The sequence below is a fragment of the Barbatula barbatula genome (genome assembly GCF_947034865.1).
Source record: "Barbatula barbatula genome assembly, chromosome: 20".
Lineage (NCBI taxonomy): Eukaryota > Metazoa > Chordata > Actinopteri > Cypriniformes > Nemacheilidae > Barbatula > Barbatula barbatula.
The window spans coordinates 10,090,433-10,357,184 of NC_136783.1; the positions used below are offsets into that span (position 1 = coordinate 10,090,433).

Sequence of the window (266,752 nt, forward strand, 5' to 3'; positions counted from 1 at the left end):
GGGGCAATGGAACCAGAAGTGCTAAAATGCAAAAAACTCCCTTTTGGGTTTTGCATACAAAAATACATAATTTCTGCGATACTCTATTAAATGTTGTTTTTCCCCTATTCACACTAATAGCAGTGTTGCATTTGTTTTATCTTTAATTTTACCCGACCAAGGGTTGAAAACAACATTTTTAGAGTATAGAATTAAAATCGTATGACATTGAAAGGAAGTTCGCTAACTGCTGTAACTGTAGTTTCAATATTTATTCCAATTACACCTATTACAATTACAGTTGTGTATTTCTCAAAACATTTTATATCACTGTTTAAAATTCCATGTAACTAGCAGCTTTTTAGCTCAATTACCTGAGCTATAACCTCACACTAGAGCCAAAATAGAAAAAGATGCCTCATTCTAAGAACCCTCTTAAAAAGAAAACTTGGAATACCCGCCAATGGAGAAAGATGCTTTTCGGAGCCATATGGTGTAGTTACAGCTCCTACCAGCAGGAGTCAAAGGACCAAGCTAAACAAACCTCAACCTCTGGGTTGGGATGTGGCGTGAACATCTTTCATCCTTAGCATCTCCTCTGGAGTTTCTTTTGCCGCAACAGCAAAAACTCATTCAAAGCGTTTGTTGTGTTCAAAGGACTTTGATTATTCCCAAATGGGCCGTGTTACTTCTCACAAGACTGCGATAATGACCGTGTGAATCGTCTCTTCTCTGAAATCCAAGCAGAAACTCCCCATTTAAAAACGTGTTTGTTCGGTCTCTGTGAGACAGAATCAGAGCGTGATCCGTAAATGCCGCCTATTAAATATATTTTGGAAATCTTCCTACTTGTCTGAGGAGCATTAAAAGCGCAACCTTGAGAATAACGTCAGGATCACAGAGTTGTAAGTTTCAGCCTCCAGAGAGTGACTGTTAAATAAATCCGTTTGATAACTTGAGTACAGACTACCCAGCCACAGCAGCACACGGCTCTTAACCATGTCATGTGCAATATGCATGTGGAAAATTCTTTAACCTTTATTTCCATCCATTCTTCATGTATTTATAGAGCACAGAGCATTGATAATTCAGGGGTATTGATGGCGCTGGCACAGTCTGGGACAATTTAAATGACTGTCACCCCATGCCTGCTTTCATATTATCCGGAGACGCCGGTTATGTCTCTTGAGTCTCCTGAGGGCGTCTTCAAAGGTGCTGTTTCGAGACTCGCCGGAGAATCTCTTCCAACAGAGAAGCAAAGTCATTTCTTTTGTTTGGGGAAATAATTACAAAGTGTAATTTGCGGGATCTTCTGCAGCCTGGCATTTCTGAGTATAAAATTGCTCAGGATCAATAGTTAGTGCTGAGAAGTAGTAGGCAAATAATAAGCTGCAATTATTCGTCTGTTCGGTGCAACAAATACATCATCACTCTCTCAAAGCGTATTACTCAGTTATCAAGAGTCCTATAGTCAAAGGTCATGTGTTAATCAGCTAGTTTTAATGCTTTGCACAACCTCATAAACACAACAGGTATCATTAAAAGATTCATTAAAGTCATTTATTAATATTCTATAATCCTTCATATTGCCATACATCCTATTTGAAATGCTTTTCTTGGAGTAATATAACCTGTTTTTCCAGTTGCATGGCATTTTATTTTTATAGACTAAAAAGACTTTATGGTTTAGTGATAAAATATTTATAAATGAATAATAGTAAGGACTTCAGTAAATCTTGTTCAGTGCCATATATAACAACAAAGCTGTAAAACTAAAACATTCCCCTTTCAGCTGATTTACTGGAAAACCCCTTCTATTATTCACAACTGCATGCTTTGATCACAATCCTGCTATATGGGGTGTAGATGTAACTACAAAGGCTGTCCGCTTATTTGTCTTTACATTCATTCAGTGGGGTGGACTGAAGTGTGCTGTCTGCTGTAACTCTGCTCTTTTATCCCCATAAAAACACTGAACGTCAATTCTTGTCAATGATCTTCAACCCAAGAAAAATTGTTTCTGGCCGTAGTCTGTAAAACCATAAACATTGGGCGATAAGATGATAAGAGTATGAGAAATCTAGGAGGAATAGTTTACCGACAAATGGAAATCATTTATGTCATTCGCATGATTCAAAGGGATACTTCACATAATAATGAAAATTCTTTCATCTTTTACTCAATCCCATCAAAAGATATCTTAAAGAACGTTGGTAACCAAACAATATTGCCCCAGCCCCCATTGAGTTCCATTGTATGGTCACAAAACCACTGAGACATTTCAGGAAAGAGTCATATACAAGTTTTGAACAACAATTCCAGTGAGTCATACAAAAGCTGTGACTTGTTTTTATGCAGTATACTGGAAGTTGTGTAGGTCTTTTCATTTTTTTGTCCTTTTTTGAGTTGAGCCAAACTGGCAAATGTGTTCTTTTGTGTTTCTTGGGAAGACAACGCGAAGAGGTTGCGGAAAAAAGAGAAAGAATTTTGGGCGAACTATTCCTTCAGTCTGGATTGTCTCTGATAGTTTAAACGTGGCTTGATGGTTTGATGTTAGACGAGATATTCTTCGAGCCACCCACTGATTTTCTTTTAGACATTTCACCACAGCTTGAGAACACGGAGCCTATATGGAGCTTGTCTTTAAAGTGTGGAGTTATTCTGGGTAACCGTGCGTTTTTTCTTATTGTGGAATAGCTGGGAATGAGATGGGCTCAGATCAGAGTTTGTACTCTAAACATGAGTGGTAGAATCCCGCTGAATATAATGTGGCTTCAGTCCCTCTAGTATATCATTGTATTTGATCAGAAAGATCTACCAACATCTAACAGGAGGAAAACATGGGAGGAGAGGTGTCTGCCTTTATTCTCTATTGAGCTAAATTTTATCTCACCTAAAATCCCAGTAAACCAGCACCTCCCTCCACACTCCAGTGTCTGACAGCCAAGTTTACTCTTTCTCTCTTTGACAACTGCATTTTTGTAGGTCAGTTTGGTTGGAAAGCACTTCTATTGCATCATGTTTAAAGGCTCTCTATTTTCATGTTGCGAGTCTCTCAGCATTGTATCTCACCCACGTCTTGTGTATGCTTTTAAATATTCATCATATATTGTAGTTTAGCAGTTTGATACCTGTAATCCAAGAGCTGGACGGCAGATTAGGACACCAGGCGGCTCTCTTGTAGACCTTGCATTGTTTATTCAAATGATTACATTTGAATTAGGTTAATGATGTGTATTGTGTGCGCACGACTAAACGTTCTAAAAAAAACCATAGGGAGCGGCCTGTAACAAACATAGGCTAATAAACACTGTAAAAAGTCATGCGGAAAAAAAACATACGTGTCTGGCAGCTGGTGCGTCAGTAAACTAGTGTAAAATAATAGTTTTTACACTCAGAACTACATGTTTTTCTTGAAAATGTTCAACATTATTAGAATTTTTCACTTCCAAAAATACATGATTGTGTAAAATGACATGTTTTTGCAATGAATTATTTGAAAATCTAAAAACAATATGGTTTTGTGATGGTTGCATTTAATGTGAGGTTGAGAATTAAGGGATGGAAAATACCATTGTGTTAATATAAAAACAACAGAGGTCCTATGGTAAGTCCCCTCAAAGATTGTGTGTGTGTGTGTGTGCGCGCTTTCAAAATTTTGTTTTTAGCAGGACCATTTTTATTTGATTTATGTAATTTTGCATATTACCTCAGTGTAGATATTGCAGATCGACTAATAAAAATGATATTTATTCATTGATTGATATTGCATATAAAAAAAAGACGCGCGATTTTAGATAATTTATTACAACTAATATAAGCAGATCATATAATTTCTAAAGCAGTGTTTATGAGATGCACATCAATTCATTACACGTACCGCTTTACAGTAGAAAATAAGAAAAACAGAAAGTTCAAGCACAGTGCATGGTCTTCATAGAACAAGCAGGATCATTCTAGCAAATTATATCTAATACATGCAGTCTCCCGGTGAACCCTGTGGTGAGGATCCCAATCGCCAATGATAAATAAATAGAGAAAAGGACCAGTCTCAGCCGAGAGGGCCAGGTCCTGCAGTCAGTGACTTTTATTAAAATGTTTATCAAAAATAGGGAGAGCTTATTAGTTGTTTAGGTCTAATTTTGTCAGAGGAATGTTATAAGCAGGGAAAATAGTAATGGCATAATGTCAGTGAGTGCAGCTATAACATCTTCGGTGAGGCTATAACATCATCATATCCACAGAGTGTTGTTTTTTTGTTCTGGAGTAGAGCAAAGCAAAACTCTTCTTTAAATTTAAAATCCTCTTAAGATGTGAATTGAAGTACTTCAGTTGCTCCCGTAGAATGAAAATGCAGAACCTGAGGCGCAGTGCACTTTTAAGGGGCTTTATCAAAATCCACAGAGTTCTGAGAAATTCATTACAAAATCTAAACCTCACAAACACAGCCATCGCATATCCTCTTCATAGTCCTCCAGCCTTCTTTATGCATTTTACATGCAAGGCCGGATTACAATAACTGTTTACCGTTTAGAAAACACGCTGCGGTGTAATGAATCTCTACAGCATGCCGATAGCGTACAACGCAAATGGCCTCTCCTCCTGCACCACTCGATGAACGCCGTTAATGTATTGAAATGAATACGCTGTAATTGCTGACCCTAACAGCGAAAGGGCCGTGCGGACTCGACCGAAGGCTCTTAATTGCCTAAAGACACCAGGCAGATCTGTCAGAAACTCAGGGCTAAGCAGTATAGTTTGGAACGGTCTATAATTGGGTCCCGGCTAACTGGGGATGCGGCTGCTGTATGTTGCAAAGCTCAAGGACTTAAATGAATCAGCAATGTGTATATGTGTGTGTGCATAGAGATCCTCGGCTGTCAATAAGATTGGATGTCTGAAAACAGCTTCCCCCGTGGGACCCCCGCTTCGTGTGTGTGCGAGACATCAATCTTCTCCCGGCACACCAGCGAAAGAGAATCTAGTGAGCACGTGTTCGCTTCCCTGTGTTTTGAAGAGCTTGATCAACCCTACACAGTCTTTGACAGCAGTGAAGATAGACCATTAACAACCCTCCAAACATTATTACAGTCATGCTTTAGTCATACAGTATTGGTTTCAGCAACAAAGGTGCCTTTTTTCTTCGTGCTGTTGTCACTGCTGCTGGCATCTGTAGTGCACTTCAGTGCTGTCATGAAACTCTAGCCACAGTTTTTTTTACTTACAGAAAATGACCTATAATTTATAAAATAGCAACTATTTTTCAAGCGGATAAAAATCCATTGTATACAATTGAGTGAGATTGCGAATCGCAAACCAATGGATCAATCCACCCCCCCCCCGTTTCGAAGCCCTATGGTGACTTACACAGAACTACGATTGTTGTGACGATTTCGCTTCTTCGCCGAAGGAGATAACGTATTAACGAAACGTGCTCTGTAGAGCAGTCTGTCCGTTTAGGGCTACTGTAGAAACATGGAGAATTCCATGTAAGGGGACCTGCGGCGTATGCAGATAGAGATAGCTCATTCTAAGGTAATAAAAACTCACAGTAACGCTTCATTATGCAAGGTCTATATACACCTCTGAAGACATAGTTATGGATATTACATTGCATGTTGTTTCCCCCCCAAAATAACACAAAGCATATCAAATTGGTCATTCTTTGCGATAAGGTTGTATTTGTTAAGTAAGGTATAATCCACGGCTAGCCGTGCATTAGAGGATTTGAATGCACAACGTGGATGCCAAGAACCACCCTATGCGAATCTGATATTGTGACAGGCCTATTTTAAAAATAAATATTGTGTGACTTTCTGCATTTGTGGTTTTAAAAAAACAAATTATGTCCCCATCTAGAGTACCCCCAGTGAATGCCAGCCATTTCCAACACTGGGTGTAAGCGAGGACCTGGTTTTCATAGGATTCATCCATATGCAGTGTGCCTGGTTACATAAGGTAAAAAGATCCATTTGAGTGCGGATATGCTTGAAAAATAGGTGCTATTTTATTCATGGAAGCAGAAACCCTATGTTTAGATACCCAGGAGAAAGTACACTCATGTGGAAGGGGGTTTCTTGTGTCAGGGGATGGACTTACTAAATGAATGTGGGATGGTTTGAGAAAAGACAGATCTGAATGATGGTTCAGCCGTAAAGCCCATTTATTTTCGTCAGGGTGAAGTAATGGCCTGGTGGAGTGTCCTACTTCCAGGCAGAAGATAAGTGTTTGTGGGATGTAGGAAGTGAGGGGGTGGTGGAAGGTGTTCACTTATTGGATGACAGGGCAGAGGGCCGGCCGCCGTATGCGGCTCACCCCAGGATGGCGTGATGGAGAATCTCCTGCGGGACGTCTCTTGGTGGTGGCTTTCTTCTGTTTAGCTCTTTGCCTTTAAGGGCTATGAGTGCTTTCATCTTCTGGTGGGTCAGTCTGATGGAGCATCTCCTCCACCTTCAAGAAACACAGTGCAAGAGGTGAATTGCAAATAATGTAGCATATTAATCAAGCTTTGCATGCAGACCAGCAATCGGAGAAGGTTGTAGATCACCCACGTTTTTAGAGACCTCGCAAGGCCCCCTTTGGAGACTTAATTACCTCCTCAAAATAAAGGACGGCGCTCCCCTTTTGCTCTATGATTTCTGAGTAGATGGCGGGTGGGGAAATTTATTGTGTCTGTTCTCTAAAAACGGCAAGGAGGGGAAGTGAAATATGAAAGTGAATGTCGGATGAAGGGATTGGAGCAAGAGAGAAAGTCTCTGTAGTTCAGAGGGAGAAAGTCTTGGGTTCTGTAGGTGCTGAGGTCTGTTTGCTTATGAATTCAGCCCAAGTGGGATTTCTTTCTGTCCTCTGGGAACCACCCTGAACTCCACAGGAACGGGTCTTGCAGTCATTCTCATGTTCAAAAGCCTTCTCTATTTATTTTCTCACAAGTATACTGAAATACCTGCGTTCTGGTAGGACTGCATGATTTGGTACAAAAATCATATTTTTTGTATATGATAAACATTTCACATCTGCTAAAAAAAACATAAACAAAAAAAGGATAAAATCATATTGCAATAGCTGCTGCCATGTTTAACAGGGTGTGCAAAAACAAACAAACAAAACAAAGCAATATCTCTCGACCCAATTAAAGTGATATTTTGATCATACTCTGCTGCCAGAATGATTTCTTCATACTTGTTTTCTTTAACATAACCAAACACAGACCACTCCCAACTCCAAAAGAGAATTGACTGAAAAGGAACCCACTTCTCTTGGCTCTGTATCGGATTTAGGAATGATCCATTTTATATAAAAATATTTATTTACATAACCATCCCAAATGTAAACGCAAGTAAGGTGTGTACCTGTCAGTACTGTTGCTTTGGAACCTGATCTTCCAAATATGGTAAGAGGTGTTACATTTCCATCACACGCTTGCAGTATTCGACCAATCACTACGCACACCTTGCTTTAAAGAGCGATGAGCTTTGTAAAAAATCTGCATGTTTCAGAGAGGCGGGGAAAAGAGGAGATACGTGTCTTCCCATTTGAACGGTATGTGGAAAATACAGCGTTTTTGAACTGTAAATCATGTATTAAATCGTTTAATAGACATAAAATAAATGATAATATTTCTTTTAGCCATGTCATGTGATCCCTTTAAAGGTTCTACTGAACCCCAAAAAAGACATATCAAAGATTGTTTGTAACCAAACAGCTCTGGGGCACTAAAATGTCTATTAGGGTGGTCACTGCTGACCCAGAACTTTTTAGTTTCCCAAATTCTTTAAAATATCTTATTTTGTGTTATAGAGTACATAGCAAAGAAATCTACACACGTTTGGAACAACTTGAGGGTGAAAAATTGAACGATCCCTTTACAAATTTGCAATGTAGCATCATGGAGAATGTGTACGAAATGAAATGTCCTTTTCTGCAGTCTAATGACCACACAAATTTAATTTCAATTAAACATGCAGCCGTACTGTCTGTCTTCCATTTTCTCTCACTCTTCACATCCCGCTCAGATGGAGTAATGGGCGCATCGGCTGCCCACCCACTCATAAACAGACCAGCCAGACTCCATCCCTGCAACAATTATATCTCCATTACTGTTCATCTCTGCTGTGTGTGTGTGCAGGCCACGACTCTCGCCATTGATACCACTCAGGCGTTCTGCAGCCATACAAGAGCTGTCAAAATGCCCATCAAAACCTGTCAGAGCCCATCATCGCCTCTAACAAAACAAAAGGTCTCCTTTGCGGAGAGGGAAACAGCCCTGATCAAAAGCGACCCCTCTGCCGCAGAATAAAGCTCATTATGCAGGTATATCATAACTTCTCACTGTCTCTGTGGCCTTTTAACTAGTTTTTGCTGAAATGTTCTGCTTTTCTTCTTGTTCTAAACATCCAGTATATTGGACAAATTTGTTTTGTCAACAGTTATGTTGTTGGAAGGGCATTTTTGTGTGTGTGGGTTGGTGTTTTAAAGAAGCGGTTGAAGTCACCTTAAATCAAATGGGAAATGATAATGTGAGAATGATGCTCCACGCCCATCACAGCAGACGAGATGTTTGTTTTCTAAAAATGAGTTAATATCCTTGCACATTTGTCATGACAGAATATTGCTGTAAAAAATGTGAACAGATGGCAGATTTAATGTTTAATTTGTGTGAAAGTGGTAGGTTGATGTTTTTAAAGGGTGATCTAATCTAGAGTATAGATTATAAAAATGCAATATTTACAGTAGGATGTTGAACAATTTGCTATACAGTAGTCATTTGTTGACATTACCCAGTTAGTCAACAGGAATCAGGAATATGCATTTATGGTCAGAATAATATCACATGTTTAAGTCAAAGATCTAGTAGTAGACATTTATGGGTCCAGTGTATGAAATTTAGTGGCAACTAGTGGTAAGGCTGTGAATTGCAACCAGCAGGTCACTCCACTCCACCCCCCCCTTTCGAAGCATAATAGATAGTCCAAAAAAAGTACACACTGAACCTTTTGCAACATATACTTTGGCTATTTAAAACACAGCAGTTCACATTTCCCCATGACTTCCAAAACATCAACCACACATTGTTTGTTTGTAAGTTTTCCACCAAGAGACAAAGGTTAAAGGTAGCGGCCGTCTCTAGGGTCTTTCAAAATTGGGATTGTTCTCTGTTCTCAAACTGAATCCACAAACACCAAGAGCTTGACTTAATGTACAACCAATTCTTCATATCCGTTTCTTGTCCTGTGGGAAATAGACGCTGACTGAGAGAGAGAAACAGAGAGCCTGTATGCCAAACTCATAAATGTTCAGACGCCCATGTGGCGCAGAGAAAAGTGCACTTGGTGCCCAGTGTAATGGACCCAAACCGCACCATATAATGACTCCCCAAAAACAAACAAATGAATCGATACAAGTGAGGTCATTATATGTTGAACCCAGCACCCATCAGATCGTGTCAGGCAATGCCCTTTTGATTTATGTAGAACTCATTGAGGTTGGAAAGGAAATCTGCTCCTGGTGTATTTCTGAGAAAGAAGTGCTGCTGAGCTTCATGAATTAACTACCGAATATTATGAAGGAAATGAAGGGCTGTACAGTACTTGAGCTGTGTATGAAGTCTGATCACTGCTTGGATTTTTTTATTAATGGCCTTTCTATTCCTTCATGTGACAGGACAGATCATAGAGAGAGGCAGATAGTAGAAACTGTATAGTTCAAAAGGGGCAGTTCACAGAAAAATGTTAATTCTTTCATTATTTACTCTCCCCCTTGTCATTCCGAATGTTTTAAAAATATATCACTGCTATCCTTCTGAAACCTTCGATCTCCACTGGGTTTTGCAAATATCTAACAAATCAAAAAGCATTGTCAATTGTTACAACACAGAGTTCAGTCCTTTAAAAAGTTCAATTTCCTGAAAAATTGCAAAATTGGACATGTGAGGTTTCAGAAGGACAGCAACAATATAGATTGAAGCAGATGACAAAGTTACACAGAACTTCTAAGATAATGCAAGGCTATGTTACGACTGGACCGTATGTTCAATATATATTTTGTTAATGATATATTCAAGTTGTAAAAAAATTATATTTTTATGCAGTGACCTCTACAGTTTTCATTATTTCATTAATATTGTTCTTACAATCAATAATACAATTATAATTTTTTTACTGCCGTAGATTTTAAATACAATTTACTTCTGAATATTTTAAATCTAGTTGGCACTTTGAAGTTATAGAGCGAATGCACTAACATTGAATATGGTCAAAATGCTTTAAACATTCCAGTTAATCTGATTTATGAAAAAAAGCCTGTAATTTAAAAGATATTTTGTTATACATTTTTACATTTTTACTGTAATTTTACAGAACTTTCCTACTTTTCCTTGTATTTTTTAAATGCAGTAAAAAAAAACATACAATTACAGAAAAAGACTGCAATGTACAAGAAAAGCAGGGAAAACATGTAATTTTATGGTTTATTTCTGGTGCCTCATCTGCCAAAAAAGTGTTGTCACCATTCTTTTCACAGTCTAGTTCCAGTAAAGAATCTGAGGAAAAATCATTCTTATGAATGTGTTTCATCTTAAGAAGAAAACAGCTTCTACCCAACTGCATAGCCTTTAAAACAGCTCTAACCCCGGAAGTGATGGCCTTGAGCACTTACACATCTCTGCTGTGCCCGAAATGTATTTGTGCAGTATTTAAACATCTTTGGCTATGGGTCGGGTCTCATTTACTCTCCTTCTCTTGCCAAATGGTGAATGAGACAGATCTGGAGTAAAAGAGTTTGTGCAGTAGTGTATGACGTAAGCAGTGGTGCAGGCAGCTGATGGACTGATTAATAATGCGTCCTATAACCCGTCGAACTAAGCGAGAGAGTGACCCACTGATGCACTCGGTCTTTGACTTCCTTTCATTCATCAACTCATCATCACTGCTCGGACACCTCGTCCCCTTTCTAGACCCAGCAACACTACGACAACCCACAACCCCCCACTGCTCCCAAAACAACATCCACACAAATACTCGCTGAAGCGTTCAGTTTTAAGAGGTCGTTGCACTAGATTCAGTGCTCCTTCCACTCTCATCACATACATGCAAATGCTGGAGGCCGCACAGACGTGCATACACATAGAATTTTTATGTAGGTCTAATACAGTGCATGTTGACTCCAAACATGAAGGACATTTGAATTAATTATACATGGAGGACACTTTTCGGCATAAGAGGTACATTTATTTTTTAGAATGTATTATTTATTTTAACATTGACTTAATTATAGTATGAATAATTTAAAGTATTGTTTGTTTACATGTTTGTTACATGACAAACTGGAGCTGAAGTAACTTTGTAATGCATAAAAAATAACTTGAGGTGCAACACCACAACTGGCGTTTCCAGTCTGGTCCAAAAATGACGTCCAGGTTGGAAAAACGGACATATTCAGTTTTTATGCAAATAAATTACAAACGTTATGTTAATCATTGATTAAAACTGTAGTCTGTGTATATTTATCTTAGAGTGTTTATTTTCCCCCATTCTTTTCTATATTTAGTTATTTCCAAATAATTTTGTCCAATTGTTGTGTTCTGTCCATACCGTACAAATATGGCCCCTGGACATCACTTTTACATTATATAAAGCTTTGGTTTCATTTTGACGGACATGTAGTGAAGTGCATTATTCAAAACATCATATCCTATTTCATACATTTCAAATCATTTAGCATGCTTTATATAATGTGATCTCCAGGGTAACCCGAGGACCCCAGCTATGCATTTATCACCGAACAATACCGGCGAGCAGTGAGTCCTCAAACTGAATTTAATATCACACTGATAACAGTACCAGCTGCATTTAAAAATTCTCTTCAGAACTCCAGCTCGCAGTACAATCACCAATCCCTGAGAGAACCTGCCTTTTTTGGAGTCTTCTATGAGGCTTCAAAGTTCAACCAAACTTCCCTTTGAAAGTCTAAAAAATCTGGTCGGGCTTCCACAAAAGTGGGCAGCAGATTCAATTCATTCAGGTACATGGTGCTAAACAGGCTGGCAAACACCATCAATAGTTTCCACGGTGCTTCAAACAACATTTCAAAAGCCTCGATGTGCATTATGAACTATGAATCATGATTCTCGAGCTCCTTTATGTGTTTATGCCAGGGACCTGGCTGGATTTTCTGTTCTCTGTTGAAACACCCATGCCAGGCTAATTAGCGGGGTAGAACCATTTATATAAGAGTAATAAAAGCATGCCCACCCAAAAAGCGTGTGCACGAGCCAATTAAAGATGGTTGTCCTTCCAAAAACTGTACACACCCTCTGAACACCACCTCCGAGGATGAATTTTACCCTTCTGGTGTGCTGTATCAAATATCTTTTTTGAATTCTGAGGAGTGTGTGCGTGGAACAATGAGCTGTCTGTGTGTGTATGTGTGGGCACAGAGTGGCATTTGTGCCCCGTCTACACACACGCCATTGTCCTTTTCTCTTTCTCTATCTATTTACCTTCTGCACTGCATTCCACACACGTTCTTGATCAGAGCGCTTGCCTTGAAGGGTGTCCATGGTGTCTGCCATTAGAGCCGGCAGCTGCCGAGACGAGATAAAGATTATCAGAGTTCAGTTCGCACAGACGCCATAACTTTTCTAAACACTGCACCTTAAAAGCTAATTAAAAAATCATTTGTTGGCAGATGATTTTTATAAGTCATGCCTCATACAATGAGGACTTCCTTCTTGTTACTCTTTGCTGGGAGTGGTGGAGAGAGAGAGAGAGAGAGAGAGAGAGAGAGAGAGAGAGAGAGAGAGAGAGAGAGAGAGAGAGAGAGAGAGAGAGAGAGAGATGTTGGGCTTTTACAAGGCTTATGGTTTGACCAAAGCAATGTGATCTAATGAACAGCTCTCATCCATACATTTAATGCTCTCTGCCTACTGTAAATGTTTTTGTATATATTTAATATTTCTGTTATCGAATTGTAGTAAATATAGTTATAGTTTTCTGATTTAAAATGGTCTTATATTGCAAATGCGGGATCCTGCAAAGATGTACAAGTGCATATCATTTTTATGTAATAAGGTGCACGTCTGACGCAAGATATTTGGTCAAACATGAAAGGCAATTGAATAAAACATGAAGGACACTTTTGGCCACAAGTGGTACATAATCTTTTCAATTTACTTTTTGATCATCACATAGGGGTGTCACATTATACTCTAGGTAACCATTATATAAAACACCTCGATAATCAATGCAGTGTTAACATTACACATATCGGAATATCAGAAACTATTTAGCACCTCATTCAAATTTTTGCCTTATGAGTCATAAAGGTTACATACTCTCTCTTCCCACATACGCACATTTGTTTGCGTGATTCAAGTAGATTAAAGATGAATTTGACTGATAACATAATTTATATAAAAACATAGATATCGTGATAACATTGCCGATGTGTATTCTTTTGGCAATGATAACCATATAGCGAAAAGCTGATATTGTGACAACCTTCGTCTTCTTCGGCAGATTTGTATTGCATGTTAAATGAAATAATTAAAATATGATATTTTTAGGATATAAATCATGAGTATTTTTACACACTCGTTTCGCGGTGTCCGGTTGATTTAAAACAAAGGGGCAGATTCACAAAACATTCTTAAGAAAATCCACTTTAACTGCCATATTTCTTCTTCAATTCTAATTTAAGAAAAAAATTAAGGAACGTTTTGCATTCTTGAGTTACTGTTCTTGCATTTTTCCCCCTCCAGATTGATTTTTGAAGGATATGTCATCATTTTATTCTGATACAAAAGATGAAGATGTTCTCAAGAAAATATTCGAAATCTTCTTAAAAAGGAACATTCGTATGAGCTTCCTATGATTTATCTTATGAATACATTTTAATTAAGTCTTAAGGCTAAAATACACTGCAAGACTTTTGCCCAGGATACCAGTCTGCAGATTTGATCAGTTAGTGTGTTTATATCTGAAACTTCCAAAAAGTCTGCGAGTGTATGATGTCTAGTTAAAGTGTTGTAGTGTAATCCAGCTACATTATCATTCACAATTTTCACATTTGTTTTTCAAATATATTCTTGTATTCTAAAATACATGCATACAATTTCATAAAATACAATGCACTTTTCACTACCGTTGTAATTCTTCCTACTATGATGGTCAATGGTGGCCAAGAACTGATTGGTTACAAGCATTCTGCCACATATAATTTATACAGATTTGGAACAACTTGAGGGTTACTAAATTAAAGCATCATTTCAATTTTTGGTCGAACTGTTCCTTTAAGCTAGAGTATATGGATGTATATGTGTGGTTTATTTATTTACATCTTGTGTTAATACACAGGGATTTGTGCTTCTCTATTTCGATTTGTATTTCACCAGTCATTTAGCTTACACAGAGGCCTCTCTAATTTGTCAGTATGATCCTGAAGGGTGTTGTATTGAGCCCATACAAACATCACACTAATTGAACGCCCCGTGGCTCTCCATTCATGGCAGATTTGGTTGCAATCTCACATACATCACGGTCTATTGATCTGGCCTAATCTCGCCATTGCGCGGTGCTAATCTAGTGAAGAGGCAATTATGGAGCTTCAACAGTGTATGCCAAAATGAGATTTATGCCACCTCCTTCAATTCTTCCTGTTGTCTCGCTCATAGCGTCTGTTCGCTTCTGTCACTTCTATAGCTTCACGCACAAAAGCGCTTGTCTGCTCTTTCCGCCGCTAGTTTTCCTTACAGTCTCATAAATATTCACGGCAGAGCTTGGTATATTGGCGTGCATAATTCAGGCCTTTATTACAACAAGACTCGCCTGGGTCTGATGTTTTGTGCTGCACTTGGAAAACAGAGGCGCAGGATTGTTGCTAACCCTATAGCACAGTTACGTCTGTAAGGCGTCTGCTAAAGATCCGGAAAAACATCTGCAGTGGAAATACATTTGCTAAACATCTTAGAAAGAGTATTTTTTCTATATGACATCTGACAGCAGACATCTCAGAGACATATTGCTGATAAGCAAACTATGTCTTGCAGATGTAAATGCAGGATAGACGTCTATCAAATAGACGTCTGCCAGATGTTTGTGTGCTATCAGGGTTCTCGCTCTTATTTGGCGGTGGCATCTTTGCCTATGAACTGTTTTGAGCCAATCAGTTACCAAAAATAAAATTCACAGCTTTATTTTGAATAGGTCTCAGAGAGGTGCTTTCCAGGGTTTGTGACAGCAACTACAAACTACAAGGCTAAATGTTGCATGCTAATTATCCAAACCTTGACCTCTTGTGTAAGAACTACAGAAAGTTAGCACAGTTACCCTCTAAAGCTGTTCTCAGATCAGTGTCAGCTCTGCTCATGGTGGCCTAAAATCTACGCCCAAGTGTTCATTTCAAGTTTTTGTTTAATCTCTCCTCATAGCACTTGAACTGAGGCGACAAACCTACAAAACAATTTTGTTCTATAAAAAATAAACAAACATTTCCGCGTAATGTAATGAGTAAGTCCAAGCATGGAACAGAGAGACTGGATCTAAGTGCAGCTTTTAAGTGATTTAATCTGTCTAAATGAAGGTAGCAACCGAGACCCATAAACAAGATCATACATGGCAAGCATAAACGGAACAAAACACAACTCAAATACATTCAACTACCAACAAGGACTATGGCAAAAACAGGGTTATATATACACAAGACAATCAGAGGTAACAAGGCAGACCTGGAAACATATAGGCTGCGTCTGAAATCGCCTACTTCCATACTATATAGTAGGCAAAAATAAGAATGAGTCATGAACACAATGTCCGAAACTTCCGTATGCAAAATGATCTGTAAATAACTGTAGCAGAAAACTTTAAGGCGGATATCCATTTTTAATGTAAGTGCCAATAAATGAATTTCTCGTGACTAAATTATGTTTATGATCAACGCTCACGTGTAGGTTGTTGTTAATACGTCATAGGTCAAAGAGCATATGGGTCACATGACCTAGTACATACTGTCACAGTGCACGATTTCAGACAACAGAGACCTTAAAACCACGACTACAAAAACAACTTCAAAATAAGAGACATGACAAAAACACACATAACCCTAACAACAATCCGGAAGATAACTGGGGAGTCCGATGAAACGGTCTATATATTTAAAAGCGATAGTAATAACTAAGATAAAACTCTTAGTTATTCCAAACCTCTATACATTTCTTTGTTATACTGAACACAAAGGAATAGTTTTGGATGAACCAAACAGATCTCATCCGCCATTGACTTCCATAGTATTTATGTGGCCTACTATGGCAGTAAATGGGTGGTGGGATCTCTTTGGTTACTGATATTCTTCCATATATCTTCTCTAGTGTCAAGGAGAACAAAAAAATGTATACAGGTTTGAAACAATCTGGTGGTGAGTAAATGATGACAGAATGTTCATTTTGGGGTGAACTATCCCTTTAACAAAGCAATTTTTAAGTATCCCGTGGAGCTGTTGACTTTTCAGACTCCAATAAAATAAGTCTTCTACGAGATGACACAAACAAGTATTTTAGAGGATCCCTGATGTGTAAAGTGACAAAAGAGTAAAATGTGAACACTTGCTCCAGTACTTGTGTATGTTTTTGGAATCTCTTCAGCTGTCCCAGGACACTAGCATAGATCTGAAACTGCATTTTGTCATTTATAGATTTCACATCTAACAGAGAGGCGTACACACGTTTTCTGTGCGTACGTTCGTCCTATGAACCATATGCTCTTTGAGAAATGTTTGCTGTTCTGTTTGGAGTGAACAAAATTAAAGTAAATTTTTTTAAAATATGCATTGTGACATATACAGTGTAGATGCTGACTTTCTGACACATGTAACCTTTTATGCAGGTCATGATGCAATCATCAAAAAACATGATGAACTTTCAATCAATAGTGCTTAAGAAAATTTCTATTGACACAGCCTTTCTTTAAATGAGGGGACAGGGATGACATAACTTGCAGTATGGCATTGCAACATAAACAATATATTTCAATGTGCTCCAGCATATAACCAGTTCTCTAGTTTCACTTCATATTCACATTACATGTGTCATTTCAAAATGTGAAGTTAATGTAATGAGAAATGACAGCTCCTCTGCGATTTCCTCATCCAGCTGAGTGAAAAAGCTTGCGGGGGTTCAACTGGATGGCCTTGCGATGCCACATGAAACCAAAGAAACTTATTTCTCCATCACTATAAAGAAGATTTCATATTTCTGTTCCGTTGATTCATTTTGGTAAAGATTTTAATGTAAAAATATACTCCTCACCAGACAATGCTTGACCTTGTTACCACATGATGCCAGCGGTGACGCTATAGCTTTACACTTGTGTTTATTGTGTTGGTGAACATACAGAACACACCGTAGAAAGACCATTCCAAATTTTCCCGTAATCATCGTTTCTAGATGTATTGTGGCCATTCCAGTCCAGTGTTTGCTGAATATCAAAATAATCAAATCACAGGAGTGACATAACAGCAATGTGAAAGACTGACAGCTGCATGAAAAGACACATGAAAAGGTTATCACATATACAAATATTTTGGACATTTTCCTAAATACATGTAGAAATATTACTGTTGTATTGCTTAAAAGTGATTATGAACTTGTTTTCTTTGCAGTATTTGAGTAAATATACATATAAAATACAGAGCATTTTTTTACAAATAAATGCAAATCGAAGCAATATTTTTATTTGAGATTTGGGAGAAATATCGTTCCCAGAATGAAACAAAAATGCCCATTTTTCCCAAACAAATTCAACAAAACTAAAAAAACTGTTATATTTTTTCTATGACTGTATATGTCTTCTGTGCAACGACTGAATCGTTTTTTATGGAAAAGTCTGTGTGCATGCATGTTTCCATGTTTCGTAAGTTGTGCTGTATGTAAATGAAGTCCTTATAAATTGAAAAAGGGACAATGACCTTTTTCACAGAGGGTAATGGTACAAGAAAAGCCTCACACAGAGCTTTTGTCTGAATCTGACGTCTTTCTGCGCCAAAGCGTCCCTCAGAGCAATTCTTCCCGTCGCCACAGTGCTAAAATCGTAACTCTATGTTCCCTGATACTTCATTATGTCAAATAGCTTCTGGCATCTTGTGTTACATGCATTCTTCTCATGCTGGTGCTTGACAAAAGCTTACAAAACCGCAGAAATGAAGTTGAAAAACTGCTTTTCTTCTGCTGTTTTCTTCCTCCACTCATTTCGAGGCACACTCTCGCTTACCCAAGGTCACCCCCTAAATGCTTTCCCCTGCGGACCATTTTTGGCCTGTCGAGGTCGTTCGTGTAAATGATGCTCTGATGCTGTCTTTCTAGACTTCTATTCTTCCACGTGAGCGTACTCTCCGCTGTCATTCATCCAGTTTATGGTCATTTTTATTACCAATACATATCCCCCAGCATGCATCATTTTTCACAGCAACTGTCTCTGAGCTTCTGGGTGGTTTTTCACCATGCCGCATTGTTTACTTTCCATAACCCAGGGAAAAGAGAGAGTGAGGTGGTCAGAAAGAGTGTGAGATTACAGACAGATATGAAAAAAATAGACTCTTATATTATAAAAGACTGTTTATATATAGTATTTATTATAGATTTTCTCTCCACTGTACACATAGCTGTCATCGTTTCAGAAACTTTGATATATGAAATCAATCATAAAATGCCCTGGAATAATTTAATATTGATGTACCGTACCTCATAATTTATGTATTTGTGTGATTCAGTATTCAGTGACTCAGCACAGGAGATCCAAAACGGCGATCGACTGTACGGCTTGACAGACCGAGCCCTTCGCTCTCAGAATAAATGTGTTTCCGCAGATTTCATCACAGCGGAGATGAAATCAGCTCCGTGTTTTAATCGAGAGCTGATGGCTGTTCTCGGCTGGAGAATAACTGGCTAATGCAATAAACCGTCATGTCTGGGCCAATCAAACATTTGCTGTTGGTGCTCTAATTCAATCAGTGTCCTCGGAAATAAATGCCCTGAGAGTTCAGCTTGCAAATGAAACGAAAACTTCATCTGTGGCCATGTTTGTGTCTCCAGCAGTCCACTGCCAGATTATAGAAAGATTGCAATAATTAGTGGGATGTGATGAGGACGGCGAGGGCGACTCCGTAAGTGTATGTAGTTAATATGTGTTGCTGTGTGTTTGTGATCGAATAATGTGGAGTGGCATGCATGAGATGCAGTAGGAGTTCCTAATAGCACATTATGGGGTTGTCACGGTCCTAAAAATATATATTACGGTACTACACTAGCTAAAGTATCACGGTACCAAGTACTGTTGTGTCGGGTTCTGTGCCACGTTCATAATTGAAATCTACGAAATAAAGCAAATTCCCTTAATACTCAGATAAAATGAAATGTTGTATTAATGGTAGTTAACTTTATTATACTGTACACTACATTATTTTGAAGTATTAACCGTTGTTATTGGATAAATTGTAGCAAATACTGTAGTATAGTTTGATATTTACTATGGTAAGACTCGAAAAACACTAGTGTCTGGGAATTTAAGTAAAGTTTACTGTAGTAAATACTAAAGAAACGTTACATTAGAACATTGTTCAGTGCAATACATTTAATTTATACAGTTATGTTTATAAAGGTAAACGTTAGGCTTACTTTAAATGTGAAACTAAAACGACCAGTAGGTGGTGGTCAATGAATAATTGAGCAATTTGTTCTAAATGACGACGCAAGTGACTCACTGAATCATTATCTCGTTCGATCCGTTCAAAACACGTATTCATTTAGCAGGTAAACACAGAAAAACGTCCAATGTAAGTGTTCAAATGAACGTTAATGCACACATGCAACATTACTTACATTACTACAAAATAAGCAGCAGGTATTTTGAAGCATTAGCATCGTGATGCTACTGTAGCACCGGTACATCTCAGTCAGGGGGCCGGGGCCCACTAAGCAAACCTACCGTAAAATATATTTAAAAATCTCAGTTACATTACTCTCAAAAACAGCTCTTAAACAACTCTAAAACTCTGTTGAAGCTTTTCCTGGTTCCTCTTTTTTTCTTATATTTTCATCAAGCTGTCACAACCTTATAGATGACACGGAGAGCCAATAACGTTAAGCTATTCTGTATGCAGTACATGAAACATCACAATAACAATAAAAGCCTTGCAACAGAAACAGACGTGGCATCTCGCCGATGATTGATTAATATAATGACCCATACAGCGGCTGTGCCTTTGAGACATTACACAAACGTCATAGATTTTCCTGCTCTTAACAGAGATCATTCACAAATACACCCCGAGCACTGCTGACCTCTCTGGCTCCACCGTGTAGGCCGGCCGCTGGTCTGCGTGCTCTCTGGATTTGCACGCGCCAAGGTTAATTGAGAAATTTTATGCCATTGATGTCGATACATTGATTGCGCCCTGTAATCTCTTGTCCGCTTAAACAGAAAGGGCCAACTTAATAGGAATTTTTCATTCTTGAAAGACGATGCTGATTCGACCTTGAAGGTCAGTTTCTAAATTCTGTGTTTAGCATCTGACACCCCCTTGGCATTTTCAATTGGACCAATTTCCTCACACTATTAGATAAAAAATTTTTTGTTGACCTAACAAAGTCACTGCATTTAAATAGTGTGGTTAGATAAGATCCCATGAGGATTTCATTAAAACATCTTTGTCATTACAATAGAATTAATGATCGATTGCTCCATGTGTTTTCAACACTGCTAAGTTGTGTGACTTATTTATCGTACCTTAAGTATTTTATTCTTAAACATACAAGCCTTTCTGCATAGGTGGTCCTATCAACCGCAGGTCGTCAGGTATGTGTCTAATAAAAGACATGGGTTTGTTATACTGTAAAATGTACAATGCTTATCAGATAAATGGATCCTGAACATCAACAAATCTAGTTGCTCCAGTTTCTTCAGGGTTGTCTGCAGAACATAAGACTCCTCAGTAACTTTAATGAGCTTTCCTGGATTCAGAATAATGAGTTTTATGATTTTAACTGATTTATAGAGCAGATTGTAGCTCTGAATTTCTTTAGTTGTAAAAAAGATCTAAAATGAAAATGTAGTAAGAAAGAAAAGGGCTGCGTCCGAAAGCTTGTTGCCTATATGCCTAACTGGCATCAACTGCATGTAGGCACCTCCGGATGCAGTTTCGGAAAGGCTTCATTGGCAGCAAAACTACTCTTATAAAATGGTAAATTCACCCCTAACCCCTAACTATAGTATGCAAAACGCAGTATACAAAATGGGTGTACATCTGAACTAATCCGGATCCATTTGAAAGCGGTATCTTCTTTAAAAATGGCATGGCAAAGTCAAGCAAAGGCACCAAGTTTTTTTAAATGGGCGGACAAATATACAAATTGTTTCTACGGGTAACACAAAACAATAAAGCTGCAAAAGCGGGTGAAAATGTTGTTCTGCAACCGAACAACAGCTGCGATTAAACATTCAAAACCGCTGTAGACGAAACAGCTATGTTACATGGAAAACAAATTCATGATTTCAAAAGCCTCACATTTCATTTCGCTACAACTCTATAGCCTATCAACTCTTTTGTGTATCCACTTTCTTTGAAGAGTGTTTTCAGAAAGCTTAATTTTCTTTTACAAAAACACTGTCTCAGTGGGGACCGATGGCCAAACCAGGGAGAAAAACTATGCAGGGAAAAAAAATATTTTCCAATAAAAACATATTAGACATGCAATGGTTAGACACGAGTATGTCTGAAACCTCAGTATATAATACAAACATACTGAGAAACACTCAGAGCGTCTACTGAGATTTTTAAGCATCCAAACTAAGAAACCTTCAAAAGTTTATCAAATAAAAAGACATCGCCTTTACTGGCGCTGAATGAAGAGTGCATGACTAATAAATATGGGGACATGGCTGAAAAATCTCTCATTATGGAATTTATCTATGGGTTAGCAGGCATAATTGCATTCTTTTTAAACAAATTGTTATTATTCTTATATGAATCAATCAAATAAATGAACACATATAGACAGTTCTAGTTTTAGTACAACACACCGGCGGCTCGTAACAGTGTCAGAGATGTATGATGTACCTGTGATTATACTTGTCCTGTTCAGCATCTCATCAACACTATGAACATGCCGCGCTGTAAGTCTTTCATACAGTTTGCTCATACAGCCAACACGTAGAACACACTAACCTGTGACTATGTGACACCTCCCGTGGAGCAGTTTATCAAGAAAATATCCATCTGTGCCCCTTCTGAAGGGTTAAGGAAGTAACAATGCTTTTCTCCATTTGTCTGAGGGAACAAATGACCTCCACGGTAGTCTAGGGAGTATCATAGGCCACTCATTGTTTTTCATTAAAAACCAGGCATGTTTGAAAACTCTGTAAAAACCAGAGCAGCAGTTCTCAACTGGTGGGTAATGAACAATTTAAATATGTAATTGTGTTTAATTAGAACAGCAATCCAATAACGGCAGGGCGGAGAAAACCTTTCCTGTTACCTCTGTTGTTGACGTCACTGGCTGTACGTCCAGTCGCACTCTTTGTTGTTTCAAAACACATTTTTCTATATGTAAACAAATTAGACAGTTGCCAACTATCTTGAAAACCATCAACAAAGCTGTGCAAAGTAAAAGAGAACTTTTTTTGTCGTACAATTATTGCAATAAACCACTGTAAGCCCTAATGTTGCTAAAAATGCACATTTTAGAAGAAATTGTCAAAATGTCCTTTGAGGCTTTTGCATCTGATTATTAATACAGTGTATTATTGTGACAAGTCAAGTTCATTCAATGTTGGACATGAATATATTAATACTGATAGTACATTAAAAAAACTGATAATATCATTATTGTATATATAATAAGTTGAATCTACATGAGCATACAGTGATTCGAAATGAAATATACATGTTAATGGAACAGTTCACCCAAGAATGAAAATTCCATTGACATTTACTCACCCTCACGTTGTTTCAACTCTGTATTTATTTATTTATTTGCTCTGTTGAAAACAAACAAAGATATTTTGAAGAATGTGGAAAACCAAATATTTCTAGGAACATTGACGGTGTGTTGTACTAAAACTAAATTATTATCTGTTCATATCCACCTGTACATTAATGTTCATAGTGTTGATGTTCATAGTATATAGTCATCTGTATATATTGTTCATAGTACATACCTACTGTCATATTTTCATAGAACATACCTGCTGTAAAATATTTTCATAGTCCATGCCCACTGTTTAATATTTTCTCAAAATTGTATTCTCTATTTATTCTAACTGTATATCCTGCACTTGTTAATTGCACTTCTGGTTAGACCTAAACTACATTTCGTTACACTGTACTTGTATATGTGTAATGACAATAAAGTTGAATCTAATCTAATCTACCATAGTAGTTTCCCGCTATGGAAGTCAACTGTGCCCCATAACTGTTTGATTATAAGCATTCTTCCAAATATCTTTCTTTGCGTTCACTGTTCAGCGGAACAACAAACTTCAGACAAATTTGAAACAACTTCAGGGTGAGTAAATGATGACAGAATGTTTGGGTGAACTGTTCCTTTAATTCAGCCTAGTAGTCAATTTAGTGAACTAGAGCAGAGTTCAGTTCATCTTGTTGAGTTTGTTTGACGTGAAATTTTCCTTATTTTAATGATATTCATACATTTCATAAAGTAGTGACATCAACAGATGGCTGAAGTCATATCATAGTGAAATGAAACATGAAAATATTTTCTGAGGTAGATATGCATGACACTAAACTGACATTTTTGTTGACAACTCTGTGATGAGTGAGTGTTTTTCTCTAGGGTGTTAAATTTAAATGTGTCTGTCAGTGTCACACATTCATACCATGCGGGATTATTTCTTTATAACGGAGAACTTTATGCTTATTTAATTTGTTATGAAAAGAGAAAATGGTGAAATAGCTGCATTGCCAAGTAACGTCAGTGTAGACATGTTGCACAGCAGGGGTTGGATAAGTACTCCAGGGATTTTTTTTAATGTCTGGATTGAGTTACGATTTGTGTGGGACATGTGTCATCTCTGTCTAAATAGGTTATCTTTTCCACTGTGTCTTGTGTTGAATGTTTCACAGAATGACTCAGGGATAAGCGTTTTATTCTGAAATATACAGCTCTTTCATCTTGGCCATGTTTTTTTTGTGTAGAGTTGAGGGGAGTGTACAGTATGTTAGGCTGTGTGAATGTATCAAAAGGTAGTTTGCCTGAGGATAGATACCCTGCTGTGTCAGGATGTTCCAAAATTTTCACGGTGACTGTATGTTTTAGCTTTCAATATAGTGAAATGCTCGGAGACATGCATTATTTACCAGTAAATGTCCCTGTGAGGTGCCTGTGAATCGTTTGATCCGAGCGTGGGGAAAGCGTAACGTTTGCGTTCTCTGTGTACTTAAATATTGCCTCAACAGTGAAAAAAACAGCTAATTCATTAGCTATTCTTTTCACAGAGGACAAAACATTTACTCCATTGTTATTGCATGATCTCACATTTTGGCAATTTGATGTCAATGACCTATTCAACATTTTCCATTGCCAGCTGGATTTTTCCCTTACACACAAGACGTTAAGGACTTTAATATTACGATTCCATTCAGTAAATTTTAATAAGACATTGCATAAAACTACTTGTTAAAGAAAACTTTGTTTTGTTTTTTAAATAACATGCAACACACCGTGAATTTTTTAACTCTTGTGTGGTTTAAAGAATGCTTGACAACTTTCTATATCCTTGCTGAAAATCCTATAGGCCTAGTAGCTGGGTTTTGGACCATGGTAGCCGGTTTCTAGATTTTTACAGTTATGTATAAAGTACCTAAAGGAAATATCTTGCCAGAAAATGACTTTGGCAGAATTGAAAGTAACCTTTTAGAATATGACTTGAGTAAAAGTCTTAAAGCAACAGATAACTATATTACTTAAGTATCAAAAGTACTTTTTATATTAAATCTACTTAAGGTCCAGTATGTAATTTTTGGGATGATTTATCGATAGAAATACAAAATAATATACATAGCTATGTCTGTGTATAAAGAGCTTACACAAAAAAGCGGTATGTTTTTATTACCTTGGTTCTGTCAGCCGTCTAAAGTGTTTCTAAAGTGAGGGGTGGAGTGAGTGGTTGGTTGCAATAAATAAATGTATAATTATATATAATGGATACAAATTTTGTTCACGAAATGCAGTGGAGTAAAACTAGTCTGCAGAGATATAAAGACTCAAGTAAAGTACAGATATGTCCAAAAAATACTTAAGTACTGTAATTACTGTACTACATTACAACACTGGATTTTTATAATACACATAGAAAATACATTTAAATTTTACTAGAAATTGAATGAATGAATAAATAAATACAGGAACTCTTCGGTTTTACTTATTCCAAGTAAGCATAAGATGTACATTACAACTCAAACTGGGTTAAGTTTTGTAAACAAATGTAGCTGATCACATGTAGTTTATACATAAAATATTTCTCATATAAAATATTTGTGTGTTTCTGGTTTGTAATGGAACACTTGGTATTTTCACCAAGGTGTCGGGTTTGTAGATATCTGGTCTGAGCTGATCATTAACATTACAAGAGACCATGACCACTTTAAATCATATGTGTAATGATGCTATGGACCAGATCTCTACAAGTACATTGAACCGTATATATTGTAATCCATAAATCAAAACCTGCTATTTTAAAAGGCCATTAGCAATTCCACGAGGAAACCCACGGTGAACTAGCCTTGGTGAGCTGACCTACAAATTAACATCATAACTGAACAGCTCTTTTCCCTATAGAGACTTCACATGCATGAGCCTTGAAGTACTATATGTACCTTACAGTGGATGGACATCAACTAAGAGTGCATCTTCGTGCATAAAACACTTATGACCCTGGACCATAAAACCAGTCATAAGTAGCATGGGTATATTTGTAGCAATATCCAACAATACTGCTTATTTCACATCGTAAAAGAACACTTCACACTCTTAAGTTTAGATGGATTGCTCATGTAAGGAACTGTACAGTTTTTAAAAGACGAACTTCAAAATGTGGACCGCTTATCTCAAGCAAATAGATTACATCACTTAGACCGAATGTGCTCATAGTTTAAAAAGAGTTTGCTGTTTTTAAAAGGATCATCAGCACACTGTGTATGGTCTTCGATAAAAACGTAAAAAAGAAAAACATTCTGTACTGTATTTTACAGATTTTTTGTCAAAAGTCTATAAATCACATCATGTGGACTACACTTCTCATCTGATATGCTTGATGTAAAGTAGGTATTTCTTCCACTTATCGTCTTATAAACGTATAAAATTGTATAAAGGCAGCTTTGCACGTGATCTTTAGTATAATGTTCATGAGATTAATGGCTAGCTGACAATACAGCAGCTTTATGATAAGTGCACGCGGCCGTGTAACCCTTTGCAGTTCCCTTTTAAATACAAAAAATTACGATTTATCAAATCTTTAAATAGCACACAATCGACATCATGTAAAGAAATCAAAAACCTCCATTATTTTCAAATTGATCATTGGTTTTCTGTCACAACAACTGAATCAATCAAGTTGCCAAATATCCGACGTCAAGTATTATAATAATCATCCCATTCCATTCCTCCATTATGTAGTGGACAGTATGCTAATGTACTTTATAAGTGCTGTCAGTGTGTAAGTTCACATTCCGCTATAAACGATTGTCTTGAAATACGGCAGAAATGTGTTTGTTTACATGATTGAACCGGAAGTTTCTCCCATCTTTCACGCAAAGCGTCACAGGGCGTAGGACACTTGTGGATGATGTGTTATGTTTTATAGCTATACAGCATATAGATTTTATAGACATTTTCAGTAGTACTAACTGAAATGTTACTCTGGTATTTTGTTACAAAAGAGATGGATGGCCAACCAAAACATGAAACAGGGTTACTCTCTCTATGGTCATCTTTAACAATTCCAGAGTTTCCTGAACACTCCGTACACTACAATAGTGAATTGATAAACTGTAGAAAATACGGTATTATACCTTAACATTTTCTATGGAAAACACTGTTTCACCGTATCAATTAGGAAATTTACCGCAATTTACTATAAGAAATAATAAACTATAATGCGATATTTTTATAATGCAACTCCTCTCAGTTATTATTAAATAAGAACCACAATCTTCAAGGCTACATAATTAACAGATACAATTAAAAGGTCAACGTGCCGAATACACACACAATCACCCAGAGGCACGATCATGAATTCGTTCAGCAGTGCTTGGTATACAACTGGGTAAATTGCTGCAACGGCTTTGAGTTAAACTAATTCAGATCTCTGGTTGGTCTTTTGAAAGCAGATGAGAACTGAATGCTGGATTATAGATTGGGTCACAATGGGGACGTGTGAAACCAGAGCAGATCAATTGAAGCGTAAAGTCTGGCTCTTGACCTGCTTGTGTGACGGGCCCAGGCCTTATTGTTTGAATAACAAAGACACCTGCCGCCTCTGCACGCCGCAAAGCTCACCAACTCACAACCTGTTGCTAGGACAACACCTGACTCCGACAAAGACGTACCTTACAATAAATTGCGTATGAACTTGAGATCCCCTGCCCAAGTGCTTTATTGTGGGAGTTTTTTCTCACTCTCGCTAATAAAGAAGAAGAGGCTGTGTTTACAGTGTCTGAATTTCCTTAAGAGGCCTCTGACCTGTAAAGATGTAGCTGCTTCTGAAGATCTCCTCCACTTTCTCTAAATGTTTGATGAGGGCTTTCCAAAGCAGGGTGTGAAATCAACAGTATAATTATCATTTCTCATTATTGGAAATATTGAAGTTTTCAGATGTTGGCGTTTATATTTGCGCTGACACTACAATTAGATTGGCACAAGGTTAATAAAACATCATTATACTCAAAAGGATCCTTGGGTGTAGAGCGATGTATGGCTTAATATATGAACAATGAACAATGACTTTATAATTGTGAAATAAAAAAACAGTGTAACTGTAAAGATATTCATAAACTTAAAAAAATATATTTTTACTTAAAAAGGCCGACCTTTTTATGCGTCAAAATCCGTGATGTCAAATGGTTGCAGCCTAAAACTGTTCTATTTCAGCAAAGCACACACGTTTTCCATATATAACAGTAAAATATGACACATACGATCAGATATATAAACACACAGGGACAGTAGATGGAGGTATGTCCTCTTGACACAAGCCTGCCATACAAGAAGAACACGCTCAGTATCAGTAAGCATCTGTTTGGTTGCAATTCACAACCTCACTGCTAGATGTCGCTACATTTCATGCGCTGGACCTTTATATTTTTCAATTCATAACTGAATATTAAATTATCAACCGCCTATAACAGCCTTTTAGTGTAAATTCTATCATTATTTTTCCCAGATCATAGCTGCTGATGTTTTACACGCTTGTATTTTTGCTGCCTAGCTTAAATCCATGCAGAGCTGCTATTGCAGTGAGTCTGGGTCTGATGGATATTCACTGATCTACCTCACTCGGCACTCTTTTAAGCAATAATCATTCATTGAGTTTTGACCGGGCATTGGGCCTTTGTGGGCACCTAGCAGCCCATCCGTCCTCACCTGCCAATACAGTTTGATGAGCTTGCTTATGTGCTGGTTGTTGTCTCCTGACAGCCAGTAAATGTAGTCAGCAATCATGGCGCCCCTAATGACAACAACAGAAGCGGGCAGACAGTATCAGACAACTTTCAATCAAGACGCAACTTGCTCCAGAGAGAGAAGGCACAAGAGACATGGCACATACTCAATAAGGGCATTCACTGGACAGAAACACGTGCATACGTGCATAGCCCATGAGGTGCTTCTATAGAGTCTCTGGAAGGAAAAATGCTTGCATCAGGTATTTAGGAGGCTGACTCATGCGGTTGCTGGCTTATTTTGGTGTTGGCGGCATTTGGGCTCTCTCTTTCTATTTCGTCTTAGCGTGTGACAGTGATGTCACCTTCCAATGCATGCACACAACGTCAGATATCTGGAGTCCCACAAGAGTCAATATAGTTCTGTTTTTGTTTTATTCATATTTTTAATTAGCTTTTATTTTTAGATGTTTTGTTTTTATCTTGATTTTAGTTCCATTTTTAGAAATGTATTTACAATATTTGAACTTGTTTATTTTTTGTGTTGCAATAAAGAAATAGTTTATTTGTATTTTACTTTTATTTTGTCTATTAATATTAATATTATTATGCTTTAAACTTATTTCAGTTTATTTCTCAAGCAACATTTAACTTTTTCTGTTTTTGGGACAATTTTTGATTTGATTTTAATAAACAGAAACATTTACCAAGTTTAAATTTTAGCAAACTAACGTACAAAAAATATTATTTCTTGCATTCAAAACCATAGAGATCAAAGCAGCATGGTCATTCTAAAGATGAAATATTATTTCACAGACTGCCTTGTCCTGTTAAAGATAATTAAAACCCTAGCAAGTTATTAGTCGAAATACAGACAAGCGCGTGACTTAGGTTGCTTTTGGAGCTATTTAACAACTCTTAACAGTACGGAAAAAACAATTAAATTATCAGGCTTGGATGAACCGGATTGCTTGTTTCGTTTTTTCTGCTAAAGAATAGACGGACACGTTCATAAAACCAAATTAGCCGACACTTCTGCTGTTAGGAAGGAAATTATACACTTGGAGGAAATGAAAGACACTTCCTTTTCCCACTATGACATGCCATTATGCACTTGATCTGGTTTTTAAAAAGCCGTGAAAATGATTTGAGTGCTTCTTTCTTTCATATTAGTTTTTTTAATACATTGTCTTTTTTTATTAAAACACACACCGTAGACAAGGAGACATCAAAAGGAAATCAAGGAGAGCGAGGGAAGCGGACAGGACTCCAATCTGGAGTTTCATCCTCATATTCAATAGTTTGTCCACACAAGAAACGTAATCTACATCTAGAAGCGAGGTGTGCTGTGATGACCTGCCAATAACTCTGTAATTATTCCCGTTCTGATCTTTAAACTAATCAGTGTTGTTGCAATTGGCTAGGTCGTGATCTTTAAACTCAATAATGATGGTCAAGCCCCATGTGAGAGCGTAGACAGTCATCGCTGATGTGTGATGGTCAGTGTGTAGGTGGTCTGAACCGCTTCCTTCATGAGATCTATAGATCTCTGTAAGCATTTGTGGGTGGTTGAGTGAAGAGGTCCAATTGGTTTTGCTCGAGCCAACCGCCGCTACACTCATTATGATTGAGTGACCTAATGACCCCAACATGCTGCCCGTGATATGCGGTTATAGTCAGTATTTGAAACAGATGGTGTTTCTGGAACAGACTAGTGTACTACCAGTGTCCTGTAGCGTATGCTGCCTTCAGATCCAATCAGAAATGTTCTACTTGTAACTTTTGATTTCATGATGATGAGGTCATTGTGTTCAAATGCTTTGAAATGGATGGTATTTTAAAATACAGGAATTGTTCAATTAGACAGTATAAGGGTACTTTTTAAGTCCGACTAAAATGCTTTGTCCTGTCTGTTGTGAAGCATATATTTTCTGCTCTGCTGTATATGTAGACAAATAATAGTTTTCACATGCAATACGATGTTTTCACGTGCAATACGATGTGTTTAAAAAATCAATTATTTCATCTAAGCCAGTCTAAATTCATTTTTATTTTCTCAAGCGTCTGGCTGATGGGATGTTTGTATGATTTTTAAATCTTCTAGTTTGTGTTTTTTACTGGAAAGCACATTGGTCAACAGAAGTTGTAAGTAATTGTGCTATACAAACAAAATTGTCATTATTTGTATATACAGCAAATACATGTATGCAAGACAATATTAACTGTTGCGAAGAAAACAAGTTTAGAATTCTGCAGTGTCATTCAAGCATTCTGCACAGAAATGTGCATGCTATAACCACTATGCATAATATGTCCAACAGAAACAGAAAGCACAAAAAGTGCTAAATATGCAATTCAGGAAGCAGCCGGGGGGCTTTGGTGTCACCAAGCTCAAAGCCTCTCCGGTGATCTGCTTACATGACAGCATCTCGGGGAGCTTTTGTATATAAATGAATTTTTCTGCTTTCGTCAAGCTATCAATGAAAAAAATCCAGCATTACCCCCCCCTGTTCGGCTAGCGCTGAGCCGCGCCACACGGTGAGGCATCATTAAGCGCACTTGATTAATAATGCTTGATGAGGATGTGCATGTGTCCTGCTGGGGTGAACGGAGCGCTTCTCTCCGGTGTAAATGGCAATTAAATGTTTACAAATAATTAACCGCAGTACCTGCTCGTCCCCTCAGGGGTTGAAATGTTGTTGTGGCTAAACATGACATTTACAGTTTAAGACGCAGCAGGCCCCGTTAAGTGTTTCCATGCTATGTTTTGACTTCTGCATCTGTTTGGGGTTGAGTCTTGATACTTGAAGCGGCACAAATGCACTGCGGAAGAGCGCGTCCTAAGGAGAGTTCTCTGGGTGCGACGTTGCCTTCTTGTTTTAAAATGGGAAGATTTTGGACGAGAGCTGAGACACGTCGCGGTTTTCTTACCCGAGCGTCAAATTAAATGCTAATTGTTTTTGTTTGTGCGTGATGTGCGACTGTAACGTGTGCCTGACCAGGGACCAAGGATGAAAAACCAAACCATGTGTCCTTGCGTGTGTGTCTGTCAATATTACAGAGCACAACCAGCACTTATCTTTTTCTCCCACAGAACAGGCGTACATCGCCCTTTAAATGCCATTTAAACCCTGTCATGGCATCAAGGCATGACACCATGCGTTTGCTTTAAAAGCAACATGCCAGATATGTAAATTAAACATTTAATCCTTTCATTCAGGTTTATGCATCTGGCAGACACTTTTATTGAAAGAAACTTACGATGCAGTCAAGGTATATTTGTTTTGTCAGCGTGCATGTCCTTCAGGACTATGTTTGGGTCTCAAGATAAAAATGTATAGAGACTAAAAATGTATATTGTAGTCCACACATGTACCGGAACATCTGGCTGTCAATGTTTGCAGCTTTCACATAAATCATTTCTACATCCACTCACAGACATCTATGAAAAAGTTAAATTCAGTGCGTGGGCCGGGAGTCGAGTTAATTTCCAAAGTCCTTGTTATTTCACCAGTTTTAGCCACACGGGGTTGTCAAACAATAAGATCTATGCCAAAGGGACACAAAAAAACTCAAGTGAAAGAAACTGGGGCAGACGCAGGGCACATCATATCAAGATAATAACCGTGTGGCAGCATGGGCCCTTAGCGGCTGCCACCGAAAGAAACATGCCATTAAGGCTACTGTGTGCGGCCTACAATTCTGACGGACTATAACATTTTAAAAAGTGAGAAGCGTTTGGAGGTGAAAGACCCAGTTGTTGCCCTTAGCAGACAGGAGCATGCAGCGGTTTAACGGTTTAAGAGCCACTGTACGTTCTAACAGCTCTTTAATGAGAACGCTGAGCTTTCAGAAGGCCACATTCCTGCCGAAAAGCACTGCTAAAATATGCAGGGTATTATGATTGTGAAAAACACCGTGTCCCCTTATTCACACGGCGAGGCAAAACTAAAGATTGGCATCAGGCAATCTGCATTGTTTTTCTATAGCGTCAGCACTTAGCACATTCTTGGCTCGGCGGCGAGAGGTTTGGCTCACATGCGCTTTCTCTTTCCCTCTCAAACACGAGCACACAAAAGTTCAAGCTTGACGAATCAGATTTTTTCCATTAGGGAGCATATGCGTTTCCCATATAAAGCAAACAAAAGGTGCCCTCAGGACAGTCCTCTTACAAAGCTTAGGTGGCTGCTTTTCTACGGCGTAAATGCATATTACAACCATCAAGTAACTTCATAGGTTACTGATTTGTTTTGCTGTACTGTACATACAGTGGGCAGTAACACTAAACTGAAAAACATTTTTGATGACTTACATTTTAAAGTACAATAAAATGGGCTTTACAGATCACTTCAGCTAACTCTTCTAAAATCTGGCAATTGGCCGAGTTAATGTAACTTCCTGAGTTGAAGTGTCTATGTAATAAGACATTCAATTGACTCGAATTGTTTATAAAATGGCCACGGCATCTGGCAGTGAGGTTGTGAATTGCAACCAATGGCTCACTTCATCCTTCCCTTTTGAAGCACTACGGTGGCTGACACATGACTAAGATGTCGTCACGTTTTCACTTCTTTGCCAAAGGAGATAACATATTTACAAAACGCACTCTGTAGAACAGTTTGTCCGTGGTGTATGTAGATAGAAACAGCTCATTCTAAGGCAATAAAAACATAACGCTTCATCATTTAAGGTCTTTATACACCTCTCAACACAGTTTTATGTTTATTATATTGCATTTCTGTCGAAATATCCTAAAAAAAAAAAATACACATTGGACCTTTAAGGCAACCGAATTTAACATTTATAATAAACAAATCTCTTGATTTTTAATTAACATCATGGATGTATTTTACATTAAACATATTGCAATGCATTGTGGGTGCATGCAATGCAAATCTTAGCATCATGGATCTTTATGTACCTGGTGATGTTTTATGAAGCCAGATTCTATGATTCAGTTTTAGGCCCTAATGAGATTATCACAGGGTTTTGGAGCAGAGCTATGTATAGTACAACCATCACTAAAGCCAATTTCACATTGATCTGACAAATGCAAACAAATACATTATTGTGTGTTTATTGCATCAGTAGGGAACACTTGTTGGCATTGTTTTCTGTTCATGTTAAAATTAATGTTAAATATGTTTTAAAATACTTTTCAAAGGAGTAAACAATATGTGTCCGTGTTCGCTTCAACAGTTTGTGTAGATGAGAGTCCTTGTGAAATAGAAATACATGTAGAATATGATATGAAGCGGGACTAAAAGGCTATATGTAGGCATAGTGTATGAAGATATTTTGGACACCTGCTGTTTCCCATAAATGTCAGTATTGATCAGACATCTTAACTGCAGCTAAAGCATTAACAGATATATATTTTTGTTGTCTATCATCGTGTTTTTGCTGGCAATGTGAACATGCAGTTGTGATTCTCTACATTGTGAATCCAACGGCCAACTTACAATGTTGATGCAAGTTGAGATTTGTCAGATCAAAGTGAATTAACCTTAACGTAGGCTAATGCTTTGATACTCAACAATACTATATTTAAACACTGAAATGTCTCACACAGTGCAAGTATTGATAAAAGCACCATTGACCTTCTTTGCTTTAGTGTCGAGATAAAAACATGTCATTGGTTTGAATGAGACGTTAGCTGATTGTGCTTTGTTCTCAATGTGCACTTCTTATTCAAGTCAAGCATTTTTACTGACAGTACGCATCTGGCCTTATAATAACCCAAAATGGACTAATTTGGCTGTCCAAAGTCATACACCCACAGACACACTTCTCTGTAAGAATTGGGAAAGTTGGCTGAGCAGAGAACTGTCAGGGTTATTCGAATAAACGCTTTGATTCAGTCTTTTGAAAGTGGCAACCTGTAATATTCAAATCACTAGATTGGGGACTATTGACAGGAGGCGCACTCAATGTCAAAACCATCACAATGCAGCTCTACATCAGGGCATGACCCATGAGACCACTGCGAGTGCTCAAAACCTTCTTCATTAAACAAATTTGGTTTTGACTTGGCTTTTTAACTTACAACAAAGAAGTGCTGCTGTGTGCTTTACATTTTTGAGACCTCTTAGAAACTGTTATTTTGTCTTATCTGGTCAACAAAGTTTGCCTAGGAACTTTTGTCCAAAAAAACTAGTACACGAGGGCGTTTACATGAGACAGCTGTCAAGTGAAAGCGCAAAACAATTTATGCGATTTGGCTGTCTACACGGAAACTGCGTTTTAGGGGACTGATGAAAACGTGTTTAAAAGTGAAAGTTTTTGAAAACCATGGCGTTCTCATTTACGTTAAAACCCCGAAATACACAAGATTGAGAAAACGACATTGTGCACATGCGTATTAGGTGTGGGGGTGTGGTATGCGCGTGTACACACAAACACAATGAAGAAGAAGAAACAAATTAAACAATGGCAGATTACATGGGTTTTTTATGCTGCACAATAGTTTGTTAACGCTTCTCCAGCAGTGTAGATTTACTACACCAGTGCTAGAACCACCAGCGGAGACTAATTATTTATCTACACCAAAATCTTAACACTCATTCACGGTGACGGAGGGTTTTTAAACAACCGTTTGGCTTGTTTGGGGGTGGCGGCGAAGGGGGCATCATAATGGAATTATGTTTAGGGCACCAAAATGGCTAGCAGCGGCACTGCGCGGATTGCTTTGAAAACGGTGTCGTGTTTACGTGAAACTTTTCAAAAACGCAAAAGAAAAACTTTTCAGTTTTTATTTGTGTAAACAAAAATGCAGTCAAGATAAACAAAATAAAAAAGGCAGTTTATAAAAGAATGAAGAATACAAAAGAAAACTAAACAGAATTACAGAGAAAATGCCTCAAATGTATTTTGGAAATCATCCATAAATACTTTTTTTGTGTTTAATGCTGATGGAGCATTTAAGAGTGTTTACTGTTATTCTGACCTTCAGTGTGAGAAATAGATAACACAATTCAAAAGCAAATTCTGCCAGAATCCATCAAAAGCAAAGGTTACACTCTTAACATTTTCTTCTGTGTTGAGAAAGCTCGTCTCCACAAAGGAAATATTATTGCCTTTGAGAATAATTTCCGTTCTTCAAGTTCAATATCTTGATGTGTCACTCATTCACCTTAGATTGCGAGGGGACATAGACGTGCTTCTAAACGTGCAAATCTATATGCACATATTTCCATCAGCAAAAGCAGTTACTCTTTTTATTTGAATGTTGACAGATACTGCTTACAGAGATGAACTTAACAAAAATGAATCATGGAAGGGTAAGAAAACATTCCCAAAACAATAAAGAAAATAGTAGTTAAATTCCCACTAAAGCTTAAAAGTTGCTTTGAACGAAGTACATGTCAAATGTAAATGCAAGATAAATAAGACAAGAATTTGATTTATTCGTGCTGCATAGCCTCACTGAAATCTACTGCCATGTAGAGTCTTACAGATAATTAACCTAGATGTATTTTCCTCCTAAATACCTGAAATAGCTCTGCAGCATTTGCTCAAAGGGATGCGATTAGGTTAAAGAGTGGCGCCAGTCTCAATGGCCGTGCTCTGTTCTTTGAAATGCACAGCCATGCATTGTGCTCTGACAAACTGCACTTATTCTCTCCCCTAATCTAGTACAATTGTAGGAAAGATAAACATGCTTCCCCGCAGTTGCCCAAGTGATCAGACTGACTGATGTCATAAGAGACTCACTTGAGGAAAATGCACCAGTTTTCGAAGCCTGTTCGAGCGTGTCACGCTCTTCCACACAACCAAGAGTTCAAGGTTTGTCTGGTTATCGTGACTTCATTAATCACGGACGGTACGTGCCATAACACCATCAGGCAGAGAAAAAGCATCTTTCTCCATTGCCACACCATCAAAATCAGCTGTGTGTTCTGCGTTCACCATTAAGATGAATAGGTAGCTTTTTTCAATGTGATATAGACCTCCTCGCCCACATCGAATAAGGCCAGTGGGATGTACCGACTACATACCAAATGCTCTTCCGAAATGTTCCTGTGAAGCATCTCAAGCCCTTCGGGACGGTAGCACTAAATTTGTAAGCAGGCTGGTGGAGTTGATCTATTTCTGCCTGCAGACACCCAAATGTATAAAGTGAGAGTGGGGGGCTTGCGGAAAACAAGAACGAATGTGAGAAAGCAGAAAGAGACCAAAGCAGGCCGTTTCTCGCTATAATCTATTTCAGCCGAGTTAATGTGGCTTGATAATGATCAAACAGAATATGACTTGCTCACGATAAATGGCCCCCGCAGCCACAAGTTGGCTGTGGCATTTGGCGCGAGCGACGCCTCTAAACGATTTATTCCCACACCGTCCAATAACTAATGGTAGCTGTCATGTAGAATCTCCAATGGTGGGAACATAGATATTTGCTAACCATATTATTAAAAAACATTTGTAACATTAGTGCACAGAGCCTTCAAGATGTCAGGTAGAGACAGTGGAAGTGAATGTAATTGTAGACTCTTTCCACTTTAGTCAACTGAACTGTTAGTATTTATGTATCGCCAAAGCATATTTTTCGAACAAAGGGAGATGGAACGGGGGTGTAACAGACCACGTGCGCTTGCATGGTAAGCCATAGCTTTTCTCTCTCTTCATATTCATGGGACAACCCTTTTTGTGAGACCTCCATTGATGTCTCACAGGGGTTTCCCAAAATAGGGTTCCCATACATCCAACCTTTTGAAGGTGCTTCTGAAAATGAGCAGGGATTAGCTGGATACTCAAATACTGCAATTGAAGAGAAGTAAAATGGAGAAATGCAAAATCATGTATCCAGGAACAATTTGCAGCCAGACGACAAATGCCGGATCAATCAGGGCCGATAAGGTCTGATGTGCCTCGCCATTAAAGATGGTAAATGCTGTTTCTTTACATAAAAAAAGGATGAGAGAGATGCCGCGTTCTTAATGATGATAAAACAGGATATTGACGTGAAGGCACATCAACAACGGCTTTATCTAAAAACATTCTTCAGTTTGCATTGTGATGTGGCAAAGCTTGTTCGTTCTGTTTTCATTTGCATGACAAGCAATGTCATGTTTGCTAAGAAATTTGATTCGCAAAGCAGACGACAGTGTAAATAAATCACTCTTTTTAAGCGTCTCAGCTGCAGGGATCAACCGCTCCAAGTCCCTTCACTTACTGGTTAATATTTAATCAGAGTTTTGTTTAAGGCACTAAAAGTAAACTAGATACTGTGTCTACAATTAGAATGGTGTATTTCATTTGTTATTGGGATTCTAAATCTTTAAAATGTACACTTGAAATATTTTTTTATATTTAACTCTGTAACATTTAAAGACTCCCTGTTATAAAAATCTATTTTTATATTGTTTGTATGTCAATGTGGTGTTTTTATGTGGTGTTCTTCATAAAACAGCAGTTAACCAAACCTGGCCAATATCTGGTCAGATCAGGGGCGGGGAGTCATAAAGTTATAGGTGTGTTCAACTTGATGCGGCGGATGACATCACATTACGGCGACAAAGTGTAGAGAGCCGACTTCTCCATACGCCTTTGAATCGCTCTTGCGGTACTTTGATGTCATCCACCTGTCGGTCCTTGTGGTGGCTGTCACGATTTTGTGAGCGTATACAAAAAGCAAGACGAGGAAATACAATCCCTAAGGGAATTTAATAAATCCACAGAACAAGGGGAATTCACACACAGAAACATAAACGATAACCTGCGTAGGAACTGAACAGAACAGAACAGGAGGTATAAATAACAAGACTAATGATGGGACTAAACTGAACACTGCTGAACTGAATGAGTAAACAACAAAAACAAAGAGAAAGAGAGAACACAAAGACGGCACCATATAAAGAAAGACTAAAAAACTGTAACTGTTAAGTCGAACACATTTTTGAATTGGGAATGGATGTGGCTTCTGATGACATGGGCGTGACTTCTGACGATAACTTGGATGTGGGTGGGGTTCACTGTCAGTGAAGCAGGTCTGAACTGTGATTGACTGGAGGCGGAGACTAATATGTGTACATCTACATTCAAGCATTTCATGAAGCGTTTAAACATCATTTTGATTATTAAGAATAGAGGGACTAATTATTACAGAGGGAATTATTTAAACTGCTCTCAAAAAATGTTGGGTTATTTCAACACAGCATTGGTTAAAAAATAGACAAACCCAACAGTTTGGTTGTTTCAATTAAATATCATGGGTTATTTTAACCCATTGTTGGGTCAAATAGAAACATTTTCTAGGTTCATTTTACCCAGCAGTTGGGTTTGTCCAGTTTTGAGCCAATGCTGGTTTGAAATAACTTGTACACAAATAATACAAATAAATTGTGTTTTTTTATATTTCAGATTCCAATTCCAGGCCAAAAAATGTATGTTGGTCACTGCAGAAGCTGGACAACCAGACTTTGTGGCAGTCAAAAGACAAAAAGACTTCTGTTAAACCACAAAAATGGAAACATGAGACAGATTAAGATCTAAACCCTTTTTATAAGCAGGAAATAAACAACAGAATCTATCCCTGCTTTTATTTATTCATTACATTTTGACACGTCCCTAACATGAGTGCCACCAAGAGATAGATAAACAGGCATGTAGACAGGTGTAGAGACCTCAGCCAAGCCAAGACAAAAAATGCATAATCCTGACAGTGATAACAGCCAACATTGATGCTTCATTAATTGCTGTTCATCATGTTCTGTCATCACTTGTCGTAACATGCAGGGGGTTATTGCGAGTACACACACACGCTCGCATTCATTCGTTTACTCAACCTTTAAATTTTTGGTGAAATTAAGTGATGGTGCTGGTCACTGCCGAGGTCGCTGGTAATTGAGGAGTTGACGCCATGTGTTTGACGAGGCATATAAATGGCATCGGCTCTGAGACAGCATGAAATATATCCAGGCTTTTCTACGCTGAACGGCAAGTTCTCCTTTTTATTACTACATGTTTGTGGAATCTTTAACAATCTACGGATGTGAAACATCACGGCAATTTAACAATAGCACTATTAACCTATAAAGATCCGGGTTTTGTCTGGCTTGTTTTCTTTGTGCTGTGTCTCTCTACAATAATGCACTGTGCTTAGCCAAATTAGCGAATTATTTGTGATATACAGTATGTTTTTCATTATGCATCTTATTCTGGCTAAGAACAGCACACCGAGACAGTAAGAGCCCTGGTAATTACATGTAAAGCAACCAACCAGTTTGTTTTCTTTTACACAATTTCTTTACACGAGGAAAGGTTCAAATAATAAAGATTCTGACAAGTGTATATTAGCAGCTATGGAAAACACACAAAAAAGAGTGTGTATAGCAATTAGAGATTTGTCTGTAAAACAGAGAAGTGCTCTTATTTTTCTGCTTGTAAAAGTGTCTAATATAATAAATAAGTAATAAAAACAAGCAAAAGTGTTAGTATATTTGCAAAGATTTGATGAAGTTTAGTTTACTGACAATATCTGTGTATTGTGTCTCTAGGTAGTGGTGTACTTAGGGGATGAAAGATACATAAGTAATCCAACATTACCCAGGATCCTGTGAGGAATATTTTGCTGATGTCAATGTTCTGCTAAACAGTGAAAAAAGGCTCTGCTTGCCTGAGACATTGTGCACTTTTGAACTCAACCTGGGAAAAAAGGCCAAAATGCAGTGACTGCAGATCATGTATAATAATAAGAAGAAATGTCTAATTTGTTTTTTGATGAGTGACTCAAGATCGTTCATTAGTTTTGGGAAAAACATTTCTATTTAGATATGTTTTTATTTATCTAGCTTTTAATTTTGTTGTGTTTATCTATACATAGTAATGTTTGTAATTGCTGTAAGTTGTTTTGCTCAAAAAATATAGTAAATGAATAAAAGAAAATGTTTAATGTAACAGACAATTGTGACTTTTCTTCTGAGTCCGGTCACCGATGTAACTCGCTGTGCACAAGACAGAGGACACAAGGGCCTTAAATAAGGGAATAATCAAGATGGGACAGGTGCGGGGCATGAACTAATTAACAAGCAATAACAAGGTAACGAGAGGATGGGAACAGAGACGAGACCGGAGAGAGCCTATGGAAGTCCAAAAGGGCCCAAAATACCCCTCTCCACACAAAACGAGATTGTCATGATCCTGCCACTAAATCAAGAGAAACTTGACATGATGCGGCAGAATCATGACAGAAGCCCCTCCTTAAGGAGCAGCAACCTGATGCTCCTCAAGGCACAAACAAGACAAGGCAACATGACAATACAATAAACCAAACAGGGAAGCACAAGAGTCCAAGGGAAGGAAAACACAAGAGTCCAAAGAGGGGAAGGGCAGACACGAACAGTATAGCCGGCAGACACGGACTGGATAGCCAGCAGACACGGACAGGCATGCACCGGGCTGGAATGTCCGCATGCACCGGGCTGGAACGGAGTCCGGCGTTCTCGACCCTGGAAGGGAGTCCGGCAGCCTCTAACCCTGGAGGGGAACCCGGCGGCTTTGACCGCTGCCGCATTGATCCCCGCTGTCTGCTGGGTCCGATTTTGGCTGGTTCATTCTGTCGTGAATTAGGACAGGAAGAACCCAAGTGCAGGCAATGGAACTGAAGGGGTTAAACACGAAGACTTTAATAATATAATAAGCACCAAACAAACACCCACAATGAGGGAAAACACTAACCAAAACTAAAATACTAAATTGAAAACAAATACTTGCCACAACAATGCAAAAACAAACCACTAATTAAAACAAAGTCAAACAGCGAATAAGAAACGGGAACTAGTAACATCAAACATAAAGAATCTTGACAGGGAACAAGTACAACAAACGAGCACAAGACAATAGACAAGAGGGCATTAAATAGGGAAACTAACAAAGGAGATAACGATGGGCAGGTGTGGGTAATGAGACACAGGAGGAAAGCTATACTAGGAACGAGAGGGGCGGGGCCAAATGACGAGACTGGAGAGAATCCATATTAAGTCCAGATTGACAATAACATGGTTCTCTCCACATAAAACACGTGGGTCTGTCATGATTCTGCCCCTAGACCAGAAAACCAAGACAAAGAAAGCAGAATCATGACAGTAGTAGTGAAATAGTGAATAGTTATATAGGCGGTTTCATCTTAACAACATAAACAAATGTTACTGCGCATGCAAACTTTTGTGGTCCCAGCTTAAATTAAATTAAATATAATACTTATAGACACCAGCCAAACACAAACCTGAAGTTAACTCGGGGTCAGATGCGCGCATCGGATGAAACTGTCTATAGTAAGTTAACGTCTATAATTTACCCGCATCATTGACATGTCTGCATTTTGTTATTATTACATAGATGAATTTGTAAGTAAAATGTAGACCATCATGATTTCAATTTTGCCTGCTTATTTAGATTTCAGTCACATATTTGGGTTTGTTAGTGCTTTGAGTCCACATCACTATGGGCCTTAACATATGTGCAAGGCACAGCGCAAGTATTTTTGCCAGTTTCAGCCAGTTCTCATTTTCCTGCGTGTGTTGATTAAATAGCAAATGCATTTGCGCCCATTTGTGCACCCATGGGCATGCTGGTCTAAAAAATAGGTGTATTCAGGCGCATTCTAGACGCAACTGGCTCTTAAAAGGAACCACACCCATCACTCATTAAGAGAATAGGGGAAACCCGTTTAGACCATGCGCCTGGCGCGCTGACCGTTTTACCCGTCCTTAAACTAGCAAAAGTGGATTCGGACACCTCGTAGGTGCACCCTGAAGCTTTAGACCATGGCTTAGATTGTTATAATAAAGCCATAAGTGTCATTCTTAGGCCATAAATATATTTAAGCAGTTGCGTGAACATTAGCCAACACACAATTCATGCTTGCATTGCTTTATAATTATCACACAAACACATTTAAAACAACCTTTATTCAGCTTGTATGGCCATCTGTGCTCAATATGCTTGTGTAAGGTATGTTTCTGGCTTAAGGTACAGGGTGATGATGTGAGAAGCGTGTTCTCAACACTCTTTTTTTGAGTTTTGATGTGTCTAATATGAGTCACAATTAAAACTCATTACAGGTCAGAATTAGCCACTTTGGTTTGCAGTGTGAACTCTGACTCTCATAAGCGCAATTATGTTGGACTTTAAATTGCCTCCTTATAAAACGTGTGCATCATACATGCATGAGGTCAAAGTTTTATATGCATTTTCTATATAAAGACTAAAGTATAGGTTCAAGAGCTATATTGTCTGGCAGAATTGTAAACAACAAAATAATTGAAAAAAAATGTCCAGATCTGTACTGAGGAAAGCTGTAAAGCTGAAAAAACCTTACGATAATTCTTTTTTTGATCGCAAACATTACTCTATAACCTTATAACATGGCAAGCAAACTTTAAACATTGTCATCACACAGCATACAAGCTGCTAGCTTTGTATTTTTATCCAAATTCCTAAGTTGCCTCAGCGCTCGGCATGGTGCGAATATATACAAAATCTGCTCGACAGGAATCAACAAAGCTGGCTTTGATAGGATTCCACCCACATCCTTGTGGTGCTTAAAGAAGAGGTTTCTATGAGGAGAATGGAGAGATAACAGTTGACAACCGGGCTATTCTCTTCTTATTTTCTTCCCTGAAACAGCCAGATAAATGCACAAGCCATAGATCCAGAAAGAATTTTTAAGTGTGTCAGTGGTACCTGAGAACATTAAGTTGTCTGCTTTTTTCTCGCTGGAAGAAACTAGTGAATACATGCTCGGATAAAGAAATGTGCGTTTAATGATGATGAACCCACATGTGATGATGCCCTTATAAATTAATGAGAACTCCGCTACAGGGACAGCTATCATTTATAGGTAGTTAACACTGTGAGTTTTTGTGCATTGTGTTTGTGTGTGTTGGATTGCTTTGTTGTGGTGAACAGCTGGATGCAGTGCTCAAAATTTACTGAAGTCCTTCTTTGAAGGACACGAGAGCTTGTTACAGTAATATTTTGCTTGTGATTGTGACAGGGAAAAGGCCAAAGTTGAGATCATCTGTTTCAAGTAGCCATGTTTATTTCTGTTGTTGTCCCTTCTTAAATTGACATCTATTTACCTGAACTACTCCAACCGCTCTCTAATTGGTTTTCAGACGTGTGGTTTTGATATGCCGTGGACTGACTTGGAGAAAAACTAATTTCAACCAAAAAATTGCTGTTGCATTACATATGGCTCACAATGTTTCCACGACAACCCATCTGCTTCTATTAAATGGCCATTTCCTACCTCAAGTCTTTTCAGAGAGAACATACTGTCTTCAAAATGATCTTTAATAATCTATGTATGTAGGTCCATATGTGCACGGGCTGTATATATAATATAACCCTTCCAGCGTATGACATTATTTTCAGGTTGTTCTATCTGTTAAATTCATTTTTTTATGTTCCCTGTGCTCTCCCTGTGAGCATTTTTGATGCATGTATGAGAGGTATTACAGAATTCTATATGCCATAGCTCACGGATGGCAGTAACACTGACAGATGGGCACATCTGACAAGATTAACAGACTTTACACATCTAGCATGTGCTTTGAGTTTTTAATTGGCTGATTTTTTTTTCCCAAAAAGTGTAAACACTGCCTATGTCTGCTCTGTTTGCTTAAACATTTTTGTGTTTGATGGTATGGTTGTGCAACCTGTCTAACACAATTCATTATTTCATTTATTAAACTCATTTGGTCGTGCAAAGGAACACTTTTTTGGGTAAACTGTTCCTTTAAATACAGGTTCGATATAGAATGGATGGGTAGACGGCATTGGATCAACTCGATTTGCCTGTTCCCATCATCCTCTAGTCTCATTGGTTCGACTGAATCGGACTCACAGCCAGAAAGGTGTTCAGATCTTTCAAGGGTACATGCAGTCAGGATGAGTAATAGCGCTGAGAGATGGCAAACTCGCCCTCTCTCACTAATGGGAGAGTAAAGGAGAACAGTATAGGGCAGGACTAACTAGATACAGCAGACACAGTTAACTAGAGGTCAGGAGGCTTTACCCTGATCGTTCCCTTTAAAAATGACTGCTGTCAAACAATGCTCAAACAGACCAATCAGCATCCATCAGATTTGAGTGAGTGTTGAAGACTTTGCAAACATAGTTGTTCGAGCCAAGCCATACTGTTATAGTGTTAATTTGCAAACCATTCACTAGCGATATACTGTATATATTTTTGTGTAGAAGTCTCATTTGTAGGGATGTAACAATATAAAAATCTCACTGTGCGATATCACTTCTGTATAAGGTCCATGGTACGGTATTTGTTGCAAAATTTTAAATGACCAATTATGACTTTGGAACGTACCATATGCATCCTCTTTTCTTTATCCTCAAATTATAGTATCAGATGGGTCAAATGACCTAAAAATCCCTTTTATAAAAAAATATAATTGCACCAGATAGACCTTGCCAGAAGCAACATCTATAATTTTTTCTAACATTCTCTATGTTAGGCCGGAAAGACCTATCGTTTCAGTCATGTGACCACGATAACACCCAGACAATTTTGCTTTTGCGATAACACTGTATCTATAATGTTGTTACATCCCTACTCATCCCCTAAACACTATGACATGATATGATTACCAATCAAAATGTAAAACAATTGAGTGAAATGTCTCTTATTATCTTAAAAAGGTTGTGAATGTCTGAAATTAGTTTCGTAGACAAAAATATAATTGTTTAAATATACACTTTTCATTATTCAATATATAATCATTCAATTAAAATTTGAATGAATGAAAATGTCTTTGCATTGACGACTTTGTCTGAATATGGAAATGAATAAGGAATGACAAAAAAAAGTAAGACATTTCTCTAAATTCTAGACAAAAGGTGACTAAACTAAAGATGATCAAAGTTACATTTTTTATTTGATTTTGTTAATCGCAACATAATTCTCATAGTTTCCTGTGTTCTATGTGTGCTATTTTTGTCAAATGTGGAAAAAATATGAATATTAGGATTTAGGTGAGTAATTGTTCAAAGACTTGACCGGTAGTGTAAATCCATAACAGAACCATTTCCTGGACGTATTGTAAAGTATTGGTTTACAATCCAAAAAAACAATCAATCATACGGAAGCTTCTTATGAGTCTGTGTACATTGTTCATATACATTTAAAAGAATGACTGCAATGGTTTATTAAATTGCAATGTAATCAATGGCAAGAGCTAACTCAATAGATTATCTAGGAGGCTGCAATGACAGGTCTTTTTATCAGAAAGCTGTTGTGGAATTGAGATTAATAAGTGTGTATCATTTTTGTGATTTATTTGCATCTAGGAACATTGTCTTATGTGCATTTTTTAAGGCCTCAGCCTTGCGATTTGCACCGTGTCCCCAGATTAGTTGGGATAAAGGTGATAAAAACATGTAAATATTACGAAGCACCGCATCTACTTTGCGGCGTGTTAAAACAGATGTAATCAATGACATCTTCTCCTCTTCGTGTTTGTAACACAACACACAATGTGTGCCGCCTATTAAGAATAATGCATACGAAAAATCACATATGATATCATTTTTATATGTAATTTACATTTTTTCAATCGCTGTGTAGCACCCAACCAGGCGTCAATAACGTCAACACTAGGCGAGCACTTCCAGTGTAGACAGCTCTTTAATAATGGAAGCCATTTTGATGCAATGTGACTCAACGCTTGGTTTGGATGTATGCATAGTTGATATATTTTTAAATTAAACGCACCATTTCAATTGACGATAGTAAAAAGTGTCACAGGTCTATCTGGTGAACCTCTTCACGAACTCATGGATGTCAAATTCATTACAAGAATCTGTCGGGTTTATTTACGTGACTTGAGCTCAGTTTAAACACTAAGGTGATACAATTAAAATGTCAAACAAAGGAAAGAATTTCACCTTCAGAAATTGTTTTATTGAATGTTTTGGCAGCTCAGCAGTGAATTTGCAAAAGCAACATGATTTGAAATATTCTACTCACTTTTGTACATACATAGTCTCTCAGTGGCCTTTATCTGACCTCATGTATGAGAAATCTTATTACATTAATCTCAGCAGAGACAAATGAAAAACGCATGATGTTAAAGTCTTAGGTCTGAGTAAACTAAATTAAAGGATCCAGATAACTGGTAAGAATTATAATGATTTAGCTCCCATAGCTCCAGCAGTTTGTAAATAACCATTAGAGGGATTCAGGATGTACGGCACAACAGCATTTTTATTGTGTTTTGGGTATTTGCGCGTCTTTACCTGTGTTTCATTTTCAATTTTCTCATTTATATCTAAATACTTTCTGCAAAGCTGCTTTGCAACAATGCACATTGTAAAGCACCTTGTAAAGCACAAATTACATTGAATTTTGCCGTGTAACAAAGTCACAAATAATTTGTAAAAAATACAACAAAAGATTCAAATAAATTAAACACCTTTGACTGTGGCATCAGACTGCAAATGCAATGATATTTATTTTGGCTGTTATTTATATATGTAGTTTTTATTAATAAATAGATAAAGATCTGCATTAAAGAGTGGTTGAGGTATGATTTGAATATCGAGTACCTCTCGGGCAGCAGTGGAACGGCTGGCTGCAGTGCCGTATTTCTTTCGTTGCTAGCACGAGTTGGCATTCTGTAAAGCTACATCGAGCCATTTGTCAATTTGAGGCAGAAAGCTGAGATTAGGTCCACTCGGAGACCCTCCTATTTCAGATGCTTGACACATTAATTGTGTGTCGGTGCAGGCCTGGGACTTGTGGGTAATGTCCTGTTCGTCACCGTACACTAACTTTGTCTCAGCCTCTATCAGGTCTCTCGGAGAAATGCGAGGTAGAGCAGGAAGGCGACTTCTTTCAGTATTTGCCCCCACACAGTTCTTTAGCGATCCGTCTTCTCTTCAGGTGTCATTCATCTTGCTCTTCTTTGGGGTCTTGCTGTCTCTCATTTTCCCTTCTCTCTTGTTTTGCCTCATTTTCTGTGGCTGGTTTGTCTGGACTGTGACAGGCGTTGGATTCGCTTTTTTGTCATTTGCCATCTGCCTGAATCGGTGTTCTGCTTTTTCTTTAAGCAGGTTTGTTTTTATAAACTACAGAAGCCATTTTTGTATTTTGTATTTGTAAAACAATCTGTACATTGAATAGCTAATGTCGAATTTTACAGTGTTTATAGACTTCTCTTAACACACACAAAAAATACTATTCCTAATGATATTGAAACATATAATTTAATTGTTATTTTTTCAGACACTCCGTGTTTAGACACCTACTTCCTACAACGACCCAGCGATGAAAATGTGGCTAAGAATACCAGAAAGCCATGCATAAAGCGGGGATATTTTTTAGAATCCCTTTCAAGCACCCCCACAGAAAGATAAAACGCATGTCTGTCTGGGCATCTTCTTTTGGGTCCTCTCTGAATTCAAACAACCCCACGTTTCGGACAGTTCTATTCAAGTTCACAGTTCTCTAAGCGTGCTGAAACTTGAATACATTCAGCGCTATTACTCTTCTGTTGTTAGTGTACTGTTAGAGAAGTCACTTTATGAATGTAGAGGTGCTGCGGTGCTGAATCATTGGCGCTCTTGAGATGTGCTTTGGGTAAAGGTCACTGTGACATATACACCTGTTGGCAATAAGCCGAGCTCATGCTTTAAGGAAAGCCTGCGGATTCTCTCAAAATGTGAGTGTGTGTTACTGTATAGATGAAAAGGAATATGTTTGTTCCAGGATATACAGTACGTCTATTTTAGGCAGGAAACGGAAGATTCTGGCTACATGAGGCCAAAGTGTTTGAGGATGAAGTGTGTTGTTTTGATATGTGAAGATGGTTTTCAACTCTGCATTTCTCATAAACACTATCTGTAAACACATAGTCTACCGCACCGTACACTGTCACTGACAGCTTGCCGACAGATGCTGAGGGCTGTCTCAAAGGACAGCCTGCCAGTTGATTAAAACATAGTTCCATCAATTTATTTATATTAAGACATTAGCCCACTTTACACTTATAATTACGTTCACTGTATCTTTGGATTGTATGCCACAATGCAGAGACACGGTTACGTTTTTGTAATGCTATGCTATGTTATATCAGCTTTTATTCTGCTGTGGTAAGTTCATATCAAACATGTCATTTCGATATAAAAGCTTTATTTTAATCCCATCAAACTGCATGTTCTTACTGGTTTCAGTGTTTCCTACATGTCTCCTCCGTGGCTGCTGCATGGAAATCGAATTTCAACCATGATGTCACATGACAGGTGAAGAACCAAAGCAACAGTTGTTTTAGCCACAGTCTATCCGATCTCACCCACTGAAGTTTGCAACTCGGGTAGTTGTTGGTCTTTTGGTTTTCACTCCAAACGCAAGAGAATATAATGTAAAGAATGTTGGTAACGGAACAACAGCGATACCTGATGGCTTGTATTGTTTTTTGTGTTTATACAATAGAAGTGAATGGGTACCACCGTTGTGCGGTTACCAACATTCATCAGAATATCAAATGACAAGAGGGTGAGTAAATGATGTCAGAATTTTCATATGGACATGAACTATCACTTTAAGAATGAAATGCTGAAGTAAAGGCCATTTATACTAAGGGGTGGTTTACACAGATTGTGTTTCTTCATTTCAATCTGCAAATTTTCCATTGGTTTTCTATTGGTTTTCTATGCTATATTCAAAACGTTTTCGTTGTAAGGCCCCCTTTGTGTAGGGTGCATCGTTTTGTGGCCCCCCAAATAAAGACTTATAAACTTAAATTTTTTTCAAACCAATAACATACTCAGTTAAACATTGCTAACACACAAATTATTCTGGTTGGTGGCCTAATTTTTCTGATGTTTGATTGCATAAAATGTATGATATATTTTGATATATTTCATAAAATGCCCCCCTGGTTCCATCTTTGGGACCCCAGTCAGAGAATTACTGTTCCATGTAAACACGTGCTATACTGATCTACCTTACCGTCTTTGCAGCAGTGTTGAATACTTTATTCAACAACTGCACATGCAGTGTTCTTTTTACGGTTCTTCAATGTTGGGTATTCACCGTGTACGTTTACAAGCCAGCTACATATAACATACCTTTATCATTATTTATCTCTTTGCTTTCCCAAAGGGCAGAGGAATAGCCATGTTTTGCTATATCAAATCTCCAAAACACCGTCCGTTTCGATTAACCTTGACAATGAGCATCGCTCAAACAATACGTCAATCGGTGGTAATGTGGCGATGAGGTAAGGTCTTCTTCTGACAATAAAATACGTGTCTCAGCTACACTGCGAGGGGTACAGCAATCCCTATTGGAATGTCAACTTTATAAAATAATACTGTGTGTATGGACGTGTGCGTGTGCTTCACAGCCGAAGGGGAAATAAAGTGTGTCTGCAGATGTGCCAGAGAATAATAAACCTGGAATGGTCTTCATATTTGCAAACGTAAAAAAAATAGTTTATTTAGTTTATATCTCGAATGTCCAGCATTGATTTTCCAGCATGTCCGAGTTGCTGCAATCGTGTACATTATCCATCACACACACAAACACACCGTAAGAGCGTACCTTTCAATTTATTGTGTTCTCCTTCAATAAACTGTACAGATGCTGGTTGCTTGAATGACTAGACCCAGACAGTCATCAGCAGATGACAAACACGCTCGCTCGTGTTCCTCCTGATGCATATAAATAGCTGCTTATTTATTTACCCATCAGGTACCATTTCTCGTTTTACAGTAGACAGGGATTCCACTCCGTGCCATCAGCAAAGTGCAATTTACAAAGACCGCAGCCCCCAGTTATCAGTCTTCCAATAAAATACATTTATTCGCATCCTGAATATCTTCAATACTCCACTTCAGAGTGCATTTGTACAAAAGAGTCTCATTTAACATCTCGGCCTGGAAGAAGATGCTGAATTCGCACGAAGCGGTTGTGCTCTCATGTAGGGAAGAACACAAAGATGAGTTCAGTATATTATGGACGGCTTAAACGCTCAATGCAATCTTTTGCTGTTAATGAGATGTCTCATCCATATTAATCCAGAATTTTTCCAGGAACCTTGAGAGTCTGTTTACTTTTGGCCGGCTCAAAGTGAAACTGCAATAGAAGACCAAAAACATGAATAGATTTATTTCGCTTAGTCTTGGTTTGAAGTGAGCCCTACAACGTAGTGCTTATTAATAAATGATTATTAAGCAAGAACTTCTTACATTGTCACCAATGTGCCCCGAGTTTCTAGGTATTTCTCTCATTTGCTTTATGTAATTGGATGATTCCATGAATGCACAGGCTGACAGGACTCCGTTACCAAGCTACGGCCCAATGATGTGAAACGCTTCTGAATTTGCATTAGTTAAACAGGCTAAGTGTCATAATATAGTGTTGATTCACATGCAGCGAGCACGGTCACAGTGAGTTCACCATTGTGTGTTTCTGTTAATTAAAGCTCTCTTGCCTTTTTACATTACACAAGAACGAAATGAATGTCGGAAAAGAAAGAAACGTGTTTCCCAAGAAGGAAATGTGAAAGGATTGTGCTGGAAATAAGCATGCTTGGATTGATAATTTCGGCGATGTAATCTGCAGACAGTTTAGTGCGCAAGAAGGCCTGGTTTAAAGGTGAACTTCACATGCCCTGTGGGAGTTGTAAGGTCTCGTCGCAAAGGTTGAAGCACACAGCTGTGTGTGCTGATGTGGGGCGAGATGCAAAATAAATGTAGTCATCTGCGAAATAATTAGAGCCAACAGGCTGAAGCTGATTAACAATGCAAGCGAGTCACAGAAGATAAAACTACCTCTGAGGAATTATCATTCCAAAAGAGCCGTACAATCACCCCATGTTGATTTAGAAATGAGATGAGCTCATTCAAAATTTGTTATTTTCAGGCCTGAAGACTTAAAATCCGCCGGGCTGAGCCACACATTACACCGATGGTGTCTCATTACGCCGCTGGAATCTCATTGGCCCGGCTTAAATCATAAACCTTAACTATAAACCTTACACCATGCCAATGCTTAATCTCATCCATATGTCAGCTCATTTATAAGCGGATAAATCAGAGGAGGATAAGTATCTGCTCCCCAGATTAATAGACCTTGGTGGGGAATAAAAGTGGATTAGAAAATGTTTTAGGGCCACATTGAGAGACCCACAATCCTCCACTCCATATATTTTCTCTGCAAGGAAAGGCTTGGTTAAACCTTCCACTTTAAAGACGGAATAAATAAACGAATTAATTAAAGAAATGGAAACCTCAGCTGCAAACCTGCAATGTTTGAAGTCGTTTATTCGAAAATAAAATCATGCATTATGTATTTATAGTATTAATAAAACAATACTCGGTGGGGTTCATATTATCAAGTATTTTTTTAGACATCAGCTCCACGGGGACACATTTGCTCTGCTCCAAACAGAATACCGAGGCAGCATTTTTAGACATTTGGCCGTTCCAAAAAAAAGCATCTTAATTAATTGGTCATAAATTATTGACCGTTTTTACAATTATTTGTTTGTGATGGATGTTTTTACTTTTTATGCTAAGGTATTAGAAACATGCTAACACTGTAGCAAACTGAAATTGTAAATTGAGTCTCTTGTGTGAAGTTGCTGTGATGTCGAGTGTTTGGATCCGTCACTTGTAGAGATTTTAAGGCTTGCTTGCACCTTTTGTTTGCTTTTCTGCATCCAACAATGCCTCAAATTTTCGTCAGTGCGTCGCCGGTGGATCTGGGTGAACGAAAACCTCTATGAGACTGAGCTGGCATTACAGACCTTTTAATGTGCAAATGTGCATGAGAAACTTCAGTATAACCTCAGAGGACCGCAATAAACAGACTTTGAGAGACAGATGGACATAAAAGACAAACACTGTGTCTGACAGATGGAGGTAGGGGAGAGGGAAAGAAAAACTGCTCAGCACAATCATTTCTATCATGTGGATGATTTTTAAGCTTGTTTTGGAGTGAAATGGAGAGAATGAGAAAGGGCACGAGCAACAGTATCTTTGTGCGTGAGAGATTAGCTTAGCAAAGTGCAACTGTTTTGCAACCAGGGTGACATGCTCTATTTATTTATTTATAAAGAGTGGTTGTTTTTGCTCTTTTAGTGTCCAAAGTGAGACATTTTGACTTTTAGATCATTAAAGGGTCTGTGTCCAATTTCTTGACAGAAATGCAATCTATTATATCTAACTATGTGTTCAGAGGTTTTTAAAGACCTTACATAATGAAGCATTATGTTTTTATTACCTTAGAATGGGCTGTTTCTATCTACATACACCGCGGGTCCCATTACATGGAATTCACCATGTTGTATCTACAGTAGTCCTAAATGGACAAACTGCTCTACAGAGCACATTTCATAAACACTTTATATCATTCGGGACAAAAATTTTAAACTTGATGACATCTTGGTGCTCTGTTAGCCTCTGTAGTGCTTTGAAAGGGAGGGGCAAGGGGTGAGCCTTTGGTTGCACTTCGCAACCTCACCACTACATTTACATTTAGTCATTTAGCAGACGCTTTTATCCAAAGCGACTTACAGATGAGGAAACATTGGAAGCAATTATAACAACATAGGCAACAAAATACATAAGTGCATCAAACTAGTCCATTAAAGCCTAGCACAGTATACAAAGCTAAGAATAGTGAGGTTAGTACGTGGTTTTTTTTTACAAAGAAGGAAAGGGAAGAGAATTCGAAAAAATCAATCAGCGACGTGTTGACGGAAGAGATGCGTTTTTAGGCGTTTTTTAAAGATGGCATCCGAGTCTGCTGATCTTGTAGCAGCTGGTAGATCATTCCACCGATGTGGAACAGATCCAGAGAAGGTACGGGAGAGTGACTTTTTTCCTTTTTGGGATGGTACCACTAGTCGTTGTTCCTTTGCAGACCGCAGTGATCTGGTAGGAACATAGATCTGCATTAGCGGGTGGAGATACGATGGTGCAGACCCGGTGTTGGTCTTGAAGGCCAGGAGCAAAGCTTTGAACTTTATGCGGGTGGCAACAGGGAGCCAGTGTAACCTGATGAAGAGCGGAGTTACATGCGCTCTCTTCGGTTCATTGAAGACCACTCTTGCCGCCGCATTCTGGGTCATCTGGAGAGGTTTGATTGTGCAAGCAGGAAGTCCAGCCAGAAGCGCATTGCAATAATCCAGTTTGGACAGGACAAGAGCCTGGACTAGGACTTGAGTAGAGTGCTCCGATAGGAAAGGTCTAATTTTCCTAATGTTGTAGAGGATGAATCTTCAGGACCGGGTGGTGCTGGCAACATGACTTGTGAGGTTAAGCGGATCATCGATTACCACTCCCAGGTTTCTGGCTGTGCTGGACGGTGTAATCGTTGATGAGCCTAGTTGAATGGCAAGGTTGTGGTGAATCTTCGGGTTGGCTGGGATCACAAGCAGTTCCGTTTTTGCAAGGTTTAGCTGCAGGTGATGATCCTTCATCCAAAGCGAGATGTCACTCAGGCATGCCGCGATGCGAGCAGCGACCGTCAGATCGTCCGGTTGAAATGACAAGTAGAGTTGTGTGTCGTCGGCATAGCAGTGATAGGAGAAGCCATGCTTCTGAATGGGATGTCATGGGGATGTCATGTAAATGGAGAAGAGTAGCGGTATGCCACTAGATGCCACTACAATCACACAATGGTGTTTTAAATGTTGAAAACTGCTGCTTCTCAATTGGAAGCATAAAGATCTCATTTCATTCTTACCTTTAGCTTAAAAAATACCGGTTGTTGTTCTAAAGCTAAACCTGAAATAATAAACCTTGATGATGTATGCAATCGAATAGAGACCAATCAGATTGAGATGCATCTACACAGGTCAAAATGTTACATACACCTTGCAGAATCTGGGAAATGTTAAAAAGGTAAGAAGAATATAGGAATTGTGAAAATTAAGGTTTTTTTTTTAATTTAGTGCTGCCTTTAGTAAATCTGTGGTTTATAGGCATGTCCCACACATTTCAGAAAAAAATATATGAAGGTTGAGATTATGTTGGACACATAGCCTTGAGAAGTTGGCTGAGATTCTGTTGAGGGCTGGTCTGGAATGGTGCGAACATTTCTCACCTACTGGCCAGGGCTTTTAGGCATGCCTATACAACAAATCACCACCGCATACATATTCTAAAGGTCCTGATGAGATTCAATCGATTTCTGTAGGTTATAGCTAAGGTTGGCAGTCCGACAGCAATTCGGAAATGAGTTTTTGAATTTTAAATTGTGCTCATACAATAGATGGAATTTGATAGCTGATAATTCAGTGTATGCTTTTCGGAGTAATGCTTTCTCTGTGTCTAATCCTGGATTTGTTACAGAATTCTGTTCCACTGTGAAATTACTATGGACATAAACTGAGGATTGAGTAGGTGGGTTATGGATGAGATCTGAGGAGAAAGAGTTTGAAGAGAGAGACAAAGTCAGGGAGAGCATGATGCAGGCAGAGACGAGGACAGAACGAGTTCAAGAAAGAGAAGCAGAAGTGTGCTCTGATTGTGATGTCATAGCGACTGGTGCATTCATCATTCTCTGTGTAGATTGGGGAGGATGCCACAGAGGGACTGACAGCACTGAGGGTTCTGTCAAAGTTATAGATAGAGCTGTAGGCCGCTGCACTCCACACACTGTATAGCAGTGAACACCGTTCTCTCTAGGCCTCCAGAGAGAGGCTAATTACTGGCATGTTAAATGACTCCACGGCTCCGATCCGATGGTGCGGTAATGGATTGGGTTGGTACGTTCTGAAAAAGGACTCCTCCATCATTGCTGAGGATCATGGAGGAAATTACTTATTCGGGATCTTGGTCATCTAAGGTTACAGGGAGGTCGTTGCTATACTTTATAATGCTAATGGCGCTGAAGGCAAATGTGAAACTCAACACATGATTTTCTCTTGTTAGATGAGATAACTGGATAAAAAAGACTGATCGGAGAGGAAGTGCGAAGGGAGATGGTTTTTCGCCTGGCACATTCAGCTTGATTCCTAATGCTGCAAGATAGAACAAGCCTGTTGGCTGGGGAAGCAAACTAATAGCATGGATAAACATTACATAAGTTTGACAGATTTTATGCTATTACATAAAGTGAGCTTTTGATGCTACAAATGATTAGATTCGACTTTCTTGAGTTTCCTCTTAGTACCACGAAATATTGTAAAACCGGAAGATAACCTGACAAAGAGTTTTTAATGATGGCAGTTTGTGACAGTGCTATTCATCCTGATTGATTTGTGATTCATCCTAATTGATTTTCAATTTTGCCTTCAAACAATTATAAAAAATTATGCCAAGTTTTATTGGCACATTCTGTTTTGCAAGGATTGTCTTATGTCTATGTATAATATAAAATATGCATTCATATTTTATTTGATAATTTTTTTTAAATTGTTATGTTATTTAAGTTGACTCCAGTGTTAATTTGACAAGTTATTAGTTTATTAATTAATATCCTATCTATTTATTGACTTTATTTCTAAAGTTAGTTAGTAATTGTGTTAGATAATAATGATCTTAAATTTGGACAAGATAATTGTGTTTCGTCATTATAATTTTTGGTGAAATCGAGCAGCCCTAATTTGTGTTTTATTTCTTCTAAAAAGAAAACCTTTTGGTAAAATGTGATTTTATAATATATGCTTATACAAACAGCTCAATGGGGGAATGGCGCAGCAAATGTAAGAAATTTAAGGAAAAATATTAAATTGTATTAAAAGAATCATGTTTTTTATTTTACTTACTATATTTTCAGAACAGATTTTTGCATTGTGAATGAGCATTTAGGGAAAGTTTTGCTTATTTGTCATGTAGATAAAACTAAAAATGTCAAAAAAAAATGTATTTAAAAATGAAATATGACTGATTGCCTGCTGAGGATGTCTGCCGAGGAAATGGCTTAGTTTCTGTAGTTGTTGCCTTTCATCCAATCAGATTCAAGGACCTTTATTAATAGACATATATATACATGTATAGATATATTTACATGCATATTGGCATGTTTGTGTTCAGGTTCTTTCAGGCGTAAAATCACTCTGTCTGTCATTTTTTCCACGCATGGTTTAACAGCCATAACAGAGTGATGAGCCTCTGATTGGTCCTTATGCCTTGAGTTCATTTTAATAAAACTCATACCATTGTGCAGCCACGAAGAGTGGTGCGACATATTTCACCTTGACACGCAGCACTCTGCTCTCACAATTCACTTATTTCTTACTGCTTTACACCAGACAGATGGATGCATAAATTTCTCCACGCAGCAAATATAAATACCAATAACAATAACTGCTGCTTTTCTCATGAAGTCCTTCATTTTTATGTGAACATCACGTGGCCACAGAGAAATGGCCTGTAGTGGCGTGTAGTCATGCTGCGTGTGGATTTGTGTCTTGGTTTCTGAGTGAATCACGCACAACAGCTATTTACATGAAACCACGATGAAAGTGATTTAAAAAAAAAATAACAACTCAACAATGCAGCTGATCAATGATGGAGGCAGGCTGTTTTTACTTGCCTCTCAAATTTGTTCTTGGTAATTACAATGTGTTGTAAAACTTTCTCGTCTTAGATATTCTTTTTGATTTCAAGAAAAGAAATGCAAAAAGCCAGGCTAAAAGGGCCAAATGGCCATGCCTAAATAAAACTACTTTGTGGAAATCCATTTGCAGTGTAGTTTCGTGCTCTGTGTGGTTTGCAGTCTGTGGACCAGAACACATGCAGGAGTCAAGTTGTCGCTTTTATGTTGCTTTTCACAAAATATATAATCTCATGATTTAACCTCGAGAAGAAGCTCTGAAACTGATTTTGCATTTACATAAGCACGTATTCGACACCATCTGCTTTTTGTCCATTACTAGATGTTTTGTTTTTCTGCTGAAGCACTCACAGACTGCATTGACCCTGTCAGATCTGTAATGAGGTCATCTCAGCTGTAAATGATGCTGGGATTATTTATTTACCACTGTTTTCAAGGAGGCTGTCTCCTATGGGAAATTGCGTTATGGGAATAGTTTATTATAAAATATGTGTTATGTCCATGAATAGGTCCCAACTTGTTGAAGCTCCTAGTGGACTCCAGTGGATTAACAAATGTAGATAGAATACAGCGCCCCATCGATGAACAAAAATATCTGGAAACAAGACAAAAAACTTTGCTCTTTAGGAATTACTCACATAAGTTTAGTATCTATGTAAAGCTTGGAATTTCCTCTATGAGGTTCATCTACTCTCCACAACATCATTACATGTGTAATGATGCTACAGCTACAGCACCCCTGATGGACAACTTTAAAGGTGATTTTTTTAGCAGATTCCAGATTTTAAAATAGTTATATCTCTGCCAAATAGTGTCCTATATCCTGATAAACCATACATCAATGGAAAGCTTATTTGTTTTGCATTCAGATGATATACAAACCTCAACTTTAAAAAATTGACCCTTATGACTGCATGGGTCCAGGGTCACATCTGAATGTATCACTTGAATATGCATGTATATATGCTTTCCCAACCTATACATAGACATGGAATGATCACTATTTTTTATATAAAAAACTTTTGTGTTTGAATGAAGAATGGAAAACATACATCTGGGGTAAAGTTGAGTAAATTATCAGAGATGTTTCATTTTTGGAAGAACTATTCCTTTAGTAAAAAGCTGACGCCTATAAATGTATGCCTCTGCATTAATAATGAAATAGACAATAAGGATTAAGTAGCTCTAAATAAATTATGACTTATACATCTATATAAACATCTGTCAATATTAGCATCTAAAGTAGCTTAAATAAACAATCTACTCTCTTACGGGAGATAAAAAGTCTACTCCATTTTATTATAATTGTGCAGCTTCCCGAGAACCACATTTAAATATTTACATTAAAGACAAACATGCTGTGAGCACATTTGTGTTAATATCCTACTTCTCCTGGTCTTTTTGTACAGGATCATAAATACTGACTCTTTTATCAGCTGTTATATCAGTTGATTTCATCAAACAAATATCCCCCTGTCTGAGCCAGACAGGAGAATATGACTTCTCCGTCATTACAAAGTCTGGTGCATTTGCTCATAGAGCCTCGAACAGGATCATTTGTTCGGAGCAGCCAATATCTTATTTTCAATTACATTATTGATCAGAGGAACACTAGATTGCACGTGCATTTATGCATCAATGCCATAGTTAACCTTCTAATGGGGTTTGATTGAAATACATTAAGTGACGTGTTAGTATGTGATTCTTTATCTCATACTGATAATTGATTGTGATCGGTAGCAAGAGAACTTTGACATCAATCCAGCGACGCATCTGATTGGTTGTAGTCAAGCTTGCGAGGTCATTTTGGTTTTGGTTTGTAATTTGTGAAACTTAAGCTATAAATTCGATTCAAGTATATATGTTTAATTTCATATATTATTATATATTTATTTATTATAATTGTTTATTTTTTTAAACGCACTTCTGCCGTCTTAAGACGTTAGCCGTCCATTAAAAGTTCATCATCGCCTTGCTATTTATTGAGGGGTTCAAATGCATCTCGGCAAGACCTTCATTTATAATCCCAGTAATATCGTATCCATTAACCTATATTATCACAGGCTTGTGTATAACCTATATTATAACACCATCTGCGTCACTCCCTCACCTACGCACATCTTTCTGCAGACGCTCCAGCAGGAAGTGGAGAAACGTGCTTCGTGGTCGCTCATTTGAAACGCAAATTTGTATACAGTAACATCTAACTAAATGTGTCGTTTGTCTCTTTACCAGCTATTGACCAGAGAAACGACGTTTGGTGATTGTAACGCCATATGCGTGCTCTGATATCGGACCCCCACAACACCGGGAAAAACAAGACTGATGAAACTTCGGAAAGGAAACGTAGCGCCAAATGGTTTCAAGAGAGACTTGTCAATCGTCTTCAGACTCGCGGTGAGACCGTGAATTTCGCTCTCGCTGTTGTTTCGCAGGAATCGTGACGAAACCTCCTCCGTTATCCCAGCTCAACATTAGACGTGTGGAATTTCCGCTGTACTGTCTACTGTATTTCTTCCAAATACTTGAAGGATTTAATGGGCCATCAATAGCCTATAACACGAAGACGAACAAAAATCTGGCTAAAAGGTAGGTTCTACCATATATGCATTTAAGTATTTAAAATGTCAAAACAGTGTTGAAGTTGAAAGTGTTGTAATAATGTTTATTTTTCTTCCATAATTGAATCACTATTGTTATGGATAAACGGCGGTTACTACACTAAGACTATAGTAGGCTACATGTGGTTTGCTATAACTACCGTAATTTGTTTTTATTCATTTCTGTTCGCTGAATAGTTTACTCAATGCCTGTATTCTTTGGACTTAATGTTTCATCAGCTGAGAATTCAACATTTTAGCAGCTCATGCTAAAATGATTATGCAAATAATTGTGTGTACGCAGTGCACATTATCCGAATCATTCGACATACTGTTTCCAGTTCTGAGAACCGATTTCTTATTGTGCTTCCACTAAAGCTAAAAGTAATCGTATATTTTCTGAAATAAACACTCAGATTTCTTATATTTGATTCTTTACGTCCATATTGCAGAGCGTTGACTGTTTAAAGCGTCTCACTTAATACTGACGGTCGCTGTCCATGGTGCTGATGTAACGCAAACTCTGTGTGAGGAGAGAGGGAATTCTGGTCCCTGACGATTAGGCTTAAATCTGTAGATCGTGGCCAATAAACGAGTGAAGACCCTTCTCACAGTACACCTGTAAGTGTTTCTTTAGAGCTCTACTCCTGTAGATGGCAGTGTAATTCAGATATTTACGCTCAGTTTCACAAGTCGTCGTGAGAAGTTTCCGTCAGGACGCTTGTAAAGTGTACCACATACATATACGTGCAGAACTGATTCGACTATATTAAAGACCCATACCTAAGAACACCTAAGCATTTTATTTTCTCTTTAAACAAGATAACTTAGTATTAAAGGCTTCAAATCTTTATCAATGTGACCATCACTCTGACTCCCGTGCTCCTTAACTTGCGGTTTCAGTAATCAAAGCTTAATCTTCGGCAAGTTTATCGACATTTGGTTAATAAGTACATACACATTTTTTTTAAGCAGAACATCAGCATCATCAAATGAATTATCTCACAGTGAACAGCTGGGCATCTTACCACCAGTCACTGGGTTAAACCTTCTGGCCACCATTGTGTCCCAGTTGCCTTCTGCATTACAAATCAACCCTTGTCCTCCAGACAGCAAAGAACACAGAGTTTTCTCATCAGGACATCTGCGATAACTAGAACTTCTTGCATTTAGTTGTGTTTGTGTGCGCGCGCATGTGTATATGTGTGAAGGAACGTTAGACATAGGCCTATGTATTGTATGTATATGTATTCGGTAATGTAAAGAGCAAATGGAAATTGGAAATGTCAACCATTTGCTTTCGATCTTTCAAACTTTAAAAAAAAAAACAAAGCCCCAATGCTGGGTTATTTCATCCCAACTGCGGGGTTGTTTTCGTTCATGGTTGGGTAATTTTTAGTGTGTTCTGTCCAATATTTCCCCAGAATGGGTCAAACAACCCAGCATCTTTTTAGAATGCAGTATTTAATAAATTTCAAAGTACAGTATTTATTCCATTTCCTAGAAAAATGTGAATTTGGACAGATATACTAGGTTATACAGATATACAGATGGACAGTAATAATTTGATTAATGAACAGAGCTGTAAACCAATCAAGCAACATGAATTAGCATTTAGAATACATATATACATGCATGGGTGTATTACATTGGCCAAACACTATTACCTGTGCTGTTAAATTGATACATAATTCATAAATTCTGCACTGCTTAAAAGTTTTGAACACAATTAAGCTTTGTTGATCTTGTGGGAAAAAGTTTTGGAAAGCAGGGTCTGACAGTTCACTGGGTTGTGATAAAATAGAGGCAGTGGACCTGTATGCAGAAGCTATTGCGGCAAGAAGTGTTACAGGGTTTATTTAATGGTGGACCTCGAAAACACGCCATGTATGCATTCATGAATGCTACTTCGCTAAAAGAGTAATGTGAGGTCCTTTTAAGAGATTGGTACTTTTCAGCCCAGCCACTGTAGGGAGTATGAGGAGATGCTGTTGCAGGCTAGTTGGCAGTGTTAGCAAATCGCCCAAGGCAAAGCACACAAATCTGAACAGCAGCTTGTTTGTCTTGGAAAGGGTCACTGCTTCTCATCTCAGTTAAACAACCATTACATTCCCAGTACAGAACGCAGAATGCTGATTACAACACAGCTGTTTATTACAGAGACACGCACATGTATCCAGTTCATATTCCTATTTGCATGTGAACGCTCTTCCCAGTCGTTAAGAAGATCCGGACAGAAGTTTTGTGAGGGACATGGTAGGCGAATGTGTTTCTAAGAGACAAGGCTGGAGTGTGAATGTCATCTTTCCGGTCTCTCTTTCTATCATAGTGGCATGAAAGCGTCCAGCCCACTCACCATGGCTGACTAATAGTGAGTGGCTGCCAGTCTGTTGGACAGGTTAAGCCCAGTTACTGAAACATTTTATTGCTCATATTCCTTTTCACTTTGACTGCCCACACAGCACATGTTATAGATCTCATATTAGCACTTTTGCTGGTAAATACAAGCAAGTGAAAACAAATGACCAGGAATGACGACCGTTAGACGTTGTCCCGTACGTGAAAGGATGTGTTTTGTGGCGTTTTTCTCGCATTGTGACATATCGTTTGATTATTGCCCTTTCAGTCGTTTTGAGACCTGAGGTTTAGGAATAAGTGCTGAAAGCACACATGGGATATTTAACATGGTCATCACAAATTGATTTCTTCCTAGAACTGAGCAGAGTCTCGCTTTTTGTAGATCTTTGGCTTTGTTGGTTCAGCTGCTTCTCTCCATGGTCCACTGGGGGCCAGTTGTGAAGGTACTTTGGTGGGTAAATGGAGTGCATTGGGAGCAAAAATGTTGACAGTTTCAGTCGTGGAATTCATCACATGGTTAGCACAGAGTGAATCTAATGGGACTTCCCTGTTTGAACATTTTTATTTGCAGCTAAAAAGATAAACATTGAATGTCAAAATATATTAAATTTGATATTCTTTGGTCGATGTACAGTAGCACTATATTGTTATCAGATCAGTTTTAATTAAAGTACACACACACACACGAGGAGACTTTCAGTCATTTTTATTTGCTGGTGTTATGAAATCAACAGAGACAAGCTAAATAAAGGTGTTCTATTTTTCACGTCTTATCTTATGGCAATTCATAACTATTTAACGAGGTGGCTAATATGATTATGTACAATCTTTCTCATCCATTTTTTTAAATATTCGCATTCGCGCCACTGACGGGTGGGTTAGAGATGCATCTTCAGTACTGTGTACGTTTGGATGATGTGAACGCTGTCTTCTGAACCCGGGTGCGCACCTGTGAACTGTACCCGAGTCAACTTAATAAGTCTGAGTCTGGGGTGCGGTTCATGTGAACTCTGCTACGGTTCACTGCTGATATGAACGCAATCGTACCGAATCGCGGAAGTGAACCGCTATTAATGTTGTATTATTTGGTAAAAATGTGTGCTTGTGTGTGTTTCGCTCTGACAAGCATGACTGGCTCAAACAACTGTGGCTCGGACCAAAATAAAATAATATGACACAGTATAGCGGGGCAGGGCAGCAAACGAACTGGTTCGGACCAGGCAATCAAACTAAATGTGAAACCACCCTGAAAGTATACGGAGTGGTACAGTAATAATAATACATTAATGATAACCGAAATTATCTCACCAAAGATGTCAGGAAGCTTTTGTCATTCATTAACAACACTGATCCATACTACCTTGGTCGCAAATACTCGAGTGCCTCAGCATTGCTGCCTCCAACCTCATTTTTGGATATTACTATCTTCTTTATAGTTTAAAATGTACATTTACTTAATTATATGTACTGTATTTGTCTACCATTGATTTGCACACAATTGTAAGTAATATACGTTATGTGAGCCTCTGACGTTACCAATAAACCTTACCCTGTTTGTTCAACATTTTCTGTAATTCAATTGGCTGTCAAGTAATACTGATAACAATCAAAAACACAGTTATGTCTGTTTTAAAATGCATAACAGAATGTGTTATTACATGCTGTCCGTAATCTTTCTTCCAAGTTGGAAACCTAAAATAAATTTCCTTGTGGTGAAGCTTTCGCCTATTTCTATTATGTGTCTTAGCATGACAACATATTACACAACAATGACGTACCATTTGATCTCCGAAATGAAGTTAAATTGAAAGAAAAAGATGGAACATCTCATTGTTGACCTTAAAAAGGCAAAGTGATCCCATAATGCACTTTGATTTTCGTAAGTCACCTGACAAAGACTGATTGTATGAATTAATACAAATCACCCACACTGTAGAGTAGTAACGTATTCCCATAGGATCACGCTACGTTAACTTCCGGTTTGTTTATCGGTCTGGCTTGTGGCTAATTATAGAACTATTTATATTTTAATCAATTTGTTCTAATCACAATTTAATTCATATTTTATCGTATAATAACTGTAGTAAATATTCTTCAGGGACTGTTTGGGCCTCAGAAGCATGCATGCGCAGTAAGGTTTGTATATGTTGTTGCTTTGAAACCGTCTATATAGTTAAAAAAATGTGAGCTCACATCTGTCTCGTTTAAGGACTCATTTCTTTCAGTAAGCCCATCGAATAAGATGACCATCATCTATTTATTGACGGAGTTGTTTGGTTCTCAAACATGTAGATGATGGTGACATGGTGACCAGCTGGTGCTCATTGCAAGTAGCAGACAGGCTGGATCAACTCAATTGCCTGTGGGAATCTAGAGCTCTCCAAGGACTGAGGGAATTTACATCTTTGTGCGCTGTAATTGGTGTCATATCTAATTATTGTGGTTTTGCGATTTGGATTTCATTTACTGTCTCTCCATAGGCTCTGGAAGACTACAGTCCCACTAGCGTAGAAACACAGTTCTCTTCCGTTACTGCTGGCATGAAAGATTGCAATTAGCGCATCACTAAATTCACCATCAGCAGGGCTGAATGAGGCGGGAAAACAGCCCCCACTGAGCTCTGACTGGATTACATAACATTATTCTGGGGACATTTGACAGCAGTGAACAAACCATCAGTGAAATAGACTTTTTACATTTGTAAGGAAAATTAAATTTGTGTTGCTTATTCAGGTCCGTGTAGAGATATTTAAAGGGGCAGGTGCTCAAAGTATGAAAGGGGCTGTGCTCAAAACATCAATACAGCAATACTGTTGCAAGCAAAAAAAAAAACAGAGACTAACCCTCTTCTCTCAACAGGTAGTGGTCTAGCTTTTGCTGAAACTAGTAACTTTGTATTAGCACCTAATGTACTATTGCTCTTTTATGACATATCGCTTATTGCTTTGGATAAAAGCGTCTGCTAAATGACTAAATGTAAATGTACTATATATCCCGATGCATTCCTTGCTGATATGTGTATCAATACAGATGCTTCTGTATTGATACAGCAGCAAATGCCATGATGCAGAAAAGACCATTCTAATGTTTAAAAGTTAACAAATATTTTGTTTGCAGTGCACCTTTAAAAAGAAAAATTAAACTGTCACTTTAAGATTTCCTCTTTGTTAGATTACAGATCTGTTAGAAACAGTTTTAGTTAGGACATGGTCACTATTCTAAATAAACTTGTCCACTGTATCATGACATATTGTATTTTAAGGCTGTAGGCAATATGCTTTAAAATTCTGTGGACTGACATAATTTACAGGGAGCAGCTGATGTCGAGGGGGGCTGCTGGGACTGTTGCTGTAGCAGTTGTGGAATAAAATAAAATAATATAATTATGTTCTAACCCTATAATGTTATAATGTAATATAATGATAATAAAAACTGCATTGATAAGTATAAGTTTTTGATAACTGTTTTGAGGACACAATAAGGACACAATAATAATAATAAGAATTCTAGTTAAATTACTATAAAAATTATTAATAGTTTTAGTCAAATAACATAAAAAGACCAGGCCCCTCTACACTCGTGAAACAGCAAAGATTGATTCAAGAAATGAACATGCACCTTTGTTTAATATTGCTGCGTGTAGAAGTAACATTAGCTGCAGCAAACGTCACTTCAGTTCAGGCTACATACACGAATATAAAAAGCCGTGCATGCTCTCTTTACAGCATTCTTGTACAATACTACTAAGTTGCTACTACTTATAGTAATGATAAATACACTAATAATGAAACAATAACACCATTCCGCTGAAAAAACCACTTTCCTGGGAAGCCACAAACTGTGTGTATCCTGGAAATGCACTAAACTACTGAAGGCGTCTGAACACGAGGGGTCGTCCCAGATGAGGTCGTCAGGTGAAAGGTCATCACGCTCAAGCACAGTGCCTGTGCTTATTTGTGCTAAAGTGGGTGCTATACTGTGGTAGATAGGATAGAGGGTACGTTTGATATATTACAAAAGTGTTTACATGTCTCTTGCTGTGATTAGAATTGTCTGTAGCAGAACAAACATGAAAAATTTAGAAGAAGTATTTACCAACTGAGAGGGTAAAGAAGAGCGGTGTGCTTCCTGCAAGGAGTTAAACTACTATTGTAATGAAGAGATCAGTGAATGCTTACCTTGGCTAAATAAAAAATAGAATTTCTCTATTTCTGTTACTGTAGCTCAGTGGTATATAGAACACTGCAGGGGCGTCGCTAGACCCCTTGGGGCACGTGCCCCAGTATAAATCTGCTGTGTGCCCTAGTATAAATTTCAAGTTTAACAATTTTGTTTATTTGTCAGTGTAATCATTTACATAATAGCTGCAAAAAACGGATATACTGTATATGCAACGCAGTAACCTAATTCACACTTGTAAAAGTGACATACTTTCGCGTAGAAATCCATGTCCGCCACGGATTTCTGTGTGTTTCCTTGCCGCAGCTGAGCAGTGCAAGGGTGGTGACAAGCGACTGAGGTAGGCTATGAAAACATGTTGAAACTAAAGTAAGTTTCTAAATAATATTGATTATTCTTATATTATTCTGACTCGATTATTAATAGCCACTGTAGATGGACATCAGAATGTGTTTGTGCAAAGCAGGGACATGGAAGCAGAAAGGAGAGTTGATGACTTTCTGAGGAAGGTAAGACTTCTGTATCATCCCCAGCCAGTCAGGTCTCAGACATTAGAGGAAAATGTCTCAGGAAAACCTTTGTCAAGTTTGTAAAATATGTGTTCTGTACATTCAGAAATAAAATTAATATTTAACTTACTAGCTCTAGTTTAGAACTTTACATACAAAGTTGGCAGTAACTATGGCTGAGATAACTATGTGCTGTTACAGGCAGTACAGTTGTTTAAAAAATTAACTAACTTTGTTAAGACTTGGTTGAGAAACCAATTAATTATTATTTTCAATAATACAAATATTATGGTTTCCTGAAAATTGTAATTGTAAATTCTTGAAAATATGTAATTGTTCATTGTTATCAGCCTATGCCCCCAGTAAAGCTATAGGTCTAGCAACACCCCTGGAGCATTGCGGTACACGAGCAAATGGTTGTGGCTTCGAATCCCAGGGAACACACATATAGTACTGATCAGATGTGTAGCTTCAATGTACTCTAAATTGCTTTGATTTTTCAAAGATTATACAAAAATGTCCTTCCTAACACTTGTGACAAAGCTAGTCACATCATTCGCAGGACAAGTGAGAACTTGCTGCTGCTTACTCATTGTTTGTTTGCATTCGTACAGACAGTTTCATTGTTGTGTTGTGAAAGTCTGTCGGTTGAGGTCCATTACAAAGGGACTGTCTAATAAACAGAGCAAATGTCAAACTTCTGTGAAGCCAAACACATTCTTCTAAAAGTATTACTCCTGGTGAAAGGAAAACCAACATTTGGCCTATTGAAAAAGATGTTTTCCATGTTGAAAATAAATTGAAACTAATATAACTACTCATAAAGTGTGCATTAGACATAAGACATTTAAGCCATTGGTAGATGTTGCACATTTCATTATATATTTTCCATTTTAAAGGTGGAAATATGTTTATACAAATGTTTAAATGGTTGATTAATATTGCATTTTATATATTCAATAGTTCTTAACTAAAGAGCTGCAGATCAAACAGCAGAAACAACCATTATTCATTCAAAAATAACCATCACTAGTCAATCTGCACTTTTTATCTTTATGTTTCTTCAATGTTTCTTCTGTCTTTTAAACAGTTTATAATCTCATTTTTGAGTTTGAGTATCAATCTGCTTTCAGTTTGCTTATGAGATCTAGCACGAATCACACAGCAAGCATGTATGTTTCTAAACAAAAAATATAATAACAGTATCAAACATCTGCAAATGCTGCAAGCCGTTTCTAAGATGTCATAATCACAGAACTATGGGTCTTATTATCATCCCTCATTTAAAGTGTTCAGATTGAGTCTGTTGCTGTGGGAGAATGCAATAGCATGTAGTGCTGGAGTTTTTGTGATTTATTTTCTCTTCTAGGATGTTGACATTGATGCTGGTCTTAGCTGCCAAAAGGACAATGACGTTTGAACACAGCATCAAGTGCAGCTGCAGGGTTTTGGTCCCCGCAGACCCTTCCTCTGTATGTGTGTATGGGGGTCTGGGTGTGTTTGTAAACTGCTGGCCTGTGACTGTATTGAAGGGACAATGAAAAATCTTGACCAATCTGCCTTGAATCCTTGCATTCCGTCAAGCAGACTGGCTCTTAAAAGCAGGACCGGCCACTACAGTAGATGAAACACGATGCTGCGGCAGTAATATGTTGCTGGGTGCACGTATACATGGCTCATAGATCTTTTCACTTGACCACTGTCAAGGTCTTTGGCTTGTACAACACTGCAGATGTCAGGCACCCTGATGAGAAAATGGGAGTAGAATCACCACGATCATCATACTTATTTTTATTTTATTCCTGTAATTCAGTTTATTATGAAATGTTACTAGTGTTTGTAATTTGTTTCTCGAAAAACTGTAAACTCTATGGAGTTAAACTTTGTTCTTCTTGTTTGAGCATCCTGACCAGTCCGATTTCCATCCTCATCCTCTATTTGCTGATTAATGTTTTGTGCATTTTGTGGAAGTATGCTTTTGTTTTAAAGAAATGCACTGACCTAATTTTTCTCTAGAGTAGCGCAGAAAAGGTGGAGGTGACTTGTAGTATTAGGAAATGAAGAGTGTTATCATGTTGCTAAGCATTTTAGCATAACTTGCTTGTAATGACCACTAATGGGCTTAGACTAAGAGCTAGGGGTTATCATTTCAGTTAAGGAATGAGCTCAGAGCGGGAAATGTAATTATTTTAATTGTTTACTTTCCAGCCTCCTTTCCAGAGCAAAAAGCCAAAGCACCAAGCATTAATCTGTGTTCTCTCAGCTGCTGCCGGCATGCACTCTTTCAGTCCTTGCTTTGAATTGTGTGCTTGGTTTTTTTGTACTTTGTATCATTTTTTCTTACTATTCGTTTTTTATGGTAAATTTTCACTCAAGTGGCTTGTTCATCTTCATCAGGAAGGAAGCAGTTTAAAATTGCATCAAGCCGCTGAACTAAAGCTTAACTGGCCGTGGTAACTTGTAGTTAAACAAAATCCTGTTATGCCAGTGGCATGTATAGTCAATACATATTCTGCCTGCCTGCCCAGAATCAAAGCCACAATTATTTACAAGCACCACCTCCAAAAAGCTTTGTTTCACTACTGACGCCACTCTTAACCCTACTGGCAAAAATCTGGTCTATAATCTGTCAGACGCTGGCATTGAGTGTTTGATTTCATTCCGCACCGTGCAGGCCGGACGGCGTGTGGCACTGGGGTGCTTCGGGAGCATTTTTAAATTATATGAAGCAATCTGCTCTCACGTTGTTCTCGCAGTGATTTGGTATCGTGCACCAACCGTACTGTTGTAGCCATGTGGGGTCGTGTGTAGCCAACTTCCCAAAGTCATGTTAAAAAATTAATAAGACCTCACGTTGTGTCAATCACATTGATATATTTTCGTCCGTCATGAAAAATTCGGACTGGGTTCGATTTTTTGCGTTTATCTCATCCGGAGCAAGCATCTTAAGAGGCATTTTTACAATTCAGAGACACCCTTCAAATGAGCGCCAAATACAAAAAAAAACATATACAAAAATATCGGACTGTGTGTTCAAAGACCTCAAGGTACAAATGCTCAGGCACTAACATGACCGAACCGGAGGATCTATTGGCCAAACTGAAAGATTAATCAATAGGGATGAACCCAAACGTTGGGTATTAAATAGTGGTCTTTTTATCAGCCGATATTTGGACATTAAATCGGCCTCGGCAATATATCGGTCGACCACTATTTAATACCCAACGTTTGGGTTAATCCCTTTTGACTCAACACTTGGTTAAAAAATAACCCAGTAAGTGTTTTAATGATCTAATAATAATATGATTTACTCAAGACATGTTTTGCATCTACGTGTTTTTTTCGCAAACTACATACCTTAACGTCACCATGATTTATGAACCAATATATAACAAGCATGTAGGCGTGGACTCATATGAGGTTGTGAAACATATTGCCCAAGTACATATTTTTACAGCTCTATTTTCAGAGCATACGGATAAACATTTTGTTGCTTGGTGACTGACTAAAAATATTGCCTCTACCTCACATGCTTACCATAAATATAGCCAACATATGCCTGCTGTACCTTGCAGGCACTTGGCCTTTAATGGGAGGTCAGGATTTTCGCCAGTAGGGTTAAGATTGGAGTCAGTAGTGAAACAAAGCTTTTTGGAGGTGGTGCTTGTGTTAAGGATCCATTCGTTGTAGCCTTGTCAGCCTGCGGAAACAAGGTCGCATTTTGGGGCTGTCTTTGAAGCAGCCTTCGAAATGGGACAGCCTTCAGTCTTGCTGCTGTGTCGCAGACTGTCTTGAAATGTAGCCTTCGAAGCGCGTAGCCCCTTAATTGGGACACAGCTGTAGTTCCAGGAAATGCCATTTATTCAATCGCTGTTCTTTAAAACGTTTCCGGTATTTTCATGATAGTAAAGTATGTTTACTGTAGGAGGATGTTTGACGAGTGTTGCTTTTTCAAATGCATGTTATAAACGTATTAATCTCATAGTAATTTTAGATCGAACAGTACTTCCTGCTGATCAAAGAGCCATAGTTCACAGAAGAACTGTCCATAAAGCACAGAATCGAAGTCTTTGTAATTCAGAATGTATTCTGGACAGGTATAATTATGTATATCGTGTCCACAGCCCTAGTTGGGTCAAATATAAGCATTTTAATTTATACCAATGGCTGGATTGTCCCTAAACCTCTCTATACCAAATAATTAAAACAGCTACATGTTAAGTAAAAACACCAATAACAGGAACCCATCACTTCATGTAACAGATTATGGGGTCTAGAAACTAATGACTGCTTTACTGTTAGCTTTTCATGCTTATAAAAGAGGCATCCGCCCCCTGTTATTGGCTGCTGAATTTCTCTGCTTTTATAAACAAAATTACCACCTTCTTTCACCAGTTGATATAAAACAGCTTCAATAAACGTAGTCAGGATTGGTGTTCCATAGACGAGGCCTGATGTTCATGGGTTGTCATTACTGGGACCATGTTGGCTCACTGTATTCAATTCCTAACTTCCTGTGTCATGGTAAAAGTGTTAACAGAACAAAAGAATCCTAAACCGATTGATTGCAACCTGCTACATTGCCATAAAATCATTTTGCTTTTATACCCCATCGTACAAGCACTTGAAATACAGATATTTATGAGCTACTCATTATCGCTCGGACCGTCTGTGTTGTTGTTCAAGCATTGGAGCCAATATGTCAAACCAAGCCATAGATCTAGAGAAATATTAACAAGACTTTTGTTCAGTGTTTTTCTCCATCCTGAATGTCAAGAGCGCAAACACTCTTAAAGCGGATGAGGGGTCTGTGCAAATGCCAGGACGTGGCGTGTTTTGATGACTGTGGACTCGGCTTTATGGTGCCATTAGTATTCTGTGTCTTCAGTGGTCCTCATGTTTGTAGTAATATCATTCGGAGAGCTTCTGTTCAACACTGACCAATAGTTAACTTGTCCTTGTAGAAATTACTCCAGCAAAATACACTGAGAACGTTTCTAAACGTTTCCCTGTCAGAAGCACTCATCGAAACTGCATAAAATTTCAGATTGCAAAGCGTCTCATCACATTACAAAGTGGCCTTGTTCTTAACTTAAGTAGTAAAAGCATTGAAACTATTTCTTTAGGCTACTCATTTGGTTATATTCATGTTGATTTGTTACATTTGGTATGGTAAAAAACGATTTGTGCCAGAAAATAAATACTGTTGCTACGTCTGACCTCAGTTAGCCTAGGTCGGTTACTTCAATATATTTTCCTGTTTGAATTTTTAGTTGGTTGCTATGAAACCCTAGCGAGTCAGGACGCAGCACCTTGTTTTAGGCCCGGTTTAAGTCAGTTTTCATGCATAAAATCAAGTTATATAAAGTAAAGTAAGCACCATTTCACTCTATGTATAGACATTAAAAGGCAAATTTCATACCTTACATACATTAAAAGGACCATGGAGCTTTACATTTGCAGTCCTTCCAGAATCTTGGATGTCCAAATGGACAGCTTTTTTTCAAAATTTACAAGCACTTTCTAATACTTTTCATTTGTTAGATATTTGTGAAACCCAAACATAAAGAGTGACTCAATAATGATTTATGTCCAAAAATAAAACTCACAGAATGTGGAGATTAGTGTTGGGCGATGTCTACCAAATTGGAATCGGACGATGTCTACAGTGAAACATTGTGATGTGATGCGGCATAAAGTGAAGCGCATCCAGGCACGTGCTGCGCAGAGACACATCTTTGTACAGCGCGAGCTAAGCAGTTAGAAAGTGAAGCTTGATTGCATTGTTATTCTGATGTTATATTCAATAAAAAAGTTTTATAGTGAGGCGCGTCTTTATACAACGCGGGCTGCGCAGACACGTTTCCTTTTTATAAAACGCAAGCTTCACAGTTACAAAGTCAGGCCAGCCTGTACAGCACAAGCATATATGCCCCTTAGCCTTGTTCGTATTTGTTTACAACGCGATTTGCAGGATGCCGGCTCAACTTCGTGATGTCCGTTAGCCATCGCCGATGGATGATGGCATTGTCTGTCAGCCCAACCCTCATGGAGATATCAGGTTTCAGAAGGACAGCAGCGACGTATTACATATACTTAAAACTAACTAAATCCAAGCCTAAACTAAAAAACTATTAAAAACGTAATTAACTGCATATGCGGGACATAGAGTAAATGCACATACTTTAAACACACGCATGAATACTGTTTACAAACAGTATAACAACTTAACAACACTTAGTGTTTATTATTTTCATTCTTTTTTCAATACTATTTCCGTTACTCGAAGCATAATTGTTCACTCACAAATTCATGCGTGTTGGGAGGACGCGATGTGTACTTGCTTCCAAGAACACAATTGGACTGTATCTGTCTTATCAAATGACATACACTATCCTGACAGACGCACATACCGTTTAGCGAGACTGCACCTGGAAGAAAATAAATCAAAGATGCCTTTACCTGCATGCATGTATGCATAATCTGCACCAAAGTTTTCATGCGCACACGTGCCAAACACATCAGGCTGAGTGCTGCTGCTGCCCTCAACACCGGCACATTTGTTTATTGACTGTAAAATGCTTTATACGATAAACTGCTTTGATGTTGTATTTGGCAGGTCTGCTCACTGCGTGAAATGTCTGCTCTATTGATTTACGACCCAAATGAAAACAGCGCGTCCCGCAGAGCGAAGTCCTCCTAACACGCAGCCGAGCAAAGCCGAGATGCGTCGTGGAGCCTGCTTGAGCCAAGAGCACCTTGTGAGGTTCCCTCTAAAAATAAAGCAAGTGCACGGTTTCACACAAAGACATCATTCCCTCCTGGGCTGGATTGGTGACCAACTGACAGAGCTAATCAATAGAATATATGCATGAGACATCAACCAAAGCTTCCTAAACGGCTCTATAAAAAGAATGCTGAGAGGGTTTGCGCTTTAGACAGACCGCCTCTGAGCGAGCTGAGAAAGCACACTGTTGTTTTCCTAGCACGAATTTTAAGAGGCCTCTATAAGCGTTAAACAGGCTCCGGCGGCCTTTGTATTTCTCTCTCTGTGGACGCGGCGTCTTTCATGTGCGTGTACCGGCTGAGGAGTGAGCTCTTCATCGGTTCTGACTAGGCTCTTCAGGGGCGCTGGTGTTTGTTTGCTCTGCTCCTGTCAGGGGGGCCGTGCGTTTGTGGCGGCTCTCCAGCGAGAGGGATCGTGGGTGCTGCCAGAACCCTGAGGGCAAGCAATGATTCACCCCCAGCTTTCTGCTGTGTCCAGACTTCTGAGGCACAGGTCCGGGGCCAGATGAATACTAATATCCAGTGCTTCCCTAAGCAGTGAACTATAAAACACGGCACAGTTGCTACTCTCACCGCATACTGCATAGTAATAAAAATGAATAGCGCACTTACATTTTTAGGGTTATGGTATTTATTATTGTATGTAATGTAGTTGAGGTGCACATGAATGGCCACAGTAAATATTTGTGGGTAATACACATATTTGGAAAAAAATTTAAGATGTGTTTACATTTCTGGACAACAGGTGCATGGTTTCATCTCTAATCTAATGCAGCTATTTAATTGGATAACAAGACTTTAATGTTTTCATGGCATCGAAAGTTTGATATTTAAAACATGGTTGAAGGTCTCAGAACGATGCTGTGCTAAATGAGCGGGACAGTCAGACCCACCGAGACTTAAGTGGCTGTCATGCTCGGTAGAGAATAAAATAACCTTGTGTCAACACCTCTGCCACTGCGCAACATTAAGATTTAATTCGCGCAAAATTGGTTTCACACCAAAATATAATCCCATTAAGCAGACTAATAAATTACATTCTTGCATTTGTTTAGCCGTTGACTTTTACACTTGATATTTTTAAAGCGAAGTTTAGGCGCATGGAGCACTTGTTCATTTTTCTCTCAGATTACAGGTAGGCCGGTTATAAGAAAGAGGAGTGCTCAGACAATAACACGATTATATTCGTAATGTTTGCACGGTGTGATATCGCAACCAAGTCAGGCGCATTGTATGGTTTAGCTTGCTTTGTGCGTGTGTGCTTGCAAACGATAGCGGTACAGGATTTGCATTTCTGAGCACAACTTTTGGCAGGTTGCTGGAAGCAGATGCACGAGTGCAAATTAAATTGGGGGAAATTTTAAGTGATTTTGCGCAGAACGGTTCCGAGCAGTTTTAAGTTAAATTGGAAGGATTGTCGTTGTTTCGGTTGTCAGACTAAAGGGGTCTGACCTTACCCTTGAGGGATTGAAAGACAGCAAGAGCAGGGAAGTTAACAATCTACAGAAAGAAGAAAGCCCAGCAAGGTCAGGTGAATTAGCAGACTTGTTCACTGTGAGATTGGATCAGGTCAGATGAATGCAGCAATAGTTAGATAGGGTGGTTATTTATAAATTTCTTTTTGCTGAATAGAAAAGTGAAGATTTGTGGCATTACATATGCCAAAGTGTGACAGCGGCAGAGTTTTACAACCCCAGAGGCTCCAAAACAAACTGCCGGATAGCGCAAAAGTAAACACGGCAGATGAGATGCTGATCCTGTCTGGATACTTCTTATCAGACAAGTTTGAATTTACTCTTTGATTTGCCATCATGTCTGCATTTCAGGTGTGCAGCTATGATGTTAAACATACATTTTCTAATTGTATATCTTTTCGAATGATCAAAGTGGGTTTGGGATCTTTGAGCAATCACATGTATCCTAAGTGATGTGTTATCGTTGTTGACGTGTAAACTCAATCATGTATTAATGTCATCATGAAATCAAAACGGACATTTGTGAAATTTGTGATCCACGTTTCTTATCTGCCAAATATACAATAATTTTCTCTTACGTAAATGTTTTTGTAATTCATACTGTTCCTAGATGTATCAGTTCTTGACAGTATACTTAGTCAACTTTACAGTCAAAGTACTGTTGTTTGTAATATTGTCAGAGACATGTGTTTGTGTATTTGTCGGTGTCTGTGCGTGTGTGTGTGTGTGTGTGCTTGTGTGTGTGTGAAGGGCTCTCGCTGCATGTGTAATGGAGTGGCACTAATGATTGGGGCCAATCAGACATGTGCCTGTATCAACATATAATCAAATGTGTTCCTTCAACAAGAGCATGTTGTTGTATTTCTTGCCAAGGCCAATCTAAGAGCGTCACAGTGGCTGGTAGATAAGGTGAAATCAATCATCACTGTGAAAACAAACCCATGTGTCTCCTGTTAAATTCCCACCCTGACTGTGATATACAAAAGTCATGGACGTGTACATATATATTTTAGCAAATATTTGCAACAGCACACTTTCAGGGAGTCTTATTTGTGTGAAATCAGGTAGGATTTGGGCTTTAGGAATTCAGAGAACTAAGCATAGTCGGTTATATTGAAGAGGGCTCAAATGCGTATCAATTTTTCATTACCATAACAGGAGTGTATGATTTAAAGACAGGTTTCCTCAAAGGTCTTCAATGTGTTGAGATGTTTGATTATTTAAAGAGTCTCTTTTTTTTCATTGAAGAAAGTATCTCATGTATCAGCTGAAGAGTTTTGAGTGAAAGGTTTTGATTTAAGTTTTCACAGGGAGCATGTGAGGACAGCTTGGAAACGACACCAAACTCACATAGTATGCAATAATCTAACCTTATTTAACACTCGCAGTAGATGTTTTTGCCAAAGACTCAAGCTAAATAAGGACAGACAGTTGTGGGTTCTGATGTTGACTATGCCTCTGCGTCTATAATGGAGAGTATCAAATAAAAATTGACAAATTTATTGACTAAAATAAAATTTTGATACCAGGACATTATTATTAAAAAAGTGCTTCCACAAAGGAAAATTGCCCAAAGGTTTTCAAAACAAAAGCACAGTAAGTTTACAAACTTGGCACAATTGTTAAAGTTCATATACTTTGGAGTATTAGTCTTATAAACAACGACTTGTTTTCGTAATATCAGACATGGTGTCTACAGTTTGCCGTGTATCAGCATGTGCTCGGCTGCGCCGTTACATGACACCAATCCAGATGAAGCGCTTTAAAGCCTGAGCTATCCCAGCAGCTCACTTAACATGCACCTCACATCTTGCGGTTAACCGCAATTGTAACGAAGCAACCCAACACCCCAACACTGTGACAAATCAACAACAGACGGGCGGACAGCTAATTGAGTGGGAGAATTTGGTGCAAAACATTGTTTGCCTCGGGTCAGAGCTGAAAATTGAAGCAGCAGCAGAAAGAGAGAACGATGGGTGAAAAAGCAGGAGTGTGGTGGATAGCGAAGGATAAATGAAGAAAATGAGACATAAAAAGAAGATGTCAAGGGTAAACAGAAGGGTTGCCACATTCAGGCAAAGTTGATTCGATGAGATTCTGACATCCTGATATGAAGTCGGAACTGCTCATTGCCGAAAAACAAATCCATGTTTGACAGCGGGGGACTTCGGCCACTTTCTATAACGTAAATTGCAGGATGTAGCATTCAATCTCAGAGCAGTGAGGCCCTGCAGGAGACTTGGTCCTGTCCTCTTCAGTTCAGCGGGCCCTGTAAAAAGACAGAGTGATTTGGACCAGTCTGAGCTCAGTGGTACTCCACAAGAGAGAGAATGAGGAACAGTTGGGTTTGAACTGGCCATCACATCAAGCCGGGTAAGGTACGATTTAGAAATGTCAGTCTGCCCTCTTGGGGACGGGCGGCAGGCGGTACAGGAAGTATGTTATAAAGTGTGGTGGTGTGTGCGACATAGAGGAGGAGGATGAGAGGGGCAGGCACAGCCAAAGCACCCACTGTGGCTTATTCTGAGATCATCCAATCGGCTCGCTTCTCCAGCGAGAGTGCTGGGAGAAGGACTTTGACAGTTTGGAGCTTTATTGAAATGGATCTCAGAGGAGGTTAGAGGTGAATACTATGTGTTTTCTGATGAAAGAAAAAGACAGGAGGCCTTTCAACGACTGCTATTTTAAAATAGAGCACAGGCTTGAAAAGACATGCAGGATTGGGGGAGTTTGGTGATTTGTGCTGTGTAGAAACCAGGTGCAACCAAGAAGGTCTATAAAACATGGAAAAGCATTCTGATAGTCATCTCGATGGCAGTTCCTTTACTGGCAGAGCTGCTATGGAGCTACTGGGAAATCTGCTATAGTGTAAAACAAATTGAATATTGTTTTTTATACTGATAAATGCATAAACCAAATGTTCTATGAGTTGCTTTGAAAAAAGCATTTGAAAAATGCATAAAAGTATGTATGTATGTATATACTGTACCTGTACAAACTTTGATGCTTAACTTTGATAAATTGCGATTTTGGGACTTATTTTCACAGAATAAGTATAATGCAGATGAAAAAGTCTTGGGTAAAATTAAAACCTCTTAAAACCTGTTGATCTGAAGGCATATATCTAAAATGTTTTAATTCATTTTAAATGCAAAAAAATAACAGTGCTAATCTAAAAAAACTTTCCATTTAAAATTTTCCATTTTATTTTTGAATATGTCTATAAATGGAAGACCTTGACAACAATTAGGAAAAGCAGCCAATAAAAGCCCAGCAGTAGGAACTACTTCACGTCAATAGTGTTGGGAGTGATACCTCAAAAAGACGGCTGATAAAATACACTTTTTATATTTTAAAAATATAAAATGTTCTGACAAATTCTAGGCAACTTGGTACAATGCTTTGTTGACAATTGCTTATTCATTCACATTTTTTCACATGACACACATACATTTTGTGTTAAAACAACTCCCAGTGAACATTTGAATCTGTATAGTTTAGACGATATTACAATTGTTCTAAAACATCAACAAAACCATAAAGAATGAGTCAGCACCCCTTAGAATGAGTTAATACACCTAAACCTAAAAGGGGGGTTTCAGGCATTCTGACACATTTTACACGGGAGATGAAAGTGCACACTCACGCGTCAACCAGGGATTGCAGGAGAAGGAGCATGTGCGCACACGCCAACCAGCTGGAGCAAGAGAGAGAGAGAGCACTATGTTGCGAAGTTCAGCTGTGTTTGTTTGTTCACTTAATTTGGGTGAGGAATGTTATATATATTGTGGATATAACTCTGGATTTTGAGATGGTTTGAAACTGATAGATTGAAGGGTCCCAGCACTTAAGAATGGCGGTCATGAACCGCAACCGGTAAGTGACACTAAGTCAAATGTCTTTGTTTTGTTGGCAATCGGCGTGTACATGCATAAGTTACACAACACAAACTTACAATTATGCAGGGATCATGCGACGATGTATTGTGTGCTCGTCCCTGTACCCCTTCCCTGACTCGCCTGTTTTCGGAAATAATCGATCAGTTGTATCTGTGTTTATAAATGTGATCAAACTACAGACTCTTTGTAGATACGAACTATGCAATACTAAACTATAGTTACTCAAGATTTATATGAGATTGGTAGCAACTGCGTGTGTAACGTCCGCTTTAAGGTTTAAGTAAGTAACCCTAAACTTAAGACATGTAGCGTATAGTATCAATTAATGATAATATGTTTCATATAGTGTTAAAAATACCATACAGTGCCATAGAAACTTTAAATAACCTTTTACCACTACTACAGATGTTATAGTATACAATTTAAAGAAAGAAATGGTTCTTATAAGAAAATTAGTTTTTTGGGGAAACCCTTTTGTGTAGCCCCGGAGATATTCCCCATAGAGATGTTACTCCCTGTAAATATGTATGATTTTACATCATTTTTCATCGTGATGAGTGTTATTACATATGTTTCAGAAGTGTGTATTCACAGATGCTTAGCCATCTTTAGAAAAATAAAATTGTATTGTCAGTTGCTGTAGTTTTTGCCTTTACCAGCATGTAAACCACCCAAACTTTAAACCCTTGTATGCACCACATCTCGAAGCCTGCGGTGAACCTCTTGTCTCATTTAGAAGGTGAATTCACACAGGGTGAAGTGCAGGCAAATAGGTTTAAGTCAGGCATTAATGTTCAGAGAGGAGATTCGGCGCTGCGGTGGACGTCACTGGTGATTATGAACAGGATATGATCTAATTTGTGTCTGATAGCGGTGCATTAACTGCAAAGTCTCTGATGTTACTGTCCAGACTTTCTCCTGCGCAATACCCAATAGTGCAGCCAAGGCCAGTTCCCTCACTAATGGAGCCTCAGCTCTCTCGCTTCCACTGGAGCAGGCCGACATCGCAAATGGCCCGCATAAATCATGCATCCCACACCGCAAAGCACCTGTTAATAATGGACCTGTTAAAAATGCATGCGGTGAGGCTTGGCCCGTCCTCTAGGCGCGTGCGGCGGGACGCGAGGTTGCGCGGGGTAAAAAAGCAAATAGGTGCATTCCGCTCTCGCTTACACCCGTAAGTGATGAATAAATGCCTCGTCCTTTCAAAGCAGTGGCTTAAAAGGCTGTTGGGATGCATAAACAGCCGTGAAGTTGTCATTCATTTACTTCCTCCCTGACAGCAAATGATGCCGCACGGCCTCGGCCGCATGTTATTGTATCTTACGCCCAAACTGAGTGATACTGAATGAGTCATTTAGATCTTTGCTTCATCTAGGCATGCAGTGTGAGGGGGCGGTTCCCTCGCTGACCATTATAGGCACCACATCAGTTGCAAATAATGAGTAAGAGTGACATGAGGGTTGTGATGGTGGGATTCTGTGCCTTAGGTCTGCATGAGTTGTGTTAGGGCATGGATGGTTAATAATCACGATAGCGAGGGGATCTAGCAAAGAAAACTGGCTTTGGGATTTGAAACAGCTTCAACATGTATCCCCCTTCTTATTATGTTCCAGTGTCTCATCGCTAACAGTACTCTAACCAATGCAACATCATCTTTTTGGTTTATTGACTATTATAGTTTCTTTATGTGTCCTCTATATTGACCAGCTATAGAAATTGGGTAGCAAGTAGAGATTGATCCCCCTCACATTTTTTATTCTTTGCTCGCAGATACAGTAATTGGATCTCGGCTTGACAGTAAAGAAAACAAAAACGAAAAATTGGCCTGATATTTGTTTCCTTTCTGTAAACAGTGTCTCAGGGGTACACCCGGCATTCATTTGTTTCCTTTTGATGAAGAGGCCTAAATTTTCAGAATCAAAATATAATTTCCCCAAGCTTTAGATCCCCCTCGGCACATCAAAGAACGCTGAGGGAGAATTGTTCCTAAATTGGCCCCAAAACAGCAGTGAAAGGGTGTTGGATAGCTGTCATTTCTATTCATTCTTGTACTGTACAAAGTCTGCCAGAGAATGAGTTGTCAAAACAGCTACACACCACCCACACCCTGTAGGGTTTGTTCAGTGTGATTTCAGCACATTCTTCTTCTACTCACCATTCTCTTTGACCATTGATCTGTAAATTTAATTTCATAGGCAGTGTCACAGTAGCTGACTGATCTTTTATGAAAAATTTAATTTACTGCCCAAAAATGAAAATTCTGTCATCATTTACTCACCCTCAATCTGTATAAATGTCTTTGTTCTGATGAACACATAGAAAGATATTTGGAAGAATGCCTGTAACTAAACAGTTCTTGGCCACCATTCACTATCAACCTAGGAAAAATTGCTTAATTCATTTCTTTCTGTGGACGCAAAAGAAGATATTTCGAACAATGTAGGAAAGCAGTGGTAGTCAATGGTGGCCAAGAACTTTTGGTTACAAGCTTTCTTCCAAACGTCTTTCTCTGTGTTTATCAGAACAAAGAAATGTGAACAGATCTGGAACAACTCGGGGGTGAGGAAATCTGCACAGAATTTATAATTTTAGGTGAACTGTCCCTTTAACAGCAATCAAATAGTAATGTCGAGATTAGGTTTATATTCTGAATTACTGACAACTTGCCCGACAATGCAAAAACTCTTGAAAGTGGAACTGAGGTTAAACGTCTGGACAGTACAAGTAAGGAAATTACACATGATATTCTGAGCTGGAAGTTTCATGCAGGCAGCTTGTTTTGCTTGTTCAGCCATGGGTCCTCACCGTCAACCAGTGGCACAAATCTACAACTGATGGAAGGAGGGAACGCTGCCTGCTGGGAATTATCACACCTCGTCGGTGTGGCTGCTCCTCTTTCTGAGAGCTTACTCATATATCCTTATGTGAAAAAGAACACTAAATAACATAAAAATCAGACCTGATATGATGTGCACCGACATCTAAATCCTTTACACTAGGTTTGTATAATTTAGTAGTTGGGGGTCGTTTAATCATTGTGAGGCTTCGCTTCAGGCTTCAGTGTAGTTGTGTAAGAATTTAGGAATTTAGAGACAATTTGTATAAATATATACAACAGATGAAAAGGATTTTTCATGTGGCTGGTAACATGGGTGAGAAGAAATCTCAACCCCAAAAGAACATTTGACTAATGAAGTTTGCTGACAAATGCAGTCTAGCATCTGAATGTTGCAATTGTGAACTATCACACAACCTTCAGATGAACAAATGGCCTTATGGGAAAACACATTTGTCTTTTCAATTTAGCTTTGAAATAAAATGGCGTATAAAAGAGACAGGACACTTAATTATGCACCTTATTCAAGAGCTGCATTGCCAGGTCATTAAAAAGACATCACTTATCAAATTCAGAAAAATAAAGAGGAGCTATTAAAATAGCCATCAAAATTGACTCCAAATATCACAAGCAGGGGTGTGTGTACCAAAATATGGCCTTTTACAGTCTGGGGAAAGCAATATATTGTTTCTTAATTGAACAATGTTTCAGGAGTCATTTATCACTACTAATTCTGGAAGCGCTCGCTATCAAATGCTAGTCAATTGTTTTGTTAAGAAATTATTAGAGATGCGTGTTGTGTGTTTTCGGCTGCTGAAAGTTTTTTTTAAACCATTTCAATGGCTCGCTGTTAATTTTGGCGGCTTGAGCAAGTGGCTTCGATTTCCCCAGTGCTTTGTCTGATCTCTCTCTCTCTTGCTCTGTGGTGTAGAGTTGAGGGTGATTGCAATTTAGCTCCAATTGTTACCTCAGCCCCGGCATAGAATGTAGCGTTTTATTTAAAGTTTTCCCGAATTACAAGTCAAGTGTGCTTAATCAAAGTGTTTTTTCCCTTAATCGTTTTTATATTCTGCCTGGACATTATGGATTTATCTGGTGGATAGCTAAATGCAACATATTTGAGCGTGTTTTTTTAAGAAACAACCTTATATTTACTTAATGGATATTCTTCATTCAGTATTCTTTATTAATTCAGGGATGTAGAAAGAATTATTAACATATCCACCCCTCTCTCTCTTTCGCACTCTCTCTTTCACTCACTCACTCACTCACTCACTCACACTCTCTCTCTCTCTCTCTCTCTCTCTCTCTCTCTCTCTCTCTCTCTCTCTCCCTCTCTCATGTACATAATGCAAAGTGCCAGTCCTGGTATGGTTAGCATGGTTAATACTACTGGGTCCAATAAATATCAATTAAACGACATGGCATAATAATATTCATGAGTCAATTTGATAAATATTATAATTGCCCCCCCCTTCCCCACACACTTTTCGGATCATTAATGGAGTGAATTTACAATGTTTTTCATGACTTAAGTAGTCCATACTGTTGCTGCCATAACTATGCATAATTTATTGTGATGTAATTGTCAGGATTGGCCGATGTGATGATGATGAAAACTCAATTGTCATACTCAATTCTCAAAGACCCTCCCTCTGCTGTAATAGTGGGGGTGACAAGGAGTTTCTGTGGGAAAACGTCACAGGGATTTTTTACTGTCTGTTCCACAGTTTGCTTCATTCTGTCACGCCTGCCATACGGCTTAAAGTAGTGGTCAATAAGTCACTTTTATTTGTGGTGGCTTGTTGGCCGTCTAGTGCAGCGCATTGTGTTTGGTGGTGAAATAAATGCTTATTTCGGGTCTTTGATGAAGGCTGACTATAAAGCGATCAAGATCATATTTATTAGTTGTAAAATGAAGCATATTCACCTACTTGCTCGCCCGGCTTTAATCATTGCTTCTGAGTTCAGTCTGACATTTAAAAGGCATGTGTATCTATGGAGATCGCACATACATTTTCTGCGTGTATATGACTGTGAACTTATGAAGGGAGATTGGAGGCACTCTTCAATAGCCACTTGGCTACCATATTATTTGGAGTATTCTTTGAAATCTTCAATGGATGTCGCGATGGAATGTTGCTTTAAATACGCCGCAGAGCAAACAGACAGTCGAAGTCCTATCTCAGGCTCTCTTTCCTTCCCCGAATGCATGCTGTGATGGAATGATGAATTAGAAAGTACCTTCTCAACTACACCAGCCCCATGCAGCTCGCGCATACCACACATTACAGCCTTCTGGCGCCTAAGGCTGCAGTCAGAGCGACTGTCTTATCCTCTTGCATGTGCCGTAGCTCTCTCTTCCAATAAACTATTCTTCCAGTGTTCTGCATAGCTGCCCACTCACCTCCTCACCATTGATTTTTGGGCTGTGTTCACCTGCCTCAGAGTGCCACAGTAATGCGTTGATTCAGCCGCACTTTCCGATCGGAACGGCCACAAAGTATCTATGGCAACAGGGAACCCAAAGCCCCTCATAACACTGACAATTTTCTTCAGCTTTAGTTTCTCCTCCGGGTCTCTGTCTCCCCCCCCATGTCTTTCTGTGTCCTGTCCAATATGTCAGGCAGCTCTCCTGTCGCCCTGCCTCACTGCCAAATTCGCTGCCTTGTGGGACTTAATGGTCTCATTATACGGCAGGATACCTGTTGCTCCCGGCGCACAAAACCCACCGCCATCATTAAGATCAAACGTCACTCCCGCCTGGTAAGGTCACAATGCAAACATTTAAGGGGCTTTTTGAGAGATTCCACCCCCTTGCTCATTCTCTTTAATGCAACGTTCAGTTGCATGGTAGTCGAAGCATAATAGGTTATTGAGTGAACCTAGAAAGTCTGTAAAAATCCTGTAATTAGATCTACCTCCAGAGAGATGGGCAGGATGATGGAAATCAAAACTCGGATTAGCCGTGTGTATCTCTTCCCCATTATAGGCAGGTTTTATGAGATATACATCCATTAAAGACACGAATATACCTGTAAATTATAAAATGGAGAAAGATTAGAGCTCTTATGCCGTGTAGCACCTGCTCACCGATCCATTAATCAGACCAATTACATCAATAAAGAGTTCTAAAATCTAATGGAAACGCAAGATTTGCTTGTTCTTTCCGGCTCCAAGAGCCATTACAAGAATGAAGGTGGTTAGATATTTATCACATTTCAGAACACAGAGCTAAAGATCTTTGGCTAAAATGCATCTTTCTCATGGCAAAATCCATTTGGGGTGTCGTCTGCTCAGGTTATTCCATCTGCGCAGGGTTGATTTTTCCCCAAGTTTAAACTCATTATGCTACCCAAGGGGAGCTCAGAGCAGTGTGTGGTTGACAAATTCAGCCCCTTCACCAAGGCTTTTCTCTTTATCTCCAGTGCACCACTTTGGCAGGTGGAGGGAGAACTCGCAAAGTTTTCGGCCAGGCAAGTTTTTTCCGGCCTGTGCTGTCAAGAAATGTGCAGGAGATCTTTTTTTACATCAAAGAAGATGGAACGCTTTGGCTACGTAAGCCAGCCTGATCAAGCTAGTGCCCCGTGTGTGTTGGAATACAAATTAGTGGATGCACCAACCAAAGATGGTTTACCACTGCCCTGCAAGGACAGCATGCGATTTCAAAGTCGTTACTTCTTTTGGTGTCTTAAAGACAGCCTGCGGAGAATTCGGAAGCAGACGGATCTGCTTGACCTTGCGTCAAATGAGAAAAACACAGGCTCCGCTGCACTTCCTGTCGCTGTTTGTCCAGGATTTTATTTATCAAATGCGAAAATGAGCTGAACTCCTCCTACTGTCTGTTCACTTTCGCAGAACTGACATATTGGGTCTTCGGCTGGGCCGCGCGGGCGGGTGCAGACGGCATATGCTCATTGATCAGTGAACCACCAGGGTCAGGAAAATCTAGTGATGCCAGTTAAAAAGTTTATATGCGACTCATTTTTATATTGAAGGGGATGCTTACAAGGTCAACTTGTCTCTGAAGATGTAGGTGCTTATTTTCCTAGACCAGTTTGACAGTTAGTCCAGGGAAAATAAATTAATTATGCTTGAAGAATTTTCTAGGATTTGAACTACAGGAATTTGTTTAAAGTCCTTATTCATTGTTAAAGTCATAACAACCTTACCTGTCTTTCTGTAGTATTGATAGTATTTGGGAAGTGCTCGCTCAGTTCTAAGTGCTGTGTGACAGACCGATACTGTCTAATGCTCACATATGTTTTTGCATGCAAGAGCGCTCGCTGTCATACAGCTGTGTGCGTGTACAGTCTGGTGCACTTCATGGTCACAACGTCTTGGTGATGTATTACCGTAAACACCTGTTTCGCACAGGTATATTGGATTTGCAGTGTAAATAGGTTGTGTAATACTGGACCTGCTGCTGTTTCTGAGAAATCTGATAATCATGCAGTAAAAATATTTTGAGTCAATTTGTTCTTTAGTTCTCACAATATGTGAGGAGATAAATATTCACTGAATTGTAAAATATCTGATGTCGACGTTTCTATCTTTTATTAGGGAGGGTCAACAGCATACTGTATAGTATTGACATTTTTATTGTTGTTTTACTTGAAAACTTGGCTAATACTTTACTGACTTTTGATGATATGTGATAAATATATGGCCTCTTATGTAGCTAATGTGTTCTTAAATTAATAAGAACATATTGTTCACTAAAGGGACATGAAACTAGCACTACCCAGTCCTCAAAAAACTTCAGTTGCCAAATATAAAACAGTTTTTTAACTTTATTCACACATTAAAATCATACTCATTCCATGTATCGTCCAATACTGATAAGCTTTGTATTAGCCTCAATGTGAGGTTTTTGGTTTCAGCACCATGGACAGGGCCAGACAGCAGCATCCCAACTGTGCTCTGTTTTGCTAGTGCCAGGAGCCTGCTAGGAGCCAGTTGACCCCTGTGTGACATCATAAACAAGATTTAGTAGAAGCTCAATACATGCCATGCTGCCTGGGTCGCTCCACCAGCCTTATATAATTAAAAAAGTATTTGTGTGCTGAAGAGCCATGCTTTTCCAAAATGCAGTCTGTAGATCTTAAACGCTTATTCTGTCATTCTATAGACTTATTCTATTATATTGACAATAGACCTTTTGATCAGGTTGAACTGCTGCTATAGCCTGCTAAATTATAATTTTTGAACACTCTGAAATAATATTGTAACTGTGGCAGAATGACAGATATGACTTTTTTGGGGACATACTGCAGTTCTTATCCATGCACTAGTCACTTCACGTATAGACTACTGTAATGCTTTCTTAGAGGTATTCCCTCTAAATAGCTGCACAAGCTTCAGTTGGTCCAGAATTCTGCAGAATGTTCGCTCTAGAACACCCTATACTGACCATATTTCTCCAGTTCTCCAGCAGTTGCACTAGCTTCCAGTAAAGTATAGAGTTGAATTTAAAATCTTGTTACTCACTTATAGGGCACTTCATAATCTTGCACCAAAATACCTTACTCGCCTTCTTCATGTTTACACTCATTCACGTGCACTCAGATCTTCTTCTTCAATTTCTCTTGTGGTACCTTGGATTCGACTTACCACCATGGGTGCTAGATCATTTAGTTATGCTGCCCCCCGCCTATGGAACTCTCTTCCTCTTGATGTTGGGAATAGTGAGTGCTTGCTTTTAAAATGCGTTTTAAGACATATCTTTTTATAAAGGCTTTCTTATAACATGTTTTATTGAGACTTATCTGCACTGTACATGTATATGCTGTTGGTTTGTTGTTTGTTCTGTTTCATGTGACCTGTATATTGCTTGTGAGGCGACCTTGCTGAAAGGCGCCATGAAATAAAATGCATTATTATTATTATTTATTATTAAATATAATTAAGTCTTAAAGACGTTCGCTTAGATTTGGTTTTACCTGTTGTGTTAGTTTCATGTTAAAAAACCTTGTCCTTCTGGACCATTGTTGTTATATCCTCCAAAACGATATAGAGTAAGATTGGTTGACAGAATATTATCATAGAATTCTCAGATGAAGAAGTCTCAGGCCTTGGCCTAGGGGCTATGCTTCAGAAACCTGTTTACGGTCGCAGAGGACGCTTTTAATTTCAGCACCAACTCCTCTCTCTCCAGATTCATTACAGTTTGATGATATCAAATGATTGCCCCCCGCTCCAAAAACAATAGGCTGCTGACTCCCTTTGGCATCAGATCCAAATCTGATGTCTCACTCCTGCAGAAATCAATATGAGTCACTTTGCTGATACATGTTTGGCTCTAACCATATTTTTCTGAAGAAGAGAAACGCTCTTTGATTTTATTCAGACTATGAAAGACATTGAGTGGAAAACTGAGGACTATTCTATGAAAGCAGCACTCAGGGTTTGTTTGTGCGGACCTTAACTCATCGTTGTGCTGGATAAAATTTTGCATAATTTTCTATACACGATCCCGTAAATCACTGGGGTTTACAATAGTCACTATTGTAGAAGCATAGGCTCCAAACAAGTTTGTGTGATTTTTCTCGATCCCATGCCTGCTATTCCGTCACATCTCTGACTTTCCTAGTCTATAAAAATGACAAAAGCAGCAGTTATTCACCTTTTCCTGTCTCTTATTGGTTTCATACATTTTAATAAGATGCCGGCGTGCGTTTTTTCGTGTTAAATGTGGCAGATCCACTTTCTGCGTTATCATTTTCTTATTCAAATCTGACACGGCTGAATGAGCAGCACTTTACAAAAAAGGCAACAGTCTTCAAGGTGATTTATCACACAGTAATAGCAAACTAAGACAAAGGCAGGTAAGGACGATTGAACAAAGGATAGGACAACAAGCATCTGAATGAAAAGATTCATTTGCACTGTGACTCTAACATATGGTGCCTGCTACCTTCAAGACAGTACAGTATGTAGTATGTGCAAACAATTTTAATGTGATTGGTAAAGCATCGCATTAGCCGCACAAAGGACGTGGGTCTGTCTCAGTCTGTGACAGATCAATTAATTTGGAAGACAATTGGGTTATGGGACTGATACCTAAACTAGGCGACTTTCGTCCCCCCACCACCAGATCCTCATACACACCCTAGATACACACGGGACAGGCTTTGAACAGCACTCAAAGCAAACAGTAATAAAAAAATGGAAGCTTTTTCATTTTGAAAAATGCACCACTGGATTACAACTTGACCCATTCACTAATCATCCAGTCTATTGTAAATGGCGTGCCTTTGCCCCGGGCACCCTGTCCGCCGCAGCAAATAAAGAGCGATTGGTTCAGTCCATCTCCAAGATAGTGACTAACCGGTTGACCTTTTCACTTCTTCATACCGCTTTCTCTTCTTTCATCTAACAGCAGATATAGCACCTGTATCATATTGTAATTAGCATTTGCTCGGCAGCAGGTACAGTCACGGAATGCCTATTAATGCACGATGTTGGTTATTTATAGCCTGGGCCTCTTTTCCTCCTCCTGCTGGAAGGAAACATAAACTCGCCGTGGAAGGGAGAAAGTGTGGGAGCCTCAGCAGTGACCCCTGGGAGTCAGGAGCAGGGCCGCATCTCAGAGCCCACCAGAGGCGGATCAGTTTTTACACCAGCGTCTGTCTGGCACGCCGCGCTCCATTTGGGGCCATGTGCTGGAGCGTTTCATCTAAAACCTCTCTGCATCTCCCCAAACATCTGGCCGCACGTTTGTCCTACATCGGGTCTGGAAAATGAACAATTCGCTTGCCGATGGCTGCCTTTCAATGACAGCAAAGACAACATATGGAAAAGAATGAGGACTGGGGAGATCTCTAGAGCCTCTTTAATGCATTCTGTGTTAAACGGGAGTGTAGTGGAGACGTCACTCTGAAAGACAGTTTGGGCTGTGTCCTGAGCGCAAAGCTGTCTTCTAAACATAATTGTCATGGTTGATACAGTTGCACGGAATTACCACCACAATGTTTTTTTCTGCTGGCTTGGATGTTTAAAGTGAGGAGAGCGAGCGGTGTAATTGACATTGTTTGGAGCTTTTAGCAGATATTAGATGCGAAGCGTTCAGCAAACTACCTCAGCTTTTATCATGTTTCCATTGGTGAAACAGCTTTTCAATGCAGTGGGTGGAATGAATCACAGCAGAGGTCAAGCCTGTGTTCCACTTTTAATGACTGCAGTATATTCATGTAAAATGTGCATTAAAACTTTCAATAGCTAATCCGCCACTGTATGGACAAAACAGAGCATGTGAATTAAAACATGTTGTATTTTATATCATGTTGTATTTATCCCACCCCCACAATGCTTCTGTGGGGGTGGGATGTTCTTTAAGAATGATTTAACTCCAGTATGTTATTTGTGGATGATTAGATTCTGGACCAAGGACAACTTTGTACATGCCAATTGTCAACAAAACAGAGACGTATGATTTAGTTTGACTTACTCCGTGCGGTTCATGTCCAGGCATCTTTTAGCACTGGGACCACGCTGTATATCAGTTTCAAACAATCTCCAAATCCAGTTATATCTACTGTTTATATAACATCCATCACTGAATTGCCGTGAACAAACAGACACACCTAAACTTCACTAGCGCAGCTCTTGACGGTAAGCGGGTCTCGCTCGTCGGTTGGCTCGTGGGTGGGCTCTTTCTTTCACCATGCCGTGCTTTTCCGGGAGGGTGGCCAATAAAAGGAATAGGATCCCTTTGACGAGACAGGGATACAAAATTATAAAAAAACTCCCCCAAACAAGTTGGAGTGCTGGGGGAGTGTATTAAGTACAGAAATACTGCGTCATTTTACATAAACGTTTTTTTAACAAGTTTACTATGTTAAGCATGAGAAGCCAGCACATTTGACAGTGTAAAGAAATCAGAATGCATGACATACCCGATCTTTAAGCCCTGTTTAACTCCCTTAAGGGGACCTGAGAACATTAGTACAGTAATTCAAAATGTGTTTTGGCATGTTCTGGAGCTTGTCCAGATGTGATACTGTATCACCTGACCTGCATGAGAATTGGCCTTTTTCAGTTCACATGATGATGCCACAGGACTGAGGCACAAACACTGTTTTTACATTTTTCATGATATGTTAGCTGTTGTAACATCCAGCAGTTGCACTGCATAAGATATGAAAGGGAATATTAAATGTGGAACATTCTAGCCCAAAATTCTAGCTGTAATGACAAGTTAATGTGATCTGTTGTGTTTAACAGTTTTATCATGCAAAGCTATCAAAGCACCAGTAAGCAGAAAATCAGGCTTTAAATTATGAATAAATATTAATTATATTATATAATAATTCATATTAATAAATATCTTTGCAAGTTGGATTGTAAAACATGTCTACGAGATGGGCACAGAGGATCAGTGGGAGTATAGCATCTCTAGGGGACTTTCAAATAAGTGGTTGCTTAGGGTTTCATTGCAGCACAGGGGTGGGTCAGTTGTCTCATTCACTATAGACCTGTCTGCTGAAACACTGACATATTCCCTCGAGATCCATTAGTACAATCCAATTTCTGTGAGAATTTATCAGTGTACAAATAGATATTCCACCAAAAGCATGAGATCAGTATTCTTCCTAGTCAACCAAAATGAGATAAAATACACAACCTATGAGCCACAAATGCCATAATGGGTTTTAAACAGATGCACTTGGGAAAGATTTTCATTGTCCCTTTAAAATAAACACCCAGCCAAAGCGCTGCGTTTCCTCTATTCGCCGCTAGGTGCGTCTTTGCTCCACGTTTGAGACTCGCAGTCAGAGCCTCTCCGTGCTGAGGGCAAGTGGAGATATCGGCATTTTATCAACCCACGGACCCACAATCGTGAGGAGCCAGGGTAAAAAAACCTCCACGAGTCCTTTACCTTCACTGCGCTGAGTTTTCTGGCCGCCGCCGTGATAACCGCATCGGATCTGTTATTGCAACGAGGCGAGGGATTGTGGATTTACATCAGTCTCAAACTGCGTTAGGAAGATGATGTGCTGTTTTACTCTGTGAAATAGTTGGACCGAATATGTCGCTGTTTCAGAGGTTTCGTGGTTAAGCTTTTCCCTTCGTTTGGATTGTGTTTTTTCCCCCTCCTGCCGTTATTAGTGAGAGATGCCCTCATAACATTTTGGAAAAGAAGATTGTCTAAAGAGGGTTGGAAATAAAGCTTCATGGTAATTATGTCCATCATTTTATCTACTCCTCTGAGCTTCTTGTCTGGTTTATAAAGGAGACTGTGGCTCTATTCATTATATAATTGGAAATGCACATATTCCGACATGAAAGGTCTGATGATAATAGCACGGTAAACTTGTAAATGTGGATTTGAATGGATTTTACTGTTCTGTTTTCATTTCTGGCATTTCAGCACTGCATGACTTTAATAAAACTGCTTTCAAATGAAAACGTACAGAAAGCGATGGAGCGTCTAGTTAGGCTACATCTGGTGTCCATAAACTGCGTTCTTTAGAAAGAAATCTCCCGACTTATACCAGAAGGTTATATCTTTTCTCACGATTTAATATATTTATCAGTGGCTTCTGTGTCGCGAGCTACAGGCAGATAACTTAAAGAAGCCTTTTAATAAAATAAAGTGAAATGTATTTAAAGTGAGGACTAACGCGCACCACTTGACTCGCATCAGAATGGCTCACTCCGTGTTTGATTAAGGTGAGTCTCATTTAATTATAATTAATCCGACAAATGACTTGAGCTCGTATTAATTGACTGATAATGAGGTCTTGAAGAAACTGTGCCATCACCGCGTCGCGCTTTTTTGCCTCGGGACGCTGTGTGCGCACATCGCCTGTGTGGAGATTTTAAAGCATTTTGCATTCGGATATAGCATTTTACGCACGCGTTAAGGCTGGAAGGTGGAGGGGGTGGCTGGAGTCGTTTGGTGGGCACAAGTTGTGCAGATCTGCATGGCGCAATGACAGAAATGCCGGCGCGTAATGATCAAGCAAACTTGCCATCCGTGAGATGACCGTATAAGCATTGCAGGAAGAAGCCCATCTGTAAGGATGAAATATTATATACTTTTTGATACATTTAGTCGCGTGTTGTCGAGTTCGTGACCGGCGCTGTTATGTCCCTTCAAACTGTTTTCCATTACGCGTAATGTTGTAAAAAGAGCGAACTGGTTTCCTGTAATGTGGAGGAAATTTAGACCAGAAACTTGACCAGTTGGGTACGTTTTCAATTCACTTGATACGGTTCGTTCAAAACATCACAGGATAAATAGACTATTATATGGTTGGCGATATATTGCTTCACAACTATATTTGCGGCTTTTATAAAGGTTGTCCAAGAATTATAATCGTCATTTTGTAAAGAAAAGACTCGCGTTGAGTTTTATCCCTCCTCTGCGTGAAGACCAGGTACCCGATGTGTACAGGGGAGGGAGCCAGTCCATAAATAATGGAAGCTTTGACTCTTCCAGCTAATGTTGGTTCATGGCTTCTGATAAATGAAGACGGCCGTTTCCGAGGGCCATTTTTGTCTTCACATGAACAGCTTTTATGAAGCCTACTCCCCACCTGAAAACGGTTTCTGTTTTATTTTGTATCCATGTTCTCGTCCATGACGTTTTTCGGTCGGGACATTCGGTTGGTAGAGTTTATAGGAAAGCTTTTGGTGATGAATTGTTTAGCTTTTATCGGTGCTCTTCATTATGTGATATCAGGATTCATAAGCAGCAGTCTGAACGTATACGTCACTGTTTAGAAGGGAAGGTGATGAATGAGAAAGTGCGTGTGGATGCTGGGTGGGTATCTTCATACAATTCTTACATTTCACCATTGGCGACTTTGAGTGTTTGTTTATGGTCTGAAAGGATTATTGAGCTGTGGTCTCGATGTGACGTGTCAGATTCCATTTCTTGCGTTATACTGTGTATCTCCAGCTGTATAGTGCTGGTCTTTTATTGTAATGTTTTGACAGCTTCATAATATGTGTTTTAAGAGAATGTCATAATTGCTATTCTATGTCTGGTTGTCTGTCAAAACCCATTATCGCTATCATAACTGGCTCTCTGTAAAGACAGATACAGTAAAATTGTCTGCTGTGTATTGTGACTTTCCTGTCACAAAATCTGACCTAACAACTAAATGATAAAACATTATTATTAGCTTACCATTGTGAAATAAATTAATCATAGCTGAGAATTACACTTATACGCAAATAGTCACATCCGCACTTGTGTCAGTACACATCACAAGGACATGTTTTATATGATTCACATGATAAGAATCCATACGAATTAGTCACCTCTAAAAATAGTGATGAATAGTGAAAAATAGTGTGCCAACCAGTATATTTATACTGGTGTGTCTTGGATACGTACAAATGTAATGCCTTACTTTCCTTCAACCACATTGTGTTCATAGAATATTAATTTAGTGATAGTGGACCATTAGATGTGATTAAGGCAATGTGATTTGTCGTCCCGCATGCATCCTGATAAGAGCACTGCACCCACTGTCTCTTTACTTTGTTTTACTGGGAAGATACATGCCTTTGTCGAACTGTCTCTTGCTTGTTTTGTTTTTTCCACTGCGTGAAAACTATTATTTTGCTGTAATCATTTAGGCATAGCTGACATCGCTGTTCGTAGCGAGCTGGAGGGAAACGACAATGGTTGCCCTTTGAAGAATACGCAGTGCTGTGTGTTTCACATATCTGTGCTGTCGGGTTCGAGGTTTGCCGTGCATTTGATGAGGAAGGCATTAGGCCCGCCACAGTCTGTTCACCTTTCATTATTCCCTAGTGCCTTGATCCTTTGGCACAGTTTTTCACACACCTCAGCGCCTGTGTTGTACAGATGTGAACTTGTGTCGCGCTTTCAATCACATCATTTTCAGTTGTTTGACATGCATGTTCCCAATTAAATTGTCGAGATTGTCTGAACGTATCGAGTAAATATCTTCTGTCTGGTGTTTGCGAAGTCTTAAAAGCAAAAAGCTGTTATTTAATTGGCTTAAACCATACACAATTGTATTGTATGGTAAGTGCAGTTTACACAAATATGTTCCGCATAAAAGACCCTCGAAATCCACAATCCTGAGGAGATCCGTTAACAATGTTCAGCTTATGATGTGGTTTCCCTTAAAGGCATCCTTCGCGATAGACTGAATGCTTATTATGAGGCACTTGCCATTCTCTTTTTTAGTTGGTTTGATCCATTGGAAATTCAGCTTTCATCACGGCTCAAGTGTATCATGAGGACTTCTATTCTCTTGTGGTCAGGTCTGCGTTGTCCAAGATCCTCTGCCTGGCAGGACTTGACCTTTCTCCATCTGTTTGCGCACAGCCATTTTTGATAAACTGGCAGCCATTTTTATTGTCCCACAGGACTGTGACCGGGTTTTGGTCGAAACACATTTTTCAAGCTTTTAAAGGCAATGGATGTCAAGCACAGAATGTTCTGAGGGCTAGAAAGTGCCAGACAAAGTTAAACTGTCTAAATGGACTGGTGCGTTTGTTTCAGAGAAGAACACAGTTCTGGGATCCAATTGGCTCCCACCTCCCCGTAGTTATAGCAGTTAAAATTCCACTTCCCACCTCTCCATCAGCAGTGGAGTGTGAGGACGGTGTGGATCGATGGGTGTCTTGTCATTCTAAAGGTGTGAGAGGTAGGCAGCCATGTGCCCCCCCACGTCCTTTTCTGCCAGATGAAGCTAGTGTTTACACTTGAACACCTGTCCGCTCTTCACACTCGCTCCAGACGAAAGATAAAACATGGACTGTAGAATGTTCACCAAATCTAGAATCAAAACTCTCTTGAAAAAAATGAGGTGTCTGTTGTGTGCATTTTCTGTGCAAGTGGATTGGAACAGATTTTTGTTGACTTTTAACCAAACCAGTAAATACTTTTCATTAATAATATATTTTAAACACAGAATTAGGTTCCTGTCAGATCAAGGTTGTTGTTTATCTCTCTTGCTCATGTTTATCACGCATCTCTCTGCGTCACAAGTTTTAAACCTCAACACACGACCATTGACCAGAGGTTAATCTGACATTTATGTGAATCAGATGTCCCACATTCGATCACACTGAATCTGTCAAGCACTTTATGGTTTAGCAGAATCAATCCAAGATAGCGCCTTCTAAACCTGTTCGGCACCCCTCGTATAAAGCAGGATAAAGATACACCTGGTTATCTCATTCATGTTTACAGCCCGCCTTGTGCCGCTTTAAAATTAAGCCACCTTCCCAATAAATCGCTAATTATGACTTTGATAGCAGCCAGGATAATTGAATAGTCCAGTTGTTTGACTAGGTTGCTTTTGAGGAGCGGTTCCCAGGACCTCTTAGCTCAGAGAACATCATAGAGGCCGTCTGCAAATGCATTAGGAGAAATCTAATCTGCAGTTTATTTCATGTGAAAATGCTAATCCCACACACGCGGCGTTCAGATGCATGATCCTGATGCCCTTCTACACCGTGTGTGGGAGGAGCCATTTTCTCTCAAAGCTCCAGCAGAGAAAGAGAGAAAGCTTTTTGTGGTTTCACACAATTGTAGTCAGGCGAAATAGGCTGAATATTAATAATTTTCTTAGTTTTAAGAGGTTTTGGTTTAGGAATTAGATTTTACGTTGGATCTCAAGAGGTGACCCTATATCACCACATTGCTTAATACATAAGATTCACATTTTTTTACATATAAAATAAACAAGTCCAGTGTGAGCTATTTCTATCTAGATACACCGCGGGTCCCCTTACATTGAATTCAACATGTTGTTTCTACTGTAGCCCAAACGGACAAACTGCTTTACAGAGCGCGTTTCGTAAATACATCATCTCCTTTGGCAAAAAAGCGAAAATGTGACGGCATCTTAGTTCTGTGTTAGCCACTGTAGTGCTTTGAAAGGGAGGGGTGGAGTGACCTACCCGTTAGATGCCGCTAAATTTCATTTACTCAATAATAATATAATATAATATATATAAAATCATATTTTTGTAGTTTTTTACATTGTATGAAGATACAAATGATGCAAAAAATTTGTGTTTTAACTTACCTTGTGAAAGATAAAAAGCTTATTTATTTCACTTTTCTAACTGTGTATGTTATTATGTGCATACAGCATTTATCTTTTCACCCCTGTTAATTAAAACCAGCCACCCACCAGTTGGAACTATTGACTTGCACCCAGTCTCCGCATCAGACAGCACATCCATAGATCGCCCACAGCCTCTTAGCTAAACATCTGATGCATATTGCACACCAAACTGGTAAATACTTACTCCTAATAAGTCATAATTGAAATTTTTTAAAAGTGTTTTTGTAAGATGTGTGCGGGGCGTGACATGATGATTCGTTTTCAGTGCCAAGTATTTGCTTGATATCTTTGATATTGTCCCCCTTAAACAACATGCAAAAACATAACAAACTATGATCGATTGCCTTTCCAGTTTAATCTTGGCTGGTTTAAGTTGCAGAAAGCACTAGACCTTCTGCTGCAGTCAAACTTCTACCGGTTGCCAAAAGTTTATCATTTCAAAGAGTGTATTGCCATCTCTACGTGCGTCCTTGAGGGGACTGAAAAGAGGAAAGAGATAGATTGCTCAGAACCGCCTGAATGGCACCTGAGAATATTTCTGTTTGGGTGTGTGAATGTTTACGCTGGTGTGTGTTTGTATATGTGAAGAAACGGGCGAGTGTGTTTGTGTTGGGCATGCAGATCTGCCTCCAGCTCTACTTTTCTAATGAATAATGCAAAGGCTTAGTGGTGGTCACACACCTCAGCATTTCTGCGAGTGTTTGCTTGTGTCAGTGCCGTGAATGAGCTGTGCTTAATTGTGTGTGCGTGTATATGTGTACATTTGCATATACGTGCTTTTATGGATCTTTAGGGAGTGGCTTAAAGTTGGAAGGCCTTCTGAAACTGTCATGACTCTCTCTCTCTCTCTCTCTCTCTCTCTTTCTCTCTGTCTTTCAGTTTGACTGATGACTGCTTGCACCAAGTCTTCAGAGGACAAAAATCCAAGGCCACCAAATTTCGTCTATTTTTGTCAAATGTTTATTTTTGTATGTACATTTTTTATTGTATTGCATAAAGACCACAGAATGCCAGGCTTTAAAATTGATGAATAAAGTCTGAACTATCAAGGCACCAAATAAGTCGTGCACATGACTTTTTTCACCTTAGTCATTTCGCTGTGCCTTTTATAGCACAGGTATATGAAATATAGTAGATGAGTCGTATGAATTACTCCATAGAGCTTTTTAAAAATCTTTTATCTTTTTTTGCAACGTGATATTCTATGGTCACTTTGAACTTGTTCTTCTTCTTCAAAAAATATTTTTCTAGGTTCCACAAACACAAAAATGACGGCACATGGGTTCGGAATGATATGAGGGAGAGCGACTATCCCTTTTAATCCCCGCAGGTTTCTCTTGAGACATTCAGTCTATATTTAGCTTTAAAAAAAAGACCTGATGTCGGCTGTCACTTTGTTGCAGCGCTCGCGAGCGGTGCGTGACCGGTGTTAGCATTTCGGCTAATGATACGATGGATTACTCCATCACGCAAACGCTGGTCCATTTTTAATGAGTCTGGGGAGCCGGCCATGTGATCGCAGGCCTAATAAACTCTTGAGGCTTTTCAATCAGAACTCAGACTCCCTAAACTCCTTTCCTTTCTCTGACCTGCAAGCTAAGCATATCCACCCAAATAATCATATAAACTTTGGCCTATAAATTTCTTTCAAAGTCTTATTACGGCTGAGATGAGATCATTAAGGTGAGTGTGAGCTTGCGTGGGCCTGAGCAAACGCTGATGGAATGGCCGCTGTTTTGATCCGCAGTAACTCACCGTTCTGGCTCGTGTTCACAACTTGTGATGGAGTTTTCTGAAATAATCAGCCATCGAGAGCCTTGCTCCATTATCCTCTGATGCCCGAATGCTGAGAGTTCAGAAGAGGAAAGAATATGAATATTGTCCCCTGAATGCTGGATATTTGTCATCCGTTGTGGATGTGTGGGGGTATATACAAGAAAATTTATTATTGTTGCATGTAGTAAAGAAGCAATTTTAGCTTTGGGTTTTTTTATAAGCCAAGCAACTTGAATCTGTATATTAAAATGAAATGAATGTGTGCATTTCTGCGCAAAGAAAGAAAATGCTTTATTCAGGTGCACGATTTAAAATCAATTGTTATAATTAAAAGTAATAAAACAATGCACTATTTACAATTTTTGTTCATTTAAATCAAAAACACAAATAAAACAAATGTTTCAGCCCATATGGTGTTATGTCATCTTGTAATTAGTCATGTCATTTTCAACTTTGTGGTTGGAGTACTTCTTGTTTTCAGTAACTACAATCACAGTAAAACAAAAGTGCTGCTGCTGTTGTCTGTAACTTGTATTCATATACATGAATAATATTTAGATGCTCTATTACTGTATGAGTGCTGGACTCTAGCAGAGACTGTCCAATGTAAAGTGTAAGCGAGAAATACGGTCCCAGGGTTTAAAAGCAAAGATTTAAAGCAGAAAGCAGTCAGAAAATGTAAGGAGAATGCAAACAAAAAACCCAAACATGCAGACAAAGCTGTCGAAAGCACCGCGAACAAAACAACAAGGATACGCCATACTATGGGTCTAGAACTATTTGGATACATCAGCCACACCTGAAACTTGCGCGGCGCTGCATTGTATTGTTTATTTTAAGTTTGCAATAATATTTGAGATGTATTTTTCACAACTGAAACAAAAACATTTGAATACTTTGTTCTTGTTGTCTGTGCATTGTTTCAGTAGGTAATGCGATGAAGTTTATTGTTGTTTTGGAACCTGTGCAAACTGTACAAATGTGTCACGTTTAAGGCCACTCTGTGATCTGCATTTTGCAGTCCGTTGGTTCCATTAATATTTAGAAAAATATAAATTTCCCCTCGTGTTCACTGAATACAAAAGACCAAACGATTTAATGAAGATAATTTTGTAAAGTTCCTGTTAAGCTCTTGGTTATTTTATGCAGTGTAAAGTTTAATGTGCTTTTAATACAATGTTATTCATTAAAAGATTAGTCAAGTCCACATGTTAAGACTCTACAATGCAAACTGTATAAAAGTACTTAAGCGTAGATTAGACTACATAGTCAGTTAATGCGTCCTAATAAGACTCGCGCGCACGTGTGCTAATTTAGTTTACAAAGGGAAATCAAATACTTTCATTTTACAAATGACAAAGATAAACAGATGATAATCAGTATTGGTTGTCTATTCAGTATTCTATTGACTTTGGTAGCAACATGTTTGTGTGCATAGTAAAGAAAAGTGTCAATTCTCAGGAAAGCTTTAGCATAATTATGCAGATGCCACTCGATTTGGTTATCCAAGTTATTTCCTAATGCATGGGAATTTGTCTTTTTTTTGGTCTATTTTATAAAATGCAATATCTGCCTGTTCTTATAAACAAGATTCAAGGGTTTTCATGATTTTTAGATGGTAAAATGAGAAGTTTTCAAAAATGTGATTGTACATCTGGTCACGTAAGAAATCTCATCCGAGTACCTGGACGCCCTAATATTCTTTGAGAGAAGTAATCAATGTGACAAATTGTCGGATCTCATTATCTGGCAGTTTCATATCCATGACAAATGCGATACTGTTGGAGTAAGATGTCACCGGAATACCAGCACGTTAGAATGAGTTGATTTACCTCAATAGAGAAAATGCAGAAACACTTTTAAAGACACTTGAAGAAGTCCATATTGTTTATTCTCTATTGAGATTTATTGTCTGTTCTACGGCCCCCTTATTTTCCCACTAGGTCGCACTTGTATTAAGATCGCTGCTGAGATGGTTATGTACTCCCTCAGAGGATGCAAATTTCAAGTCTTTGTCTCTAATTTCACTTTGCGCCAAACCCTGCAGCATGTCTCGCTTTTACATTTTTTTAAACTCTCTAGATAGTTGCTTGTTTTGTCAGACGTGGTAGGATATTGAAGTCCAGTTTTATTCTGACACAGTATTGTACATCTCTCCCTGGCCATTTTATAGGCTTATTAATAATACGATGCAGTGGATTGCTCATCTCATGTCTGTGTTTATCTGCTTGTCTTATTATTTTAAGGCACATGTTTTTTGCATGTTTTTATAGCAGATCATTGGTAAGCTGTCATCAATAGCCACAATTTGTTTAGTAATATGAAGTGAGAAATGCCAGCTGGGTTGGAACGAGATCTACTATTCATACAGCAGACAACAATTCGGTATCAATTAACAAATCTATGTGAGAACTGGCGATATAATAATATACATATGGAGATGTTTGTATTTGAATCTTTACATACATGTTTTTTCTTTCATCTGGTTCGGAATTCAGTTCTTTTTACCAATTTAATCCTTCATTTCTTATTGGTTGAATAATAATTATGTCAAATCTGAGTCTAGGGCTTTCAAAGGTTAATCGCGATTCCATCACATCCAGAATAAAAGTTTGTGTTTACATTATATATGTCTGTACACTCAACTGTGCATATTCATTTGGTATTTATAAAAACATACACATACAGTACAAGACAAATATAAAATGTATAAACATTAATATGTCATTTAAATGATTGTAAAATAAAAACATTTAAATATATATACATACTGTATATGTTTATAAATACAAAATAAATATGCACAGTTCACAGACATATATTATGTAAACACAAACTTTAAGCTCTGGATGCAAAAAATTGTGATTAATTGTTTGACAACTGTAACTGAGTGTCATATTTCACCATGTTATAAACTTGTTTGGGAAAATTGTAATCCTTGAGACAGGACGATCCAACCATTACTGTAGGCCAAATGTTAAAAAGTCGGCTGAGAAAGCTGTATTGATCTACCACTATTTTAAAAACTGTGGTCATGTTCCTCTCAATATCGCCGGAGGTACCGACCTGTACCTTTAACGTCACATGGCTTCTTTGGAAATCTCTCTTTAAATTAAATAAAATGATAGCTGCATCTCCTTCACCTTCATCAGAATCAAAATGTGAATGTTATTACTGAAATCGGTCCATTTTATTACAGAAGATTAGACCTTGTGGCTGCATATTTTGATCAGACATAATGGAGGCTCTTTAAGCACTGTCTGTGGATGCCTTTATACGGGAGGTGGAGGAAAGGTCAGTTCCTGCGGTTCCATTCAGCCTTGTCTGCTCCCTGTCTGCCTGTGTGGATCTCCTGCCGGATCTAGTGACACTTCCAGGGCTGGTAGTGAATGATCTGCTTGTTGGAAGGTCGCGGGCAGGCGAGGCTGTGTGTGGCTGTACAGTAATACTCAAAACAAATGCCCCATTATGGTGGAACATAAACCCTGTTGTGGGGCCGTGGAAGCAGCAGCGCTTTTCTCATTTACCGTGCCGCACGAAGGCCTGATCCGAATCTGCCCATAATGGTCCACTGGGGAAGACTGGCCTACGGTTATAAATGAACCTCTGTTCTTTATTGAGACTTTTGTTCTGTTGAGGATCCCAAAATAGTTTTCACACATTGGTTAGGTTGAAGAAATGTCTGGAAATCATAAAGTTGCGGATATACACAGTAGAAGCTGCGATGCAAAGATGTTTTTCTCTTTGTAGACAAACACACCAAACTGACGACTTTTTCCGCCAGTTATTTTGCATTTACAATAAGCTATATTAATATGAAAATGAAGCATAATTTCAGCGCTGCATGTGGTTAGTGCACTCCAAAATATTAAACAGAAATGTGATTATTGTTTAGCGAATTCGGCCTGATGAGAAGTACTTTGTTTAGTGTTTTGTTAAGTACTGTTTTGTTTTGTTAAGTACCGATGTGTTATATAATCTTCTCCCTCTGGTTGTATTGAAAAAGTATTTGATTTGCGATTTTGTTGAGACTTCTTTCAACTGACGCAATGGATCTGTATGATAGATGCTGTGTCATGTCGTTGAGCTAGAACATTCTGCTTGATAGCAGGCATGCAAAAGCCAATAAACCCCCTGCTCCTCCATCTGCCTCACTGCTAATGAATTCTTTTTTTATTTCCAACAGGATATAGACAGACGACGAGACCAGGCTTGATTTATCTGTGGATGACCTGCCGCAAATGCCTCCCCCACCCCTGCCCCTAACTCCCTGCCTCTTGTGTAGCCGGGATGGAAATCCACATTGTCAATAGGATGGAACGGAAGGCTTTCTGATGTTTGGATGCTTAAAGAAGTCCATGTGGGAATACTTGCCATGCGAAAAGCCTTTGAGATTTTTGACAACTTTGCTCTCGGAAGGCCTGTTATCTTGGGTTTGATCGTTTCTTTTGCACAACTGGATATAAAGTAGTGCCGCCGGCGTAGTGAAGAGGAATCGGGCATGTCCTTACAACGACCAAACCGCTTGGGCGGTGTCTGGAAGGCCATGTTTCTACGGCTAAGCCTCAGCGCTAGCCTGGATCTGCCGTTCTTGTGTTGGATATTGGGCTTGGCCTTGCACGCCCAGCTAGCTGCCTCGCAAAAACTGGACGAGATGGATCCAGTCGTCACTACCACTTACGGCAAACTGCGAGGATTCAAAAAAGAACTCAACAATGAGATCTTGGGTCCTGTCATCCAATTTCTGGGCGTCCCCTATGCTGCACCCCCTACGGGGGAACGACGCTTTCAACCGCCCGAACCTCCCATCTCGTGGTCAGATATCCGTAACGCTACACAATTCGGCCCTGTTTGTCCCCAAACCCTGCTGGAGGGCAGGCTACCAGACGTTATGCTACCGGTTTGGTTCACCAACAGTATCGATGTGGTATCATCTTACGTACAAGACCAGAGCGAGGACTGCCTTTTCTTAAACATATACGTGCCAACGGAGGATGGTGAGTGTATGTTTGGGAAGGACGGACGGACCTGTCCATGTCCCCTCACTGTGTCAGTTTTCCCTTGTGAAGAATGTAGAGTGCAGCCAAAAACCCAGCATGATATCTGCATGCCAATTGCATGCTGCTGCTTTCATGAGCGTGAGTGTGTGCGAGTGACTGAGGTTGTACGTGTGTGTCCACCCCATTATCCTTTGCACATGCAAATCTTTTTGTGTGCTGCAGCACGTCCATTTTAGGTGAAACCGAATCCCCTTTACATGTAACTCAGACACTTGACAGTAAGCTGCTTATAATTGTGTCTGGGGAACCAAAAAGTGGACATTTCTGTGATAATAATGACGATGATTTAAGACAGACAACTTGATTTTGCTAAACATTTTCTCTTCCTCTTTCAGTCAGATAGTGCTGTTGCATGCTAATGTCCATATCGGACGCCCATGTTATTTTTTAGTCTTCTATTCATTTTGCAGTAAAAAGAATATCCAAGGAATGTGCCAGAAAACCCGGCAAGAAAATATGTAGAAAAGAAGGTATGTATCCACCTGACATGACAAAAAGAAATGAGAAATGGCGAAGATCTCCCCCACAAAGCTTTGCATATCAGAAAGCCACACCCCCAGATCTTGGCCCTCTGATTTGAGCTTGCAAGACAGAGAAGAAGCCAAAATTGATTTCCACCATAAACAGTTAACTGGGGAGACCGAGCCGTCTCTTAAATCAGATGGGCACATGTTGAACTTGCAGAGTCTAATCTCAATTAAAAGAGATGCTATCTGGATTTCATTGGCTTACACTGGCTGTATTGATCAGAGCTTCATCAAGATAATGTCTTTTGCTCAGCTCCCCCACACTGATGTATCCTACCTCGTCCCTTTAGGGCATCAGGTTTTGTGACAGCGCTCCTTATATAAAGTATCCCGTTAATTCGGCCTCCCTGGCCTAGAGAACAAACATTAGGCATTCCAGATGGACAATACCGTTTCTTACATTCCTGTGATCTGCTATTCTGACATCCCCCCCAAAGAAATCAATGTACGATTAAATATACTGGAATTCTCCCTGGATTCACATTTTGACAGCAGATTGGAAGAAAATGGCATTCTCTCAGCTTCTAGTTTTCCATTACGCCCCTCACCCCTGACCCCCCACTGCAGTTTACGGTCAACGGGTGTACATCCCTCCCACAAATTCTCATCTTCTTTGCTCTGCGTTAATCTACAGCATAAATCTAAAGTAGTTCTAGCCGTTCAGAAACTATACACATTTAAATACGACTTTGAAAAGCAGCCAAGATTCCCTTTAAACATTCCGGCCTTTTAAAAGATCTTTACAATGCCAACGGGAGACTTTACGGCTCAACACCTCACAAGAGATCTCTGATATAATTACGTGAAGGCCAGTGAGGTCACGGATAGCATCGGCCTGTGGGTTTATCATGAATAGTCCAGAAATGCTGAAAGTATTGCCATTTTTTACATTTCTAATGTTTGCAGCTTTTCTCCAGCCATGCAACAGTATGTCACAGGACCCACGGCGTCGAGACAAGACCCTGAGTCTGCAGAGTTGTTTCGATTGTCCCTTGTGCATGCAGATCACATGGTGAAATAATGGAGCGGACAGAGAAATATTCCAGTGAAATTGCAGAGATAGATTGAGTGGTTTTGAGAGGCGTAAGTGAGGAATTTCTGCACTTATGGGTAAATGATGTAAAAGCCCTTCTCTTTGTTACAGGCAATTCTCTCGAGAAGATTCACTTGTCGGTTGAGGTCCTTCCTTTGCTGTTAGATTTATCTTGCGCGCATTCTGTCATAAATAATTGTCAAAGGGTGCGTTATTCAGGAACAAATTTCATTTCGATTCAGGTGGCGTTTTGAAAAATGCTTGCTTTGTGCGGGCGAAGATTTCCTTTTTAAACCTGAGGCTCACACTTTAATTGGATTTGAAATGTACACATCCACGCAGTTTTTCTAATGAAAACCTTTGGTTTCCAAAGCCTAATTGCGTTCACGCCTCTGATAGATAACAGGAGAGGCATTTAATGGTTTTTAGCACTGCAATATTTTCAAGATACCACTACGTAATGAACCTTAGCGAGTGAACGCTAGTGACGCAGGAGCTCAGTTGTGATGTAATCGCTGGTTTCCTCCACATTCCTGTCAAGAAGGGATAGTTCACTCGAAAGCGAAAATTCTATAATCATTTACTCACCCTGTTGACGTCTCAAACCTGTGAGGCTTTCTTTCTTCTGCAGAACACCTTAGAAGATATTTTGATGAATGTTGGTAACCAAAAACCGTTGGTCCCCATTGCATTGGTTTTGTGTCCATACAGTAGAAGTCAATGGGGACTTAGGGTTTTTGGTTAACACCATTTTTCTAAATATCTTCGTTTGTGTTGTGTGGAAGAAAACAATGTTAGACAGGTTTAAAATGACGAGAAGGTGTGTAAATGATGACAGAATTTCTATTTTTGGGTGAACTATTCCTTTAAGCGCTAACCTTGTGTTCTAGGCTTTGTTGTGTAACACACTCCAGTGTAAATCAAAATATTTGTTAATAAAAAGCCAACAGATGAAGCCAGTATAAGCTATTAAAGATTTATTCACATCTGGGATTCTTTGTAATGAAATTTTGAAATTGTTGGTTTTAATTTCTAACACGACAACATCTAATGCTATATAGCCATGTCACAAGCTGCCATCAATAGCTTCTCTCTCCTTCATATATGTTTCTGAATGTCTTTCTGCCCCAGTTTTGCAGCGGTATTCCTAAAGGTAGTTCTAGGTCTGAGATGCACATAGACAAGAGGGAGTACCACTGCCACCCCTTCCAGTCCACACCCCCTACATATTGCAAACACATTCTCTCTGTTTCTGCATCCTCTCCCCTGAGATCCATCTGTAAAAACCAAAGATGAAATTCCTTCAGTCTTGGCTCGGCGAATGCCGTGCGGAGGTGCCAGGGTTAGCAGCGAGGGTGGAGATGAGCGTAGATGTCTGTTTGTATTGAGGCCGGGGGTGGCGCTTGCGGAAAATCGGGTAGAAACTTGATCGTCTTGGCAGGGCATAGAGTTAGAGGTGCGAGAAAGCGAGGCCGAGTTTGCGGCTGTGAAAGTAAGAGGTTTGTCACACTTGTTTTGGAGGCACGCAGAAAATGGCGGAATGTGGGCGGAAAGAGACGCGGCGTGTCAGAGCAACACGATGCCTCTGGTTCAGGGTTGTCCAAATCTCAAAGGAAATCAGATTTGAATCATACGTACACCGGGTGATCAGAATCACCTGGGTTTCTCTCTAATGCTGTGTGACTCATATCAAATTTATCTCGGTGGGATGTGATATTTTGGAAGGTGGTCTATTGAGAAAAGTTCTGGAAATAAGACGCGGTGTGGCGTTGAAACTCTGTTATGGAAACATTATTCATGAGTCGCAGTCATGGGGCTTTGCAAATGATGTGCAATTTGTCTTTTGGTGGTTCTATAAAATGGCAACAGTATTTTGCTTTATTATCTTTGCAGGAAACAGGGGATGGAGTAGTCGATCCAAAAATTAAAATTCTGTCATTTACTCACCCTCTTGTCATTTCAAACCTGTACGACTTTCTTTTACCGCATAACACAAAAGAAGATATTTTAAAGAAAGTTGGTAACCCAACAGCGCCGACACCCATTCCTTTCTATTATATGGACACAAAACCAATGCAAGTCAATTGGTGCCAGTTAACAACATTCTTCAAAATATCTTCTTTTGTGCTCTGCTAAAGAAAGAAAGTCATAAAGGTTTAAAATGATGAAAGAGTAAATCAATGACAGCAGCATTTTGATTTTCGGAGAATTTTATTTCAGAATAAAGTTTATATTAGAACTTGAAGTTCTAATTGTGCTGTTGCATGTTGTTTCCAGGGTGTTGCTATCTGGTTGCTAGGGTGTTACAGCACACGTCTCTGTGTGTTCCGCTTAGAGAAAGAAGCATTCAGGTGTCTTAATATTCTGCTCCCCTGATACAGCTCTGGTTTCTTGTTCAATCTTTGTTTTTGTCTACCAAGCAAAAAAGCGTAAGTCTGATTGCTTAGAAAAGTAATAGCGCACTTTTTTCTCGACAGGCTGTTTGATTTAAGCTGTCACTCATGTCTGAAGCACAAACAGCCTGGGCCGAGTCGCACGTAGAAATGTGAAACTTCAGGGTTTTGTTGAAATAACGAATGCTAACTTTGAGTTTTACTAGAAGTGATTATGCAAACACTGCCTACAAGTCATTCAAATGACATGCTTAAAGCCATAATATAGATGGAGGCACATCCGTATTCTGTTGGAAAAGACACTTGATGTGCATTTTAATCACTTTAACCATTCTCATGTTTTGACTATCCAATCTGTTTGTTCAGGGTCTATATGAATATTTATTAAGCATGTAGGAGTGAGAGCGTTATTGCTATACTTTAATGCGTTTCACCATTGTTTCAGACTCAAGTAATTTTCTACACTGGGCTTTTGTTTCAACTTCCTGTGCGACACGAGGGCCATGTTGTGTAGGGGATGGTGTCGGCGCTGGAATCGGTAATGAAGGAACCGTCTCACCTTGACTGATGTATTCCAACAGCAGCCCGCTGGATGATTTTAATATCAGAGAAAATTTCAATCTAATCTCAGCGCGCAGTTTCACGCACACATGGGCATCTCAGTCTACTGCAGCACGTCACGTTTAAAACCGATCAATGGTCTATTACTGCTGTTAGCTGTCCTGAAGAGGGGTCTGAAAAGCCAGGCTTACCTATAATAATACAGATTTGCATGTAATTTATGTTTTAATGTGTGAGGCACAGAGTAATCCTGCAAATTTCATGTACGTATATTTGATAAGCAAAACACAAATTTACGCAGTTACTTGTTATATATTGAAGCAGTAAGGGGAGAAAAGACAGACTAGATTGGACAATATTTCAGACTAATGTAGAAATTGTTTATTTGAAAAGAAAACCAGCAAAACAAACTTCACGGCACCCACAGTTCACATCATGGTTCATGTAATGTTCGTGTTGTTTTCAAAATAACACAAACATTAAGCATTATGAACTTCGATGTGAACTGTGGGTGCAGTAAAGTTTGTTTTGTGGGTGTCTTAGTTGTAAATATTCACTACTGCGGAAAAGTCTTTGGTCACTTGTTTTTTTTTGTTTTAAGAGATCAGTCATTTTTATTAGGCCAATAAGAACCCAGCATCGATGGGAACTCTTTCAATGCTTGGAAAGCATCTCACAGTAATACATTGAGAAGCTGTTTTATAAAATGCCAAGCATATGTTTTGCACATTTTAGGCACTGGTGTGCTTTGAGGATGGCAAAATATAACAGCTTCGATTTATGTAGGATTTTTTCCCCCAAATTGCTAGTTCATGACAAACCTGTTTTTAGAGCTCACTGGAGTGTGTTATGATAACAGTTATAACAGCAATAGCAGTTTATCTTGCAGCTCTGGTGCTCAAATGCTTAATTATTTGTGATTTGCATTACTGAAAACAAAACCCTAAAGATAGTTAAACAGTATGCATACTAATGATTTAATATACTTATTTGTGATTTACTTATGCATTAATGTGTGTATGACGCTAAACCTTCATATTTTCATCCATTGTCAAAATGATTATTCATACTGACAACGATACTGTCCATTTAAAACTAACATTTTACAAAATGTACATTGGTTGTAACCATAGTAGGAACAATTACAAAGGTGCACCAGAACTGTGTACTTTCTTACATTCTTAAAATATCTTCTTTTGTGTTCAACAGAACAAAGAAATGAATAAAGCAATTTATTTTGCGTGGCAATTTTTTACTTTGGTAGTCAATGGGGTCCAAGAACTGTTTGATAATAATCAAACTTCCTAATATCTTTCTCTGTGTTCATGAGAACAAAGACATTTATTCAGATTTGGAACAAGTTGAGGGTGAAAAAATTGAGACATTTTGGGTGAAGTCTTCCTTTAAAGTGAGTTTAAACAGGCTCTTTGAAAAATAAAGTAAACATTGACTGTCGGATTGGTCTTTGCCTGATAACAGTTTTAAGCGGTTGTTTATTTCTTACATAGAAATGTTGATTTCAATTAATTTTCTAATTATTTTATGCTCGAAAGCTGAGACAAACATTTGATGTCACAATTTTCCTAAATTTAGATCTCTGGCAGATTTAGGATGTCCTTTGTATTTAAACAGATAAACTAGGATTAGGATGAATTTTGGTGCTCTGTTGGGTTAGTGTTTCATTTTTAAAGGACCAGCTTTTAACCTCCATCCTCAAAAAACTATGTCTGTCCTCTGCCTTATTTTGACACTGTTGGTTATTCAATGAACATTTTTAAAATCCCAAACTGTAAGAATACAATCAGTTCTAGCCGGTGAACACAGTCATGTTCTCAAGCTTTGAAGCCTTCGGTCTGAACTGTAAAATTCCTGTGGTAAGTGTAGTGCCAAGTCGCTTTAATTACAGTTTATGCTAAAATGGAGCGTATTAGAGGAACCAGACTGGCGTGTGGCACCTGGCCTTGTTCCCAGATCAGCTCAAAGCCTACTCTCATAACGTAGATGACAACAACTGCACCTTGTGGAGAGGAAAAGCAGGGAGGAAGAGAAGGGACAGTCAGACGCAGATGGCACGTGTGCGGGAGACAATTGTCTGAATAGTTCATTCACCTTGAAATGACAATGAGACGGGTGCTTTTGACCTACAGTCTGTTGTTCATTGAATACACAAACAGATATACAGAGATACACACCATCTTAAATGAAAGAATACAGTTTGTTACGTCCAATAAGGCAAATGGAGGTTTTGTCTGTAACAGAATCTTTTGACCTTTGAAAGATTTACCTTGAGTGTTTTCTTTAGTTTGAACCTGCAGGACTTTCCAGAAGACTAGTTATTCTTAATGGATACTGTGGACAGAATACTTTGAGGGGAGAAGTTTTAGAAACCTATTGTATTACATCAAACCGTGTCAGCTATTTTTTTAAGTACACCACTTGAGTGATGGTGTAAATTGGTTCAAGTTGTAGAGGCACTTGGACACCATCATATTTGTTTTGAACATCAATTTCAAAGTTCCACAACGTAATGTATTGTTTTTATTAATGGGCATCAGCCTACACAGCCTTTGAGAGTAAGTTGAAGTTGGAGAACAGGCAAGATAATGGTACTGTACAGTATAACTAAATAAACTGAGTACAAAGGCCTCCAGAACACAAAAGCTATTTTCCTAAAACCCAGTGACCCTATGTAGACATTATTTTAAAGTGATAGTTCACCCAAAAATGAAACATCTGTCATTATTATCCACCCTCTTGTCATTTCAAACCTGTAGGACTTTGTTTCTTTTACACGGCACAAAATATATTTTGAAGAATGTTGTTAACTGAACGACGGCAGTACCCATTCACTTGCATTGGTTTTGTGCCCTACAATAGAAGTGAATGGGCGCTCCCACCAACATAACTTCTTTTGTGTTTTGCAGAAGAAAGTCATACAGGTTTGAAATGACAAGAGGATGAGGAAATGATTTTTGGGAGTTTCAAAAGTTGAACATAATCCTACAATGCATTGTAAAAAGCTTTGTTAAAATGGTCAGTTTTAGGCGTGCTGTACTGTATAAAGTGTTATGTTAGCAAAACACATTAAATATTGAGTCAGATGCTTCTGAGGCACAACTTGTAGTCCCATTTCAAAATGAGTCACTAATCAGTTTCTTTTTGTGTTACCTGCCTACGTAGACAGCAGTCATCTCATTCGGTTCTATTTCAGAAACGTTATCGCTCAGAATACAAATGGTCTTGTGAGCACTTTGCCCCCAATCCTTTCATTATGGGTTTGAAGTTAAGTCTTGTAATTACGCACTTTCACCGATCCCGGGAAGCGTAACGTATGAAAACAGAGCCCATGCTGGTCAAGTAAAACAGTAGTTATGTGATTGGGCTACAGAAGTCACAGTCTGTCCATCTCAACACAATCGATGAGCGCCTTTGTGTTTGCTGTCAGCACCATGACTGTCGCATCCACTTCTGGACCTCTAATTAGGCCGAAGGCATCAATAACTCATCACTCCCTTCATTAAACATATCAGTGGCCGTCTCGGCCCAGAGTGTTTTGCTGCTCGGGTAGTTCACCACGTCCTCCAACGACCGTCTGCGGTGTGCCATTATTGGAGGGGTCATTTAATCACAGAAAGGAACGTACGTCCTGCAGACTGCCCCTCATGATCGAACACACACAGAGCGTTTGAATAATGAAAGACAGGAAAGCACATTAACAAAAGACGGTTAAGTGCTGGTTGGGCAAGGAAGAGCTAGTTAAAAAAACTATGTTTTAATTCTGAATGTGTTTTTCATGATCAATCATGAACTTGAAACGAGTTTCTTTCGCAAACGTCCAACTTTCAGTGATCTGGGCTAACAGCTCACCAAATTGTTGAACTGACAACCATGTCTCTTTGTTGCGTATTTCAAAGAGAGAGAGAAAAATGTTATCTTTCTCTCTCTCTCTCTCTCTCTCTCTCTCTCTCTCATAGCTTGATCTTGTGAGTAGAGGGCCGGCCAAACAGTGTTTGAGACTGAGAGGGACCTTGAATTTTAATGGTGGTTTAAGCCCATCAATTCTTCAGTGTGGCAGTTCTTGTAAGTGCAGACCGCTGCGGCCGCTCTCTCCTCAGCCCTTGGCACTTATTTCAGCGTGTCAGGAGACAGAGGCATTCAGAGAAAAATTTAATGCACAAACGCAAATAATGCGTTTAAAAGTGACTCAATTTCAGCACTAGCTTTGGTTTAGCTCTCCGACTCATAAAATAATCTAAATGCAATACAGTCAGCGTCATTATTTTGGTAGAATAAAACAAAACTTGTATTCAGATTACAATCCAGAAACGTTCTATTGAAAGTGAAAATACTGTCACTAGGCCGGTAAGAACTTATGCATTATTAACAATGTTTTGCTTAAATTTTTGTATCCATCCACAGCCCTTAAAACACACAGAGACACATCATAGGATGAGTTTATCAATTGAAACAGCAGGAGTGACTGGGTGATGCTTGTTTTTATTTTTCATTTCCCCGGAATAAACGTGATGTTACATAGAGCAGAAATAAAGCTGGTGAGACTTCAGGGATGCACAGCCGTGACGTTGACAGCCTGTGAACTCATTTGGACTCCCTTAGCATATACTGTGAACAGCTAACTGAGTTAAAACCTTTTGACAATACTTGAAGAGTTTATGTGCAGCAAATCATGTTTTGAAATCATGTTATGATTTTTGTGCATCTGTTTTTGTAAACAAACTCTTCATTTGATACATACCTTAATATTTATGTTTCTACTTTAAAATGACTTGATTAATACATTTTTACTCTTCCGTCACAGATAAAATGTAAAATAAACAAAATGTTACTATTCTTTTACAGATTTTAATGTATTTTTTAAATACAGTCAAAAAACGTAAAATTACAGAAAAAGCCTGCAGATTTTTAAGAAAAACAGGAGGAAACAATTTAATATGTATCCTTGTATCCTATAATTTTAAAGGTTTTTATTTTCAGTTTTTCCAGTTTTCAGAAAATAAAAATATAAGAATACGGACACTTTAATGGCCAGGTAGAAACCAAATAAATGTAATAGCTTACATTTTTGGATTTCAAAAAATTACGTTACACCTTTTTTAAACAATCACTGATATTCACAAACTTATATCATAGTGAATATTACATTTTTGAGCCTATTTTATATATCATGCAGCTCTACATGAAAAGGCATGGCCTTAGTAAAGCTTGCTGGAGCATGAGGATATCGATGAGATTCATCTCTCAAATAGTATTTCACATCATAAGAAATAGACATTGTGTCTTGTCTTTAATAAGATTGATAGGAATATATTCGAAATTTCTGCTAAACTGATAATAACTATACGCCAGATTCATATTCAGTCGAATGCCTCTGCAGTGCTATTAGAGGAGAATAATGCTATTGATAATGTTATTGATCCCATAACACCGGAGAGTACAAATAAAAACATGTTCTGTCAAACACATATTTAATGAGTTAATGGCAAAAGAATATATTGAAAGATCATATCTTTCAGTTTTTATATGTTATTTCTTTATTCAGTTACGATCTTTTGTATAGGACAGAATGAAATATTTCGTAGGTTTTGTATGTTATTAATGTCTAGGGATGTAACAATATTATTGATATCACAATAGCAAAATTGTCTCGTGGTCACATTAGTGTCTGAAACGATAGGTCTTCTATGCCTAACATAGAGAATTTTAGAAAAAATTATAGATGTTTCAATTATTTATTTATTATAAAATTATTTTTTTATAAAAGGGATTTTCGGCTATAACTCATACCTCTAAGCAACAGTTATGATTAGAGGATAAAGAAAAGAGGATGCTTATGGCATCATTTGTAATTTAAAATACGGCAAAAAATATCATACCGTGGACTTCATACCGAGGTATTATCTTTTAGTAAGATTTTAACATTGTAACATCCTTATTAATGTCTAGTTTTAAGAGTTTCAAACTCTTTAGTTACTTTATGGCGATAAAATATTCTTAAACCCACTTAAAAAAAGCCTGATTTGTGTCAGCCAGCTAGATAACGTTACCTTCACGATGCCCTATTAAATGACATCTTGTGTCTATCACGTGACGTTTCATAACGGCAGGAAACAACATGAACATGCCAGTGAAAAAGTCTTTAATTCTCGTAGAATAATAATCACAAGCTTCAGACGACACCTCACAGTTCATTCCGAAAACACATTCAGTATTCATCATGCGACATGGTGCTATGTGGAAAACAAGGACACCGAATAAAGAGATAGAAAAGCTTTTTGAGGTGAATGCGGCGCTTCAGAGTGGCTGTGTTCTGGGAGTCGAGTGTGACAAGCTCCCTTCCTCAGTTATTCCTTTGTTTTAAGAGCGTTCCAATGGAGCAGCGGCGCATCCCGACCGTGCCGCACGGACCCCTCCGCAGCCCGTTGGCTCCACTCTATCACCGCATCCTCACAGAAGATGCAGCAGTGATGAAAGGCGAGTACAGACACGCCGTCTCATGCCACCAGAGAACTCTTGACAGATTGTAGCTGCAGGCATCCACAGCCAAAACAGCAGTGTGTCACCATCAATATTAATATAATCAGGAGTTGTGGCAAAGCAGAGGAGGCATTAAATAATGATAAAGCCATTCACGTTTGATGGAGAGAAAGTTGGACTTCAGTGGGCTTCATAACTCCGAAAATAACCTTATGGCAGTGAGGAAAATAGAAGCTGTGTGATTAAACAGCGTCAGGTTATCAAACCTGACCATTTTATTTCTAATACAGGGTGAAATAGTGTTTCTGCAAGAGACGTTCTTTTCAACCAAGTCTCGTACGCTCACTAAAGCCTTTAAAAGAAAATTGTAAAGTAGACTTTATCTTCAATCTTCACTAATGAAACCTTTTTCTCTCTCTGCTGAATCTGTTGAAGGTTTTATAGAAGGTCTTTGCGAGTCAAACTGATGCGTGGCTTTTTATGTTCTTGGCAATGAGTTGGTTTTGTTGCAGGTTTGTAGTTTGTAGTGGTGAGGAGCAGTCGTAAGTAAGATCATCCATGTTAGCTGTATGAAGAGATATTAATAAACACAAAATGCATTGTCCTTAACTAGAGACAAAGATGTGTTCGGTTAAAAACAGATTGTGTTGTTTTTAACACATCATCTTTAAGTGTATGATATTCTGAGATCTACAGATTCCTCTGATTTCTATGATATATGTCTTTCAAGAATGGACTCTATCTTTAACTTGACTGGCTATACACGAATAGCTTTCGAAAAGCTGTTTATCTTTGTAATTTGAGATTAATGTTGTGTCCCGTCGCTGTGGGACAGTCCACCGGAGGCCTGATCGGCAGTGCTGGAACAGACATTCATCCGCCCTTGTGTGCGAGAAGACGACGGAACTCACACGGTCAGTTCAGGTCTGTTTTTCTCAGTGTCACGAGCACAATTTAACTTAATTTCGCAGCTTCAAAAAAGCAGCTTAAAATGGATATCCTCACAACCACAGGAATGCCATGTGAAATGTATGAATCCCATTTGATTTCCCTCATACAAACCCATATGTTGTGTTTTTACTTGGGAATGTCCCAAACCACGCATTTCACACGGGATCACGTGTTTTGGCAAATGTGATTTTCATGTGACTTTTTTGAAAAATCCTGGTGACTGATATGGGTGTGAATCATCATTGATCCCACGTTTTATTTTAATATCACGATGCGTTGCATCTCACTTGCACTTTTACCGTTGCAGCTCTCTTGTCACATATTGTATTTAATTGCATTTTCAAATATTCAATGATTTGTTTATATGCATTGATGCAGTATTAGTTTGCATCAGTATCGTGATGCATCATTAGAACAATTATTCTCAACATCCCTAGTGAATGACATAAAACTAAAACAATATTGTATATTGCTTTTGTATTTCGATCCATTTTGATCTACTGTATTTGTTCAGCTTCGAAACAGAGAACAATTCAGCGTCTTTTCTGCAGAACATAATTGTCTATGTAGATGTGTAATGCAGAGATTTGAATTCAGATTAAGCAACATTCAGTAAACCTCATGACAAGCTTGGCTATTCCTGCTCCTCCTTTCCCATAAAAAGCAGTTAAAAAGAGAATGGTCACATTTCATAACATCCTCTTTAACCTCTTCTGCTACGTCTGTGAATTCATAATACACTCAGTCTGTTGCCAGCCGGCGGCATTTTGCAGGCCAGTCATTTGCGTCATTATAGTTTGGGCTGCGCCTGCGAATGTTGTCAGTGTGTTGTGACTGCTTTCCTTTTGTGCCTTCTCCGGGATTGTGTGGCTTATCAGTCCCTGACCACAGAGGCGTACGCTTAATTGCGCCCGGGCTCTCTTTGTTTCGTTTTCCGGATGAGACATTTTTACACAGAAAGATGGGTTAATTGGTATTTTTCCTGATAAAAGTGACATCTAAAGAGCTCAAATCTTCCCTGATGCTAATTGCTTAGAGTTCAAATGTGTGTATTCCTCGCGGAGCGGTCTCAGAGTAACTGGCTGATAGATCGCGATAGGCTGGCAGACAGGAAGTTGCATTACATTTGGCCCAGCGTAGAAATTTCCTAAATTGCCAGCCGCTGTTGAGCTAGAGGCTTTAACACTTTTTCCGGTTTGTTTGCTTGTCATGGATGGCAGTCGAAGCGAGGCGACGCCAACTGCATGGGTTTGAAATCTGAAATCGACTTGTGCGTGCTGGAATGTTTAAATGCCGCAGTGTGTGCATGCGTGTGGGTTAAAGGTGTAGAAATTGTAGTAGTTCTCTTTTGCTTGACATCAGTTGCATACAAATATCACATTTGTTCAATATGTTGTCATTGGAAGAGTGTTTGGGAGTGATAGGTGAATGAGGCCACTGAAAGAACCAGACTGAGGAATTGTGGTGTTTTGTTGCTTTTCTCTATAAAATGGAAATGCTAGGAGTCAAGCTGTAAAATTTGGCACTCACCTGTGCACCTTTCTGAAATGGTTTTGCATTAATGACAGAGCTGTTGTTTAATAAGAAAGCTGTCGAGCGGAATTCGATTTTAAGAACTGTTTAATTATTTTGGCTTTCACCAATGCAATGTGCTGCGTCAAAGAGAAAGTTGACAGACTTTGAGAAAGACCGCTGTAGACACAATATGAAGCAAATTTAGTTTTAGATTTTACAGTTTTTGAAATGCTTAATTTTACGATCTGCGTTGGTGTGTGTTTTACAGAGAATGAGACTAGATGGATAAAGCATAGAATATTTATATTGAAGCCAATCCTGTGGTCTCAAAACCTATTTAGCTGTCTAACAGTACACATCATTCAGCTCAATTCAATTGTATTTCTATAGTGCTTTTCACAGTTTTGCATTGTTGCACAGCAGCTTTACATCCATAAAGATTTCGAAAAGGAAATAAATTGAATGAAATTGCTGCAGTTTTCTCAGTTTGATGTACCGAAAGAGCCTAAGTTTGTAATTGGAATTTTCTAATAATAGTGCTAATAAAGTTTACTTGGGATAAAGATTTGCAGTACTGTAAACTAATTTTCTTTAAGATTATAAATAGTTTCTATTTAGAAAGTTGGGCTGTCAAACAATTAATCGTGATTAATCGCATCCAGAATTAAAGTTTGTGTTTACATAATATAGCTCTGTGTACTGCGCATTTTCATTTTGTATCTATACATATACATGTATACATATTTAGGAAATATTTACATATACTTATGTATATTTATCAATAATATATTTTTTGTAAATGTTTATTCAAATAAACAAATCGAAATAAACAAATACATTCAATTTAAACCTGAAATGATATTGGACAGGTATTAAAAGTACTTTTTATAGTGAGATGCCTACAATAGAGTACTGTAGATGAAAAAAACTTTATTGTAACGCCATTTATTTCCCCATTCTCACAAATGGAAAGTTTGTAAACCCTACATTGTTTTAATGCTGTATTTCTGCATAAATATACACAGAAAACCTAAATGTAGACAAAGAAAACCCAATTATACCCCAGTCACACTATTATTTTCATTTATTTAAAGGGTTTTGGAACGGTATACCCATCTAGGATCAATGCCCCGATCAATGCTCTGATCTTTACCAGATACACAACAACATTGATGATATTGTAAATAAATATAGGAGGCTTCCCATCCTTCTGTATGACCTGTTTGACTGTAGTGAGTGGAGTCTAGGGAAGGCACACATGATAGCGCTTTGTGGCCGTGTTTAGTATTTAAGGGCTGAGAGTAAAATAAATGGAGATTGATGTTTTGATGGATTGTCATTGACTTCTCACCTTTTCTTCCAACATCTCAGATGTGCAGAAGCGTGGAGAGATGGCAGTGGAAATTTGCAAAGCTATTACCCAAGTGTCTTTCTAAATCATATGCCTCCGAGAGAAGACAACTGCAGTAATGCCTGCCATTTACAGACCAAATTATCTATTATATTCCTACCTGATGGGTAGCTGAGGTCAGACAGGTTTTTGGAAGGCGGTTGTGGGATGTCTGAGCGAGGGGGCTTTTTCACACCATGCGGGCCCCTGTATGTTATTTGTGTTCTTTATTACAGATAGAACTGTTTAAGATAGGGAGCCGAGTCATACTTGGGTCGTCCACGCATGAGCACCACCAGACAAGTACCAGGTGAAAGCATATTCATATGCCTTGACATGGTACCTGTCCAGGACATGTGGTCATGTCTTTGGATGGTATCTTTTTTAAGTATATCGTTTAGGTTCTCTCACTAAGAAAATGTTATCTCCATGGATTTGTTTTGTGTATGTATGGAGCAACACTTCATCAACATTGACCATTTCTTTCGGGAAATGATGTTATACAGTGGAGGCGCTGTTTCACATCTTCTGAAAGACTACAGCATCTACAGATCCAAAAGCAACAAATAAGCATCGTTCTGAATTCCATCCCGGATGAAGTCTTTCACTTAAGATCAGTTTTCTCATCTTTTTTGATGCACTCATTCAGTTGGGTAAAAAAGAAAGAAGACCAAAGTTTTTCAAGCCAAAGGTCTTGTTTCTTTTAACATATAACGTTTACATATTCACGCTGCTAATTATGCTATGATGTTGGCAGTTATTTTTGTAAAACGCTGCTTGACATTTACCGATATACTTCAAAACTAAATCTATATAAAAACACAACACGGCTTGAAGGCTTAATGCTATGAGATATAATTTAATAATCTGATTTGCTATTAAATTGAAGAGAAATGACTGTATGTGGAAAGCAGAGGAAGACTTGGCAGAGACTTTGAGAGTGTGTGTAATTACCAAGGTCTCGACACTTTACCGCCGCACATCTGTCTCATGATGCTAGTTACTAGGTTGAGCCACTTTTAATGACTTTGCAGTATTCATGCATTAAAAGCTAATTAACTGATCTCTAGCGATCACCTCAGCCAGGAGTCAATTAGTTAGGGTTTTTGTTAATGTGGGAACGGCTACAGAGATAGTACAGACGTGCCGTCAGAAATTAATGACCCAGAAGCGATAGCTAAGCAACTAGAGTAAATCACAGCAAACGCGCAGGGTCACATTAAAAAGAAAGTGACCTACAGTTTGATCTTTCATCTCAAGGGTTTTGAGGACAGGCTTCTTCTTTTCTGCACAGGTTTAACCCTGGCATCTCTAAAGAGCACATTCACAGTTCGTTGACCTTCACGAGTACCTCAAACGGGTCCATATGTTCTTCCGTCTCGAAAACACCCCCCTCAGAGTCACAGGCTTGCCTGAGCCGATCCGATCTTGTTATGTTAGCTTGTTAAATACTATCAATTACATCTCAAGGGGATAAAAAATTGATTAAAACTGAATTAACGATTGAGGACATTACAAACAAGGTTTTGTTTTTAATAACGTAGAGCGCAACTCCAAGTGATGGCAGATGGGCATCATAGCTGTTAAATCTTTACAGCTTATTGAGTTTAGAAACACCGAGAGGAAAGATAAACTCATACCGCATGATTTACTCACAAATACTGATGTTTGGGGAAGAAATGTGAATTGAATTTTGGGTCCTCCATCAAAGCCACACATTTAACTTTGGTTAAAGTCTACCACATTTCTTTTTGTCCTGGACTAAGTGGTTCTGAAAAACGGGCCTTATTACAAAAGGCACACGGACAAATTGAGGCTAGGAGCGGGGAAGATTAGAGCAGGTGGCTTTATTCATCACACTCTTGTAAGACAAGAGATCCAGCCTCTGCTTTGACACCTCTTCTGCTTACCCGTTCTGCTGAAAATTGCCCATATAAGGGGATGTGCTGACTATGCCCAGAGAAGAAGAAAATGAGAGTGTACCAACAGCACGCTCGACAGCCTATCCAAATATTCCATATGGCTATATGTTGTGCAAGTGTATCTGTGAGTTTCCCTGCCAAGAAGCAATACTAAGCTGCTGTTGCATTTGGTCAAAGCAGTCTGAAGTTTAGCGAGATGTTAAACGCGAGTCGGTCTGGCAATCTGGCAACTTCCCCGCTTGCCAAATGGAAATGGCCACTAAAGGTGTGCAGGATAGCTTTACGGTCTATGTTTTCCAGTGGCCTTACCAATCGGTGCTACAATGGGAACATGTGCTCTATAGCCAGCGACACTCTCTTTAACATTTACAAGGTTTTAGGATTTAATGAGGAGAGGGCGTGAAGGCTCTCTGTTTAATTTGTTGGCATTTAAATTGACTGCTGGGTTGTCTTGTTGAATGTTTGCTAAGCAGCGTGGGAGGATTGAACGAAGGTTTATTGATATCTGCGCTATACCGACAGTGAGACAGGAGCCGTTCGGTGGCCGCTCCGTGTGCTTTTTCATTAATGATTTGGATACAGTAATACTTTGGCTTTTGACCAGAGTGTTTTATATTTAGTCAAGAACATCACTAATGCAAGAGTTGATGTTATAGCGGTGCTTTTCAAAGCAGCCCACTTATTTTCACAATAGCAGCATTGTATTTAGTGTTTATCTGTTTTTTACCGGTTTGGTTATGGTAACATTTAGAATAATGCCCTGTTAGTTCCAAAGGGTATTTTTTATTTTATTACACATTTCTATGTGGTTCCATATTGTGAACCATTCAGTCTACACAGTGTTTTTAAACGCATCATTTGTTTGTTCATGTCAGTGCCCTACACATTTAGTTTTCCCCTCGTTTAATTTCTGTTCAGTGTGTCATATCTGAAGTTGTTAAAACAGTTGTATGTAGACTTAAATTATGTTTTTAAATAAGTTATGAGGCCTCAACACACAGCGGTGAGGATCAACTCTCTGCTCTTGTGAAGTACACAGAACTTAAACATTAACAAAAGTTTAATTGGAGATGTACTTCCCAATCTACTCCCCACTCGCTGTAGAATAGAATGAATAACAATTTAGAGCTGTTTAGCCTCGAGGGAGCCGTGGCCATTAGTAACCTCTCTTGAGTTTAGCTCAAGAAGTTTATTACCATTAAACAGAGGAGCAGAAATAGCCTTTCTGCTCAGTGGCCAGTCGTGAAGCGTCCCTGGGTGCTGTGGCTCTTTAGATGTTATTAGGGCAGTGTATCGAGCTTCGCAGGATATACGAGACTAACCGTTTAAATTTAGGCCCTGTTTTTTATCTCCTCTGTCTAATTAGGTGCAGTGGAGACTAATTGTTAATGGCATGCCTGTTATTGCTCTGGCTTTCTTTTTTTTATTCTAAATGGAACAGACTGCTTTTGTGAGGTATAATTAGGTTTTATAGCTCAAATTCGAGTCTGGCCTTCTTTTCACAGGAGTTTTCGCAATTTGTACTCGTTGCCGCTCTAAAAGCAATTAGCAAAAGTCCGGCTTTTGTTCATCAAAGTGACGATTCAGGATTCTCTTTTTCATCTGATGTAAAAAAAAACACAATCCTTTGTAGACGGGATGCTTTTTTAGATCACTGGATTGATATTAGCAGAATCATCTGCAGGCGGTGTTACCTTCTACAGTCGTATAAGGTTCTTTTTTTTTCTTCTCTCCAATGAGCATTCACAAGAAAGCTATAAGCATTTTATCATTATGTCATTATGGGTGATTGTACCAATCCCAGAGGTTACAAAATACCATTATGTACTGTTAATGTTAGCTGAAATTAACATTTAAGGTCTGCCTGTTGTTATTCATGTTTATTCATCGAATTGTGTTATTCTGGAGTCTTCGCAAGTCGCCGCCACATTCACACCCACACGTTTACATTTGGTCCCCGTTCAAAACACCGTTGGGTTTAGTGTGAAAATGGGGCCGCAGAAATGGATCTCGCACCTTGTGACAGCTTGAATCATTTATTGCACAGACCCGTATATGCTTATAGGTCATTAGATGCTGTGAGATTACTCATCACATCTACCTGCAGAGCATATAGCAGCCTCGCTAGTGCATACATTTGGATATTTCTGACTATGCTAGTTCAAGCTGATATCTCCTCACATAAACTTTTTAGCTTTTCTAATGAATTTAATAAATGTTCCATGAGGGATCAGATGCAGATTAGGTAAAACGTCTAAGCATAGCACTTTTTCATACACTGTGTTTAAATATTCTTAGATGATACTGTAAATGTAAATGTGTGTAACTAAAATGCATTTTGAAGATTTTAGACATTCAAGTTTCAGAAATTATAAATTTTCACTGGATGGTTTATCATTGACCAGTTATTGTTTTATTTATTTTATTAATATTTTTTTCTGGTACTGATTTCTAAAGAGCAGAATGAATGTGTTTTTATACATTGGTCTGTCATTAGAATACATCAGTTTTTTATTTTAGTGCAAAATACAAAGGACTAGATTCAAGATTTCTTTAAAGACTTAGTTATAAAGTAGATTTACAGTAGAAATGCACACAAGCAAATGCACACCTTCATGCGTCAGTCCATGCATCAGTCAAACTGCAAGGGTGGTGATGATGTGCGATGTGCTCTGTATGCTATGAGTGTATTGTGTACACAGCGTACACTTACACACTTAATAAAATGTCATTAAGCTGTTTCATTAAACATTAAATGAGAAATCTATGAACAGCTCGAAATTTCTCTTGGGACATGCTACAAGGACAATTTGGTTCCCAGGACCCTAAGATTGGGTGTTTGCTTGAGTGGGCACATTATCAGTTAGTTTAAGTAAAAATGATCACATACTTGAAATGTTTTTTCACTTTTCAGTTCATTTATAAACAATCATTAGTTTGTCTGTTCATGGATTTTGTTGCCTTGAGGTTTCAGTTCCAAAAACAAACATTTTAGTCATTTTAATGATGTAGTTTGTTAAGAATTGTCAAGTAGTTTGTGTGAAACTTGTTTTGTCTTTTTTCTCTTCAGTAATTATGTGTTTCTAACCTACCTGACTTAAAAAAGTGGGACTTTAATGAGGTTTCAAACATTTGCTCTCAAAAACATGTTGCTCTGAGAGAAAATTTGTCAGCCTAGTAACTGACATACTCTGTAAATATGCATCAGTTTAATTTAACGAGAATTTTAATTTTTACTGTGCGATTTCTGCATGTTTGGCGACCTTCTAAATGATCATGACTGCGTTCCCCGATAACGTTGTCTCTTAGCACGCTACGAAGACTAAAGGTACACCTTAAGTCCAGTCATACCTTTCTAGGTCTGTTTCCTGAACTATACCTTAGGATGTCACTTTCTCACATCCCATGTTACCAGGTGCTGTCCATGGCAGTGGTGCTGAATTAATGGATATCGATCGTTCGACAATCAATTGTTCTCTCTATACAAGGACTGCTTCACTGCCTTATGTGAGGTAGCGGCGTTCTTTATAAAACAAGCACTTTAGAAATAGTTGAAGTTGCATTTTTTAGGACTCATAGGATAAAAATAAACCAAATTGCAAACTTAATCCGAACATGGATATTATTTAATTGGGAAAAGAGTATGCAAACCCACAATCTCATGCCCAAATGTATCAACCCGCTACACTAACTGGCAGTTTGGTCATTTACATCAAAGGTTCTCAAACTTTGGGTCCGAGAGTCACGCAAAGCCACTTGCTGTTGCATTGCATTAAAAATATTTATTCCGGCAACTTACAATTACTTTTATAGCTCACAGGTTTATTGTGCTTGGACACTGGATGCGCAAGCGGCGCATTTATTAAAACATTAAAATATAATCAACATTATTAATCCCACTTACAATATCAAGCAGAATAATTTAAACAAGTGTGCCATAGCTGTGCAATCCTACAATAAGGTATTTTGATATTGAAATTAAATGTATTCATTAATGACAAAAGTAAAGTTAGTTAATGTGTGTTCCCTATATTCTATTTAAAAGGTGTGCCATAAGATAGCCTACCTCTGATTATTCCTGTGTAAAAACTTTAGGGGCTACTCCGTTGAGTTTGTTTTGACAAAGTGAGACCGACAAGATCCAAAAGCTGCTGAACTTTTCTATAATTATAAATGCAGCATAAATGGTAGCCAGGTTTTCACAGATTAAATGCACTAAAATACCCCGCGGATGCCGGCGTCTTTGATTTAGCTTTAATATTTGGAAGAATGTTTTCCCACATTCTTTAAAATATCTTCTTTTGTGTTATGCAGTACACGACAAAGAATTGTATAGATTTGTGGAACAAATTGAGGGCGAGTAAATGGTGAGAGAAATTTCATACTTGGGTGAACCAATAATAAATATACGTACAATAAGTACAATTTTAAAACTATAAAAACGTTAATTTTCATAAGGAAAGAAAGCTTTCTTTTTGATAGGTACATTTTGCAATGTACCACTTATTTCTCAATTTTCAAATAAACTCACTTGTGAAGTGTGCAGAAACTTACAACTTCCTGACCATCACAATCTAGACCATTTGTGTACGCCTGGCCAAAAGAGTTGCCTCATACTGGCATTAACAGTTTCTCTGTTTTCAAATATGGTGAAATTTTCCGACTGATTATACCATTCTATAAAGAGCCATCTCAAAGGAACTTTTAGAACATGTCATGATCATACACTTCATGATCTAAATCTGTTGCACCTTTCATTTCTTCACTACTACACACTTTTCAGTCTTTACATGTTAGACTGTATCCATGAGATGTTTCTGTAAGAGACACAATGTTAATGCTCCCATTGAGACCCTAGAGATGCATTGACAAGCACCATGTCTATACTGATACTGAGCTGTGGCATATGCTGCGGTCTTGATCCATGGATGGGCTATTGACAGGATCATTTTTCCCTATGGACAGTATAAGAATGATAGAACTGTATATGTATGAAAGTTATACATGTCATGGCATCAGTTCTAACACGTCTTAACCGTGAGTACTAAAGCTGCCCCACCACCGGGTCAAGTTTGGACTTATATATTACTGTATAGCAGCAGCAGACTGATCCAATGATTTTAAGTCAAAAATCTTCACTGGGTTATAAAAAGCTGACTAAACGTAGTACTGTCTTCTTTCTTCTGTGGACGACAAAGTGAGAAATGTTAAATCATGTAGTCTGCATTTTCCGTTTTTTTGGAGTAAATGAGGACTGCCTCTGAAATGAAAAGGCATCATAAAAGTGAATAATTTGTTTTGTGCTTATATTACAAGTATTCTCAAGCATTATGCAGGAAGCAAGATAAATGCAAGATGATTAATGATGACTTTTTTTTCACTGGTAAATTTTTCTACCTGTATGTCGGCGTCATTGACATTAAGAACATTTGGTCATGAGACAAGCAAGAACAGCTATATCAAATGGCTGTTCTTGCTTGTCTCATGACCAAATGTTCTTTTAATGTGCTATCTTTGTTTTTTACGTGGTTTTTATGTTCATTTTATAGCTTTGTCTGCGGAGAAGATTATTTGTAGAATAGTGACTTAAATTTCAGTCTGGTGCTCCCACAAAACTATGACTTGAGATATAGTGCACAAGCTTTGGAACTTGACAGGTCCATTTCTTTTTTCATTTTTGTTATATAGACGCCTTTACTGTTGGTAAACCTGTAGTATTGGCTTTTTTCTGTGGCTCGGTGGTTAGAGCATGGCGCTATTAACGCCAAGGTCATGCGGCGGCAGCCATGTTGCGCCCACCACACACCATCTTATTGGTGGAGAGGAGACAGAGTTACAAAGCCAATTGGTGCATATGGGGATGATTAGGAGGCCATGATGTATAGAAGGGAATAGGCGAATTTAGACAGGATGCAAACATTTACTCGATCATCCACCTTATGTAGCATTGCCGGTTTGTGTTGGCCGCCTCCAGCTATTGCCGTGACGTAAGCGTGACGTTGGCCGTAAAGTGGTCTAAACAAACCCGGCAGAATATAATAATTGGATATTTCTTTCACCCCCTTTCCCCAAGCCCTACTGGTTTGTACATTTGCCAAACATGTGTTGCAGGAGGGCTTCGTGATAAACAGTCACAAAAGATGAGTATCTTCGAAAGCTGAGAAGCATGAAAAGGTGACCTTAACAACAAACCCTGAAGGGTGACATGTCAAAACCTCTCAAAGGAATTCTCGTCCTGGTGACCAGTCACAGACCAGATCTTCCCAAATCTGACAGACTGTCTCACCAGGATCCAAGAACCTTTATAACTGCTTCACATTACACGACTGATAGACGTGTAATGGTTTTGTAAACCTTGATGACATTTCTAAGATCTCGCACAAAGGCGGTTTAAGCCGCATTTGCTTTCTATAGCAAGGAACATCAGTGTGTGTTATAATAATTATCCAGCTGAATGCAATGAGAGGTAATGAATGATGAGTAGACAATATTTCCATTACACCTGACTGGGCTGCAGTGTTTAAAGAGGCATTTTTCATCTGGCAGAATGATAATCTTAATTATATTGTAGAGTGGGCTGAGAACATTAAGCATATGTACATGTCAATGCTACTGTAAGTGATGGAAATCAACCTGGGCCATTATAATAAACATTTCTGCTGCTGTTTTGTTATACAGTAGATATGAATTACCTATTTACCAACAACTGAGATCATTTATCCAAGCATTGTTTCTAGTTCAGTGCTGTATGTGTGAACATATTTAGCTGTGCAGGTATACAAACTTACGTTGTTTATTAAAGTGCCTAAAAGAAAGTACAATGTGTGTACAGTCCCCACATTATAAAACTATATTAAAGGTGTAAGACGTTAGATTACTTTTGGGGATTAAAGAGTGCTTAGAGGGACCCCAAAATTTACATTTACATTTGGCAGACGCTTTTAGCCAAAGCAACTAACATTGCTTTATCCTATACATTTGTTTCTAAGTATGTGCAATCCCCTGGGATCGAACACACAACCTTGGCGTTGTTAGCGCCACGCTCAAACTCGAGTGAATTTAGTTGTTCTGCTGCATAAAAAAATATATATTTGAAAAAAATGTTTTTAACCCAACAGCTCTAGGGCAACTATAGACTTTCATAGTAGAGGAAATAAACTATTTGACAGAAAAAAAATTTTCATACAGTATTGAAACAACATTTTTGAGTGAACTATTTCTTTAAAAAAATCAGTGGTGATCTTACCTTACCTGGAATTACAATGGTAAGCTTATAATAATAGAATTTGTGACCCTGGACCACAAAACCAGTCATAAGGATCAAATTGTTATATTTCAATTATACATCACCTGAAAAACTGAATAAATAACCTTTTCATTGGGTAAAGAAAGTATTGAGAAGATAGCCTTTAAAGTTGTCCGTCATAGGCAATGTAACATGCCGTTGCTAAGAAGAAACAGGTTTGTTTGAACGCTCTTTTTTTACGTAATTGGCGATTTTGTTTCCAACATGGATGTTAATTTACATGCTAAATAATATTTAATCGATATAATAACTCAACTGCACAGTGACTTTTCTTTCTTGCAGCTGTTTAACTGCACAGAACCAAACCTGAGATGTGTGTTTGCTTAAAACTCGCCTATTGTGTTGCCTTGCAACCAAAGGAATAAATACAAATCACAAGTTACAAAGATCAGAAGGTCTGGTCCGTTTCGAATGTTAAGTAGTGAGAATGTTGTAAGAAATTCACAACTTGTCAGAATTATTGAATGATGCAATGAAAATTCATACTTTTTGGGGCTGAATGTAACATGTAATGATGTTGTCAAAATATTTTTGCTTAAGTTAACATAAAACATTTTCGGATTCGGCTAAGGAGATGTAAACAGGCAAACATATCCGAAAGCACTGCGGAATGGTCTGAATATGTCAGAATATTGTTCATCTGCTATGCCTTACAGCTGTCTGTCTGAAATGAAATGTTTTTTACATTCTGCTTTGTTGAAGCAGTGTAAACCGCTTGATAGACAACATGCTTGTAGTTTTACAACCTTGTAGGTTTTTTTCTTTTTGAGTGAAACGCAACAGGTATCTTTCTCCCTCCGAGCCTCAGTCATGATGTCACACTATCAGTATATAGCACTTTCAGTAGCATCTAGACTAGCACTTTCGTATCTTTCATGGGGCTCTATTGAACAAAAAACAAACTTGTTTCAGCAGTCAGTAACAGTGCTAGAGTTCCTATTTACACCTACTTACATACATAAAACATACCTTGAACAGCCTATGCATCACCTCTAAAGATACAAATTTGGTTGCTTTACACTTGTCTTGTTAAATGGTTCTGATGGTGAGAATTGGTTTGGGATTTGTGAATTTGTGTGCTTTTTTTCTATTAAAATCTTTCTTTTTATGTTCACGGTTCGCTTTGTTAGCTATTCATCAATACGAAGCACCACCCAAATGGCCTCTTAGCTTCCCTGTTTAGCTCACGCTGTTGGCACCGCCAGCGTGTATGTGGATTGTTTTGAAATTACATTAACCGAATTACAATTTTCATAATTTGTTTTATCAGACACTTCCAATTTGAGTGGCCCTAGCATAATTTGAATGGCAATGGCGTTAGAAACTCACTTATAATGTGTAATATTGGACTTAATATACTTCTTATTAAAGTTTGAATTGCTCTGGGTATGCGCTGCAATTTATTCTGCTTTCAGACCTCTTTGTCTGCGAGTCTGTGTGAGGGGCCGAGGCCGAAGCGACTGGGAGGAGATTAGCATTTAATGGGAATTTCAAGCTCATTTTGAGCTCTCTCTTGTCTTTGGTCCTGCTTAAGATGAGAGTGGAAAAATTGAGAAAATGAGGGACGGCGTTATGGCTGTGTGATCCAGTAACATGTTAAAACGTGTCACGGCATGTATGGTTATAAACTGTGAACTGAAGCCCTAAAGACTTTCTACTTTGAAGTTGGAAAACTAGATTTGACTTGCATCGCAGTCATACTCTCAAACATACGTGATGCATGCACAAACAATAATAACCAAAGTGTGTCTAAAAAGGCTACATGCACATACTGTATACACACAGTGTTGGGTGTAACTAGTTACTAAGTATTGGGATTAACTAATAATTAATACATTTCTCAGAGCAATTTAGCCAACACTGTATACACAAACAATTATGTATATGCATACACACGTTCAAGATTAGATAATAATTCAAATACATAAATTGCATTAAAGACAGAGCGTGCTGGAATGCTTCTTGTTGAACTGACCTTGTGAAGTAATCCCATATGAGGGAAGGGTTTTAGTTTTTCAGAAAACAAATTGATAAAAAGCCTTTATTCCTATTGATGCTAATCACAGTTGGACATTAACAAAAAACTTTATACTACAAAAGACTGCACACTTATGCATTTCGGTGGTCAGCTTTCCCCAGTGTGTGTCAGGAACAAAAAGATAGTAAAGTTGTGAATAGAGGTTTTTTAACTTTGTTGTGACTATATTCACACAAGAGAAAGTAAAATTAGCTGCTGTTTTGTCATTGTTTGTGCTTAAACGTTTGCTGGGGGTTTTAAAAGTAGTCACAAAGGTGAAGTGTTAGCATTAACCAGTTGGCCCTTAATGCATAGATGCTGTAACTTATCATGTGTGTGTCATTGTTAAGGCTACTTCACACAGGTACAGTCAACCAACATTCTATATTCATTGACTTTGATCCAACAAACTCCAACAACGGTTTCAAACTGATCATGTTTGTTCCTGTTTGTTGGTAAAATGGTAGTGGCATTCTACCTTTGCCTTGCGTCTGGTGAGAGCACCTGTACAATAACTGAGTGGTATATGAAAGACTCAGAGAGTGAATAAGTTTGATATTGGCCTTTAGCTCCAATGGGAGCTGATCTACATTAAGTTGCTTAAGATTTCTAAGCACTTCAATTTGGGGAGAGGTCGCAGTGCGGTACAGTCTTTGGTCTCCAGAGAGAGAGACGTCCATAGCAGTTAATTGGGAATTTCAGTAAAACCGACTCACTTGCGGTATACTGAGGAATGCTTGTTAGCCTGTGAACCAGAAGTACCTCAACATGCCTATTTTAAACCTCAGGGGAGGGAGAGCAAATAGAAGACAAAAAGGGAAACATTTTAAGTGGTGTGAAAGAGTGAGTGAATCTCACGATACCAGTCAAGTACACGTCTAGGTCACATAAGATGTGATATTTGATTCATACACATGCAGTACCACCATAAAAAATATAGGGCCTATATTCTTCCCCCACATTTTAGAATAATAGGCTACTCATAAAAACTAACTTAACTATGGGAAGTGTTGTGAGTAAAAGAGAATAAAGAGACGCTTCAAAATTTTCATCGAATCAGCATTTCGAATGTATTGTGGTCATTTGAGTCCAGTGTTTGTTGAATTTCAACAAATTCAAACATCAGGAGTGACAAAGTCATTCGACAGCAATGTGAAAATCATGACAAGACTACGGAAGCCGTAAAGTGATAGCCGTAAAGAACAAGTTTTCTGACTTGTCGTTGTGTTTTCTGATTTGTTATTTTGTTTCCGGATTTGTCGTTGTGTTTTCAGACTTGTCGTTGTGTTTTCTGACTTGTCGTTGTGTTTTTTGATCTGTTATTTTGTTTCCGGAATTGTTGTTGCGCTTTATGGTTTGTTAATGTGATTTCAGATTTGGTGTTGCGTTTTCAGATTTATAATTGTGATTTGGGATTCGTTTTTTGGCTTTTAGATTTGTTGTTTGTTTTGCGATTCGTTGTTTTGTTTGGCACTTTACGGCTTCCGTACAAGACATATGAAAGCCGTGATAAAAATCATTATCAAATTAAAATATATTTTTTGTCTTTCCTAAATGCATGTGAAAATATGACTGCTATGTTATGTTGCTTAAAACTGAATATGAACTTGTTTTCTTTGCAGTAGTTGATATCTAAAAAAATACAGAGCATATTCTTTGTTATTTTCACCAGTTTTTCCCATTTTTATTTTCTGCAAATAAATGCAAATAGAAACAAAAATGTTCTTTGATATTTGGGAGAAATATTGTTAGAAGTTCACAGAATGAAACAAAAAAGTTATATTTAGGTATTTTACCTAAACACATACCTATAAATTGTACATTCAGAGAAACTGAAAATAATTCTGAAGTGGTCTCTGATATTTTTCTGCGACAGTATGTTTAGCCTAGAATTCTGAAGAAATCCAAGAGCTTCTTTATTTAAAACAATCCCAATCCTCAAATAGGCTTCATGTTTAAATACAATTAACTGTTTTCTTTGCGTTGTGGGATATTTTGCATTCGTGAGGTTCCCCTTGAGTACACTTCCATCTGAAAGAATGTTATTAGTGTCAGCAGTCTTGTGTTGTTTGGATTGCTGTAATTGCGGTGTAATAGTGTTCTAGTCAACAATGGTGTGTGTGTGTGGCAGCAGGGAGATGGTCGGAGGGCTTTGCTGGCTCAACTCCTCATTCAGACAAACAGAGATGCTCGATGAGACGTAAACCCTGCCGACCATCCGCTCTTTTCTTCCACCAGTCACGGTTTCACGCGGTGACGCAAACCCAAAACCTTCCTCTTAGTTGACCAGCTGACTCACAGTTTTCTTATTCGCTCATTTCACTCTCTGACATTGTTTGTTTTTCTAAAGTATAATAACATTGAGCTTGTAAACACAGTGCGTGTTTTAGATGATCTAGATGTCTTTTAGAGCTTATTGTGTCCTTCTACCTTTTTCGACCTGGTGCATTAACCAAAATGGAAAATAATAGGGGTCATGGGCACGTGAAGTGTGCTGCCATTGTTCTTCTGTGTGGGATGTGTGTTTGGAGTTGGACTAAATTGGCATGGTTTTCTTTGTTTGTACAAGCTCTTTGTCAACTCATGTCATGTCTTGAAAACACTTCTAAAAGGCAAAGGTTTAAGTTTGTACCTAGAACCTGTATTGATGGATCAGATTGTCACAGAAGCACATTTTCCATGCGGAGAGGTGTACGCTACATCGTACTTAAAATTGTGTTATAAGGGCAGATGTGTTTCATGTTTATCTGTGGGCTCTCTGACACGCCGCTGCAGTTTACTCCCTCATCGGTACAAGCCCTTAGAAATTATGATCAATTGTTCGACATCCTCCGCGCGATCCATAGCTACGCGTATGCTCAACGATTTCCTGCCAACTTTTGAATGTATCTATAGGACCGGTCGATTCCTCCGTGGGAAGAATTCTATATTTTCTTGTGATTAACTACTTAATCATTCGCTTCGACCACTTGAGTGTGAAAATCTATATTCATTTTCCTTTTGTCTTTTATTGGCCCACTCTATTCAAGCCATCAAAAAGATGAGGTTAGAGGTGAGCAGATAAATGGCCAGATTTCAGTTTGGCATACTTTGATACTAATTAAAGCTTTCCGGGCCTAATTTACTAGATCATTAGCCTTTACTGGGATATCGCTGTGTGGGCGGTTACCTCTGGAAATTGCCAATGAGAGCCAAGACCGCAGAACCTTTACACAAAGCATTATGGGAGGGGACGTTTGTTCGTTTTGGGATTGCTTTTGTCCAGGGGTCCAATGGCAGGGGATGTCCTAAATCCTAAAGGCTGGTTTGGTGCCATGTCACTTCTCCTCCTGATTTTAGAACTGTTATGACCATGCTATTATATGCATACAGATTAAAGCACCAAGCAATTATATGAATGTATAATCAGAATAATGAAGAAGTAGTGGATAAACGAAGTGTATATGACTCATGTTCTCACCTCCGTTACATTTTAAGGGATTGTTTACACACAAAGATCTTTACATTAAGATTTAGTTTGTAGTTAAACACATGCCAGTACCTTCCAAGTGGCTGCCAGGTTAACAGATTAATTTGTATTCCTCTTTTATTGATTTTACTTTAAAGTTTATTATTCTATTGTACTGTACACAACAATATTAATCGTCATTACCGCAACAGGCAGTTTTCTTCATTTAAAAAGTTGTATTTATAATTTTCTATAGTAATGTTTACTCATGTATGATTAACAAAAACTTGATCGTTTCTTTGTTTTTAAGCAAAACGTGACATACCAATGAGAGTATGGCATGAGGGTAACATTTGAGGGTAATACGATTTGTTAGGTCTTGTTTTGAAAGAAATATTGAATTGTCAGTTAAAGTAGTGAAATGAATGCTAGACCTTGGTTTAATGCCTTAAAGAACTTAATGCAATATTTGGGGAAAATGTTTGACATCTTTGAAACCAAGATGTTTGTGAAAATCACAAATAGGCTAGAAAGATATTGTATATCAATACTGATCTATGTGAATACATTATGTATATCAATATGTTTACAATAATCCGATACATATGTTTTACATATGTACTGTATATCTCCTAATCATGAATATGCAAATATATTTCAAGTGTAAATTAAATGGCTGGAGCTGGTTTGGTGTCACATCTCAACCCCTTTATGATTTGAAAACTGTTGAAGATTACAGATGAAGATTATAGATTAATACAAAATTGATAAAAAAGTAATCAGCTTTTAAACAATGAAATACAACCGGATACTTTTACTTGCATTGAGTTTTGTGATTTCACTGTAACCGAGAGTGACCACACAGCGACGTCTTTCATTACATGTTTTATGTCATGTTCTATCAGCCGTCTTGTCTCGTTCCCTTTAAGTCTCTACAATCGCATATTTATACAGTCTGAATACAAACACCAACCGGTTTTGGGATGAATTTCCTCTCTGGTGGACGTATTTGCTTTGTTATTTCTGCTTGCGTTTCCATGTGTGTGTTTCTGAGAGCTTAGCGAGAATATGACATAACTGACGGTATTTTTCCTCAAAGCCGTCTGATTCACCATGCATGTCTGCGCACATATGTCACTTTTATCTCATTCCCTCGAGCCTGGTATTAATCCTCAAGTAAATACTGAAATGGTTCAAAAGCACGAAAAGCAAGAAGCTTTTCTGGCCCACAATGCAACACTACAGAGTCATCAAAGCTTTTATCCTCCAGTCGTGGTTTCACTGTTATGTTCTATTAAAATCTCGTACCATTTTTTAAAAACACACACTACTTGAATTAGGTTTACTGCTTAATATACAGTGCATGACCATACTGTGTTCATAGAACCCGGCTGTGTGCTCTCTCATCTGTTGCTTTGGATACAAACAAAAAAACAGTCCTCTGCAACTCAAAATATTCTATTGATTTGTTGCATCTAAATATTTTTGTGTCTGCTGAACAAATATATGTGACCCTGGACCTTACGGGTAACTTTTTCAAAATTAAGATTTATACATCATTTGAAAGCTGAATAAAAAAGCTTTCCATTGATGTATGTTTTGTTAGGATAATATTTGGAATCTGAGGGGGGAAAAAAAGTCTTATCCTGAGACAATCCCAGAAGAAGAACCCAAAAACTGAACTTCTAAGCTTTACATAGTTACCAAATTTGAGTGGGTAATTCCCAAAGAGCGGGCAGCGACGAATGAAGTTTGTAGGTGTTGTTTTGTTTTGTAGAGATTTTGGTATTCTGCATCCACTCACAAACATGTAAATTTTGATAGATTTACGGTAGGACCTTTTCAAAATATCTTCATGGAACAATCTTTACTTCATATCCTAATGGTTTCTGGCAAAAAAGAAAAATGTATTATATTGACCCATACAATGTTTTTTGGCAATCTCCACAAATAATCCTGTATACTTAAGACTGGTTTAGTGGTCCAGTGTCCAAAATGTAAATATTTAAAGATAAACAATGAATTATAATAAATAATGTAATAATATAATACACATCATACATTATTATTGTTATGTTATTATTAAGAACAACAACAGCTGTATTATATTATACTATATAACAAATCTTTCTGTTTCTCGGAAGAAAGACAGCAGGATCCCCATGAAAAACCGCTTTTCCGTTTTTATCACTACGCCGCTATTTACACTTTACACTATAATAAAATATATGATATACTGTATTATTCGTGCCTTTGGCCTAATCACAGCCATGCTGATATAGAGACAAATCACACACCTACTTGAGCGATATTATATTGTAATAATTATGTTGATTATATTATATTTATTAAATGATATATTGCAAATGAACAATAAGGCTCACATGAACTTTATTGAGCATCTTCACATTGACCCAACACAGAAGTAGAAAATATCTTTCTGTGGTGCCTGTTTCAGCACAGAAACCAATCTCTAGTTTTCCTTCATTGATCAGGTGTTGAGCTGCCTAAACCTCACAAAGCCACGTTAACTTCACTGCAGGTGCTATCGATTTCCGCTTTGATTTTTCCTTTGCTTCCTCATGCTCGTGTTTTTACATATTCTTCAGCTGCTGTGTTGTAGAATACTAGTTGTTACATTTGAGTTTTTCTTTAGAAACTTGCAGAGGGATTGCATTTCTGGCTCGAGCAGGCTTCACAAGACTGACAGATGTCAAACGCTCGTTGCTATGTTGTGCTTTCATCACACCGTCCGTAGATTTGATATAAACCACCTATGGGAGTTTTGTTCTTTACTAATGCTCTTGTCTGTCAGGCAAAAATGAAAGCTCATGTTTAACCTTCTGTTCCTAGTAATTCATCCTAGTTGACTGAGCTCGCTTTTAAGTTGTTGATTGTTTTAAAATTTGCTTCGTGAAAAATCTGTGTTCCTGTAGTTCGGCAGGTATAGCATGGTACTTCAACACCAGGGTCGTGGGTTTCAATCCAGGGGAACAGTCCTACTGATAAATCTGTATCCTTTTGGATTATAGTGTTTTTGCAAAGACATAAATATAAAACGAGATTGAACTGTAAGAGGATTTGAGTTTGAAAAAAAAATGAAATACCCTCTCAACTTGTTTTCTATCAAACCGTCAAAGGTTATGCAGTAGGTGATACAAATCTATTTCTCTGGCAGCCAAAGTGATTTATGTATGAACTCTGTCTCTCCGCGGTAACTGGTAAACATTAAACCGGTCACATAACAAACCTGCCCGTCTATGGTTGTTTATTTAAAAGTGAGATGTTTATCCTCACCGAGCATTTGTGGATACTCCATTTACATAACTTGTTCGGTAAGTTTATCTGCTGGCCCTTCATGAGTTTTCTCCAGCCATGTGCAGAAAAGAGCCGGGAAATGAATTATTGATTAAAAAAAAATTGTAATTTGCTAGTTGCTATCAAAGGCGTCCCTGAGAGCAAGCAGGGGATATCGGGCGGCATTTGAGTTCATTTGTGTAGAGAGAGGCTGTATAATTCTGCTGACACGCTGCGGTTGATGAGGGGCTCGGGCTTGAAGGATGTTGATGGCGTTGTCGGCGCGGAGAATGCTCTCCGAGCCTTTCATCCCTGCTGCTCGCTAATGCAGCACTTTGAAATTGAAATCACGGGTAAATATAATACGGTCACAAATTAGCCCGTTTGCGTCTGGAACTTCTTTGAACAGCCTGAGTGAACACGCGCAACGCTCAACACCTCCCGTCATCGCTTTCTGTTGGCCCGTTGTTTTTATTTGGATTTGTGGGTACAGGAAGGGTTCATCCTAGTGCCGCCTTAGCTTTAATCAGAAGTGCCAGCCGTTTTCAGCCGCGCTGTCTGTCTGGCTCATGTACGGCCTGCTCTCTGACCCTATTAACACATAGATCACATCTCTGTTCGCTTAGAAGATGTCAAGTGCCATGTGTATTTTACGGTAATGAGATCAGGAGCCAGTCTGTCTGAAAGTACTGACGGTTTTCTGCTGGTCTGGGTTTGAAGCTTGCTTTCATTTCACAGGAGTTATAATGTGTAGCAAAAATGAAAAAACAGAAGTTGTTAGTTCACGGAGAGAGGTGTGTAACCAGGCGAGATCATATTAAGATGTGGGATTTTCAGATTGCATTGGAAGACGGTCTTCTATAATTTCATCAAATGTGGCAATGCTGTTTATCTGTGTAGTTTTGTGTAGTCAAAACAGGACCCATTTAAATGTTTTAGCACAATCGAATTGGCTGTACATTGACTATTTTAGAATTTAGTCATTTTTAGCATTACTTCAACAATTAGTTTCAATTTATGCAACTTATCCATGTAGACTCTCACGCAATTTTTAAAGGTTACAGCTGAGCAAGCTACAACTGGTCACAAGTGAAAAAAGTTTGTTTAAAATCGTGTTAATCCAATTTAATTGTACTTTTTATTTCAGATTTTACAGTGTATCTTGGTTCAAAGGCTGTGTTTTTTCTATTTAGTGAAATGTGTGTTGAGGGCTCAAAGATTCTGCAGTTATTCAAAGGTTTGTCGCAACCATTTTTTTGCATGTTGCCTCTTGCCATTTGTAAATATTAACAAAACTCTATTTTTAAAGAAACTGTGCTTTTGGGAAGTAGTTTGATAAACAACATAAAAGATCGGTTTCAGAGCAGCTAGCTGGGTAACACTGAACACACTCATCAGATTATAAGCTTCAGAGAAAATAAAGATGATGAACAGAAAATGTTGGATAGTCAGTAGTTGTTAGTACTTACATGTACTGTATGTGCTATGGTGCATTCTTCTGTCCATCAATTTCTTTGTCTTTTAACAAAATATTGACAGCATAGGACTGTGTCCCCGTTGTGGTTTAAAATGATGTAGACATGGATTTGCAGTGGGGGGTTGGACACAGTTCGTGAACTCGGTGGTATCTAACTATTATTTGATAAAGAGGCCATTTGGGGATTATAAAATGGATTACATTTGCTATATGTCCTAATGTAATGTTAATCAAATAAGTCAAATGTGAAATGCTGTTTAGACTTGTTCCACTTGATTCCAGTAAGCTCCCTTAAGTACATTCCAGGTCTTAATGTGCTGTTCTGACCTCTGAAAGGAGTTTACAGGTGCTGCCTGATGACCAGCAGTATTCAGAAATAGGGTGAATCTATTACCTCCATTATTTGCTTCTCGTGCTCTCTCTCTCTCTCTCTCTCTCTCTCTCTCTCTCTCTCTCTCTCTCTCTCTCTCTCTCTCTCTCAGAAAATATCACAATCTGCACCTGCCTAAGTGCAACAAAGCCTCTTTAGTACCAGCGATCATTTGCCCCCTGCTAGACAGAAAGAAAGCAAAAATCAAGAGATGACCAATTCTGATTCTCCAACCTGCTTTTTTCAGCAAAAGACTGCAACTGATTTCGTCTGTCTTATCGTAAATGCCAAAAAAGGTCTGCGAGATCAAATTCAGCATAAAGTATCTTCCATTAACGGGTAAAGAGGACAGCTAAAATCTGTTTTAACAAATAAGACCAGTCATATTCAGCACTTTTAAGATCACCAACCGAAGCATAAGTGATTCCGTGATATTATTGATAGTAGGAATTGATGATTGTCTTACGCCGACGTTTAGCTGCAGAAACGAATGATATGGTTTTTAAAGTATAACTTGCTTTAAACCTTCTCTGCGATCTCTCTGAAACACTAGCTTCATAAAAAGTTGAATTTGACAGTGTTCTGTCTATGTACGCTAACGGAATGTGTAATAACTTTGTGCCTTTCAGCTTCTCTTTAGAGAGGAGGCCTTCAAGCTTTCAGGGGCCGACTTTATTCGCCCAGAATCCTCTGGGGCCGACGTCAAGGGTACATTTTGAATAGCCTTAATCAAATCGTGCTACCTTTTTACCTGCTCTGCTCTTCCTGTTGACTTTGGGTCACCGTTTCTGACTCGCTGGACTTGCCATGAAATGAATTCATTCTGCATAGTGATATTTTATTGCTTTGTCTCTCATTTTCACCAAATTTAAATCTGTCAATCACCCAGAGGCTAGTTACCATGAAGTCACCTCTCTCGTGGCAGTCTGAAAGACACGGCCCAGTGTTTGAAACTCTGTAAGTTATAATTGAAAGTAAGCACCAACAGTAGAAGATGACTTTTAGATCCACCTGTACACCGCAGGAACAAATAAAGCAATTGACTACGATAATGGGCCAAATCATGCTATGATGGGAGCCATATAGGGATGAAAATTTCCGTGTTTGTAGAAATGTGCTTATAGAGTTAAATAGGGGTGTCACACCTGAACCATTTAATCAAGGTTTTCAGGAATACTTTAAAATTACAAGCAGGTGTGTCGAAGCAGATTTACACTCACCTCGGCAGGCCCCACCAGAAGCAAAGTTTGAGTCCCCTGAAATAGGTCAGAACACAATCATAATAGTTAAGCATCCCCCCTTGAATCTACACCCAGCCCAGATCTTAATACGCTAAAATGTGGGGTCTTTGACTCCATCTTATTCCACCTGTGGACTTCTCTCTATTCCCTCATGGGTAGCCGGCTCATTACAAGTTTTGTCATCCCTCCATGTCGACTCTTATGGCTTTGACAGCTCCTAATGAAATCTTTCGTCACAAATGTTACCTGCCTTTAAGTCCTGTCATTCTTTCTCTCTAATGAGCAGCACCTCACAATCTAAGGGCCACGGTGACATTTTGGTCCCTGCCATTATCCCCCTGCTCTTAGCGGGGGCTTTTGGAAAAAAAATCATCCTGCGCTCACGGTTCTGGATATTGCTGCTGTAGTTTTGGCTCTGTGCGATCTGGTGGCTACTCACAGAAATGGGGAAGGCCACCATGCTTTGGAGAACATATTCACGAGGGACTCTTGTAAAAATGGGAATGTCACATGCATTTCACCAGCTTGAAAAAATCCCAACAGGACTGGGCTATTTATTAAATAATTATCATATTTGTTATGATTCAGATGATTTTGTCAGCAAGTGTGATTTATTTTTGTGAATCAGTTCTTAGCATTCCATTTTAACCAATTCACAACTCCGATTCAATTGTTGTAAAACCTTGTTCAGGAAGGTCTTGCGTAAAAAGACACTTTTCATATATTACAGTATGTGCTTTGATTATCTTCAGATTTGTTCACGTATGGTGAATAACATATACACAACAGCTTTTAGGCATATAACCCCAGGTTGCCATTGTGATGCATTATGAAATATTCATACTTTTGGAATACGGCTGGGATTGCATTTGTAAGCGGATTGATCTTAGATGCTACACTCTCCTTGTCTTTTGGCTGATTTAGGAAACATTGTGAAAGAAACAGAGAGAGAATGGGTGGGGGGGGTGCGTACGGCTGTCATGTTGTACAGCGCTGCTGTGCGACTGGGGCGGATGCTCGTTTGACACAACTGCCACATGGGAAGCTGACGTGTGCACTGCCTGACAGCGACTGCTGGAAACACAATGTAATTCCTCATGGAGAAACTCCCCATATGCAATAATATAAGACGCCAGAGTAGATGGATGAATAAATAAAGAGTGCAGATGCTGGGGCTGCCAGATTCAGCAGAGAAAAACAAGGGGCACTCTCAGTTTCTCTCCAAGGACAATAAGGGGCACTATTCATTTTCTTTATACAAATATATGCTGTTTGAGATCCAGGTAGGCCACTGGCTGTAGGTGATTGTTGAACATGTTGTAAACAAACATAACAGGGACAGTTGAAACCTGAATGACTTTCTCTCTTCTGCAGAACACAACATAAGATATTTTGAAGAATGTTTGTAACCAAACAACAAGATTGTGACGTTATTGTGTTAAATATCTATTTTGTGTAAAAAAACTCAAGTGTGACAGACCAATACACATATTAATTTGGACCAGCCACAAACTTTTTACCAGCTAGTCATAGCTCAAGATGGTCAAGCCAGTTTTTGCAACATTATGACAGTTGGACCAACCTACAGTATGACACGCTTTTGACATGTACAGACCATGTTTCATAACACAACATCTTCAAATGATTTTTCCAACAGGGCTGCATCTCATGAATTCTCGATTCTGGGTTCTTCTGGTAAACACAGGACAGTGGTGCATTTCATGCTAGATCTGGCAACCCTAGAAAAAACGCATTATCGCATATTACAGAAATGCATCATTTTCTTTGTTTGCACTTAATTTTTCTGTCTTTTTTGTCCTCTGACCATTTGATCTCTGAATTCTCTCTCTCTTTCTCTCGAGTGAATTAGCGAGGCTGCTGAAGCTTTTAGCTACATGATGCATGTTTGCAAGCCCTGGGCTTGTTTAGCCGGGATTTGTGAAAATCCATGTACCAGGCGGCAATCGGAGAAGTTACTCGTATTTCTCTGTGCCCGCGTATACATCCTTGAGTGTGGCTCGAGGATGTTTGTTTTTCGAAAGAGTGTCTTTAGGTTTCTCATCTGTCTGGAAGAGGCGTCAGATTCAGTGGCAACCACCATGAACAGCATCAATGCAGTAAAACAGCTCAACTTCTTTGAATTTGTTTGTTTACACCGATGTTTAAGGTGTTATTGCCTGTGGACGTAGACGAGTCAGTTAGGGCGGCGAGACTATCATTATAGATCTCACGACTTGTCAAGCCTTGGGTGAATCAACATCACGTCTGAGTGATTTTTCACCCTAAATCAAGTGAAAAAATTTTTTTGCTTGAAGAAAATTAAGCAGGAATTTGGATTTGTTTGTCTTTAACAGTAATGAAATCCAATGGGAATTACAGAACATCCTTTAAAGGTGCTGTGTGTAATTTTTTGGAGGACCTATTGACAGAAATACAATATAATATACATAACTATGTCTTCAGAGATGTAGAAAGGCCTTACATTAAAAAGTGTTATCACCTTAGAATTTGCTTTTTCTATCTACATACAAACGCAGGTCCCCTTACATGAAATTTGCCAAGTTGTTTCTACAGTAGCCCTAAACAGACAAACTGCTCTACAGAACGTGTTTTGTTTATCTCCTTTTCGGAAAAGAATGAAAACATGACAACATCTTATGTTGTTGTGCTTTGAACAGGAGGAGTCGTTAGTTGCATTTTCACCGTGTGCAATTTCATACGCAATAATATGCAAAAGATAACATCCTAATTTACTTATTTTTAGATTCACAACCCATCAAACATGGAAGAAATGAGATCGCCGGTCACGCATTAACACGTATCAGGTAGCAGCAACAGTCGTGCAGGTGTTGCCTGCTCTGTAGTTATTTATCCCGAAAATCCATAGCTTTCTCAGACCCTTCAGTTGGTAAATTACCCCGGCTCATAGAGTTAAATGCGCTGGTGGCAGAGCACACATACATCTTGCTGAGATCTGGGCCGAGTGTGTGATTATACTCATCAGCGCTTATTGCGTTCTGCCATGCAGGGCACAGTCAAGACTCATGATACTAATGCACTTCGGTTATCCTCTCCTGTAACATTTACACTGGGTTTCTCATCAAGACCGGCTCTTCAGTTTCTGGTGTCTCCTTATGGCTTTTGTTAATGACTGTTTAAGCCTGTGATTGCTTAACACTGAGTTTGAGAGGGGGCTGCTTGACAAATGCCGTAGATGTCGATGGGCTCGATCTGAACTCGGTCCACCTCCGAGCATCGATTACTCAGTCAGCATCCCGGAGTCGCGGCAGTCGGGTGTATCCTACCGATGCGCTGCATTAAACAGTGGCCGGGCATGAAGTAGCAGTTTATCAGTCAGAGGTGAACACCAATCGATGGCGCCATAAGGGGCGATATGGAAATGCTTTTGTAGGCCGAGCCGGTGAGTTGTGCGATGATAAATCAATCTAGCGCGTTATGACAATGATGGAGTGATGAGCGTGGATGTCCAGTAAGTGCATATTTACATACAGTAGGTGTATGGGGACTAGGATATACAGTACTAGGTCTATGTAAGAGTATATTATATGAAGATAATACAAATATAAATGAACTTGTAATATGGTTTAATTTATCCCCCTCATGTCGTTCAAAACCTTTATATGACTTTTTCTGTTCTTCAGAGGAAAGAAATTCATACACGGGTTGGAATGACATGATGGTGACTGAATAATGAATGAATTTTCAACTTTAGGTTACACTGTCCCTTTAAGATGGTTTTCACATGCAAAATATATATTCTTTGTGACTCAAGTTTAATGAAGTTTGAATGAAATGTGGTCAGCAGAAAGTGAACTTAGGAAACAGTGAACACATCCATGATGTCTTTGCGGTAGCTGATCACATGCAGTGGATTTGCAGTGAACTCTGCTGCCTTTGATCAACTGACTGGAACCTGGATCAGAGAGAAATAGATAGAGAGAGAGAGAGAGAGAGAGAGACAGGTGAAAACCAGCTGTACAGGTCACACCGAGGACTCCAGCGGGGGCTGTGACCCCTCTCAGGGGTGGGGTGACTGGCTGGCGAGGAGAATAAGTGCCCTACGGTGCCTCATAATACTTTCGGGCTTCATGAGAATGGATAGAAAAGTAGACACGCGCTGTTTTAATGTGAGATGGGCTGATGATGGATTGATGTGTTGAGAAATGAATGTTCTCTAGACATCCTGTTATTATGAGAAGGGCTTTTACATGGTGAGGTAACTAAGTAACTAAGCTTTTTTTAGAGAATACTTTGGGGAAAACGAAGTTTATGTTACAGTGCTTGCAAGGCTGTCTATGTACAGTATATAATAAGTTTTAATGGGGTGGCTACCAAATATTGTAAACGTCTGTCATCGTTTACTCACCCTCAAGTTGTTCCAAATCTGTATAATTTCATTGTTCTGAGATATTTGGAGAAATCTTTATAACCAAACAGATCTGAGGTGCCAGAAAATGGTTACCATGGTAGTCAGTAGTCCCTCGGAACTCTCTGGTTTCCCACACTTATCCAAAAAAGAATTTTCAGCTAAACAATAAAATTTATAGAGATTTCCAACAGCTTGAGGGTGCGTAAATAACAGATGTACATTTTGGGGTGAACTGTCCCTTTAAGAAATCAGTAAACTGGCTCTGAAGCATTGTACAAAATCAAAGTCTTCATCCTCACATCACCTAAAAACATTTTTTGCTGCCTTGCAATCACTGGCATTTCCTTCATGAAGTGCAAATCTAGTTAGCAGACAGATGATACAGTGAGAAAGATATCTCACACTCAATGTTCTTTCACAGAGGATTGTTCTGACAACCTTTACTTGGTTGATGGAAACACTTTAGAGACTTCAGCAAAGCTTTTCAAGATCTAGAGAAAGTCAGTCTTGGCAAACATGTTTTGTACTGATGGCAAGATTAAGTCTAAGCCAGGTCTTGGTCAGGCTTGATCTCTGCTTTTCACTGTCTGCTGGCTCAGTTCACCTCAGGCCTCCGTGTCAGGCAGAGCTCGGGAGGCGCTGGAGTTCTCCTTCCTATATAATGAAGACGGCTCTGAAAGCAATTATCTACTGATAGAAATCCTTCTGAGTAATAAGCTGTGAAACTATGAGGCTGCTAGGCCGGGATATTGAGGTCATTTTCATTATGGTTGATGTTATTGTGTGAGCTTATTTGTGCTAGCTGTGTTATCGGACATATTTAAATGTTTGAGATGTTTATAGACTTGTGTTGGGAATATATTCAGTTGAAAGAAGTTATTTATTTTGTGTTTTGAAAGGTAAACTCATTAATTGTTACATTTTTCTAACCTGAAATGATTATGTTGATAATGTTTTTGCCAATGGGTCTTATTCAGTGAAATAAATCCTCCTTTGTCAATAAGGATTTTAAAATTTAGGATAAGACAAAAAAATTAAATGAGACATGTACTGCAAAGGAAAATATGTTTTTACCCCATTAGCAAATTGTTTTTAAGTGTGTTTTAATTTATGCTGAACAATTTGCCAGTGGGTTACGAAAAATAAACCTAAGATGTCCAATAATTGTTTACGATTTTCTTCATCAAATTCATCATGTCTTAACAATGTTGACTTATTTATCCTGGGAAACAAGACAAGTTGTAATTTGGACAACTTTATGCTATAATATCATACGTACTTGTTATATAAAGGAATATGTGCTTTGCACTGAACTGGGCCCAATCTTTTATTTTCATGCAAAACAATGCTTAAAGTGAACCTGTATGATTTTTGTCTTTTCTGGAGAACACAAAAGAATATATTTTTGAAGAACGTCGGTACCTCAACAACATCGGGGCCCAATAACATCCATTATATGAGCACAAAACCACTGCAACAAAATATAATCTTTTGTGTTCCACATAAGAAAGAGTCTATGTTTTGAATAACATGAGGATGAAGAAACGATGACAACATTTTCATTTTTGTGTGAACTTTCCTTTTAACGTTTCTTTTTCAACAGAATGTTTAAACTTGTCATCTTTTTTCCATATTGTATAACTAAGGGCGTCGACTGACCTGATTTATAAGAACTGCACGTGTTGTGTTTAAATATAGTCTGATGTTAATGTATGTATATTTATTCATTTTCCAGAGAAACATGCATGGAGCAGCACCATAATGTTAACAACAATGTTTGCTTCCTACTCACAACAGCAGAAGGACTTGACCCACACCGGATAACACACCGGTTCTCCAAAATGAAATGGACGCAATGCGGCCCACAGCCCCTCTCCCTTCCCTGTGCTGGTCCATTAGAATGTGTGGGTCATGGGTTTTGGCCCCAGCTGTCTGATTAAATGGACAGATTGACTTTTGGCTGAGAGTGCTGCCTCATCTCCCAATCTTCCTACCCTGCACATCCTCACCTCTTCCTCTCTTACACAAACATGCCTGCATGCGCTCTCATTTTAAATAGGCTATGCTTGCTGTGTGCGTGAGTTCATCTGTGGGTTTCGTGTGTTTGTGTGTCTGGAATTACGTGTATCACTGAAATGTCAGCCAGTATTAAACTGCATCAGCCTTTGACATTGCGTTGTTATTTAAATGAAAACTTTAAAAATAATACATTGTCTTAAGCTTAATTCATACTCTCCTACAAACCACCAGTATGTTTTGGAGTAGTGTGAAGCATTTTTAAAGCACATTTAGCACAATTAAAGTTTTCTTTCGCATTTTTGAGGAGATCCAACCTCTGTGTGAAATGACAGCTCACATGAGCATCATGGGAATTAACAACGCCTTGCATTGGCTGCTCTGATGTATTATTATGTTAAATGTGGTTTGAAAGATACATGCTGTATACAATTTTCCTGTAAGATGGAAACACGTTTGAACATCTGAAAAACAGAATGATTGACTTACTATCCTTTTAAAAAATAAACAACACAAGTTATTAATAAATCAGTAAGGCCCCTTTTATTGTCTTTCATAGATTTGGAGAATGCTTGATTACTTACATTTTTAACTTCTTTTATATTTTTTTGAATACGGCATCACTTAAAAAACAAGAATTTCAGTGCAAGTTCTTTGTGTCTTTGTAGCACTTTTTGAAGACTTGTTTGCTCTTGTATTTTCTGTGTGCTCCATCTTTTCCATTCTTGATCCTAGGTCCTCTTTCAAAGAAACAGAATGATGATTTAGCTGATAATGACGGTGCTGAGGATGAAGGTATTTTTTGATGCCAAACTGCTATGCATGACAAGGAACCCTCCAGTTTTTTCCTCTTTGTTTTTCTTAAATTTCTTGTCCTTTTTGAGAGTGGAAATTTCTTTTTTCTTGCTCGTTTTTTGCTGGATGTGTTTTGTCGTTTTGGCTTGATGTGACCTGTCTCCCGTCATTTTAGACACATAATTGTTAATAACCCTTCATAGGTTTTTGCTTGAATATTTTAATTATCATTTCCTTTTGATTTTATATGTTGCATCTCACCTAAACAAAAAACAAAGACAAGTAAACAAAACAAAACAAACTAATAATCCTAATATCAATTCTTAACCGTTTTTGCATGATTTTTCAACCCTTCTGCCTTCTCTTAAACAAAAAGTTCTGAGATAATCTCACTGATTTCCAAAATTATACTGAAAACCATCTTTTCAGAAATTTCCTACGCAACATTGTATGTTCCTGGAATCTATACTGATGTGTCTGCATTTCTGTCGGCCCGCCTGCATCAACACCCATTACAATCGAGCTGTTTAATCTGCCCCATGTTTAGAGGCTGTGCAAAAATCTAAAGATACACAGCAAAATTAACACATTGAGCATTACAAAAAGTAATCCCTGAGTGACTGTGTGATAACAGCACTTCCTTCCTCATTCATGTCAGAACAGAAACCCGATGAAGACTGTCTCCTGTATAATCAAATGAAATAAGATCCAATTAGAGGAGGCTAAAACCAGGAAAGAGCTTGGTCGCTTTGATCTGCACATCAAAAGATTACAGCAACACAAATATACACTGAGGGTCCCACAGTATTTCAAATCAGCTCTTTTGGAAATCGAAGCGTAATCCTTTTAAACAGGCCAAATATACTGGGAAAATTGAAAGAAAACATGCAACTGGACACTAGAAACGAACATAATGAACCATCTTAGACGAGAATGCATTCGGATCCAATGGCAAAATCTCCACATAAATCAAGACCGCCCTGGCGATGTTGTGCTTTCTCGGATTGCTACTCTACTGAATGACACCATCAAGATGAGCATCTGCTATGAAGGCTGTCATGGTCACCAGGTCTTTTGATTGCAACCCCAGCATTCGTGAAAAGCACGGATTTTCGTTTTTTTACAAGGACCTGCTCAAACTCACAATGGGGCTCGCAGCGAGGGAGAGATAACCTTCCAAGGACCCTCAGACTAACACAAGCCCAGTCTGCTCCAAAGGACATCGTCTGCAAAAAGACAACTACTAGCCTTATGTTCTGATTTAGTTTCTAATATGTGAAGATCAAAGAAAACAAATGCTTGTTCTTGGAGACTTTAGAGATATTGTAATAGAAGGTCATTGTTTTAGATCTATCTGGAGATAGAAACCGGTTTATCATGTATCGAGTTTATCGCCGTGTGAAACACCAATTTTTAAAAGAAGGTTGTTATTGTTTATTAAGACTAAAATGCTTAAAACATTTCTGATAATTGAAATCCTAAATATGATTTAAGAATATATAGTTTCTTAAAGTCCGAGTAAGTTCTGGCCCCCCAGAAAACCATGAACACAGATTTGGTGAAAACCTGTTAAAGGGCTTAACTCCACAATTCAGTACTACATACTTCTGAGTCTTTTTTTAACATTTTTTATGTGTTTTGAAAAAAATCTCTGATTTCTCTTTACCCGGTCTTTAATACACTGAATAAAATCAAGTTTATGCACTAAAATTATTCAACTAATTAAATTATTAGCTGAAAAAAATGAAATAAAGTAAACATATATAGAAATATAATAAATACTAAAATAAAAGCTAATTCAAAATAAAGTTTAAAACAAAACTCACCTCAGCGAATCAAACATGTCCTGTCTTTTCCTTGTTTTGTGCTAAGTGGCAAAGGTATGGCGGTTGGCACTCAGGCAGCATCTGATCGGGCTGTGAAGAGACACAGAGGGCACATTAATTATGTAGACATAACGCTACCTTATTAGTGCACACTGCTAATACCAGCTGCCGCGACACCAGCGACAGTTCTCGCCAACCGTCTCCTCTGATTTCATTTCATAGATCCTGTAATTGGCTTGATCACATCACCGGCCCACTTACGGATATTAATATCCATTCTAATTAGTTTACATTTTTTGTTTTTGATATAAGGGCAGCGCGCGGTCCGCCACACAGAGATACCTCGGGATCATCAATCACATGCAACAACTCCAAATGCCAAGGGATTCTTCAGATATGACTATTTGCTGGAGATTTACTAAAGCAAACTATCACCAAAATCAATAGCCACTTTTGACACGTTCATTAATCTGCCGCCTTAGAACAAAGGGTACAAACATATATATTGACTTTTTGAAGTAATCAGTACCAATAGGCCCAGGAGACAATATAACAGTGTGTGGCCTTTTGTGGCAGGTCAAAAATTTGAAAAAACAGAACGTACCAAAATAAAATCGAGAAAATTGGTTGCTCGGTTAAAGTACTTGAAAGTTTAAGTATAAATATCCACTGGCAATACCAAAGAAATTCAGGAAAGACATTACAGGCCATACAATAAGTTATATTAAGAAATCTTATATGACCTCAGTGATGTGGGTGTATTTCGTTCTATTTCATTTTATTCTGTTTGGTGCTGCAGGTAGCACAAATATGAAACACTTTTAAGTCTAAAATGACATAACGTCATAAGGAGTTAGTAATAACACAACAAAAACATCCAGATCAGCGATATGCATGTATAGGTAACCTTGCCAAATACTTTAGTGCAACGCCACTTGTATTTTAGTTTATATTATCGTTTTGTGACGTTCCAAAGAGAGGACATGATAAACCGGTCTTATCGCTGATATATGACATTTGAATAAAGCGTCTAACAAAATAATGAAGAGTTACAAACAGCCTGCTGTGCACATGCACTATTTCACCTCTTGTCTGGAGATGAAGAGCATTTCTGTCAGTTTGACTGAGGATAACTAAGATCAATGAAGTATTTATTTTGCCGAGGAATCACTTGATGTCATTTTTCTCCTGATGGACACTGATTCTCACTGAGCTGGAGATTTTACACATCGATTTTTTTGCATGGAATTTGGGGACAATCTTCAGAGTTCTGCCGGAGTTATTTGAACACCGTTGAAGTTGAAAGTGTGAAATTACCCAAATGATTTTCTATGGATACCTAGGACTTTTGTTCCAGTTTTGTAAGTGTCTGTGTTTTATCTGGGTTTCAGAAGGTGACCTTATTAATGCTCAAATATACTATATATCACCATATTGTTTTTTATATTCAGCTTAACAAAAATAGATACACAAAGCCAAAACAGAAGACGTCAAGAAAAGATTTGAGACATTACATCGCCTGCTCAAGAACCATTGTGTGCACATTTCACTTTGAGCATTTGGCAAGAGGACCGGCCGTAAGAAAATTGTTTTGGAAAAGGATTGCTTTCTTCATTTGTTTTTTAGCTTGTTATAAGACCTCCCGGAAGCAGGTCCCCGCATGCCCAATAAAATAACAGAGATTTATGTGAAGTCTTTGCAACCGTGATGAAATGGCTCTCTCCCTCAAGCAAGACAAAAGTTATCATCTGCATCGCATTTGTGTTTGTGAAAATAACTCCCTCTCGGACAGAGACCATTTTCCTAAAGTGGATTACTCTGCCTTAGCAACGTATGGAAATTTCAAAAGTGTGCTATTTTCAATGCTGAACGAAAAATGAGATCTGAGAAGACGAGGTGAAAGAGGATACCTTTTCCCCCTCAAGGTTTACTTGAAGTTTGGAGACAGTGTTTCCTAGGAAGATGTCAAAACTTAAGTCAAACTGATACTTTATAAATTAAAATGCCCATTTTAATTTTCAATTTTACTGCTGACAGGCACTTCAAGAGCAAGAGAGAGTGAACGCACGCAAAAATCATAACAGGATATTTTCCCGATCGCCAGGAACATGACATTCATATTGCCTAGGAAATTAATGAGCTAATTTCTAAAACTGATCTCATCTGTAAAATAAAGCCAATGTGGCCAAATTGAGCAAAATGGAAGCCCTCAGCTATGAATGCATCTCCAGCTGTCTGCAGTAATTTGTCATTTAATCGTTTCTGTCCTCCTTTTTCTAGACATTCGTGAGAGCGGGAGCCCTAAACCCGTGATGGTATTCATACACGGAGGATCCTACATGGAAGGCACGGGGAATATGTTTGACGGGAGCATCCTGGCTAGTTACGGCAACGTCATCGTCATAACCGTAAACTATCGGCTTGGTGTGCTCGGTAAGCAGTTTCCCTTGCGCTTGACTTTTTACTCACAATTCCATGTTTGAGAGCTGTAACATTCTCGAAATAGCTTGTTCTTGTATTGTTTCTCTCTGCTGATACGTGATTCACTCCAGTGGAAGATGATTTAGTCGCCTGTGAATAGCTTCTAGCTCATAAGCATAAAACGGGAAGTGGCGGCGGTCTCCGCAGCAGCACGCAAGCATGAAAACTTGTTATAGAAAATTTGGCTGTAGTTGTGCGTGATTTAAGGTGATAGTAAATACTGAGGCCATCAAAACTTTATGACCTTCCAGTTTCAATCAAAGCCAGATATCCTCTCAAAACACCAATCCCTCCCTCTCTCTCTCTCTCTCTCTCTCTCTCTCTACTTCAGTGTTCTTTTCTTCAAGCCGTAGCGCTTTTTCAAAGCAGCAGATGCATGGATAGAGATATAATTGGTTATTTTTAGTTAATGATACAGGCAGTTGAGATTGCCTCAAGCAAATGGCATTGCATTCATTAATACGTTTGGAGAGTCTCTCAAAAAGCGAGAAATGTTCGACACATTCGAGCTGTCTAGATTGCGTTTTTTTTAGAAACGTGGAGATGAATTAATTTATACGACATGGATTCTCAACTTAGATTGCCTCATCAATATTAGTCTGTGTGTTTTTTTATGCTAATGGTTCATTGTGTTCGTAGAACAAATGCATCCGTCATTGTTGTCCTTATATGAAAGTGGCGGTCACTCTTCAGTGATAAACACAATTATTATTTGGAATTACAATAATGAACCCCCTGCTTTTAATAATATAGTGGATATATTTTATGTAATATAGCAACTTATTTATGCATGCATCATTTGAGGAAAACATATCACGATATAACATCGATCAAGCAAATTAAAAAGTGAATTCTCAATTAAAGGTGAAGTGAATTTTTTTTTACTTCATGTCAGCTGTTTGTACCGGTAGGCTGTAAAAAATAACCATAAATATTCTGGGAGCTAAGGCGCGAGATAAACGTAAAATATATATTTTTGTAAAGTAAAATTACATGTTTTTTATGTTATTTTACAAGCAACTAACAGACTTTTTCTGTGAATACATTTATTTCAGAAACTCTTTAAAATAAAACAGTAAAATTACAGTTCTTACAGTGTAAAAAATAAACCGTTTCTATTGGTCCTACAAAACATTCGACTGTCTATAAATAAAATGTTTTTGTTTTTGAACAGTAAAAGGTTGTTAGCAGACATATCTGATTTGTGTGTCAATATTCAAGCCTAAATTCAACAAATTGGCTTCAAACATTTGCTCCAAATTGTCACATGCATGTCATTCAATGCACATTTCTGTATTGGCACCATTAGTGAATGAGAACCGACCTGATCTTTCTGCTCTAATGATGCAGCCAGCACTCACCTCCATCTAACAAATATACCGCTGATGACTGTTTTTTGCTCTATCTTAGGCACATAGATCCATTAGGGGTTTAAGCATGTCCCCACATGCCACAACCCTTAATTTATGGCTGCCGTGTTTTTCTCATGGCTGTCTGGGGTTCGTATGAGCTTACAGAAAAGGTGTTGCGATGTGAGGGCCTAATGCACACAGTCTGAGTGTCATTATCAGAACCGTTGTAGATTTATGGAGCGAGTCATGCTTGTCATGCCTGCCCGACTAAAACTGCTCTCCGACAGCTAATCAGCCGTCATAAGGGCCCTGTTTTACCGACCGCCATCATCATTTCCTTGGGGGGGGGGGTAATGCTGCTGCGTACCAACATTTTTTAGCCGGTTAAAAGCATTTAAAATTCTCATCTCTATGTTTTGAACCTAAAATAGAGCCATACCTGTGCAAAATAACAGGAAAAAACAAAAGGTTTTTTGATGAAGTGCACCAATAATGAAGGCCAAAATATGCATCCGTACTGTATAGAGACGGTTGTTATCGCAAAATAAACAACGGGTTGGATGTACAGTACACAGCTACTTGCAAACATAAATAATTCGATAGAAATATTGATCTGAAATATTTTGTTAGCCGATTAGTAACAAATTCATGAGAAAAAAAATACATCAAAGTGTCGGTCAAGATGACTCACAATACAAGTATAAGTGGTGTGTTTTTAGTTTTAGCCATTGTTATTGAGGCAAAACTGAATTTGGATGACTGACCAATCAGAACTATATACCAGAGAGCCGTTTAACCCTCCTATTATGTAACATTTTCAGTGACACTTTTAATATTCATTAAAACATAATGTTGAATACATTCTAATGAAGAGAGTAGAATACTGCAAGATGATAAAAATGCAATAACATTCAAAAGAATAAACAGAGTAAGTTGAAGAAGTGAAAGTGGAAAAAATTAACTCAAATAATATAAATATTAATACCGTAATGACTAAACGCAGTCAAATGAAGCGCTTTGCTGAAGGGTCAATTAACACTGGATATAACTCAGTCAAGATTGTTTCTAGCAACATTGATTGTTATATTGGTCTAAAAATCATATTTTCTAACAAGCTTGAAAGTTTCTAGGAAACAACCTCACCAGATTTTCACCAATTACCAAGAATATTGATGTTCCATCTCCTCTCATCGTCTTCAATCTTTGGCTTCTTGTTGAGAACGATTGTTCATTTGTTCCAGAATGACACACTGGGTTACAGTAGAACTGTTAGGTGGATCTAAATGGGTTGTGATTTGAGTCGATGCCCAGCGCATCAGGACTTGTTTGTCGGTGAGAGTGTGAGAGGTTTGCTGGCTGTAGCGACGGGCGCGGGCATCGCACAAGCGTGCATGCAGTGGTGCTGGAGGTGTGTGCGCTCGTGGGCCGTTTTCCTCTTTGTCAAAACTTAACCACGTTGCGTAACCTGTAATAATTGCTTTGTTGTTTCGCTTTAATCATTCTATGGACGCGTGTAGAGGATTATTATTTTTCATGCTTATTAATTTTCTCTCGGGTGAAACAAATTCCCATAATGCTTCAGTTTCATTAGTCTTTTGGTTTTTATAACCTCCAACTCTTGCTTTGTCGTTCTCAAAGTGTTCCCTCTTTAATCACATTTGCTCTCTCTGTCTTTTGTCCTCTCTCTCACCCACTCTCTCTCTCTCTCACGCGTTCTCTCACTCTCTGTTTCTTGAGTCATATGCTTGTTTAAGCGTGAGCTCGCCACAGGGTTTTTTAGGAGGCATGTATGATCTCTGACCTTATTCTGTAAGCACCGTATCTGGGGAGATGAATCATTGGAGGGTGTTTATTTATCTTAACAAACATTTAACAACTCGGCAGGATTGTTGCTCATCCATTATTTTGCCTCACCACTGCTTGCGGTACTGGCTGTTAGAGCTCTTGTTTAGATGGGTGGTCAATTTAAAGAAATTCTTCAGACCGAAGAGACTGTACCATATTGGCCCTATATTGTACTCCATATGTAGGTTCTGTTGTTGATGATGGATACATTTTTTCTTATTGGAAAATGGTTCTGAAAAACGACGCATGCAGAGTTGGAAATTGTTGAAAATCATAAGATTCAAAGGAATTGTTCACTCAGCCTTTTTTCATTTAGTCATCTTTATACCATCCCAGATGTACATGATTTCCTTTGTTCGGCTGAACATAAATCATGATTTTAATATTCAATCTCTGTATGCGGGCATGAGGGTTAATAAATAATAAAAGAGTTTTAGTTTTTGGGTGAACTTTTCTTTTAATAAGTTTGTGTTCGTTCAGAGAGACATTCACAAGTATTTTATGACCGAAGTATTTCTTTTCAAAATTCGAGAATGCATATTAGAAAAGAATAAAAGGATTAATACCAGATGCCTTTTTGCCAATTAGACATACAGTTTTATGTTTTATCATGCGTTCAGTACAGTTCTATTTGTTGTATATTTTATTACACAGTATATGAAAAGATGGATTTGTATGACATGTATTTCAGAATTAAATTGTACCTATGCTCTTTTTGACTCAACAAATCTGTGTATAACCTGTTGATCTATTGATCACAGAATGATTACAAAAAGGAATAAATATGATAAATATGACATTGGTAAAAATTGTGCAGAATTTAAATATTTGAATGTCATAATACACGTAGCGATTTTAAATAAATAATAATTTATGTACATTTTAAATCCTGTTGTTTCAATTTCATTTTCAATGCCACTGTCTTTGATTCAAACGATCTTAACCAATGATTTTGTAGATTTTTTAGACAGGATCTGTACATGCATGTCTGTTACATCCATAGAAAACAGCTGTCCAATACTACCAAGATGGCTGCCGAGTGCACAGAGTTGCCTTGAAGGGACTTTTTCCTGACCCTGCTTTCATGCTACCCTATAGATTTAATGGCACCACTCTGTCATCTTAACAGTCTACGTTTAAGGGGGCGTAAGCCTAAGTGATGAGCTGCAGTGCTTGTGACTGGTGGCTGCTTTGGTAGAGGGCAAAATGGCAAGTACCAGAGGACGGAGGACATCTGCCATCGCAGAGGCTTTGCCCTGTGAGCACTGCTAACCGAAGGGATTAGTTCAGCCTGCAAGAGCGCAGCAGATGTCCATCTGGGCACATTTACTTACAGCTCCTCCTTGCCTTCATACATCTCTTTCTAGCTCTCTCTCTCTTCGTCTTGCCTTCTGCATTTGGCTTGGTTTCACTGACGTGTATAGCCACAAGCTAGACTAATGTGGATATTAATAAATGGGCAGATATGGTGTGCTGTTGAATCAACAACGAAGGTTTGGTGAAGGTTTGATGCCAGGCCTTTCTTGAACGGAAAACTTGAGTTAATGTAGATGTTTTTGCATTGAATTTCAAACAAACCCGCTTCTTTCCCTCCCTGAAATCACATTTGTGTCCATCATTCTTGGGCACCTTTAAAATGGTTTGAGGTAGAAGGTTATCTGATTCTGAGGTTGAAATAACTGCCTGCACCCCTGGGGTTTTATTTACTGTATCAGGGTGGTAAATTGAACTCGAACTGGGTCGCACATGAATTCCAGTAATTTACAGCCTCGAGCACACAGGAGTCGTCTCCCACTAGTTTGACTTCCTGTCAAGATGACCACCCTCACCAGCCTCTGCAACGCTGCTTCCATTTTGCTGGGCGACAGCAGCTACTAAGGGTGAACGGGCGAGAGTACCGGCAGATGAATGTAGGCACACAGATGCATCCATCTCTGCCATGAAGCCAAAGATATTAGCCAGATTCGCTCGTGGGCTTTTCGGCAGGGATCGTCGGGCGCGGCGGATGATCAAGGCGCATGCTGGGTTTTGTGTGGGGCTGTAGCTTTTACTGGGGGAAAACAGATGGATGTGTTTAACACATTAGAAATGAACTACACTGCAGGACTAAAGCCAGTGAACCCTCTGAGCCCTTCAGGGAATGAGAATGGATTGCGTGTAAACCTTTGATGGTGGAACACATTTTTGGTTAGGTGCTTTCTGTGCATTACATTCAATTACGATTCCCATAGAGACTCTCTGGGTGTTGTTCCTGCCTTGGGCCGATTGGCAGGGCACTTTAAAAGCATTTTTTTAAGGTAAACAAAAAGAAAATGTTGCCGTAGGTCACTTTCCGTAGTAGATTTACTATGTTATTTCAACTATGGTCAAACTCGAAAGGTCAAAGCACATGGTTTCCCCTGAAATTTCAGAAAGGTCCGATCAGCATTTTTGGTTGTACTTTATCTTAAATGTTTTTATCTGTAATGATGCTTTAGAGCAGGACGGGGTGAGCCAGGTTTCTAAGAAGCAGTCAGGGGCATGACGGTGTTTTGGTTTTGATAATGTGAGTCCTATGTACTCTGGAAGTAAGAGATAAGTTAAACTAGTTTTTTTCTGCTTATAAAACACTGCGTGTACAGGTCACTTTTCTCCTAAGTTTGTAAAATATCCCTTAGTATAAAAATATCCCTGTGGAAACTCTACCTTGATCTACCAACAAGAACCTATTCAGATTTAGAAGAAGATCAGCGCATTAAAATCAGCACGTACTAAAACCTTGAAGTAATTTATCCTGGTCCTTGTAACTTGCTTCAATCCCTCACTAAGATTTATTTATGATTTGTTACCGAGGAGATTCACGGCTCCTTATTTCCCACAAATGCAGTGAATCAGAGGTTAGTCTGCGACCAAGCAGATAAAGATTTATTCTCGAGTCACTAGCCTCAAGCTTTTTGACTCTTGTAATTCCCTTTATTCTGTTTGGCCACAGCAAAATCGTATTAACTCCCCTGTATTCTTAGCAACCGGCTCTTTTTGCGAAGATATGCGTGTTTGCAGGCTTAAATTAAAAATCGTGTTGTATGGCGCACCAAGTGGAATACAACAATATAATGATACATTTAGCAGACGCTTTTACCCAAAGTGATTTATAAGCTGTGCTTTTTATCAGTACACGCACCCATGACCTTGGTTTTGCTAGCCTTGTTGACATTTTTAGTTAAGCTTGAAACATGCAGATACAACAGCCTGCTTCAGCTGAGCATGTTAGTAGATGGAATATTCTCTTCTTAAGCCACTCGGATAATGTCGACGGTGCACCGTGGATCCGGTGATTCCATGTTCTTATTGCCCTTGAGTAATTGTGCATGCTTCTCTCTCTATTAGAAATGTTTTGAATCTAGTCCTTGAGTTACATGTTATTTTAGTAAAGGCATCCGAAATGGTCTAATACCTTAAAAAATCTAGAAATCCCTTTGAATGTCAATCTCTTTTCCCTTTGCGGCACAGTGATTATGAGTCAACCCTACTAGAAATAAGCGTGCTGTGAAGGATTATGACAGGACAACTCTTGGGCGAATTGAAAAAAAAATTAAGATAATAAGCTAATAACCCAACAATATACTTAAGATTTCACGAACGAAATGTTAACCAGCGACGCAGGTGTTGCAGAAACTACAGCTGCTTTACATTCTGCCCTGCTGATTTCAATTACAAAAATCATCGAGAATAGGACGCTGGATCATTGATATTAATCTGTGAGATTAGTACACATTTTCTTTCCTGCATCCGCACAGGAACGTGTCGCTGTGGTGTGGTCACATCAACATCTATCTTCATTCCGGCAGCCGGCTAAATCTGTACCACAGCCTGGCTGATTCAATCATTCAGAGAAAGATACCTGTTAAAGTCTTAATGCTTTCCAGGGAAAGCAGGAATTTACTCATACTGGCCCTGCAGTCTCATAAATGGCCCTGCTGGGTCAGGGGCCAGAAGTGATGGAGATTTGAAAACTATGTTATGTCCCTTCTGAGAGTTGTATTCTCAGATGTATAGTAACCGTCTCCTTTAAAGAGTGCTGAGATGGGATAGATGCGGTAGCCATGTGCTTCCATTTGTAGCTTTGAATTGCAAGTACGTATGTGGACACTTATAGCACCCGTATAGATTAAACCAGTTTATATCCTACGAGTTATTGTTCAACACATCAACTTCAAATCCTCTAGGAATTCAGTGTTGATGAAACATTAATAAAGTCGTTAATGGATTTGTATTATCTAGTGTGACCATTTGTTGCACAGCTACATGTACAATCGCATTACCGCCAGTGCAAACATTTGCATTTGACAGATGCTTTTATCCAAAGCGACTTACATTGCATTATCCTATACATTTGTTTCTAAGTATGTGCAATTCCCTGGGATGGAACCCACAACCTTGGCGTTGTTAGCGCCACGCTCTTACCACTGATCAACAAGAAAGCCAAAACCATAGCTCAACATATAAAGGCTTTAATACAACTGAGCAACGGTCATTATTTTTTCATTCGTCAATCGTCAGTAGTGACTATTAAGTCATCTCAGTGTCAGGCTAAGTCATTCTTAGTCAACGTGGATAAATAACATCTCAAGGACGTTGGCGAGACGAGAGGTTCTGCCAACTGCCTGGGTTTCTTTTTGGGAAGGAAGCACTTGGCTTGCAGGACATCAGCCCTGGCCAGTGAACAGATGTTTAGGCTCTCCGCAGATTTCCCAGCATCCCCTTGTGTAACTCAAGCATAGAAAGTGTAAAGGATAAGAGCTTTCCCCATGCTGCTTGTTTCAGCAGATGAATTGGAGTCCTGCCTGTGTGCATTGAAAAATAACGAGTCTTTATAATGTCTGCTTTGTTCTGCCAGTCTTTTTTTGATCATGGCACTCATAATGTTTCACAGCGTAGGTGGTTTTGTGCCAAAATACCATCACAATGATTTTGACATTGGTGAGCCTCTGTAAGACCGATCCGGCATTGCTTGTGTCAATCATTCTGTCAGTCAACCGTGATTTCTGAAATGAACATGAGCAAAGCGTTGTGGTTAGGAGACATCGTGTCTTTTTTGAGGTTAACACCAGACAAGACAGCATGGAAATGTCTTCGTGGCTACATGCAATACTGGGCCAGTTATCTGTCAGTCGTCATTTTATTTGTCAAACATATTATTTTCTTGCCAGTTCGCAAAGGCAGATATGGATACGACATCAGTGTTGTCTTTTGTTTGCGTAGATAATGTGCTGAGACAACCCTTGGGCTCTTTGTGACAGATCCTAGATTATTTCATGGGGCTGTTCTCGAAGCGCTGGTGTCGGGTTTTGTTTATGACGTTCTACGCATATGAAAACAAGTTACTCTGCAATTTTTCAGCTGTCTGTGTTTTTGTGTTTGTGTGCTGTGATTGTTGACACATCAATAGATGTTCGCCAGGACGGAACATAAACCAAAATTCAACCAGAACCTGCATTTTGCGACAAGCAATACCAGTTTGGTATGTCTGGTGACTGGAAGTTGTCTTGATATGTGAAGGTAAAATATATATATAGGCGATCTAGTTCACCCCAAAAAAAGTCAAAATGTATTCACCTTCATGTCATTTCAAACCTGTAAGACATTCTTTCTTCTGCAGAACTCAAAAGGAGAAATTTTGAAATATTTTGGTAACCAAACTGTGGCAATACCCATTGACTTCAATTGTATGAGCACAAAACCAATGCTGCAAGTCAATAAGTACCGCAATTGTTCGGTTACCAATATCCTTCAAATTATATTCCTTTTCTGTTCTGCGGAAGAACAAATCCATACATGTTTGAAAAGCCAAGATCACTTTAAGTCTTGTGTTTTCTATGCAAATGAATAATTTTAGCTTGGTGTGTTCTGTGAATCTGTTAATTTCAGTGGGGAAATGTAATAAGTTGAATAACACATGGGTGTGCAAAAGTTAAGATGTACAGTTGACCAATGAGAATTTCTGATGGTTTTCGCATTGAGAAATCTGTCCTCGTAAATTACAGGTTTTATGCGTTACAGCTAATAGCGCATTTTATTAATTTTTGGTAATCCGTTTACGTGCAAGATGCATCTTGCACATTCTTCACTTCAGGAGGCAAATCCGCTACTACAAATTAATTGATTTCTACACCTGAAAAGCTTGCTAGTTCATTCACATAATACGATTTACCCACATGATTTACTACATTTGGCTTTTTTCTGAAGGCATCCCCACTGGTGATGAAAATGGTGCAAATTTTATCCGCCAAATCTTTAGTACAGTATGTTGTTTCTGTGTGTGTGTTCTACACATTCTCCTGGTACAAAAAGTTGCTTTAGACCTGGTGACACTGTAAAGGTTGCTGTCATAGCTGGGTCTGTTTTCAGAGGCGTACGCTAGAAGCATAGTGACGGCCGTAGCATCTTGACACAAAACTGGCTCCTGACATCGCATCTGTGGTAAAAACAATGCACAAGTTACCAGAGATCGTGCACAAGACAGGGGACCATGTAAAGCACCAGGTTAATATCAAAGTTACGGACGCTTCGAGTGATGCTTATCATGTATATCACGTTTTTATCTCATTAACTCATAAAGCTTTTGTTTTCTAAAATGTTTGCTATTTGGGCAAGCACGCTTGGATCATAGTTTCTTTACTGTGTCTTTTTATTGCGAGCTTAAGGGCTTTTTTTGTAATGGATAGTACCTTCTGGTAAAATGATACGATTAACAAATCTACTGAGCTAAAGAGTATTATCAATGAAGCGGGGGTTGTTTTGCCATGGATATGCGTTCGCAATTCATTGTCATTAACAGAATTCATCACAGAGAGAAGGCAAGCAGAACAGAACAGAATTTTTTCTTTTTGCTACTGGGAAGAACTCAGTTTTGGTCTGATCCTAGACACGGAGACAGTTGAAGCAACACTTCAAAGTACTGCGTTTCATCAGATAGGCCCTCTCGGTTATGTTTGTTTATGTGTGTGATTTTGACAGAAATTTAATCGTAGGTCTGTTTTCATTAACATCTGGCAATAACTGGGATATTTGAACGGATGACGGGGTTTCAATTTCATTCTCTTGTCACTGAAACAAAATTGTAGAGTGATGCCAAATCAAGCGGCTCAGAATGTTGGCAAGCCCCGTACAGGAAGATACATGTTATATGTCTTTTATTAAATATAATATACAGTGGGGTTAAAAAGTCCACTTGAAAATAAGAGAACCCTTAACCGGAAGATAAAAGTTAAGATGTAAGATAAATAAGAAATGTCTAAGATTTTGAATCTCAAACCACATTTTTGTGGCACTGACCTTGTTATCTTGCTTTTACAAACAGTCAGATTTCTTTGCTACCGTTAGAGTCACACAAGATGCCGTCTGGAACATTCTCAAGTCATGCTGGGTAACATGGATCATCAGGTTTTGCACAATCTCCTGGACTCCATGCCAGCTCGAATGCATGCCGTCGATAAAACCAAAAGAACATATACCCAGTTTTGAAATATGCTGTATTTCTTATTACTCTGATCATATCATGTCGCACTTTTTTAATTAGAGAAGTAAGAAATGAGATAATTTTCACACAATTCCAACTTTTTATCCCCAATGTGCATGAGAAAAGCAAGTGTACTGTGAATTATGACATATACACATTTCAAATCACTCAAATGTAAAAAAGAATCGAGCATATCTACAGTACAGTATGTATTCTGAGCACTGTCATGTGGCCCTGAATGTAATGAGGTTAGTGGATAAGATCCCATGTTTTTAAGTCTTGGGTGTATCAATTTATTTTGCTCGAGTGGGAAATGAATTAATGTATTCTTCAATTTATGCAAACGCAAATTAATTTATAGTTGACTGCATTGTAATCGGCACGTGTCCAATATCCCTGTTTTTTCGCATTTCTATCTTTGCGCTGGTGACAAATTAAGGGCAGGCAAGGTGTGACAAGTTTGTGATTTCTTTTCACGGGGTGGATTTTGAAAGCTGATGCCGTTAAGCATGATAGATAGAGTTGTAATGAATGAAAGGTGAATTAGACGCGCTGGCTTTCCGGCGCAACCCAGCGAGACTAATCAGCGGATCGCTGTCTCCCTTTCTAACCCTTCATTCCAACTCCAAGAACGCAATCTCAAGATAGATGTGCCTCGATTACAATGGAATAGATCAGATTTCACACCCATTCATTTGCCGGCAATTCGCCGCGTGATAAACATTGTATTGCTTCATTAATAACCAGACGTCACCCTCATTAGACCCTTTTTGAGCTTGACTAACAGCAGAAATTATTAGTCAAAACTAATATTAACAGGTACATCCGATTTTCATTCCTCCCACCTAATTAACACAGAGCCTATTCGAGTGGTCATTAATCTCCCACTGACGAATAAGTCACGCAGGGACGTGTATGTGCGTGCGTGTGCGCGCGACTACCACCGTCTCCCTCCCGATGTCTCAGATCAAACACAGCCTGAACACAAATTCTAATGTTAACATACATATTTACCGGTGGCTCCTCGAGTTCTTGTGGTGTTGGATGAAGATGTGATTTTGCTGCCAAAGCCTCTTCACTGTTTGTGTGTCGTCTCCAGCAGTGGGGAAGTTGGAAGCAGAAAAATACGGGCGGTAGAGTCTCTTTCCTCTCTCTTCCATCAGGCCAAAGAGTGCAGCGGGCTCGCTGACATGGCACAGGGACATCCCCTACCAGCCAAAAAGAGCTTTTCTGTGCCCATTCAGTGCCTCCATGGGGGAAAAGCAGAGGCCGAGTGATTGACAGGTGGGCACCGGGGCTTAATTCCAAGGGAATAACTCCAAAGCCTGAGTAAACAGACCGCTGTATTAGGGAGTCCAGTGGAGATGAGCCACTAAGGCAGTGCCGGCCGTCCCATAATCCCCTGCAAGTACAGCCAGCATTGCTCTTTTAATTTAGTTTATACCCGTGTGGGTTTAGCTGTCTGCTGATGGTGAGAGGATCATTATATTCAGATGTAGGGCCTGATCTGGCTGTAGATGATCGGGTATGAAAAAACGGTATGCAATTGGAATTGTTTGATTTCAAGCTAAAGAATGTTAACTGTGTATTTTTTTACACAATTTGTGTATATAAACTACTGTTCTTTGATGTATCTTGACAACCAAACTACTTTTCATCATTCCCGGTGGCTTCATACAATAGACAGGACAGATCATTAAGACACCTAATGTACATTATCTTCGCTACATTTTGATGAAAATGCTCTAAAAGTTTGTATTATTTAGACAGAAAACAAAAATAAAACGACAAAAGCGATATTTACATTTTCAACGCATTCACAGTATACAAAAAGCACTTCAACACACAAGTTGTATCAAATTTAGGATTTCCGAGTACTTCCAAGTAGCCACATCCCAGAAGGATTTGAAGGCGCTGTTGGATTATGTGTGTTGTGATACAATGTCACACAATCCCTGTTTATTCCAGAGGCGGCATCGATCAGATCCAAGCAAAGCTGAACCTCTGCCCTGTAGGATTGGCTATACAGTTCATGGCAATTGGATCATGCTGACTTTATCTCATTATCCAACTTTTAGCCATCTGCACAGGAAAGGACAACAGTGGGATTGCAGGATGGAAGTCCTGATTATCTAAGAATTCTCTTTTCTGTCTCGATGTCTAAAAGGTTGTATCGTCTACATTTGTGTGCGTGACTAGTTTTCCTTTCTACATTATTACTGGTCTGCCACTGAACAGAGGACGCCAGTGAGCGCATTAACGTCTGCTTGAGATGACTGTTTGGGAGACTCTAAATTCTAAATTTGTGCTCTTGACTTGAAGAGATTGTGCTTGCAATTATCAGAGGACCTTTTCGGGGGTAAATCAATACAAATGTAACAATCCCGGGTTCACAGCGTCATGCCCCGAAACCGCTTGACGGATGAATCCGCCCGTCTCTGCAGTAAGTGACTTCATTGGACAGAGGCCATGAGAGTAGATCATCCCCTTGAAAGGATGACTGCAAGGTACACTTGTCTTTTCCACGAATGTTTATTTTCACCAGATGGTTGTCATATCCGCACAGAAACTACATGCTTCGATTGCTTGGCGAGATTTTACGTAGGCCTAGTAGATTTGTCATATTGGTTTAATTCTCGACTGGTTTGTAACTGTCAAAAGGTTGAGGTGCTGTTTAAAATGATTTCCTTCACTTTAATAAGACGGAAATCAAAACCAATTTCAATTACAATTCTCGACAGTTAGGCAGCACATTAATCTTATGCTATGTCATCCCAAAATTCACACTGTTCTAAGATCAGTATGGCTCGTATAACGGTGGTCTCTTATGTTAACCAGTGCTGCTGTCACCCGCCACCGTGCGAGCGGAGCATTTGGCATTTCCCATTACTTAGCGTAATTATGCGTGCTAATTATTTTCCCATTATGATTACACAGTGGGGTGGCTCTTATCAAAATAAAAGTGTTGTTTTTTTACCAATAGTTTTATGTTAGCTGTTCTTTTTCTCAGTCATTGTGATAGTGATAGCAGTGCTTAAGGATGATGGGGCGTCCACTGATAAAGCTTGCTCTCTTTCTTTCTTTTTCCATGTCATTGGAGCCCCAGGACAGGTTCCTCAGTGTAACCGTAGCAACTGACTTTCCCTATTGTGGATGTGCGAATCCGGTTATAGGGTACTGCGTTTATTTTGTGCCAGCCGTTCTTGTGGATTGTAATTCTTATTATATGGTTCCATGTAGTCTGTGAACGAATGCTGTGGTGTTGTTTTGTTATGCCCCGCCCTCACTTTCTGTGCCCGTGAGTTGGATTGTGAGGGTTATTTTAATCTGGAATGAAAACAGATCATTAAGTTTTACATTTAGTTTACTTTAGAAGTGACCTTCCGATGCAAAAGATGTGGATGGAATCGTGGAATTCAAACGGAAATGACTGAATATGCCCAAAATTTGACTCATTTTGTGTGAATTAGTCAGAAATTAGTGCTCTAAACAATCTAAACAATGACATTTTGATCGTGATATGGACTAATGTCAGTCTTCAACTGCTGTTTGCATAGGTAATCTGCTTGTTATGGGTGTCTCTGGATGAATGAGTGGCACGGTTGGTGTACTTCACACATAATGCTCGCACCTGTGTCTCGCTGTATGGAAACACATGGACTCCATAGCTAATCTATGAGTTTCCTTTCACGAGATTTTTAGGTTTGCCTTTGAGAAAAGCTTACGTTAAACACACTGAAACTCTAAGATCTTCATGAAGACCCGCCAAACGTTTTGTTTAACAAATTGACAAATTACCGTAGTGTTCATGTAGCATATACTGTACCTTACCTGTAATTTTGTCATGTTAAATTCAGCCTTCATCTGATTTTACAGCTGTTTGACACTTGAATATAGTTGTTATCTGTAGACCTTGAATAAAAGCATCTGAGAACTGCATTAATGCAAAGAGTACTTCAGTACAATACAATAAGTATAGATTTTGGACTCACTGTACTTCACTTTAGAACTGGAATCGACCAAAATCATGTAAATTGATCTATTAAAAACATATTTATGTCTGTCTTACTGAAATAACAACTCGAATCACAATCTTCAAGGTATTGCTTCTCTATCAGTGTGTGTATTCTCAATGAATCGAAACTATTCAGCATTCATTCAAAGTGTGAATCAGCGAGAACTGGTGTATTCTGATTTAACTGTTACTGGACCGTATGCTATTCCTGTGCACAGCCCTGTTTAGCATCACATGACAAGCTGCATACAGCAGGCTGGATGTGCTCATTAGGTGGCTCTGTAAGATGCTTCAGTCAGCTTCTCTTGACTTGAGATCCTTCCAATGGCAAATAAGCAGCTACCTCATTCAGTAAATGCCAATGCTTTAGCATAAAAGCTGTGGCATAACTTTTCTTTGAAAAGTGGTGTGGACAAAGACGACACAAACAATACTTTAATAAATTATTTCTGTAATAACTCGTTGGGAATATTCATGGGTGTCACGAGCGCTAAAAATGTAGGTGACTGCTCCTTCAGAAAACAGTATAAAAACTGCGCCGCTTTATCGACGGCTTCATTGGTGTGATGTTAGTGCAAAAGACGCATGACAAATAATAATGAAGCAGGTTTGAATCCGCTGAACTCACTATTCTAAATTTTCACATCACATATCAGAGCTGCTTCCATTTGTTTTTAAACTATATCATGTTTTCACCATGTCATAGATCATTTAAACATGGTTGAGCTTTATTATATGAAGGGATGGCTGTTGCCGTACGTAATTAAACGTATTAGTTTGTGATAAAATAAAAACTACTGAAAGAATGTGTGTTTTCCCCATGTTAAAAAATGTGGTGTTTGACACAGATTACCTGTTAGTGGGTTTAGGATTGAGACGTTTGGGAACCCCCTGCTAATAGAGAAAAAAATTCAAGTCTACAGGGAAACAGATGGAAAAATTATATCTTTAAAAAATCTTTTTTTATAGGCTACAAATATACAACAAACTTTCTAAATTTTGTTTTGAACTCGTGAAACTATAAAGTTGTAACTTTTTAAATTTTTTGAGTTTTCCATCAAGTATCAAAATGTAATTCATCTTGCAATAGACGATAGCAACAGAATGCCCAGAACACAATAAGGACGAATATAAAGCACCAAAGTGCAATTGAGCGCAAAATGTTTTTTACATTTATGACTTGAACAGCCATTTTCAAATATTTTCATCATTTTATTATAAATAAATACCTTTACAATCTGATAGGGAAAAAGTTCAGCAAACAGAAGTCATGAACACATGACGACATGAAGTAGGAAACACATGCTTTATGGTCTACGCCACTGGAGCAGTCGATATTTGTGTGCCTTTCTTACATTTTGTCTATTCCAATCTGAAACTGAAGGGCGGAGTTAGTATAAACAGCCTCTGCTTACAAAGCGGGTAACTTGCACGGAAAATAGACATTCTGTATTTTTTATTTCTTCCAATAAGTGGAGGGGACAAAATTTACTTTGGAAAAAAGTGGTGGGGACATGTCCCATCCTTTCATCTGTAAATTACGCCTATGCATAAAGCCACAGTCGCCCCTTTCAATGTCTGGTAATGTTGATGCATGAAAATGCACAAAATTCAAAGAGTTAAGCACATTAAAACGATTAACACAGCAGTTCAGATCTAGTTTTGTTAATACAGTCTTTGTTTTCTGGGTGTTGGTCTCAAATTCTCTCCTCTTCTTAGCCTTGTTGTTGTTATTGTCAAAAAAGTAACTGTGTGAAATTTAAGGGGCCAGACAGATAACGTCACAGAGGGAGTTCTGGACGATTCAGATGTTCAGGACAGATGACCAGACTGATGAGATTGGCTTTTGAACCTAAAGTGCTTTAAGCGGAGAGCGAGCATGTCTTTCGGTTGGTTCCCATTGGGTGTTGTCGGGTGGAATTGCCAAAGGGCTCAATTGGAGCGCAGACCCCCTACCAATTCCTTGTGGCTAGATAAACTTGGATGTCATGATAGCTTTGGTCACCGTCCTTTAGTCTTTTTGATATCTTGCGCCCAGCACAACCCCTTAGGTGGTGCATTTTTTTATTCTTATTTTTTAGGTAAAATAATAAACCCTGATTACATAGACATGGTTTTGTGGATTATGCGTAGAAACATATATTTTTGATAGCTTTGGTGTAGTTGATTTTGAAAAGAGTTTGTCGTGTATTTTCTTGAGTGCATTGCTCACTGCCTGCAGGGTCGATGTATCCAAGAATTGTCCTCCTTGAAAGGTCGGTGATATTGACCATTCATCAACATCACCTGCCCAGTTAGATCCCGCAACATGTGTGTTTGTGTGACAGGTCTTTCACATTGATTAAGTTTTATCCACGGGCTGAGTCTATACTGATGGAAACTCTGCAGCTCCACCCACCACCAACTGCAAAGAAAGACAGTAGTAAAATAGCAAAGAGCCATAGTCATAATCCTTAATGCATTGGTCTCATCTTGAAACTCACTTTGATGAATGTGGAGCCTATCAGGGATGTGGCTTTTAACCGTAGAGGAAGATATTGACTTCAGTCCACCCTATAGGTCAATCTAAGTTCACAAGCCCGAAGCATATTTACGACTATATCTAAAACACAGGGCTATTCTAGTGGGAGCCAATCAAAAAAATTGATACTAGTCTATTGGTTTCTGCTCTGTTAATTTAAGTCCTTTTACAACAATCAAAATAATCAATACATCAATTTATCATATTTCATTTCATTTCAACTGAACTCCGACCTCCGGTTATTTCGTTTCTGCTGATCAAATGCTGCTCTGTGTAGCTCGATTTCTTTTAGCGCTGGGTTGTTTGCACTTCGTGTCATCCGCAGGGGTCATAAGTTGGGTTGTTGCTATGGCAACAGCACTCGACCAGAGTCTCCTTTCACCAAAAATCCATCTTTTAAGAATATCCTTATAATCACCTTTCTATAAATATCCAGCGACACAAATCCTAGGGTCAGCACCCTAAATGAAGGGCAACATCTGTTATATCAGATGTGTTAGAGCTGGAGTCACATGTCTACGAGCGTGTTTATATCGTCTATGTGATTATCTGCGCTAATTCTCCTACTCTATGTAGCGTCGTTTTTCCTTGTTCCTCGAATCTCAAAGCTTCTTTAATCCCTCTCGGTTTAGCCTAAAACTCTGGCCTTCACGATACGCTTTAGAGGTGACTCTGTTCTCCAGGGGCCGCAGGGGATGGTTTGAAAGGGCAGGGGTCAGTTCTGTTTAATAAGCCCGCTGTCGCCCCTCAGGAAATGCTACTGGGTCTCGACAGCTCAATGTTCATTCCTGCTGGAATCCAGCACCTGAACCGAACCACTAACCTCTACCCTCCGAGCACTAGGACCGGGGGGGACAGCTTTAACCTAAGTTTATCCTAACAAATGTAAGGTGCTCCTGTTTAAACTTGGGAGTAAAACAGAGTTCGGGCTCATTAATCTCCTCAGCTCTGCTTCTGCTTTTCTTTTGTCTTTCTCTTTGGCTCTTTACCTTTTGGCAAAGTCATGGAAGTGTTGTGCCCCATGGGTCCCCGTTCTGGGAAAACTGTGTGACAGATTTATATGTGTTTCTGTGCGTGTGAAAGTGTGCCAGGCACACGCTAAGTGCCCTATTGAACCTGTCCAAGACAAATAGTTGTGATGATGTTCACATTTGTTTGCAAATTATTCTTTTCATTTAGATATTGTTTTATAAATGTGAATGAACAATGTTTGTTTATATTTCAGCTACTATAACAGCTTAAGGTAAAATATTTTTGATTGTTTGTAGATTGTTGACAGAAGAGGGTGAACAAGATAATAATAATATAAAAATAAAATATTATTTTAATAATAACAACATTTTAAAATGATTAGGACGGTTATGATGATGATTGTTATTATTATTATTATTAATGATTTTATTATTATTCTTTTTATATTTCCTTTAGCCAAGGAACTAAAAAAGTATCTTCAGGTTGTTTGTTGTAAATACAAAGTATATTGAGATTAAATCAAGTCTTTTTAAGATGAATCGTGGCTGCAGACTGAACTGAGATGCATGAGATGAAATTACAATAAACACCAACATTAATAAAGTGAAATTGAAAATACAGTAAATAGTGTGCCTACATATATCTTTATTATGTATGCAATGTCAGGGGGAAATTACATGATGATGTTAAATAGCCTCTAATTTGTTTATCTGAACCCGTTCAAGATCCCTGGAAAAGATTCACTGCTCTAGTATTATCAGGTCACAAGTGTGTATGAATACAGACTGCTGCTTATAAGCAAAAGCACATTTTCTTGTATTAAGTCATGTCTAAGTTAAATAAAACCCAGTCACAGAGAGCAAGCTGTTTATATTTGTACATCTCTTAGCAAATAAATCCGACTGAGATTTTCCATTGTAATTGCCTCTCAGATGTCTGTGTTATATTCACATTAAAAAGTATCCAGACATAGGCGCTTTCATCCTAACCGTATTTAAGTTTGTGTTTCACGGTAGCAGGTTGAAGCTGGGTTTTCATGTCGCTTAGATCGATCTCCTCATCGTTCAGTTCTCTCTCTGCGTAACCTCTCACAAGCGACAGTTTGACATCAATTCCCTGTGACAGATGACAAAATTCTGCCATGCTGCATTCATCTTCCCCCGACCCAGGAAGGGACCTTTCAGGGTAATGGGCTCGGATATGAAGCCGTGAATATTTCTCGCAAAGGTGGATTTGATGGTAACCCGAGAAGGGAAGTTTAGTGGAGGGGACTGAGTTGAAGTTAACCAGCGTGGTGAATATTCTTATGAATGGAGGGCTTATTTTCCCAGGCAGCTTTAGGTATAAGTATTGTTCAGGGAGGTTACTGTATAATCATTTATGGAGCTCACAGCAGTCTCTCGCCCTCTGTGGTTTTTATTAAAGGAAGACGAGACGTTTGCTCATCATGTGAACTGTGTGATTAAATCCTTATTTAGGGATCGGTGTGAAATCCATGCAGGGGAATTCGGGAGATTTCTCTTTTGCGCTAATATATAGGATTGCAGTAGATACGGTGGATTCTAGAGGAACTGAAGGCATGCAGAATGAAGGAAACGTGGCTGTAGTGCACAAGAAGTCCAATTGATGGGCATTTTGTGTTTTTAGTTCACATGTATTCAGGTCTTCAGAGAAAAAGTGCAATAGTTTTTATTGTTGTTTCCAAAGACTTCACAGTTCATTTTTCTTATAGACTTATAGTGTTTATAGGATATTTTGTTTAAATGTGGTTGATTGGCTGTGGAGAAGGTATGCGGTTGTCTACGGCAACAGGATGTGGTCCTTGGGCATTATTGTCAGGATATGTATTTAGATGTGAATGAAGACATTTTTCTTCTTAATTGCTTTTGTTCTACTGTATTTCCCTTAAAGTGCTAAAAACTATCATTGTTAATTTATTAAATTATCTTTGTATTATTCATGCACTAAGGCTAATCAAAATTTGCTATATGTTTTTTGAAAGTATTTCAATTGTTTGTAAATAATTTTAATAGCTTATAAAGTATGGCAGCAGGTAATTCTAGCATATTTACTATAGTAAGGAAATAAATATGATTTATGATTGTTTGGTTACGTTTTTATTGGCACGTTTATTTTCTTAAAGTGGTCCAATGTGTAATTTTTTGGAGGATCTTTTGACCGAAAAGCAATATAATATCTATTTCTTCAGAGGTCCATAAATACTTTACATAATGAAGCGTTATGTTTTTATAACATTAGAATGAGCTTTTTCTATCAACATACACCGCGGGTCCCCTTACATGGAATTCTTCATGTTGATTCTACAGTAGCCCTAAACGGACGGATTTTGTATCTCTTTCGGCAAAGAAACAACAAACGTGGTGACATTAGTGGGGGACTGGGCCATTGGTTGCAATTCGCAACCTCGCCACTAGATGCCGCTAAATTTCATGCACTTGGACCTTTAAGAGTTAACTCAAAGCCAAATGATGATTTTTTCAAAATAAATATTCACAAAACTATTTGTTTAACGTAATTGTAATTACAAATACAGTTAATGTAGATGTGCAGTTTTACCGAGTGTTTGATTAGATTTGTTTAGCATCTTGTATAATACAAGATATTAAGCCATAGATACAGTGCACCCACAACACTTCATATTCAGACGTGTAAAGAGCCAGTATGATTTGCCTGCACTCCTATTCATTTCAAGAAAAATGAAAACTTATTTAAAAAGGATCACTGAAGTGTCAAAGGAAGCTTCCCATCTCCCTTCATTCGTCTTCAGTAAAATAATGATATAATACTGAATTATTGATTTATCTTCTTTGCTAATGTATCTGAAGTAGGCTGTTTTTAATGGTTTTACATAGAAAACTCTGGCTTAGCGTGTGCGGCAAATGAGGCGTTCGTACCTGCCTGCATACACACATATGTATACACACTTCATTAGATGTGTATTATCCTTGTTAGTGGAGCCCACTGTGATGTCACCCGTGTGGCGGCGAGACTGTCAGGGAGATTTTTAAGCAGTAATGGAAATCAATGCTCCCCTGTCGCTGACAGTGTTTTCATGGAAACGTCCCCCCACTTGTGCTGCTGTATTTTTATTGATTTATTTGTCATCTTCCTGTTGTAACGCTACTTGATGTTGTCGCATCAATCTGTCACCTCTTTTAATAACACAGAGATTATATTTGCATTAATAATGTAATAGGAACAGGACCGTGTCACAAGAAGCCATAATATTCTTATTATTTTTAGCTTTTATTTAATATTTTGTAGTTACGTGCACGGAAGGGATGTTAGGGGTATGCACTTACTTTACTTTTGTAATGTTTACAAATCTGATTGCTTTGTGTATGAAACGCATTCTATCTTTATTTAAACGCATTGTTTATTTACAGAAGCGACCAAAACATGAAGAGGAGAAGATTCCTTTTTCATGGCCATTTTGAGCTATAGGACATCTTGCAATGTACTTTTCTTTTGTAAGGATTTACTTTACTTTACTAACAATTCTGCCACATCTCTTTTTGTAGGTCAGGTTAAATGGATAGTTCGCCCATAAATCTATCATTTCAAACTCTTATGACCTTCTTTCTAATTCTATACACAAAAGAAGATATTTTGAAGAATATTGGTAATCGAACAACATGCACTCCGTGACAGAATTATGCGTTATTTCTAATTTTTGGGTGAACTATCACTTTAACTTTGCCTGCGCTGATGCTGGTGGTCGACACTCCTTGGGCCTCATCCAATCAGATCTGTATTTAAGATCAGCCATGGGATCATCAAAGCTATGGTACAGTAAATTAAACTAAAATAAATTTTCTGAAGCACCTATTTTTTGTGCTACATAGAAAGTGTAGATATATACGAACAGTAAATCACAGCCGGTCGCTGGTTCATACAGACCTTCTGAAAGCTTCCTCGTGCTAATGGATTCCCACCAGCACTGTGAGGTTGGAATCAGCCCTACTGTGTTATTAGAGTGCAATTAAATAGTCTTTGGATTCATACAGTTGCAAAGAGCGCCATACAATTACGCCTGAACTATTGCTAAAAGCAGCACAAGGGTCTCAACATGCATCACTGATGTTCCTGGTGCTAATGAATTGAATTACAGACCTGTGCCTATTTCAGGGGACCAAATTGCTGATCTCTCTGAGCCAGTTCACTTCAATGGCCATATATGAACGCTTTCTGTCGTGAATAGCCAGACATACCCACGGCGATATAGAACAAACAATTCAATCAGATTCAATTCTTTATTTAGAGCTTTTACAATGTGTATTGTTTCAATACCACATTACAGGAGAAAAAAAACACAGATCAGAACACTGTACAGTGTAATTAATAAAGCAATGTTAATGGAATTTAGCAAACCATAAACTAATCTGAAAAATAGCAGTCTCCCGATGAGCAAGCCAACACGATCCAGTGGCGAGGAACCAAAACTCCAAGGATGAATCAATGGAGAAAATCAGGGACAGTTTTCCAGGGACAGCTTATTAACATTGATGTGGTAAACTAAAATTCGTTTGGAGCTGTTTAGGTTCCGATTTTAAATCTGGTTTTGTAAACGATATCAGATAACAGATGAATGTTAACAGAGGAACACACGCCGTGTGTAATTTAAGAATACGTAAAGGAGTTTAATTCCACAAATGAGGCAATTTAATTTTGAATTTTATATTCATAATTGTATTCAACCATACGAAACCATCTGCTTTACGCTATAAGCCCAGACGGGACTTAAGTTTCTGTCTGCTGCTCAAAAAGCCGAATGGTCAAACTTTTTATGATGCTTTTTTGGACCTTTTGCTACTTCTCTGAACACAGAAAAAAGAGATCACTTTTCTGTATTTCTGCCCTTTTGTGCTAATGTCCGTCCAGTATATACTGTGTATATATTTTTTTGAATTTCAGCAGAAATAAACTGGAATGACAAAGTCACACAACAGCAATGTCAAAGACAGAGAGAATGCAACGACACATGAAAGTTGTGGAAAGAATCAGGCTTATTCCATCATATATTCTTTTATATTTTAGCATGAATATAAACTCATTTTCTCTGCAGTATCATATATCTGCAGAAATTGCATCTTTTAGTTATTTTGACCCATTTGTCCGGTTTAAATTTTCTGCAAATAAATACATTTAAAAATTATCATTTTTTTATTATTTGGAATTTTGTTCCAAATAATAAACAAAGATATTACCTACACACATACCTATGAATTTCAATTTAGAAGAAATTAAAATAATTTTGGAGTGTTTTTTTTTCTTCACGAGTGTATGTAAATGATTTTTTCACGTAAAGTTAGCCTTTTTCTCTTTGTTCAGTCTGAATGCATTGACAGGACACATCGATTGAGGGGAGATTCAAATCTCTAGTCTTAATCCCCCAGGTGCCCGAAATATCCCAAACGAAAGAAAACAATCCTCATTGAGCGATATTTAAGTTAAAGCTCTCTGAGGAATAATAACAAGGTGGGCTTTCGCTTCTCTTATTTACTGTCTAGCCCTCATTCTAATGTTCCATTTCCTTGCATTTAATGCATGTTTACGAGACCAGGTCAGATGCGTAAGCATTGGTTCTAGCAGGTGAATTATAAGAATGTCTGCCCGAAGCTTTGACACCCTTAAGCTTTGCTTGTGTGGCTCTGGACTCAGCACTCCACATATCTTACTATGTAATTCCTGCTGTCAAATGGGTTGTTGCCGGGGCGAAGGGGTGAAGATTACCAGTGTTGACACGTGTGTCACTGTGATTAGCGAAGTATTAGCCAAACTGCGCAACGGGGGAGAACCGGACACGACTGGACCTGAGGCTCATCAGCCACGTCTCCAGTGACGGGGAGAACTGTCTCCAATATAGAAGACAAATAACATCTCTATCCTTCATCTCTTTGTTTTCTTTGCAGTACTTCACCCATGGGGGGTGTCCAGACCGCCTTGCGTTGTGTACAGTCCAAAGCGGACCAGTCTGTAATTGCGCTCTATAATGTGCTGATCCCAGGTCAGAGTGGACAGTCTGGGGCTGTGGAGTGTGTGTAATAGAGCTTTATAGCCAGTAACAGGTTTGTCCCGCTGAATGTGAATCAGAGGGGGTCGGCTCATGCCCCAGGCTTAGACGGCGGCTTTAAAGTGACAGCCAAAGCCCAGGGTGATACACATCAGACATGCCGAGCCAGAGGTTACACGCATGACCTCACCTCTCAATGTGACGTTTACAAGGTGTTCCTGTCATAGGATAGAAGTATGAGGAGCAGGGCCTATTTATGATAGCCGGATGTCTGAAACAGGCATGTCTCGCATCACTCCTACGTTTCTATTCTGATCGTACCACTTTCATTAAAAGAAATAGACAGATGTCAGGATGTTAAACTAAACACGCAAGGCTTGCATAAACACTAACTACTATAATATTATAATTTATATTCATTTATAAAGCAAGCTATTCATGTATAAGCCATAAGGGACACTAAAGAGCATTTCTGTGTTTGTGAACATGTTGTCATTGCTTAGAGATGACAAAAGATCTGGAATCAAACTTTGACGAATGTTTCTTAATTATAAAGATGTGATGATATCACGAGACAGCACACTGAGTCTGTTCTGCTGTCACCCCATAGAGTGAAGCGTGTATTAAAAGTGTGCAGGCAGCAGCTCTGAGCCTCAGGTTCATGCTGTGACAGCCGGGAGGACAGAAGACGGATTGGTCGGTTTAAGACTCGACAGCGCTGATGCACTGCGGGGATTTCGGGCTCTGGCCCACAATGCTGAATACTCCATGAATTCATAACTCCAAGATATCTAGACCAAGACACGTTCTTTATTAAAAACCAGCACTGCTTCATTCTCTATTCAAGCCCACACTAGGTTACATATAGACACTCGAGTTATGAACATCCAGTAATCAACTCGTCTTTTAAGTCTATTAAGTTGTCTTGTTATGTAGTCTCTACATTGACTGGTTAGTTATGGTTACAAGGGTCGGGTTGATCATTTGCTAAGGTAATGCCTAAAGGGTGAAAAAAAGACATGTTTCACTGTTAAAAAAAGGGGCTGGGGTGCCAGGAATATTCCATATAATAACAGTTTTTCCTGTAAAATTACACTTTTCTTTTTTTTTGTCATTTGATCCCTTAAAAACGGAAATTTGACTATACAAATAACATTGTCCCCAGCAAATTTTTTAGTTTTTTCTTGTAAATTTGAAGTCTTTTTCTTATTAAATGACGTTACATCACGGTATGTGTGTAAAATCTGACAGTAAAATATGTGAAAATCTACAAGGAAAGCCGGAAAATTTCATTTTAAACTACGTAATATTCTGTAAAATTACGTTTTTTTACAATGTTGGCTAATTTATATTGAAAGGGTTCAGTACTTTCACACTACTTTTCATTTCATAACACTGGATGTTTATTAACCCATTAAGGATAAAGAAAACTCGAGCATGTGTTATTTTGATATATAGTATAACTATATTTACATTTTGTACTTTTATCCAAAGCGACTTACATAGCATTATCCTATGCATTTTACATAGGTATCTTTAATCCCCTGGGATCAAACCCACAACCTTGCGTTGTTAACGCAATGCTCTTACCAATGAGTTACAGGTAAGCTATATGTATATATACTATATATAACTTAATAAAATATTAAAAAGCTGCCTTAAAGTTAAATCAAGTTGGCTTTTAAATGTGTAAGTTTAATATAATTTTAAGTTCAAATTACTTAAAAGTTAAAATGAGCCATTTTTTTTCATTTTAAATGCAAGGTAACTTTTAAAGTACAGTTTAGACGTTTTTTACAGTGTTTATTTCAGCGCGTCCAGTCTTTGTCACCAGCAGAAATCCACTTCCATGTAATGGCCTGCTGAGCACATTTGGTTCTACAACTATAACCCAGTTTTTAGATGATTCAGTAGCTGCGCTGAAAACAATGTCATTCAGTAACCATTAGCAGAACCAAACGTCACAAAAATCCAGGGGCGTAATTTCCACTGGGGACAGGGGGGACATGTCCCCCTCGCTTTTTAAAATCCCATTCGTGTCCCCCCCACTTTTAAGTTTGTTTGTAATGATTTTTGAAGCACACACCGTCATCGCGCCATAGGACCGAGCAGGACACAGTCTGCCTGTGTCGATTGCGTGCATCGTGCCTGTGTCGATGCTGTAAGATTGTTTTCAATCAATTGGTTTTCAATTTAGGGATCCCCTCCGTCGCGGGGTCGCAATCGCGTTTCTCTTTTCGCTGGTGTATATGCTTTCTGCTGATAACTCACCCCACTTTTAAAACCACTGCATATTCTTTCATATAAGGAACGTATTTGTTTGTTAACAAAACTGTAAGCTGATTGTTGGCATATTCATTCAATTGTTTCAAACAAAAACATTTCCCCCGTTTTGTTTCCCCCCCACTTCTCAAACCAAAGTTTTTTTGTAATCACAGTAATCATAGTTGAGATTTTAACAGCAATATGCTGGTTACCTGACCAGTCTTTGTCACAGTACGATGGCCCATCAAACCAAATGTCCACCATCTGTGCCTGGCCGTTATACGGCTATATAGTGTCATGCAGCTAGTTCAGTGTTATCAAAATATAGCTCTAAATAGCCCAGTTTTAAAACATGAACCTGAACCCCCAAACACACCCTGTCTCTTTATGCTGTGAAACTGAAATGGAGGACAGGGAGGTCAGCCAACATGAAGGGATGCAGTTACGCGCTTGGCACCTTTGTCTTCTTTCACAATTCATTGAGCGCTGCTTGTGCTTTTAGAACAGGTGTCTCCCCGCTAGAGTTCTCACCTGTTGGTCGCGCTCCGATGAGCAATCGCTTATAAATATCCTGAGCTTCGTCAAGACAAGTACACGGTCTCTAATTAAACCCCATAAAGCAGTTAAAATGTGCTTATAACAGGAATAATGTGCCAGGTTCCTTGGAGATTGTCGCAGCTAGGAACGGGAACTAGATCCAAATAGATCCTGAAAAGCAGGCACATCGCAGGACGACCGCGTAAGCAAAACGCTGCGCTCCGACAGGCTAATTTATCATTGTCCTGTTGCCAGGGCAACTCGACTTCTTTGGAATCATGTGATCCCCGGGCAATGTACCGGTGGCTAGCAGAGAGTGACTCTGGTCTGAAGAAAGACTTCCAGTGTTGAGAGGGCATGAGAGAGAAGAACTGACATTTCTCATCATAATCAACCGTCGCTCCGTAGAACACCACAGCTGGAGCCAACGGATTGGCCGCTGTTTCGGTCTCTCTATTTCTCTCTGTGATGTTGTGATAGCAGCACAAAACATCCTTCCCTTCCTCTTAATGCAGCCCATCAAAATGAACGCGGACTCTTGTTTGTTTGCTCTGGTGTGAGATTTGTTTGTCCGTGTGTGTTTGCCTGTCGGGCGCTGATGAATTTAAATGACGTTCGCGAGAGTGTCGCCGCCGAGCAACACTTTCTCTTTGTGTCACACTGGCCGGCTGTCGCGTGCGCGCTCACGGGCATCACATCTAATGACGGAGGGGCCGGGGAGCGCAGGCGCCGCAGCCAGGATTCCTGTGGATAAGCGATGCTGCAGGCTCTCCTGTTACTCCTGCTGACAGCCCCTGTGAGATGAGCTCAGCTCATTTGCAGGATTTACAGAATTTATATTGCAGACAGACTGCAGGAGTGGCAGCGTTCTCTGAGATGCGTCATAAAGCAGCCTGCTGTCCTGTCTGTTTCACGGCCTCGCCATAACTCCATCGGCTCCCTGTTTCTTTTTATGGTGGTGGGTGTCTCTTTAACTATGGCCACTTTTGGCGGCTTTTGGACTGTATGCAAAAATAAAACTCAGTTCTATAAGTAATGATAGTTGTGTATATTTCCTTTACTAAATTCAGCAAAATCGGTAGATAATTTGAAAAAAAAATATGTAATGTGTTGCTGCATAATAAAAATACTATAAGTCTACATTTTAGAATAGGTTTACAAAATGTTGATGACTGCATGCCAATTCACATTTCATTCTGAATCATAAAACACTGACGTCCAGTCACAGTATGTTTGATTTTAAATGGTTCAAGCTTTCAAATGTGAAATTGCAGGCCACGAGTCATATAGCAGTTTTTATAGTTGCCTTTGACTTTCTTTAACTAGCGTTCTTGCTTAGTTCAAAAATTTATAAATAAATAAATGAATTAAAATGTCATCATTTGTACACCCTCATATTGTTCAAAACCTATATATGACTCTTTCTTCTGTGAAACACAAAGAAGATATTTAGAGAAATGTCTCTGTGGTTTTGCTTCCGTAGAATTAATGGGTGTCGGTGTTGTTTGGTTACCAACATTCTTCAAAATATCTTCTGATATGCAGAACAAAAGACAGTCATCCATGTTTGAAATGACATGGGGGTGAATTTAAACCATGGCAGAATTTTCATTTTGGGGCGTAGTACTCTTCCTCTAGCTATGGATCAAAGCAATGTCAAATGCATATAAATATTATATATATATATAATAACAATAACGTTAAAATAGTAAATCAACATTGCATAAAAGTCCCATGGCTACATAAACACATAGATCCTCTCCATGCTGTCTTAGCAGGATTGCAGGATTCACTCCGTCATGTGCATAGAAACTGCAGAACATCGCCGCGATTGGCTTATTAAGACTTTTAGCTGTAATGCTACAGCAGAATCATCCCACGAGTGCTCTGTTAAAAATCCTCTGTGTAAGATGCATAAGCAAACAGATACCCGTCTCCACTATCCCACCCTCCAGCGGTGAGAAGCACTGTGAGATGGCAGCCCTCTTTGACCTGAAGTGCAACATAAGTGGCTTTCTCTACAGAGCCCAAAACAGACTGTTTTCTGGCTCTGCAGGTCTTTAATCCGGAGGGGTGGCGAGGAGCCTCACAGTGCATTATTCATCTCTATGTGCATTACGCTACATAGGGAAGGATTTTATAAGGGCTCGCCAGGGGGAAACAAACACTTGGATGCTCACTTCCGCTGGTGTAGATCTAGTCAAATCAGCAAAAGCCTTGTAAAATAAATCTTTTACGCATTGATGTAACAAATGAATCCAGTGTTAAACTGTTTATTATGTCCAATGTGCTTATCTACTGGTGGCTGGTTGTATTTTCAGGAATGTGTAACACTGTTAAAGAGGAAACAGAACATATAAAAGAGCTTACGAGCATATTCATTCTGATTTGGTGAACATCTTAAATATGTGCATTTGGAAGAATTGACTAAATTCTTAAAGGAACCATTTGCACACACATTTACACATCCAAATGATGACATTCCATAGACTTACATTATTTTATAGACAAAAGTTTTGAAAACAAGGACGCTTATCCTAAAAGAAAACTTTTTTGCGGTTTTACATTTAAAACATAACTTTATTTACTTCATTTACTATGTTTTGTCGTTCAAACAAGGTTTTGTTAAGATTTGGCAGATTTGACTTACTTTTGGAGAGATTTTTCCCACAAATGTACACACGTGCACGCACACTCACACAAAGTAATTTTGTCATAATTTCCTCACTCTCATGTTGTCACAAACCTGTATGACTTTGTGTCTAATGGGGTAAATGGGAATTTTGCAGCTTTCACAGCCCATCAAATCCTCAGCTTTGATGAATTGTGATACAAAGTCATTTTCTTTTTGGGTGGTTTCATTAGGTGCTTGTTTCAGTGTTCTTTGCCATGCTGTAGCTGTGAACTGCTATAGCTTCAAACAGTTGTTTCATGTTTTTTAAGAGGTTTTAATCCCAAAACCTCTAGTATATCTTTATGACTTTTAAAATACATAGAGATTTTCCTCCAAAGTATATTTTTCATGTGACTTAAGCTGTAAATTAACAAAATGTAGTTCATTATTTCAAAGTTATGTTCAGTTAGAGCACTGCCATGAGTGGCCACACTTTCTGTGTTTACTGGTAATATTTATCAGCTTTTGGAGAGTTATCGTTGTTTACATGACAGTTAAAAATACCTATTTGAAGGTCCAGTCTGTAATTTTTTGGAAGATCTATCAACAGAAATGCAATATAATATACATATGTCTTCAGAAGTATATGATAATAAGGAATTAGCTATTTCTATCTACATACACCGCGGGTCCCCTTACATTAGCCATGTTGTTTCTACAGTAGCCCTAAATGCCGCTTCGTAACATACATGATCTCTTTCGGTAAAGAAGCAAAAACGTGACAACATCTTAGTTCTGTGTCAGCCACCGTCTTGCTTCGATAGGGAGGGGTGGAGTGAGCTGTTGGTTGCAATTTACAAGCCCACCTCTAGATGCCGCTATATTTTATACAGTGGACCTTTAAATCATTGAAATTTTATTAAATGATTTATGATAAATGTTTTTATTATTTGCTTTGACTACAATATCACCTAGGCTACAGTATGGAATTCATCCATGTACATAGAGTGTATCCTGCATGCTAGAGTGTATGTTGCTCATTAGACACCGAGAGTCATTACATATGTTTGTCTCTCACTCGCTGTGGGGTGTAATTGGATGTTTTAATTGGGTTAGATTCTACAGCTGCAGCTCAGAGCTGCGGGTGTAATCTGGGTTTATACTGGCCCGACATTAATCACTTTTGCATGGGTATCCTGGGAAAGGCGGGCAGTGTCCCTCTTCTGGCTGAACAAACCTGGACCAGGAAAGAGGATTGAGAGAAAAATTTAACAAACAAAGAAAAGCCAGACAAAAGACAACTGGAGGGAGAAGAAACCATTCAAAGCCTCTTCAATTAGCAGATGGTTGGACCATTGGGCTACTGGAGTGGTTTGGATGGCACAGCATGTTTCACTCTACTGTAGATCTCAAGTACTTCCTCTTATGTGTTTGGACAGGATTTGGCTAAAACACAATGGCGTTTTACAAGGTTGTAGCTCTCAGAAACACTTTGTAGCGGTCCTTTTTCAGCGGCTATTGTGATATTATTTTTTCAGCTCAGCCTATTTTGGGACAAATGTTAATTTTTTCAATGCTGGGTAAAGTGGATTTTTTTAATATATCATCGTTTTAAAACTTTCCGTTTATACATACATGGCTTATCTGTCTGTGAATTGCTTTAGAGCCGATTATGTGATATGCTTGATTATAAAATAATATTTAAGCCTTTAAGCATCCTTTGAGGAGAATGATTAAATACTTGCAAAAAATGACATGTTGTATTCGAGCCTAGCAGCCATGAGAAGATAACGGTCACACCTCCTCATTACGTCTCCTTCTTGTGGGAAAGTTTGAAACAGAATAATATACATATTTGTGATTAATCGCTGCTGTAAAATCAACCACAGTCTTTATACTGTAACAGTAACCCGCACCATATGCTCCCTGGACGATATAAATGTGATTTAATCCATTTCTTATTTTTGTCCACCTTCTTCAACTCAGCAGAAGATGACTGTTGCGAGCAACGAAACATAGTGTAAAGTCCAGGCCTGGTCCTCTCTCGTCGTACACTCCTGTCGCTCGTCCTTTAATGCTCATTATCACAGACATTATTACTCGCGTCACCGACCTCGTTGCATTCCCTCACGGCTCTCGTCCCGCCTTGCTCGCCACAATGACCTTTACTCTGTACTCACCCTTTCATAAAACAAGGAGATAAAGAGAAATAACAGTGTTTCAGACTCAGTCGCATGGCGTGTGAAAACTCATCCAATTAATTGGTAGTGGGTTGGCTACTATTTGTCATTGTGACATTTTACTTCAACCTGATGAAAAACTTAAAAAGTCCCAATCATGGACAGAACTGTGAAATGAATTTGAAACCTGTTTACTACACAATCTTGCGACAGGCTGAACAAAACGTCTGAGTTGTTATAATGCGTATGTCTGCAAATGTTTCTATTTAGCTTGAATGACGGCGAACGTAATCATTTTCAGTGGAAATTAAGTCCGAGAAGCGCGATTGCAGGTCAGAGGTTTTCCTGTTTTCAGCATGCAAAGTCGGCATGCTAAATGCTACCAGACAAACCTTTCCAAAGCATTGTGGCAACACAAAGAAAATTCACGCAAACAGAATGAAATGGAGTCTCTGTGCGACACTGGGCCTGTAATTTGTAAGCTCCTTTTCACCTCACTTAATTAAAAGCCATACAACAGAGAACGCCTGCACTTTACCGTAAAGCACGTTGCAAGAATTGGATGAATAAGTGATGAGGGTTGACATACAGCCTCTTCAATTTCGCACAACACAAATAGCTTTGGGAAAGCTGTAATTAACTGCGGATGTGTCCATTAAGGTTGGGGATGAAGTTTTAATCTGATGTTATTATACCGAAAGGATGAAATCATAATGCCTTGGCTGCTTGGGGTCTCAGCGCAGTGACAAGAGCGGCTTTGGAGGACCCCCGAGTCCCCCAGGTGTTTGTCCTCGGATGGAACTCAGGTGTGTGCTCCAAGTGAAATTCATTAGTGTAACAAGTTTTGTAGCACAAAGTAAGTTACGCTGATTTGATTTAACCTCTCCGTATTTAAAGCGGGTCGAAATCAATACGGACGGGCGAGAGCGGCCCTCGTTTTCATCAAGGGGCACTTGCAGAGTCTAGAGCCAATCACGGGGAGAAATGGAAGAGGGATATTTTTGCAAACACAGAATGCAAACTTAATTTTAAAGACAAGAGGGTCAAATGAATTACTGCTCGGAGGCTTTCTGAAAACTTGGATAAACCCTAAGTTGAATGTCAGCACCTGCTGGCAATTGAGGTTTCTCAATGATTTATTGATGTCATCACTGTCGTGAAACGAAAGTGTATTTATCATATTGTAAAGCAACATTTGATACATCTACATTTGTAAAAAGTAAATGCCTGGTAGAATATTGGCTAGGATCAGACTGGAAGTAATGGAAGTTTGTAGAACTTCAGAGAATAATTTATGAGCTAGGATCGGCTGTCACAGTTGGCCTCTCGAGAAAAGTATTTATTGCCAGGTTGCAGCAGATGGGCTGTGACTGTAATAAATACACTGTTGTTAAGTTTGTGCAATTGTGTGTACTTTGTTTATTTTTAAAAGGAAGTTTTAAGCACTAACATAATAGTCACGCATATGCAGATGAGTATAGTAATAAAACTTTTAATAAAAATAATTTCTGGAACTGGTTCGCGTGCTACTGAGTGCTTAGTATATTTTAGTTGTAATGCAACTAGAAATGTTGGAAGTGTGCACAGCGTCCCCCCCCCACATTGTCATGACAGGACCTGTATTTCTCTACATTACTGTGAGTATGAGCGGTAGGGACTAGGGACCAGCATTTTAGTATTTTCCCAAGCAGGCTCCATTTCATTTAGCAAAATGTTACTCTCTCAATGACCAGTATTGTGGTTGACCTTGAATCTGAGTTTAGGTTATGTGGGGACTTTTTTGTACACGATTTTTTTCTAATCACAATCTAATAAACGTTATCATGGCATAAGGACCTTGCACATTTGTGAATGTGCATTATTTGCTTTTTCAGAGTTTGACTAACCCATTCTCTGCAGCACGAGTCAGGGGGCGTAATGGTATTAAACAGAGCCTCCTAACTGGCATATCAATTACTCAAAGATCCGGTGGCCATGCAGGACAGTGGATAATAAATTGGGGATCCCTGCTGTCAAAGAACATTGGAATGAGACCTATAAACGATTCATGTCACAGGAGTGGATTGAATAGACAGGAGACAGGTATGAAATACCAACAGGGCAGCACTTCGCCAAGGTTAGGTCCGTATAGATTATAAACTAGTTGCTTGACAGCCAACTCTTTGACTTGTAACTCTAGATGAATTGTTTTTTAGATTTAATATTAAATGACAATTTTTAATTTACCATTCAAATTTAAAGCACATTTTACCTTTTTTTTCTTTTTACATTGGTACAGAGATTGTTGAGGGCAAGACAAAGTTATATGCGAGCATGTCGCAGTGCAGAAAATATGCCGAGATGAATTCAAACGCTACCTGTTTCATTTCCACAGAAAGAGGAATATATTCTCCAAAGGGACACCTCTATATATCTCTTTGTCTCCATCTCATTTGTTTTTATATAGGTCGAACACTGAGGAGAGCGATGTATTAATATCGAAAGAAAGGTACATTCATCTTTATGAAGAATATAGTGACAATAATAAATTGTCGTCAGCGCCTTGACTGACTTATACCGACAGGGTTTCTATTCAGCAGCACCGGACACAGAGAATCAGTCTCCGCCTCAGGTATATTCTAATGAGAGGGATGGCATTCTTGTGTCTTCTATTCCCCCTCTATAGGTATTGGCTTTGCTCCAGGGGTGACTGGGATTGACCGTCAAAATTATAAAGCGAAGTCTGACCGTGATACTGACATCTGAGTTATGGGAATAAGCTTTTTATTACGACAGTAATACACAATTTCATTTCTTTTTGGAGTCGAAATATAAAAAGAGGGCAGAGCGCTGGCCTGTTTGCGTCATCGCCATTGAATATGAAACGTTACGGCCGTGCCATGCTGTAAAACTATGCTGCAGAAGATATCAGAGATGTCTGCTTCCATTAAGGCTTATTTGGATTTTAGTGAAGAAAGACCAATTTCAAAAGAAGAGTTTAAGACCTGCCTCCCACAATTTGAGCTTTTCCGTGCATTTAAAGGTCAATTTGAAATGGACGGCAGCGAAATAAAGGCGTCTCTATCTCTATAAGGGGAATTTGTTTCGCACCGACATGAGGAGAGAGTCTAAAAGAGATTTCTTTTAAATACACAGCCCTCACTTGACATTCTGCATGGCTTTACTTTCAGTCAGAGACTTCAGTGTTATTAAACTCTCTAGTAGGTCATTGTCACCTCATTCTCCTGTCGTCTGGGACCTGGTCATTTCAGACAAATAAACCTTCAGTTGTATGCATGTTAAGGTGGGAGTTTTTTCTCTATGCGGATAAGTCCTCCATTGAAAACTGATTTAGACAACTGACTTCACTTATTCATTTTTGCACAGTTAGCGAAAAATGTAACACACATCCATGAAAGAAATGTATAGACCATTCCAAAATTTCATTGAATCAGCCTTTCTAGATGTATGGTGTCATTCCAGTCCAGTGTCTGTTGAATTTCAACAAAATCAAAGCTCTGGAGTGACAGTCATCCAACAGCAATGTGAGAGACTGACAGCATGACAAGACACATGGAAACATTGATACAAATCAAGGCTTTCACCTATAAAATATATTTTTTTACTTTTCCTAAATACGTGTACAAATATTAGTTAAAAGTGAATATAAACTTGTATTCTTTGCAGTATTTGAGGTCGAAACAATACAGAGCATCTTTTCCTCCAGTTAAAGTTTTTTGTAAATAAGTGCACATAGAAATGTTTGGGAGGGGTATTGTTAGTAGTTCACAGAATAAAGCAAAAATTATAATTGAACCTAAACACATACCTATAAATAGTAAATTCAGAGAAGCTGAAAATAAATTTGAATGGGTCATTTCATTTTTCTCCGGCTTTATAGACGGTTTCAAAGCAACAACATAAACAAACTTTACTGCGCATGCATGCGTTCGTGGACTGCCCTTAACTTCCTGTACACATTCACAAGCAATATAGTGCCTGTAGATTCGTTTTGATGACAAGCAAAAGGTACCAAGAAGACTGTTACTTGGCTAAACTTGTCTCTCCATTATTTAGAATTTAGACTGCATACCGCTCGATGCTGAAGTACCATTCGTTTTTTTTAAATGTGATTAAATTACAGGACTTATAAATGTAAAAACAAATTGTTTAATACAATGTACATACAGCATGATTCAACAAATCGTTTCTTTAATACAAATATTATACAATAAAATAACAACATACATTTAAAAAATATAAATAGTTGTATTATTAGACACTTGCCAAACACAGACCGGAAGTTAGCTTCAGTCCCAGCGGTGAAACGGTCTATAGATAGAAAAATGCATCTTATTTCCCGTTTCTTTCATTATTAACATCTTGGTCTTAAAGTTTAAGGAAATGTTAAAAGAAAATGGCCGGTTCACTGGCCCGAGATGCATCGGCTATCTTTCATTTTTTAATTTTTTAAACCTTGCCTCAGCTCTCAGGTCTGTAGTTAAAGGAAGCCACACTGCCTCCCTGGATGAATAGGCCTATTCATTGACTTCAAGTTGACTTTCACTTCCAGAGAACACACATCAGCTGGCCACTGATGAGCAGCTATGGCCAAACACAGTTCATTCTTACTCCCCGACCTGTAAAATGGAGGGCAGAGCTGAGGTGATTTTTTCTCCTCTCTTTGTGTCCTGGTAAGGTGTCGGAGATGATGAATGCACTGAGGCCCTTCCACCAGAGATTCCACTTTAGCTGTAATTGTCATGCAGTAGCTTGGAGCTACGCCTGCTAATGCAGTACCCGGTTTAAACTGAACCGTCGAGTCTGTCTCTCATTCTAACCCCTGACACGATCCAGAGACCAGGCTGCGAGCCAGACTCATTTACTTTCTGACTTTGTTTCGCACTCATTCACTTTCTTATTTCTCTGTCTCTATTTCTAATTATTTGTTTTCTTGCTCCATCTTTGTTCCCCTGAATAGGCAGCTTTGTGGTTTCGCAGCTTAATCTAATTAAGATGTTTTTTGGAAAATATCAACGGTTAAGCTGATTCAAGTATTAGAGGTGTGCGCTGTGCATGGTGGGGACGCAAAAGTGACCGTAATTACTTTTTGGTCACCATCTCCTGCCGTGTGTTATGGCTGTAATGCACGTTTTGTTAAAGTTTTGCAATGGAATGATTAAATGCACTATTATACAAATTACTATAGATAGAGTTGATAAAGTTTTATATAAAAATTCTGAAATGAGGAGGACAGCATCTTCCACACCACAACTGTAAAGATAAAGACACAGAGTAACAACGTTGTTGAATTTTGTTGATCGTTCCTGCTGCAAGAATGAACATCATTCAAGTTTATTCGAGTTTAAGATCTAGTGCATTTCTATTTATGTAGCTGGTAGGCACATTTGTGCACAGTGACTCAAAGTATATCGCTGCTGTTTTTCTGAAACCTTGTATCTCCACATTTTTCCATTTAATTGATTTTCCATAAATCATTATTATCTGTCATCCTTTTTGTTTGTCACTGGGTTTTTGTTCAAATCTTATGAACATATAAAAAAAACCTCGTCAACTTTGTACTTTTTAAATGATTCAATATTGTGTTGTCTGTTTTTACTATTTCCTGAAAAACAGTGAATTTGGACATCCAAGGTTTCCGAAAGGACAGCGGTGATATTTAGGTTGTATGTTTTCTGATTGTTTGGATTCACCGGGGAAGTGACCCTTAACCTTGGTTGTGCTACAGGAAAGGCAAGATTGCCAGATATGGGAATGGAATACACAAAATCTGGAAAATCCAGCTGCAGCATCTTTGCTGGATACCAGCAAATTCACCTAAAAATAATAATTCTTTCATAATTTATTCACCCCTGTGTTGTTAAAAACATGTATATTACTCTTTTTTCTATATTTGGAGAAATGTCTGTTTTGTGTCTGAAGTCATTTGGAGTCGGTGTTGTTCAGTACCAACATTCTTCAAAATATCTTCTTATCTTCGTGTTATGTACTTAGTTAGCTGGTGATCTCATTGCTTAACTGTGCTTTGAATGATCGTTCCATGTTTAATCTTACTCACCTGCCCTAATAATTACCACTTACATGAAATGTACGCTTGCTTTGTCACTTTAAGGAAAAACATTTTGAGGTGTAATGTGTAGTCACAGCACAATATTTCTGTTTGTGTTCCTGCGTGTGTGTCTGTGTGTGGACCGTGGCAGCTGGAGCTGTCAAACTGTGCTGAGTGAATAAGCCACTGTTTGGCTGCACGGGATACGCTGGAGAGCCAGGAGCATACGGGTGATCATCTGCGGGGTCTACTTTAGCAGGACTCTCTCTCCGGCTTCGTTCAGCCAGCCCATTTTAAAAGCAAATGAGCCGCTGCCTTTAGACTCACCCTTGCACCACCCCTCCCACTCAGCGAGTGTTCGTGGACCTAAATGTCAGAGTAATAGACAAAGAAGGGGGTTTGTCGCCTTTGGCTGGAACGGTGAGCCAGTGTCTAGCCTGCATCAGTGGCACCAGCGTGCTGAACGCTCCACTCGTGCCCCTAAACCCCTGCCAGGGGTGCGGATGACGGGTTTATTTACCACACTGAGAGGTATTGATTCATGCTGTTGTCACGGCTTTAATTGTGTATAATTGGCCTCATTTTGGTCATAGACCGGGGCTGCTTGTTTGTGTGCGTTCTTGTGTGCTGTTAAGAGTGTACATTTGTGAAACCATTATACCCCCTGAATTATAATGTCATGAGAAATGGTCATTATATTTTAAGAGCTTCATTTTGTGTGGTGGCAGTGCCCGGAAAAACGAATTGTAGGGTGATTGGGTGTCGCCTAATTAATATTCATGGAGCAGCCTGATAAGGTTTATAATGTGTTCATAATGTGCTCAGTCTTGTGACATTTACCCAGATGACCAGCAGAGGGAGTTGCACTCGACCAAGCGTGCACTTTCACTTTAAAGCTGATCTGAGAACAGAAGAGGGTCCTTGGAGAGCGCGAGGCATTTATAGCATCAGAAACAAGGATCCGAGTTAACTTCACCTTGTCTGAAATTGTTGTAAAATATGCGCATGACTGCTAGGCTTTAGCCTGGCATAGGTGTGTGCATTTAAGCCGTTAGCTTTTTAATTTAATTTTGACCTTGTTCAACAATCACATGGTGAATTTTCGTTTCATATTTGCAATATTTGCGATAAAAAAAATGCACATATGTGGCTGATTCTTGCAGTATGAATTAGTCATGACAGCTGTTTGTGATATCTGCTGTAATATGTCTGGAGATAAAAGAACACTTATTTTATTTATAAGAGGTCTCACGCAGTCCTCTCAAGGCATACTTTAGGACTCCCAGAAGCAAGTCTCGTTTCTCAAAAAGGACAGAGGAAAAAATAACAAGGGCATAGTTGCATTTCTCCATTTTTCCTTTTATCTGAAAAGCTCTTCATGCATACGTCCCTGGGACCCTGTGTCATCATTTATGCAACGTCTTCCCGCTGGCAGGAGTGACACACTGAGAGAGCACTGATAAGGTGAGAGAGAGGCTGTTGGGACGTTCCTCTCATGTCACATCTCTCCACCACTCACATAAGAACGAAAATTGTATTAAGAGGGTGTTCATGTATTTCGTCAACAGCATGTGTCCTTAAAACTGGCATGATCTTACTTTAATGCAATGTTTACTTTCATATTTACTTTCATACGCATGCATGTGCAGAATTCTTCCGTTCTCACTGAACGTTCTGTATCACCAGGTAAAATATCTTGTGATTGCCGTTTCACGATACCTTCATGCACATGAATTAAGATCATTTGATTCTTTAAACTCATTAATGTACTCAATTCACATGAAATCACGTCTTCTCAGAAGAGATGCACACGGTGATTTCTTTTTCTCAGAACTCAGCTCATGCATAAAGGTTTTCTTTCTCTGTTGGTCTCTCATTTTTCTTTATGTTTGTCCTCTTTGTTTGATACAGTATAGCATGAATGAATGTTCTGGAGTTTACATTTGCTTATACAATCTCCTGTGATACAGCATCCTTTCCTCAAATCAATGAGGTGGTACTAATCTGTATTTTATCAAATATGTGAATCTGTTTGCCAGAGGAAAAGAGCGTTTATATATTCAGTGCATTACCCCCCTCTCTTTCTCTCCAGATCAATTTGGCTTATTTAACTACTAGTGTAACAATTTTGACAATTTTAGATCTTTTTTGTGTTTATGTATATTTCATTCAATCTGTTTTGGTAATTTAATAACGTCATTGTAATTCACCCGAGAACAGTGAGGAAAAAATTACAGCAATCTCAGTTCCAGTTTTCTTTTTTAATCGCTAATTGAATTTGTCTTCATTTATCCAGAGCTTTGTTTTGAGTTACTTTCCTTATGTTGGTTATTAGGGACAGGAAACAGCAGGGAATTTTAGCCTGACAATATCAGCACGACGAGGTAAAATATTGCAATACTTTAAAATGTCAATTTTTCGTCACTCCCATTCCATATGTTTGGAGAACTCCAGATGGTACGAGAGGCGTCACGTCATCAGTGAGTTGTTTCTTCTTTTTTAGAGAGAGCGATAGGAAGTGGACAGGGGAGCTCATCTGGTCGTGACTGTGATTTTCTTCAGATGAATGCTGCAAGTCTGGAAATGTGTTTGAAAGCAGGGTCAATCTGAGTGGCGAAAACAACTCTCTCACCGTGATTATCAAAAGTGCAAAAATGAAGAGTGTCACAAAGAGAGAGAGGGAGTAGGTTCAGACCATGGCTGAAATGACCGTTCGCGTGACCAAAGTCCATTTACTGAAGTCTTGCCACTCGGCGGCCATGTTTGCAACACCTCTTGGCAGTTATTCACAACTGTAAAAATACAACTAGTAGGATTTACTTAATGTTGTTGTGTTATTTCTGCAAGATTTTGCACCAGAAAACCAGGGAGTCGTCAGTCTTTATCGATTGATGATTGGATCTTTTACTGGAAGGCAGGACTTTCTTCGCCAGAGCGGCCATATTGAGCGATTCTTTACCTCCCCATACATTGCAACGGCAGTGAAGCATCTTGTTAATATATACTATCTTTGGCATGACTGAGGAAGGTTAGCATATGCAGTGTTTTGCTTTCTAGATCACAATAACATTACTTGTTACTACTATAGTTACTGTTGGAATTGTAATCACGTCCATTGTTTCTGATTCATGTCTTAAAACCATATCAATCTTTACCTGAAATTTCAAAGATAGTTTCACAGTTTATAAAATAAGACACAAGTACCAGTAACTTCTTCATCTTTTGATCTTTCGCTGTTAGTTTCATGTCAGGTTCTATAAAGTGCTTTGATAAACTGCTTGTGCTTTTCAAGACAGCTGAGAGGCAATTCTCTGAACTGCAACTATCACAAATTGTAGGTGATGCAGGTACTTTTATTTGTCAAAAGCATTTCCTTCTTTTGTTCAAATGTTGAGTGTTACATTTGTTAATCCTAATCTTGTAAAATATAACTATACAGGGATTATTTAAAATAATGAATAATTTAGCATCATTATATTCTAAACATAATAACATGGGTTACACTTTACGATAAGGTTGCATTGTTTGAAGTCAATGGCATAATATTGACTCCATAGTATTGTTAGCATTTCGACAAAAAGTTAAATACTTTCTCATTTGTAAGTCGCTTTGGATAAAAGCATCTGCTAACAATGAACAGTAAAGGTTTTCTATCTTTAAATAATCTTTGCTAGTGTTAGTTAATGCCATTACAATTGTTCATGTTCATGCAGTTCATGCTGAAATTGACAGAATTAATGTATAATTAATATTAAAAATATGCTTTACAACACGCTTTACAAGTATTGTTCATTGTCTGTAGGACAATTCAAGTAATGTTAACAAATACAACCTTATTGTTAAGTGTAGTGTTACCTATCTTCAAGTCTTCTGGTTTCTTTAAGATGCACAGGCCTGTGTTATCGTAAAAGTAAATCAGAATTATGGACGATTTTATATTTGCATTGATAGTAGCATTTGTTCTACAGTACATGCTTTTGTAAGCAGGCTCTCTTGCTTGCAGTTGAAGCAGATGATCATGTTAGATGAGTGTTTGTGGATGTCTGCCGATGTTATCTGAGGTTCTGTTGGACCTGCTGCTTACTGGATGACAAGAACACTTGAGGCTTTACAGGATAAAGTTATTAATGTACGAGTTGGAGAGAGAAGATGGTTGATGGGAAATGAATGGTTCTTAGTTTTGTCTGTGAGATCAAGCACAATACTCAAATCAATATATATCAAGCTGTAGGAGTAATTAAGATCGTGAATCTGCTCCCGAGGGACTCAACAGGCAGTATGGAGTCCATTTTAAAACCTCTCCGTTCAGTATCATGATATAGACTCGAGCAGAAAGCAGTTGCTAAGAAACAGTAGTGTTGTAGTGGATTTTACACAATCATAGATTCTTCTTTCTTTCCTTCTTTCCTTCTTTCCTTCTTTCTTTCCTTCCTTCCTTCTTTCTTTCTTTCTTTCTTTCTTTCCTTCCTTCCTTCCTTCCTTCCTTCCTTCCTTCCTTCCTTCCTTCCTTCCTTCCTTCCTTCCTTCCTTCCTTCCTTCCTTCCTTCCTTCCTTCCTTCCTTCCTTCCTTCCTTCCTTCCTTCCTTCCTTCCTTCCTTCCTTCCTTCCTTCCATCTTTCCTTCTTTCCATCTTTCCATCTTTCCTTCTTTCCTTCTTTCCATCCTTCATTCCTGATTAGAAACAGCGCAAGCTCAAGAGGTTGGTTTTCTAAATGACCCAATACGAGTTGATGTGTGGTTTTTGATGACTGACAGATCTAGTTCCAACTTATGGGACCGGAGAGTTATTGTATAGCACATAGTAATTGCTTTCTTTGCTTCTACTCTCGGCTAGCCAGATTTACAGGAGGTGAAGCAACAGGAAAGCAAGCTGCAACGTGCAACAAACCTTCTTATAGATGTAGGAAGGTGGTTTTACTGCAGCTCACCCAGATAAGACAGGAAGTGCCAGAGTCGGTTTGCTGCTGAAGTGTCAGGCCACTGGCTGAAGCTCAGTTTCCTTTGAGTGTCACTCTTAATCCGGAGATGAGCCAAACACCCACCGGGCCGAAATGGCGGCCTGATTGGGCCAAGGCAGCTCACCCGAGAGGTGGGAGTGAGCGGCTCTCTGCAGCTGCACACTGCGCTCAGACTCCCAGATTTAGGTCACAGAATATGAGGAGCATTGGCTGGGAAGAGAAAAAAAGGAAAACATAAATCAATGATTTGATGTTAATCTGGGGTTTTGTGAGGACAGCTCTTTCTGTAGATCGCAGAGAGAAAGATGGTTGTTTGCATGATTTTGTCGCATCTGTCTCACCTGCTTTCACAAAAAGGGACCTCAGATTGCATTTGAAACCGTGACGTGTGATGATCTGATATTAATTACATTAGAATTACTTTTTGTTTACTTTTGTTCAGTGCTTAGATTTTTATGTACATTTATATATTTTCTCAGTTGGCACCTGGTACAGTTAACAAGATTCTACCGCAGTCTTTACTTGTTCTCGTACGCACACTTGCATTAATGGACTCAGATATCATAACTGGGATTTCCGGTTATTGGTCTCCTGACACAGTCATTAGGGTGTAACAGATGCCGTGAAAAGTCTGACATGATACTACTACTCCGATGATCGGATGTTGCTTAAGACCCTTCAAAATCTTAGCGCAACCTTACATTACTTGATGTGCCATGAGTAGAAAGGATGTCAGTCCCCTGCATTCAGATGCACTTAGGTTACAGTCAATGTCGCGGAGGGACTAACAGTTTTTCTTCTGTTTGTCCAGTAACAAGCTGCTTTCTTCACTTAATACAGTTGGAATTTGTTACAATTACAAATTTATTGCTGTTCTTTAAGAAACTTATATAAATTAGAAACATTTATTAAGGTGCAGCATTGGTTCAATAAAATTGTATGTATATATTTCTGCAGTAATGTACAATATATATAACAGGTTTCTTAGTATTTAGTCAGATACTGCTGTTCATTATACAATTTCCAACTTTGTTTAGTTGAATGGATAGTAGTGTTGTGGTGTACAGTCATTTTGATATTTAGTATAAATTTATACCATATCACAGTGATTCTCAAACTGGGGGCCCCAAGATGGATCCAGGGGTGCCGCATATTTGCATAACATAGCATATATCATATCTTATGTCATGAAATGTCACTTCATATAAAAATCCTATAGATTACTCAAACAAATACAACATTATGTAATAATAAATATAATATTATACTTGAATAATACCATTAATTTGTATTGTATTTATACTGTACATTATAATATTATGTATGGTTAATATTTTCATACTAATTTAAATATAGTTTGTAAAAAAAGATTTGGATGAATCTTGACAGATTCGAAGCTGTCGATTTAGCAACACTTGTTACATTGATGAACTGGAAGAAGTTCAGCAAGTTAAGATGATCCCTGTGAAGCCTGCACAGATTGCACAAGTATACATGCACGTGAGTTAATACCAGAACCCCTGCCAAAGAAATATTAGATAGGTTGTTTCTGGCGCTGTGAGGGGGGACATATTTGCATAGCGTGTGATTTGATTAATCCTCCTTAAAGATGATGAGGCGAAATACTGTATGTGTGCACCGATGTCGTCGCAATTTTAAATGGAAAATGACAGAAAAAAACTTTCAGCCATTTAACTGTGAAACAGGTTTATTTAGTAACTTGTTCATGACCATTTGCATTTCTAATCTTTTAAATTTAATTTGTTGCTGCAAATAAAGCCAATTAAAGTGCAAGTTGAGAATTAAGGAAATGCCAGAGGTTTTCTTTCATCAAATAAAGTAGTCGTTCATGAGAAGCAGGAGCTGCTTCCTTGCATGAGGATACTTTTTTGCTTTTGAGGTTTTTGGTACCCGTACAATAGAAGTCCTTTAGGTGGTGTTTCAGGAGTAAAGCACACTGTCTGACAGACATGTACACATGCAAAATGACAATGTGTTGCAGATGTGCACGAGGGCTGAAGCTACAGGGGATAATCAACCTGGCTGGGTGATTAAACGTGGCGTCGCTCCCCCGTGAAAGATGCGGCCCAGTGGCAGATGTCTGGGCCTGTGCCAGGGCGCGCGAGGTTGGATGGCATCGTTAACACGTGCCACACTAAAAATAGTCTTGTTAAGCCCACGTGTTTATCACTGAAATGACATCTCTGTGACTGGGAATATATCACTCATTTGCTCAGATCGGATCATGTGCCCTGAATTTGAAGTAGAGGGTTATGCATTCGGTGCAGATGTGTTTAATATCACATTGCAGTTCTGGAACTTCTTACAATTATCGGTCATAGGAGTTATCAGTAATTTCATGACTGTGTCTGTCTCTAAAGAACTTACTGTACCGTTCCATATCTTGCTCCTTGTTTCCTAGGGAACCGTTTCTAAGGTTACAAGTTTACATTTTTACCTCATAACTTTCTTCATGTGAACATTCCCAGATACTTAAGATTTGTCAATAGAGTGGCAGTATTGCACCGCCACATGTCTGGAAGAGAGAGATCTTTGATACGTTTTATGTTCTGTGAGCAGAAATGTAAAAAAGGGGTATCTTGACTCCTTCTTGAGACTTCACACATGGCACATAACTTGCAAGCATTTTTATATAAGTAGACAAATATATAATACATTTATTAAATATAATTTGATAAATATATTAGTATCCCTACAGAAGGTGTAGGCTATCTCATTGAAAGATCTCAGAAACCCAATGTATTCTTGGGCACATTTAAAGGGTCAATTCACCAAAAAATTATTTGTTCATTATTCTTTCACCCTCATTCCTTTTTAAACCTGTATGACTTTGTCTCAACAGCAGAACACAAAAACATTATTTTGAACAATGTTATTAACCACACAACATTGGGACCCATGGACCCACTGTATAGACACAAAGCCAATGAGCCCTTTCCCAAATATATTTGTTTCTATTGCACAGAAGAGTTATATACTTGTTTTGAACGACATAGTGTTGACTAATGATGACAGAATTTTACAGAATGTACTTTAAAAAAGTGTTTTTTAACATTGGTTTGGAGAATAGCACTCCTTATTTGAAGATCTTGGGATGCATGCGGTGAGACGCAACATTGTGTTTAGAGAGCACAAGGATATGTTTACAGAGAGTGATGAATGGATGTAAACCCAGATTCAGTGAGATAACAAGAGTATCATAAAACATACGTTCGCACACACCTGTTGTGGAAACATATCTCTCTTCTGTACACACTTGTACAAAATCCTTACTTGAACATGTTAGCGCTCTTGAAATTTGATCCTCATAGCTCTCTACATGTGTTAGGTTAATAAAAAGCCTTGCCTTCTGGAAGAGGGTGGGTGATGGATGGCAACTATTGGTCTCTTCTTCAACCGAGATTAATCCTTCGGCCAGAACTGCTTATTTTCACCATTATACGGCAACAACAAACCTCCCCTCTCTCTCAGTCCTTCAGGTACATCATTGAAAAATAAGAGGTTTGGGAGTATCCTGCCTGATGGGACTCGAGTGAGCCATCTCGGCATTGATCGCACTGTTGCGATCCTGTCTTTTAAAGCTATAGCCGTTTCTCTGAGATATTTGTGGGCGAAGACGCATTCGTAACAGAGATCAATTAGTCTCACTTCTAGCTAATGGAAATCCATTGTCGGCTTAGAGAATGCTTTGGCGGTGGGTGGATGTCAGGGTGGGAGGACGCATTGTTTGTGCCGTTACGCCTGCAGACTAGACTGGTTTTGCTTATATCCTCAGGTGGTTGTCAGTATGCATTATGTTAAATCAGTGCTTTGCCTCAAATGCCATTTAGTATGCATTATGGACTAAGCATCTCCATGTGAACATATGGGACAGCTGGACCTTTCTGTGTATTCAGAACATCTTTCCGGTTCTTGTTGTCTGGTTGTTTTGATTTACGCCGGTAGTTTGGGGCTAATTATTCATCATCTGACCCCAAATGATATACGTTACAAACAATCTTTGAAAATATGTCGGCACTACTAGGTTATGAAGTTTTCATAGTTCCTCAGAAATCGATAGCCCTTTGTTCAGCCATAGCTTTTGAAACCCTCATTTTTTCCCTTTTCTCCATACACGGCCCCTCTTGGTCTTCATTTAACACCAAAATGTAATTTAGGACCCTTTTCATGCTCAAATGCTTGTTTGCGTACTAGCCTCTGCTTTGGAAAATTGAGATTTCCATTTGTAATACACGGGCCTTTGGTGGATGAAGAGAATAACAGCTCCATCAGGAAGCGCCGGTCTTCTCTTTGAGTTTCCCCGTATATGATTCCTTTTAAGATCAGAGACAAAGGGGCTAAAACATGATCGTTTGACAAGTTGAAATGAAAAAGGATTTTATCAATGCGTACGCCGTCCATCTGTAAAACCAAGGGAATCGAGTCATTGTTGGCGCTCACAGTAAGTGCACACATTTTTTTTGGAGTGAAGTTAACCAAGAGAAAATGAGAGAAACATCTGATGAGATTACCGCTGGCTTGAATGGTCATCGTAGTGGGAAAGCGGATGCCTCCCACGCAATTATTCTCTCGCCCTTCTGAAGCGTTTTAAATGGGCTTCATTCATACAAGATTGACCTTTAGCCATGTTGTGGCAGCAAGATTTTTAAGGCTTTAAGATTAATTTAGCCCGGGGCTTTTTATTTTTATTATGCCTCTCGTTCTCACACTTTTTTGCTGTTGTTAGACTGTCATTGCTGCGCTCACTAAAATCTATTTGATCTGAAACAAACGACTCTGACAAGCCCTCTTAATTAGACCCACATGTGATCTGATCTGATGTGTGCTGTGACCAGTGTTGGGCAAGTTACTCTGGAAATGTAATTAAATGACTTTTATTTCAAAGTAATCAAGTTACTGATCCGATTACTTTATTTAAAAAGTAATTAGTTACATTACTTCCCCCCAATTATAACGTGTTGCATTACTCTGTTACCAGAAAAGTAAACAAACTGCAGTAAACCGTTAAGCCCAATGCTGGCTGTGACATGGTGTAGAGACCCTCAGATGTGCAGATCTCATCTCAATCTTTCCTTATTTTATCATAAGTGCTATGCAGTGGTTACCAGGGACAGCAATATTTTGACAAGCAGGTAGCGACCTATTTATTGACACTTCTTTTAAAACAATTACTCTCTGGTAAATATTGAATGATGCCTGTTTTGTCCCAGAGGTCATCGCTGATGTCATCCTCAGCATCTTCATGCATTGTTATCTTAATTGTGTTTTACCTCAGCTGCTTCCTGTTTACCCTTTGTCGTTTCCTTCGACAGCCCCGAGTGTTACAACACGAAGGCAATTTGTTCGTATTTATTCCAACCTAGACGTCAGATTCTCCCTCAAAGGAATCTAAATGAATTAACCTTTCATAAAGAATGCCATTTCTGTATCTGAGTCTCTCAATGTCCACATACATTGGTAAAGGATACATTTTGTATCGGCAGTCAAGGCGGATCGCCCTCACAAATGTTAATTTTAATGGTCATGCTACGTCTAAATGTCCGTCAATGTGTTCTGATACAATTGCTCCTCTTCCAAATCACAATCGCACATATCTTCTCCCTAGCCGTGTTTCAGCTCTATGGCAGGCCCGTGCTTCTTCGCCTTGAATGAAAAACAAAAGACAGTGTTCATGATTAATAATGGCTGCTTTCCCTCTCTATCACAAGCGTTTATTTGAATTCGCCGGATTTGTCGGAAATTCTATTAGTCTCTGGGAAAATGGAGTCCCTTGAAAAGACGTCTTGTGGATTGAGGATCTGCACATTTTTAATAAGTCCAAAATGCATTAGGAGACTAATTTCATTAACATTGTCAGTGCATAATCACCCTGTCGACAGATAAAGGTCCAAGCCAATCGGACTTTGCTAATCTGGCTCAGAAATAATGGGCAGGTGATGAGGACAGTCTGCTGGATGTCAAAAGTGTAGAAGAAGCAGCTTTGGGGGACAATGAGTTATGGAGTTAGATGTTATTGGCATACAGTACTTTATATTTCTAATTACATACAGTGAATCATGTGTATGTGCATTGTGTTTCAGGGAGGAAGCTTATGTGTTTTATAGGAGGCTATATGGGACCATATCATGAAAAATTTGATTTCTGTTGCTCTTTTTATGCTTTGTAGATTTTATAATCATACAATGCTTGCTTTTACAAAAATTGTTATAGTGTTGATATCATAGATTTACAAAGAGCGCAGGATAGCCAATTGTAATGAGTGAATTTGCAAACACACATTTACTTTTAAAGGTACAATGTGTAATTTCCTGGAGGATCTATGGGCTAGTTGCACAAGATGGCACCAGTGAGCTTTTGCGACACCAGAGTAATTTCTGGTCGTACACCAGTATCAAGTTCTTTTGGGGCTTAACAAAGATCTGTCATATCGCTTATATATTACTTTCTTCTTTTTATCTAAAAATGCCATCCAAAAATCCCTTTCCCCTTATTGTGTTATACGGCTGGAAATTGGTGCCCCAAAAGCTCACTGGCGCCATCTTCTACAACTAGCGAATTGACAGAAATGCAATGTAATATACATAACTATGTCTTCAGAGTTGAATGAAGACCTCACATAATGAAGCGTTATGTTTTTATAACCTTATAATGACCCATTTCTGTTTAATTACACCGCGGGTCCCCTTACATGGAATTCGCCATGTTGTTTTTACAGTAGCCCTAAATGGACTTAATGCTCTACAGAGCCCATTTCGTATATAACTTCTCTCCTTTGGCAGAGAAGCAGAAGAAAAAAAGTGGAATGACTTGAGGGTGAGTAAATTATGAAAAAACATTTTTTTGCATGCCTATCCCTTCAAACATGGTGGTATAAAACTCACTTGACACTGTTATCAAAAGAAGCCGGAATAGCTTTAATAGTGGTAAATACATGTTTGGCTGTTTCAACCACGCAGGGAAATATTGTTACTTATTATATATCATTTAATATATTACCTGTTGTGTTTTTTAAACCTAAATTAAACCTAAACCAAATAGCCCATATTTTGCCTTTCACATCATACTTCAGTGTAGTTTCTATCGAAGAGCTTTGGACTGTGGCCGTATTTGTGGGATCCTCAGCCAATTAGCAGTGTAATGATGTCATTTTCCTGCCTCTCCAGATTGACCAGTCACATGACATCTACAACTCACGTAATTGGCTTAAAAAAGCAGACGATCCGGTTGTGCAAGCAGGGATTGGTAGAAAGAGACGCAATAAAGACAGTGGATCAGCGGCGGCTTAATCACAGCGATTCACCTCTATCATCTCTCAAGGTGCCATTAAATAAGTCACCCATTTACTTATAATTATTATGTAATCAGCCACGCCTGACGTGCGGGGAGCTTTAATTAAGTTATTAATTAGTTGAGTAATGTGATTTTTCTCTGGTACAGAACCCAAGTCACCCACTCGTTTCAGAAATGAAGGTGTAATTAAAATGTTAGCCGGGAGATACTTTTACATGGACGCGCCTGACTAAACAACTTCTGAGAAATGTAACGCCATGTGTAGCGCATTAAAAAACAGGTGCAGTCAAGTAGGCAATTTTATGTAAAGATCACCCATAATGCCAATATAATGCATCAGGACTGTGTGTGTGTGTTTTACCTCTCATTACTGTTGCTTACACAGATTTACTAAAATGGTATATTTGTTCTAAGGTTCAAGAGGGTTGTTGCCATGTGTAATCCCTGTAGTGCTGTAGTTGCAAACTTTAATATCGTAGTGGACCTACCACAACAGTATGAACAAGATGTATAGTATGTGCTGTGGTAGACGTACTGTATATTGTGCAGTGCTGAAACAGAACGGTGAAGTTTGCACTAACCAAGAAATACAAATATTAAGAGACAAAAAGGAAGCGTGTGCCCAATAGACTCCTGCAACGTGATGCACCAGAAATAAGAAGGTATGATTTATGAAAGTTTTCCAAAGAAACTGTAAGGTAGCAAAGGTCAACTGTAAGGTCAAGCCTAATGAACAGTGCCAACAGTCCAGTACGAAATTGTGGTGTCATGGTTGAGTATGTAATCTGGTGCTGGATTGAGTAGTTGGTACGGACACAGGAAATGAAATGGTTGTGACGTAATGTTTCAAATCTTGCACAGGATTCACCTTCAAATGTAACTCGTGAGCAACATACACTTAATGCAAACTCTAGACTGAGGAGGAAGGAAAGATTTCATACGGGATATTACGGAAGAAATCTTTTAGTACTTGCTGCTGGCTTCCCTTCAAACCGTAACCACAGTCAAGGTCACAGATATAATCGTGTTTACGGCAAACGGAAGGTTTTTATCGTCTGAATGCAACGCTCGGTTCATGAACGCACAGTCGTAGATAAAAAGCTCAGCGAAAAGTGGACAAAGAACAGTTTTATCCAGTAGTATCCAGTCATTTTTGTTATCACTCTCCTTTTGCAAAAAAAGGTTTAGCATACAGAGAGCTGGGATTGGATTGGCGACACTTGAGCGCCAGTGAGTTGAACATAGAGCTTGTGACTACATTTAACCTTTGCCTCTTTGAATATTCTGCTGCTTTGGAAATAAAATAGCAAGGACATAGCTGCATTAGGAATGGCTCCGTGATTGTATATTATTTTTCATCCTCTATTTTAATTAGAATTATGTCACCTTATCATGAAGTAAGTAATCAAGTCAATTGACACATTGAACAAGTGGCCTTATTCAGTTTATTAAAGTAAGTGGCTGACAGCGTCTGTCCATATATGAGCCAATAGACAGGTACTGTAGACAGACATGTAATGAGGTCTTGCTCTAGTTGTGTCACAAAGGAACAAAACCAAAGAGGTTCTTAGTTACTATTCATGACAAGAGTTTCTTCATATATCTGTGGTGTTTTCATTAGCTTTATTAGTTTATTGTTCATGTGTCGGCAGCACTATCTCCGTCACCTCATGATTTTGCTTGGAGCTTCATCAGTTGAAAAGAGATGCTGTGATCAATTTATGTTCATAAAATGCAATTTCTACATCTTTGATATAAAGTCCTCTTATGGACAAAAGATGTTACTGTCCTTATCCAGCTGGTCAGCTCCTGCTAAAAAGAAAAAAAAACTTCCATAAAGAAAAGATAACAAGACACTGAGCTCTATTCCCTAACACAAATTAAGCCTTAGTCTAAATCCTGTCTAAAGAAGATTCCCCTTTGGTCCATGTGTTTTGTTTTTCTTCCGAAGACTGACCCAGGATGCATTGTGCTTTAGAGTATGTCTGATATTGGTTCATGTAGCTTACTGTGTCAGCAACATGTTATATTATATACAGCCTCATAAATACATTAAGAGACCATTCCAAATTTTCTAGATGTATTGTGTGTCATTCCAGTCCAGTGTCTGTTGAATTTCAACTAAATCAACCATAAAGTCATCCAACAGCAATGTAAAAGACTGACAACAAGACACATGAAAACTGTGATAAAATATAATTGTGAGTAAAGGTTATCACATAAAATATTGTAAATACGTGTACAAATATAACTGCAGTACTGCTTAAATGTGTCTTCTTTGCAGTATTTGAAAACAGCATTTTTTTTGTTTTGTTATTTGGATCTGTTTCTCCAGTCTTCATTTTCAGAAAATAGAAACAACATTTTTTATTACAATTTGGGAGGAATATTGTTAGTGTACAGAATTAAACAAAATGCCTATTTACCTAAACACACACCTATAAATAGTAAAATCTGAAAATGTTTTAATGTTTCTTTAAATTTTTTCTGTGGCTATATACTGTACACTATATGGCTATATACTGTATATATATATATATATATTGCTTAAACATATAATGTATTTAAACCAAAAATTTTGCCCTACAGCTTAACAAAAAGAGTCTCCATAATTATGCGCAAAAGCTAGCTAACTCTAAAGCAGGTGTAACGCGCGGCTGACTCTGTAAGCCAGGGTCTGCCAGTACGGATCAGTTTAGCATGCCTGGATTCAGAAGCTCGAGCCGCAGCAGGCAGCCTAATGATAAAATTGCTGCTTGATTATTCTGGTCTGGTTTCAGCCCGGGTGCCATGTTGTGTTTTGGTGGTCCAGAAGCTCCTCCCGGGTCTGGCCGAGAGCTGTTTGAGCTCAAAGAAGCATTATCAGCCTGACCCTCTGTTTTTAAACCATGTTAGAGGTTCCAGGCAATGGCCGGTGCTTATTGTTGGTGTGAAAATGGAGTATGGGTAAATTCTTTCCCCCTTCTGTAACAATGCTGCTTAGATTAATTGGCCGAGGCTCAGACTACTGTTTAATCCAGCTGGGGCTCTCCGGCTTTACTGGAATTGATTCAAAGTGGGCATACTGTGAAGCAGCACTGCATTGTGGATGTGAAATGTATGTTTTTTTTCAACATTATGTGAGGATAATAGATTGAATATTTGACTTTAGCAATGGGTTACTGTATGCTTTTTTTGTTTTGTTAACAGCTAGTGCATATTCTATATAAAACTGCAGACACAACCTATTCATCTTTTATTATGCGTTTTGTTTTTAATTTTAGTTAAACAGATAGTGTCCTGTGCTTGAATGGATTGTAAAAAGGGGTCATTTTGTACCAGAATGGCGTCAGACCTGAAAATGAGTTTGTTAAAACAAAAACAAAATATCTATTTGGCTCAAGGTCTATTATACCTATTATACTCATTAGCATTTCTATTCATCTCAATGGCGGCCACTTGGCTGGTGCCGAACGTGACACTTTTATGAAAGATTATAAAGACAAGACTTTTTTTCTCTTTGGAACAATGTGCACCGATTAATCATGCTAAATAAGACCAGGAATGTGTATTAAGAAAGTCAATAGGGTCGATTTTCACTTTAAGGGAGTTTGGAAACCCCCAGAAGCTCGTGGCCATCTAAATGATAATCAAGGCAAGTGTTTACGCAGGGCAGAGGTCTGCGACATCTGCACAATCGCTAAATTTAAGCACTCGAAAATGTCACATCTACTGAGTCCAGCCGGCCAACAAACTCCTCCTCCGGCCTGTTTTGCTGGGCTCTGCCTGCTGTTGAAGCGGGCAGTGTGATAGTGCTGTCAGAATTACAAGCGAGCTGGAGTCTGTGTAGGTGCGGCGGTCCTGGCTGTGTGGGGGAGTCCGCGTGTGGATTACTGGGCAAATAAGATTAAGACTCTTCCACACGGAGATAGTCAAACGCTCTCTGTCTGTTCTGATCATCTGCTCCACAGCCTCCGTCTCGTCCAGCTGTAGAGACAAAAAGCCCTTCACCTGCTCTGGTGGAGACCCCATCTGGACAAGTCAAATATATCCCACCCTCTGTCACCTGTGGCCTCTGATGCCTGTGTGGAATGAATATTTGTAGGTTTCAATTGGGTTTATACTTGCTATTTTAGTGCACACAGACCTCTTATATTCTAGTGAGCCAGCTACCTACAGTGTTTTAGTGCATCTCAGGATCGCGTCTCAACACAAGGGCAGTTTCAAAATATACCTGAAGCCTTTTAGGATTTATTGCTCTGCACAAATTTAAGGGTATGATAGCACCATTTTCTACTAAAGAGGAACATTTTATGGGTTTGGCTGTTCATTTACATGACAAGTTTGAGGGGCCTGAACATTTTTGAGAACAATATCATTATTGTTTGAGTGCAAACCGCTAAACCAAATATAAACACACATCCAGTACATGCTGACAAAGGATATTTAAGTGTTTTGGAGTTAAACATGAGTATGTATACGAGCGTAGATGTGTAAACAAAGTGTTTTTACGAAGTGATATCACAAACTACAGGCACCTGGCAGTGATTTAAGTCATTTTCACATTTTGACAACGTTGTGTGTACATTGTTGTTTTGTGTACGTTGTTGTGTGCACATTCAACTTTTTAAAACAACACGTGTTAAACGCATTGTGAGCAACACGTTCATCATCTTATCAACATGTTAACTGCATTCCGTTTACTCAGTATAATCATCTCGAAAAGCATATTCGCAAAGTTCTGAATCGTATATAACATCTGTCACTATGCGATTTGGAGATATATTGCAGATGAGCAAAGACTCTATCTGCTAAAGTGAATCACACTTCAAGTTCACAACCATACACTGCAGCAATATGCACTTTTAACAAGTAAACAGCGTATGTGAAGCAGATCAGATGCTTCTCTGTCTCATGCATTACTGAGGGACCACAGGCAGGTATCTGCGAAGCTCCCCGCTGCCAGGAAACAACCTTGTGGGACTTTGGCTGCCTGGTGTGGTCCTGAGGGCTGCGGGATGTCAGAACATGGCACATCATTGAATGAGACAACCAGAGCTCCTCCTGCCTCCCCTCACAGTGATTTGGGTTGTCGGAAAAATCTTCTCAATAAAACCTGGTCGGAATAAACCAGCTGGCTACCACACACATCTGGCTGTTTCAGTGGCATTGGACATCTGCATATGTTTATACATAAGAAAGAGTTGCGTACAATAGCGGGAATCATTTCTATAAACTGGAGAGAGCAGGTTGGGGCGGTGCCTGTATTCTCAGAGTCTAAACAATGCGATGAATTATTGGCTGTGGTTTTTCGTCCACTCACATGTTGGTACATTTATTTAGCTGTGCGTTGTTGTTTCATTTCTCTTTGCATCTCATAATTTATTGGAGAGGACGGTTTTCTGAAAGCTTTTTATGATGACCAGACCTTGTTATCCTAGAGCACCATCCATTTTGTGCCATGTGTTATATAGACCCTTAGAATGCAAAAGGGGGATCTCTGCATTATTTATGCTTTGACATTTCTAAAATGCAGAGCGATGCGCTTTGTATGTATTTTCATTATGCCTCGAGCGGATGGGGGCACAGTTTGTCTCAAGTTACCACGGCGATAAAAAAAAATATTCTCTACAAATGCATCTCCATATTCATCCCCCTTCCGATGTAGTCACAAAAACAGGCCTTTTATTGAGATGAAGTCTGCACCTCACTCGAGGTGATATTACTGAGAAGGACCTGGCTTCTGATAGATAGCTCAATTGCCTCCGCACGCTTGTTGAAGTTCTATCTTTGTGATATTTAAAGACTTTTCTCTAAGTCTCCCACTTAAGCCAAGAGGTATCATAAGCCATTTACCAAAGATAAAATGCACTGTACTTGCAAACTGCTTGTTCAGAGAAAGAGAGCGCGAGGGAGATACTTTGGCCAGTTATTGAATAATTATTTACAAGATATGGTCAGCTTTTCAAGCATCAAGCTTTTCAGCTTTTCATGTGTCGGCCTGGGAATGTTGAAAATAAACAGGCCTGTCAGCTTTTATGCCTTTCTGTAGTATATTAGATGAACTTGTAAATACAGTTTAAGGTCAATGCTTTTGGACATTATCCATCTGATGGGCAATTTTTCTCGTTGCAGTGTATAGAGAGACAATGTCTCTAGCGGTTTTAAAGGAGTGTATCAAAAAGTAGGTTAGCATTGGATTGAAGGAAAATATCCCATGGTAATACCATGTTTGGGACATTCTGTATACTGTGTTAATCTCAAAACAATTATTAAAAAAATTAGAGAAATGAGGCGCACAAAAAATGCGTCTTTGTGCTACTTTACTGTATATCTTTAACACTGATACCATATAGTGTATTGTGTCTTTTTCTTGGATCACCATGTAAATCCATCGAGATATGTACCATCCATGTTACCATGACTTCTTGTAAGGCTGGTTCGGGACCAATCTCGAGTGTTATATTTGAGTGTGAAACCTTTCCAAATATACGTGTCTTAAAGCCTGTGCCGCTGGTGGGAAGTGGGGTGAAATACCAGGGTGCCCTTGTGTCAGGAAGAAAGAGGGAGAGAGAGAAACCACTCTGGAACATTTACAACTGTCCTGCAAATCTCATTGCCGGGGCCTGTTGCTGAGGTATGATTTTATTGCGGCCCCCACCGGCGTGGAGATAGAGGTGATAACCTCATCTCTCCCGCCTGAGCACTGAGCTGCAAACGCTCTGATTCCTGCCATAAATTGCATTTGTGCCCTGCGCGTGTGTGGGTTTGTGTTTGCGTGTGTGCGTTTGGTTGGATAGCTACGGGACGTACAGCGTTTCTGCCATTTCTCCCCTACAGCGACTTAGAGCAAAATAATACTCAACCAACACATGGGCATCTCATCATGTTACTTTATTCTGAGCGGTAATATGTGGGTTATGCATAAGTGTTTCAATCTAGGGGTTTCTGAAGCTTGTGTTTGTGGTTAGAAGTGGAAGCTTTTTGGTTTGGTTTGGTTTAGTTTATGAGGAGGCATGTTGAGTTGGAGGGTCTGAAAGGCTTCAGCAAAAATTGGAAAAAAAGTGTAAAAACAGTTTATGTTACGGAGGCTGTGTGTGAATTTGAAAGTTTCTTTCTTTTTATACCAGTTAGTTTGGCATCTGATTTTTTCTACTAGATTTGTCTAGAGGAATTCCTCTCGTACCTTCATTTATTCAATAAGTTAAGTTAGTTATACCCTTTATATTAGTAATACAAATTAAAGGGATACTTCACCCAAACATTGGGTTATCATTTACTCACCCTCAAGTTGTTCCTAATCTGTATAAAATTCTTTGAACTGATGAACACAGAGAAAGATATTTGGAAGAACGCTTAAAACCAGACAGATTTTGCCCCCATTGATTCCCATAGTAGGAAAAAATACAATGATAGTCAAAAGTGCCCCAGAACTGTTTGCTGTCCTACATGCATTTTTGTGATCTTTTTGTCATTTATTCTGCATCCCTGGAATTTACTTACAGCTGGTCAAGGTCAGCTTGTGAGTTTTCAAAGTGGTGTGCAGCAGGGTGTGTACCGAAGCATGACTCAAATTTGTTAGTTTTGATTGCGGTTTTGGGCAGCAGACTGCATTTGACCTGCCAGTTACTGTTTGTCATCCCTGCTCACTTTTAAACGGCTAATACCTTCCACCTCCCGGTCACCTTCTGCGTCTGTGAGTTTGGTGAACTGTGGACTAATAGACTTGGCTGGGCCTGGGAGCTCCACTTCCTGCCCGGTTTGTTGTGTGGCTTGGCTACATTTTTGGACACAGCCTCAGTTTCACCCAAATTGTGTTTTGTGTTGGTACCTGTCTCCCGGGGTCCGTGCTTTCATTGGTGTTGTAAAGGGGAAATGACCAACTCTCGCTCCAAGCCTGTGATGTTGCCCTAATATGAGTTGGCATAGGTTTGAGCCCAGTCTCTTCACTCATAAGTGTCTTCAGGGCCCTCATACATCGCCTGAACAGAGGTCTTGATTCAGATTGTTTAGTTTTTATCGTTGATAAGATGACGGCTTGTTTATAGGACTTGTGAAATTGGGGTATAGTTATAAAGAAGGCTGATTTGGAATAATGCAGACTTGCGACATGTTTGTAACGGTTTAGAATGTTTAAGCCGTCTTAAAAACACGAAGTTCATGTGGGGAGACATTGGATCTATAATATTTTATTGCCTATAACCTGCACAACTTTGCTCATTGCTGGTGATTTGTTATCAATAGCATAATATTGAAATATATTGTTTAAAGCTGAAATCTGTTACTTTTGCCTTTCTATCGTCATCTCATAGAATTACATGTTATTTTAAGTACATATATTTTACAAAAAATAACAGAAATTTCCTGTGAAATCCCTGAAGAAAAGAGAATGTTAAACTGCACAAACATGAAATTTTGTCTTGTTTTCTAGTACAAATATCTAAAAACTCAAAAACCAAGATGCATTAGCTTGACAAGGAATATTTAGAAAATTTAAGAATTAAGTAAGTTTATGTAAGTTTAAGTTTAAAAGTTTAAAATGAGCAAAACATCCATCAGACAAATGATTGAATTAGGTCAAACTAAATGAAATGTACTATTCTTACCACATTGGCGGATTTTTTTGCTTGTTTTAAACAAATTTTATTTTTATGTTATCTTTCATTAAACAACACTAAATATCTTAGGTCACTTTCCTTGTCGAGTAAATGTATCTTGATTTAAGAATTTTTTAATATGTGTACTAAATAACAAGACAAAAATGCTAAATAAGAATGCCTTATATAATCTTAACATTGTGAAATGTGCATATGAAGAGTTTTCAATAACTGATTTTTGTTTGTTTTTAACAACATTTAAAAAAATGTAAAACGAATGCTTTGCAGCTTTTAAGAGGTGCTTTTTTGAGCAACGTTCTGCAGTAATTTCTTAAAAAGAGTTTCAAGCAGTCTACTGTGCAATAAAACCATATCTCTGACTTTGCATCTCTAAATTGGTAAAAAAAAACTGCTTGATCACCACGCAGCACTGAGAGATGCCCAGCATCCGTTCATTTTTAGCTCCCTGTAAACACAAAGAGAATGGCTGCATCAACTCCTTTCCTAGCTAATGTTGCAAAACAGAATGCTGTTCGAGGTTTCCTGTGAGGGACGACAACAACCCAGGCTGTATGCAAAGTGTTTTATGTGCTGGGGGTTGGATGGACTGGGTCCGTTAAGCAAGCCATTTATCAGCTGATCACTTCTGAACGCCCAGACAAGCACAAGCCTCCTCTTCCAGGATAGAGAGATAATTAATGAGGACGATGCTCCGCGTATCGACGAGGAGGCTTTTGTTTTTCACGGCCTTGATGCTGCCGTTTCCTTGTGTGGAAGCCGAATAGAGAACGGTCTTCTTTTTTCCTTTCACCGCTACGTGAGGCCTACCTGCCATCACCCAATCAGTTGCATTATAAATGAAGTTGCTCTGTCAGTGTGACAGACCGCCGTGTTTTTTCAACTCCACTGACTGCCAGATAGAAAAGATTGATAAGCTCCATTTTAGCCTAATGCTGCTTTGTCCTGGTTGTAAAGTGGTATTTGGGAAGGAAAACCATCATGTCTGCTGGGCCAGAGACGGGTCGAAAGCAACTTCCTGTTCTGCTGTCACACACGTGTATTGGGCTGCTTTTGTTGTAAGTGTAATTGGAGCACGTGTCATAACTTTTAGCATGTCACTGCTATCTTCTAGTTAAACAGATGAATACATTTAACACATGTACAGATTGGTAAAGGGGTTGAAATCATAGCATCTATGTAGCCAATGTGTAACTTAACAGGCACAATACCAGTCAAACAGTCAGACACACCTAGAACTGTCACAATATTAGATACTACACTCTTATTGTGAGCAATAAAAATCCCTGCTAAAAACATTTGAATTTCCATTAAAACCATGAGAACATTTCTTTTTTAGTGTGTTTTGGACATTATTCCAATAGTATTAATCTTCCAGATAACCCACCACCAATCACATAAAGATAATCACATACCAGTCAACATCATTATAGTTTCCATTCAAACCAATACAATTCCCATTATAACAATTAAATCCATTTAATTTTCTAATGTGTTTTGTGCAGGGTTCTATTGGGGATTTTTGCAGGGTTCACAGTAGCAATATTATCACAATATCTATTGAAAACTGAATATAAAAATGTGAGCATTCAGATGCATCTTTAATTAAGTTCGTTTAGTCAAGTGAAGAATCATGTTAAACAGGTGCAAAACCACCACCTGCTATGTTAGAGTGTCAAATACTGGCTTTGAATTTATTACAATATTGTATTGAGTCATTTTTAAACAATATAAATTAGCATGTTTTTACAATTTCACATTTATTTAATATTTCAACACCTCTAGACACATGATAGTAAGCATTTTATTCAGCCACAAGGTCACAACAAATATTGATTTGGCCAAAACAACAATTAACAACAATACAGTTAAGAGAAAGTATTCCACATGACATTTAGTTGAGAGTCTGAAAACATGTAATCTATGCAATGGTTCTTTCCTTTGAAAAAGCTGCAGTAAACATGACAGTTTTCATAAAAAGTGGAAAATAGTAATTTTGTTTGTCAAATTTGTGACTGATACTAAATCTAAGTATGCCTTTTTCCAAGATGTTTATACACAAATATGGCATTTAAAAATCTTGTTTTACACTTGCATATTTTCCACTGATATAACAGCAGTTTACCTGCAGAATGTACTGTAAATCTAAAAATAGACATTGCTACCCACCAATGACAGTATCTTTTTTTTATTAAATGTTTCCGGTAGATGGTCACATGTTTTGCATTTTGGGGCGGCCATCCTCAACGCACACATTTACATTTAAGCATTTGGCAGACACTTTTATCCAAAGCGACATACATTAAATTATACTATACATTTGTTTCTAAGTATGTGCAATCTCCCGGGATTGGCATTGTTAGCATATCATCATCAGTCTTTGCATTAAGAATCTGAGTTGTGATTTGTTAACAGTCCACCACGTTTATGTTTTGTTAATTCGTATGTTTAAAGCATAGCAGGACATTTGTTTTATGCTGACACAAGACTAAGGTTAAGCTGAGGACACACTTGATGCTCATTCACACAAAAGCTGAGAACACTGGGGAGGGACATCCAAAAAAAATCGATGGGCAGCGTCATTGCATTTCTTTAGAGGTGCAGTTGGACACAAGGTCAGAGATATTATCAGACACGGGGTAGAAATGGAAGTGGATTTGACTCTGTCATTGCAAGATTTATGTACACGGTTGATCCACTAAGAGCTGACAGTCCCACGCTTAACACTTTGCAAAAAAATCTTTAACAGAATACATTAGCATTACTTTCCCAGGTGTATAAATAGTGCTTCTGTAATATGTCTTGTGACCGTGTTGATTTTGTTTTTAGCATTACCATATCTTTGGTGCTTACCCCCCCCCCAAAAAAAATAAAAGAGCCTTCTTGAAAAATGTCTGCTTGTCTGGCACAGGGATTACTGACAGTCTGAAGGTGATCTGCATGACATCTCTAAATCTGTCTGAGAGCTTGTGTGTCCAAGATCTCAGTGAAAGCTTGTGTCTGAATCCATCTCATAAGCCAATGCCGGAAGAGTTCACATGAACAGGAAGACAGGAGTTACAAGCTGTTATCCGAGTCATATTAAGAGCCAACCATGGATATGACAGCCGTCTGTGATGCACTGAATTTGGAATGTCTTTTGAAAAAGCCTGCAGTATTGTGGATGTTCAAAACGACATATTAGACTAATCCAAAAAATCTAGTCTAGTTTCATTGGATTTCCATATACGGTCTGAATATAATATTTATTACCCCTTCAGGTTAGCTCAAGGCACCAAACACATTTAAACAAAGAGGGAAGATGTCAGTTTTCTAAAGTCGAGCTTCCCTTTTGACCGCCACTGTATGTAATGACTGTCTGTCAGCTTTTCATGAGGGTTTTACAGTTTAATGACTACCGAGCAGTAGATTTACTTAGAGGTCCAGCGTGTAGTTCTTGGAGGATCTATTGACAGAAATGCAATATAATATACATAACTATGTCTTCAGATGTGTATAAAGAACTTACATAGTGAAGCGTTATGTTTTTATTGCCTTAGAATGAGCTATCTCTGCCTACATACACCGCGGGTCCCGTTGCTAGAATTATCCATGTTGTTTCTACAGCAGCCCTTAGCGGACAAACTGCTCTACAGAGTACGTCTCATAACTATGTTATCTCCTTTGGCAAAGAAGCATAAACATGACGACATCTAAGTCCTGTGTTAGCCACCGCAGTGCTTCGAAGGGGTGGAGTGAGCTGTTGGTTGCAGTTCGCAACCTCACCACTAGATGCGGCTAAATTTAATGCACTGGTTCTTTAAAGTAAAACTCACCAATACTTAAACCAACCAGTCTGCCATTGTGTCACATCCATACAACTCATGTTCTAAAATAGCAAATAATTCAACAAAATCTTAAGTGTGTAAGGTTTGTGTATGCTCTCCTGTAATGTATTACTCACTGTGTACATGTAAAAAGGTAGACAACTGTGTGAATGTTTCAGAGCATCACTGCAGGATATCTTGTCCTTTTCATAAATGTCTGTGCAATTAACAGTGTCAAATTCCCCCGCCAGTGACCTCCTCACTGACATGTGCGTGAGCTCTCCCGCTGACCCTAAAGATGTGTGGATATAGAGGTCAAAGAGTGAAGTGTGTTTGCAATGTCTAGTGTGCTGTCATATTCTTTCAAGATGATACAAAGTCACAGGCAGACAGAGAAGACAGTGACGTCAGGTAGACAGAGCAGACAGCCTGCCTGTTTTTGTGTGACATTGCAGATGGACCGTTGTGGACGATTTGTCCTCGTGGTCTTAAATTCAGTCTTTTAGTCCCACTAACACTCACCGGTCTGAGCACCAACTCTCATTATCTGCCCAGGATCATAACTGGTGTCCTTGTGGTGAAAGGTGAATTACAGAAGCTTATGATTTAAGTCTAGTACATTATGTGAAGAGCAGTATATGATTCATTTTAAGCATTTGTCATTCAAGGTTTTCCTAATCACATCATAATAAAAAGACAGAAATGAGGGGTCAAAGAGAGGCATCCATGGTAGGAAGTGTTGCAAGCTAGATTCAAAGACTCGCTGCCCAGCTCAAGCACATACACCGAAGACAAAGTCAAAAACTAGATATTTTCTTGTATTTTGTTGGAATTGATCTTTTGTTTTTTATGTTTCAATCCAATCTCGAACAAACGAGCCAACACAAATCATCTTGATAAGATTCTCTCCAGTCACGAACATGCAAGATTGTACCCTCTTTGGAGCTTTCGAGAAGGCTTTTGCGTGGCAGTTGTCCAACTTTTAAAACGTATCTGGTAATAAACCGATAACAAAGAGTGTCCCGGGCAGGACCAGTCTGCTTTAATCCACTTAGCACATCTGCCCACTCTGTGTGATGTGCTTTTTTGTGTTAGATTTCACCTCCGACCCCCGGCTACTCACCTTCATGTTATCAGCTTAAAGACGTCTCTTGTAGCATGTTGAAGGGCTTCTTTTCCGCTTGGGTCTCGAACCTAATCAGCTGATTGTATTGTGCTGGAGGTGGAGTGTTGCCTGTGTGCTGACAAGTTGTTAGAGCTGAGAGCTCTGCACCTAATGGACAGCTAATATCATGAGTGAATGGTAAAAGTGGAGACTGATCCTACGGTGGATGGAAAATCAATAGTCTATTAGAGTCGACGGGGCAGGACATGGCGCAGGAAGGGAAAGGGATAAGGAAGGCCGCTCGCTGCTTGGGACAAGCTGTCTCTTTCTCTCCCTCGTTCTCTTTTCTGATTTGACCAGCACCGCCCTAAAGTAGATGTTTGGAGACCAATGTGTCCTGCGGAACTCTGATGGAGAGAGAATGTTAAACTGAGAAGGTCCAGTGGTACATGCAGCTTCCAGTTCAGAAGACTTCTTTAAAGAGTTACTGAGTGGTTCTGTTTCCATACAATGGATGTAAGCGGGGGCTGATGTTGTTTATTTACCAACGTTCTTTAACATGAAAGTCATACAGATTCAAACAACTAAAATTTGGGCTAACGATAGAGATATTGATGGATTTGACTTCTGAGGGTTGATCCAGGAGCATGTCCTAGTTAGCTAATTCAAGTCGTGCATTTCCAACACATTGAGCAGGCTTTAGTTATCATTTTTGAAAATCTGCCAAGTTTAGCTTCATACTTTGTTGCGCGGAGGTTGAAATGAGGACAGCAGAAAACGAATCCTCTGAATGTGACATCTGGCTCACATAAAGAAACCTCTAAGGGTCTTATTTCTCGTAGACTGCGGAAAGAACACTCGGGTTCAATAAGATGCATCTCATTCACTGACAGATGCCTGCACATTCTCACCTTATTCATGTGCAGATGTGTGAGAACACTTGGCACATTTCTCTGTTGGAGGTGCCCACACTAATGTCCTAAATCAGCATGCAGATTTGGCTTTGTCACATCGGTTTCTGCTAAACACGTAGAGCCTTCCTCAGGCAAGGTGATCCTTCACCTTTGTGACTTGCTGTGGATGTCAGAAGTAACGGCAGAGACAGCGACCCATGTCACAGGCAGCGACAAGTTCAGGCTGAAGGCAAAGAAGGAGGACCTGGTAGGACTTCTGCATGTTGAATTCTGATGGGAGAATGGTCACGGTTGTCTGGGTGTTGCGTAACAACTGTCTTATCTCTCTCACCTCAGTTACGTCAGCAAATTATAAACTTCCCATATGCGTTTATTGTCTAATCTCTGCGTTTTTTCATCTAGAGATAAAATATTCTCTCAACTGCTGTACATTTGCATATGCAGATCTAAATATAAAAGTGTCATGCATATGGTAATTTTTTCCTTCGTAAGTGTTGGGTTCTGCCATGTTACATAAGGTTGGTTAACTAAAGATGTAAATTTTGATATGTAGAGGTAATGCTGTAGCATTATCTGTTATATAAGTCAGTGGTAGTTATGGCAACTCTATGCACATTAAAGTGTTCATGTACTATTGTTTCTTACTTTTTATTAATAATAATTAATATGAATGTTTTATTGTTAAATTAAATCAAAATGATTCACTTGAGTTTATGTTGTTGCCGTTGACGCTGTCTATATTGCATACTGTTACTGGATGTAATTTATTTAAATTTACATTTAAGCCTCTTAGCATGTGTTCTTTTTTCATTGAGTTGCATAACAATGAAAATGGAAAGAAATGCATTTTATTTGAATTCATATCATTTTAAAATGAAATGAAATTAAAATCCTTTCATATTTGAATATGTTATTTTTTATAAAACATAATATTTATATCCAGGTCAAAAGTAATGTCATCTTTAGTTAATTGACATCTTGAATTGACATTTAAATATATTATTAAAGAAAATGTAATAAAAACTTATTATTCATGTTGCATAGTTCTGCAGTAGTAGACTACCACTATAGAAAAAGTAAACAACGCTGGTCCAGAGGAACATCCTGTTTCAGTTTATAAACACTGTAAAAACATTTGACCTCAACCAACCAACAGAACATTTATAATTTAATGTTCATGTTTCACAAATATATTTAGGATTTATTAATATATGTAAGATGAAAAAATGAAATCAGAAGTACTTCTGGACTAATGCATATATTCCAAAGTGGTCTATATGTCTAAAATATGTTGTAGGCTTTTATGTAGTTAGTAGTACTTTTTGCAAAATATTTATTTTCAATATTTACCTTTAAAGTTTAGCGTTTTATTCATTTTGTAGCTACACCTCATATTTTGATGGTTGAATAGAACCTGAGGGGACGTTAAAAGCCACTACAGCTAGCAGAACAGACTTTTGTTCAGGACATCCTGGACATGTTTCCGGTTTGATATCTGCATGCTTTCCAGCGCTCGAGGTTCTCTATCACAAAGTAAGCCAGGTTGTTTCACCCACCAGTGAATGTTAAAGCGCATCAACATTTGCAATGTGAATGTGCTTTACCTTATACTGTAGAAAGTCTCACTTTCCCCAGACACCAAGGGTTGGAAGCAGTGACATTTATGCCACAAATGAAATGCATGTCACTTGTTCCCGGCACAGTGCCTCCCTAATACAAGATTAATAGCAGCCGCAAAAGCTTATATCACCTTCCATTCTCCATCCCACATCATTATTGAAAAAAAACGAGCACATGTAGGAATATTTGCATGTGTTAAGGAATTTTATGTCTTCTATTCTTTGTTCCTCGCCAAGCTTTTTTCCAGCTCACACAGAGAATGCCTGTACGCTTCACATGCATATATCTTGCTAAGCTCCAGAGACGTTTACACACAGCTTCACTAGCACAGCCTGCCAACACCTGGTCCTATACCTGTCAGGTCTGTACAGTGAAGCTTGTGTTGAAATATTAAGAGTTGCCCCCTGGCTCCTCCCCGACTCTCTGAACCATCTCCGGCTTCTCTAAGACGTGAGACGGGGGAAGGATGAGCTTTCGGAGCGGGTCTTACGCCAGCTTGTGCCACCTGCTCACCTTTCTCTAGGGCCTGAGCTCTGAGAAAAATTTGAACGGTGCGGCGACGTTCCATTTTTGATTAGAAGCGGTTTTGATGGGATCTCGGCAGGGTTGAAACGATGCCTCTTTAAAGCAATACATTGTCATAGTAATGACATGAATGAAACATTTTTGCTTAAGGGTGATGCTCTGAAATGGATCAGCACCAAATGTTCCTTTAAAAGTCACTAAGTATCCGTCTGCTTTGATGGCGTTCTGAATTTCTGGAACGCACAAAGTTACTTTCTCATCTTTTCGTAATCACATGTCTTCTAAAGCAATTGTCAGTGTTTCGACGAGTCCCAGAGAAGCTAAAAACTCATCTTTATCCTTCAAAGAAATTAAGTTCAACTCCCCCTCCCTCCAACCCTTCCATAACATGCTTGTGTTTTTATCTCAGGTCGTGAAAAAGGCTCAGAGATGAGACTCGAATGAGCGGTGATGCCTGCGGTTTCAGGCTAGCTGTTGTGTTTATGGTGGATATTACAGTCAGTTAGGACGGCTTTATGTGGCTCAAATACTCTCGCTTTATGCTTTGTGTTCCTGCAGGCGAACCGTCACAGCATAGGGCATTAAACACAGTATTAAACGCATTATTATATGACACGGTGGATCACTTTAAACACCACATACCAAACCAAACCTTCCACCAGATGTATATCTCATATAGCTTGCATGCATGTGATACTCCATTGGGAAAAACAGCAATACCATTTACATACAGTACAACAATGCATCCATACAAATGCATTGTCTGATTTAGTGTATACTATTCAGCTAAATCTGTTCATGTGTTGCTCTTTGCATAAAAATTACAGCATCTGTCAGTCATTATCAGCCGTAATGGGACTGGAAGTGTTCAACCAGCAAAGCATTATGGGAAAACACGTATTCAAAAACTGCACACTAGATGCTCCAAATGATTGTTAAATCGACCGGAAAAATCAGACAGGGATGAAAGTGTTGCTAATTTTTGTCCTCAAAACAAGGACCTTGGCCTTTTAAAAGAGCCGCTAATTGTACAATTTGTATGCTGCCCACGTCTCACATAGTGATGGAGAGCGTTTACTGTAAGAAAGTGCGCAAATAAATCGGGAGATGTTTTCAGAGAATTATTGATGCATGGCTGCGGAGTGTTTGGAGAGTAAATAAAATGCAAACACACAGCAACCGTTTGGATAGAGGCGATGCGAAGGAGAGGATGAAGTAAAGGCTTGCAAAACATCTCAGACCACTTTGTTTGTTTGATTCAGTTCATTTGTATCCAAGTGTTGTTGTTTAGAGCACTAGAGATAGTTCAATTAAAATTGAGCAGTGTTGTGCCAAATTCAAATGCAGTGGTTACCTCTCTGTGCTTCCGTTGTGTGGATGATTTTTTATATCTTTGGGGAATTTGATGTTGTCCTGTTTTCAGTTTGCCTTTTACTTTTATCTGTATGGCTCGCAACACGACTGATGGATTCAACGAGAAAAAAGCCCTTCCTCCATCATGCATTTTTTTGTAAATTTAGGACACGTAGATGCTGGTAAATGACGAACGGTGCACCTCAGCTTTCCTGTTAAAGAAGAGAACAGAACGCACATGCAAATCTATAAATGAGCCACAGTCAAATGTATAACCTAATGAATAATGAAACCTGCACCTCTAGTTGTCTATTGTGTGATGTCTAAAATAAACAAGCTGGTATTGTTTATTAGCAGCATATTGATTCTGGCCTTGAAAATGATTTTTTATCCTAAATTTCTTTTCATCTCATGAATTTGGAAACCTTGGGTGGCTTAAGCATTTCTCAATACAATTTCATACACCTTCGACCCCCCCCCCCCCCTTCTCTTGATCTGTTCCATATTTGTGGAATGATCTGCCCGCTGCTACAAGATCAACAGAGTCTGTAGCCATCTTTAAGATTCGGCTGAAAATACATCTCTTCCGTTAACACCTGACCATTTTGTACTTTTCTACTCTTTATATCCTGAAAAAATCCTTATCTTTTTGTACTGTGGTAGGCTTTTCCAAGTTTTTGAAGCACTTATGCTTTTTGTTGTCCTTATGTTGTTCTAATTGCTTCTATTGTTTACCTCATCTGTAAGTTGTTTGGATAAAAGCGTCTGCTAAATGACAGAATTTAAATGTAAATATATTATCTTATTCATTTCAATGGCCACTCAATTTTGGGCATGGACATTTATGAGCCACCATCTGAGCATAAATGCCATGTGACTAATCACTTCGAAGACACTTAAAGTCACAACAATGCTAATTGGCTGATGGGCTCTTGGTATAGACTCTAATTTGTTACAGTTTTAGATAACTGAAACGGGTACGGCTTACCTTTTTATCCGTAGACCAATGAGCTGGCATGACACCATTGCATCGGACACAAGATATCAAGATGCTGTTTTAAAATGCTTGAAATGTGTCATTTTACTAATAGACTTGTTATCTTGTTTCTCTATTCTATGACCTGAGCTGTTGGACGTACAACTGACTTTAAAGGGATACTTCAAACCCAAAATGAAAATTCTGTCATCGTTTATTCACATTCAAGTTTTTCAAAACCTGTTTAAATTTCTTTGTTCTTATGCACACAAAAAGATATTTGGAAGAATGCTCATAAACCAGACAGATTTTACCCCCATTGACTCCCATAGTAGGAAAAAATACAATGGTAGTCAAAAGTGCCCCAGAACTGTTTGCTGTCCTACATCCTTCAAAATGTCTTTTGTGTTCAACCTAACAAAACGATTATAAAGTATGTTTTCCTATAGTAGACAATGGTGACCAGGAACTGTGTGGTTATAAGCATTCTTCCGAATATCTTTCAATGTTCATCAAATACATTTATACAGATTTGGAGCAACTCCAAGGTGAGTAAATGATGACAGAATTTTCACTATTTTGTGAAGTATCCCTTAAAATCAAGCCTGGCTCTGCACCCAGATTTATTGAGTGCCCAAGGTGTAAAGGGATTCGACATTAAAGCCTACGGGATTAGAGTGACATTTTATTTTTACATTGTCTTTTAAGTACTTTTAGGTTTAGTTTAGTGAATGGTAACTAGTGCATTTTTTGGCCTGTGATGTTTTATTGTCCAGGCATATCATACACATATTTTCTTAGCTTAAGATGGCCCATTATCTGTACGTAAATTAAAAATGATCCAGTGAAAACGTACAGAAAATCTGAACTTCAAGTCTATATCAGATGTTAGATACAATGGCTGTAATGACGTAAATTTGACTCAGTCTTTTACTTATTTTCATCTTCTTTGAATCTGTAGGACTGATGCACTTTACCACTTAAGCATCCTTAAGTCGTATTTGCACAATTCATAATGTATATGCTGTAATTCTTAAAGGGACAGGACATTTGCCTGTTTTACATGTACTATGATTACTTAGGATAAAAGACAACGTAAATGCTTTTAAAGCAGGGTGTGGTGGGCGATGTTGCTGTGTGCGTGCATGTATGTGTGTGTGAGAAAGAGAGAGCGAGAGAGAGAAAGAGAGAGAGAGAGAGAAAGAGAGTGGTGCTGGGGAAAGCCGGTCAGTCAGCTCTAATGAATCTGCAGCCAGTGCCAGAGCAGTTGTGCGGAGATGAAATTGCATTGGCCTTTCTGGATTCTGAGTTAATTGGCTGATTGTGGCACTCGCGCCTTTTCTTAATTTATGACCCTCTGCATGCAAGAAGATCCGAGGAGCTGCTCTTGACCTGGAATGAAAGCTGCCGCTGTTTGAATGTGTGTGTAATAGAGAGAGGAATACATAAAGGTACAGTCTAATTTTTCTGTCACTGATGGGGAAATGAATTTGAATAAACTATGAAAGGTAACTAGTGCAGTTATACTTGGATTGACTAAACTATGAAAGTTGACAGCTTTGTTATTTGTCACATTTTGAAAGAAGACTCCACTAAAAATAAAAATGCGATGCACTAGGATGATATATTCAAACATTAAATGCAAAATGTCATTTAAAAGACACAGTATTCCCGTTAAACTGCAAAAGCAGGTTATGCAAAGGAGTCTTCCTCAAGGGGGCGCTAAGCGTCATTGAAATAATCCTCCACTGAATTATTCAATCAGAAAACAAGTAGGTTAAATTCAAACAATTGTAACTGTGATGCAAATTGATTCATTTTTGCAATCTTATGAAACAATGGCTTCTAATTGAATCCTTATTTATATTCTTAACAAAGGAGGGTCCATTTTTAAAGCACTGAGAAAAAATCGCCTTGTAACGTTAGGAGCCGAATATAATAAAATAGTTATAGGCTATATATTAATTTTTCTTTTTACATGAATTACTTTAATAATATATTCACTATAACGTGACTCTTGCTTGATGCCATTTCTTCTAATTGGTATTTAAAGGGACAGTTCACCTCATTTTGTATCCCAAAACCTCTATGACTCTTTCTTCTGTAACACAAAAGAAAGATATTTTGAGAAATTTCTCAGTGGTTTTGTGTTCATATGGAAGTTAATGGAAGTCAATGTGGTTTGGTTACCAACATCCTTCAAAAAAGCTCCTTTTGTTTTCTGGAAGAAAGTGGTTGGAATGATCCAGCGCATGAGTGTGAGGAAATGAAATCATTTTCATTTTGGGGTGAACTATCACTTTAACACCGATAAACAGAGTTCGCAAGTCTAAAAAAGAGTGTCCAAAAACAGCGTTTAATTCTAAAAGTCAAAACGTTATGACCAACATCATTATGTGAACCTCTGGGAAATAAAAATATAAAATGTTTATAATACGCCCGCTTTAAACACCCATGCATCATAAGAACATGGTTAAAGTTCATCTGAGCCAAACTAAGTAGCTCTGTCATTCTTGACTAAACCTGCAGGCATATTTAAGCAATGAAGCACACACAGCGCCCTCACGGGTCACGCTTAAAGCTCGACGTGTGTCCTTTTCACCTATGAGCTGTCTCCTCCAAGCCAGCTGTCCTTCTGTGGGAAGGTTCGCGTTTGACAGACTGGGACTCAAGCACTGTGGCAAGCGAATCATACAGCTCAGTGTGAGAGATAAAGCACCGGGCTGATTCCAGAGAACTGCCTTACAGTCTGTTTTTTCCACATTATTACATCTTCTGCTTTCAAGCCTGCTGCTCGTCCTTCCACGGAGTCCTTCCCATGTCTTTCCTGTATTTGTCTCATTCCTTCTCTCAGGAGAAATGTTGTCTGGCAAAATAATCATTTATTGTGTGTGCGTTTCTCTTCTGTATGCTCTCTCTCTCCGTCTCCCACCACACCGCGCTGACGTCTTCTCCACACACACACACACACACACACACACGGCTCTTTCATAACGGGCAAGAATGTCACTGGCGCTTGAAATCTTGGATGACTCACTCTTCTCTCTCCCAGTCCCAATTAACCTTTCAGAGCAGGAATGCTGGAAAACTTTGAGAAGCCCACTAAGATTATCTATTAAACTGTTGCTTTTGTCTGCCAAGATGATTTACAAAGACTTGCCCGGCACTGACTCCTTTCTTCTGCGTAGGTCAAAATATGAGTGTGTTGAATTATAGTGAACAGGCACGTAACAGAAATCAAGCTTTTCCAAAGAAATCCAACAACAACAGTTTTTTGGACATAAAGAGAGCTCATTTTTTCTCAGAAAAGTTGTGTGGGTGTTTCTGCGTTTTTGCATTTTTGTTTCTGCAAGATTGTTTTAAGCCATGTACACTTTTGAAAAAGACAATTTTGTAAGATACAATCGCGTTATTTAGTTTAACCCTCACCCCTGTGTTTGGAGTTGGATAAAATAAAAATGATATTGTGATATGTGAATTTATCCATTTCGATGAACGATACTGTGGTAAAACGTAAGATTGACCACACTAATGTATATCTTGGAATATTAGGAGAAACATCCGATGAAATCCTTAAAAGGATAGTTTATTATAAAATTCTGTCATCATTTATTCACCCTGTTGTTCAAAACCTGTATTCGACTCTTTCTTATGCAGAACACAAAATAAGATATTTTGTGTCCAGTCAATTAAACTCAATGGACTCGAATGTTGTTTGGTTACCCTCATTCTTCAAAATATCTTCTGAATGTCTGCAGAAGCAACTGTTCTCATTTTTGGGTGAATTATCCCTTTTAATATAAATGTGAGCTCCATTTTAGTCTCCTGCGTTATTAAAGCACTACCTACATTTATTCATTTGCCAGATGCTTTTGTCCAAGGCGTCTTACAGCGCATTCAAAATTTCCTTTAATACCTATTTTGTTCTGTGGGAATCAAAGCCATTATCTTGGCATTGTTAGTATAACATGCTCTCCTACTTTAGCTGAAGAAACCAATAAGCAGTGAATGTATTATTCCTCTACAGTATGTTATTGTTTAATTGTTAGCAGATGCACCCCTGCCATGTACTGTTGATACTCACAGCTGAACACTTGGCTCTGCCAACACTAACAATAGCAGCCCACCCCTCCTCAAGTCTCTATGCTCGCTTCTTTTACCCTGTCAAACCAGGAATATTACTTTTACCATATTTCGGTTCAAAAGAACATTGGTAACAAAACCACAACAGCCTCCATTGACTGTCATTATATGAACAAAACCACTGAGACATTTCTCAAAATATTTTGTTAAACATAACAAATAAAGGTTATTGAATAACTACTCGAAAATATGTGTTAAAAAAATTACCTAACTCCGATTTGCAACTGTTGGGTATGATTTTGCAGGAAATGCCACTTTGCTGTCACTTCTTAACCCACGTAAGGTAACCTGCAATTTTATTTATCAAACAAAAAATGGCCATATAGACGAAAAAGATTTGCAGCTGTAAACAGTCGCAAGTAAAAGATCTAGAGGAAAACAATCACATCAGTGCCATTTGAATTGTCTTCATTTTCCCTGTAAGATTGTTGACCTCGCACGTCAAGGTTCTCGCTAACACATTCCCAACAACCTCCTCGGATTCAACCATTACCTCTTAATTACTGTAATATTCTGGAAATATTGCACTCAAAATATCAGCTCGGAGATCATCTATCAAAGTTGTCATGCGTAAGCTTAACAAGCGATTGTTCGCTGGAGCGTAAATTTGCCGTAGCTATTCAAATCTATTCACGTTAATAGGCGAAACATTGCTTAAGCTTTTTAAATAGCTTAATTACATCATTCTAGCTTAAATGTAATGGCAGCCAGCTCAGCATGTCCTCTTGTATGTTTCATGCCATTGTTTATTAGAAGTAAATGAATGGATAGTCTCGTCACAGCTGGGTGTAATTACTTAAGTAAAATATTTGAGCTGTTACAAACATTTGACATCAGAGAAAGGATTATATTCTGACCAGATGATATTTCCTGACAAAGTTTGCAGGTGGTGGATTAATCCAGACATATTGGTTAATTGCCACCACGTCTGGTTTTTAACCCGCCTAAAATAACCCACGTTACACCCCTCCTGATTTCACTCCACTGGCTGACAGTTACTGCCCGCATCAAGTTTAAATCACTAAAATTTGCCTTCAGAATGGTAAAGACAAATTCACCCGTTTACCTTAAATCACTTTTTTAGGTCTACATCCCCTCCTGTCATCTTCGATCTTAAAATGAGCGCCGCCTTGTTGTTCCATCACAACGAGACACCAAATCAGTTTCATAGATTTGACACAGATTTTCCAGAGACTTTTTACTAATGGGCTGGAGTTGTACAGTAGTTTGTTTATCAAGTCTTGATAATCGTTATTATTTAGAAGCTTACTTTAGTTTTGTCATGTTTTCATAGCCTACCTCAGTCGCGTGAGCATCGGTAGCTGCACAGGGCTATCATTTCTACACGAAAGAGTTTGTGTTTTCGGTTAAAGTACGCGACTGTGTTGCTTTTATAAGTGTGAATTGGGTTACTACGTTGTAATATGTAAGATGATCTTGTATTACATATTTACCAACTGGAATGTGAGATAGAGTCACAAAAGAACAACACATTTAATTTATTATTTATGGCCTGTGGCGAGGACACAATGTTTACTTGTGTATCTTTGTATGTTTTCGTGTTTTGTGTTGGAAATCAGATCAGTGCATTTCTTCAGTCTATTTTTCTGTCCCTGTGGTACAATATTTTCAATTAAGTTGACCACAGTAAACAGAACATTTCTTGCTTTCCGAAACCACTAATAATGTTTATTCACAGCGGTAAGGCATTTCCACCTGGCCATGTTTTGTCACTTTGTAGAGGTTGTCACGGAAATGTAATGATTTGGACACCCTGCCATAAATTTTTCGCCTTCGAAAACAGCAGGTGTTTAGACGAAGAATTTAAAACTGGTGTCTTGCTGTGTGTGTGAGTGTGTGTGTGTGTGTGTGTGTGTGTGTGTTTGTGTTTGTTTGTTTGCCTTTAATGTGCGTTTTCTGTGTTTGTTTGTTTGCCATGCTCCCCTTTGGGAAGTGGAGTGTAAGAACAGTCTACTTTTAAGTTTAACAAAGTAGCCATCATTAATGTAGGCAAGGGCAACATATCCAGACCAGAAGTTGCTGAAAAAAATGTCCATGCTGTGAGAGTGGGTTTAGGTCAGCTTTTCAGAGAGCTGGATGTCTGGGTTAACTCATATTATGTGTGTTGTTTCACGTATATACATACCTTTGATTTTCTGAAACTGGAAAGCAATATCATCACATAATGAAGTATCATGTCGGTTCGTGTATTTACTGACACATGTAAAGATTGACAGTCAGTCTTTGCCTCTGACCTTTACGCTTGTCAATCTGCGGATTATTGGCAAGAATCGGCACTTTATCCTTTTCCATGTTTGCACGTCGGAACAGGACGGGAGATTGCATGGCTCAAGAGTGGCCAAGTGTCTTTTGCCATGCCAGTTTGTAAGCCCATATGGGAGACAATTATCTCACTAGTGCTATCTCTCTTGCTCGCTCTCTCTCGTTCACCCGCTTTCTGCCTGTCCTCTACACCTCTAAATCAGCATGCTGTGGCGTTTCCTTTACACCGCAAACCACACAAAACCTTGGCCGGCACTGAGCTCACCAGGCCGCCATTCAGAGCTGTAGTCGCCATGGTCACTCAGCATCCATTTTGTAAAGCTTGAATGAAGGAAGCCATTGCGGTTTTGTGAAGCAATAAACACGAGGAACTTAGCAAGTGAACAGCAAGATTTTCTGGCATTCAGTTAGAAATACATATGACATTATATACATAATACATAAACATATTAAAGACTGATATTAATACTTAATGCTAAATTAGTATTTGTAGAAATACAACAAAATTAAAGGAAAGACTATCGCACATTTTTATTTTAGAGGTGGTCATTTTGATCTTTCTAATCTGTTCTCCAACTATATAATGTGTGTTTGAATCATTCTCTTTGTTCGTTCGTATCTCTAAAATAACATTTTAAGCATTTTACAGCAACACTTTCTATATGTTATACTTGGTTTGATCTCTCCTCACAGTGCCAATTGCTCTTGGATTGCACTTTATTTCATCAAAAACACAGAAATCATTATATGTACAGCCTCGAGAGATGAGAGTTTTGCCTAGAGGTGTTCGCTATGTATCCTTAATTTTCTGTAGGAAAATAAAAGTCTTTAGTGGTGGATGCTAATTGGAGGTCATTTAAGTCAGCAGCGAGTATTGATAATCATTTTTAGGGATATGCCGCCAATATGAACCAACCCACCCATCACCCTGGAAATGTCCGAATGTACCAAGCAGGCTGTGGGCTAACAGTTGAAAGTTTCTTTGTAACAGAAGGAATTATTTCCCGGCTGGTGCACCATACATCACTGCGATGCCAGCGAAGCAGGGCTCTGGGTACACCTTCTAGCTTTTCAGCTATCAGGTTGTAGACCGTGTTTTTTACTCAGTCAATGTGGGGACTTGTTGAGAGCATGACCCAGATATCAAGCCCACTGTCATTTCAACGTCCTCAAAAGTTCACCACAGAATCTGTGAAGATCACTGACCTTTTCTGTGTCATTTTTCATCAATCAATACAGTTTAACGCTTGTTAGCTCAAATGACATCAGCCTTATTCCACAATCAGCTTCCTTGCTTTTCCAGACGCAACATTGAGGGATGCTAGCCTCATAGCTGTACATCTTGTTTCCGCTCACCCTCAGCCAGTCAGCATTCTCATTCCTGACAAAGATTCGGTCACGCTCAATGAAAGCCCTGAGCTGAATCTAACAGTCAATGTTAATGGTCCCCTCATGACCTACCCCAGCACATATTCACCCGGTCAGCCTGCTGTTTTACAGCCCCTGTAAAAATACCGCCCAACTAATGAGGCATCTGCTTTTGTCAAATTATGTCTCTTTGGTTTCGGATTTTATGTGTGTATTCTTTTTAAATGAGTGTGGGTGACTAAAGATTAAATCATTGAAGCCATTTCTCTCAAAAATATTATTTTTTAACTAATCCAGATATTTTGGCAAACTCACGTGGAACGATGTGTTCTCACAAAATGTCAAATAATCCAAATACCAAAATTTTATCCGAATCCTCAAGCTGTCAAGTGGTATTTTACCTCATATTGTCTTTCTGAGGTAAAAAATAGAACTGGGTTGGTGTTATAAAGATCCATAGAAGGGAAGGAAGGAGGCGGGAACCGGCGAACATTCAAACACGAAAACTTTAATTAAATAAACAATAAACACTGAAGTAACCGGCAGCCACCTCACGGTAGACTGCCGGCCATAAAACATACATAAACTAAACATATGTCCGGGCCCGGTCCTCTCTCGTCAACAGTCCTGCCGATCGTCCTTTTAAGCTCCCAATCTCCTCCGTGATAAGATGCGGGACCGGTGCGCGCACAGCTGCTTGCACTGATCACTCACGCCACCAGCCCCGCGTCACGGCTCTCGTCCCACCTTCCTCACCACAGTTGGATAGAAATTGTTTGTGCGAAGTATCCGAGTGTGTATTTGTCCACAGGCAATAAAGCCGAGACCCTTCGTCGTCTTGGTCTTCGAGCCAAGCCTTTACCGTATGCCGCATTGCAAGCTGTTTGTGTGTCCCACAATATTAGGACAGGTTTGACAGCTGGTCCCAGAAGAAGGTCTGTGTCTTGTTTAAATTTTCAAGAGCCTGCTAGATTTGTGCATTTCCAAGGCTGCCTGAAGTCTTTTAGATGGGCGCCTTTGAAGCAACAGAATCCATCAAGATGTTTGCAATACTAATACAATCAAACGAATGGCTGCCTTATGATTCATTTATGATGCATGCACACCACAAATGTGAATTTATGATACATCTTCAAAGACTGGCAGGAGAAAGCATGCTTAATAGATAGATGATGTTTCTTACTATGGGACTCGTCTTTCAAGCTGCGATATTGGAGGAGGTTCGTTTCGTAGCAAGATCCATGTTTACATCTTCATACGCTAAAAAAGAATGCTTTTTTCTCTATTTGTCTTCTTAAACTGCTGTGGATGGTGAACTGTTACTGTTGAAAGGACTTCATTCTGTCTGTGACATCAGAATATAACCATTTATTTTATAAATGTTTATTTCCTTTGTGGAGACACTTGATCGACAGAACAAAGCTGTTCAGTTGTCAAAGTCTTTATCGGTCTGATGGCAGCTGGTGACTGACTGTTTAAGCATTCGGTGTGGATACTAAACTGATACTTCTTTGGCATGAATAAGTCTTCCTTTGACGTTTCTTTCCGATGGAGATTTGTTTTGGCAGTGATAGGCTTTTATCTTGCCCTTATCAGCTCTAGATCTATAGATGAACTGCCTCTGTTTGTTTTGTGTTGGAACCAGTGTCTGGAATTTGGAGAGAGAACCCATGTGCAGACAGCAGTTTTGAAAAAGACTTTATTTAACTAAAAAACCCGCGATGGGGCAGAACAGGAAAATAAACACAGCAAAGGTGGATAAAAAACTCTTAAAACAAAAACGCGACAGGAGAGCACATGGCACAAAGCAACAACAAAGGCACAGAAAACACAGCAAGCACAAAAGACATGACACTGTCACAACCCTGTCCACAGAACTAGAAAACTCCTGACAAGGAGAACAGGATCATGACAGAGAGGAAGTGGGTGCGCATGAATGGGACTTTCGGGTTGCGTTCACCATTTATTATGGTAATAACTCCTGAAGTTTGATATGGAAGACTCTTCTCATTTGCTAGGCTCCCTTTTGTGTTTTTTATACATTTGATATATTTGTTGTTCTTATGAATTGAGTTATTTCATAAAAGTGTTGTTGAACAACAATTCCCATTGTTATAACGGTTGATACGGCACAGCATAGAGATCACTTCACAGCGGTCTGTTTAGTAGCAAGATGCTTTTACCCAGAGGACATTATCCAGAGCTTGCTCGTTCATAGCTCCGTAGGATTAATGGCATTCACTTTTGAGTTTTGTTGAAGTGTCAACTTTATCTCTGGGGTTTCTTCTGAAATAGACACAAATGACTAACAGTGAGAATAGTGAAAATATACAGCTATAAAATCTATCCGCAGCAAAATGACATTAAATGATTCTAATTAACAATATTATTAATCATGAAAAAATATGATATACTGTATAATATATTTAGATATTATAATTTGGATTTTAACCAATAATAATTAAATATGAGTAATGAAGATTGATTAAAACCCATTATTTACTCATTTGGAGAAATGAGATGAGAAATGCTGAAATAGTATTACTTTATGTTGGTAAATCTCGGCACAGTTCTAGTCTGCGGAAAACGTGAACGATTACAATGGCATTTACTTAAAGTACAATTTGAGAAGCTGGGTTAAGCAGAAAGTGAAGTTCTATTAATAGTTATACAGTATACTACTGTAAAATATTTACATTCCATATTTATATAAAACATTTCTGCAAAGTATACTTTAAAAGTATATTTTTATCCTAGAAGTTCATTCTGGTGTATAAATGGACGTTCTTTACAGAACTGAACTTCATGATACTCTGTTACCTGAGACATGTGTGCAAAAAGACAATTATGATCCTTCGGTGACACCACGGATTTGGGTCGACAGTCACATCCATCCCATGAGATAGGTCCAAGGGCTTTAGGACCCAGTGACACCCTGTGACATTTAATCTGGGAGGGTGTCACAATGCACTTACACTCTTTTTTGGCGCTTCACTGGCCGCAGGTTCAGACACGGCCACAAGGGCTCTGATTGGCCGGAGAGGTACTGGTTTGAGACGCTGTAGCTGTCAAACATGGTTAACCGCTGTGGCCCCTGAGATAGCATTCAATACTGTTCCCTTAACTTCTTGCATGCCCTCTCTGACACCTCATCTCATGTTTTTCTGCTCTTTCACCAAAAGCATCTGACAAAACTGACAGACAGGAGGCTCTCAGCAAACTTGAGTTTGCCAAACACTGGGGGCGGTGGTTTGAAGTTCTGGCATTTCATGCGTGGTTGTGTACAAATAATAAGGCATCATCTCTCACCGCTCCGCAGACAGAATGGGTCTGGCTGGCTTTTACAAGCCTGATGCAAGACTCCAGTTGAAGTTAATTCTGACTGTATAATACGTGCACTTTTTTGTCCAAAAACCACCTGATCGCCAATACAAAGATATTTTAGTTTACTAAAAGTAAAACTGTTAAAATATCTGTTAACTGAAATCAAATAATATTATCAACCAAAATAGTATTTAAAGACAGAGTACCAATATTTTGTTCTGGTCACTTTTCAAAAGTAGCTAGAAGATGTCAAAAAGAGATTAGAAAAAACATAAAAGGTTTGCTTTCGAATCGGTACTTTGATCCACCTGTCGGATCTTGCAGTGCCTTATCAAGTCGAACAAGCCTTTTGTTCCGCTTTATCCTTTGAATAGGAGACAACTGCGTGCATTCACAGACACGGCTTCTTCATATAAAGTTATCATACGACTTTGATGCATAAATGTCTGCGGCACGAGTTGTTTGTAATACTTTTACACTGCTTTTGGTCAGTTTGTGCAATAAATACCTGTGACTAGGGTTGGGTTACGATTCTGATGTTCCGATTCAATTCCGATTCACAAACTCACGATTCAATTCCCGATTAGAATAAAAACATTTTATGAAGAGCCACAAATCTGTATATTAAACTTTAAACACACTTAACTATATTGAACAGTCGCATACCTTGATCAAACAGGATCAGGTTTTTTTACATTTAGGAGTAGACAGTATGACAAACTAAATTTCATGAAATTAGCTGTAAAGGGAGGCTGTAATCATGTGAACCACTGCCTTTTATGTGAAGGTGATGTTAAATCCGATTGTAACTTGTCGACTGACACGATTAGAGAGTAAACATTATAGAGTTTTATTTAGTTTCTAGATATGTTTTGCTTTGCCTCTCAGAGTCACCACTGTGAGGTCATGTTTTTCCCTGCTGGTTGTAAACTTAAGGGTTAAGACCTCTAAGTCTCTAAGTTAAGTCTCTCTCTCTCTCTCTCTCTCTCTCTCTCTCTCTCTCTTTCTTTTTTCCTTTCTTTCTCCCTCTCTCTTGTTTCCCTTTTTGTTATCTACGTTTTATGGCTTTAAGGTCGGTCCATCTTTTTCTATTCAGGGACAGCTGTGGCCTAATGGTTAGAGCGTTGGGCTTGTGGTCAGAAGGTTGCCGGTTCTAATCTCAGTGCCAGCAGGTCATGACTGAAGGGCCCTTGAGCAAGGCACCTTACCCCTGATTGCTCTGCAGTGCCACTGTATAAAACTACTTGTAAGTCGCTTTGGATAAAAGCGTCTGCCAAATGAATAAATGTAAATGAAATATAAATGTATTCCGTTCTTTTGGCTGGAGCCAATATGTAACCACTCTGATTTCTCAAATGCCTGCAAAAACTTGCTTTAAAGTAACATGAATGACAATGTACCGACACCCTGGCAACCACATATCACCTTAGCAACCATCCCCAACACCCTGCCATCATGGCAGTGTTTTGTTTTTAAATATATGGCGTCTGGCTGAGTCGTGGTGTGCGGATGCTGCTGTCACCCCTGCAGAACTGAGATGACATTTCACAAGCTGTGTGTTTGTTACTGGAGGGAGCTGGAAATGGGGCTCGTCTCAGCATCATTCCCTCCCTGGTCAAGGCTCATTAGCGAGACCTTGCCTCCAGGTTCCACACAGGTTTGCGGGGTCACGTACACCTCTCGACGAGCAGGCAAGGCATGCGTTCTCGTCCCCAGAAAAGCCTTGGATCATTATCAACATGATGTCTGTAATATGTGGATGTACTCTGTAAAATAAGAGTTGTTTTAGGGTCAGCATTTTTGGAGCGATAGGGCCAGTAAGATGGCACGGAACAGGCACTTTCTCTCACACACCTGTCGCGCGGCAAAATACAATTTCTAGGACTTGCGCTGGAGAATGGAGGGAAGATGATGGAGGGCTATCTTTAGACTCTCACTTCTTATGAAAAGATTTTATTCTCCCTCCGCACACACGCTCAGAACTCGCAGCGTGTGTGTTAAACCACAGAAGGCTGTTATCTGTATGCAAATGTTGTTCTTTTCTATGGAAAGTGAGCTGGTTAACAATTCAGAACAGGTTTTGAAGCAATGCAACTGCTGAGAAGAACATTTCAAAGAGAGCTGTGCCATAGTTTGAGGCTTGCATGATAGTATTTTAAGAACAATTATGGCATCTTGTTGATGTTCTTCCATTTTTGTAATATGTAGTCAGAGGTATTTTGTTTTACAGTCAATTTAAAGCAACTCGTTTAAGGAATAAAAATGTGTATATTATAAACATTTATGTTGTGTATGTTGCATTGCATTATGTGACTCCGTTTAAAAAGGGTGCTGAACTACTGTTCATCCAAATCCGCAAACCGCTGGTCTTAGCCAGAGGTAATTTCATTTACTCAATCCACTGAAATGGGATATGACAGGGATGTTAGCCTGATAAGAATCTGACAGCTGTAATGTATGCTAAATAATGCACCATCCACTCTCCAAGTGTAATACAGTTATCCATTCAATTATTGAAATGTACATTTAACTTTCATTACCTGCTGTATATTTACATTGGGAAGATTATTGTGTCTCTGCTTTTGTTTGGTCTCCATTGGAAGGCGATATTTTCAGCACCAATGCTGCTCACTCTGGTGCTATTTACTTTTTAATGCTGTTTATTTTCATAAAATATATTCACATGAAATCATTCGGCATGTCACTGATCCCGCTTAGAGAGAAAATTTAAAGGAGATGCTTTTTTCTAGAAGAAAGTGGGTTACTTTAATGTAACATCCCTATGAAAAAAAACTGTTTGAATAAAAATCTGTGTGTTTTGCCTGCAGCAGCAGTTTTCAGGCTTGAAATTATGTGCACCAAAGAGTTGAAGTCAGGGAAAGGTCTGTCAATTCAGATTCTGTCGGGATCCAACAGTGGTTCACAGCGGTAAGACTGCGCCAACCTCGGGCGTATTAATCTCCTGCGAGTGAGACCATGCTCACAGGCTGTAATTTATACAATCTGTGGTCATTGTACACATTATACCGTAATTATCAGAATGCAATACTGTCAATTACTACTAGGGGTGCCAATGGAAATTCACAACAGAAATTCACTGCCATCTCTCCTGCCATCGTTTTATTGCGCTAACCTTTTCAGACCAACTTTCGGCAGTTCATTTTGTCGTGCCTTGCAGTTTAGAAAACATTTTCGAGTGCCAGCCTGCAGTGCAGGAACAGATGGCATCTGCTTTAAGTCTTGAAGTCGTAGGAAACGGATGATAATTCTGTGATGGGAAAGAAAAGTATGAAGGTGTTGTCACACTATAAATATTTTTAGGGACATAACACAACAGGAGGGCCAATTTGTCTCACTGCCGTGTGAGTGCAGACAGAACAGACAAATAACTCATAAGCGGTCTAGCTGCGACATATCTTTTTGAAGTGAGACTGTATGGCAAATGTTGAAATGCATAACATCTCTGCTGCATTTATTTATCCGCGGCCCTGAAAGGAACATAAAATGTCTGTTTGACACCTCTCGCAGTTTCCATGTTTTCACACATTGCCACCGTTGCCGTTCTCTCTCAAAACGTAGATTAATTTAACATCTCAAGCCATCTGCTGGTGTTCCAAGAGGAATCGATTTAAGTACATGGCACTTGGAACTAATCCTCCCCCTGGCTTTCTCATCTAGTCGTGAATTCCAATGTGCGGGCCAAGTAATTCCAATCTGATTCAGTTTTATTCTTCTGTTGGGACTTCTAAAAATGGTGTGTACTTAAGGTACCACAATATGGCTGGCATGGGTTAAAACTTGGGTGGGTATGCTTGATTTGAGGTCAGTCCACATACAGCAGAGTGTCCGTCTTTCAATGTTATGATTCATGTTTTAAAAGATGTTATAAGTCTTTCCATTTTATTATATGATGCTGGTAATGGATTACTTATCTTATAAAGGAGAACAGTAGCGTTTGTTGGGTTTCACTTTGTGCCATTTCACATTGATTACAATCTATGAAAGAAATCTTAAGGTCTTCTGGAAGCATAACTATTTCTAGCTTTTATATTTTTACTACACATGGGTCATAATAGCCATCCTTAATGTTCTTTCCAATTTCCAACTTTCCAGTGTCCCGCTGGCCCCTCCTTCAAGACCAAAACACAAACGCGACTTACATGGCAAAACAGGAGCATTCCTGTCTTTCTCTATTGTGATTGGAATCCATAATTAGTGTCATTACAGCGCACTGTAGTGAATCTGTTTCTGCGCATTGTACCAACTACCTCTTCATTCGCAGGCCTGGGCAATTCCCCATTGATTATATTCACTGTGTTAGCAGCCAAATGCGCTCACGACTCTGCTGGCTCGGGCACCTGACAGGCTGCCATTTGATTGCTAATCATTTTCAAGTCTGCGCCTGGTCTTTTGATTTGCACTACACACTGCCTTGGCTAAATGGAATCAATTAAATGCGTGCTTGTATTGGACGGCCACTTCCAGGAGATCAACTTCTTGCTGTAGCAACACAAATAGATTAATTAAATCCAATAAAGAACTCAATTAAAAAAAAAAAGGTAGGGGGTGAGCCTTCTGTAAAAGACCAAAAGTTATTGCAGAGTTTTCGTTACTCATTCCCATCTGTTAATGAGAATATTGCATCAGTTGCGCCACTGTTGAATCGGTGCGGTGCTTAATATATTACGTGTTCTGGGAATGTGGGGGCAATTACAAGACCCATAGTGCTGTCTTCACAGAACATGCACACTGCCAGAATTTCTATACCTCCCCCAGGATGTGTATTCCCAGGTTGCGCCTACTGTAGTGAAGTAGTCAGTGACTAAATTACCATTAAAATGCACCACTAAGTTAGTTCTTTGTAATCGCAAATTGTTCACAGACACCGATAATGTATTTCTGATAACTGATTTGTTTTTATTCGAGAGCACTTAATTGGAAGCCAAGGGGTAAAAAATCTGCGGCATTCTGCATTATCCCAGAAAGCTTCAGTTCCACTGGCTGACCAAACCAAAGACAAAGAGCAAACCAAAGCAAAACAAATTTGTTTAAAAACAATCAGGGTTAATGTTAAACACAGAAGGCAAATGTATATCATCTCAAAATCAAGATTTTGCTATTTTTGACTCGCCCACTTCAACATGTTTTAGGAGCTCCGGGGGTCTTCGGAACACAAATGAAGATATTTTAGGTGACATCCCAGATTGCCAGGCCTCCTCATAGACATTATGGTTATAGTTGTTGTCAAGTTCCAGGAGAGTTTTTTTAAATGTGCAAAAAACAACCAAAATAATGAATTTAATCGATATTTTCTCCACTGTCAAGTCAAGTGCACGTTCACGGGAGCACTTTGACGCAAAGTTTATTTAAGGTACAAAATAAATATGATTATTTACAACAACCGGTCAATCCAACCACAAGATCTGGAAATAAACAACTCTGAAAAGTTATTTATATAAGCTCTCCTGAGGGGAACAATTGCAATCAAAACAATCCATGGATGTTAAAAAAGTGTTTGGAGGAAGGCAAGGTTGTTTCTGTTCTGTCTTTTTTTGTTTAGAAATGTGTTAGTGTGTCATTATTAGGTCCCTTCCACTGCTATTTGCTTATGAATAATGCAACATTTTCAATCTTTTAAAGGCTTTACATGGGCATTTTATTCTGTCTGCAGGTTTTTTGAGCACAGGAGACCAGGCGGCCAAAGGAAACTACGGACTTCTTGATCTTATCCAAGCCCTGCGCTGGCTGAGTGAAAACATTGCGTTCTTTGGGGGTGACCCTTTACGCATTACTGTTTTTGGGTCTGGGGCCGGAGCCTCGTGTGTCAACCTCCTGACCCTTTCCCATTATTCTGAAGGTAACCGTTGGAGCAATTCAACCAAAGGTACAATGCAGAGGTTTTAACTTTTGACAGTGTTTTGTCTGCATGCCAGTGCTGCTTGTGTCATGAGCTCATTTTGAAGTTCTTGCCTTCTGGAATGGCTGAAGTTCATCGCTGTGTGTCATTTTTATTCATTTAGTTAATTATGTTACAGGCCAACTGTTTGTAAGTGTTTTTAATTTGCTAACCTGATCATTGCAAAGAAGAACAGGCTGAAAAAAGGAATTTAGAATTCCTGACTTAATGATCCGATTACTGTAGTTCTTGAGGTTACAGCTCACTGGAGGGAAGATTATCACTAAATAATGCATTTTCACTCATTCCTCCACACATATGACTTACAAGATGCAAAAACAATGCTGCATATTTGCAAATTGTTTAAGGAAATTATTTTGGTTTTATCAAAACAAGTTTTATGCTTAAAATGTGACAGTATTTAAACATTTTGGGGTGATGGTAAAATAATGCTGGTTATTATTGGGTCGAAAAGGGATGAACCCTGGGTTACCTGTATAAACTAACCTTTGCTGGATTGTTTAAACCCAAATTGCTAGGTTTATAAACCCATTGTTGGTTTAAATACAGCCGTTGAGTTTGTCTTTTTTTGCCCGAACCATGGCTTGTATAAAACCAAGCATTTTTAGATAGGGTTAAATTAACCTACAGTAGAAAATGTCCATATTTGGCCTAAACATTGATAAAAATCAAACCAGCTTTTTTTGGCGTATAAAGTAAAAATACAACAAAAACATAGACCACTAGGGTTCCACAGACCCCTAGTTGAGAAACACAGCACACAAATCCTTAATTTCATACACAGCCCAATGGCGTGACCCAAAAATCGTAAAACCAACAACGTTGCAGAAAAACTCACAGCGGTTCCTTCATGTGCCCCGCATTAGCCGAACTCATTTGTCACCCGCTGGCACACTTAAGGCAGCGTACTCACAGAGTCTGACCAGATATCACTTGTTTATGGATATTACATTTCCCTGGCTTGCTTTATGTTCTCATCTTTATTTAGTCAAGTGCATACACGTCACCAGGCACCGTGAGCGCGCTGTTCAAATAGAGCACTCATTGGCACGAAAAGAGTAAATACATTAATTCCATTTTCAGTCGCTCTGCTTGGAAGATTGCTTTGTAAAGAGGTCTCTTGGCACAGACCTGCTCTAAGGTTGTCACTATCATTCAAATGAACCCAGAAAATCCTCTAGAAGAAACTCAAGCGTTCTGTTCTATCGCTTTGCCTTTAGGCGCTGGTTAGTCTTGAATAATTTCGATACATTTCAAATATTTTTCTTTTTTTGTTTAACAGTGTATTCACTGTTCGCAAACATATTCCTCTCTTCATACGTAATTGTTCACTGTTGAATCGCAAACTAAAGTGTCCTCTTATTTCCATTTAATTTCCATGTGTGTGTGTTTTGTAGTTTTTTCTTTCTTTAGTAAGAACATGTTTTTACTCATAACTGCACTGCTAAGACTGAAATCCCGGGGGTTGTCATGGTAACAGAGTAACTTAATTTTCTTCTCTCTTGCTCTTTTTGTCTCTTTCTCTCTCTCTCTCTCTCTCTCTCTCTCTCTCTCTCTCTCTCTCTGTCTCTCTCACACACACACAGACACACGCACATGTTCACTCACTTGCATTTTGTTCTTGATGTGCATGATATCTGCTTCTCTTCAATGGTATGGGTCAATTTTGTTGTTCCGTAACAGCTAATTAACATTAATGCATTGTAATCAAAATCTCTATTGTAATGGTTGCATGTTTTCCTCCTGAAATTTCATGTTGTTCAGCTCCATTGTTTAGCTCTGTCTGCAATACAAGTTTATCAGCGTATTTACGTTTCATATCAGCGCATTTTTTACCCAAACCATTTAAGATTTGCACAACATTTTAATTGAGATTTATGTGTTCTGTACCGAGGTGCACTTCTGTGAATACAGCAGGCTCCAAAAGTCTGAGACAATTTATACAATCTGGGGGTTTATGTGAACGTTAAAATGAAAGATTTGCAATAAATTAGGGCTGTCAAATGATTAATCACAATTAATCACATCCACAATAATATAATATATGTCTGTTTACTGTGCATATTAATGTTGTATTTATAAACTCAAAAACATACACATACAAGCATTTATAGATTTAGGAAATATTTAGATGTATTTATATATATTTACTAATAATTGAAATTATATTTAAGTGTTTAATTTTTTATAATAATATTGTATATTTTTCTTAAATATATGCATGTGTGTGTGTAAGCGTTTCTAAATACAAAATGTATATGCAAAGTGAACAGACATATACACTATTATGTAATCACTACCTTTTCTTCTGGATACGAAATCGCGATATATCGATTGACAGCCCTGCCATAAATATAAAACTGTAAATAGTTTTGACATGAAGTATATTAACATTCTGCATTCTTTTGGATACCTAAGAAAAGGTAAACTTGTGACGTAAGGGAGACCAACAAATACTAAGAAATGTATGCAAAAAACAAATTTGTATTCAAATGTTATGCTGTTAATATAATTAATAATTTAAAAATACATACAAAATAGAACCGAGCAGTCTCTGACATTTAGACCCCACTGTAATGTCTTGCTGTTCTTCTCTGTGTAATTTTGCTTTGTTCCACCTTTACAGGTCTTTTCCAAAGGGCCATAGCCCAAAGTGGCACAGCCTTGTCCAGCTGGGCTGTCAGCTTTCAACCAGCCAAGTATGCCCGCATGCTGGCCAAGAAGGTCGGATGCAACCTCAAAGATACAGTGGAGATGGTAGAGTGCCTACAGAAAAAACACTACAAAGAGTTAGTGGAGCAGGACATCCAGCCCGCTCGCTACCACATCGCCTTCGGTCCCGTCATTGATGGTGATGTTATCCCTGATGACCCTCAGATCCTCATGGAACAAGGGGAGTTCCTCAATTATGACATCATGCTGGGCGTCAACCAGGGTGAGGGGCTAAAGTTTGTGGAACTCATCGTGGATAATGAGAATGGTGTGCAAGCCAATGATTTCGACTACGCCGTGTCGAGTTTTGTGGACGATTTGTACGGGTATCCAGAGGGGAAGGACATTCTGCGGGAGACTATTAAGTTTATGTACACTGACTGGGCAGATCGTCACAACCCGGAGACCAGGAGAAAGACCCTGCTGGCATTGTTCACAGATCATCAGTGGGTGGCACCAGCAGTGGCCACCGCAGACCTTCACTCAAGCTTTGGCTCCCCTACTTATTTCTATGCGTTCTACCATCATTGCCAAACAGAGCAGGTGCCTCCCTGGGCCGACGCAGCGCATGGTGATGAGATCCCCTATGTGTTTGGGCTTCCCATGATTGGTCCAACCGAACTCTTCCCTTGCAACTTTTCCAAAAATGATGTGATGCTCAGTGCAGTGGTGATGACATACTGGACGAACTTTGCAAAGACAGGGTTAGTATCTAGGCAACTTCTTTAAGAAATTAGCTTTGTGTTGAATAATATGTCACTGAATCATGCTTAAAAAGATATTGTGTACGATATATTTGAGAAGTACATTATATTGTTAGACCACTATACTCATAATTTGGGAGAACAAGTTTGATATTGATTTCCACACAAAATCCATTTGTTGCCAGGAAACAGGGTACAACAGGGTTCCTAAGGTAAAATCATTGCATAATTGTTTCTTAACATCATTTTTATTCAGAAATACCTAAATTCCCTAGGTTATGCTACATTACATTTACACTGCTGCTTTTTACGCAACAACAATTCGGTTTGCTTCAATTCAGGTGTAATTCAGTGATTAAAGTGATGATCACTTAGAGTCAGTTCAGCGTTTATATGACATCGCTGCCGTTTAAATTAAATGTCTGCCTGGATGTATTACTGTACCATCTCAGGGGAGGACAACAAATCAATTTGTGTGAAAATGTGTAATTTCTTCCCTCAGTCTAATTCTTGTTAATTTTAAAAGCAGTTGCAGTTGTCAGGAGACAGTAATGAGCTCTGGGAGAGTATTAGGGATCTCTAGGCACCTCTTTCAGACATGGTACTATGCCGATAATGGGTTGTAAGATATTTGTCTTGAGCTGACTTAGAGTGCTAGGTTTCTATGTGCAGTTCTGTGCAGTTAAAGATATCCCTTTTGGTGTTTGTGTGCTTCCCATATAATTATATTGTCTCTTTTTTTGCAGTGATCCCAACCAGCCAGTTCCACAAGACACCAAGTTCATCCACACCAAACCCAACCGCTTTGAGGAAGTGGCCTGGACACGTTACAACCAGAAGGACCAGCTATACCTTCACATTGGCTTGAAGCCCCGTGTAAAGGAACATTACCGTGCCAATAAAGTCAACTTGTGGCTGGAACTGGTGCCTCATCTCCACAGCCTCAACGAGGTTACCCAGATCGTTTCCACTACCACTAAGTTGCCTCCACCCGAGGTCACTCCCCGTACGCCAAAGAAGATCCCGGTCAACACCAAGAGGCCGTACCCCACGCCGTTCCCCACTGAAACGCAGGACAGCCACAACCAGAATCAGAACCAACCCTTTCTGGTAGACCAGCGGGACTATTCCACCGAGCTGAGTGTCACCATCGCCGTGGGTGCTTCATTACTCTTCCTCAACATCTTAGCTTTTGCAGCGCTGTACTACAAGAAAGACAAACGGCGACATGAGGTTCATCGCCGCTGCAGTCCGCAAAGGACCACTGCCAACGAGCTGCCCCACACGCAGGAGGAGGAGATCATGTCTCTGCAAATGAAACACAGCGATCTGGAGCGGGAATGTCGAGAGGCCATGCACCCGCACGAGGTGGTCCTGAGAACTGCCTGCCCACCCGATTACACGCTCGCCATGCGCCGTTCGCCAGACGACATCCCGCTCATGACCCCAAACACCATTACTATGATTCCCAACAGCATGCCGGGCCTTACCTCTTTACACCCGTATAACAGCTACTCCAGCGGACAGAATAACACTCTTCCCCATCCACATCCCCATTCACACTCCACCACTAGAGTATAGCCTCACACCAACACTGACATACACACAGATACGCTCCCGCGGATGTGGAGTTTGAGTGTGGCGGCGGACAACGGGCAAAGGTGACATCACCGAGTGAGGAATATCTTTACTCCAGTTGTTCAGAGGAACAGGAATTAACAATGCAGATTTTTTCTCTTTCCTCGAGAGCGACCCTATCCTTTTTTATCAGAGGGGAAAAACAAAACACAAAACGTGCAAGATGATTCAGATGAAAGACAAACATAGTTGATTTTTTACTCCTTGTATTGTGACGAAACCAGGACCATTTCTTGGAAACAATTATCAGTCTGGGGTTCTTTGAGGAATGGTTTGATTCGTATGCCTGAGAGGAAACAGCGGAATCAGAGAAGAGATGACGTGTGGGAGGCCCTTTTTAAACAAAAGGAAACATATTGTTTTCCAGAGGCGCTGGATTGTAGATTACTCTCTTCTGAGCAGAGATTCTGCTTACCTAATTTAGGCATGTGTTCTCCTGGTGGTAGCACTGTAAGATACGGAATACATCAATAAGGGAAAAAAGAGAAATCCTCGAGAATATGCACAATAGAGACATTCGCTGAATGTCTTTGAATTCTTTTTGTCAATGTATTTTTTGGGGGAACCGTTTTATTGTATAGGACCTATTTACATATCTAGATATGTACACAAAGCACCCATGCTCTTTAAGCCCTGTCTGGGGGTGTCGATACTGAGGAATCTGCCTCAAGAGCGTAGCGGGGATTTTATTGGCTTTCTGGCAGATACGGCTTCATCACACAAGTGCTGTCTATACTGAAAACTGGTGGACTGGAGGCTGGATATTTTTAGCACGATGCGCATGACAATTTATCTGCTTGGTGGCTGTTCTGCTGATTAAGTCATTATTTAAAACAAAAAAAGTCATTTTCTTCCCCATTTGGATTTGTTTAAGGATATTCTGCTCTAATTGGCTCGCAGGAATTGGAATATGCTGGTGAGGGTGGACATGGGGGGGGGCCTTCAGATTGGAGATGGTGACGGGAAGGGGCGGGGATAAGATAAATAGATTGTATTCGCAAATAGCTTGAGTGAACCTGGTTATAAGGACTAGTTTTGTACATGTGTGTCGGTAAAACTTTTTAATAGTGGTGAATCACTTGTTGTTTGAGCTCCCATGTGTGGGACATTAATGTACTTTTTGGTTTTCTCATTGGTCTCAGCTATACAACATTTACTTTTTTTCTCATCGTTTGCTAATATTTGCCACTTTACCTTAGCAAATTTATTACCTGTAATGTTTTATTTTTTTGCTGTGCTTCACGAGGCAGTTCTCATACGAGACTACGGAACGACCATTTACCAACACAGGGATTTATTCAGTGCAACTTTAGAGCTCATGCGCTGTATCCCCTCATCCAGAACTTTCTGTGGTTCTCCTGAATTATCAACCCCCAGTGAATCCTGCACTGAAGACAGGACGGCCCCTGATGAAAGAGTGTATTAGGGGCCCTTCTGATCTCGCAAAGCCCTTGATCATACTGCTTAACGCTAGCTATAAAAAAGAAAGAAAATACAAAGGAAAGAAATTGAGAAAGTGTGCAAAAGGGGTAAAGAAAGAGAAATTGAAGACAATAGATGGATCAGAAAGGAACTGCTGATGCAAGAGCCACTTTGTCAGCTCTTAGCTGCTGGGTAGCCTCAGTGCTAAAAGTTTAACAAGACGGTTTCACCTGCAAATCTCTCTGTAACTGCCGAGTCCTCATTAAAGATCAAGTTCATGATGAATTTGTATTTTTTTCCTCAAAGCCGTATTACATAACATCCTATTTGCTAATGAGCCATCCCAAAATAAAGACCTTGATAAAAGGGGTCTTCTGATCTTAAGAGGGCCTTGATTACTTTTCTCAAACCCATGTTACGTAACATACTCTGTGCTAAAACGCATAATGGGATGCTAGCCATAGCCTTTATTTGGTTGTCAGGGGATTACATTATGAAAAGAACATTTTTACATCAATACGATGTCCCTATAAATCTCATTACACCTCAGAATGTACCACAAGATTGTGAAGAAACATCCATTGATTATACCATTTCCAGAGGCTATCGTCTTTGTTTTTGTGCAAACTCTGTCTTGACCCCAGACGAAACACACCATACTACGAAAAGCTTTTATCTAGTCAGCACCGACCACAGTAAGCAACAAAGTCACGTGATTCACTAAATTGAAATGTAGCTAAAGCGTGCATCAAAGATTGCTACATTTGGTCAGACTGCATCATCCGTTCATGAGCATATCGCTGCTGTCCTTCTCAAACCTCACATCTCCATATTTTGTGTTTTTAGCTTTTAATCGTTATTATTAGCCACCCTTTGTGTTTGTCATTGGGTTTTGCAAATATCTAACCAATAAAACGTATAAAAAAGTGCTACTCAACTTTTAAACACAGTATTTTATACCATTTTCTAAGATACAGTGAATTTGGACATCCAAGGTTTTGGAAGAAAAGCAAAGATATTGATTATAATTTGCATTCTATCTAGACATGCCAAATTATGTTTAGCATATTTTGCGTATCTGTTTTTTATCTTTCGTATTTTTTTCAGAGACCAGAACAGTATAGCAGGGTAACCTGTTAAAAAAGCTAAGGTTTGACCAAGTCGCTAGATTGCTTGCTAGGCGGCAATGAAAAGTTGCTAAATTTTGCTATAAAGTCACTACCTTGGCAGCACTTTTTCTGCAGCGTAATGCTAGCTAGCTCCGCCCACAGTGAGATTTGATTGGTACAGAATTCGTCCTTCGCCAGAGCAATTAAGAGAGAAGATTTGATTGGGAGTTTTTTTATGTGTCATGTGATTTAAGGAGCCTTCAGATTTTATTCATTAAACGACTTATGTCTTTAAATGGGTTAAAATGTCACATCAATTGGTCTGTTTTGATGCAGCTCTATTCGTTAAAAAGCTTCTGGGAACTATTGAGAGGCTCCCTGAACCACCGTTGCTGTGAAAAAAACTGTTCCATTGGCGCCCACGGAGTTGACGCGTTTCGCTCTCTCTCTATGTCTCTTTACTGCATCACACAGCTGCATATAAAACACTACATGCATCTGATTGGCATCATTAAGTATCTTTATATTCGCTACGGCAAAGATATAATACGGCCAAAGCAAGTGTTCACACAGATTAAAGAGCCTTTGACACCTCAAGTTAATTCATTATTAGTTGGTGTGTAACGCTGAGGTCAAACACAAGTTTGTACGAGTGAATACTTGAGTTCTGGGGTCTCATGTACAGAGTTGATTCCTAAAACATTGCGTACGGAAATAGCTTAAAATCTCACAATAATTTCACTGTTTGTATATCCGACTGTGAATGTGAAAGCTGGCGTGAGTTTTTGTGCGTACGCAGCATTGATACATGAGGCCCCTGGAAACAACTAGAGGCAGAACTAATGCAAAGAAAGATATGAATCGTTCCCTTAAGGATCAGGCAACTTGTGACACACACGGTCCCCAACAACGTGTTCCCATTCAGAACACAATCTCCTTTGGGCCTGCACTCTCTGTTCTACCTTCACCTACACGGGTCAAGCAAGCTGCAGAGAGCGACTGGCTCTGTATGCCGATCCCCATCTGCAGGTATACGTATGCAAAGTCAACCTGCCCACGTGTGCCCCTTCAATAGAAAGCTCCTTTGAATGATATTAAAATGTAATGAGCCGTACACCGGCGGTCCACTTTGAGGATTCATCTCGTGCGTGCACATGAACCAGGGAGAGAGCTGGGATTCATCTGTAATCGAGGAGATCTCCAACGCTCAGTCCGTCTCACGCACACACATGCCACGACGAGCCTTGTAACTGAATGTAACGCAAGACTGAGGGCCATTTTCTTACACAGGCAACCAAATTTCATTGTGTTTATTTTCTACTGGCTGACCTTGGAGGAAGATCAAAATGGTTGTTTATGAGAACTACAGAGGGTTGTTGTGATGTAGATTATTTGTCATTTTGTCTTTCTTTCTGGTTAAATAGGATTTAATCTTCTGGAGCACAATAAATGATTTTATCAAGCTCAACTTACATCGGTCTTTCTTTACTGTTTGTTTGTCGTGATTTTGTATTTCGATGTCCAGGGGGAGTTTTGCCACAACAGGAGGGTTTACAATTAACTAGTAGCTCTCACATACAGTAAATACTTCATTATTTAAAATTCCCATCATGGAATGATTTTTCTGTCAAAATGATCAATGAGCAGATTAATTTCGCCCCTCAAACTGATCTCAGACACGCCCAAAAGATATTATTGGATGCATGTCGTATAGCTTGACAAAAAAAACAGTTGATGCAGCAGAATTTGCTCTGACTTTTACCCAAGATATCACTGGGGTTATATCGTACAATCTGACAAAGACCAGTCGTAAAAAAAGTAAGACAGTCACACACTTCAGAGCTGTCACATTGCTGCAGTGGCCCTGTCAACTTAATTTAGCCTTAAGCCTAAAAACTGAAGTCTATATTTGTGTCCAGTTGGTCTGCATTAGTACATCGCACTACATAGAAATCTTAGATTTATGTGTTTATTGTGACAGAAATAGCAGGATTAACATACTGATACAGAGGGCCTAACTTTTGACCTGGTAACAACAGAAGATTTTGGCCTTATTTTCAATCTTTGTGAATTTTAAAAATGAAATTTTGAGTTTGTCTCAAAAGTTTGTCTCAAAATTTTAATATATAGAAATATATTAAAGTAAATTATGTATGGAGGTTGGTGTATATGCATGAGTGTGCGTTGGTTTTCACGTTGCTCTTCTTGTGTGTAGGAGAAATTCAGCTAAATGGAAATGAATGCGTAAGATCTAAGAAGCTAGAATTTTATTAGATTAATCATCTCACCGTGGAGTATAAAAAAGTTATTTTCCCCTGTGGCTTTTAGGAAACGGAACCAAAAGAAAAAAATATGGACATCTTGTATGAAAAATTATGAATAACGTGCGTCATTTGGGTCTAGGATAAATTGTGGCTACAATGTTTCCATTGATTTTCCATTGATCCCAATGATTCCCTTAATATCAATAGTGCTATATGTGTTTAGCCAGTAAATTGTGACAGGTGTCCAAATATTTTAATAAAAAGACAACTTCTCATATGTATTAACACTTACATAGATATATTTTACAATAAAATATTTGCACAAAGATTTTTTAAAACAGTTTAAAAGTGTTTTAAAAGACATTTAGAAGTTTTATGTTCAAAGCTTGTGATGCAAACTTTACGTCTGTAGTCTGGACACAGTAACTGCTGTGCATTATCATGAATTTGAAAAGATTTAAAACTTTGTAACTGTGTTCATAATTGTAGTTGCTGCTGTTACTATATTTGCATTTTGTTCAAATATGTATGTTTAGTTAATGCAGCGTTGTCACAGACTGGAAAGCATTTTTTTTCAATATTTGGATTGTCAATATTACAGTATCATTCACTTTTTGTCAGCCATTGGTGATTGTAATGTGTGTAGCGCTATGGCTCTTATTAGCTATTTTATTCCATTGATAAGTGGTACTATCCCAAATGTGACCCTGGACCACAAAACCAGTCTTAAGAAGCACAGGAATATTTGTAGCAATAGCAACAAACGATTGTATTGGTCAAAATAATAGATTTTTCTTTTACAGAATGCCAAAAAACATTAGAATATTAAGCAAAGATCATGTTCCATGAAGATATTTCGTAAATTTCCTTCTGTAAATATATCCAAATTTTATTTTTGTGAGTGAATGCAGCAAAATTGCAAACAAAAATGGCCGGAAACTCCCCTACAAACTTCGCTCGGTGTTGCCCGCTCATTGGGAATAAACCAAAGTAGTTGGGTATCTACTGTATGTAAAGCTTAAAATGTCCTTTTCCAGGTTCATTTACTCTCCACAACATCATTACAGCAGTAAGTCAATAGAGAGTCTTAAAACAAACCTGTTTCATCTTAGCAACGGCCTGATACAGCACCTCTGATGGACAACTTTAAAGGCAAATTTCTCAATATTTTGCTTCCAGATTTTCAAAAAGTTGTTTCTCTAATATTGTTGAAACAGTTCAAAGTCTGGGCACGTCATCCTGTTTCTCTAAGTTGACTGAGAGTTTCCTAATATTTTGTTTCTTACATGTTGTAAAACGTTTAATTGATTCCAGTTGTATCCCAGGCTGTGTAGAAAATGCCAAGTGTGTACATCTGAGACATTCATAACAGCCCTGTTCAACTGCAGTTTGTTAAATTTAATTACGATTTACATGCTTGCAGCAGTCTCTTCCAGCTAAATTGCTTTGGATCGCAAGGTAAGTAAATTAAAGCAAAGAACAGATTTTGTTATTTTTCTTCACATGAAGTACAGGTATTTCTTGTCATCTTCAATTGCTCAAGAACATAAGGATGCCAGCACTTTCTGATCAAAGACAGAACTTGAGGTTCATGATAACATTTGATGGGTGTGACGTTTCCTTTGCCAGACACCTAAATACAGAATATCGCTGTGATTGTGAGATGAAAGGAACATCAGAGAAGGAAAAGTAGGCATATATTTACATTGTTTCTTTGATGGCTTCTTCAAATGATTACGCTATGTTTTAGTTGTTAAACGTTACATTTAACATTGTCAAGGACATATAGGTCTAGTTTAACAACACTTATATTTAGGGCATAAACTACAAAACTTATATAAATGGTTTATCAGGATTATATAAAAATACCCTCACAGGATATAAAAAAGTATAAAAGTGCACCATAGAAATATGTTTCAAAATTCTTATTTTGCGTTCCAACAAGGATTTGAAGCATCAAGTGTAATTCATATAAGTTATTATGGACAGGATATCATGTCATGATCTAATAGATCAATTAATATATTGCTCAATTGTACATTTCTGGCAATATTCCTAAACAGTATTGCTTGTGTTTCTCCATTGAATTCCTGTATCAGATCCACCACCAATTGTTTAAACTGCACCCAAATCTGTCAAACTGTCTGGAAATCTGACAGCAGGATATTTCATACATAGCTATAATTAATAATATTTCATCTGCTTTATAGGGTGAACATTGATGAACCATAACTAATCAACTCACAATGTATCTACCTCATTTCCTGATTCTCTAAAAAAACTGATGATTGTGGAAACCATCAGATATTAGATTGATGTTTGTCATTTGAAGTAAGCAGGTCTGTTGTTGCAGTGGGTCTGCTGTCTGAAGGTAAAAAGCAAACTGATCTATCTCGTCCTGTTTCAAAACAGAAATAATGTTCCTCATTTTCTTCAGTTTCTCTTTTATGGTTTTTCCTTTCATCTCAAATTCTTTTCGGGAGAATATATGACTGAAACTTGATTTTTCAGCCAATCGCATGTGCTTAACAATCAGAAAATATAGATGGTCAATCCAGATCGAATTCTGAGGTCTGAGGAGCTATTGCATAAATCTCATATGATGTTTGCTGTTTCCTGTTAGTTTCTTGCCAACGTTTGTGATTTCTGTCTGTTTTTTTTATTGAGAAAGTACTGTATTGTGAGAAGTGTCCACCTGCAAATGACTGTATGTCTGCTCCCTACAGTTTGGATCCCATTAGGTGTTGCAGGTCTTTCTGTGTCATGTGTGTCTTGGAGTCCTTCATAGGGAAGCAGAGAAAGAACCTGCTCTCAGGATAATAAAAGACAGAATGGTCCATGCCGGACAATGTGTCAGCCTCCACAGCGGAAGACTCATTGTTTTCCATTAAACAGGGTAACAAGACAAGCTCCATCCCTCACTATAAATTTAATCTGCTGTGCCATTCGTTACTGGGCTTTCTTGGACCACGGCTGCAGAGGACATCCTATCTTTCTGCAAGACATGTGAAGACTGATGACTGAAACATCAGGTATCCTCACTGGATAAGAGATGATTTAAACACAGGCTGAGGTGATACATTAAATCTATGCTTTTTAAGATATGAGTATATTTATTGCTGGCCTACAGCACCAGTCCATTTACAACACCGATAGATAATGCAAATATTTACAAAGATTACTCTGGAAAAATAAATGCAAATATTGAGTTAATAATGTGTACAAATTGTAAAAAGAAATACAATATACTGTACTTTGTTTATGTTACACAATATAATTTATGTTTTGATTACAATAAAAAAATCAGGTACACTGAAAGTCCACAGTCAGCTTCATTTCATATTTGCTAATTAAGCTTATGTGATGGTGAATATGAATATATTAATACAATTCATATTAAGTAATGTCTCTTAGTTTTATATATATATAGTATATACAGTATATTTAAATTTGTAATTATTTTGTTAATTTGTAATGCTTGATATAGATTCATATAGTATCTTCAAGATTCAGTAGTGTACCTTTTCCTAGTGTACATTTTCTATCCACGAAAGCTAATGTCTTAAACTCGTGACAAGCTTGGAATTATTACTGGAAATATTTACATTGTATGAGAAAGCCAGAAAGCGAAAGCTATAAAACCCTTAATTATATATATATATATATAGATTTGTTTTATGTTTTTTACACACTTTTCTACAGTGGATAAGTGCTTTTTATACATTTATTGGCAGAAACTTTCATCCAAAGCGACTTATGTTGCATTATACTATACTGTACCTGTACATTTGAATCAGAGTATGTACGTTGCTAACCCCATGCTCTAACCACCGAGCTACAGGAAAGCCTTATGATACTTTAAAAAAAGAAATGTACATGCACATAAGTCCAACACAAAGCCAAGCTTAACTGAATGGAAAATATCTGAATGCAATTCGCGTTATTGTAATATGGATTACATATTTTACATAGAAATCTGAACTGAGCCTTGATAAAGGACACATTTTGATTTTATTGAGTGTAGATTTCTTTCTTTAAATGAAGATGCGTGCAGGCGTGGGTGTTTTGTTGTTTTGTATACTGGTTACAAACAAAGTCTCATAACCTTCTAAATTAAAGCACATTTTGTGAATTATTTTCATAATCTTTTCTTTATAAAAGCTTTGGGCTGTGAACCTGCTGTAATATAACACAACATTTAACTTTTTATTTGTATTTTTAACATAAGAAAACCAAACAGCCGTGATACCCATAGACTTTGGGTTTTGTTCCCGTACAATTGAAGTTTATGTGTACCGCCATTGTTTCGTTACCAACATTTTTAAAAATATCTTCTTTTGTGTTCTGCAGAAGAAAGTCATTTTGACAGAATTCTTGGGTAAATCGCTTTTAAACATGTGCCTCACAAACCCCACAAAACATTTCTAACATGCTATCTACATTCGCCAATATTTTACGCGGTGAACTTTGCTATCATTAAACACAGGTCTATTCAGAGCGCCAATACTTGCTTCTTAATTACAATCCGTAAATACTTGTTTTAGTAGGCGTCAGTACAACTTGAGGGAAGAATTATGACATGTTGCGTAGTGAACATATTCATAACGAATTTCAATCAGTCTTTCTCTGGCCACCTTAATCAGCAGTTTAAATGGGACCTTGGGCCTTTCCATCCATAAATCAGGAGCGATCTGAAACCTTAATTCCACACACAGAAGCAGTAGATTCTCTGACCTCCACGTGGTCTTATAAAAGAGCCAATGTCATCCACTCTTTCACCAACTGAGTGGGAATGAGTTCGGTTGCAGTAATTTCTTGAAAGTTGACAAGTTTATTGTGTTGTGATCTTGTGTGGCCTGACAGATGAAATGACACAGGGGTTGTAAAGCAGCAGTGTGGAGACTGTCTGCTCACCTTGTTAAGGTCGCGCTGAACGAGAACGAGCCCCATCTCCAGGTAAGACCGCCCTCAACCTCTAAATGTTCTCTAACCTTTGACAGATCGTATAGTGTGACATATTGCGAATGCTGCCGGGAGATGAAATGAATGCTTTTATGAGAGATTTTCAAATAACTATTGTATGTTTGGGTTAGATGAAGATGAGAAGGTTGTGCTATTTATGAAAATCACAATTTGCACTTTCTGGATGAGCTGAAGGATGTTTTGATCCATTTTTGTTAGATAACACAAGATTAATGAATAAGGATTAAATCCGCAACACAGAGGCATATGTATTTCATTTGAGGGGTAAAATGCAGCATTAAACCATCTGTACAATGCATGTGCAGTAATGTATCCTTAAGGCTTGGAAACCAAGTGATTGTTTCTTTTTTGCTTGACTGGGCCTTTTAAAAGTTATACATTATGTATGTGTAAACAAGTGACCATAATCTTCTACGAATACTATTTAAAGAGAATGTGATTGTAGATAACATAAATATTAAGATGTTCTGTATAAATATGAAGCTTTTTAATGGACGGGTGGTGGCTACTCGGGAACATTTGTATTTGAAATGCAAGCCTATGGGGTGTTTTGAGGCCGAGAGCCGTTATACTCAACTGAATGTATTTTGTCTGAAAAGGGTGGGAGGTAATGGGCCGCTGTTAGCCCCTTATAGAAATATTTCAGAAAAATATCTTTAAGGAAAAGATTTACAGTGTCCCAAAATGGATCCTATAATTGCTTCAAAATACTTTTCCTCTATCAATGTCAGCATTTTTCGCCCATGGGAAAATGATCTCTTTTTGGTACAATATGTATAAACTTATACAGTTATGTGACTTATATGTGTATATATGTTTGTTTAAAGGCTACAAGAAACATGGGATTTTGAGCAGTACACAACATCCAATATTTCTGGTTGTCACGTGTATAGGCATCATAAATATAACAACTGAATTTTTATAGCCCAAAGTGCCAAAGCCCAAATAGAATAGATGGGATTCTCCGAGACTGAAGCTCAGTCAGAGAGTGGTGCGAGGAGAGGAGCATACGACTCAAGGCTGGGCATTTAGACATAAATAATTGACAGGATAGAGTCAGTGTCACTGTTTTGCTGGTTGAAGAATGGATAAGCCTGTCACTCGTGACAGTAAAGTAAAAAGAGTGCGAGAGAGGGTCAAAGCGGAGGTCCCTTGAGAGAATTCAGTCGACACCAGAGGGGTCTGATCGTGCCCCGCACATCCTATTTATACTTATGGAATTTGGCCCTCAAAGAATAGTTGAAGACCCCTGATTTACACTGTAAACTCCCATAATTTAAGACAACTTTGTGTAAACAAGTTTAGTAAAGAACACTAAACACATAACAGTAAACTCTTAATAATAACTTCAATAAACTCATTATTTGCATTATTCCATTTTGTGTGAATTTCACACAAAGCATGCTGGGAATTGCTCTGGAAGATATAATTGAAATGTTTTAGTTAGGTGACTTATTTGTGTGTCCTTTGAACTCGAAATATCAAAATCGTTAAACACACTTCGATTTGTGAGATAAATGAACTTTAGTTCACAGTTTTGAATAGAGTTCGCTTATTTTTAATATGTAGATTATGCTGTTCAGGAATACAATGTTTTAATTGTAGCAGTACTACAAAGTAGGTGAAGTGATAGTTCACAGTAAAATGAAAATACTGTCATCCTTGACCTTCATGTCATTAATGATCTGTATGACTTGAATTGTCACGATCGTGGTAGTGGAAGAACCCAATTGCAAGGCAGCGGAGATGAAGGGGTTAACAAGACTTTAATCAAACAACAAAAAGACCCTCGATGGGGAAACACTAACTACACAAGATACAAAAACCAAAAACAATCACTTCCCACAAGGGGGGCAAAAATAACAAAACACTAGGTAACTTAACATTAATCAGACCAGAACTTGACATGACCAAATAACCCTACCTATGTTGCAGGAAACATGTACAATCAACCAGCACAAGACAATGGACAAGAGGGTATTATATATGGAGACTAACAAAGGAGATAACGATGGGCAGGAGTGGGTAATGCGACACAGGAGGAAAGCTATACTAGAAACGAGAGGGGCAGGGCCAAATGACGAGACAGGAGAGAACGCATATTATATCCTGATTGACCATAATATGTTTCTCTCCACATAAAACACGTGGGTCTGTCATGATTCTGCCCCTAGACCAGAAAACCAAGACAAGAGCAGGCAGAATCATGACATGAATGACATGAGAAGATATACTGGAACACAAAAGAAGATATACTGAACATGGGTAACAACATTGAACTCCTTTGAATTCCATTGTACAAACACAAAACCACTGGGACGTTTCTCAAAATATCTACATTTGTGTTCCAGAGAAGAGTCATTTAAAAGAGTCTTCTTTGAATACTGTTTATAGATACCGTGATTGTAGATAAGTTATATAATGCAAATGTATCGTAAACATTACAATGTTCTGTGTAAATATGAAGAATGGATGGTAACTGCCAGGGTACATTTATAGTATAACTGTAATGCAAACCATTGGTGTTTTTTATGAGAGCTGTTAAAGTAGCCTACTCAACTGAATGTCTTTTGTATGTATTTTGTCTGAAAGGGCGAGATAATATCAGAAATAATGCTCCACTACATGTACACCATTACAGGGAGTATTATAAACATAAACAATATTTATTATGTAACCAATATAAAAAAACATTCTGCGTACCCAGATGCCACATGTAGATCAGGCACGTAAGACCAAAAATCTTTTTTATTTAATGTCTGTTGTTTTTCCTTATTTTTAGCATCCTCAGTTCAATATCCCAAACCACTGTCTCATACAGATTGTTTCTTGGCCTCCTCCTCAGGTTCTGTAGATTATAGATGGAGTCTCCGAGGGACGGGTCACATGCATCAGTGCAGAAGACTGGCTCCTCTGACCTCACCAGAAACGTAGCGAGAGAGAGCTGACCTCAGAGACTCGCTCTACGTGCCGGCCGCAAGTAAATCCACTGCACACCGCATCAAGACTGTGAAGGTAAAGACATGTGGGAAGTTAGCACTTCAGAGAGTATCTGGAAAACAAATTGACTGAAATGTATCCACTAGCCGCTGAGTTACATCACAATCATTTATTCGCTTTGAGTCAACAAGACATTTAGAACAAATGTGAAACTCTTTCACAGACCATTCCGTTTCATTTAGGTAAATAGATGAGAAGGTGAGATTGGATTGGAACATGTTACAGTCTGGATTTTAGCCTAGGCTTTCTTACACAACATTTTAGATTGCAGTCAAATTAAATTACATAAAATTAATTGTAAAAAAAATGTTACATTATTTCTGAATTGCCCATCAACATGATCATTAAAATATAACCACTTAAGTATTATTCTATTTTAAGAAGAAGGTTTTCTCATTTAAAATAAAATACCTTTCCTATAAACTTCGGAATTTTTGATTAATCTGAACGTTCCCTCGATAATTAAAAAATGTGTTGAAATAATGACAACTCAACATTGTTTCTGAGAACAATCTTTGGTATTTGTGATTATTTTGTGAAAGTATTGACCCTTTTACTTACATCATTACTATTTCACCAAACATTGAACTTAACTCTGCACCATGACTCAAAGAGTCCTGTAAAGACAATGTTTCTCTAGGTAACTGCATTTCTTTAAGATTCTTCTCTTGACACGTCAAGTATTGTAGTGGAAGTGAGTGGAAAAGCTAATGTGATTGTGACTTGGTCGCAAAATGCTGCTGCATTTTATTATAAGAACAATCTGTTTTGTTAATGCCACCACATCACATTGACTTAGGAAACAGGAGAGAAAATGTCAAGACCACCTTCCCTTTATAGGAATCCAATAACGTGCGAAAGTAGTTATTTTCTAACTGTCCATTAATCCATTTGTAAAGATTTTGGCGAAAAAAGGCCTTATTAAATTTCAATTTATGCTTTTGGAGCTTGGCGTTCATATTCCAGCGTACATGTACGGCATCTAATGTTATCTCCACTATGTTGTGATGGTTCAAACTCATTACATTTCAAAAAAGGGATTCAGAAACAGCAAATTTATGTTATGGCATATAACACTACATTTATAAAAATGCTGGGTTATTTTCAACCGAGCTTTGGATCAAAAAGGGCAAAAACTCAACCCGTTGGGTTGTAAATTTACCTATGCTGGGTTCTTTTAAACCATTGAAGGGTCAAATATAAACCATTTGCTGGATTAACGACCCAAATATTGGGTTCGTCCCTTTTTGACCCAATGCTGTGTGTGAGTGTAGCAGCTGGAGAGAGCGACATGATCTCATACGTGGTCATTTCAATGAAAGCTCGGTTGCATCCCGTGACAATAATTGTTGGCAACACGAAGTAGGTCTTGCAAGGTGACAAAAATAAGAAATGTTAAACTCAATCAGAGCCGTTGAGTTATGAAACTCGATCTTGCCGCTGCGAGGTCACGTGGTTCATGGAGTGCTCAATAGTTCCAAACAAATCCATGCATTCAACCTATTTGAATGGATATTAGCAGAACAAACAACAGCAACTATATAAAACAACTAAATAAAACTGTATACATTTTGCTAAATACATTAGCACATGGTCTGATTACTATGTTGACTACATTTATAGCAGCATTTTGTCTGCAGAGTAATGTAAATATAAGATCTATGTACATTTTAATGAGTTGGCGGACATTATCTTATATTCAGTTTCACCAACTGTACAGCAAATGAGTTTGGGAGACATCGAAATGAATGGGTTTCAGAGCAGTGTTTGGAACTACTGGTCGCTCCATGACGCGAGTACCTTATGCATTCCATTCCTGTTAGGTCTATGGCAGTGTCATAACTCTGTGTTTCAACGGCTCTGGTTCAACTTTATGCAAATGATGAGCCACTTTCCGGAGCGACTATCAATAGGAGCAAAGCTGTGGAGCTCACATCATATGTCTCTTGTCAGTTACTGCAGTGTTTGTTTACAACTGTTATTAGGGCAACCAAAACCAGGAACTCCTCCAAAAACATTGTCTACACCGGACGTGACGCAATACGACAAAACAAAATAGAACCCATTATGATTTTACATTTTGTCCACACTGGATACGGCGCGTCGTGACACTACAAACCTATTAAGAACAAAGCAATTGTTGTGGCTGCACGCATTTGGTATATATAGATACTTGTTTAATTATAGATATCCATATTAGCAGCTGTTTCTATGGGCCGATATATGTAGGTCGTCTGCGATATTGGAAGGGTGCCAGGCGGACTGTGTTGCCAAATCTGTGTTTTTCCTTTTGACACGAGAGCAAGCTGACTGGGGAATTGCAACCATAGTTTTAAGAATGTATGATTGTGGAAACGTATTTACCGTTGTGGAAACTCAAACATTGGCCTATATTTGCTAAACTAATACATGACAATAACGGAAGGCTGTCTCATTTTGGGAATTTTCATCGCTGTGATGGCTGCACATGCATTCTAGCAAACTGTGATAGACGTCAGGGGACCGTTCAAAGATGGCGGACACGTCTACATGCCGAGTGCTTAAACGTGGCATTTAGTTATAGATACATAGCTACGTTTCAAACGACCTCATAGCAAAAGACAGTCGCTGGTGGTGTGCGCTCTTAAATATTTTTGATTACTCATTTTTTGTTTTAAATAAAAACGTCAGTACTGTGTTTTATTATTTTATGTAATATATTCCAATATTTTATAGTACATTTTGAAACTATATTCCCAGTTGTATTTAAGTTAAACAATACGATACTAATATTAAAGTAATTTTGTGTCTGTGTGACTGAAAAAAAAATTCTGTCAGAAATCGCCCTTCACTTTCAATATTTCAAATCAATATTTTTTTCTTAATGTCAATTTGATATTCCATGTACACGCATCTATTTCCGTTTATCAACATTGGAACAAACTATTCATACCATTAAGCCCTTGTTTCGCTTTAAATCTGAGATGTCGAGGAAAGTGTCAGTGATGCTGTCTGGATTTAGTTTTTTATAGGGTTAACGTTTCCCAAATTACTTGTGTGTGAGATTGAAAGTGAAGGGCGTGCTCCAAGCTGAGGGAAAAGTGTGTGAGAGTGGCCCTAATGCGGAATCTCATTAAGGCAACTGTCAAGATTCCTCTATTCTACCCTTACCTCCCTATCTGTAAGAGCCAGACTGTCGTTTCGAGTGAGTCTGCCGCCAAAGAGGCATTTACAAATAAATGAAAAATGTCACAATTGATTTTACTCTTCCAAGACTACAGCGTGTCAGCTTTGTCACAAACTGTCTTTGTTGTTCTCTGTCTTCCAGGTCCGGCACCCGCACGTGGTTGATAGTTACAGACTGGTTCGGGCCCTTTCACGCCTCAGCTCCGGTAAGCCCTCACACAATGACCTTTTATTTGCTTTGCTTTAATGTGTTATGTGTCTCGTCCTCTGGCTGAAAATACCTCAGCATCAGCAGCGAGGAGAGGACGCTTAACCAGGAATTAGGAAGCGCAGGGGAAAAAAGCAGGAAAATGGCGTAGCGTGCTGATAGAGGTGTAAGCGTGCTACGCTGTTTAACCCTTGCAGTGAAACGTGTCCAGAAAGCCACAATGGATTCCGAGCAAATGCTGAAGCGACATTTTATCTCTCTGTCAGGAGTTTTCACAATTTTGAGAGCTGTGGCTTTTTACCCTAACATGCTAAAAATGCCTTGCGATCTTTTTCCTTTGTTGATGGAATTCTTGAGCGGTTGTATCGGTACCTGCTGGGTGCAAAGGACCACAGAGCTTTAGTGTGTGGTGGAATTTCTCCATTGTGCCAACATGCTGTAAGATTGCAAAGCTTTACAGTCATTCCAAGCTTAAAATCCTCACTCATCTGTTAATCGACGGAATCGTAGGAACTTGTAAGGCAATTTTATCGCAAACCATATTAGCCATATTAAGATTGGACCGAATAGTTGTCTTTTAGTGGTAATTTGCTCCCGATGTATTGTCTCGCTGCAAAATTTCGCCATGATAAGTCAACCAATTTCGGTTTTCCGCTTTTGTTTTTGACAATTTTGTCTGTCTATTTTATCGCTTTTTTATAAGTGATAGTTTAAAACAACACTCCATGTGTTTTTACTCATGTTTACGTTAGCGGAGATAACCACAACAATGAATATGATTAGAAGCTATACTTCTACATTTCAATAATCTATTTCAGACACCGTATCACCATAATATAGCACACAAGGTTTTCGGTGTTTCGCTGGTGTAAATGTAACCAAAATGTTTATCTATAACACACAATACATTGTAAACCGCACAGTGCCCCTTCAGCCATTTAGCGACAACAATACATCATCCATCTTTTTCGGAAGCAAAGCTTTTTATTACCCTGCATTGTGTATATTATTATTATTGTATCATTACTCTGTTTACTATGGCATCGTATGGCCAGCTGTCATTGTTGCGTATCGCTCTGTGGTTCCAGGGAAACTACAATTCTTTCTCGCTCTTAATGAGAAAACAGACAATGAAACAGCCTGACTTGAGAGGATATAAATTTGACGTGCGAATCCTGTCAGGGCTTAATAGTCGGTTCGACACCTGTCACATGACATCAGTTGTAACACATTATGTGCTACAGACACAATAGGTGATACGGTACACGTCTTCTAACCTAACAGGGTTTATACATTCCCCCCAAGCATCATGTAGGATCAACAAAACAATCTAAACATAACAGTGAAGTATGTACCTATTCAGACTGCTGTGTCTCACACAATTTAGTACAAAATTGTAGGTGGCAATAGTCAATAACACATCTGTATAAATATCTGAAGTAGCATTTTAAAGAAGCAATGACAGATAAAGTTACTTCTGCATCTTTACATACCTATGTGTTCACCCACCGGACACTAGGTTCTGCTATTAATCCCACGACACACTTGCTGTCCTGCTCTGACCTTGGTCAGGCACGGAAAAGGAAAGGAAAGATTAAGAAAAATGAGGAGGAAAGACCTGCAGTGTTTATACATTTGGGGAGTGGAAATGGTGCATGGAGACCATTGAGGGACCGATGGAACAGAGCCAAGCACTCTTAAAAGGGGACAGCACAGGACACCTGTTGTGACCTCTCCCCACCTGCTGCGCCACAGTAGAGGGCTGAATGGGCCAGTGTGATTTAGACGCTAATTCCTTCTTCTATGGACATTGTTCAAACATGGACGCTGAAACAGCTCTCCGCTAGCTTGGAACGCTATGTTCCATAGATCACACAACTAAAGCATTTCAAGATGCCAATTTGACTAAAAAAGCAGTGGCTTTTGAGCGAAATTAGGTCCATAAAGGAGTGTTTTACAACAGTGGGCTTGGACAATCTATAAAGAATGCGTATAAAATTTGGTTAGCCTAAATGTTCTTTTGTCCAAGTTTGAAGAAACTTGAATGTCCTGGATGTTCTTTGTCAGATTTCAGAGAATGTGTTTGGGATAATTTAACACGCATGTACAAACTGTTCAGAAAGGCTTGATTGACATCTGACAGCTGGTGCCCTGGAGATAGTTACTCCCTTAATCTGGGTGTCTTTGAACTTTACTGTTCTCTGTTCTGTTTTAGAGATCATAAAGGTGAAACCGGGGATACTTTTAAAGTCTTGGAATCAGAATGCAACACATTTTCAGTGTTACATCAGCTATCCTGCATACTGACATTGTTTTGCAGTTAGTTTTTATTTGCTTTTGTACTGTTTTCAAGAGTAACCGATCTCTTTTGAAAGTCCAAACTGATCACATCTGCCCATGTACTTCTATTAGAGCTGTAAATGTTTCATTTTTGTCAGAATTGAGTATAGCATGCTGCTACTGTAAGAGTGGAATCTAGCATACTGCTACTGCAAATGTGGAATATAAAAGAGCATATTATCTATACTTTAAGAGAGAAGTACAGCATACTGCCTATAATGTAAGAGTGGAACATTACAACTTTAAATTTCAAGAAGATATGGTTAAAACTGTGGAAATAATATGTAATGGTATCATATGCAATAATGCATGAAGTTGACTCTGGACATATGTGGATGATTTGACTTCAGAACCTCTTTCATCACCCCCCCTTCAACAGAGGAGCACAAAATGAAACTCAAACAAAAGGAGTGTAAAGTTTTGCATGCTAACAACATCAGGCATGCACCTGTTGGACCAACTCTTATCATTGATCATAAGGTTAAGAAGCTTGCAACACATTTACAATTTTGGGCATCATCATTTTCGTGATTTAAGACGGCATAGCCAAGTAGACCTCAGCCATTTTCTCTTCATCCTTTGAAAATATTTGGTGATCGAGATTCTGAAATAAAGTAGTATCCTTATACAGTATATGAGATATGTGCAACCAGTACTGGCGTATGCAGTTCCTGATTGGTATAGTTCTTTGTCTGCAGACTAAGTTAAAAGGCTGGTGAGAGTGCAAATTCAGGCCTGCAGAATTATACTTGGTCAAAGATATTCAGAGTACCCAGCAGCCCTTCACACCTTAGGGTTGTGTACACTGGCAGAGATATGGAGCCAAATATGTCTCAAATCATGTTAGCATGTTAAGGCATTAGTTTAATGCATGGATTCCCCAGCAATCCTTTGTCATCTCCCTCCCTCCCTCTGATGCCCACCTTTTGGCCCTGTGAAACACAAATTGTCATAAATCCAGCTGAAACATATAGATAATTATCTAAAGAAATATGACGGCTTGTGAAAAGACTACAAAAGTCATTTAAAAGCATTCTGTACAGACAGTCTAGCGCAGCCTCTTCTTTGAAGTGTTGACAGGATTGTTGATAGCTATCACATTTAACCAAAGCACTAATGACTTCCTCTGGGTGCTGACGTGAACACACTTTCATTTTGTTTTGCTCATATAGTGCATTGTTACACTGTTGCTGTTGAGTTACAAAAACACTTCATTTTCCTCTGACACTGATAGAATGTTTGCCATTCATAATCTGACTTGCAGTACTTGCTTTCTGAATTATATTACATCTTTGCATACTGAAATGTTATTGGCATTTCCTTAAGGATATGCAAAGTTGGTTTTGATAATATCAACAACACAGCAATTAAATGTGATGCTACCTCTTTTTATAGTTCATACTTTATTTTTATACAAACAGTAGATTTTTTATCACATTGTGGAATTATTTCTGTCTGTAAAGTGTGGTCTCTCTCAAGGCAGTACAGGAGCTCTCCCGATGTTATTTCCCCTCTCATAAAAAACTGACATGGACAATGTATGATTTGAGAATTGGTTCTCCAGGTATCTCTTAGCAGCAATTTGAGTGCTTTAGTGCACCACAGGGAGAGATCGCTGCAAAGCGTCCTTTTTTCCACTCTGTATGACAGGCGGCGATATCTGCGCAATAATCTTTGTGACAAATGTTAGTTTTGCATTATAATTCACGTGACATTTCAGCAGACAAGCAGCGAGCATCAGTCTGCAGGTGGAATAGCCAGACGCCCCTCACTCGGGCCCTTATCAGGCTCTGCGCAACAAATAATACAGCAGCCTCTGTCATGGAAGACAAAAAAGACTTTTGTGCTACCAATGTGTTAAGATAACTGAACAAACCAAGGAAATCTACAGTATAACACCTGGAGAAAGACATTTTTTTATGTATCTCAAAGGCAGTTTTCAGATGGCACAGGGATGAACCAGTAGTGTGTAATTTGCAATCTGCCATATTTGTAGGAAGTTTGCTTTTTGAGGCAATTATAAGAGACGTAAATGTCACGTGACTAATCCCTTATCTGACCAAGCATCAATCTGTGACGAGTCGTGAGTGAGAATGTGTTGGAAACAGTTTTGCAAACTATTTTCAATGGAAAGTAGCTAAAAACTTGCCTAAAATGTCGCCAGATGAGGTCACACACTAATTTGCATAATAGTGACTTTATCAAATAGTATCTGACAAGCGTAAATGCTTCAGGTCTGGGTCACGTTTCTACTCTCTGACCTGTCGAATGCAATATTATATTAAAACAATACACCCAAATGCACAATAAATAGATTCTTATTTATTTATTTTTCTGTTTCTGTGGCACACAACAAAAATGTATGTAGTTGTGAGTGAACTTGACCACTTAAAACTACACACCATCACTTTCATTAAACAGCTAAAATCCATCAGTGTTCGTCTTTTACATTTTACATTTTACATTTATTCATATGGCAGACGCTTTTATCCAAAGCGACTAGGAGAGCATAAAAAAATTGTCAACACGCTAAACAGTACCATATTAGTTTACAAGACCATGCTACTAGGAGGATTAAAGCTAGAGTAAGCAAAGGAGAGAATGAACAACATGAATTTATAATTTTTTCAGTTAGTCAAATGAATGTGGAACATGTATGTTTTGAGCTGATTTTTTTAAAGTTGTGAAAAATGCTGCAGTTCAGGTGGAGGCTGGTTGTTCATTCCACCACAGGGGAAGGTTTTTGCAAGCGCTTTGGTGCCTCGCTGTGACGGAACAACCAGGCGTCGCTCATTTTCAGACCGAAGGTGACGGGAGGGGATGTAGACCTGGAGCACTGAGTTAGGGTATATGGGCAAATTTGCCATTATCATTCTGAAGGCAAGTGTCAGAGATTTAAACTTGATGCAGGTGAAACTGGCAGCCAGTGAAGTGAAATCAGTAGTAGTGTTACATGGGTTCCTTTAGGCTGATTGAGACGTACTGCTGTATTTTCGATCATTTGCAAGGGCTTGACTGCATTGGTTGGAAGGCCGGCCAGTAGAGAATTGCTGTGGTCCAGTCTTGATATTACCAGAGCTTGGACAAGCAGCTGAGAGGCATGCTCTAACAGGAACGGCCTGATTTTCCTGATGTTGTGGAGCACATACCTACCTTTTCGCGAGTTTTCTGCGATGTGAGTGGTCAATTTCAGCTGGTCGTGGAACATCATGGTCGTGGACAGCAGGATCTTGTGGTCCACCCGGTCAAAAACAGCAGAGAGATCAAGCAAAATAAGGAAGGATGACAAGGATTTAGCCCTTTCCTCTGGTTTAGGTTTTCGACGACAGACAGGAGAGAGCGGTCTCCATATAATGTCCTTTCTTGAAGCCAGATTGCTGACTCTCTAGAAGGTTGTGCTGTGAGAGATAAGCAGAGAGTTTGTTAAATACTACCCTTTTGAGGGCCTTTGAAGGGAAAGGCAGGAGTGAGATTGGTCTGTAGTTGCTGACCACTGAGGAGTCAAGTGTTGGTTTCTTGTTTCTATTTAAAAAAACATGTGAAAAATCTGTAAAGTTAAAAACATTTCATTTTCTTTTACATTTATTCCATCCTAATAGTCCTGCTATTGACCATTTGAATAGGATAGGAGCCATTCAATGTGTCACAACCTAATTTTGAGGAAATTACATTAAGTCAAGTTTATTTATATAGTGCGTTTTACATTTTCTATTGTTACAAAGCAGCCGTACAAGAAAACATATTGACTATAAGCAAAATGTATATGGTTATACAAGTCAGAACACAGGTCAAATATCAGACAGACTATAAATTCATATATGCAGTGTTAATTAAATAAAGTAACATTTTAGCAGCCCCCCGGCCAGGCAATCAGTGCAAAACAGTATGCAAATGGTGGCGAGAAACCCAAAACTCTATTGGAGGATAAAAAAACCTCAGTGGGAAACCAGACCTAACCAGGGGATTCCAGGTCCCCTCTGGCAAAAGCTGCAGCCTCTGCACAAGCTAGACAGTGCTTGCACAACAAGACAAAATAAACAAATTTAGATTTAAGATTATCATTAATAATTTGCCACGTCATTTGTCCAGCTCTATCATCACAGCTTTTGTCAGGTCTGGGCATGGACTGCATGCTGCCCGCTCTGGTAACCTTGGACCGCGTCCTGCCCGCTCTGGTAACCTTGGAACAATGAGACAAGACTGGCTGAGAGTAGAGTACTGTTCTACACTCTATGATGCAACAAATACATCAGTTGTAATTGGAAGTGTTCCTGGTTCTGGTTGATCTAACTAGTGCAGCCTAAACCTTTAGAATATTTATATTTTGATAGTGTAGTGTATGCAAGATTAAAAAGATGCATCTTTAGTCTAGATTTAAACTGACAGAGTGTGTCCGGACAGTGCGGGGAAGACTGTTCCAAAGTTTACATTAATGCATCGAACAAAGCTTTTCAGTGGTAATGACACCATGACATAAGATCTAGAGAATTTATATGTAATATAATATCATGGGCTTAACTGGTCAACTGGTTAAGACAGGGAAACATAAGTATTTTATGTCTTGAATGAATATAGTAATCTGCAATTTACAATTTACTGTACACTGCAACGTTTGAATGGCTGTTTAAGGAAAAACACGCATTTTGGAACAAGATGGTGTTGTCAAAAACACCTACCAGCTGAGGCTAAACAGATCAAGCTAACCAGCCAAAAACCTGACCCCTTGACTTTCATTCTAAGCTCCTCAAATTACCTACAGTTTGTTGCATGAGTTGGATATTAAATATATATCCTGAAGTAGCACATTAAACAGTTTGTTACAGACACTACAGTTACATACAGACACCAAAGTGGTTCTGTTCATTTTTACACATGCAGTAGCAGTTTAATCAGCTGTGTGTTTTAGTTGTATCTTTGTAAGGCCTTAGAGATTTAGCTTGTTGTTGTGTGTTTCAGCTGTAAATAAAGCCTCGGCTGTTGCATTGCAACCTGTTCAAAGACTGATTACTTAATTAATGAGCGCAGGCTGCTGATAGTCTAACAAGGGCTAATTAATGTGACAGCCCCTTATTTTTCCAATATCACCATCAAGGCCAGCTGTCATGAAGAATCAAGTGACACAGAAATAACTTTGTGAACAGGGAATAGTTAATAAACTGACTTGGTTTTGTTGAACAGGAATTTGTATTTATGCTGTCTTGTTCTTGTTTCTTCCATCTGCCTTTTTATTACTGCTATCATTATTGTGCTGGTTTTGATTGAAAACTGTCTAGACGGTGTCTTTGCATCCGGAATTGTATTGTCCAGATGAGGAATCTTTCTGAGGATGTACAGTAAAGGGTCCAGCACAACAAACTATATTGGTGTATTTAGTTTTATTAATACACCAAGGCTTTTATTATAAATTAAGTCAATTATATTATTAGAGGATTTGCTGGCCATGCGTGTTATGTAGGAAAATTCACAGCTTTTCAGGGGGAAATTAGTAAAAGATAAAGGAGAGGTGGAAACAGTCGGGCCGCTTAGAGTACATTTAAAGAGATTATGCTTTCAAAGGGTTTTATTAGGGATTAAGTCATGCCAAAACATTTTCATTTTGACACTGTCCTGAAGAGTTTGAGAAGGGTCTGGCTGCAGAATTGCACTTGCACTCTTAGACTCACTTGCTTCCTGTGGAAGTGACGTCACTTGCATTCGACACCTGCACTCTTCGAATGCACTGCTTGCGAGCGACGGCATTTTCAATAGCACAACACTAGCACGTACATGCACAAGAACATTTGCGGTCACTGGCGAAAGTTAAATATAAATCTTTTGTCTATGTATGACAGTATATAATTTCAATTAAAAAGCCAGTGAGTGTTGTTTGGAGCAGTCAATTGTGCTGCTTGGTTCTGTTCAGCTGCCCAAATTACTCTGCGTGGAGGACCAAGATGTTTTAGAGGCCATGGACACATTACAA

General features: G+C 38.7%; 1 protein-coding gene across 4 annotated transcripts; it reads left to right on the top strand.

Moving 5' to 3' along the window:
* Positions 1 to 103,156: 103,156 nt before the first annotated feature.
* Positions 103,157 to 242,242, top strand: nlgn1 (neuroligin 1; the record flags this gene model as incomplete). Of its 4 annotated transcripts, none has more annotated exons than XM_079483615.1 (6): positions 103,157 to 103,652; positions 104,126 to 104,185; positions 150,966 to 151,118; positions 237,000 to 237,212; positions 239,872 to 240,661; positions 241,408 to 242,242. In XM_079483615.1, the coding sequence occupies 6 exons, from the start codon at positions 103,157 to 103,159 to the stop codon at positions 242,240 to 242,242; spliced, it is 2,547 nt and encodes an 848-aa protein (XP_079339741.1). The 4 variants fall into 4 exon arrangements, with proteins under 4 accessions (XP_079339741.1, XP_079339740.1, XP_079339743.1 ...); XM_079483614.1 differs by lacking the exon at positions 104,126 to 104,185 and adding an exon at positions 146,800 to 146,859; XM_079483617.1 differs by lacking the exon at positions 104,126 to 104,185 and having other exon boundaries at positions 103,298 to 103,652; positions 237,000 to 237,185.
* Positions 242,243 to 266,752: the final 24,510 nt, after the last annotated feature.